This window comes from Lepus europaeus, chromosome 8 (assembly GCF_033115175.1).
Source record: "Lepus europaeus isolate LE1 chromosome 8, mLepTim1.pri, whole genome shotgun sequence".
NCBI lineage: Eukaryota > Metazoa > Chordata > Mammalia > Lagomorpha > Leporidae > Lepus > Lepus europaeus.
In genome coordinates this window covers 120468503-120700392 of record NC_084834.1, presented here as the reverse complement: position 1 = coordinate 120700392, position 231890 = coordinate 120468503, and the positions used below count along the sequence as shown (strand labels likewise).

Below are 231890 nucleotides of genomic sequence, written 5' to 3'. Positions count from 1 at the left end.
AAGTTGGGGGCAAAAGCTTTTGATTTAGTTTCTGTCAGTAGAGTGGAGGAGGCAGGGGCTGGGCTGGGCTGGTTTGAATCATGTAGTGGGCTCTGGGGTACAGGGACTGCACCTGACCCTGGGGTGATCCGGGCCCATGGCCCAGAGGGTAAGACAAAGGAGGCACCAGAGATCGAGAGCAGGCCTGGTTTGTGTTTGAAAGGTTGTTCACAGGTGAGCTGCTTCCTCTCTCTAAGAATTAGTTACCCTTGGAAGAAGATCCTTTAGGGTCAGTGAGGCCCCAGATACCAAAGCATCAAAGGATGCCTAAAAGTCTCCCTAAAAGTAGGGGAGTTTATTCAGTTTGGTAGTTCTAGCATCCTCTACACTACAAGGGACTTCAAAAAGTTGGTGGAAAAATAAAATTAAATGATGCAAAAAATACTGAAATCCATGAATAGAGTTTCCATAGTATGTCTTTTCCATGAACTTTTTGGAGACCCCTTGTACTCTGCACATAACGATCAGAGCATTTAAGGAGTGCTTGTGGGGTAATCAGATCAACATATCCCCTGTGACATCTGTGCTAACACCTGCTTGGGGACCAGCCCGGTGGCCCCTTGCCAAGGGAGGCCCTCACTGATTCCTCAGACCAAGTTAGATATCACAGTGAGGACTCTACAGACGCGGCTCCCACCCCCCACCATCTTCTGTGAAAAAGGGGCTGACAGAAGCCAGCATGCATAGGGCACTGGTAGAAGATTGTACAGAAAAGCTAAATAAATAAATGATCCTTTAAAAAGTAAATGTACTGTTAAAGCCAACATTGAAAAGTGAAGGGGTCGCTATCACCTGTGACAAATCTACTCCATATCATAGCAAGTACTCTTTCATCATCAAGAGACAGAAACACAACTTGAACTTGTTGATTTGAAAAAAGAAATTATTGGTTCATTATGTATTATGTTTCACTACTGTAATTAGAACACCTGAGGCAGGCTACTTATAAAGAAAATGGGTTTGTTACACTCACAGATTTGGCAGCTGGAAATCAAAACAGAGTGGCAAAGGCTCTTATGAGGGCTGCATTGGCTGTACCACATCGTGGCAGGGACACAAGTGCGCCTCTGTCTGCGTGGTCTCTCTGCCACTCCTGTGACAGCCATCAGGATCCCACCGTGGGGCTCCACTCTGCTGACCTCATCTGACCTGAAGCACCTGCCAGAGGCCCCGCCCCTAAACACCATAGTCAGATTAGGTTTCCACCCTCTTAATATCATACACATAAAACTAGGGGGGAATGACTCCTGCATGAGTTGGGGGGGCATGTTCAAACGATGATGTCATCACAGTTCTCTCCATCTTCATCCGTCTCACATCTTTCTCTCTCCATGTATGACCTCATCCTTTCTTATAACTGAAAATAGCCTCCCAGTCACTGAGGACAATGGCTCAGCAGCTCCAGCTTATCTTACCCTCACAGCTCTTGGTCCAGCAAGAAGAAAAAGGCCATCTGTTCCTTCCAGGATCTGTGAAAAAAAAGTTTAGAAAGGAAACTGTTGGACCTTCATCTTGGCCAGGATTCAGTCTTGACATAGAAACCACACAGGTCATGTGAAAAGGCAAATATAAACAATGCTTGAACAGTAGAAAGTTGTTTACTAAAAGTTACCCCTTCCTTTTATTTTTAAAAGAAAGTGACTAAAAACAAAAACTGATCATAAAATGACTCTAATGGGTTCAGATATAGCAGGGCACAAAAGGCAACTACTAACGGTAAGACTTAGGTTGTGAAAACAATAAAGGAAGTGAAGACTCAAACAGGATGAGACTGAGCAGGGGGTGGGGAAGCAAACACAGGGTCAGAAACCTGCAGGTGCCAGGGACATCGGTCACAGGACAGGGGTGGGCTGCAGAAGCAGCTCTGTGGTCTAGGATATGGACGGGCTGCACCAGGTCAGTAGAGGCAGCCCACTCTTACCTGAGGCTGTGGCAAAGCAGCCGATGGAGAGAGCCTGGCCTGAGAACACAGCTGGGCACCCTGCTGTGCAGACCCTGAGCTCCTACCCTAATTCATGATAACTACCATGGGGACCATTGCAGAAAGAGACGTATCTTCTAGCTGCTATTGGAACTCCATCGCCTGCTGTTGATGAAGTTTAAAGGCCTGCTCACAAGCAAAGGAAAAATGTTCACAGGGCTCAGCCTCAACCTCACAAAGCGAGGCCACGGAGGGTGGCTTTGGAAAGAGGAGGCAAGGAATTAGGCACAAGCTTGCTTGGGTCACGTGCATAGCCCTGAACCAATCACTGTGACCAGAGGAAGCAGGGCTCTGAGCAGCTAAGTCCAGGCCAGGTTCCGGTGATCATTCCTCTGGGCAAGCAAAGAGCAGGGCAGCAGCTCCACTTCGGCACAAGGATTGGCTTCCCCTAAGAAATATGGCTTCCTCTTCCGGAACAGGGGGACGAGTGCTAGGGCAAGAAAGGCAATAGTAATCCTTTGTATGCTGGTCTTGAAACGTCTGACTCCACTTGGGGTTGTTGGTAGAAGACAGGAAAACGAAGGCCTTTAATGAAGCCTCATTCATTCAATCACAAGACACCTGCTGTGAGAGGAGCCCATCCTCACCCGTCCTGAGCTACTGGCATCTTTGTGGATACAGGCAAAAGGGAAAGACTTAAAAATGAAAAGCATGTTAAAAAGAAAAAGAAAGAAAGTTGAGATGAGAAAATGGTACCCTTCCTTACAGATCAAAACATCCAAAGAAATAAGTTTTTTTGTTAGCAGAGTTTTAAAATACTCTTCGTAGTCAAATTGGACAAGGCAGTGTGGTCTAATGGTTAAAAGCACAACTGTAGGGCCAAATTCACTTCCTTCAAATTCAGGTCGACAGGGGCTGGCACTGTGGCACAGCGGTTAAGCTGCTGCTGTGATGCCAGTATCCAGTCTGAGTCCTGGCTGCTCTGATCCAGCTCCCCGTTAATGAACCTGGGAAAGCAGCAGATGACGCAGGTGTTTGGACTCCTGCGCCCATGTGGGAGAACCAGATGAAGCTCCTGGCTCCTGGCTTCAGCCTGGCCCAGGCCCTGTGATGCAGCAATTTGGGGAGTGCACCAGCAGATGGAAGATCTCTCTCTCTTTCTCTGTTTCTCCACCTCCCCACCTCTACTCCTGCTCTGTAACTTTGCCTTTCAACTACATAAATAAGTAAATGTTTTTTAAAAAATTTCAGGTCAACTACAACATGACATCAGTTGGGTGACGGGTACCTTGTACCTAAGTCTCTTTATTGTCAAAATCTGAAAAATAAAACTTACCTCCTAGGGTGTTGGGAAGATAAGCTAACATTATAAATCTGATTGAGTCGGTTCTGACAAATTGCCTTATATGAGTATAAGTATTACAAATTGGCTGTTATAGCTATTATAAATTATTAGTAGTAGTTGGATACCACGTAGTTGAATATCAATGACTTCCACTCCATTGGCTAATATGAAATCCCCTTATCTCCAAAATTTAAAAAAGCTATTTAAAAACAGCTATCTGTTACCTATATTTCAGTACCCATAAAAGAAGCCATTCTACAAGAAAAAAAAAGTATTATCTTCACTGCCTTGTCATACTCAAATAACCTCTTTATGAACATTAAACATATATTCCATGGAGCCAAAAAAAACAAAGCCAAACTTCTTGGTATTATTCTATAGCCACAGAAGAAAATACAAGTCTTTTCTTGATAACCTTTCTTTAAATATTTGTATAATCAGGTGAAAAGACAAAATCAGCCCTGAAAATTAATTTGTGTGCATATTTTGTCAAAAGACTTTTTTTATTCATAGAGTGTTTTCAGGATTTTTTTCTTTTCCCCTTTAAGTGGGAACGGCCTCGGTAAAACCAGTGTTTCAAAATCACACCGGAATATCTGAGCAAGAGAAACTCTGTCTCCAGCCGAGTCAGAAAAGCCCTGTCTTGGTGAGAATTCCGGCAGCGACTGTGACCCTCTGTGGCCCGCCTGTTGCGACACGCTCTGCAACGTCAGGCATACCTGAAGGTGAGGTCCCAGGTGCCCTGCCAAGTCCTCGCTGGGGAGGGCACACATCAGGGAAGAGTGGGCACCAGAAGGAGGCCCTGTGCTCCTTTCCCATTCAGAGGTGGGGTTTTACTCCCTGCTAGCTCCTACTGCAGCCAGAGTTGTAAAAGAACTTCCTGGATGTCCACACCCAGATGCCAAATGGGAACAAGAGAAAGCACCTCATAAAGTACATCCATCTGGAACGTACCCTAAATCATCACAATGTTCACACACATACACACACTCAGGGTGCTCCAAAACATTCATGGAACAATGGGATTAAAAGATACATTTATTTAGCACAAAACATTCCAAAGTCTAGGCATGATTTTTTTATAATGCAGATTTTCCACAAGCTTTTGTACACACACATGCATATACACACACTCTCTAGATGTTCCTAAACTAGAATCACCAAGGAAGTACCGGATTAAGCAAAAATTATCATATAATACATAATAGAATTGTTAGTGTGCAATAAAAGATAAAATATTTTGATACCAGTACTATTCTGATTCCTACAAAAAAAAGTTTAAGAAATGCAACTCAGAATTGGGTTTTCTTGCATGGTATATAATGAAACTTGGAAAGGGATCAGGTTCAGGGCTCCGTTAATGAAGATTTAGTTGTGGTAATATTTTATTACTAGAGACATGGGTCACCCAAGGTGGAAGAAAATTGCATTATCCTCCCCGACCAGCCTTAAGGAGGACGGCCATGTTCGCACACATTGCTCTGTTCTCTCTTGCTGAAAGGAAGACGATGAAATCTACTCTTAGCTTTGCAGGAAGATTGCTTGAAATAATGTATACACCAAAGCCAGCAGAGCCAACCCCCACCCCGGAAGTCACTGGAGGACTTCCTGATGTGTGCCATACACAACACAGCTTTTTGCTTGAGCACAAGGACTTTGGGGTGTGGGTCTGAAAGAAGACATAGAAGTTGGGGCCCAATCTGTGTTTGCACTGCGTCTACCACTGCTTTTTCATGCAGACACAGCAGCGCCAGAAGAACTTAGCATCAGCAAACTCCAGACGAAGCCAACTCCATACATCCAGAGGACCAATAACCTGTCTTAGCCCTGAACCCCGCCTGAAGCTGTCACTCCTGTAGCTTGTGAATGTGTCAAAGGGGAGTCTTAGTGTCATTTGCTCATGTGATTATCCTGTTATTTCCAGGAGAGGATCTTCAAAAAGTTCCTAGAAAATGCATATTCTTAAAAAATGCATAGGTTTTTAAAAATTTTGCACTGAAGTAAACTTATCTGTTCATTCCATTTACTTTGAATTTTTAAAGATTTTTTTTAAAAACGATTTTTGTTTATTTATCTGGGAGGAAGATAGAGACAGATGGAAGTAGAGAGAGCTCCCATTGACTGGCTCACACCCCGAACGCCTGTGATGCTGGGACTGGAATGGGCTGGAGCAGGAGCTGGAGTTCAGCCCAGGTCTCATACGGGCCTCGGGGTCTCAGTCACTTGAGCCATCACCGCTGCCTCCCAGGATCTGTATTAGCAGGAAGCTGCAGTCAGGCGTGGAGCCAGAACTCAAACCCAGGCGCTGATATGAGTCTTCACCAGCATCCTCACTGTTAGGCTAAACGCCTGCCCCATCCCCAGATTCAGTAAGCAAATACATAGTTCTAGAGATAAAAAAGAATGCCAAATAGTGAAAGACTAGGCTACGAAGTGATGAAAGCAGCCTTCCAAAACAAAAAATGAGAATAAAGAAATCATTCCTTGGTCTCCGGAAAAAAATAGATCTGGACTCTGCTTACTGTGGGTCTTCTCGAATCCAGGCTTCACTTCCTCGGCTGACACAGAGGTTCATGTCCAGGTGTTACCTACCAGGGGGCCTTGTCTTCTGAACAACCTGTCTCCCTCTCCCCCAGCAGGCTGTACCAGCATCCAAACAAACTCCACTGGTTTCCTAGGCTGGCAGACCACCAGCGCTTCACTAGCGCAATAATACATACTAGAACTTTCTTCCTCGTAGGGAGCATATTTGGGGGATATTGGAGGTTGCAGAATTAGTCTTTCCAGAAAAGCATCCTTTTACTATAGCTCCTTCCTTTTCCCCCACTGACAATTCCACATCATTTCGGAAAATAAACTTATAAACTAATCTTTGGCTATAAGAATATGTTGCTCTCTCTACTAGAAATCTGAAGGAATGCTTTGGGGGGGGCTATTTGTTATTTTTCTAGAATCTTGTTTTTTATTGATTGACTCATTTGAAAAGCCTTGGGCTGGGTCAGGTTAAATCCAGAAGACTTAAACTCAACGTGGGTCTCCCGCATGGGTGGCAGAGACCCTGGAGCCATCACCCGCTGCCTCCCAGGTACGTATCAACAGGAAGCTGGAGTTGGAGGCAGAGCCGGGACTCAAACTCAGGTGCCCGGATATGGAATGTAGGCAAGCCAAGTGGCATCTTAACTGTTGTTCCAAATAACCACTCCTATTTATTTCTTTATGAATCTATTTATCAGAGAGACACAGAGAGTTCCATCCCCTGGTTCACTCCCCAAATGCCCACAACCAGGTCAGCACTGGGAGCTGGGCGCTCAGCCCAGGTTTCTACATAGGTGGCAGGGACCCAACACCTTGAGCCATCACCTGTTGCTTCCCAGGGCATGCACCAGCCAGCAGATGGAAACAAGAGTGCAGCCAGGACTTCAACCGGGGCACTCTGATATGGGACGGGGACATCCCAAGTGGCATCTTAATAACCACACTAAATACCTACCCCTCCAAATTTTCTTATTTCCACTCTTGATGATCATTTGTCCTTCTTCTAATGTTGAATCCTTTACATTTATTAGCATTTTAACATGACCTTTTGTCTTTTCCTTATGACTTTTAATCAAACTGATACCCTAAGAATATTCAAATTCATGGCAAACATTTCACCTTGGAACCAAAGGCACAATGTCAGTTCCTGAATCCCAATTTCCTTACTTAAAGACCGTATTGGAAGACTTCTCCACTCTCTTCTTCAGGACCTGCCGAGAAGGTTGCCCTATTGCCTCCGAAGTACATTTGAGACTCTTAGAACTGAAGACTATGTTGACATGGCAACAAAAGTAAATCAATATTAGTACAAGGTAAGTGATGATGAGCGAATGCCCACTTCATCTGTGAGGATAGGCCACTACAAATTCAGCTTACATGAAGAAATTGTTTAAAAAAAAAAAGTCATTACAAAATGTTTTGATTCACTTGCTTGTCCTTTGGTAAATGTTTGCAAACAAAGTAATGAGTGAATAACTGAGTGCGACAATGCGCAGTGTGTGGCAAGCCCTGCAGACTGCATGTCCTGGATCTACAGCAGGCATGGTTTCCACCCTCAGGAGGCTTACAGTCTAGCAAGTGCTGAAACACGACACCAACCTTAATGGAAGGAACACTAACACTAACGACGCCTTCATTATTGCTGGTGAGTGGTTCTCATTGTCATACCACTCTCTCTTTTTTTTTTTTTCTTTTTCCATATGAAGATGAAAGCATCCAGGAAAGAATTTTTTTTTAACTGTAAAAGCTGGAAATAATTGTTCCTCTAAAAACCTTACCTCCTGTAATGAGAGCCATTTGCTCAACCCTAGTTGGAAGTAGAAAGTATTGGGTCATATTGACTCTGTCTTGCATCTTTCACATCCACTTGGGCGCCTTGGCTGTCTGATTTATTATCCAGATATATCTTATACTCATACCATCTTCTTCATTTCCATACCCAAAAGCAAGGTACTGGTTCTCTGGCCCTCACACCCAAATTGTTCTAGTAAACTCCCAGAATCACAGGCAGAATAGAATGGAATACTAAAGTAGGCAAAGACCTTCGAGTTACTTCTCTGAGGTTCAGAAAGGCAAACGTCTCACCTAGGACCCCATAATTCAGCCTAGCCCAAGACCAAGGTCCTGGCAGGTTCAGGCATGGGGTGGCGGTGGTATTCTCTGGAGGGCAGGGATGCTGTGTTCTCACATGGCAGAAGGCAGAAGGGCAAATCAGCTGGCCGCTATGCGAAACCTCTTTCATAAGGGCCTTAATCCCATGCACAAGGGAGGAGACTCTCATGGCCCCACCTCTCAACGGTACCATGTTGGCAGCATCTGAATTTTGGAGGGGACACCGCAAGCCACAGCCTGCCCCTGGGTCTTCCTGATGCAAGGCTTTGGCTCACTTGGTTGGTTCCAGGGACTGTGCACCTCCTCTTGTACCCTCATCCTTTTCTGCCAAACTTCAAGCTCCAGGCCTTCTCCCATAGCGCTTCCTCGGACACCTTCCAGGTAAGGATACCTTTCCTATTCTGTGGCCCTGTCTCTTTTGTGCCAGCTTTCACTTGACATGTACCGTCAGGATTTGGTGGACTCATTTCTTTTACATACAAACTCCTAAAGGATTGGAAATTTACCCTCCCAAGAAACAGATATGCTGCATTACCCTAGCAGGGACCTAATACATTTTGGTATGTGAGTGGAGGAATAAATAGTATTATAGCGAGTCCATTTAAAATGTCCGTTTTAGAAACAATTTAGACTCAGGGATCGGTGCCGACTCTCACCAAAGCCAAGGGCTGGATGCGCTACAGGGGGGAGGGAAGGAGGGAGGGGATGAGACTTGTTGGAAGTGTCAGGAGTGAGCGTAGATGCTGTTTCTTCTGCCGAGGATAGCAAAGTTCTTAATGGAAGCTGATTCCAATCAATAGAACCAGACAGCTGATTTATGTAATGGCATCAAGCTGAAGCAGTGGGCTCTCTCTCTGCAGAGTGCTGTGAAAAGGGAAAAGGCCACCAGGCCGGGATAACCAGGGGACTCCACAAGTAGATCTGCGGGTCTCAGGCCCGTGTTTCCCACCAGCGAGCCACAGGAGAGCTCCCGAGAGCAGCCGCTGGGAGGCTGGGTGCTGAACGCAGCCCGTGGGGCTGGTGCCGCCGCCGGGCTGACACCGCAGCCTCAGCGAATGCTCTCAGGAGCTTGGGTCCCGGCTGGGCAGCAGGAGTGGAGAAAGTGAGGCCTGGGAGGTGGGCAGAACCGGCCAGGGAGCTGCTAACGGCGAGAAGAAAGCTAGGGAGAAAAGCAGAGGGGGAGTTTGAGCCAAGACACCAGGCCAAGGCAGCCGGGGGAAATGTCATCGTTGGTGAAGGAGGACCTGGAGAAGAAGCTGTTCAAGCCGCTCTCGCAGCATCTGTACGAGTTCATTGAAATCGAGGTCTCGGTGCAGGACAGGTACTACCTCTGCGTGTCAGGTAATCTGTGCTCTGCGAAGCGCCCCGAGCTGCTCCGGGTGGAAGGAACTTTGTGGGCTTGTTCTCCTTTGCCGCACGTGTACCTTCTGCAATAGAGCTTAGCTGCGCCTCCTTTAAAATTTGGACTGTATGCAATATCTTTTAAGTGTTGAAATGCAAGAAAAGCGCATTGCATTAAGAATATTTTAACTCAGAAATGAAACCGGATATGCACTTCTTCTGATTTGATTATTTTGCTCTGACCTTAGTTAATTCACTTGTATGGTATGCGTGCAATGTGGGTGTATAAGAGCTTATTTTTTAAAATGCAACAGACAGCTCTCGGTATATTTTGAGATACATTAGAGAACTGAGGTATATAGCTCTATTTCCAGCCGTTCTGGGTTTCTCCCTCTCCACCCTAGGAAAGAAATAAAAACTTAGATTATCTTTTAAGAGCTTATTTAGATTTCATGGTGGTTTATTTCAAATAGAGAAATGATCTTTTAAAAATCTTCCTCTTATAGAGTAAATGTGCTCACAAAAACAATACTTGAATGGTAGAAATTAATTCAGGAAAATGGAACTTTAAGAATTGGAGAATTTCTCTAAACAAGTTCACTAAAATAAAGATTTATATTCTAGTAATATTTTTTCCTTTGTGTTTCTCATGTTCATGAAAATTGTCCAAAGCCAGGAATAGATGTTTGTACTTAATCATGATTTGCCTACCTTGTAATGTTTTTGTGCAGAATGTAGGTAGAAATTCTTGTGTTATTGTTGAACTTAACAGAGAGCGCTTCCTTTTCCCAATCCACGCCTTTAATACTGTTCAGGGTTTCTGGAGCAAAGAGCTTTTAGTCTTTAAATGTTCATTGTGGACTGGCCATTTAAGGCACACACCTGTTTTCAGAAAACAACTTGTTACAACTCTCTTCCCGACCATTGGCTGAAGACTTTCCAGAGGGACCCAGAGGAGCGCTGTAAGGATAGGGCACCTCTCACATGCTAAGAATGCTTTAAAATCCTGCGATTTCTAATAAATATCACAATATGTGCTCAATAATAAGAATAGTAGTATTTATCTAACACTCCATCACGTTTTGTTATACAAATATGAAGTGACATATCACAAATGCAAAAATTTAATCTGCTCAGGAAAAAAGAAAGAAATTACGGGAAACATCAACTAACGTGATTTAAGGAAGAAACTGTGTTGTATCCTAATCATCAAATCTCTATATCTTGAGGTATTTTTACTTAATTTATTAAAGAAGATGCTTATTCCAACTTAAAGATGTAATAACTTTATATTTGATGTGAGTCCCACTTTATAAAGCTGATTTCTCATTGTGTTAAATACAAATATAAATAAACCATTAAAATAAATAATTACAATAATTTTCTATATCCAATTGGCCAAATATATCTTAGTGCCTCCCTCCAATTAACTAGTATTAATACCATAATTAATAACGACAATAATTAATGGGTTCTATCTGACATTTTAAAAAGCCTCCTAGAATTAAATGTTTGGGAATGATTCAGTGTTTCCATCACGTAAGAGGCAAGGAAAAACTAAGGGCTTCTCAGAGGCAGGGAGACAAGACAGTCTTCTGAGGTTCCAGAGAAAAGCGAACATCTTACATTATAAGCCGGATCATGATTATCCTCGCCCTCACCTCCATGAGCGTGAGAGCATTTTCCTCAAGTACAACATGTTTGTTATGACCCACGCAAACCCATGTTGACAGCACAGTCATTCAAAGTGGCCCATGTGCCTGTCGGTGGTGTGCATGCTCCAGTCAGAACACTTCCATGGGTACGGATCAAACAGGTCCCCTCCTGAGTGCTGAGGCAGGGACCCACACTTGGAGGGTTGGTCACCTGTGGGGAGGAGACTCACGGAAGTCACAGCTTCCTCTTCAAACCCAGCAGTGTGGCAGCTCCAGGTTTATGAGACTCGCAGGTCCAGAGTAGTCAAATTCTACCATGCATTTTTCCTGTTAAAGGAAATGGGCATGAATGCAGTTCACCTTCCTGTCCATCTGCAGGTTCCACCTTGTTCAGGAGGCTCGCAACCAGCAGATTGCACGTTCTTGTCGAGTCCTGGGGTTCACCTGGCGGATACCAAAAATCAGATGTCATAAATTCAGTTTCCCTCCCTGAAGGTGGCTAGCAGGGGACTCCCTGGGGCCATGGGCCCCTCCCACCTCTGGGTGCATATGGGTCGTTTCTCTCTGGTATTGGTTCCCCCTGGCCTGGAACACTATTGCCACTGGCATTCAAAGCAACACCTCCAGGCAGGCATTTTGGTAGTGGTTAAGTTGTCCCTTAGAATGCTTGCATCCCATATTGCAGTGCCTGGGCTACTGTGCTTCCGATCCAGCTTCCTGCTAATGTATGCACACCCTGGGAGGCAGCAGGTGATGGTCGAGTGCTTGTGTCCCTGCCACCCACATAGAAGACCCACAGCTCCTGGCCTCAACCTGGTCCAGCCCTGGCTGTTGTGGTCATTTGGGGAGTGAACCAGCTGGTGGAAGATCTCTGTCTGTCTCCCTCTGTCTCATTGTCTCTGTCTCTCTTTGTGTCTCTGCCTTTCAAATAATATAAAAATTAAAGTAACACCTCCTGATGAAGGAAGAGGAACTATTAAATGCAAGTGCTATGTGAGCAATGATGAGAATGCAAATTGTTCAAGAAACAAAGCTGAAAGAATTGAAACAGCGTCTGAAAGCATTAGCCAAAACCGAATGGGAGGTAGCCAAGCGTGGTGAGGCAGACTTTGTAATGCGTGGAGTCAGGTGGTCCTGGAGTGAAATCTGGCCCTGTTTGCTCACCTGCCAGCCTTCAGGCTGGGACAAGATAATTAGCCTCTCTAGACCATCTCTGAAACAGAGAGAAAAATCAGCCCTCTGTGGGCAGAGCTCCTCTATCAAATCCTTATCAGGAAAAACCTTGAGAAATGATATTCCAAGTAACTAGAATAAAAAGTAAGGATGTGCTTTTTACATATACAGGACAAATATATTTACTATATATTAAAATATATGCTGAAACATGTGTATATATGTTTATATCATAAGCAACCATTATAGTAAAAATCAAATAGGTAAGAAACATATAAGCATATATATTTAATGTCAAATGAATTAATATATAGATTTAAAATTGTATGCATATTCAGATATCTATTATTGTAAGTATTCTCATATCTTTGGGAAAATATTTTCCATTTATAGATATCAACGTGAAAGCAAATGGCACTTGCTAGAACTAGGAAAACAGTATGTCCAGGTTCTCTACACACATTCCTTTCTGATACCAGAACAGTACTTTTGCTTCATGAATCAAAGAATCTAACAATTTTGTCAGATCCCTTATAATAAGAATTTTAACAAAGAGAATGCTAGAAATGATTAAATTGACAAGAAAAGAAGGTTGCTAAAAGCAATTCCACTGCTGCTAAATTTGTGAATTTGCAATATTCTTTTTTTTAAACTTTTATTTAATGAATATAAATTTCCAAAGTACAGCTTATGGATTACAATGGCTTCCTCCCCGCATAACTTCCCTCCCACCCGCAACCCTCCCCTTTCCCGCGCCCTCTCCCTTTCCATTCACATCAAGATTCATTTTCAATTCTCTTTATATACAGAAGATCAGTTTAGTATTTATTAAGTAAAGATTTCAACAGTTTGCCCCCATATAGCAACACAAAGTGAAAAAATACTGTTGGAGTACTAGTTATAGCATTAAATAACAGTGTACAGCACATTAAAGACAGAGATCCTACATGATATTTTTTAAAAATTGATTAATTTTCTATGCAATTTCCAATTTAACACCAGTTTTTTTTTTCATTTTCAATTATCTTTATATACAGAAGATCGATTCAGTATATACTAAGTAAAGATTTCATCAGTTTGCACCCACACAGAAACACAAAGTGTAAAAATACTGTAGTACTAGTTATAGCATCACTTCACATTGGACAACACATTAAGGACAGATACCACATGAGACATAAGTACACAGTGACTCCTGTTGCTGACTTAACAATTTGACACTCTTGTTTATGGGGTCAGTAATCTTCCTAGGCTCTAATCATGAGTTGTCAGGGCTATGGAAGCCTTTAGGGTTCGCTGACTTTGATCTTATTCCGATAGGGTCATAGTCAAAGTGGAAGTTCTCTCCTCCCTTCAGAGAAAGGTACCTCCTTCTTTGATGGCCCCGTTCTTTCCACTGGGATCTCACTCACAGAGATCTTTCATTTAGGTTTTTTTTTTTTTTTCTTTTTGCCAGAGTGTCTTGGCTTTCCATGAATTTGCAATATTCTAATGACAAAGAACACAAAGGAGGATGTTTGCGTTTTCAGTTCAGAAATAATAGCATTGCGTAGGGAGAGCTTAGTTCATTTTTTTCAACTCTAAATTGAGAGCAATTTTTTCACTAACACATCGTGTTTTGTAAGAATTAAAGCATGAGATAGTGTTTTGAAAAGTTCTCATGCAATTTAAGGTGTTAGTGATAGTGATAGGATAACAACAATATGGACAAAAATGTATCCATACAGCTTTGCATATATCCTGAGAACAGAGCCCAGCACAGTTCTTATGCATGTTCTGTTTGATTTTTCAAGTTGCATGATTATTAAGACTGTTGGAGAAACAATAGTTTATATCTTCCCCTTCATAGCTTGTAATAGTTCCTTTATTAAATGTGCAAACACTTGGTTCTGCCACGATAGGGCTGTGTTGGTCACAAAAAGAAAAAGCACTTGGAGGAACACTAATTTGATAGTGCTTATTAGTTAGTCCCTATTTTTAAAAATTAATAAACAATGGACTACGGACTTAGAAAAGGTACATCTTAGTAGGAATAAACTTTTTCGTATCATAAAACTTGTCACAAAATTTGGTTAAAATAAGGATTGAGAGATGAGAAACAAAGTAGATTTTATACTTAAAATTATTTCTCTTTATCTTCTAAAGGTAGGAAAAAAAAAACACTGTTTTTGCTTAGGCACCCCCATGCCTCCGGCTACACACACACTTGTACAAATTGAATGTTTTAATGCAGAAATTTATTATTTTAAGATTTATTTATTTTTATTTGAAAGGCAGCATTACAGAGAGGCAGGGGCAGAGAGAGAGAGAGAGAAAGTCTTCCATCTGTTGGTTCAATCCCCAGATGGCCTCAATGGCCAGAGCTGGGCCAATCCGAAGCCAGGAGCCTGGAGCTTCCTCTGGGTCTCCCACGTGGGTGCAGGGGCCCAAGCACTTGGGCATCTTCTACTCTTTTCCCAGGCCACAGCAGAGAGCTGGATCTGAACTTGAACTAGCACCCATATAGGATGCCGGGCTGCAGGCGACAGCTTTACCCGCTACGCCACGGCAACAGCCCCTATGGATAAAATTAAATAAGATATTCTGAGTCTCCAAACCAGGGAAACTGTAGGTGGGGACTACAAGGTAGGAACAAAGGCACTCCCACCTGGGTCCTCTTGTTACCTCGCATGTGTTACCTGCTGTGACTTAGTTTCTCGTCCGAAGAGGGCAGATGTAGATGGCTCGGTTTTTGGAGTTGGGATATTATCGTTCTCTCTAAAATCAACCTACAACCTCATCATCAGTGTTACAATGACCAACAGATTTTTCCCAGGGGTTATTCGGCTACCTTGGAGAAGGAGATGTACAAATCAAGATGGCCCTGCCAATTCTGAACTGGAAGTTGCATCATTTGTAGAGTGAATGGAAACTTTAGGGTGCGGCTTTGAAGGAGGGACCATAGGAAAATGCTTTCATTGGCCTAACAATAATGTTGATAGAGGATGAAAGGGGTAGTTGTGAGGCATGCTCACTAAGTGTAGGCACGAGACTGCTTAATGCCATTTTTCTGCTTCTTCCTCCACATCTTCATGACAACCTTATGAGACAGCTGTGTTCCTGTTTCACAGATGTGGAAACCATAGGTCACAAGAAGCTAAGTAACTGGTCCAAGTTCACAAATAGTAAATCTTTTTTCTACTCACCATCCTGCTTCTGGCCTTTAAGAATAGCTGTATTTTTTAGAGGCTTATTTATGTATTTGAAAGGCAGAGATACAGAGAGACAAGGGGAGCAGGGGAGAAAAAGGGGGACATAGAGGTCTTCCATCCACTGGTTCACTCCCCAGCTAGCCGCAACGGCCAGGGCTGGGCCAGGCCAAGCCAGGAGCCAGGAGCTTCTTCTGGGTCTCCCGCGTTTGTACAGGAGTGCAAGCACTTGGGCCATCCTCTGCTGCTTTTCCCAGGCACATGAGCAGGGAGCTGGATTGGACGTGGAACGGTGGGGACTCAAACTGGTGCCCATATGGGATGCCAACATTGCAGGCAGAGGCTTAACCTTCTATGCCACAGCACCAGCCTCTCTACTCCTTAATCCATGTGCCAGCCACTCTGGAAGGGACTCCACATGTATTATCTTTCTTGCCACTTCCTATTAATGATAAAACTGAGGCTTAGAATGGCTACAGGACTGGCTCAAACTCACCAAAGAATGAGCGAGGAGTGAAGCTCTGAATCCGGGTGAGCTTGTGCCTCTCAGTAGATGCACTGAGATTACGCTAGACAGGCACTCAAAAAAGGAAACTTGCAGGAGCCTCCCTGGACATCCTTCTTTGTTTCTTGGGGCTTCTGTCCCCACAAAATCCCTTTCCTTCTCTCACACTCTATCTCCTATTTCCGAAAGTACTTCCATAACTTATGCCCTACCTTGATGACAGCCAACATTTTAAAAACACCCAGGATAGTCCCAAACTTAATTGTATAAACATATTTCTAGAAAAAAATTGAAAAATAATTTTTTGATCAAATTGATGATAGGCTTCTCAGTGACACCCCCCCACGTGATCGATACATTGTAACATTGTACCGAGGCTGCTTTTCTTCAATAGCTCATGGTTCTTTTTGTCCTGCTATTTAACTTAAGTGATGAACACAATGATAAAACACGGGGTGTAAAGTAATACTTGTTTATATTTATTTAATGTGCCCCTGTGCAGCATACTTGGGAGCTCCTGTTTTTCCTCCATTCTGCCAAATTATTTGGATCCATTGGCCAGTCTTCTTTCCGCTTAACCTCAATAATCGTGACTATTTTACGACGGTCATAGAGGCATTTATTAATGACAAAGTTTAGTTCAAGTTAAAAGGGAAAAGGGCTGGCATGGAACTCAGATCGTAATTCTGAAAATGCCGACTGAGCTGTTAAAACGGAAGCAGGCTGATTCTGAAATTCTTTGGGTCTGCATTTGTAGTCACTATCCCCTGTGTCTATAACAGCAACTCTGATGTCGCTGAAACCAAGTAATAGTTTGGCCTTGTAAACACATTCCCGTGTTAAGACAATGTGCTAAGTTTCCACTCTGGCGCTGTATAAATGTGGCAATGGCCATTTAATCTTAGCTGGCAGCGAAGCACAAGGGTGGAAATCAGGGATTGGGTCCACTCCAGCCTCAGCAGACTTCTTTGGCTCGTGGCAGAAGAGAATTCTTAGAGGCTCCTTAGCTCCAAAGGTGCCTGTTTTGTCCCATCGAGAAAGCTGCACTCTCTCTGGACCACAAGATTTTACCAAAGATTGGCTTGCAAAGCATGCTTTTTTATTTTCTTACTTGGGTGTTCATGGACACTGACCGCTAACGTCAGGAAACTTGATGACACATCAATCCTGTTTTCTGAACATCTATTTTCTCCCCCAAAGAAGTTCCTAGAATGGAAAGCTCAGCCTGCATATTCACTTAAAATCCCGTGGTGACACTCCCCAGCTTCCCCCAACGCAGCTTTCAAAGCAGCCTTTGCACTCATCAACCTGGTGTTTCAGAAAACCGCGTGCTAGCTCCTGCCCCACTGTGTGCCTGCCACCTGCCCAACCCCACAGGGCGCCCACAACACCAAAGACCTGGAACTGACTCTAGGATTGCCTGCCTTTGTATGGATGCTTCCACAGACCTCTCTTTGTACCTTTCCTCGTCCTGCTGTCCCCTCCTGCCCGGTATGGCTCAGAGCACTTTCCCATGTTCCAGGTCCCTGCCTCACCCTGCCCTCCCTTGTGCCTCCATTTGCAGACAGAAACCCCACTCCCTGCAAACCAGGTGACAGCAGAATGGTGCTTAAGGGAACTATCTTTTTCAGTTCCTAGCACAGTGTTTGATGCAAAAGAAAAAAAAAAAAGACACTCAAATATTTATCAGTTTGCTGAAATATATGAGTAGGGCTGCAGTTCGTTAGCTGGTTATCACAACGTATAGATGAGGTTGTGGAGTTTGCTCTCTGAACATCGTATTTGCCTACGAACTATAGTTACTTCTTCGCACACTCACACACACACACACACACAACCACCCTCACGCTGGCCCCTGCTGAGGGTCTGGTGAGATGGTGTGCTGGAGCAGGCACAAAGTCTTGCGGCACTGAGGTTGAGTTTTCATCTGGGCAGACACACTGCCTCCACGGTCATGTCCTTAGTCAGTATGGCTAAGTCAACTGTGCCTCCATGCCAAGCACTGGCCTGACAACTTCTCTTCTAATCTTTCCCTTTCCCCCCAGCCCTCATCTCAGCCAGTGGAGATGCACCATCTTTAGGAATAGTTGAGCAGAAGCCACCAACTCTGCCTAATAGAAGTTAGACTCTGAAATGACCCCTTGACCCTAAGTCCTGAATTCTTCCTTTTTGCCTTCTCCATAAACAAGACCTTAAATTGTTCCCTCTGCTCCCCAGATATGTAACTCTCCCTTCAAATTCCTGGAGCGTGTGATCTAACCATATGTGTTTGGTCTCTCTTCCTATTAGTCCGTTTAATCCCATCCAACCCGGTGCCTGGCACAAGTCTGTGTGAGAAAGGGAAGGTGTCCTGTACAGGCTGACTGCTGCCCCCAACAGGCATGAGAAGCTGCCATGTGGAGGAACTGATGCTCCTCCCAGCTCCTTGGTCCACGCTGGGGCTGAACCCTGCCTGAAAAGCGACTTCGCAGGAAGCTCTCCAGAACTCTGAAATGCTCCCCACTCTTGATTTCCACAGAGTTAGCATGGTTGGACCTGTCTCGTTTTTGAGGTCCTTCTCAACACCTCTTTGCCAGCATCATTTCCTTCTCCACTTTTTCCTCTGCTCTCTCCCCTACCAATCTTCTTGGAAACCTCTGCATAGATAAAAAATCCCAAATCTATATCCCCACCCATAGACTAGAAAACTTCCCTCATTCTCTCCTGAGGTTACCTCATGTGTATGCCAGAAACAAAACTCATTATTCCATCCAACCCCCTCACCCTCCACACTCTGCTTTTGGGCTTTGCTGCCCGGGATTGGTTCCCACCCAGTGCTGTCAACAACACATTTGAAACCTTGCTTGCATTTGCTGCTTCTATTTCACCAACTCCCATCCCAAGCCTTGGTTACTACAGCAGCCTCTAAAACAAACCAAACAGGTGAGCCGTTACTGTGAGCCAGGCACTACCCCTAAGTCCATTGTACACTACTTTTCCTCTTCAACAGAGCATGTGTATGACTGCTACCAGAAAGGACTCCTTTACCAGGGCAGGCTTTTATCTGAATGCGCATTGCTAGATGCACCCTCCCTGAATACCTGCCACTGACTGGGACTCTCCTGAGACTGGACAACCTGCTCAGACTCCCTTCTCAGTTCCTTCACTGACTGTGAGCTCTGCGGGTTGCTTGGATCTCAGTTTAACCTGCACCGTTGAAGACTAATCACTCTCTTCACAGACATTGGCTCTGGAGCCCTCACTGCCCTGCCCAGCCCAGCCTCCCAGCCCTCCCACCAGAGGTGATTCAGACACCACAGATCCACACCAGTGCTGTGGCATTTCAAGTCCAGAGTCTTTCAAAGTTTTGTCTCAACCTTCTCAACCTAGTTAGTTCTATGGCCCCTAGTGTCATACATCCAGCAATAGCTACCGTCGGCTCTCTCATTCCGCCTGTATGTTTAGCTTCCATTGTCTTCCTCATGCCATTCTCACCTGGAAATGTCTTCAGAACAACCCCCATCTCTACTGGATTAATTTTAAAACCATCTCAACTTCTATGTCTTCCATTCTTCCTTAATTATTCCAGTCTTTGCCCTTCTCAGAGCTGTTGAATGTTCAAAGGGTCTTCACACAGTTCCTGGAAAATGCATGTTGCAAAAAACAAATGCACGGATTTCACAAATTCTTTGAACCAAAATAAACATCCTTTAATTCCATTTTCTATGAATTTTGAGACATCCTTGGATAATTTGCCTCACATCACACATCTATAACTGCAGTTATACTGTAATGTATCCCTTTATGTATATAGTTGGGAGGGTATGCCACAGTGGTACTTTCCAGAACCAGCAGTCTCAAATCAAATTCTGGTATCACTTTTAGAAGACAGAACTGATTTGTAACTCTCTAAGTATCCATCTTGAAGAAAATTTCAGGTATTTGATTTCTACCTGTATTTCTTTATAATATACTATCATATGAGACTCATGTGTGTTATCCTTGTCTCCTCGACAAAGCTATAACTGCCTAGAGGGCGGGGACCATTTCTCTTGTTTATATCTCTAGTGGTTCCTATAATGCATCAAATAACCAATCCTCAGTAAATATTCCTTTTTTTGTCTCACTGATAATTTTCAATTTATGGGCCCTATGCTCAAATGTTGATTCTTATGTGTTTATAGGAAGCCAAAGACAATTGACTTTAGGAACAGCTGATTATGTCCATAGTTTGATCTCATAAAATAAGCAAGATTTTCCCACATCTAACTGTAGTACTAAAACCTTTTGTGTCTGCAGCAAAGTTTGAATATTAGAGTTGGAGAGACACATTTGACAGGATTAACAATCTCAAACAATACCAAACAGGTAAACAGCTATGGTGCAAACAGGTCTCCATTGAAAGTCTCACAAAGAATTTAAAAAAAAAAAAAGTGTTCATAGTTCCTGCAGTATTTGCTTGGTCACCCTTCAGCTCAACACTGTGTTGCTGTGTCAACAGAACTGTTTACTCTTCTGGCCTTATTTTCTTAAATTGTCTTTTGTGCCCTAGTCAACATGTAGGCACTACCTAGAAGCTAAAGTGAGCCTCTGATTTTCTGCTCCAAGTTGAATCCCATTCTCTACCACAAAGCTCAGAGCTCAAAGCACACAGCCTTGCAGGCATCATTGTGGCATTATGTGACCACAGCTGTAGCCAGAGTAACATGAACCCTCTGTGCAGATTTAGGGGCATACTTGTGAAGGCTATATCAATCTGCAAAATCTGGGTACAGCCAGAATGTGGGTTCAAGGTCATTACATAAAAAGAGATATAAAAATACTGAAAAGAGTGACTTGAATAATTCATTTCTTCTAAACACTTATGTAAACTAAGAATTTTTCTGTCCTGCAGTGACCAAAAATGAAGAAGTAAAAATAATTATGGTGAAACACTACAGAATAGGTTTAGATGAAAAATATGAAGTAACAAAAAAGTGGTCTTTGAACGATCTGCAGATGATTGATGGAAAAGAAGCAGATACCGTAAGTGTTATATTTTATAAGGGAGAAGTGGGGTCCATATACTAGAGATCTTTATGTTCAATATCCTATTTCATATATTCTTGGCATGCAGTAGGTGTTGAGATGACATTATATTGTTCTTGAGTGGTATGGTTTAATCTGCTGAGGTGATCTACTGGCTTTTTTGTTCTGCTTTTATGATTGTGAATTTTGAATTTTGCCTATTAAATTTAAAAGCATCCTTCCCAAGGGCCTCGTGATAGATTAGATACAATCTACATGTCAGTCCAGAAATTTTAAATGCCATTTTTCCAAATACATGATGCGCCCCCCATTCTCTCTCACCAATCCAACCTCCTCCATGACAGAATTCCTTTCTTCATCTTCAAATTTTACTATCAACAAGCCCATTTCATCCACCAGAAGGATCATATAATTTGGAAATCTTATAATCTTAGAGTTAAAAGGGGAGAGGGAGTGGATACTTCAATCTCCCCTACTTGGCCCCATAATGAGTGGTTCTCCCAGTCTGTCCTTAAACTCATCTGTTGATAAAGAATTCGATCCCCCACCCCCTTGAACTTTATACATCTATAATGTCTTAGAATTGACACTGGAGGCTTATAATGGCTCAACCCATTCCTCGATTTCCCATTGGGTAAAGTCCTACCCATGACTCTCACCCCTATCAACCAACTGCATTTTGAATGTAAATGTTTTATAGCCATAATCCTCAAACTCTAATTGCTGGATCACCCTATATCCCTTTCAGATGACTGAGTCTCCAAAGCCTAGGGCCATGATTTTTTTGTACTTTGTCATAGCCTTCTGTCACAGGTATTAGGCAGTTGATGAACATTTATCGTGTTACTGTTGAATGAATTAGAACTTAAGCTCATTTTTTTTCTTGATACTAATAAATGCCCATTAGTTTGGCCTATAGTTCTAACCTATCAAATTTTCCAATGTCTTGATTTTTGATATCGCTGTACTATGATACAGATTTAACAAGCATAACAAATTTAGAACTTCATCCAAACCAATAATAAAATTGATAAAGTTGGCAGAACCACATACATTCCTATAAGTAATTAATTGTTACCATTACTATCACTACTAGTTCTGTTACATGGTACCATCCCATACTTGTAAACTCTTAAGAGGTATCGGAACCCATCGTCTACATTTAAGTTCACATGGTCATCACAATAACCTGTGTGTTAGAGTCTATTATTATTATTATCTTATAGATGAAAAAAATGAGACTTAAAGAGATTAACCAACTTGCCCAAGATCACATAGCTATTAAGTAATAGTAACAGACTTTGCCCACATATGTTAATTTGCCGCCTTTGGTTTGATACCCTACAAATGCATATATTCATTCATTGCTTTCTTGAGGATATATGGTATAACAGGCCCTGGTAGGCTCTGAGAATACAGGAGAGAATTAGCCATAAGCAATTAATTCTGCCTTGATTTAAAAGTTAGTCACCTGATTTGAATATCTAAACTTCGCCCTTTCCCAAAATCAATATATATGTTTTGCTATAATCTTGATTTATTTAGAAATTCTGTCTTTAAAGTTTTATGTGTTTGGTATGACTTATTGGTGAAAGAATTCTAAACTTACTTGCTTTGTTTCCCAAGTACTCATTTTCTTCAGAATATATTCTACCTAAATACTCACATTTAGGAAATGGTTAAATATATTATTGCATATGCATGTGATAGAATATTATGTAACCACTACAAAGCATGTTTCCAAAAGAATACTTAAGAACACAACTGTTCACTATTTAGTAAGTTTTTTCAATCAACTTAATATAATACTTTTCTAAATGCTATTTCAATTTTACCTATTTAGGTTACCATTATTGAAATCTGAATCTTACATTTTAATATAAAAAATATATTGATGTGTGTGTATATGCATTGTAGCGAAATCTTCAAAAAGTTCATGGGTAGTTTCAAAAAGACAATATTGATTGTCTTTTTCCTCTGTTGTTTGTTTCCTTTGCTGTGCGGAAACTTCTTAGTTTGATAAAATTTCATTTGCATATTTTTTCTCTTATTGCCTGTGCTTTGGAATCTCAGCTAAAAAAATGTTGTCAATGCCAATGTCCTGGAGTGTTTCCCCTATGTTTTCCACTAGTGCTTTTATATTTTCCCATCTTACATGTACATGTTTGATCCATTTTGAGTTGATTTTTATATGTTAATGGAAAACACATATTATGAAAAAGGTATGCATGGATTTCAATTTTTTTGCACCAAAATAAACTTAATTCTATTTTTCCACAATCTTTTTGAAGTACTCTCATATATATATACATATATATGAAACAATCCAGTTCTTTAATAATAATTATCTTGTGTGATGGGATTGTAAGTTTTTTAATTGTTATGTTTTTCTTTATACTTTTCTGTGTTTGCCAAATTTCAGAAATCCATGTCGAGTTAACTAATCTTAGGTTGCAGGAATTAACCATCCCCACCTAATTTTTGACCCATTTTGCTTCCCTTTTCTTTTTTCTCGAGTTCTCAAATACTACTGATGTCATATTTGTTTTCTATAAGTTTGGTCAGTGCCAAGGAAGTATTGCCTTGGGCAATGCCTTAGATCTGTCAACTTAGACTCAATGGAACTACTACTCTATGTGTTTCTTCCCCTTCGTTGGTCTTTAATTTCATCCAAATGTTGTTGATCACTCCCTTTTCAACTTGAAGATCATTATCTTTCATAGTGAACAAGATACAAAAATGGATTATTGCTGTTTTCCTTATCACATTACGATGTAAAATACTAAAATTTCAGGAGAAAAATATTAATATCCAAAGAGTATTCCTTTTAAAGATTTATTTTCCGTGGATGAAGGAGAAATATCCTAGCTGTTCTGGGAATGTCAGCCTCTCCTCTCTTTTAGAATCGAATGCTCAGGAGTCAGAATTTATTATATTTTTATCAATCACCATGATAAGGCTTTCAGCATAGAGTCATTTCATGCCAGTAAGTTGTCAACTTTTAAAATGGAATGGAATTGAAATTGATGTCAATTTATAAGAAAGAAATCAAAACGCCTGGGGATCTGGAGACTGTCTGGTGCAGCAGGAGAAAGGATGACAAAGCAAAAAATGGCCCTGGGCTGACTGATGTCCTGGTTCTTGTCCTGGCCCTGCCAATAGCTACACCTGTGAACTGGACCTCACTTCTCTGGAAGCCAATTTCCCACCATAAATAAGAGATTGCTAAGTAATCTGAGATCCCCTTTTAGTTCTAGTACTGTATCAAAAAAAAAAAAAAAGAAAGAAAAAGAAAAAGAAAGAAAGAAAGGTGGAGAGAGAGAGGGAGAAAAGAAGAAATGGAGAAAGGGAAAGACTTGGGTTCTGTGTGTGCCAGCCTCCAGGTATTAGGCTGAAGAAAAGAGTAAGCCTCTCCAAGCATCTCAAAGGCATGGAGGACATTTTCTACATGATGTGGGCCCTATGTGTGGAAAGGAACACCTAGGAGCCTGAGTACCGTCTGAGAGGAATACGTATGATTTCCTTCGATTGAGATTCTTTGCAGAATTTGTCTTTCAAACCGCAGTGATGAGAGCTAGAAAAAAAATTGCAAGGTGTGGCTGGGGGAGTGCTGCATTTAAAACCACATCACCCTTACACATTCTTTCTTAAAGCATTTCTTGTTTTGTTTTTAAAATTTTTCATGGTGTCAAAGAAGGTGATAATAACCCCAGTATCACAATCGTTGGCACATTTGAGAAAGGGAACTAGAGTTTACTAAGCTCCATACTAGGCAGTTCATAGGATCAATCTCATGTCAATTCCACAGCAACTTTATCAGAAATGAAGGGGAAAAATGAAGGTCAACCCAGACAAGTAGTTGGTCCATAGTTACAGCAGTCGGCCCAAACAATTGTCTCGCTTCATACCTATGTTTTTCTTTTTCCTGCCTCCTGCAAGAATTCTCAATGTAAAAGATATTGCAAATACCTAAGTTGTTTGTATGCAATGCTTACATACTCCATGCTGATGAGTAAGTCACACTCCTGTGTGGTTTGGTCCCTCTCTGCCTCTTTGTCACTTAGGGTGTCATTTCCTCGCTCTACTTGAGATCAGCCCACCGTTTGGTGAGAACGCAGTAGTTGCGCAGTAGTTGGCCTGGATAAGCACCAGGGACACAAAGATAAATAATGCAGAGTGTCTGCCCTCAAGGAGAGCGAGGAGCTGTGCAGATAATGAATGCAAAAGCATTTTGTAAACGGAAATGCTGGCCTTCTTGTTACTGCTGTTAACGGTAGCAATTATCATTTTAACTTGTAGGACCTAGCTCAGGTTTGATGCTCAATTTTCCTTGAAATATCTCTACTAGAATTATAGTTAGAGTGTTGAACAGTCCTATGAGGCAGTCTTTAACAGTTTGTCAGTTTTAATCAAATGATTTAATGGTCCTTGCTATTACCATCAAAGGTAATTTCTTGCTGTTAACATCAAACTCAGTACATTGGTGGTGATCTGTAGTATGCCAAAGGCTAACTAGCCACCCTGGGTTTCCCCTGTCTACCAGTGAAACAGCACAAAGGGCCAGTCTCTAAAGACTGAGGAACCACACACCCTCCCCCCTCCACACCAGCCTGTAAATGGGTTCACTCTCTTCTTCCACCCCTCCCTGTCCTCTTACATCTAGCACTCTGGGAAGACTTGATGCAGCTCTGAAGCATGTGTTATTTGTCCGACTTAAAAGTTACAGGTGCTTCAAAATAGTCTTCCCCCTTGTTGATTTTTGGAGAAGCAATTACATTTGAAGCAGGTAGCTTTGGAAAGCTCGTTTATAGATTTTAGAAATATATTTGATACTGATACTTTACAATCAATAAACATATCCAAGAGACTATGAGAGGATCCAGGAAACTACTTTCCTGGTTGCAAATTAAATCACGTCTCTCTTTCTCTTCTAGGACAATCCATTTTTTGATCTGCACTTCAAGAAAGTGTACAGTCTGGAAGCCTACAGTTGTGCTTCTAAATACGCCTTTGCTCGAACTGTGAATAAGCTGAATCATGCCTATCTCAAGAAGGACTTGCAGATTGTGAACTTTGATTCTACATACATAAATGATGACTCCATTTGGTCCTCCAACAACAAGGACTGCTTGGTCCTTATGCGAATATGCTTTTACGCCTTCAATCTTGTGTGCTTATCCCTCTGTCCTCTACCGCTTTGAAGATGTATACCATATTCCTTCACTGGTTGTCTCCTGGGCAAGTGGTCCCCCAGGTGCACATCATTAGTGAAAATTTTGTTTTGTCGCACACATCACCAGTGACTATTATTTATATGGAAATAAAGTAACGCTTTATGAATTACAGTGAAATGCGTTTTAATGCAACCATTCAATATTCGGGATGTTTTGCCATTGTGTTTCTTGGCAATGTTGGAAGGAGATGGATAGTTTTGACTAAATCAGTATTCTCCCAAAGAGTATCAAGAAGTGCTTTAAAAGATTTAAATATACAAGGCATTCCACACAGATGGATAAGAAGACTTAATATTCTGAAGATATCAATAGTACCCAAAGCAGTCTGCACATTTAATGCAATTCCTATCATAATTCCAACAGCCATTTTTCCAGGAATTGAAAGTTTATACTCAAAATTCAAGGGGCCCCAAATAGTCAAAGAATCTTGACAAATAAGTATAGAATATAAGTATTCACGTTTCCTAATTTCAAAACTTACCACCACAAAGCTATGGTAATCAAAACAGTGTGATATAGGCCTAACAATAGACAGGGAGACCAACAGAATTGAACTGAGAGTTCAAAAATCCATGCACCTGTGGTCAACTGACTCTTTACAAGGGTACCAAATCTGTTCAAAGGACTGACAATAATCTTGTCAACAGATGGTGATGGGATTCATTTATTATCCACAGTCAGAAGAATAAGTTGGACCCCTACTTATACCACAGATAAAAACTAACTCAAAATGAACCAGTGGGGGCCGGCGACGTGGTGCAGGAGGTTAATCCTCTGCCTGCGGCGTCAGCATCCCATATGGGCGCCAGTTCTAGTCCCGGCTGCTCTTCTTCCAATCCAGCTCTCTGCTATGGCCTGGGAAAGCAGTAGAAGCTGGCCCAAGTCCTTGGGCCCCTGCACCCATGTGGAAGACCAGGAAGAAGCTCCTGGCTCCTGGCTTTGGATCGGCGCAGCTCCAGCCATTGCGGCCATCTGGCGAGTGAACCATTGGAAGGAAGACCTTTCTCTCTGTCTCTTCCTCTCACTGTCTGTAACTCTACCTCTCAAATAAAATGAATAAAATCTTTTTAAAAAAAAAATGAACCAGTGACCTAAACATAGAGATTAAAAATGTAAAACTCTTAGAATAATCATAGGGATAAACATTTAGGAACTAGGGTTTGGCAATGGATTCTTATTATATTGAAAGTATGAATAACAACAAAAATAAATTGAACTTTATAAAACTTAAAAACAAACATGCAGAATGAGAGAACATATTTGCAAACCATACATCATAAAAGAGCTTAATATCCAGAAAATGTAAAGAACTCCTACAAATCAGTCACAAAAAGCCAAATAGCCCAAATACAAATAGGCAAAGGATTTGAATCAATGTTTCTGCAAAGGAGATAAATGAATAGCTGATAAGAGCAAGGAGAAGATATTCAACATTATTAGTCATTAGGCAAATAGGAATTAAAACCATAAGGAGATACCACCTCACACCTACTAGGATAACTATTATTTAAAAAAAAAAAAAAGGGTTGGTGTTTGGCGTAGCAGCTAAGACACCTGCCTCCTAAGCTGAAGTACCTAGGTTCAAGTTCTGGCTCTGACTCCCAATTCTAGCTCCCTGCTAATGCACACCCTGGGAGGTAGCAAGTGACGGCTCACCTAGATGGCTCTGATAGACCTGGATTGAGTTCCCAACTTCCAGCCTCAACCTGGGCCTAATCTTGGCTGTTGTGGGCATCTGGGAAGTGAATCAATAATAGGGAGTGTTTCTTCTTTCTCTCTCCTCTCTGCTCCTCTGATCCTCTCCTCTCTCTCTCTCTCTTTGCCTTCAAATAAAAAAATGTAGGAAATAACAAATATTAGCAAGATAGTAAGGATGTGGAGACACTGAACCCCTAATATACTCGGCGGTAGAATAATGTGGCCCCTGAGCGTACCAGATGGGCATTTCTTCAGCTACGCTGAGATTACCAGATGACCCAGCAATTTCACTCATCAGCACAGACTGAAGGGGATTCCAAGCAGAGACATGAACAGATATTTGCACACTCATGTCCACAGTAGCTTGGCATCCCGGGCTGCTTGCACCATTACTCACAATAGCCAGAAGATGGGAATGACAAAACTGTCTATCAACAAATGAATAGATAAGCAAAATGCAGTATGGCTGTACGAGGAGATATTATTCAATCTTAAAACGGAATGAAGTTTTGATATATGCTGCAACGTGAATGAACCTTGAAAGCCCAGTGCTGAGAGAAGTAAGCCTGACGCAAGGGGACGCATATCACATGACTCCACTTAGAAGAGCTATCAAGAGTGGGAAAGTTCAAACAGAGTGAAGATTAGCAGGGACTTGGAGAAGGGAAGAATAGAGCGTTATTGCTGTACAGTTATGAAGTGTTTCTTTTGGGTGATGAAAAGTTTTGGAAATGGTGATGGTTGCACAATATTGTGAATATAATTAATACCACCAAACTGTACATTTTATAATAGTTACAATAGAAAATTTAATGTTAAATGTATTTTATGACATTTTAAAAATAATGTAATAAGCCCAAAACTATTGAACTGTACACTTTAAATTGGTCAATTGTATGGGATGTAAACTATATCTCAATAAAACTGTTTAAAAGGAAAAACAGATTACCATATGTCTACCAAAAGAAAACATTGACAAGTTTTTTTTTTATAAAGTGAGAGTGGGAAAAACTCTCCTAGCTGGGATTCAAAACCCAGAAACAAAGGGGAAATGATTAATTTAACTACATAAAAATATGTACAAAAATGATAGATAAAGTCAAATGACAAATGGAGAACTAGAAAAAAGCTTTCTAATATTTTTCATATATAACAGGCTCCTAAAATGAGGAGTAGAGAAAACCCTACAGCCCTATTGGCAAAACACAGACAGCTCATAGGAAAAGAATCCAAAGCCATTTAAGCACAGGAAAACATGCTCAACCTTGACTAAATAAGAGAAATGCAAATTAAATCCATGGTGTGGTTCCATTTCTCACCTGTAAGATTATCAAAAAATCTGGAAATTTAACAATACGCCACTGGGTATGTGAAATAGGTCCTCTCATTTTTCGCTGCTGAAAGGTGAAATGACACAAATTGCCCAAGAGAGGAATTTGAACGTATCTTGAAAATGTACATATACAGTTACTCTTGAACCAAGCAATTTAATTTTTTTTTTCTAGAACTTGATCCCAAAGAGAGTTTGGGAAAGAAACAAAATAACACATGCACAGGCACATAACATTGTTAACAAAAGCAAGGTTTTTTACATACCCTCCATATCCATTCCTAGAGGATTAAGTGTATAAACTATGGCACACGTGCACACTACAGTACCGTGCAGCTACAAAAAGCAGAGAACCGGGACACTTCACAAATGCCCTCATCAGAGCCTGTGAGTCTGAGGAAGCTGTAGTGAGCAAGCCAGAAGCAGCATCCTATTCAACTGTTTAAAAATACCTATTTGGGGACAAGCATCATGGCATAGCAGGTTAGCCCACCACATTCGACATCCCATATGGGTGCCAGTTTGAGTCCCTACTGCTCCACTTCCTATCCAGTTCCCTGCTAATGTGCCTGGGAAAGCATCGGAAGATGACCCAAGTGCCTGGCCCCTGCACCCATGTGGGAGACCCAGATGAAGCTCCTGGCTCCTGACTTTGGCCTGCCCCAGCCCTGGCTGTTGTAGCCATTTGGGGAGTGAACCAGTTGATGGAAGATCTCTCTCTCTCTCTTTGTTTGTCTATCTGTCGCTTCCTCTCTCTGTGTTACTCTATGTTTCAAGCAAATAAAATAAAACTTTTTAAAAATATCTATTTGGCTCCCTCTGGTTGGTCCTAAGTTGGAAGAGATGCCAAAAGCAGGGCATCTGTGAATTATGAATGAAGTCCTGGCCATTTTGGACCCATCGATCCAGAAGTTTTTGTTTGGCTTTCTGCACTGGTAGCTACAGATAGTTTGGCTTCATGGCCTTGCTACTACACATAGGTTGGCTTCCTTGGCTGCTGGTTGCAGGTTGTGGGTCACAGTTCTATTTTTGAGTATGATTTGACCATTGTATATTTGTATATTCAGAAATATCTTGAGTGTGGTAGAGGTTACATGATTCTACACACTTCCATCAAACCTGAAATCATATTCAGAAGGATAGCTGTATGGGGTAGTGCTGTGGCACAGTAGGTTAATCCTCCACCTGTGGCACCGGCACCCTCTATGGGCGATGGTTCAAGTCCCGGCTGCTCCTCTTCCGATCCAGCTCTCTGCTATGGCCTGGGAAAGCAGTAGAAGATGGTCCAAGTCCTTGGGCCCTGCACCCATGTGGGAGACCTGGAAGAAGCTCCCAGCTCCTGGCTTCGGATTGGCTCAGCTCCAGCCATTGCGGCCATCTAGGGAGTGAACCAGTGTATGGAAGACCTTTCTCTCTGTCTCTCCCTCTCACTGTCTGTAACTCTACTTATCAAATAAATAAAATATTTTTTAAAAAGGACAGCTGTTACTATTAATATTGATAGTGTTATTTTGACAGTATTACAGGAGTACAGTAAGATAAAGCATGTGTCATTATATTAACAAAACCAGGAACCAAGATTTTAAGCATAAGAAAGAAAATATGGGGCCAGTGCTGTGGTGCAGTGGGTTAACGCCCTGGCCTGAAGCGCCAACATCGCATATGGGCACCAGTTTGAGACCTGGCTGCTCTACTTCTGATCCAGCTCTCTGCTATGGCCTGGGAAAGCAGTAGAAGATGGCCCAAGTGCTTGGGCCTCTGCACCCACATGGGAGATCAGGAAGAACTCCTGGCTCCTGGCTTTGGATTGGCTCAGCTCCAGCCATTGCAGCCATCTGGGGGAGTGAATCAGGGGATGGAAGACTCTGTCTCTCTCTGCCTCTGCCTCTCCTCTCTCTGTGTAACTCTTTCAAATAAATAAATCTTTTAAAAAAGAGAGAGAAAATGTACAAGTATAAAACCAAAGAAGTTAAAACCCTGTCACACTAAAATTTAACTGAAAATAGTAATATAAACGAATTAATATAGGCTTTTATTTTACAAAAAAAAAAAGCATTCACTTCCTATATTTGTCACTGATACCCTAAAGTAGATGCATCTTAGCACACAGGGTGGTCTGGAATACCATTTCCCATTGAAAGGAATGAGAACTGCTTGAAGAAATGAAAGATTCCCAGTCTGGGCATAAAATGTAGCAGACATCCTGATGTACCTGGAAGAAAGAAAGCTGTCGAAGTCTACGTGGAACCGTCAAAGGATAAGGAACCAATTGGCAGCAGCTCCCACCGACCTAAGATGGGACAATTTGAGTACAGCAAAGAAAATGACTCAACAGAAGAAACACACCAAATAGATGTAATTCTGTGAATTTTATAACACTGAAACATCTCCTCTGTCATCGCTGTAGCATCTGAAATCTGGTAAGGAAAGGAAAGTCTTCAGCATGTATTTTGCACTTCCTGTAGGAACCACATGTCAAGGGCTAGATGATATGGAAAGTCATGAAGAAGAATTCCAAATAACAAATGCAATGGGAATGAAAGAATTATAAAAGCGCTATCTTGCAATCTCTAGTGAGATAACTGAGATAGGCAATAAATATCAACAAATGCAGAAACCATTAGGAAATCAAAAGACTTTGAGGAAGTTCACGCTGGAGGCACCAAGCAGATGCCACCTACACCCAATGTGCAATGCTAGGGTCACTTCACATAGATCAGCCCGCTTCAAGAGCTCATAGTGCGATGCAGCAAGGATGGGTAAGTACTTAAATAACTTTAAATAAAATTTTTAAATTCACTTATTCATTTGAGAGGCACGGAGAGCTAGAGATAGTGAGAAAGAGAGAGAGACAGAGACAGAGAGAAATGGACAAAGAGAGAGAGAGAGCTCCCATCTACTGGTTCACTACCCAGATTCCTGCAAGGGCTAGGGCTGGGCTGGGCAGAGCTGAAGAGAGGAGCCAGGAACTCAACTGGAAGAGAAGGAACCCAAGTACCTGAGCCATCGCCTCTGCTTCCCAGGATCTGTCTTAACAGGAAGCTAGAATTAGGAACTGGAGTCAGTAATGAAACCCAGGTTCTCAAATGCAGGACATGAGCATCTTAACCACTAGGCTAAATACCTACCACTAAAAACACCTTTTTTATTAAAACAGGTAGTGTAAGTGATGATATGCTAGAGAAAGCTTGCATGAAATTCTCCAACTCATATAAAACCCATCTGTATCATTTATGTGTTTGCTTCTTGGGGTAAATTTCCAACTGTGCTTAACAAAAGGAGTTACTTAGAGTAATGTCTTTTAAAAAGAAAATGAAGATAGTATCCTATACATCTCTGGATCATATACAGAGGCACTCAACATATGTTTTTTTAAAGAATCCTTTTTAATTAAAAAATTTTTTTAATTTTTTTTTTTTTTAATTTTTGACAGGCAGAGTGGACAGTAGAGAGAGAGACAGAGAGAAAGGTCTTCCTTTTTGCCATTGGTTCACCCTCCAATGGCTGCCGCGGTAGGCGCGCTGCGGCCGGCGCACCATGCTGATCCGATGGCAGGAGCCAGGTGCTTCTCCTGGTCTCCCATGCGGGTGCAGGGCCCAAGCACTTGGGCCATCCTCCACTGCACTCCCTGGCCACAGCAGAGAGCTGGCCTGGAAGAGGGGCAACTGGGACAGGATCGGTGCCCCAACCGGGACTAGAACCCGGTGTGCCGGTGCCGCAAGGTGGAGGATTAGCCTATTGAGCCACGGCGCTGGCCTAATTAAAAATTTTTTAAAGATTTATTTACTTGAAAGGCAGCTCCAGAGAGAGAGAGAGAGAGAGAGAATCTTCCATCCTCTGGTTCACTCCCCAAATGGCTGCAACAGCTGGGGCTGAGCCAGGCTGAAGCCAAGAGATTGGAACTCTGCCCAGGTCTCCTTTGTGGATGCAGGAGCCCAAGTACTTGGTCCATCTTCTATTGCTTTCCCATGCACATTAGCAGGGAGCAGGACTGGAAGTGAAGCAGCTGGGCCTCGAACCTGTACCTACATGGGATACAGGCATCGCAGGCGACAGCTTAACCAGCTGTGCCACAACATGGGACTTTACATACGTATTTTTTGACCCAAAATTCTTATTAGGGAAATTTAATATTTGACGTACTTACTGAAAACTTGATCACATTGTTTCTCCTGATGTCTCTTCTCTCTCTCTCTCTCCTTTACTTCTCAATCTTCTTTTTCTCACCCACTATTTTTAAGTCTAATTCCTCTGCAAGCCAAAATGTCTGCACTCTGCACCCCCTTACCCTATATACACGTTTTCACCTGGGCTGCAGCACGACTTTTTTTTTTTTTTTTTTTTGACAGGCAGAGTGGACAGTGAGAGAGAGACAGAGAGAAAGGTCTTCCTTTTGCCGTTGGTTCACCCTCCAATGGCTACCGCGGTAGGCGCGCTGCGGCCGGCGCACCACGCTGATCTGATGGCAGGAGCCAGGTGCTTATCCTGGTCTCCCATGGGGTGCAGGACCCAAGCACTTGGACCATCCTCCACTGCACTCCTTGGCCACAGCAGAGAGCTGGCCTGGAAGAGGGGCAACCGGGACAGGATCGGTGCCCCGACTGGGACTAGAACCCGGTGTGCCGGCGCCGCAAGGCGGAGGATTAGCCTAGTGAGCCACGGCGCCGGCCCATACAGCACGACTCTTTAAACTCTCAGGGCCTGGAGCAAGAGTGGCAGGGTCGCCCAGACAGGTTGCACACCCCACAAGGCCACAACTTCAGGAGAATCGTTTTTGTCACACATTAATTTAGATGACTATATAGGTGAGCTTCACAATTTCAGGCCATCCGGGTGAGTTCTGGAGCAGTGGGCAGGAGCCTGCTTCATAAACCTTCATCAGTGCTCATGGACTCACCTGCCAACGTTCCTACTCCTGCACACTCTGGGAACCATCTGACGCAGCAGGACAAAAGCCTTAGACCCATTTCAGCCTCTCACCTGCATGACAGCAAGCAGGCCTCCATTTCCCTGTGTTCTTCAGCCAGCTCAGCCCCACCCTGCCCTCACCAGCCCGGCCCTGCCTCCACCTTCGGACACACCACTATCTGGAGAGCGCAGCCACCAGCCTGAGCTCTCCCCATTCTCCTAAGAGTTCACTATAAGTCTCCCCTCCCAAGCCACACCACTCCCAGGCTCTCCCCTCCCCTCCCAAGCTCTCCCCAGTCCAAACCCTGGAGTCCAGCCTCAGTCCAAACCCTCCTGAGCCACACCCAGCTGCTAGCCCAGGCTGTCCCCACTGTCTTGGCAGCTCAGCCTTACCCCAGACCTCCCAAACCCTCTCACCTACCTTGTGCTATTTAAGCCACTAGGTATAAGTGGGCAGGTGCTCTCTCTGCTGTGTGTTTACTGGTAACTGCTGTGTGTTCACCAGGAATGAGCCCCTCCCAGGCTCATTCTCTGAATTAACCTGGTCTGGCTGTGAGTTTGTGTGCTGTCTCCTCTTCATCTTGCTCTCCTGTCCTTATTCCACCTCCATTCTCTCGAGCACATTCGGAGCATCTCTTTGTATCAGCTGACTATTTTTACAATAATCCTCTGAAACAACCAAGCGTAAGTCTGAGTGGCTTGACAAGCAAGCATTTAGCTCTTGATCATGCATCTCTGGGCCGACTGAAATACAGCTAAACTAGGCTGGACTGGGCTTCAAGCTGCAAGCTAGGTTCAGGATGTGAACGTACAGTAGGAGTACAGAGGTGGATCATTCAATCTAACTGATCCCTCATGCTGCTTCTCTTGCTCACCTGCCACTCCCGAAGCCTGAACCCTTCCCAGATTTGTCTCTTCACCCAGGAGCTGGCAGAAGAGCCACTCCTACAGATTGCACTCTGCCTGCATGGGCTCCGGAAATCTTCCTAGGGTGGAGTTATTGCACCATGCTATGCTGCTTACAATTATATATTTTTTTCTATTAGAAAATCAAATGTATACTTCACTTAAATTCATTCCCAAGTATTGCAAGGGCAGGGAAGTGGTTGCTCTCCAGGGAGGACCAGTTTTCACTCCACGGTCTTTGGAAGCCTGGGGAAGGTTGGTTCCTCTTTGGGTTCCCCATGGCACTTAGGCCAGTGCTTACCCCAATAGATATTTTACGAATATCGTTTTGCTTGAATAGGTGTGATCTATTTGTAGGATCTGTTTTATTTATTTTTTGTAGCAAAAAGACTTATCTTTTAGAGGTATTTGTGTAGACATTTGCCATGTATCCCATTTGTAACACATGCCTTTTTTATCCTTAAGCAAGTGGCATAGAAGTCTCTGATTCTGCACATCCAACCACTGCTTTTTTTTTTTTTTTTTCATTTATGTAATGTTGCACTTGAAGTGTGGTTGTGGGAGAAGCTTGAGAACTTTTGGTGCCTGGGTAAGGAAAGTCAAGAGCTAATGGACTCTGGCCATTTGTTTCTGCAACCTCGGAGAGCAGCTGATAAATGATGCGAGGGTAGCCACTTCTCCCTTTTGGGGGAAGTCTGGGCCAGGCAATTATGAGTTAACATAATTATTTCCCAGACATTAGAGGGACACTTAAAGAGACAAATACCTGTTTATCTTATGCAATATTTTGATTGTCTAGTTCTCCATCCCAAAAAATCCTATTAAAAGGAAATATCACTAAGCAAAATGGTGATTGCCAATGGTGGAGAGAAGAGGCAACGGAGAGTTAATATTTAATTGGGACAGAGCTTCAGATTTGCGAGATGAGAACAGTTCTGGAGATGGATGGCAGTGATGGTCACATTTGGGCAAATACGTGGAAGGGATGCATGCACTTATTTGATGGGAAATCACTCAGACAAAGGGAGTAGGAAGTGCAAGGGTCCTGAGGCAGTTGGCCGAGACTCTTCAAAAACCAATAATAAGATCCAAGGAACCGGAGCAGACTGCTCAAGGGAGGGTGGGAGAAAATGGAATCCCAATGATGGAGAAAGGGGGAAGTTGTGGAAGGTCATTGTGAGGACTTTGGCTTTTACTCCGAAGCTTCTGGAGGCTTCCACACAAAAGACAGCGTGATGTGACTTATGCTTTAAAAGGAAGCGCTTCTGGTAACTGTGTTAACAGCAGACGGTACAGGGATAACTGTGTTAACAGTAGACGGTACAGGGATAAGGGCGGAGAAGCAAAGAGCACACGAGATAATCACAGCAACTCAGAGGAATGCGGTATGGCAATAGTCCAGGGAGGAGTAGCAGTGGAGACAAGGAGATGTGGTCAGATGCTGCACGCACTGTGAAGCCAGACCCAGCAAGAGTTATTGAGTGATGAGATAAAACACGTGAGAGGAAAAAAGAGGAATCACGTGGCGGCCTGAGCATCTGGAAACATGGAGCCATCACATTCAGAGATGGCAGTGAGAGATAAGCAGTGTTTCAACAACCCTCAAGTGCCAAGTCAAATCGCGCCCGCCTCACCTCTTTTTCTAGGTGTTACTGCAGTGCCCAATTGTATGCAAGTGTCCTCTCTCAAGGGCTGTGCTATAGCATGTTGACTCTCCCACTCCTTATCCATAGCATGGAATATTGCATCTCATGCCACAGCAGGCACCACCTGCAGATACCAGCCCTACATGCACATGTGCAACCAGAAGTCGGAAATGAAACCAACAACAGAGCTGACAGATAAATTCTTTCTGCTTTACCTACTCTAGCGCAAAGTTCTGAGACATGTTTCATAAGGATTCTCTGCAGGTGTTACTGTTACCGATTTGCTTATTAATAACCCAAATATTAATAGGCCATGTGGGCTCTTATAGATTCATATTCTCTGAATATATTCAGAGAATTCTGAATACTGGCACAAATAAACCAGGCAACGTGGTAAGTTTGTAAGCTTTTTATTCAGTGAGAGAAATGCATAGGGGAGTGAGGGCCCTGTCTAAGAGAGAGGGGGAAATCTGGATTCATACCGAGCACCAGGAGCCAGCCATGGGGAGGAGCATGGGGCAGATGGCCTGACGGCGTGGGGCAGCAAGGGACCCAGGGCAGCGAGGAAGAAGGACAAAGGGAAAAAGGGCAAAAAGAGCACGGCCCACCGTGCTTCAGGCTTTAATCCACTTCCGAAGGGGCGTGGTTAATTAGCCTGGGCACACAGGTGTGGTCAGGTAAGGGGATGCAATCACAAGCCTTATCAATTTGATCCCACATGCCTGCCTACATTACATCAATCAGCCAGGTACTCACAGCAGGGGACAATTCAGTAATCCTTGAACTGGCTACTCCTTCTCTATTTTATTCCCTCTGAAGCCCAGTCCTATTCCCTGAATTCATATTATCAAGTAAACTGCTGGCACACACCCTAGCCCTGGCTCCCAGGCACCAGAAGTGGTTTAGAAAGCAAATTTTCAGTATGGGATTTTGGAGCCTGACCCTTCCATACCGACCAAGAGACAATAAGGCTCTCTGCTGGCAGTAGACAGTGGGTGGTAACTTGTAAGTGGTGACAGCCCCTGGCACACTGGAGTGTCACAATCACCAAGACTCTCAACCGTGGTGGATTGGAACGAAGTTCAGGCAGGTGGTGAAGCAGTGGACTATGAGGTGGCTACGTACTTGAGCGCTGTAGACTGGCTTCTGTTAACTGGTGTGGATAACTTTAGTCAGTCAAGTCTCAAATCAGGGCACAACAGGGAAAGCCAGAGAGCCTCTAGGACAGTGTAGTTGCCAAGAGACTGCTGGAAATGAGCCCCGGGTGCTCAGCGTAAGGGTGGCAGGACTGCAAAAGCACCCAAGTGTGCAGCCTTGAACAGCACCTATGTCAAAGCCAGGGCGCCAGGAGGAAAATCGTGGAGCTTTGAGATCTAAAGTGGGGGCATTTGGGTGGGCCTTATAATTTATCTCACATTCTCAGATCACTTCTCATGCTCTGTGCAGCCTCCCCTTGACTGGAAGTGATACAAAGAATAAACCTGGGGTGAATGCCTCCTCATACGACCATCTTTTCTTCAGTTATCCATCCCTGAAACCATCGCCCCCATTGCCTCAAGCCCATAATCAGGGTCAGATCTTGGCACAATCCATATGGGGAATCACAAACGAGGGAGAACCAGACCCAGGCTTCTCATCCTTCGCTCCAGTGGCACTGTGGGCTGGGGAACTCTTTGGGTGGGTGGGGGGTCTGCCCTGTGTGTTACAGATTTTTGGGCAGCATCGCCAGCATCCACACACTGGATGCTATCAGACTCCTCTCTGTAATGACAACAAAAATATCTCCAGACATTGCCAAGTGTCCCCTAGGGGTGAAAACCATCCCCATGTGAGAGTTACTACACTAGACTGACTCAAAAGGAAGTGCAAAGTGGGCTACCGTGTATGAAAAAGGACTTGGGGGAATGTGGCTGGAGAGTGACTATTTACAGTGTTAGACCAGAAAAATCAGATTCCAAGGCTGGACAGGGGGGATTTTATGACATGGATGTATCCACCTGTGATTCTGGTTGAATGTTTTGGCAAGGACACCTGGAGGAAGTCCTGATGCACAGCCGGGGTGACTCCTTGAAGATTAGACTTGATGATGCAAGTTGCTCTATGAGGCTAGGAGAATCTTGAAGGACTTTTAAGAAAGGGACCAGAAAGCTCGAGGAAGCAGGAATGGCAGAATGAATTTGCCACGTGAGATGAAAGAACCAACACTGGATTATGTTTCCCAGAAGCAGGGATGCTGGAATGTGCTTCTCACAAAACTAAAGTACCTAGTACCTGGAAGCTTCACAGAAGGGCCGGGATGCGAGTTGCCCTAATGCTCAGGCCATTTGTTCCCGCAGACCTGGTGGCGGCAGAGGATCTGTGATGGGTAGGAGCACTGTGGAAAAGCCCTAGGGAACTCTAGTAAGAGAGTTTCAGCACAGTTCCCTGGTGCTCTGCAAGGCCACGCCTTCTTTTCCACTGAGTAAACTAGAGCTGGGTGTCACCAGTCCCACAAGGGCACAAGTGCGCAGGTGCAGAAACCATCCATGGAGATGGTATAGGGTCAAACCTGAGCAAGTCCAGAAGACACAGGCAAACCACATGAATGGGCAGCTCAGATTCCAGTGGTATGGCTTTTGTAGCACTGCTGTCTCCTCCTCATCTTGATCCCATGGCATCTTGGGGGTTCCTTATGACCACCCAACAGCATACAGCCTTCGAGCCTGCTCACTGATGAGCTGACAATTTATGATACTGGACTGTTGTTGCACTGTAAGCCTACTCAGGAATGGCTCTGAAGAACAACAGGCTGTGTGGGAACCTTTCCATTTGGTAGAGCTAGGAGAGGCATGTTGTATTATTCACCTTTTTAAAAAAGATTTATTTTATTTATTTGAAAGTCAGAGTTACACAGAGAGAAAGAGAGGCAGAGAGAGAGAGAGAGAGAGGTCTTCCATCCGTTGGTTCACTCCCAAAATGGCTGCAATGGTCAGAGCTGTGCCGATCCAAAGCCAGGAGCCAGGAGCTTCGGGTATCCCACACAGGTGCAGGGGCTCAAGCACTTGGGCCATCTTCTACTGCTTTCCCAGGCCATAACAGAGAGCTAGATTGGAAGTGGAGCTGCTGGGACTCCAATCGGCGCCCATATGGGATGCCGGCACTGTAGGCGGCGGCCTTACCCACTATGCCACAGCACTGGACCCATGTATTATTCACTTTGGATAAAAGGGAAAACGACCTGAAGTAAAAATAATTATAGACTCCTGGCTTTGCCTTTTTTGCCTCTCTGTCAACACTAACAGTCCTCGGAACCATAGCATTCTTGGTCAGCATTACCTCTATCAAGGAATCCATTTTACAGTCAAAAAAGAAAAGTGGTAATATGATGAAACTTCAAAGATTCGTGGAGAACATAGAATTCAAGATAAAAATAAAATTATAAGCTTTTTTCCTCAACATAAGCTTTGTAAGTGATGACGCCACCCTTGTAATCCATCCCTAAAGAGCGGAGGGCCCTGAAACTTTACTCATGTCAATACAATCTTTATTTTTACATGGTTACCTGAAGAAAAATGCTTTTCTTGAAAGAAGTTGTAAGACTGGGAAACAAAATGGAGTTGGAAGAAACCAAATCAGGACTGTAAGGAGGCTGTGTAAGATTTTCCAGGGAAACTCTCATGGAATTCCATGGAAACCTTCATGGAACTGCCCGGGTTTAATGGGGCAAAAGGCCAGGAACACCGTCATGGCATGGAAGGCCTCTCTGGTGAAGCTTTCCTGGGTGTTTTTCTTGCAAAAGTTTTGTCTGCCTTTCTTACAACACTCTCCTAGTAAGCAGGTGGCCTTGTTCTTTGGCCCTTCAGAAAGTGAACTCACAGGATGCCTTGAGCACCCCAAAGTACTGTTTACGATCACCTCTGCTCTTGGCTGGCCCACTTTTCTTCTGACTGAACCACTTCCACCTCCTGCTTTGATTGTGCTTTGTCTTTAGGATTATACCGGTTAAAGCTCCTTTCATCTCCTGTCAAAGTCCTCAAAGAAACGCTTCAGGAGCTTGATCTCACGGGTTTAAAATCTCCATTCAAAGCCTTGCTCTTGTCTGCAGCTGATGTGGGTGCAAGAGTTTCGGCTCTCATTGAGTGGACAGTTTGTTCTGCTTTCATTTTCCACTCAGGGTTGTTTCAACTAAATCAGTTGAAATGGCTGTGGTGTTGCCTATTGGTCTGTTGTTAATCGTCAGTCTTCAACAAGGACACTGCTATCGCTTGCCTATTAGTTTGGATGTCCCCAAAAGCTCATGTGTTAAAAGCTTGGTCCTCAGGGTGGAGCTGTTGGGAGGAGGTAGAACCATTAGATCGGGCCTAGTGAGAAGTCATTACGGCATGCCTTCAGAGGGTAGCTCTGGAGAGAGGGTGGGTTGTAAAAGCTTGAGTTGGAGGGCTGGTGTTGTGGTGCAGTGGATTAAGCTACTGCCTGCAATGCCAGCATCCATATCAGAACACTGGCTCAAGTCCCAGCTGCTCCATTTCCAATCCAGCTCCCTGCAAGTGGACCTGGGAAGACAGCAGAAGCTGGCCAAAGTGGTCGGGCCCCTGCCCCCTATGTGGGAGACTCACAGGAGTCCTTGGCTCTTGGCTTCAGCCTGGTCTAGCCCCAGCAGCTGTGGCCATTTAGGGAATGAATCAGAAAATGCAAACTCTCTCTCTCCCTCTCTCCCTTTCTCCCTCTTTCCTCTCTATCTCCTCTCTCTCTCTCTCTCTCTCTTTCTGTCCCCCCCCCCCACCCATAACTTTGCCTTTTAAATAACTAAATAAATCTTAGAAAGAAAAAAGCCTGATTTGCGCCCAGCCGTTATCTTTGCTTCCTAGTGTACCATGTGGTCCTTCTGTTGTGGGAATATGTTTTCTGGTTTTTATTCCAAGTCCTTTCTCGCACATGAGATAAGAATTTAAAGCAGAGGCAAAAATACAGTACAAAAATGAGAGTAGCATTTATTTAAAGAAAGTGTGGCACCCCAGGAGGAGAGACACCTGCTGTGAGAGGGCCAGAGCAGAGAGTGCAGGAGAGGACAAGAGAAGGGCCAAAAGCCAAGAAGACCAAAAAGGCCGCTGTCTTGTGCAGCAGTTCCCTTGTGGGGTTCAGTTGGTCCCCTAATTGAATATTCAAATCGGGTGGAGTCTGGGCAGAGTGTGTGAGGTGTCCTGGCAGTTTCACGGCTTCTCAACATGGAGTTTAACTTCCATGTGCCCAGAATGGCTACTCCTCCTTCCCAGTCCCAGATGAGATGCAGGTGCATCATAGGAAAATGAGTGAACTGGATTGACATGTAAGGGGGCGGAGTCACAGGGCAGGGCTTCGGAGACAGAAACTGTGGGAAATTTTCCCAGCTCTTCCTAAATAGCTCCCTGGCTAACTCCCCCACACCAGTTCTACTGCACACACTCCACCACCCCCACCAGACACTGAGCTGCCCGATCTAACACTTAAACCTCAAAAACTATTAGCCAAAAGAAACCTCTTTCCTTCATGAGTAGCTTGTCTCGGGTCTTTCACTCAGTAACGAAAAGCTGAGAAGTCCAGGCTAGAACAAAATTAAACTTTTCCCCAGAAACTGAAGTGGCTGATCTACGCAGCCTTCATTTTCAACATCATCTTGCCCCTTCTTCAATGAGTTATCCAGCTCTAAGCTGCTGATTTCTTTAGGGAATTGTTCTCATGAACTTTTCATTCTTAATTTATTTGCATCATTTTTTAAAAAGCCAAAAAGGAAATATCACATTTAATTTAAAGGAAAAAGAATCAGATATTGTTAGCACGAACACAATGGAGCAAACCAACTCCAGAAGGAGTTCTACATCTCAGTGACCACACCGACTGGAAGGGCTGGGGTAAAATGAAGCTGCCATTTAGCTTAAGAGGCTGGGAATCAACTCCTTTCAGGAGTGGAAGAAACTCATGTCATTTCTTAATATCACGTTGTACGAAAATTTCTCCTCCGAATGTCCTGTCCCTTTGCAGAGATAATTGTACAAAGTCGCCTACTGTCTACACAGGGCCAATTCTTTGTTTCAGCGAACTCTCAGCGGAGGGGTAACCAGCACAACACCACCTCCCCTGGACAAAGAGCATCGAGATGTTCCATTTTATTGGTTCATATGTCTCTTCCTATGGTTCCTCCTCCATTTCTGTGGTAGTCACTGTTTCTTCCCCATCTCCCAATAGCATATGTAAATGCTGATCATAGCACATTCTCTGCCTCGAAGCACTCGGTCACTTCTCATCTTCACATGAATTCATTCAGCCAGGCTCAGCCTGAAGAGATCTAGTGGCTCCTCTATGGTAGTTTGTTGCCGGTCCACACTGTCCACCATGTTTCAAACCCTGCCTCTCGTGAACTTTTCATAAAGTGTCAATGATTTCACCATTCTTCCATCCAAGCTTCATCACAAACTAGATGCTTCTTGTGGTTTCAGTTTTGGCAAAACTCATGTGGCTCTGAACGGGACTCTTTTTAAGCTGATAGCCTGGCCTTAATGTCTCAACCCAGATCCTCTTCAAGCATTTTATGACAAGTTAGTATAAGTTTATTTTGGTGCAAGAATTTTTGGAATCCATGCATAGAATTTTTTTCATAATATACCTTTTCCATGAACTTTTTGAAGATCCTTTGTACATGCATGACCATGTAATCCATGGATATTTCTGTATGCCCCATCACTGACGTGTAGCTAGCCTTATAAAATGGTGGAATGGCCTGTTACAGGCTCAGCTAATATGCCTTCTTGAGATTAGGGTACGAGCCTATGGGCCACAGTAAATGCAAAGAACCAACCAATCAACAGCTAAACACATGGTTATGGAAACAGGGATGGCAACAGGACTGGTTCATCTTCCTGACCCTCCACTTGCAACAACTGGTTTCCAGGGTTTGGGTGGAGAGTGTTTGCAGCAGGAAACATACATATGAAATCACTGAACTTGAAACTCACTGTCCCTTGGTGACCTTGGCCTTCTCATGGCTGTGGACCAGCCAGTAATAAAAGAGTGACTATACTGGTGGGAGTAATCAAATATGATTAGCAAAATGAACTGGGATTTTAGCTACATAAAAGCAGTAAGGAGGAAAATGCGTGGACTCTGAGAAATTCACTGGAACTTATCTTGGCAATTCTAGACCCATAGATAAGATGAGCTACAGCAATCATGGCCCCAGCCAGAGCAGGGGAAATAAAGGCTGGAAGTCGGGTTTATCTCGCTGGAGAAATAGCCTAGATCAGCTTGTGGGCTAGCTAAGCATGAAGTGATGTTATGACAGGGAATGGAGGAGGGAGGGGATGACTGGATACAAGTATGGGCTTGGCATCATGGAGTGGCAGGAACTGAAGCTTATTCCACTGATTCTCTATCAGTTCCTTGCTGAGACCGTCGCTGGCCGTTACCTTGAAGGAGGGTTGGAGGGCATGAGCAGATCCCGGTGATGCAAGGAGTGCACTGACATGGACACCTTCTGTGTCCTTGTGTCACCATCTCAGATCCCTTCAGCCCCAATTTCCAAGCACTGCTGCGGCAACGTGTCCCGAGCAAGGCTTGGTGGGCTTTGGGCAGGTGCAACATGACTGTACTTCCCTCTCATTCCCTGCCCTGGCAGGCCTCTGATGTGGCAGTCAGCATGGCATTCGAGACTATACAAATTGGAATTGTGGAGTACTTAATGTCGAGGAGCATATGATCAAAAGGGAACAGGAGCCAACACATAAGTGCTTCCTCCATGCTTGCTCTCAGTGGACAGTTCTGAGAATCATTTCATAAAACTTCTTAGAAGGCCCTTGAGAGATTGAGAAAACATTTGCAAAGGGCGATATCCAACGCCATACCACTTGCTTGGGTTTCCTCTCCCACTTCTCTTGTTTCATTTCCTCTCCTTCTTCCTCACTTTCATTCTCTGGGGTCAAATTCCCAAATAAACTACTGCAGATTAGCCTCACTTTGTGTGTGTGTGTGTGTGGGGGGATCCATGAGGGCAAGAGAGAGAGAGAGAGAGGAGAATTAAATTCAGGGCCTATGTGAGTCTGTGCGAGGCGCCTTTGAGACATCCATGTGGAAATAGGGTGGCGAGACAGTGATAAGTCTGGAGCTTGGGGAGGGAGTCTAGACTTATGAAATTCAGTCATTTGCTAACTTTGGGGACACAGGTAAACAGAAGATAAGGAACAGGACCAAAAATCACATGTAATTGTCCTATGGAATGTCCACAATGGTGTTCTGTGACCAAACAGGAAGGACCTCTTAGATCGGCCTCCATCTTGCACTTAAAAGGGAATCAAAATCAGAGGAAAGCATTCAGGTAGCACGGCTGGAGCATATCAAGCCTCAGGAACAAACACCTCCCCATTATTTCTGCTCATTTTCCCACCCAGGCACATTGTAAACAAATACTGAAATACATTTAGCCCATCTCTGCCACGGCTTCCTCAGCGACTCCAGCCCCGGCACAGGGAGTGACTCCCTTGTTCGCATTCCTCTTCGTCTGGTCCTGCCACACTGTGAACTCTTTCTGAACAGGATTCACGTCTAAACCAGCTCCGTACCTGGAATCAAATTGCCTGGAAAAAAACAGGTGCCAAGAATATGGACTAGGGGCCGGTGCTGTGGCGTAGCTGGTAAAGCTGCCGTCTACGGTGCCGGCATGCAGCTTCAAGCCCCAGCTGCTCCACTTCCCATCCAGCTCCCTGCTAATGGCCTGCGAAAGCAGTGCAGGATGGCCCAAGTGCATGGGCCCCTGCACCCACGTGGGAGACCTGGAAGAAGCTCCCGGCTCCTGGCTTTGGATCGGCCAAGCTGGCCATTGTAGCCATTTGGAGAGTGATCAACGGTTGGAAGATCTCATTCTCTGTCTCTCTGTCCCCATAACTCTTCCAAAAAGAATAAATGAATTTTTTAAAAACATATGGAATAATTCAGTGTCCTGATTCCCAGCCAGCAACACTAGCATCATCCCGGAGCCTCAGCCTTCTATGTCGTAAGCATCGTCCCAACCGCAGATTCTGACCGAGTAGACCTGAAATGAGACCCCGAACGATGCCCTGGTAGCTGCTCCGTGGACCACACCTGGAGTATCGAGGTCACAAGCATGATGGTTCTCAACGTCAGTGGCGTATTAGACACATCTAGGAAGATATTCAAAGTGCTATTGCTTCTCGGCCTTTTGGCTAAGATCAAGTGCAAAGTACTGTGTCTGGATCCCAACCCCGAGTTTATGATTTAATTCATTTACGTCTCCAAGATGTAAGCAGCAAGGATCTACGGTCAACAGTTTTACATATGAAAGAACCCAGTCGGGTTGCTTTTTAAGCGAATTGTTGCAAATATCAGCATAAACAGCTCTTGTAGGGTTACTAAACGCCGGGCAGCAGGTGTCAGTCTCCGTGCGGCAGAAGCCACGCCCCCGCCACGCCCCTCCGGCGAGGCCCCGCCCCCGGCCGGCGTTTCCCCGGTTGCTCCTTTGATCCCGCCCCTTCTCTTTCCGCCTCTAGACATCAACTTCCGGCGCAGGACCGGTCACGTGCCCGGATACGGGAAGCGGCGAGGAGCGGCCGCTTCCAGTTCACCGGTTAATTGAGGGGCAGCGCCTGGGAGCGGTGGTCGCCGCGGCCGCGCCCCGCTTCCGTCTGCGAGGACCCGCCGCGGCACAGCTGGGCTCGGCCCGGCCTTGCGGTAAGCCCTGGCCGCGGCGGCGGACCCGAGAGCGGACGGACGGGCGGCCGCGCCCCCTCGGCGCTCAGGCCCGGCGCCCGGGTCCCGCAGGACGCGGAGCGGGCAGGGCGGCGCTCGCTCGGCCCCGCCCCTCGCGGCCGGGTTTGTGCAGGGCGGCTGTGCTCGCGCTGTCCCCGGCGTCGGCCAGCGCAGGAGGGCGTGACGCCGCCTTTCCGCGGGCCAAGTCTGCTCCCCCACCCCGAGTCTGTTACGTGCACTGCCCTGTCTCGGTGCACGGTCTCCCGTGGACGACAGTGCTCCGTGCGCGGGAACGCCCCAACCCACCCGGGCCTCTAGGGTCACCGGCTGTCGGCCAGCGCGCCGAGAGGGTCCCAGCGGGGTTAGGAAACAAGAGCGACACGCAGTGAGGCAGTGGCGGCCGCGGGTCCCCGGGCCGGGACAAGAGCGGACCTGTGGTTGAGTGGCTTACAGCAAAGCGCTCCAAGGACTGGAGAGTTAATCACCGGCGCCCTAGAGTGTAGCTGCCCGGAGCGCGCCCCTGCGTGACGGGAGCCACCGCTGAGGCCCAGAACGCCTGGCCCTGGGTAGGCACCAGTATGTGCCGAGTGATGCCCAGCCGCCTCACGAGGTGTGCCCAGTGCTCAGTCCCAGGTGTTGCCGGGAGAGTGACTGGCCGCTGTGAGTGGTTCTTTTTGGACCGATTTTTACTCTTCAGGTTACCTCGAGAGGGGTTAAGTACCTGCTTAGTACTCAAATCTAGTTGAGCGTGTCTCTCTCTAAGAGAGGGTTGGAGAGCCAGGAGCTGCTGATCCCAGCAAATGCTCAGTTGTTTAGTCCATGCAGCAGGTGCACGGAGAGATGAGTCTGGATTAAAGTCATTGAATGAGCGTCATATAAACCGTGTGGTGGTGTTAGGGTTTGGGTAGGGAGAAGTGCCCAAGCAAAGATTTAGAGCCCAAAATGAAGAGTGCCTCTGAGTGGATGCTTTGTATTGGGGAAATGCTGAACAAGGGTGTGGTGTGATGAGATCGCCCCCCCCCCCAATTATATGGTTGTTATTCAGGGTTGTGGGTGCTTGCAAAGAGATACCCAGATGCTGTGGTGTTAAACAGGTAGAAGTGGGTGTGGACCTGGGTTCCTGTGTGCATGGCGGGAACACAAAGGAAGGAATGTGACCTGCAGATGGGGGAAGCCCCGGAATGTGGCAGCAGGTTTCTTGTTGACCATGGAGGAAGGACTCAGGACGTTCTGAACGCGACATTTGCTGAACGATGGGGGGGGGGGGGGGGGCTCTTGAGGAAGCCTAAGCTGTTGGGTTATTTGGTGCTGTCGTGTTAGTTATTAAATGCCTGCTGGCTGCCTTTTGCCAAAAGTTCTAGGAATACAAAGATGAATGAGAAACGGTCCTTGCCAACCAAAAACTGTTTCTGATGGGAGAGGCTGATACCAGTAGTCAGAAAAGACGATCCGAAGTGCTCTGTGTGCAGGGTGGGGGGATTTTGGAGACCTAGGAGGGAAGATGCTTTGGGAAGCACTGCTTCACAGAAGAGGTGACACTCCAGCAGGATCTTGAGGAGTGAGTTGCAATTTCTCAGGGAGAGAAGAATTCCAGGAAAAGGAAATTGCATGAACAAGAGCCCAGAGATAGAAAAGTAGACCGGGGCGTAGGATGGAGTAGCCCCTTTAACAGTGTCTGGGCCTTGGAATGTGTTAAGGGATCGGCAGCACGGACGCTGCGTTTTGGGTGGGATGGGTGAATGGTTAGAGAGATGGAAGAGAAAGAATTGGGGAGAATTGTACCTCGTGGCTTCTCTTGTCTGTGGAGTAGGCTGGGAAGTCGTATGCAGGGAGGGAGGAGGCCGACAGTATGGTTACAGGCTGAAAGACGATAATAAGGATTTGTAAACAGTAGTGATGGAATAGAAAGAAGTATTAAAGAATTGCTGAGCTGCCTTTAAAGTCCAGTTTTAGCTGGATCTGTTAGAAACCGATGCAATGCACGTGGATATGTGGCTTTGAAAAGTAGATTCTTATAGCTCAAGAGAAGTAGAGGAAAAACATGTAGGCTTTTCAAGGTTTCTTGATAAAATAGGATAGCCAGTCTACCAACAAGGTAAAATAATGAAGAGGATAGTGTGGGTCCTGGGAAATGAACAGTGCTTGCAGCCTGGCTTGGGGGCCAGGTAGACCAGAATAACAGGAGGGAGGGAGAGAGAGTGAGGAGACCTGAGGCTGAGATGAGCTGAAAGAGGAACGGAAATGCAAAGATGGCATTCTGGGGTCGTGTTATAAAAAGGCGTTATAAATCTAGTACGTAAAACTCAGTTCCTTCATTTTCCCATAAAAAAATGGTGTTACCAGCAGAAATTAATGACCTAGGCAAGCTCACATTTGCATTGGAAAATACTAATGTATAGGTATACAAACATGTCCCTCATGCTTGAAAAATGAAATTGAGACTTTTTAAAAAATAGTTTAAATTGACATTTGAAAATGACACCTATTTATGTGAGAAAAGGGAAATAACTGGCAGTCTACTTTTGTTACAGCTTTTTTTTTCTTTTTTTTTTTGGATTTTTTTTAAATTTTTTTTTTTTTTTATTTTTGACAGGCAGAGTGGACAGTGAGAGAGAGACAGAGAGAAAGGTCTTCCTTTTGCCGTTGGTTCACCCTCCAATGGCCGCCGCGGTAGCGCGCTGTGGCCGGCGCACCGCGCTGATCCGATGGCAGGAGCCAGGTGCTTCTCCTGGTCTCCCATTGGGTGCAGGGCCCAAGGACTTGGGCCATCCTCCACTGCACTCCCTAGCCACAGCAGAGAGCTGGCCTGGAAGAGGGGCAACCGGGACAGGATCGGTGCCCCAACCGGGACTAGAACCCGGTGTGCCGGCGCCGCAAGGCGGAGGATTAGCCTAGTGAGCCGCGGCGCCGGCTGTTACAGCTTTATTGAGATAATTTGCATATCATAAAATTCAGCCTTTTCAAATATATAATTCCATGGTTTTTAGTGTATTCACAAGATTGTACTCTTTGAACCACCACTACTGTCTAATAATTCAAGGACATCTTATCACCCGGAAAGCAATAGATACCCATTAACAGTCAGTCCTGCATTCTGCCTTCTCCTCTAGCCCCCACAGCCACTACTCTTGCTGTCAGCTTTCCTAGTCTGGACATTGCCTATGTTGGAGTCATGCATTATGTGGTCTTTTGTGTTTGGCTTCTTTCACTTACCATAATGTTTTCAAGATCCATGAGTGTCAGCATATATCAGCACTTCATTCCTTTTTACAGCCAAATCATCCATGGTATGAATACAACATATTTCACTCACCTGTTCATTGCCTGATGGACATTTGAGTTGTTTCCATGTGTGGATTATTGCAGATGCAGTTGGCTCTTGGAATCCATACGTTCAACATCTGCTGATCTAACCATCCACAGATTAAAAATATTTGGAAAAAAATAGCGCATCTGTACTGAAGGTTTACAGACTTTTTTTTTTTACATTATCCCCTGAACAACAGAGTATAACAGTGATTTACATAGCATTTACATTGTGTTGGGTATTATAAATAATCTTGTAGGGGCCAGTGTTGCAGCACAGAGGGTTTGGCCATCACTTGCCACAGTGGAATTCCATATTGGAGTGCTGATTCAAGTCCTGGCTGCTTCACTTCCAATCCAGCTTCTTGGTTACACACCTGGGAAGGCAGCCGTGCTTGGGCGTTACCACCCAGACAGGAATCCTGAGTTCCTCCTCCTGACTTCTGCCTGCCTGACCCAGACCTGGCTGTTGTGGCTGTTTGGGGAGTGAAACAGTAGATGGAAGAGCTCTCTCTCTGTTACTCTGCTTTTCAGATAAATAAATAAGTCTGTCTGTCTGTCTATCTATCTATCTATTTCCCTAGAGATGATTTAAAGTGTATAGATTATATTTAAATAAAGTCTGTGTCATTTTATTTAAGGGACTTGAGTATTGATCAATGTAGTTTCGTTTTTCCACATCTCCACCAACACTAGCTATTGTCTGTCCTTTTGATTGAGATCATCCTGCTAGGTGTGTAGTGGTAGGTAGGTAGGTGCTCTTTATTATTATTTTTTTCAAGATTTATTTATTTATTTGAAAGTCAGAGTTGCACAGAGAGAGAGAAGGAGAGGCAGAGAGAGAGAGGTCTTCCATCTGCTGGTTCATTCACCAATTGGCTGCAACGGCCGGAGCTGCGCCAATCCGAAGCCAGGAGCCAGGAGTTTCCTCTGGGTCTCCCACACGGGCACAGGGGCCCAAGGACTTGGGCCATCTCTACTGCTTTCCCAGGCCATAGCAGAGAGCTGGATCAGAAGTGGAGCAGCCGGGACTCGAACTGACGCCCACGTGGGATGTCGGCACTACAGGCGGTGGCTTTACCCACTTTTACGCCACAGCGCCGGCCCCTAGGTGCTCTTTCTTTCTTTATTTTGAGAGACAGGCAGAGAGGATACACCCTCTGGTTTACTCTCCAAATCCCTGCAATGCCTTGGGGTGGGAGGATGCAGGGGGGCGAAGCCAGGAGCACCATCCAGGCTTCCCAGGTGTATGGCAGGAACCCAATTCCTTGAGCCATCACCACTGCCTCACAAGGTCTGCATAGGCAGGAAGCCAGAGTCAAAGTCAGAGCCAGGCCTTAAACCCAGGTACTCCAGCGTCAGGCACACGCATCCTGACCAGTGGTTTAAACACTAGTCCAAACACCTGCCCTGTAGGTATTTTTGACTCACATTTCCCTAGTGTCTGATGATCTTGAGCGTATTTTCATATGCTTACTGCCATTTGTATGTCTGCTTTGGAGGAATGTCTATTTGATTCAGTTTTTAATTGGGTTGTCTTTTTATTGCTGAGTTGTAAGAGTTCTTTACATAGCAAACTATAGTTAAAGATTGAGCATGGGTTGTTTTCTTTAAATCTGTGTGTATGAGAGAGATGGAGAGAAAATATTTGTTGATTACTTCTGAGAGAAGATACTTGGTGATCAAAGATTTTAGAGTTTTATAACACTAGTTGTCAAATTTCCTTTTTAAACTTATGGCTTTATATTGTTATCATGAAGGTATATTGATGTGTTAAGTAATTTTTTCTAGGCTTATGAACCAAAACATAAGATCATTTTTAATCATAAATGATACAGTATAAGAAGGGCTGATTTTTTAGAATAGGCTAAATATACTCTGAATTTTTTCAGCTAAGAGAAAATGACAGCCATCAAGCATGCATTACAAAGAGACATTTTTACACCAAATGATGAACGTCTGCTGAGCATTGTGAATGTCTGCAAAGCAGGGAAAAAGAAAAAGAACTGCTTTTTGTGTGCTACAGGTGGGTATTTAGTAAGAAAGATACTTGTCTGTCATTCTTTTATTCCTCAGGGACATTTCTTCCTGTATGAAATACTCTCCTTGTCTCTATAATTGGAACGATTGTTGAGCTGATGAATTAATTTTTAATTGTCTTGTTAAATATTGAGCAGCCGTAGAAGAATTTCTGTAAGATACACGTAAGGTGTAAAGACTCACTGTAGAGTGAACACTGTGTACTCAGCCCTCAGCGTAAGAAGGCTGTGCCTGTACCTGTGAAGTCTCCTTTGTGCCCTTCCTGGGTCCAGTTCCCTTCCCTCCCCCGCTAGGAAATAACTGGCATCTGAATTTTGATTTACCATTTCTTTGTCATGTTACCATGTATATTTGTGGTTTAAAACAATATAGTTAGTTTTTGCATGTCTTTGTGGGAAGATTTTGATTGGAATTGTTTTAAACCTATAAGTTGAATCATAGGACATGTATTTGTGACTTTTCCCACTTAACATTTTGACATTCTGTTGATGGTCTTTTATTTTTTTAAGATTTATTTTATTTTATTTGAAAAGTAGACTTGCAGAGAAAGGGAGGGAGAGATAGATCATCCATTCATTGGTTCACTTCCCATATGGCCGCAACAGTCAAGCCCTGGGCCAAGCTGAAGCCAGGAGCTTCATCCAGTCTCCCATGTGGGTGCAGGTGCTCAAGGACTTGGGCCATCTTCTGCTTTCCCAGGCATATTAGAAGGGAACTGGATTGGAAGTGAAGCAGCTGGGGCTTGAACCGGCACCCATATGGGATGCCAGCATCATCACAGGCGGAGGCTTAACCTATTACACCACAGTGCTGCCCTCCTCCTCCCTTTTTTAAAATTTATTTGAAAAGCAGAGTTACAGAGAAAAAGGGAGAGATGGAGAGAGAGAGAGAGATCATTCATCTGCTGGTTCACTCCATAAATGGCCACAACAGCTGAGCCTGAAACTCCATCCTGGTCTCCCATGGGGGTGGCAGGGGCCCAAGGACTTGGACCGTCTTCCACTGCTTTCCCAGGGACATTAGCAGGGAGCTGGGATCGGGAGTGGAGCAGCTGGGACACTACTCGGTGCTCATATGGGATGCTGGTGTCACAGGTGGGAGCTTATTCCACATGCCACAATGCCGGCCCCATAGGGTCAGGTATTTAAGTGTTATTTTTCTTCTTTCACTCAGCCAGAATTCTTTCCTAGTCACTGCCATGTAGGAGTCTACTGTCCGAGTGGACCACAGTGCAGCCACCCAGGTCACTGGTGGTAGAGATTTGTTCCCAGGTTTTGCTGTTCAGGCAGAACTTCTGTGAACATGTTTGTTTTCATCTTTCAGTAGCTATAGGCAAGAATTTTCTAGTGTAGATCCTTCGCTGTGGAATTTTCCATGTCGCAGATATGTGAATGATCAGTTCTGCTCTAAGCCAAATTCTTTTCTAGTTTTCACTCCCACAAACTGTGTATGTTTTTGGTTCTCTACACCCCAGCCAATACTTGGTTTTAATAGATAAATACTTAATTATTGCCCCTTTGAAAAGGGTGAAATAGTATCTCATTGTAATTTAAAATTGTAGGGGCCGGTGCTGTGGTGTAGTGGGTAAAGCCGCCACCTGTAGTGCCTGCATCCCATATGGGCACTGGTTCGACTCTTGGCTGCTCCACTTCTGATCCAGCTCTCTGCTATGGCCTGGGAAAGCAGTGGAGGATGGCCCAAAGTCCTTGGGCCCCTGCACTGGTGTGGGAGACCCAGAAGAAGCTCCTGGCTTTGGATCAGCATTGCTCTGGCCGTTACAGCCAATTGGGGAGTGAACCAGTGGATTGAAGACCTCTCTCTCTCTGCCTCTGCCTCTCCTTCTCTCTCTGTGTAACTCTGACTTTCAAATATATAAATAAATCTTTAAAAAATAAAATAAAATGTATTTTTAATAATGAGATTGGATGTCTTTTCATTAATTTATTAGGCATTTAGTTTTCTTGTCTGAAATTTACCTTTTGCTCATTTTTCTGTCAAGTTTTCTGCGTTTTTACTGAGCTGTACAAATTCTTTATATCATGTTGGTAATCATCTTTTATTGGTTTATGTGCACTGCAGTTTTTCCTGATCTTTTCATTTTGTATATGATGCCTTTTAGTGAAACATGTAATTTTAATAAATAAAGATAATAGTTTATAGTTTTCTCTTCTTGTCTTTTACTTAAGTAATCCTTTCCAGATATCTTTTAAGTAGTCAAAAATATTCTCCTATGTTCTAAAAATTTTATAATTTTGCCTTTCACATTTTTAAATCTTTAATTTCTCTGTGTGTGTTTGTACTGATGTGTGTGGGTATTGTCTGTCTCAGTTCTCTCTTGTATTGTTTTATTTTTATTCTTTACACTTTTTTTTTTGACAGGCAGAGTTAGTGAGAGAGAGAGAGACAGAGACAGAGAGAAAGGTCTTCCTTCTGTTGGTTCGTCCCCCAAATGGCCGCTATGGCCAGTGTGCTGCGCTGATCTGAAGCCAGAGGCCAGGTGCTTCTTCCTGGTCTCCCATGCAAGTGCAGGGCCCAAGCTCTTGGGCCATCCTCCACTGCCTTCCTGGGCCACAGCAGAGAGCTGGACTGGAAGAGGAGCAACCAGGACTAGTACCGGCGCCCCAACTGGGACTAGAACCGGGAGTGCCGGCGCGCAGGCAGAGGATTAGCCTAGTGAGCCACGGTGCCGGCCATATTCTTTACACTTTCACCACATTTTAGAATCAACTTGTCAGTTTCCAGATTTGGTGGTGGTAGTAGGGGACAGATTTTGATTGAAAGCCTGTTGTCTGATTTGGAGGGAACTTGCATTTTTGTGATACTGATTCTTCATGTCCACATATATGGTGCAGTTTTCCATTTATCTAGGTCTTTATAGTGTCTTTCTGTAAGTTTCATGGTTTCTCTAAAGGCATGCATATTGTTGGATTTATTCCTAGGTATTTCTTTATCCTTAAATTTTTTGATGCTATTATATATAATAGCTCCTAGCATTGATACATTTTTTGAATTATTTATTGTCTAAGTTCTGAAATGCAGTTGACTTTTTTTTTTTCCAAAGATTTTATTTATTTGAGAGGCAGAGTTACAGATAGAAAGAGGGAGAGACAGAGAAAAAGATCTTCCATCCATTGGTTCACTCCCCAAATGGCTGCAACAGTTGGAGCTGAGCTGATCTGAAGCCAGGAGCCAAGGGCTTCTTCTGGTCTTCCATGTGGGTTCTAGGTCCCAAGCACTTGGGCCATCTTCCATTACTTTTCCAGGCCATAAGCAGAGAGCTGGATCAGAAGAGGAGCAGCTGGGACTCGAACCAGTGCCTATATGAGATGCTGGTACTGCAGGCAGAGGCTTAGCCTACTGAACCACAGTGCCAGCCCCAGCAGTTGACTTTTTAGTATTTTTTATTTGAATTCCTATCAGTCTTGCTGAATGTTTTAAAAATTCTGATTCTTTATAGACTCTTTGAAAGTAATATTTTTCTTCCTTCCTTTATAGTTTTTATATCTTTTGTGTATTTTTGTTGCTGTAGTCTGCTAGTTAGGACAGTTGATATAGTCTTGATCTCAAAGGGGATGTCTTCACCTTGCAGTATGATGTTTGTTGTAGGTTTTCTATAGCTATCCTTTATAATACTAAGGCAATTTTCTTCTGTTCCTGGCTTCTTACACATATTCTTCTTTTTCATCCTGGATAGATATTGAATTTTATCTACTACTTTTTTTTTTTTTTTTTGACAGGCAGAGTGGACAGTGAGAGAGAGAGACAGAGAGAAAGGTCTTCCTTTTTGCCGTTAGTTCACCCTCCAATGGCCGCCGCGGAAGCGCACTGCGGCCGGCGCACCGCGCTGATCCGATGGCAGGAGCCAGGTGCTTCTCCTGGTCTCCCATGGGGTGCAGGACCCAAGCACTTGGGCCATCCTCCACTGCACTCCCTAGCCACAGCAGAGAGCTGGCCTGGAAGAGGGGCAACCGGGACAGGATCGGTGCCCCGACCGGGACTAGAACCCGTTGTGCCGGTGCCGCAAGGCGGAGGATTAGCCTGTTGAGCCACGGCGCCGGCCTTTATCTACTACTTTTTCAGGCTATTGAGATTATTGTATAATTTTCTCCCTTCATTTGCTTATGTGGTGAATAATTGTGCTTGAGTTTTCAAATGCTAGTGAAATCGCCTAACTCAATCATCAGTTACAGCACATATTACTTCATGAAGTACTGAAAGTGTGGCATTGCACTGACTGTTAATGCAAACCTGATTTCAGAGAAAGGACATCGTAGAGGAAATGAAGTATTGCCTTTTGTGTGTACCTTTGGCTTGCCAAAACAGTATTTGTTTTATAATTTTGCATCCATATTTACTAGCTTTATGGTCCTTTAATTTTCTTTATCACATTACCTTTTTTAGCTTTATAACCAGTTATAAAATGAATCAAAGAACATTCTGTCATTCTCTGTACCCTGGAATAATTGTGTGTTTGGAATTATTCATTTCTTGAAAGTATGGAAAAAGATACCTGTGGAGCTGGGTTGGACTAGTTTTTCTGGTGAGAGAGGGAAGATTTTTACTTACCAGTGCAATGTCTTTAATAGTTATAGAACTGTCCATTTTTTCTACTCGAGTCAGTTTTGGTAAGTCACATTTTTTAATGGAATTTTTTGGATTTTTTTTTTTAAGGGAAAATGACAGTTTTGAAATGTGTTGGCATTATTCCAATCCACTTTCCATTCAACTGCTAGAGAAATTTTGAAATTTTTTCTTTATTTGACAGACAGAGACAATCTCTTGTCTACTGCTTCATTCCCCAAATCAGGCAATAGCTGGAGCTGAGCTGGCAGCTGGGAACTCAATCCAGGTCCCCCTCACAGGTGGCAGGGACCCAACTGCTTGAGCCATCACTGCTGCCTCCCAGGGTGTCTGTTAGCAGGAAGCTGGAACTGGAAGCAGAGCCAGGACTTGAGAACCCAGGCGTCTGATAGGAGACGTGGGCACCCTGAGGGGTGTCTTAACTGCTGCTCCAAATGCCTGCCCTTAGGACAGTTGTTTTAAGACTGGAAATTAGAGCGTGCCACCTCCTGTTGTGATCTGAACCCTTCTGAGCGTCATTTCTGTCCACCTTATTATTTGAAGTATCTATATGGAACTACTTACTATGATTGAAATCGTAGGCTTTTTCAGGGCTCCCTAGCTTTACATGTGCCAGTCGTTCTTCAGATTTCACCACATGCTCTTCCCTTTAAAACCAGTCTGGAGCCTTGCTTCCCAAGGACTCTGTCTCTGATCGTATAGATGCTTCCATGAGGAGTCTGTGTATTCCTAGTTAATAGCCCTTGTTAGAAAACACCTCTGTAGGCCGGCGCCTCAGCTCACTAGGCTAATCCTCCGCCTGCGGCGCCGGCACCCCAGGTTCTAATCCCGGTTGGGGCTCCGGATTCTGTCCCAGTTGTTCCTCTTCCAGTCCAGCTCTCTGCTGTGGCCTGGGAAGGCAGTGGAGGATGGTCCAGGTGCTTGGCCCCTGCACCCACATGGGGGACCAGGAGGAAGCACCTGGCTCCTAGCTTTGGATCAGCGCAGCGTGCTGGCCATAGCGGCCATTTGGGGGATGAACCAACAGTAAAGGAAGACCTTTCTCTCTGTCTCTCTCACTAACTTTGCCTGTCAAAAAAAATAAATAAATAAAACACCTGTGTTCGTAGCACATATCGGACTGACGAGTGCGTGAACAGTATTTCTGATGAAGGTGTGTGTTTTCCTCACCAGTGACAACAGAGCGCCCTGTGCAGGTGAAGGTGGTCAAAGTGAAGAAATCAGATAAGGGAGATTTCTACAAAAGGCAGATTGCCTGGGCCCTTCGAGACCTTGCTGTGGTGGATGCCAAAGATGCTATCAAAGTATGTTTTTCTTAGTTGTTTGTCCTGTGTTCAAAAAATATACTTCATTTTATAATATAGTATCGCCTGTTCTAGGATGATCTAAATTTGCTTTGTGACTGTTAACCAAGAATTAGTCTAAAACATACTATTCAACCTCCCACACCCCTCACCCTCCAATTGTTGGCCACTAAAAATAAGTACACATGTATGCTTCATTGTTTTTTCTTGTTTTAAGTTCTAATTACGTTTGTAGGAAAGCTCCATAAACTAAAGCAAAATGAACTTGACTCTATGCCTATCTGTGTTTAAGTATCCTCAGTATAAAATCCATACATTTCTATGGATTTTAATGTAGTACCTCAGGCGAGTTGATTTTTTTTTAATTAATTATTTATTTGAAAGTCAGAGTTACACAGAGAGAGAAGGCCAGTTAGAGAAAGAGAGAGAGAGAGAGAGAGGTCTTCCATCCGCTGGTTCACTTCCCAGTTGGCTGCAATGGCAGGAGCTGTGCCAATCCAAAGCCAGGAGCCAGGAGCTTCTTCCAGGTCTCCCATGCAGGTGCAGGGGCCCAAGGACTTGGGCCATCTTCTGCTTTCCCAGGCCATAGCAGAGAGCTGGAATAGAAGTGGAGCAGCCAGGTCTCAAACCAGCGCCCATATGGGATGCCAGCACTGCAGGTGGCAGCTTTACTTGCTACGCCGCAACACCAGCCCCTGTGATTAATTTTTTAAAATTTTTTTGTGTTTTGGTAAAACCTGGTTCAAAATTATTTATGAGTATGATGTAACTGAAGTGAATCTTCTGTTAGTCCTCATGAGTTACATAGGATCACCTGTTGAGGCAGCCACGCTTGGCCTTTTGAGGCCCAGCTTTGATGTTTGTGGCTCAGTAATGGAAGTAACATGGCTTCTTTTAAGGAATTTAAAGGTAAGATTTATAAGAATATACATCTTCCACCTAATACTTAAACCCTTCTGAAACTCCAAGACAGCTGAATAGTATGATAATCACATTGAAGGACCACATGTATTCCTGGTAGTTCAGCATTTTTCATAGTGAGACCCTTTTTCCAAGAAATAAGGTAGAGCCCCTCTGCTTCCTCTTCATCCTCTCTGAGCCCGCCCTCATCTTCCTCTGCAGCCCAAAGGCACCTCCAGAGCACTGGGAGATACTTTGTACCACATCCACTCACACTGTTGATGGAACTGGTGGGAAGACTTACACTAATGTTTCTGTGGGTCCACTTTGACCATCTCTGCCAGTCTCCCACATTTACTAAAGGCTCACAGAAGTAAACAACAACACAAAAACTAGCATTGTTAAGCAATCGGATAAAGTCAGATTCTGGTTTTATCTATTCCTTGGTACCAACCTCTGAGCCACAGGCTGGGCAAAATGACAGGTTGTCTTGTCAGGCCTGAAAAAAAAAAGTAGCAGCAGGACAATTTCAGGAGAATCCTGCACATCTGGACGCCTCCAATCTCTGCCAAATGTTGATAATATCTTTTCTTCAAGTCCTTCATGCAGACTGAGCCTTTGCTTCCTCCCTACGAAGCACTCAAATTTTAGAAAAATGTGGAATGTGGAAATAGGTTTCCAAAGATGCTTTGAGCGAGAGTGTGTATTTGGAAAAAAAAATTAGAATGAGAGTTTTAAAAAGCACTTCCATAAATGATTTCTGTTACCATGCAAAGGAATCAAGAGTAGAGAGGTTTGTGTTTAAGAGAAAATACTTCAAGGGCTTTTTAGAAATATACCTTTATTAAAAAAGCCTTTTCCCTCCAGTGCTTCTGCACTTGCTAACTCTGTTGGCTTGCATAATTCACTAACATTGCTGACTGCTTATTTGAATGCTTTCTCACAGTTGATGCCATACTGCTGCCTTGCTTAATGGATTTTTTCATTTTATGTAGGCACCTTGATGTGTGTTCACTATATATGGATATAAAACATAAAATTTTTATACATAGCCTGGCATTAGCCATTTAGCATCACACATTGATTTGTGTGAGTGTTGCCACTGGAGCACTCAGTCTTTTATGGTGTTTTGGGAACTATTCCCAGGGAAGAGATTGGTTCCCATCAGATTTCATATTAGTTGCCAATAGTCTTAGGTTTTCTTTTTTAATAAGTGATAATGCAATTACTTTTTCATTGTAAATGCCACTTTTGTGTGTTTTTTAAAACTTTTTAACACTTTCTGTTTATTGAACAGTAAATTGAATTAATTAGTCATTCCATGCTACTGTGAGTATACTTGTTGTCCCAAAGGTCAAGTTCTGATCCCTAAAATGTCCCAAGTCTTCACAGTAAAAGTCTGCTTTAACTTCCCTTGAGGGGAGGTTCCTTCCCTTGATGTTAAAGTCTGTGTTTGCTTTGTTGCTCCTAAATGATGCTTTCTTTACATGAATGAAATGTATTATTATCCTTCTGCTCCATAGAGCATTAAGAACATTGGAACCTATTTTCTCATTCCTTGGGTGTGAAGAAACTATATTTCCACGTGTTTTTGTTTTTATAGTCAAGGCATTTTACACTCAAGAAAGAGATACAGTAGTAGGTTAGTGTGGAATTACTGCTGTAACAGGAGACAGTCAGCAAGCATAGTGTCATTCTCTCAGAAGGGTTGAGCTTCTTCGTCACTTGAAAGAACTTCAAGGCCCATCTACGCTTTTGGCTTTTAAGACACCTGTAATCACCCTCTTATTAATTTAGTTTTTTAGATTTTTTTTTTTGAAAGAGTTGCAGAGAGAGGGAGAGATCTTCCATCTGCTGGTTCACTCTCTAAGTGGCCGCAGCAGCCAGGACTGGGCCAGGCTGAAGCCAGAAACCATGCGCTTCCTCCAAGTTTCCCAAGTGGGCAGCACGTGCTGAAGCAGTTGGGCCGTCTTCCACTGCTTTCCCAGGCCATTAACAGGGAGCTGGATCAGAAGTGGTACAGCTGGGAAGTGAACCAGAGCCCATAGGGGATGCTGGTATCACAGGCTGCAGCTTTACCCGCTGTGCCACAACACCAGCTCTTAAGGTACACTTTTTATCAAAGAGTTAATGTCAAATCACAGTTATAAATAATAATAGTGCATTATCAAAGAAAAATATTACTCAAAACTCTATAGGCATTTTCAAAAGAAAAATGAGGTCCATGTCAAAACTAGATGCTGTTGTCATCTGACAAGTGAGGGCATGGAACCACCACGCCATTCCCTGGACCTCCTCATGGACGAAGAGAGTGTAGAAAGAGAAAGACCCCTGTGAAGCACAAGCTTTCGCTATAAATTGAATTCTCTGAACCTTTCCTTCTCCTCAAGTCACTAAGCTGGTTTTTAATGTTATTTTTGTCTTTCAAGAACAACTTCAATGCACTTTTTAAAATAATGATTTTATATTTGTCATTCAAAAGGATATGATCAAACATAATATCTTGTGTATATTTTTATCTCAGGAGAATCCTGAATTTGATTTACATTTTGAAAAAATATACAAATGGGTTGCCAGCAGCACTGCTGAAAAGAACGCATTTATTTCATGCATTTGGAAGTTGAATCAGCGATATCTCCGGAAGAAAATTGATTTTGTCAATGTTAGTTCACAGCTTTTGGAAGGTAAAGTTAAATAAATGTACATGTAAAATGACTATATATTTAAGTGAATATGTAATTTGACCTTATTCAAAGTAGAATACTAAATTACATTGTATTGCAAAAGAATTTTAAAATAATTTTTCTTCTTGCAAAATGCTTGTTTATTGCAGAATATTGATACATTAAATTATTTATAAGATTATTCCTCAGAGATAATTGCTGTTAACATTTTGTTAACTATTCTTCCAGTCTGTTTATGATACATATTCAACTTTTTTTAAATGAAGACATCTACATTCTGTCTCCTAACATAGTTTTTCAAATAATATATCATGAACATTTTTTGTGTTATTAAATACTTACTCCAACATTGTTTTTAATAGCACCATAGTATTCTGTCATATGGAGAGACCATAGTTTATTTAATCATTTATTTTTAGTTTTCCAATCTTATTTTAAACAGCTCTGTAATGACCCTCCTTATAGCAGTATTTTTGTGCAGAGTGTGGCAATGGTGGTTAAGACCAAGATTCAGGAGGCAGGGGTCACTGTGTGACCCTGGTAGTTACTTAATTTCTATGTTTCAGTTTCCCTTCAGAGATAGAGAGAAAAGTATCTACTTCATAGGTTGTGTGAGGATTAAATTACTTGTTACATGAATGAGATGAGGGCAGTGCTGGGTACAGTCAATGCTCCCGAAATACTAGCTCTTCCCAATCTGTAATCAAGATGAAACCCTCAGGCATGAGATGATGTTACTATGGATTATTTTGTGTTGTAAGACAAAAATCGTTAATTATTGAAAATATACAGTGAGATTTTATATTCTTAAATTTTCTTTCATTTTATCCTTTAATTACTTTTAAAATTCTTTCCCATTGCAAGGAAATGGTTCTCTATTGCCTTGTGGAGGCAATGTATATGGTTTTCTTTATCTCAAAGAAAGCAGTTGAACTAATACTAGTATGCAATTGAACAAAACTGTTACTCCTCTTTGTTGAGAAAAGAACTTACGTTTGCTCTGGATCTTTCCTAAGTTGTATGTTGGCATTTAACAGTAGAAGCTTCTATTCTTTCAGGTTGAAACATCTGAAATTGCCAAAATTCAACCATTTTAGACATAAAAAATGGTAGTTTCAAACGCTCCAAGCTGTTTATTTAGTCACTGGCCCCTGTCTCTTCCCTAGTTTGTTTTACTCATTCCCTTTTCCTGTTTGGCTATGGACCTTTCTCTCCTTGAATGCAGTATTTTTCCCCAGCACCTGTTACTTAGCGAGTGTGCCGCTGGTTTTAGGCTGGATGCTAGGGACAGGCAGGGACAAGACACATCTGTCAGACCCGGGGCTGCCCCTCCTGGGGAGAGCACTGCTGGGCTTACGTCACCTTTAGTCTCCAGTGTCTTGGCAATGCAGTTTGTTGAAGAAGGACCTTCAAGAAATATATGGTAATTTTTCATGCTTCAATTTGTGGCTTACTTTATTTTGGATGGTTTGTATTTTTTTACCATTTCAGGGTTGAACATTTTGATGAGTCAATGATTCATAAGCTTGCTGCTTCTTTTTCCAATGTTATAGATTTCCAGTTGTTATTTATTTCCTAAGATGTTTATTTGACCAGCATATATCTTTAGGACAACCACATAGGAATCTACTTCATTAAGAAATATTATCAAAATTAGCAATAACAAATGTATTGCTATTCTTAAGAATGCAGTCTGTAACTTTTTAAAAAGGTATTTAATTTTTTAACACTTAGAATAAAAATGTAGACATTTCATATTTACAAACATTAACCCTGAGACCAGTTTTAAGAATACTGAGAAGATCCTTAAGAATGTCAATTTGAAAATCACTTTCCATAATAGACCAGTACTCTTGCTTTGATTAGTGGAATTCAGGGAATAGATTTTTAATGTCTACAAACTTGTTTTAATGGGACTAGAAGCCCCAGGCATACATTTCATTTTTTAAATAAAAGCCTCTAAGCTTTGGGTAATATTAGAAAACAAATTTTAAAATTATTGCTACCTTCTTTACGAGCTAAATAATCATTCAATGAGGAGAGACTATTCTAGCCACCGTGGTAACTGTGGTAGTTTTTGTTGATGACAGTTGAGTGTCTGCATTAAAATAATTGGAACTTTTCAGCAGAATATGATTTTTAAAAGAGGACTTTGTTAGTAGTTGAAGTAGAGGGAAGTTTCGGTTTGGCTTTTTCCTTTTTATTCCTTTGTTTGCAACCAGGTTCTGAAAAAATCTTGGACTTGAATCCTTAAATGACAGCTTAAACTGATACGCATTTTTTCGCTTGTATCAATCTTGTCTTTTCTAACAGTGTTTTGTGACTAATCCTTTGTGAGGGAGTGTCTGGGTCAAATGTTGGGGCCTTGAATGAAAATAACTGCACTAAACGCATGAGTCACAACTCACCTAAAAGTAATCCCCAGGAAATGAACTGTTTCCCAGTTTTCTCCTCCAAGGACTATTTCTTAAACAAACTGAGAGAAATACAGAAATATATTTTTAGTTACTACCACAAAATGAGTAAGAAAGATAGGCTCTGGAACTTTAGCTTCTTATGGATCTTTCCACTTAGTAGTTGATTTTGATGTTGCCTTTGAACCGTAATTTAGCATAAAACTCAGATGAGATATGGGTAGTATTTAAAAATTTAAGCCTGTGTACTTTCCTACCCAGCTAATATTCTTTGCTTACTTTCCTCTGCTTTTTTCATACCTTTTTACTCTCCAGAACTGCCTAAAGTTACAGAAGGTGCGTAACACCTTTTCTTCTTATTCTATTCCAAATGTTTTTATTACTTACTGTTGTTATGTACTGTTGGTGATGACATGTTTTATGGAATTGTGTACAGGGTCACATTTATAATTAGAAAGTATATATAGTAATAACATTAATGATGATGTTTGCTCTTGGCTTCCAACGAACTGTTTCATGGGAGATAAAATATTTTTGAAGCAGTTATTATGATCATTTAAAAGATTTATTAATTTAGTGCCTGGTTGTATAAGGAACAGCAACAGTGGTTTGTAAAGTCCCTGCCCGTTGGTGGCTAATGAACGGCCACACATGACAGTGAGGTTTGGCAAAGTCTCTCTGAGGCACTTGCTTTTACATACTGTAATTTGTAATGGCCTGTACCAAAAGTTTTAGTCCTCTCCTTTTTTTTTTTTTCCTGAGGTGTTATGTAAACAATCCTCATTTGTCAGTATTCTTTAAAGTAAATCCTTTGTTACTTCTAGTTAGTTGTTTTTGTTGTGGGACAGATGAACATAGTCATGCAGAATGTATGTATTCATTGTCACACAGCATAATGAATACTGAGAGCATTCAGAGTGTATGATTTAAGTCATGTCCCATTAAGTCTATGAAAATCAGTGACTTTAGAGGGGTAAAATAACCTCTCAGGGATTAAAAGTGATTTCTTTCATTGTACCTCCCCTAATCTCCGGCTTTGTGCAGAATGCCCAAATGCTAAGTTTGTTCTCTCAAAAAAATGAACTGAAACATTTTAACTAGAAAACACTTTGAATTTAACTTCCTGGTCTTTTGTTAAATTTTTGTAATTTCAAACAGTCATGTTTTTGTTGCTCTTACATTAGAGTTATCGAGAGAGCAATAGCACATTTATAGAAATTTTGTCAGTGCATGTGAAATTTTTCAAGCAAAGAAATGGAAATACTTTCTTTATAGAAATTATTTTCTTTTTAGAAATACTTTCTTTTTAGAAATTGAGAATTTGAAAGAGAGAGAGAGAGCACTCCTGTGTGCTAGTTTATTCTTTTTTTTAAAAAAAGATTTATTTATTTATTTGAAAGTCAGAATTACACAGAGAGAGGAGAGGCAGAGAGAGAGAGGTCTTCCATCTGCTGGTTCACTCCCCAATTGGCTGCAGCAGCCGGAGCTGCGCCGATCTGAAGCCAGGAGCCAGGAGTTTCCTCTGGGTCTCCCACGCGGGTGCAGGGGCCCAAGGGCTTGGGCCATCCTCTACTGCTTTCCCAGGCCATAGCAGAGAGCTGGATTGGAAGTGGAGCAGCTAGGTCTTGAACTGGCGCCCAGATGGGATGCTGGTGCTTCAGGCCAGGACGTTAACCTGCTGCGCCGCTGCGCCACAGCGCCAGCCCCGCTAGTTTACTCTTTAAGTGCCTGCAGTAGATAGGGCTGGGGCAGGGCCAGAGCCAGAAACTGGGAATACCAGGTCTCCCATGTGGGTGGCAGGGACCCAGTTACTTGAGTCATCACCACTGCTTCCTAGTGTCTGCACTGGGCATTGGCAGGATGCTAAAGTCTGGAGCCAAAGCTGAGTGTCAAACCCAGGTACTCTGATGTGGGAAGCGGCTGTCTTACCCACTCAGCAAACCACCTGGTCCCCAGGTAATCAGTTTCCAGCGTCCAAAACTGTGGATTTTAGATGCACTTTTCATTTCAGTTAAAAAGTTGTTTGGAAAAATAAATGAAATAAACTAAAGACGAAAAGAGAAAAAACAAAAAAACAATGACATTACCTGAGGAAAAAAAAAGAAAGTGAATTATTTTGCTTTAATTGTTTTGTTAGACCAACAGTCACCTCAGGTAGGAGAAAAAGGTTAGGTTTGTTTCTGCATGTTTTTATGTTTTATTTTGTAATTTAGTTTATGTTTTGGGAACTTGTAATTAAAGCCTTTTTTAACACTTAGAAGTCAGTGAATTAGAATGCATGCTTTTTATTTGTTATTTTTAGTATTTTATTTTATTAACATATGCAACTCTTTGTAAACATAGGATCTGATTTTTTTTAATATATTTTGCATTACTTCTTCCTATTTTTCAGCCATTAAATGTGACCTGTGCTTATAACTGATCTTAACTAGGTACAAGTGCTATGTCATAATCTTTCCTCCTGTTTGACTATTTTATTTTGAATTTTTACCTTCTTTAAGAATCTGTTCCAAGTGGAGAAAATCAGAGCGTAACAGGAGGTGATGAAGAAGCAGTAGATGAATACCAAGAGTTGAATGCAAGAGAAGAGCAGGACATTGAGATAATGATGGAGGGCTGTGAATATGCAATCTCGAATGCCGAGGCCTTTGCCGAAAAGTTGTCCAGAGAGCTGCAGGTGCTAGATGGGGTAAGATGACAAGACGTTCTTGCCATGTGTGAATAAGTGGTGTGTGGTGGATTGAGAGCGCTGGTGACGTTTATATGTTACTGCCTTGACATCTAAGCCTGTGTAGTGTAATTATTGCTATCTTGGTACACACATTACTGGCAGCCATCAGTTTTTCACTGTTCTTTTTTCTTCTAAAATATTGTATATATTTTAATTAATGTAAAATAACTTGATTTTTAGGATAGAAAGTGATATTTCAATACATATATACAATGTGTAATAATCAAATCAGAGTAATTGGCATTTCCATCCTCTCAAACATCATTTCTTTGTGTTGAGAACTTTGAAATCCTTTCTACTATTTTTTTTTAATTTATTTGACAGGTAGGGTTATAGGCAGTGAGAGAGAGACAGAGAGAAAGATCTTCTTCCGTTGATTCACTCCCCAAATGGCTACTACGGCCGGCACTGCACTGATCGGAAGCCATGGTCTCCCATGTGGGTGCAGGGGCCCAAGCACTTGGGCCATCCTCCACTGCCTTCCCGGGCCACAGCAGAGAGCTGGACTGGAAGAGGAGCAACTGTGACTAGAACCCGGTGCCCATATGGGATGCTGGCGCTGCAGGCAGAGAATTAACCAAGTGAGCCACAGCGCCAGCCCCTGAAATCCTTTCTACTATTTTGAAAAACACAGTGGTCGTCAGCTATAGCTACCCTATGTGTTATAGAACATTAGGGGTTATTTCTCTTACCCAACTGCACCATTATCTCTGCATCCTGTTCCTCCCCCACCCCTTCCTAGCTTCTGATAACCGCTACTCTACTCTATTTCTGAGATCAACCTTTCTAGCTTCTACATACCAGTGGGAACATATGGTCTTTGCCTTTATTTGTCTCATTTCTTTCACTTAAAACATCCTGCAGTTCCATCCATGTTGCCACAAATGACAGGATTTCATTTTTTTTAACGCCTGTATAATACTGCATTCTGTATATGTACCTCATTTCATCTGTTCACCCATCAGTGGACCCCTAGGTTGATTGCGTATCTTGGCTTCTATGAATGGTGCTGCAGTATGAATATATGCTGACAGTGGGGTTCCTATCTAGTGATTTGAGGAACCCCCATACTGTTTTGCCTGGTGACTGTACTAGTTTATATTCCTACCGAAAGCGTAGGAGAGTTCACCTTGCTCCACTTCCTCACCAACACTTGTTTGTTTTGGTGTTGAGTTGTGTCTGTGCGTAAGTGCGTGTCTTTTTAATAACAGACATTCTAACTGAAGGGTAGATGATATCTCATTATAGTTTTCATTTCTGTTTCTTCAGCGAGGAATATTGTTGAGTGTTTTCTCATTTATTTGTTTGCCATTTATGTGTTTTCTTTGGAGAAACATGTTCAGATCATTTGCCCATTTTCCACCATTCTTGTTCAAAAGATGGAACCGTTTCTGTTTTGCCCATGAGGGCAGTTGGCTGGGGTTCTGGATTTGGGGAGGGGCTTGACAGGAAGTGATAAATGAAAAGCAAGCATTCTCAGTGTGGATACCCCAGTCTCTGAAACATCTCAGAATAGTTAGTGCCAAAGAAGAGCCCATTCCTGGTTTGAAAAAAATTAGGTTCAAGTTAGAAAGAGAAAAATGAGACTGACATAAGTCAATCTTTTACTGAAAGGAGGAGATTAAGTGGTGAAGACAGGAGATCCAGGGAGAAAAGATCTTTGGCTTCTCTGCTGTAGTGTTTCAGAACAGAACCTCGTCTTTGCATGCACAGTTTGTGAGTCTGTAATCCAAACACACAGCACCACTTATGTGAGAAAACTAAAAAAATCACCAGCGTTTGTTTTATTTTTAAAGAAAGTAAATACTTAAGAAATCCCTTAGGAAATAAGGAACATTTTAAAGACTTGAAGGTTTTGATATTTTACATGTAGACAGTCAGAAATTGTGTGATCTCACACTCAGAGAGATTACATGAATATTGTAACTTTATCAGTTTACCAAATCCACTGGAAACGGAGCCTAGAAGAAATCTCAAGATGTAGTGTCAGTTGTCGGGCAGACTCAGACTCCAGCTCTGTTACTGACGAGGTGTCAGTGGGTTCCGAGTCCTGCTGACTCTTACAATTGACTTGTACTTACAGCTGAGTTATTTTGAATAATATGCAAAAGAATGTGTAAGTCATAGCATCAACTGTATAATGATATTGTTTCAGTTCTTTGTGCCAGTTTTTCATTATACTATGTTACTTGCCTTTTTTTTTTTTCTCTAAGATTTATTTATTTACTTGAAAGTCAGAGATACACAGAGAGAGAAGGAGAGGCAGAGAGAGAGAGAGGTCTTCCATCCACTGATTCGCTCCCCAATGGCAGCAATGGCTGGAGCTGCGCCAGTCCAAAGCCAGGAGCCAAGAGCTTCTTCCGGGTCTCCAATGTGGGTGCAGGGCCCCAAGGACTTGGGCCATCTTCTATTGCTTTCCCAGGCCATAGCAGAGAGCTGGATAGGAAGTGGAGCAGCCAAGACTTGAACCAGCACCCATATGGGATGCCGGCACTGCAGGTGGCAACTTTACCAGCTATTCCACAGCACCAGCCCTGTTACTTGCCTTCTTAATACAGCTTAGTGATTTATATTTGTGTTTCTAATTAATATTGCATATATGTTTCAGGTCATCATATTGTTTTGCAGTTTAATTTTGGACTTGGCAGCTTCCTTATTTCAGAGAATTCAGAATCAATAGTGAAATCTCTTAGAAAACAGTGACAAGGGGATAGTGGTTTGTTATTGCTTTGCCTTGAAAAAAAAATCACTGCAAATGAGAGAGAAAAGAACATTTATCTGTATCCTGTTAGTACCAGTCTTAATGCAATTATAAATTAGTACTACATATCCTTCAAAGACTGGCATACTACAGCTACCCTCCGAACTAAGATACTGACTAGATGATTTTACACTTATTTAGGGTTTCATGTAGATGCTAAGAAGTATAGGACATTTTCTGTAGCCGGTAGAAATGGAAGAAATGTTAGAGATGATGTATGATGTGGCCTAATGCCCCTAAATTTACAGAACTGGAAATGTGCCCTTTCTGACGGTGCATTTTGGGACAGAACCCTACTTGTAGACTAAGGAAATACAGAATATTAAGTAATGGTTCCTAACCTTTGTTGAGAGCCCAGTGCCTCTTCATGAAAAGCTGTCTTAGAAGTGGAGCACAAACATAAAGTGATGTTTGGATGTGTTTCAGTTTTTGTTAGTCAGTTTTCAAAACATTTAAACAACATTTTGTCTTTATACATTTAAATAACATGAAGTGGTTTTTTTTTGTTTTTAACTTTGTAGGCCAACATCCAGTCAATCATGGCCTCTGAAAAACAAGTGAACATCCTGATGAAGTTGCTGGATGAGGCTCTCAAGGAGGTGGACCAGATTGAATTGAAACTGAGCAGTTACGAGGAAATGCTCCAAAGCGTGAAAGAACAGATGGATCAGATTTCCGAAAGCAACCACCTGATCCACCTTAGTAACACGAATAATGTAAAACTCCTGTCTGAGATAGAGTTCCTGGTGGTAAGTACAGTGATATATTTCCAACAAAAGCAAAAAAAAAAAAAAAAAAAAAAAAGATGATACATAAAGCCTATTTGTAAAATGTCCTGGTTTCCTTACAAGAGCAAGATTTAAAATAATTCCAAAGACCAAGTGATAGGATTAAGTAACATCTTGCCTATAACTTCTCCAAAATTTTGTGTATTTGCATATATTTCAGAACCACATGGACTTGGCCAAAGGTCACATAAAGGCCCTTCAGGAGGGAGATCTTGCTTCTTCCAGAGGCATTGAGGCCTGCACCAATGCTGCTGATGCCCTTCTGCAGTGCATGAACGTGGCTCTTCACCCAGGTGCGTCCAAAACTCTCCCCAAGCTCCGGAGACAGCCTGCCACGCGGTATAATAAGGAGCTTGACAGGAAGTACATGCGGCAGATGATGTAAGGTTAACGCTGTTACCTACTCAGATGAGTTTCACCTATTTTCCAGTATATCAGTGTATCTGTAAACGTTAAAAACTTCTTCATTTTAGTTCCTTCTGCCTGCTTACCACTGACTCTGGTTAACAATGTGAGCTTTCCTTAGCACTGTCCTAGAAGCCAGCACAAAGCAAATGCTTTGGTTAGGCCAGACAGGGTAAGGTTTTTCTAGACTGTGGACTTGGGTGTGCGTCAGGATCAGCTTGAGGGTTTGCTAAGGCACAAGCTGCCAGGCACGATCTCCAGATTCAGTAGGTGCACATTTCTAACAGTTCCCAGGTGATGCCCCGGTAGGACCACACTTTGAGAACCATTGCACGTACTGTTGTTTTTTCTCCTGCTTACCTTTTTGTGAAGAAAAGAATAAGCCAGGAAAACTTGGCTGTTCGACATTTCGATGTGGGTGCTGTTATCCGTACGTTCGTTAAGAGTGAAGGGACCTTTTACGCTTGAAATCATTCATGGGACGTCCTTGCCGTTCAGGCCATGACCTGCTTCTGGCAGTGCAGCAGCAGCAGCAGCGCTTCGGCGATCTGAGAGAGCATTTTGCCCGGAGACTGGCCAGTCACCTCAACAATGTGTTTGTTCAGCAGGTAATTTCACTTACTCTTCAAGCTGCTGTGTTCTCTGGCTTGTTTATATACTACTTTAAATTCTCACGAAGAATTTAATGTATTCAATTGACATTGCAGTAGATTCCCTCATTTTTTTTATTTTAAGATTTTGAAATACATGCATGTTTGTTGATAGATGTGTTTTAGGCATTAGATAGACAGGTTCGTTCTTTTCAACTGAAATTCTCTGATTCCAAAAATCAAAAAAATAACTGTTTATTAATTCATATACCATTTAGAAATTTATAGAAGTAAGTTCAAACTTGCTATATGTTTACCTTTGGGCCTGTTTCATTTTTAAGTATGTTGTTTTAACTGTTTTGTAGGCTCTCTGTGCTCATATGCAGAGTACACATGTAGGAAATGACTAGAGCTCCACTGTACATCTCAGCCGACTTAATCTTCACATAAACACCTTGCCTGTAGCTTTACATGTGAAAGAATGTTATTGTCAGAATGTGGCAATACTACTAATATTAGTAGTATTAGGAGTACCTGAATGGGATTAGAAGGCATTTTAATATTCGGTGTAATAAATTAATTTCTTAGGTTTTTAGTCTCTATTTTATTAGGGTTACTGGGTGAAGAAAATCGGGGGGGGAATGTTTATCAGGAAATGCCACCTGAAAGCATTGGGTTCTTTCTTTGGTGTCACATTACAGTGTTCTAAAACAATTGTATTTACTGTATTTTATTTCTGATTAGTTTACTCAGGCCCTCCTTCAGCTCTATAACAGGTCCTACTTTCTTTCGGTTCCTGTGAGTACATCAAATTTGGCTCAAGCTTCTCTGGTTATATTTTTTTTTTCCAGTAAAGTCTGCTAAACGTAGTGGCAAAATCTTTATACATTATAACTTAGCTTACTGATTTGAGCTACCCATTAACCATATTTGTAGCTGGTTTTAATGTCCCATAGCAGAGTTTATTTTGGCCAAAAAATAAAAAGGCATTTCATTTCATTTTGCTTGTCTTTCTTCCTGTCATTCTTTCACTCACTCGTTTACTCTTTCCTTTATTTCGTAATTATTTGCCAGTGATAGAGGTGCGTAGTAGACAGTGACTTGGCGTAAATGACAGACTAACTGTGTCCTCTGTAGCTCCCAGAACAGGGCTGGGAGACAGACAGACAGAGTCGGGATGGGTAACTGTTGTGCTGCGGGAACTGTGGTAGCATAGACAGACTGCCTGATTAAGCGTGGGGAGCAGTCAGGGGAGACCCCCTCAGCATTTGTCTTGAACCGAAAAGCATCAAGAAAAAAAATAAATTTAGAATTCTGTCACGTAGGGAATACCAATTGACGTTTTTTCATTACACTGGTTCCCTAGCATCAATTTCTATGACTCCTCAGTTTTTAAAAATGACAGTGTTGATGATGAAGTTGTCTGTAGTTTATAGATGTATCGAAAACACCAGTCAATGAACAGTAGTCCTTTTTGTACCCTTAACTGTTTGTTATAACCTGCAGTTATTTATGATTTTGCTTCTTTGCCTTGTGAACTAATGGCTTGGTTTAAAATGAATGCTTCCCATTTCTGCAAATCTAAAATGTATTGTTACATGTGAATGGTGCATGTTAAAAACTAGAATGTTGCAACAATGTGGGATGTGCTGAAGATGGTGGAGGAGGATGTCCTAAGGTCAAGAAAAAGATTTTCTCCGTGTTGAATTCAGTGCATAAGATCATGTAGCAAAGAGGAAACATGGAAAAATGTAGTAATGTATTATGGTCCATTTCTTTGCCAGTCACCAAATTTTCATTGTATGCTTATTATGTACTTACTGCCATTCATATGTAAGAATGAGAAATGGCTCCTGCCCTGGAGATGCTTGTAAGAAGTTAAGACTAATCTACTTGAAGACCTATAGCAATGTATAGAATAAATTGTTAATTGTGACCCATGGTTTATCAGTGCAAAAGTAAGATTACTGAGGATTTAAGGAGTCAGATGGAATCACAGGTAAGGTAGGACTTGAATTCATCAATGCAGTTTATTGCAAAGTGGATAGTAACGTGATAGATATTATATTGAAAATCCAGGGGCAATAATCTGTTGAGTAAACATAATAGCACATTAAGAACATTGATTTCCAGTCTTTTTAAAACTCACAAATAAGAAAATAAAAAGAAATAAAATTTGAAGACTGACCAAGACACCCATTTTTACATTTACCAAAAAAAGACTTTTTCAAAGAAATGATGGTGCTGGTGGTGTGGCTTAGCAAATGAAGCCACTGCTGGCAACACCAGTATCCCAAATTGGAGTGCCAGTTTGAGTCCCAGCCGCTCTGCTGTTGTGGCTGGGAAGGCAGAGATAATGGTCCAAGTATTTGAGTTCCTGACACACATGTAGGAGACCCAGATGGAGTTCCTTATTCCTGGCTTTGGCCTGGCCCAGACCTAGCTGTCTGTTGTAACCATTTAGGGAGTGACCATTGCATGGAAGATACCTCCCTCACTCTCAGTCTCTCCCTCTGCCTCTTCCTCTTGCCCCTCCCCCCATTGCTCTTTCAAATAAATGAATCTTTAAAAAATTTTTGTTATAATTAAGATCTGTTCTTATGACATTTGTTGAAACTTTACTCAATTTTTTTTCTTCTTTAAGAAAAAAATAGCTATGTCAAAACAGAAGATTCCCAAATCTTGAAAATGTATTCAAAATTTGACCAGATGTATAATTTTTGTCAGCTAGTCAGTCTAGCAAAGTGTTTTAGAGTGTGGTCACAGGAGTCAAACATCCTGGGTCCCCCATCCTGGCTCTGCCGCTTTCGGGCATTAGCTCTTTTTATCACCTTAGTCGCTTTATCCAGTCTGTGGGAATAATAAAAATACCTACCTCTGAGGCCTGTTAGGAAGATTAACCTGTTTATGTTGTTCAATACTCAGAGCAGTGCTTGGCTATAGTCAGGTGGTCAGATTAGCAAATTTTACTGCAAATGTTAAGAATATATATGCTAGTGAAAATTTATATGTAATGAAGTTTTTATAAAATGTGCTTGTCTTAGAAAAATTTTGGGGGGCCAGTGCTGTGGTGCAGCGGGTTCAAGCCCTGGCCTAAAGTGCTGGCATCCCATATGGGCGCCGGTTCTAGTCCTGGCTGCTCTTTTGCCGATCCAGCTCTCTGCTATGGCCTGAGAAAGCAGTAGAAGATGGCCCAAGTCCTTGGGCCCCTGCACCCACGTGGGAGACCTGGAGGAAGCTCCTGGCTCCCAGCTTCGGATCAGTGCAGCTCCAGCCATTGTGGCCGTCTGGGGAGTGAACCAGTGCTGGGACTCTCTACCTCTCTCTGTAACTCTCTCTTTCAAATAAATAAAATAAATCTTTTTTAAAAAAAAAGAAAAATTTTGAGAAAACATCATGTATTTAATTACATAAATAATAGAGTTTTACCTTTTTTATAAAAAAAGATTAATTTGTTTATTTGAAAGGCAGAGTTACAGAGAGGGAGGGAGCGACAGGGAGAGAGGTCTTTCATTCATTGGCTCACTCCCCAGATGGCCACAACAGCTTGAGCTGGGCCAGTCCAAAGTCAGGAGCCAGGAGCTTCTTCCAGGTCTCCCACATAGGTAGAGGGGCCATCTTTTGCTGCTTTCCCAGGCACATTAGCAGGGAGCTGGATCAGAAGTGGAGCAGCTGGGACTCGAACCGGCACCCATAGGGATGCCAGCACCACAGGCAGCAGCTTTACCTGTTTTGCCACAGCGCCAGCTCCATACCATATTTTTTTTAAAGATTTATTTATTTATTGGAAAGGCAGAGATTATATATATAGAGAGAGTGACAGAGAGCGAGAGCAAGTGCTCTTCCATCCACTGGTTCACTCCCCAAATGGGCACCCCAGCCAGAGCTGGGCTGGTCCAAAGCCAGGAGCTCAGGCCATCTTCCTCTGCTTTCTCAGGTTCATCAGCAAGGAGCTATTATAACACATGTTTATAATTAACTTTAGATGACTTTACCAGGAAATTAGTTAACCAGTCCCAAAATTCTTTTTTTGACAGGCTGAGTGGATAGTGAGAGAGACAGAGAGAAAGGTCTTCCTTTTTGTCGTTGGTTCACCTCCCAATGGCCGCTGCGGCCGGCGCATCGTGCTGATCCGAAGCCAGGAGCCAGGTGCTTCTCCTGGTCTCCCATGCGGGTGCAGGGCCCAAGGACTTGGGCCATCCTCCACTGCACTCCCTGGCCATAGCAGAGAGCTGGCCTGGAAGAGGGGCAACCGGGACAGAATCCGGCGCCCCAATCGGGACTAGAACCCGGTGTGCCAGCGCCGGAAGGCAGAGGATTAGCCTGTTAAGCCACGGCGCCAGCCACCAGTCCCAAAATTCTAACAGTCTTTGTCATTTTAATACATTTTCTCAAAATTCTAACAAATAGCTTCTGATTCTCAAGACAAGTCAAATTGAGTGAAAATGACTAATTAACTGTGGCTTATTGTGCCCCCTGCTTCTTGGGAATTATACTTCTCCAGGGGAATGTGCTCCATTCACTTTCCAGCTTCCCATCTCTTAGTGGCTTTGAGTTCCGTGACGACCATTGACCCAGTAGCGATGAAGGAGAGTTATGCTGTCGGAAGAGGACTGGGAAGATTTTTATTTTTGTATACAATAACTGGCAGGCGGTTCCAGTTTTTGAAGCTGGTTAAAATGATTCCTCCAGCGTGACCTAAGGAACTCATTTAACCCTGTCAGCTTTGGTTTCATCATCTAGGATGGATCAGACGATCTGCCATGTCTGTGTTTTCCAGAGCAGAATTCCCGTCGTTATCTGCCTAAGACTGTTTGTTAAGTTATTAACTTATTTATGTAAAAGTCTTGTCCAGGTTTAAAAACAAAGTCATGTACTTGTTATTATTAGGGATTATCCTGGAAAACCCAACATACGGTCATCTGCATCCTTCTCAGTTCTGGAATTCTACATCCTATGTATTTGTATCTATTTTTTAAATACTGTAGACATAAGCAAATATCACAAATGTAGTTTACTATGAATAATGTTCCTCATGTAGTGTCTTAGTGCAGTCTTTGTTGAGATTTGTTTAGTAAATTGTAGGATGATATTGCATGAGAGAGACAAGCTTGATTAAAGCATCCGTTTCCAGCTCCTGTGTAGGAGGTGGGATGAGAAGCTGATCTCTCAGAGTGCCATCCTTACATTACTTAGGAGTGCTTTGCTTGTAGTGTTTAGTGGGTATTAACAGGATGACAGAAGACATGTAAGTACTTGGTTTTTATTTTTCCTATTCTGTTGATTTTGCTTGGCCATGTTTGGACATTGTTTAGAATTTTCATTTCTAACATTATTTCTTTGAACTGTCAGTGATGTTTATTTACTTATTTATTTACTCTAGGGTCATGATCAGAGTTCAACTCTTGCTCAGCACTCCATTGAACTGACTTTACCCAATCATCACCCATTTCATAGAGACTTGCTCCGCTACGCCAAGCTGATGGAGTGGCTAAAGAGTACAGATTATGGAAAATATGAAGGACTAACAAAGGTATGGGCTGGCCATCAGTTACGGAGTATAGACTTTAATCTTTTTCAAGAGGTCATGTGTTCAGTCCCCAAGTTTGAAATCCTAGATATTCTTAGCAGAAATTCATTGTATTTCTGAGCACTCATTAACCAGGGATAAAACTTATTTTGTCTGTCTTGATAAGGAAGATCTACATTTTGGACTTCAATATAAAATAGTATTAAGCCATATCATGGCCTGAAGCATCATTCAGTTTAGTTATATGCTGTAATTATTTCCAGGGTTTATTTTTGTGCGCTGTGCATGTTAGGGAGTAGGAAGATATGTGAGTGAGCTGTTTGCCTTCTAAGAATTTATGATGCATTCCGATAAGACAGTACAAAATGCATCTCGATTAACGACCATGCCGCTATTCTAGGAACCAGTGCCTTGACAAATAAGCCTTTGCCTCAGGATCTTTAAATCTGACTAGGAAGAATTGTACATAAAACAATCAACAAAAAATAAGCGCTAAACTGACAATGAGTTTAAATGCACAGCAGTTGAGAGACGGGGGTAATTTCACGGAGGACACTGGACTTCAGTTGAGTTTTCAAATCACGAGTGGGGTCAGCTAAAGCAGAAGCAAGAGGAAGAGCACTGGGACGCAGGGCAGACCCAGAGGAGGGCAAGTGTGACTGAAGCAGAAGTCCCACAGTCTAGAGCAGTGAGGAGTTGTGTTGAAAGGGATCAGCTGTGTAGCCTGACAGCATTTCTCAAACATGGGAAGACTAGAGGGGAAAATGATTTCAGAACCCAGTGTAAGAATCCAGTTGAAGCAGTCTGGACCCAGGAAGACAGTGGGAGGACCAGACAGAATTTAAACCAAGAGAGGCCCCAGTGGCAGGAGTGGGGTGATGGCAGCCTTTCTAGGCCTGGGGTGAGGATGCCTGTAGGTACCACTGACTAAGATTTAGTGGGTCTTTCGCACCATAAAATGGATTGAGTTCCTTGAGTAACTGTCGTGTGCGTGCAGTGTGACAAGTGCTGAAGGTACAGCTTTGAAGGAGACAGGCGCATGCTTCTCGTTGTGCACACTCTAGAGGAGAGAGACAGAACAGCTAACATGGTGTGTGTTGGAAGGTGTTGCTAAGAGCTCTGGAGAAAATGAAGAGGGAATGCTGGGTCATGGGGAAGGCTACTGTGTCCAACACGATGGGCAGAGAAGCGAGTCAGGAAAAGCTGGTATCTGAGCACAGGTTTGACAGATAGGGGGATTGTGAGCAATGAGAGCTCCTGGCGGGCACAGCTCAGGGGCCCTCAGACAGGGCAGGCCAGCGGCGCTTGGGCAGTCCGGAGCTGGTGAGACCGGAACATTGTGAGCCAAGGCGGGCGCATCTGGAAGGGCAGCTAGAGCACCCTGAGAGTCAGGCTTTTATTGTACCTGAGGTGGGGAGGTAGACTCGAGACGTGGAGTGGTAAACTCTTAGATTTCATAAGTGGCTATTGTGACAGGATAGGGACAGTACTTCAGTGGCATTTATGCGTGGGCTTCAGTTTAGGAAGTAGACATCGTATCTCTTGTTTAAAAAAAAAAAATAGAGCTTAAGAATTGCCATTGATCTAACTGAAATGTGTAAATAGCCAATAGTATCTTGATACTCCTGTCTGAAAGAACAGCTTGGTTTTAAATTTTTTGTGTATTTGAAGTTTAAAACAAAAACTAAGAAATGCATAAGCTGTGTTAATAAATAATAATAATTGTGTGGGCAGTGACCCTAAACAATGTCCTGGAATGAGTGAGAACACTTGGGATTGCCACTGTAGAGGCAGAGTGTCAGGTTCATGTTTCAGGAGAAGCCCAAAGGGTTGAGTAGAGATTAGTGATGTGTGTGATGCTAAGAAAGAGGCTAATTGTGTGTTCCTAGCAATGTGTGATGTCAGCGTATTTCTGACATTCTTATCTCTCCATTTTCTTGTTCTTTCTGTTGAAGTTCATTTGTCCATGTGAAATAAGATCTGGCTCCCGGTTCTAGTCCCGATCGGGGCGCCAGATTCTGTCCCGGTTGCCCCTCTTCCAGGCCAGCTCTCTGCTGTGGCCAGGGAGTGCAGTGGAGGATGGCCCAAGTACTTGGGCCCTGCACCCCATGGGAGACCAGGAGAAGCACCTGGCTCCTGCCATCAGATCAGCTGTGGTGGCCAGTGGAGGGTGAACCAACAGCAAAAGGAAAACCTTTCTCTCTGTCTCTCTTTCTCTCACTGTCCACTCTGCCTGTCAAAAAAAAAAAATCTGGCTCCCTCTATTTCTTCTTCTTCTTCTTCTTTTTTTTTTTTTTTTTAAGATTTATTTATTTGAAAGAGTTACAGAAAGAGAGGGAGAGAGAGAGAGAGAGGAAGGGAGGGAGAGAGTGAGAGAGAGTGAGTTTGATCTTTCATCCACTGGTTCACTTCCCAGATGGCTGCAGCAGCTGGGACTGGGCCAGGCCAAAGCCAGGAATCAGGAGCTTCTTCCAGATCTCCTATGTGCAGGGTCCCAAGCACTTGGGCCATCCTCTGGTGCTTTCTCAGGCACATTAGCAGGGAGTTGGATCAGAAGTGGAGTAGCCGGGTCTAAAACTGGCACCCATATGGGATGCTGGCATTGTTATACCACAGTGCAGGCCCTAGCTCCCTCTATTTCAAACTAAGATTCGAGAAAGGAGACATAAACCCCCTAAAATAAATAATATTTAAAAATTAGAATTTGAAACATGCTTTTTAAAAAGATTATTCATCCTCTGAGGTATTGACACATCTTATCTGGCTAGGTAGTTTAGGTAAGATTATTGTTGTTACTCACAATGAGTCTAGTAAGTATTTTACAACTCTGCTGTTGTATTTTGTTTTGTTTTATTCAACGGAATTCTGATTTGCAGATATCTTAAGGAAAAATACATTACTGGAATTTTTTGCCTTTTGAATTTTTAGGAGGTTTAATATTTTGAATAATTAAACATAAATTATATCTCCTTAAGAGTTCTGTGCCAACAAGTGCTTTGTCCCCTAGTGAATATTCAAATAAGTAATCAATAAGCTTTTTGCCTAATTGTGTTCTCAGTATTATTGCCCTGTCTTTATATATAATACAGTATTCATGAGTATAATTTAAAGTGAAGAAACAAGACTGTAGTCAACCTAGTAGTGATTTATGGAATCACTCTCTGTTCAGAGTATATTTTTGATTAACAGTATTAATGAGCTTTTTAATGAAATTGGATTATTTCCCAGGAATGTTCCTTGATCCTGTGGTTTGTGCTTTTGAAAGATTATGTTTTTACATCATAATCTGGTTTGGTTGCTGAAATGTTGTCAAACCAGAACTTTTATTAAAAAGGAATCAGGGCCAGCACTGTGGCGCCAGCATCCCATATGGATGCCAGTTCGAGTCCCGGCTGTTCCTCTTCCAATTCAGCTCTCTGCTGTGGCCTAGGAAAGCAGTAGAAGATGGCCCAAGTCCTTGGGCCCCTGTACCCATGTGGGAGACCTGGAAGAAGCTCCTGGCTTCAGATCGGCGCAGCTCCAGCCATTGTGGCCATCTGGGGAGTGAACCAGCAGATTGGAAGACCTCTCTCTCTCCGTCTCTACCTCTCTGTAATTCTTTCAAATAAATAAAAAAATAAATCTAAAAAAGGGAATCAGGAGGGCCTCTGTACCCACGTGGGAGTCCCAGAAGAAGCTCCTGGCTTTAGATCAGCACAGCTCTAGCTGTTGTGGCCAATTAGGGAGTGAACCAGTGGATGAAGTCTGCCTCCCTGCTTCTCCTTCTGTGTAACTCTGGCTTTCAAATGAATAAATCTTTTAAAACAAAACAAAGAAAGGAATTAGGAAGGAGGGGCTGGCACTGTGGCATAGTGAGTTAAAGCCCTGGCCTGCAGTGCCAGTATCCCATATGGGTGCCGGTTTGAGTCCCAGCTGCTCCACTTCCCATCCAGCTCTCTGCTATGGCCTGGGAAAGCAGTGGAAGATGGCCCAAGTGTTTGGGCCCCTGCACTCGTGTGGGAGACCTGGAAGAAACTCCTGGCTCCTGGCTTCGGATTGGTGCAGCTCCAGCCAGTGTGGCCATCTAGGGAGTGAACCAGCAGATGGAAGACTTCACTCTCTCTCTCTACCTCTACCTTTCTGTAACTCTGTCTTGCAAATAAACACATAAATCTTAAAAAAATAAAAATAAATTGATTGCTAAATAGACATTTTCTGCTATGGATTTATTTCAGTGCAGTCAAACTGTGACATGTAACTTGAGACAGAAAAATATATTGTCTCCCATTGTTGAGAATCCTTCCTGACAAGAAGCAGGTGTGAGGAAGTAACTGCATGTTACATAATAGATGCTTTTCACATCAGTGAGGGTTGAATTGGTTTTAAGAAAATTACTTGGGGTTGGCGCCACAGCTCACTTGGCTAATCTTCCGCCTTGTGGCGCCGGCACACCAGGTTCTAGTCCCGGTTGGGGCACCGGATTCTGTCCTGGTTGCCCCTCTTCCAGGCCAGCTCTCTGCTGTGGCCCGGGAAGGCGGTGGAGGATGGCCCAAGTGCTTGGGCCCTGCACCCCATGGGAGACCAGGAGAAGCACCTGGCTCCTGCCTTCGGATCGGCGCGGTGCGCCGGCCACAGCGCGCCGACCGCAGCGGCCATTGGAGGGCGAACCAGCGGCAAAGGAAGACCTTTCTCTCTGTCTCTCTCTCTCTCTCATTGTCCACTCTGCCTGTCAAAAAAAAAAAGAAAAAAAAGAGGCCGGCGCCGTGGCTCAACAGGCTAATCCTCCGCCTTGCGGCGCCGGCACACCGGGTTCTAGTCCCGGTCGGGGCACCGATCCTGTCCCGGTTGCCCCTCTTCCAGGCCAGCTCTCTGCTGTGGCCAGGGAGTGCAGTGGAGGATGGCCCAAGTGCTTGGGCTCTGCACCCCATGGGAGACCAGGAGAAGCACCTGGCTCCTGCCATCGGAACAGCGCGGTGCGCCGGCCGCAGCGCGCTACCGCGGCGGCCATTGGAGGGTGAACCAACGGCAAAAGGAAGACCTTTCTCTCTGTCTCTCTCTCACTATCCACTCTGCCTGTCAAAAAAAAAAAAAAAAAAAAAAAAAAAAAAAAAAAAAAAAAGAAAATTACTTGGGGCCAGCATTGTTACAGTGCGTAAGTCTCCTGCCTGCGATGTGGCATTCTATATGGGTGCCGGTTCGAGTGCTGGCTGCTCCACTTCTAACCTAGCTCCCTGCTGATGTCCCTGGGAAGGCAGCAGAAGATGGCCCAAGTGCCTTTTCCACTTGGAAGAGACCACTGTGGGAGACCCTGAAGAAGCTCCTGGCCCTGCCCCAGCTGTTGCAGCGGTGGGAGGAGTGAACCAGTGGACGGAAGTTATCTCTCTCTCTCCTTCTCTAACTCTGACTTTCAAATAAATCTTTTAAAAAAGTGATTATCTAATTATGGAAACTGTGAGGTGAACCAATTAAATTCTGACTGAAAAGAACCTATTTTGAGGTGACGCTGCAAGCTGACAGAGGCTGGATGAAGCTGAATGTTGCCCCTCATTCGGTTGGCTCTGTTGAGTAAAGCAACATGGCAGCATAGAGGAAAGGCTCAGACACCAGTACTCTTTCACCCTGTAACTCCATTCTTAGAAAATTACTTGGAGGACACAATTCACTGGAGATGCAAAGCTTGCTGTCACACTGACTGTCACAGTAAAACACTGACATCTCAGTATCTTCTGCTGAGGGACGGGCCTACTCAGCTGCTGTTCACAGCAGTGCTGAGTGCTGCGCTGTCCTTCCAGCAGGAGACAACATGGTTGCTCTGATTCTGGAATCCTATGCTGTGCGATTGCCGTGTGATTGCCGTGCTATTTAAAACAGGTAATATGTAAAAATAAAATGTATGTGTGGTTATATATGACTTCATATTGTTGTAGATTGTTCATGTTATGATGCCCATTCAATTTTTTTGAAAAGAAAACAGCCTACTTTCTATGCCCTGTGAATGCATCAGAGTTTTGGAACACAAAATTGAAAACAAGCATGAAAGTCTTGGGGGATTGTTATATATAGTTTATTAATCAGAAGCACATGTTACTTTTGGTTTAAGAATTACATGGATTATTTGTCCCGACTGTATGAAAGAGAGATCAAAGATTTCTTTGAAGTTGCAAAGATCAAGATGACTGGCACAACTAAAGAAAGCAAGAAGTTTGGTAAGCTGAAGCATATCAGTTTTTTTATCTTCCTGTTAAAAATGGTTTTAAGCAAGGTGGAAGAAGATACAATGGAATAAATGAAGGAGAAGATCTAATCCATTGGTTTGATTTCCAGGTATTTCATAGAATATGTTCTTTACTAAATTTCTACAGGGTGTGAATCTGACAGCAATTGTGTTTTCGTGCTGTATTTAAAAATACAATATTCATAGGAAATATAAATGTAATTATATAAATATAATACTCATAGGAAATGCACCAGGTGAGAAAGTGAAGTGCAGTCTGCTAGAGAAAGTATTAGACCAAGAGTCAAGATGATGTTGAGACCAAGAGATATTGAGAATTGAGTGTGGGATTCCCTAAAGGACGCCAGTTGAGGGCAAGTCCTTGCTATCTAAAGTCTTGCTCTCCACAGAGAAATGAAAGTTATTCCTGGCTTCTTACTTCTCACTGGCTATTTTGAATCAAAAAGAAAAATTTAAGTAGTTTCTTCCCTGCCACGTGACTATAAAAATGCCATCAAAATGTCTTCGGTGACTATACCTAATTTTTGTAAGAGATCTTTTTGAAACGTGAATTTTTGTTGCTCCTAAACACTTTAAATGGATGACAATGTTACTTGAAAGAATAGCCAGCGAAAGTATCAAGTTCTGAGGAAGGCGACTGCCGAGGCCACATTCTGCTGTTGCATGTCCCCATTTCTGGAGTTCCTTTTGGATGGAGTTCTGTGCCTATTCAAGTCAAAACCCAGCCTTAAACGGCGGCTTGTGTCCCCCTCGGTGTGTCTGTGTAGCTCCCCTTTAGAATAATGAGTTCAGCATTTGCTTGTTGTCGGGAGCCTGTGCCCTAAGCCCCCTCAGTCGTCAGGCAGCAGGACTGGATGTGAATTAACAGCACGCATTTCCATTTCTCTTGTAGGACAGAGGAGACTGTCTTTAGTAGGTAAAGACTCTCTAAGTCACCAGCTGTTTAGCACTAATATATTGACTGTACTAGTCCAGACATTTGAAATGGTTTGGTTTTGTGTGTATCTGCCCGCTTTGACAAGGTACTGACGAGATCTAGGGCAATAGGCTTTTGGAAACAGAAATGCTAACTCATCCTAAAGGTTAATTGTTCTGAAATAGCGGTGTGTTGATATCTTTGTTCATGTTTCACTGTGGATATGTTATGCTTTTGTTTTTTGAGTAAAGAGCATAGTATTAATGGAGTTACATGTTTAATGTTTTCATTAAATACATTTGTCACCACTTGTTAGTGAACCATTGTATATTGAGAGAATTCTCCTTCAGCATATGGAAACTGGAGACACAAGGAAATCTTTCTAATATATGCCTAGTAAAGCATTAATCCTAGTATCGTAATAGCTTTTAAAGTATAAAACGCATTTAAGATAAATTCAATAATAAAAATATAACTTAAGTCAGTTACAATAGTATTTTAATGTTATTGCACTAATTTAAAATGTAATTTTTTCTTTTCTAGCCGCTTGAGAAGTTTTTAACTTGTTAAAAGTATTTTTAATTCACAAAATACAAGTTTAGAAGGCATTTTTATAGTTCTGAACGTGTTAAAATTTTAACTCTTCTGTGCACCTATTAAATAGGAACAGGCAGAATAATTTTTCATAATAGGTGGCATAAAAAATTACCAAATTACAGTGTCAGTTATTTTAATATCAACTATAAGAGGAAAAAATAAACAATGCAGATGATAAAAATGTTCATTTTTGAAGCTCAAACTTGTTAGCATTTAAAAAATAAATTTCAAGGTAAATACAAATGACTTGAGAAGTTCCATATAAGGTGGAATGTAAATTTTTTTCAAAGATATTTTTCAGTGATTCAAATTGTTTTTACTAATAATAATTAAAATAAAAACTGAAATTTTAGAAAGATAACGTCTTAGGAAATCAAAATTAAGTAATTAAATTTATTTTGTTTTTTACTTGCTCTGAAAAACCCTAGCTTCCAGATGCTTATAAGAATAGTCAGATTGACTGCCTCTCGCAAAAAGAAACTGTGTGGCCAAACATAAAGTCATTGAGAATCAGGGGGAATAATCCTCTATTTTTCAACAACTCTTGACTCAAATCTTTAACATCTACTTAGTTCAAAGGATTCAAAATGTAGTGTGCTAACAATGCCAGGAAATTTTCTTCGTGAGAAGATCTTTATGTTGATTATTGTGTTTTTTGGTGGATTTGCTTTGATGGCCCCAGAGATATAGAAACAACCCACCCCAGCCCAACCCAGGATTGCTGTTTTGATGTTTTTTCCTTTGTATTCCACAAATGTGCTTAATGAAATGGCAGAAAAAGAAAATTTAGTAATTATTTTAAAATCGCCATTTTCTTCTTTGTACAGTTAAGATAATAAACATGTTAATATGAGGTTTTAGCCTCTTAATATATACCTTTACATAATTGCTGCTTTCCCTCCTGTTTGTCTAAGATTTCAGAAATCTTTAAAATGGTGGGCCAAAATCATGTTATCATCATTTTTCCACTAAACTAAGAAATCTGGCTGATTCCAAAGGGAGTCTTGAATGCAAGGTAGAATTCAGGGCTGGCTGGAAGATTAACTCCGTAAACATTGCTGGTTATCTGTTAGTTATCTGTCATGTAATACGCACTGTTGTAGTGCGGGGAATGCAGCAGTGAGCAAAGACCTTGCCCTCTGAAGCTGATGCTCAGACAGGGATACGTTAAAGACATTTAACGTCTTTCCTGTGTATTTTCACTTGCTGCTGATAAATGACATAGGCTTTTTATGAACCCCAAATCATAACTAACTGGCATTACGACTAGCTCTGTATTCTTGTTTGGCCACTGAAGAAGTGAAACCTATATGAAAGAATGTGCCAGGCTGTGCAGTGAAACTGATAAACATAATTCCGTGACACCACAAGCCACCAGAAAGTATTCTGATGTGCTCCCTCCAGAATGATCCTGTTCACCATGTTGGTCCCCTTTTAATGTCCAGCCTCTCACGTGCCCTTCAGGCAGCCAAGGCCAGGAAGATACACTCATCACTGCTTTGTCAAGGGCCTGACGTGTAGTCTGGCTTTTGCCTTGAAGTTTGGCAAGGATGGTGTCAGTTGACACATCACTCTGGTTTTAAGATGTCTTTAGATTATAGTTACATGCTTTCATTTTGTTTCATTCCATGATTTCTTTCTTTGCTTTTCACATTAACTTCTAATTTGAGTTTAGAATGTTTCATAAGATGAATTCTAAAATTGATCTAATAAATATTGTATATAAAGAAGTCTTAAGTTAAAAGAAATGCTAAATGACCCTAAGAGAGCTGAAATTCCTGTATTAAATCTGTTCCATTAGCTTTACTCTTCCATCCGTACATCCTCTGGTTGTTAATATGATAGTTTTAATTTTAAAATGGTCTTAAAGCCCCAGTTGTATCATTTTTAATCAGATGTTATATAAAATCATTTAATGTAATAGAACTTCCTTTCACGGGCTTTCAGGGAATACCAGTTTGTTAATGTCTAAATCTATAATAACTTCATTCCAATAAGTTTCCTTTGAATTAAATTATTTAACCGATGTTTTCTCAGAAAACCCAAACTTTCAAATTCATTCTTTTAAATGTAAGTGAAACAGCTTCACATACTTCAAAAAAAGTCATCTAAAAATATGGGAGAGAGGGCAACAAATATATTTTCCCTGAATATTTGAGCAAAAGCAGTACATTAAAAGACCAATGAAGTGTTTTCTCTCATACAGTTTCTCAAACAGTAGTGACCAACTCAGCGTGTGTTTGTACCTCTCCTTACTTGATGCTCATGGTTCTTTGCATGTGTCTTTTAAGCTAGAGCTTTAACTTCCTCTTGTGCATGGTTTGTGCGAATTGCAGTTTATTAACTTGTCTTTGTCTTTGATGCTCACAACCTAATCCATCACAGCTACACTGCCTCGAAAAGAAAGTGCTGGCAAACAGGAAACAGAGAGTGAGTATGCTCAGTGTATTAGTAGGTGCTCTCCATGCATGTCTGTTCACTGTCTAGAAATTAGTTACTTGTCTTGAAAGAAGTTAACCCCAGAAACATCGGCTGCTCTGAATTGCCAGGTATTGGTGAAAAGTCAACAACAACAACAACAACAATGTGATGGTAGTGATACGGCTACATCCTAGAAATGTGCAGTATTGGTACAAGTATACGACCAGTAGAACTGTGTGTCAGAAGCTCACAAAGAGGCTTAATCATTATACTTCTGTTTTCAGGCTGTGTCTAGAAATTACAAAACTTCTTATATATATGGTCAGATTTTGCATAATGAAGCCAAAATTTGTCTCAAGTCCTTATTAGCTCTTCATTTGAACCTTCTGACCATTAGTAAATGGTATGTTAACTGACAAATATTCAAGAAAAATGTTTTAAAACTATTTTATGTATTGTTGTTACTTCATTTTGAATAAAGCAATCACATTTTCTTCTAAAAATTTAATCCTTTAATTCCTTGGTCTACATGGGGTATTGTCCAGCTCTGTGTTCTCTTTTTTTCCTGCTTAAACACCAGTGCCCGGGCTGATGGGTAGTGACGTGTACATGACATTTCCATTGTATTTTAAGTTAGCGGGTGTTCAGGCTGCCCTTTTCTCTTCATGTTGTTTAGTTTTAAAAGAGCTATAGTTAATTCATTTACTGGAAATGCAGAGGTTCTGGGCTTAGGAACATATTAAATCAAATCATATATAATTGACTTTTCTGTATAGAGCAAAATGATCAAGTATTGACAGACTGATGTAGTTCAAACTAAAATGTTGTTTTGACACAGAGGCAAGTAACACTGGGATATGGGATTTTTAGTGGCAGGTAGAGCAGTCATGTTAGTAGGTTTCTGTGGTGCTCCATGCCCATCAGCTGTATTTCAGTCTTCTGATTGGGAAGGAAACCCTCCTCCCTTCAGTCTAGGGATACCACCGTGCACCTGTACGATGGAGCAGAGATACATGACCTGTAGAGTCCCTTTCGGTCCCATTCTATGGATCTGTGTAGTTTTGTTCCTTTACCAGATGCTCAGCAATAGGACACAAGAGTTAATGAAAGGTAAATACATAGTACAGCCTGTCCCGTATGGTGGCCATGGGCACTGGAAGACCAGAACAGTGGAAGATAGCACTGAATTTTACTCTGGATCATTTGTTCCTGGAGATTACGACTTTCAGTCTTATTATCTCTTAGGTCTTCATGGAAGTTCTGGGAAATTAACTGGATCTACTTCTAGTCTAAATAAGCTCAGCGTTCAGAGTTCAGGGAATCGCAGATCTCAGTCATCGTCTCTGTTGGATATGGGGAACATGTCTGCCTCTGACCTCGATGTTGCTGACAGAACCAAGTTTGATAAGGTAAAGTAGAGCAACAAGTGGTTTTTAAACATTAGCGTCAGTTTTTTTTGAGCTGCATTTTATGATTGCTTCAGTATTTGAAAATTTTGGTGCTTTTGGCTACCTTTAATAATCATGTCTTACTTGCAAATTCTGAATCAAATCTTTAAAAAAAAGTGCTAGTCACATGGCAGCTAAAATGTGGAGTGTCAGTTCAGTAACACAAAAGCCTTATTAACATGTATTTGTGGTAAATCATAAAGTGCTTATATCTCAAATCTAAATTCTTTGAGCAACTATGAATCAAGAGGATATAGTAGCTTTTCTGTTCTCCGTGTTATAAATAAGTTTTAAAAGTGTATCTGCATATCCTTCTTTCCAGATCTGAAGTGAATGTAACTGTTTTACTTTAGGTATGTTCTGTAATCTTGTTATTTTGTCAATTTTGGAATGTAACTGTTTTACCTTAGGTATGTTCTGTAATCTTGCTATTTTGTCAATTTTGGAATGTAACTGTTTTACCTTAGGTATGTTCTGTAATCTTGTTATTTTGTCAATTTTGGAAGTTTGTCTTTGGAGTTCTATTAAGTTTATAGATCCATGGATGGAGGTTACTGATGTTAAGCATTTGGTACAGTTCTTTCATTACAGGATCATTTTGGTTTTCTTCAGATCTTTGAACAGGTACTCAGTGAACTGGAGCCCCTGTGTTTGGCTGAACAGGATTTCATTAGTAAATTTTTCAAACTGCAGCAACATCAGAGTATACCTGGAGCTATGGTATGACTCCCATTTATTTCAGCTAATATTTATGATCTGCAGCATAATTAGTCTGATTAATATGTACTGGCAAGTTCAATGTTAATAGAAAAGGAGAGGATTTACAATGTAAGCTTCATTAAAACAATTCTTGTCATATCACAAAATAATAAAAACAGTGATAGTTGGAGTTGGGGCATCTACTTTAGTATTCCAGAATATCTTAAGTCTAATCATTCGCTGAACTGTGGGGTGGGAGGAGTGTCTCATTTTGCTTTGTGAAAAGGTTGGTTACAAAGCTATTTTAGGGGGGACATTTACCTAACAGTTAAGTCGCTGCTTAGAGCACTTGCATCCCATATCAGAGCACCTGATTGGAGTCCCAAGTATTTGGTTTCCAATCCAGTTCCTGCTGATGTGCACCCTGAAAAGCAGAAGGTGATGGTTCAAGAATTGGGGGCCCTACCACCCACACGGGAGACTGACCCAAATGGTTCAAAGCTCCTGGCTATGACTTAGCGGTTGTGGGCATTTGGGAGTAAATCAGCAGATCTCTGTCTGCTTCTCTGTGTCTCTGCCTTTAGTTTTTAAATATTTATTTTATTTATTTGGAAGACAAAGGTAGAGACACTGAGAGAGGTCTTCTATCGGCTGGTTCACTCCCCAAATGGCCATGACGGCCAGAGCTGAGCCCATCCGAAGCCAGGAGCCAGGAACTTCTTCCGGGTTTCCCAGGTGGGTGTAGGGGCCCAAGGACTTGGGTCATCTTCCACTGCTTTCCCAGGCACATTATCAGGGAGCTATATCAGAAATGGAGAAGCCAGTACTTGAACCAGCGCCCATGTGGGATGCTGGCAGTGTAAGCCAGGGCTTTAACCCACTGCACCACAGTGCACTATGATACAGTCGGTTAAGCCATTGCTTGCATCACCAGCATCTCTTTTTGAAGTGCTAATTCAAGTCTTGGCTGCTCCACTTCCAATCCAGCTTCCTGCTAATGCATCTGGGAAGGCAGCAGAAGATAATCCAAGTGCATAGGTGCCTCACACCCATGTGGGAGACCAGGGTGGAGTTCTTGACTCCTGGTTTCAGCCTGGCCAGATCTGGCTTATTATAGCCATTTGGGGAGTGAACCAGCAGATGGAAGATCTCTCCCAGTCTCTCCCCCTCTCAATGTCTGTCTGCCTTTCAAATTAAATAAATACAATTTTTTTTTTTTTTTGACAGGCAGAGTGGACAGTGAGAGAGAGAGACAGAGAGAAAGGTCTTCCTTTTGTCATTGGTTCAGCCTCCAATGGCCGCTGCGGCCGGTGTGCTGCGCTGATCCGAAGGCAGGAGCCAGGTGCTTCTCCTGGTCTCCCATGGGGTGTAGGGCCCAAGTACTTGGGCTATCCTCCACTGCACTCCTGGGCCACAGCAGAGAGCTGGCCTGGAAGAGGGGCAACCGGGACAGAATCCGGCTCCCCGACCGGGACTAGAATCCGGTGTGCTGGCGCCGCAGGCGGAGGATAAGCCTATTGAGCCACGACGCCAGCCCTAAATAAAATTTTTTTAAAGATTTGTTTACTTGAAAGACAGTTACAGAGAGGCAGAGGCAGAGAGAGAAAAAGAGGTCTTAGATCCACTGGTTCACTCCTCAGATGGCTACCACAGCCTGAGCTGAGCCGATCCAAAGCCAGGAACCAGGAGCTTCTTCAGGTTTCCCACACAGATGCAGGGGCTCAAGGATTTGGGCCATCTTCCACTGCTTTCCCAGGTCATAGCAGAGAGCTGGATTGGAAGAGGAACAGCTGGGTCTCAAAACAGCACCCATGTGGGATGCCAGTACTGCAGGTGGTAGCTTTACCCACTATGCCACAATGCCGGCCCCAAATAATAAATCTTTTTTTTAATATTTATGTATTTATTTGGAAGAGTTACACAGAGAGAGGAGAGGCAGAAAGTCTCTTCCATCCACTGGTTCACTCCCCAATTGGCTGCAATGGCCAGAGTTGTGCCAATCCGAAGCCAGGAGCCAGGAGCTTCTTCCAGGTCTCCCATGCAGGTACAGAGGCCCAAGGACTTGGGCCATCTTCTACTGCTTTCCCAGGCCATAGCAGAGAGCTGGATTGGAAGTGGAGCAGCTGGGACTCGAACTGGCACCCATATGGGATGCCAGCACTGCAGGCAATGGCTTTACCTGCTATGCCATGGCGCTGGCCCCATAAATAAATCTTAAGAAAAAAAAAAGAAATTTGCCTTGCCTCAGACAGCCAATATAAAAAGCAGTCCAAAAATAAATGAGAAATTCATTTTGTTGCAAATGGCTGGGAGTTGGGAGTTCATTATCATGGAATGGTATTAAATTTTCATTCTCACTAGCTTCCAAAAGAATTTTGATGGCATTGTTTTAAATTCTGAGTTTTATTCGAATGATTGCTGAGATAGCATTATTTTTTTTGTGTTCCCTTTTGAAAGTTGTCTTAGGACAATTTCTTCTTGAATTTTTAATATTTAAAAATATTTACTTATTTTGTGTGAAAGGTGAAGAGAGATGGAGAGATGGAGTTAGCTTCTATCTGCTGGTATACTCCTCAAATGCCTGCAACCGTCAGGGCTAAGCCAGGCCAAAGCCAAGAGCCTAGAGTTTAGTCTGGGTCTCCCATGTGGATCACAAGGACCCAAGTCCTTGAGCCATCATCTGCTGCCTTAGGGTGCACATTAGCAAGAGACTGGGTGGAAGCAGAGAAGGGACTTGAACCGTGATTCTGATACAGGTGGCAGACATCCCTAGTAGTGACTTAAGTCTGCACGGAACACCAGCTCCCAGTTTCTGTTGTTGTTGTTGAGCTGCCCTCCGCTCCCCACCCCTCACCCTCCTGTACTTGCCTCCTGTCATGTGCACACAGACAAATTCGGTTTCTCACCCACAGTGATTCTCCCATGAAAGCTGAGGACAGAGCATCTCATGAACATTCTTCCGTAGCCTGCTAAGTGCTATAGCTTTATCAGTAATACTCCTTTAAGAATCAGTGTTTCCATCATGGATTCTCTCCTAGGAGTTTTAAGACTGAGGAGACTTTTACTATAGAAACTAGAGAAATTGTTAGTCTTTTATTATGTAAAGTGCCTGAATACTTTTTGCAGGCTGAAACAGAGGACCTGGATGGAGGAACATTGTCACGACAGCAGCCTTCTGGTACACCGTTGCCCATTTCATCTGAGTATGTCTGCTCCTGTCTCTGGTTGGTTTGGGAAGCAGGACTTAGATTGCAGCATAGAGGGGAGCTGCTCTCTGAGGGGCCCGATGAGTCTCAGAAACCTGCCGCCAGCCAGACCACCGAGGCGCACGTTCACTTCCTTATCGAACCTGCCGCTGAATTGAAACTGGTCCTGGTGTGGGGCACTTCGACTCTTTTTGCCCCAGTACTCACAAGATGCCTCAGTTTTGATGTTTGCTGGTGGCAATGGGATTGACTTGCAGTGTGGATTTCTTAGAAGTCACAGAGGACCTTTCAGAACCCAGCTTTGCAAATCACATCAGGTTAATTTGAGTGATAAAACTTAATACCAGTAAAATATTTTATATCAGAAACTACTGTAGAATAAGTGGCTCCTTGTCTTTGGACATTTTTAGTTGAAATAATGAAATTTTTTTCATTTTGTATACACCCATATACCCTGGGGATTAAACCTAAAGGTGACTTCACCTGAAACTTGTAATCACTGTCAGTATTTTTTGTATGTTTTCTGAACAGCAAAGATATGATCCGCCAAATGATGATTAAAATATTTCGCTGCATTGAGCCAGAACTGAACAACCTAATTGCGTTAGGAGACAAAATCGATAGCTTTAACTCCCTCTACATGCTGGTGAAAATGAGTCATCACGTGTGGACCGCGCAGAACGTGGACCCGGCTTCCTTCCTGAGTACGACATTGGGAAACGTCTTGGTGACTGTCAAAAGGAACTTTGACAAATGCATTGTAAGTTTTTTTTTCTTTCTTTTTTAAACTTTTATTTAATGAATATAAATTTCCAAAGTACAGCTTATGGATTACAGTGGCTTTTCCCCCCCATAACTTCCCTCCCACCTGCAACCCTCCCCTCTCCCGCTCCCTCTCCCCTTCCATTCACATCGATTCATTTTCAATTATCTTTATATGCAGAAGATCAATTTAGTATATTAAGTAAAGATTTCAACAGTTTGCACCCACACATAAACACAAAGTGAAACATACTGGCAGACCCTTAAAAAAGTGTCAGTGTATTAATTAATTGATATACAATGGATATGTGGCATTTGAATGTATCTCCTGCGAACCCTCAAAGTCACAACTGGCTGCTGAATATCCATACAAGAATGGAAAATAAGCATGTGAAGGGCAATTAAAATCCATATCATTTTTATACTTTTAAAAAGTAATAACATTTATTGAGTGTTTGAAAGCTTAAAAGCAATCTATGTCCACTGTTGAAACTTTAAGGGTAACCTGAGCCGGCTTGCTAGTCTTCTTTCCCTACCAAATGATTTCAGTTGGCGTTTGAATACTCCAACATTTGACAGCCGTCCCAGGTCTGTGGGCCTCCCACCCCACTTCTCCAGAAGTGGGCGTAAACCGCCGGGCTGACTGCAGGCAGTCGCTGGAAGGAGAAGGAAGTGAGTCCCGTGTGACAGTCAGAACACTGAGTCACAGGACAGGACCGGATACAGAGGCGTGGTTGGTTTATTAATAAGCTGCAGCTTCACGTAGTAGAACTGAGGGGGTGGTGGCAGTGGATGTTGTCCTGGTTTCAGATGATGTGTTTGACACACCGCCTGGCCCCAGAGATGAACTTCCTCACTGCTGCCTTCAATGCAGTGGAGGGCACAGGTGGCGGTGATACTAGCAGGAATTCATAAAGCTCACCGAACAGTGCTCATGACACTCTGAAGACAGGGCAGTGGAGAGAGGCCGTAACCAGGAAAGGACAAACTCACATTTTCTCCAGAGTGGCTCACATCTACCTCTTGCCATGAAAGATGGTTCCTCCTGCTGCCTGTCTTCCTTGTCAGGCTTCTACAGTGTCCGGTAGATTATTTGTGTGTGGTAAGTTTTGTTTATTTTGGTATATGGGACAGGAGCAGGACCTAGGGCATAAAGGAGTTCAAAAAGGTCAGGAATGGGTATTTGTTAAGTAAAACTCACTAATGTCAGAAGGCTGCGAAAACTGAACAAATAGTATGTTTGTATGTTTCATCAAGTGCCCACATCCAGAGTATCTAGTGTTCTTCAAATAGGGCTAAGAAAGAGAGCTTACCATGGACTATTGCCGAAATTAGAAAGGAGCTTTTATATGAAGTGCTACCAAGCCACACCTTTCTTAACTGGATTTAGTCTGCTTTGTAGGATTCCTCCTGCTGGTGTGAGGATGTGTGTTTGCACTCCCAAACCTTTGAGCATTGTATCATTTGGTAAGTGCTATAGACAGAGATATACATGGAACAAAGTAACACACGGCCCTCATCAAAGTTGCAGTCTGAAACACTGAATCACCTCCGTGTCCTGCTAATGGAAATAGGGTCCAGGCCGACTGGAAATAATGGACATTGATAGCTTGAAAGAAATGTGGATGGTTTCTCTCAGAACTCCTTCACTGACAGCTCTTCTCTTAAATGGATCCACAATTTCCACCCTACTGGTCAAAAAGCTGGAGAGGACAACTCATTTAGAACATTCTCTCCTAATGTTCAAGCACATTCAAACGATAATCTATATTCCATACATTTAATTCACACACGCACACACACACAATCTGTGTGCAGCTTCCTAAGAACAGTAGAGCCAGCATCCATAAATGAGTGCGTGCTGTGGACCGGGCGTGATTCTGAGCACTTAGCCCACACGGCCTCATCTCATGCTAACACACGGCCTCCGTGAGGGAGGTGCTTCCGAGGTGAGCTTACTTTCCCAGGTCAACAGTTAAAGAGTGATGCTTGCACCCAGACTGACAGTCTGGTTCCAGCACCTGCAGTCTTGCCACTATTTTGTTTATTGCACCTGGTTTTACACACCACAGTTATCAATATTGGTAAAATAGAACATTAATAAAGATAATATGAAATCGTTCACAGTATCACAGGTCTCGCAGCATAGAAATAAACGGTTACTTCTCTTGTCCACATATTATACAGTTTTCAATTTACACGCCCATAATCCCAATGGAATAAAGTCTAAATAGAAGCTTAAATGTTCCAACAGCATTGGGAAGTGTAATTCTTACTGTTACTGCATCTAGATCCCCTAGAAATTATATAGTACCAGGGTTGACTCTGTGGATCTTTCTGAACCCAGCTCCCTAGATTCTGTGCACACAAAATGTCCGTCCCACATTTTGTCACCATCAGCACAAGCACTTTGCTGAACATAGAATAAAACAAGTAATAAGTATGTAGCAAATGAAGTTAATGCAGTCCATAATCAAAATGCCCACATTCTCTGTGTGCTCCTACACCTGCCAGAGAGAGCTTGTCTGTCCCAAAGAGAGATGTTAGACTGGTAAGATTTGGAAATGGCTTGGCCAGATGGCTGCCAGCCACAAGAGACCGAAGAGAGGCCTGTGCGCTGGTTTCTGTGCTGCTGTGACCCAGAGGGCGTCATGAACAACGGAAATGCATACTGATTGTTTTTACTCTGAAGAAAGACCTGAGGTTCACAAGCCTTGATTGTATTTTTTTTTAATAATTTAGATTTTTTTCCTTGAATTTATTTTCTTAAATAATAAAACATATTAGAAAAGTATCTTTAAACCATAGCATTAGTTTTTCTTAGTTATCCCTATTACAATTTCCCTCAATTAGTAGGTGTCCAAAATGTTTTAGGTCCTGTATAAGTTCTGCCTCTGTGATGCATAGTTAAATGATAAACACTTATAGTTTCTAAGTTGCTTGGCTGTTTGTTTCTCTTCCTTTCTTTCTGCCTGACTTTAGAGTAACCAAATAAGACAAATGGAAGAAGTAAAAATCTCAAAGAAGAGTAAAGTTGGAATTCTTCCATTTGTTGCTGAATTTGAAGAATTTGCTGGACTTGCAGAATCAATCTTTAAGAATGCTGAGCGGCGTGGAGATCTAGATAAAGCGTATACAAAACTTATCAGAGGAGTGTTTGTTAATGGTAAGCTTTTTGTTGTGTTGTAAAGAACTTTTGTGGTCATTCTCAGTATTTCTGGTAACTCAGAAATTGGGGACACATAGGTTTACTGTATTTCATTCTCATTTTTGAACTCTTTTTATTATCTGAGAGAGAGCGAGCTCCCATCTGCTGGTTTACTCCCTAAATCCCCTCAGTGACCTTCAGCTAGTCCAGGGATGAAACAGGAGCCAGAAACTCAATCAAAGTCTCCCACATGGTGGCGGGACCCGGTCATTTGAGCCATCACTTGTGCCCCTAGGGTCTGCATTGGCGGGAGCTGGATCCGGGAATTAAACCCAGCTACTCCCATGTGGTATGTGGGGGTCTTAACCTCTAGGCTAAACGTCCGCTCCCTGTATTCCATATTCCCTAGCCTTTCCTAGCTTTTCTGAAATTAAAGATGTCTCGAATTTGAAAAATAAACTATATATGAAACTTATTTATAGTATCTCCACACGAAATTGAAAACCACTTTATTATTATTATTATTATTATTATTATTTTTTAATTGTGATGTTCATTTTTTGGGGGGGGTTATTAAACTTTTATTTAATGAATATAAATTTCCAAAGTACAGCTTATGGGTTACAATGGCTTCCCCCTCCCAAAACTTCCCTCCCACCCGCAACCCTCCCCTTTCCCGTTCCCTCTCCCCTTCCAATCACATCATGATTCATTTTCAATTCTCTTTATATACAGAAGATCAGTTTAGTATATATTAAGTAATGGTTTCAACAGTTTGCCCTCATATAGCAACACACAGTGAAAAAAAAATACTGTTGGAGTACTAGTTATAGCATTAAATAACAGTGTACAGCACATTAAAGACAGAGATCCTACATAATATTTTTTTTAAAAAAATTAATTAATTTTCTGTGCCATTTCCAATTTAACACCAGGTTTTGTTTTTTTTTTTTTTTTTCATTTCCAATTATCTTTATATACAGAAGATCGATTCAGTATATAATTAGTAAAGATCACATCAGTTTGTACCCACGCAGAAACACAAAGTGTAAATATACTGTTTCAGTACTAGTTATAGCATCACTGCACATTAGACAACACATTAAGGACAGATCCCACATGGGATGTAAGCACACAGTGACTCCTGTTGCTGACTTAACAATTTGACACTCCTGTTCATGGCATCAGTAATCTCCCTAGGCTTTAGTCATGAGTTGCCAAAAATGTCCTCTGGGGTTACATGTGTATTTTATTATTGTTCTTTCTTTTTTAAAAAAGATTTATTTATTGAAAGGTACAGTTACAAAGAAAGAGAAGGAGAGACAGAGTGAGAGAGATCTTACCTCCGCTGGTTCACTCCCCAAATGGCCACACTGGCCAGAGCTAGACCAGGCCAAAGCCAGGAGCCAGGAGCCTCTTCCAAATCTCCCACGTGGTGCAGGGCCCAAGCACTTGGGCCATCTTCTGCTGTCTTCCCAGGTGCTTTAGCAGGGAGCTGGATCAGAAGTGGAGGAGCTGGGACTTGAACCAGCACCCATTTGGGATGCCACTTTATCCACTCTGTTACAGTGCCAGCCCCTACATTTGCATTTGGACAGGGGTCTTCTGAAGACATTGGGCAATAACGTCTGTGTACTCTTGACAAATCCATTTACTTCTTTAGGCCTCAGTTGTCACATGTTATGTGGGGGAGATGCGTGCTGCAATACTTCAATTCACTGTCTTCCTGTGTTAGACCCACTGTTGAGTTACAGAAGCAGTTTGGGGAGCGAGAGTTTGGTGCTGTGGTTAAGCTGCTGCCGGGGATGGCCACGTCCCGTATTGGAGCGCCTTGGGTTCTAGTCCACATTGCATTCTCATTCCAGCTTTCTGTTGACACTCACCCCACACCCTGGGGGCAGTAGACGATGGCTCAAGCGGTTGGGTCCTTTCCCACCCCCCTCAGCTGTTGCAGGCATTTGGGGAGTAAACAGGGGTGCGAGATGTCTCCCTGCATCTCTTTCTCTCTGTCTCTCACTTTCTGCCTTTCAAAGTTTTTAAGCGAAAAACAGTTTGGACTTGTCATTTAATGCAAAATAAATGATTGCATATGAGAATAGTTGAGAATGTTAAAGACTAAAAGTTGGCAAGATGGAATCCACTCACCAGGTGCACGTAAATGTCTTCAGTGGAAGCAAGTCTAGAGAAAAGGTGGATAAATTTCATGACTGAGCGTTCGTGTGGTTAGTTTTTCTTTTAAAATTTAAAATAGCTTTGCTTTATCTGATTTTAAAGTGATATTTGCTCTTTACACACACCCCTGGAAGTCAGAGAATAGATTTTAAAAATCAATAAGAAAATAAATAAATAAATAGATGGATAATCAATCTTCATTGAGAAGAGAGAACATTTGATTTTTATTCTTCTAGACTTTTCGGCATTTCTCCCTGTCTTGTGTGTGTGTGCAGGTCGTGAGTGTGCTGCTGTGAAATTTTTACCCTGCTTTACACACTGTGTTGGAAGCTGTTGGACCACATAATCCTGTTGTCCCTCCTTGTCAATTACTGCAGACAACCATAATAATTGTTAGTAATCACATCCCCTTCCGTGTGTTTTATTTACCAGATCGTCTATTAATAGGCATTTAGTGTTTTCCAGTTGTGTACCTTTGTATGCTTGTTAAATAATATCCTTGGGGTAATCTACTAGACATGGAATTGCTGAGTCGAAGGGTTTATGCGTGTCCCAAGATTTTACCCAAACTGTGGTGCAAAAAGCTTCTACCAGTTAAGTGCCATGAACAGTTGGGACTAGTTTCCATTACGCCTGTCCTGGTGTTGGCTTTTACCAGGCATCATTTTTTTTTATTCTTTGTCAGCCTAATAGGATAGAAATTACCTACTTAATTTGCATTTCATTGATTTTAATTATGGTGTCTTTTACTTCGTAAGACTTTTCAAATTTTATGTTAAACTTAGCCATCTCTCCCTTTATGGTTTCCCTTTATGGTCACCTGTTCTTAGAAAAGTCACCCTATCAGACCAGGGGGAAGCACTTGGCTCCTGGCTTTGGATCGTCACAGCGTGCCGGCCATAGCAGCCATTTTGGGGGTGAACCAATGGAAGGAAGACCTTTCTGTCTGTCTGTCTCTCTCACTGTCTAACTCTGCCTGTCAAAAAAAAAAGAAAGAAAAGTCACCCTATCACAACATTTTTAAAATTTTATTTAAGTTATACAAGTTTCATGTATTTCATGTATACAGATTTAGGAACATAGTGACACATCCCCCTACCCTCCCTCCCACCCACACTCCAACCCTTCCTCCTCCTTTCTCTTGCATTTCCACTCTTAATTTTTACAAAGATCTATCTTCAGTTTACTTAATGATTGTATAGTTAACCCTACACCAAGTAAAAGAGTTCAACAAATAGTATGAAGAAAAAAACAAAACACTGATCCTCCAAGGAAGAGACAAGGGCTGTAAACAGTCATGGAATCTCAAATGCCTGTTTCACTCCACTGCGTTACATTTCAGGTACTCTATCAGTAACCTCGGATCAGGGAAAATACGTGATATCTGTCTTTTTGGGACTGGCTTATGTCACTAAGTATAACTGTTTCCAGTTGGATCCATCTTGTTGCAAAAGACAGGATTTCTTTCTTTTTTTTTTTTTTTTTTTTTTTTTTACAGCTGAGTAGTATTCCATAGTATATATATATATATGTGTGTGTGTGTGTGTGTGTGCATGTGTGTGTATACCATAATTTCTTTATCTGGTCAACAGTTGATGGACATGTGGGTTGATTCCATATCTTAGCTATTGTGAATTGTACTGCAATGAACATGGGGGTACAGATGACTCTTTTGTATGCTGATTTATTTCGGTTTGGGTAAATTCCCAGGAGTGGGATGGCTGGGTCATATGGTAGGTTTATTTTCAGATTTCTGAGGGATCTCCATATTGTCTTCCACAGGGGCTACATCAGTTTAGATTCCCACCAGCCAAGGTACCTTTTTCCCCACATCCTCAATAGCATTGATCATTTGTTGATTTCTGTATGAGGGCCATTCCAGCCGGAGTGAGGTGAAACCTCTCTGTGGTTTTGATTTGCATTTCCTGATATCACTACATTATTATTATATTTTAAATTAGCTGTATTTTCGGGGACCAGCTCTGTGGCATAGAAGGCTAAGCCTTCACCTGTATCTCTGTCTTTCAAATAAATAAATCAATCTTAAAAAAAAAAAAAAAAGCTTAGCTCTATTTTGTTTAGTACTTATGGTGACATTTATTTGCTTTTTACATTTCAAGTACTAGAGCAATTTAAAGTTTGGCTAGACTGTGTGAAATTGTAATCTAAATTTAGTGTGTTCAAAAGGACCAGCTGGTTACCCTAACACATCTTGAAGAATTCATTTTCCCACTGATTTGAAATATCACCTTTGTTTTATACTAAGCTCCCACATATCTGTGGGACTGTTCTAGAATGATTTTTTATTATGTTTCAGTGAATATGAAGACCTTCCAGTATGGTTTATTAAGTCTAGAAATGTACTTAATTCTTAAACTTAACAAATTAAAAAATGAATCATACAAGTGTACGTATAGCTAAGTACGGTGGTCCTCATCCCAGAGACCAGAGACGTTGACGTGTTTTTTCTGCTTTGATTGTAGTGGAGAAAGTAGCAAATGAGAGCCAGAAGACCCCCAGGGATGTGGTCATGATGGAAAACTTTCACCATATTTTTGCAACTCTTTCTCGTTTGAAAATCTCATGTCTAGAAGCTGAAAAAAAAGAAGCCAAACAAAAATACACAGATCACCTTCAGTCGTACGTCATTTACTCTTTAGGACAACCTCTTGAAAAACTGAATGTAAATATATTTTCTTTTTTTTCCCTTGGTTTTAAACGTGTGTGTGTGTTTACATGTAAACGATGTATAGACATCTGTCCTGAACTCACCTGTGTACTGAAGCCAGGAGAGAGGAGGAGGGACCTAGCCACTGACGTTGCCAGCGTGCCAGATTCTGCTAGATGCTCTGTGTGGTCGTTTCTTTCTTTCTTTCTTTCTTTTCTTTCTTTCTTAATTTATTTGAGAGGCACAGTTACAGACAAAGAGAGGGAGAGACAGGAAGGTCTTTCATCCCCTGGCTCACTTCCCAATTGGCCTCAATGCCCGGAGCTGAGCCAATCCAAAGCTGGGAGCCAGGAGCTTCTTCCAGATGAATACAGGGGCCCAAGTTTTCAGGCCATCTTCCACTGCCTTCCCAGGTCATAAGCTAGGAGCTGGATCAGAAGAGGAGCAGCCAGGACATGAACCGGGGCCCGTAGGCAATGCTGGCGCCATTGGTGGAGTCTTGGCCTGCTGTGCCACAGCGCTGGCCCCATTCTTTTCATTCTCACCAACAGTCATGTGAGCTAAGACATAATTAGCCACACTTGACAGATGAAGAAACTGAATTTCAATCAAGTTCCCTGATGTCGTACCTGACATCAGAGCAAAGCTGGAGGCAAGCTTCAGTTAGGCCTGTCCGTCATTCTGGACTCATTCCTGCTCTGACCTCCAGGCCTAGCTCAGGGGAAGAGTACAGAAACTCCTATGCAGATAAAAGGAAAACCGAAAATGCTTTGTCATTGCCTTTTCTTTCCTTACTTGAGTCATTTTTCAGAGCAAATCTGATAATGTAATAAATGACAGTGTTAGAGAATTTCACAACATAGTAGAAGCTTAAGTGGACCCTTCTAGATTTCGTCTACAACATGATTAGTCGTCTGTTATAAGTTTTAAATTTAAATTAGAATCAGAGAGTATGTTTTTGTTGTCAGCAATTCAAGGAAGTCCCTAAAAGTCATGGAATCAAATGCAGCACCAACCCCTTATCAAAGTTAAGAACAGACAGACACTGTCATCAGCCGTAAAGTGTGTCTCGGGATGGAAGCCCACATGATGCTTAACTGCAGTGCCAGAGGCCTTCCCTTCTGATCAAGTGCAGCACAGAAACCGAGGCCAGGCCTGCGTGCGGCACAGCAGGCTAAGCTGTCACCTGTGATGCCGGCATCTCATCCCGGCTGCTCCACTTCCCATCCAGCTCCCTGCTAATGTGCCTAGGAAAGCAATGGAACGTGGACCAAGATTGGGTCACTGCCACCCACAGGGAGACCCAGGTGCAGTTCTGGGCCCCTGGCTTCAGCCTGGCCCAGCCTTGGCCATTGCAGGCATTTGGGGAATTAACCAGAAGATGGAAGAGCTCTCTCTGTACTCTGCCTTTCAGGTAAATAAGTGAATCTTGGGAAAGAGAAAAAGAAAAGAAGGAAGAAAGAGAGGAAAAAACAGATCCTGAATCCTTTATTTTTTAGCAGTGTGATGGAAGCTCTAACCAGTGCAACAAGACCTGCAGCATAAATTAGAAATTTGGGAAGGGAAGTCAGGAGTGCCATTGCCTGTGTATGACACATTGAAGTCGCTGTCTCTGCTGAAGTGGCAGGATTTAAAATAAACAGACTTGAAAAACAATGAGTTTCCTCTGCGCCAGTAATAACCAATTAAAAGCTTCTATAAAAGCACACTTTTCGAAGCAACAGGAATAAAGGTATCAAAAAATAATATTGTGAACAACGAAGAGTAGTGGCTAATAAAATTTGAGGAAAAAAGTAATTAGAGGAATTCAGAGTGGTCAGTAATAATCACAACATATAGTACTCAACTGTAGGTATACCAGTAGAGAAAACTGTATTAAAAAGACAAATGCAGGTAAAAGACAACCTGAGAAGGATATTTGTAATGCAGCAGAATCGGTCTATTTAACATAGAAAATCTTTGTAAAAATCAGTAAGGGTGGTGAACATTGTGACACTGCAGATTAACCTGCTGCTTAGGATGCCCGTATCCCATATCCCAGTGCCTGGGATGAGTCCTGGCTACTCCACCTCCCATCCAGCCTCCTGCTATGCACGCCCTGTGAAGGCAGCAGATGATGGCCCAAGTGCTTGGTCCCTGCCTCTCACTTGGGTGCTCTGGGTGGAGTTGCAGTCTTCTGGCTTAGGCCTGGCATAACCCTTGCTGTGGTGAGCACTGGGGAAGTGAACCAACAGATGGAAGATATTTCTCCCTGCCCCCCACCACCCCACCCCACCCCCGCTGTCTTCCTCTCATCTCTCTCTCCTCTCTGTTGCTCTGCCTTTTGAATAAATAAATAAATGTTCTTAAAAATCAGTAAGAAAAGTACTCAGACCCCAGTAGACATGGATAAGGGCCCTGAATCATTACTAAGCGTAAGAGAAAGCAAGTTGACTTCATTTATTGCCAAAGACTGATGAGATAAAGCAACGAATCTTTCTCACTCTGAGAACAATAGTTTTAAATTGTAATAATGCTGATGATGGTACGGTGAAGTGGCAATACACTAATGACAGGAATATCAGTGATTGGGCTTCCCTGGGAAGCACTTTGTGTGAAGACTCTCCAGAATCCTTGTAACTATACTTCTTGTTTGAGTGATGATAGTCCTAGGAATTTACACTGGAAAGTAATGAACAGTGCAGTTAAATACCTAGGTACAAAAGATGTTCATAGCAACTGTATTTATAATAGATTTCTAAAAGTCTAACTAGATTTTCCTAACTTTCCCAAGAAGGGGGAGGATATTAAATGTCCAGTACTGGAGGAATTAATTAAATGTCCAGTACTAGAGTAAATTAATTATGGTTCAACCATTGGCTGGAGTACTATGCAGCCATGAAAATGCATACTTAGGAAAAAACATATAATAGTAAATGGAAAATACAACATGAAATTATTTATGTGTTCACACATGAAAAGATTAGAAAAAATTCTCAGATGATAATTTTTTTCAGGATTGCTATTTTATTCTTTATACTTCCACAATCACTTTTTATACCATGAATATATGTTATTTTGTAATCAGGTTTTTTTTATGTAAACGCTTGTGAAAGCAGGTTGCAGCTGTAATTTCTTTTCCTTCCCTTGAAGCACTTCTTTGAAGGCGTCGAAGCCCGAGTAGCACAGGGCATAAGAGAAGAGGAAGTAAGCTACCAACTTGCGTTTAACAAGCAGGAGCTTCGCAAAGTCATCAGAGAGTACCCTGGGAAGGAGGTGAAGAAGGGCCTGGACAACCTGTACAAGAAAGTTGATAAGCACCTGTGTGAGGAGGAGAACTTACTGCAGGTACGCTGCTTCGTTCCTTTCCTCCCCCCACCCCACCCCCGACCTGGAGACCCTTCGTGGATTGTACTATATAAGCGTCTGTACGTATTTCCTCCTTTTGTATTTCTGTTTTGTTGTGATGAAGGCCTGCTTTTCTTCTGTTTAGTGTTTTGTTTCATATTTGGGAGGGGGAGGTAAATGCAGTCTAGTCTAGCCCCATGAAGACTTGGAGTTAGGAGTTCCTAGCGTTTGGCACGTTAGCCTCTCTGGGCCTCAGTATCTTCATCAGAACAGTAAAGGCGCTATCTCCCTTGTGCAGTAGGCCCTGTTGTTCATTTTGTAGACAAGAAAATCAGCATAGAGAGGTTGGAGTGATGTGCCCAAGATCCCATACCTAATGAATGGTGCAGCCAGGTTTAAACCCCAAATTAAGCGTTATTCTTTATAACCCATACTGTTGGACCTCTCAGTTGCAGAGATGCCCACTTGCTCGGGAGGACGCCCAAAGATCCAGACTCCAGACCAGTTGATGCAAAAAGCACGAGGTTTTTATTGAACGTTTGCGCAAACGGGCCCCCACCTCAGGCAGTGAGGAGCCCTGAGCGGCAGTTTCACACAGGTTATATAGGCAACGAATTAGCATATTCCTAATGCGCATGCATAGGATTGGTCAGTTCAGAGGGACCATTAGCATATGGAATGCAGTGGCAACACGGGATTGGCTGGTTCGGAGGGACAATTAGCATACCGGAGAGTGCTGAGGGAGAGTGCTGAGGAGAGTGCTGAGGAGAGTGCTGAGGAGAGTGCTGAGGAGAGTGCTGAGGAGAACGTGCTGAGGAGAGTGCTGAGGAGAGTGCTGAGGAGAGTGCTGAGGGGAGTGCTGAGGAGAGTGCTGAGGGGAGTGCTGAGGGAACGTGCTGAGGAGAGTGGCAGCTCTGCTCTGGGCATGCCTAGAGGTTCTCTGAAGGGGATTGACTTTTCCTTCCCAGAGAACGTCCTGCCCGCTGGACTCTGGGGAACATCTAACCTCTTAAGAAGCCCCTGATATCTGCCCAGGCCTAGTTTCTTGTCCCTCTCCCCCATAAGGGTCCTTCATTCCCTCCTTTTCTTTTTGCAAAGATTTTAATCCTAAAATCTATTGGACCGGCCTGGGGAGAGCCTGCCTCACTGGAGGGAGGGACCTCTGTTCTTGCTGGACTGGGTTGGGTTCCACGTTAACAATTGTGGAGCATGGGGATTGGAAAAACAATGGGGAAAGGCCAGGAACATCATAAATATTAAACAGTTTTTGAAAGTCTTAGCTTGAGTGGGTTCTGAGTGCGCTGGAGCTTCCATTTGGCTGGTCTATCCGGATCCTCGGGGCCCTGGGGAGGTGGTGCTCGCTTCACGTGTGAGGCGTGGACCCAAGCAGCGATTCCGTCGACCTTGAGAGCGGTGGGAGTTGTCAACAGCACAGTGAAGGGGCCTTTCCACCGGGGCTCTAGAGTCTTAGATTGGTGCCTTCGGACATACACAGCATCACCGATTTGGAAAGGATGTGGGATGGTTGTCGTCTCGGGTTGGTAGGCTGCTGCAAGAGGTTTCCAGACCTGGTTCTGGATGATCTGGAGCGCTCTCAACCGGGCCTGTAATTTAGGGGCATCGGCAACGGAGTCACTGGCAAGGTCAAGCAAGCCTGCTACTGGTGGGGGCCCTCCATAAAGGATTTCGTATGGTGTCAGCCCGCAATGAGAGGGCGTGTTTCGGACCCGGAACAACACCATAGGGAGGAGTTGGACCCAGTCTTTAACACCAGTCTCCAACGCTAATTTGGTCAAGGTCTCTTTAATTGTTCTGTTCATTCTTTCTACCTGTCCTGAACTTTGGGGTCTATAGGCACAGTGCAATTTCCAATTTATGCCTAATGCTTTGGCCACCAACTGACTTACCTGGGAGACAAACGCTGGGCCATTGTCGGACCCGATTACCTTAGGCAAGCCGAACCGGGGGAAGATCTCCTCTATGATCTTCTTGACGACCACCCGGGTGGTTTCCCGTTTTGTGGGGAATGCCTCAGTCCATCCGGAGAAGGTGTCTACAAAAACTAGAAGATACTTATTCCCATAACTGCCCGGCCTTATCTCAGTGAAATCGACCTCCCAGTTGATTCCTGGTCGGTCTCCTCTTACCCCAGCTCCCTCCGGGAGCTTGAGGTGTCTGGCATTTACCTTGGCACACGGAACACAGGATTCAGTCACCTGCTGGACTAAAGAGTCAAGTCCGGGGATGTAATAAGACTGCCTATCTTCCTGTAAGGCTGCTTTTAGCTTTTTGTGTCCCAAATGAGTCCGTTGATGGAGGCTGGTAATTATTTCTTTAGCCAATTGGTGTGGCAGGACTATTTTCTCTCCGAGCCTCCAAACCCTTATTTGTTCATCATACTCTGCACCGAGCCGCTGGATCGTATCTAAGTCTTGGTCCGAATAGAGGAAAGGTGGTTCCCTCGATACTTGGGTGGGCTCAATTGTCTTTAATGGGAGCACCTGTTGGCTCAGGGCTGCCGCCCTAGCGGCCTCGTCTGCCATCCTGTTTCCCCTTGCTACGGGGTCGTCTCCTCGTTGGTGCCCGGGGCAATGAATTATACTCAACATTTTGGGCAGGAACAGAGCCTGTAGAAGATCTAGGATTTCCTGCTTATTTTTAATGTCCTTGCCTGCTGAGGTTAAGAGGCCCCTTAGCCGGTATATCTCCCCATGTACATGGGCAGTGGCGAAAGCATACCGACTGTCTGTGTAAATGTTGACCTTTTTGTCTTGTGCCAGTTTTAAAGCTTGAGTTAAGGCTATGAGCTCGGCTTTTTGAGCAGAAGTTCCAGGCTTTAAGGCACTTGACCAGATAACAGTTTTTCCATCCACCACCGCTGCCCCAGCCCTCCGCTCACCGTTCTGTAGAAAGCTGCTCCCATCCGTGAACCAGGTCATTTCGGCATCCGGCAGAGGCTGGTCGGTTAGGTCTTTTCGGGTGCCGTGGGCCTCAGCCAGGATTTGATGACAGTTATGGATTACCTGGGCCTGGGGCCCCAGTTCCGGGAACAGGGTGGCCAGGTTTAAAGAGGTGGCAGTCCCAAACCGGACCCGCTCTGAGTTTAATAACATAGTCTGGTAATGAGTTATCCGAGCATTTGAGAGCCACCGATCTGGTGGCTGGCGGATAACTGTCTCCACAGCATGAGGTGCCACTATGGTGAGAGGTTGGCCTAGAGTCAATTTATCCGAGTCTTTCACCAGAACTGCCACGGCCGCTATCATGCGGAGGCACGGAGGCCAGCCGGCCGCTACATTGTCTAGCTTTTTTGAAAAGTATGCCACCGGCTTTTTCCAGGGTCCAAGCATTTGTGTTAGCACTCCCTTCGCCACTCCCTTATTCTCATCCACGTATAATGTGAAGGGCTTGGTCATATCAGGGAGGCTCAGGGCTGGGGCTGACAATAGGGCCTTTTTTATGTTGTCAAACGCCCGCTGTTGCTCTTCTCTCCATTGAAAGGGAGCATTGGACTTCGTGAGGGGGTACAATGGGGCTGCCAGCTCCGCAAACCCAGGAATCCAAAGGCGGCAGAATCCCGCACTCCCGAGGAATTCCCGCATCTTTCTGGCATCGGTGGGGGGTGGAATTAGAGCAACCACCCTTTTTCGGCTCTCTGTCAGCCACCGTTGCCCTCCTTCTAGGAGGTAGCCTAGGTAGGCCACCTGTTTCTGACATATTTGGGCCTTTTTCGCGGAGGCTCGATAGCCCAATTCCCCCAGTCTCTGTAGCAGGGCCCCGGTACCTTTTAGGCAGTCCTGCTCAGTTTCAGCGGCAAGGAGGAGGTCGTCCACATATTGCAGGAGGACCAGGTCCGGATGGTTGACTCGGAAGTCGGCCAAATCTAGGTGCAGAGCTTCGTCAAACAAGGTAGGCGAGTTTTTAAATCCTTGGGGCAACCTTGTCCAGGTGAGTTGTCCTGAAAACCCGGTCTCTGGGTCTTTCCACTCAAAAGCAAAGATGGATTGGCTCTGAGGGCTCAGTCTTAAACAAAAGAATGCATCTTTTAGATCTAACACAGTGTACCATACGTGGGTCGGAGGCAAGGTACTTAGCAGATTGTAGGGGTTGGGCACTGTGGGATGCATATCCTCCGTTCTCCTGTTAACCTCCCGCAAGTCCTGTACCGGGCGGTAGTCACCCGTACCAGGCTTCTTTACTGGTAGTAGGGGGGTGTTCCAAGGTGAACGACAAGGTTTTAAAATGCCTAGGTGTAACAGTCTCTGGATATGTGGCCGGATACCTTCCTTAGCTTCCTTGCCCATCGGATATTGACGAACTGACACGGGAATGGCCGTGGGCTTCAGATCCATGATCAAGGGAGGCCGGTTGACGGCCAGCCCTATTCCCGCAGTCTCTGCCCAGGCCTGAGGAAAATCTGTGAGCCACTTGGGGTCCAGGGGAGCCATGGTGGACGAGGGCCTCTCGAATAATCGGTGTTCATCCTCCAAGCGTAGTGTTAATACTTGGAGGGGCCGCCCTCCTGAGTCTGTGATGGTAGCTCCTTTCTCATGGAAGTGAATTTGGGCTCCTACCTTCGAGAGTAGGTCCCTGCCCAGGAGGGGGTAGGGGCAGTCTGGCACTAGTAAGAACGAGTGTGTCACAAGTCCTGTACTTAACTGGACCTCTCGATTGGTTGTCCAGCGATATAACTTCCCTCCAGTTGCCCCCTGAACCCAGGAAGTCTTGGAGCTTAAAGGCCCTTTTTCTGAAGTCAGTACCGAGTGCTGGGCTCCCGTGTCAATCAGGAAGGTTACCGGTCTGCCCCCCACTTCAAGGGTTATCCTGGGCTCAGGGGGGGCTCCTGGCCCTGACTCACCTAGTCGTCTTCTTCCAGGGACAGGATTGGAACTGGTCTCTTCTTTGGTCCCTGTGTTTTCTTCGGGCAGTCTTTGACCCAGTGTCCTCTTTCTTTACAATAGGCACATTGATCTCTTTCCACCCGAGGCTTTCGTTTGTCTCCCAAGTCCCTATTCTGTCCTGGTCTACTCCTTTCTGTATCCTGCACTACGGTGGCCAAAATTCTACTAAGCTCTCGATTACGTCTTTTGTCTCTTTTGTCTTCCCTTTCCTCCTGCTCCTTGCGGATCCTTTCCTCCTTCTCCTCTCGGGTCTCCCTTTTGTTGTAAATCTTTTCTGCCTCCTTCATTAAATCTTGTATAGTATACCCCTGAAGCCCCTCTAGCCGCTGCAATTTATTGCGGATGTCCGGCGCTGACTGTCCTATAAAGGACATGATTACATCTCCCTGCCGGTCCTCTGCCAGGGGGTCAAACGGGGTATACATACGGTAGGCTTCCATTAATCTTTCTAGGAAGCCTGCCGGCGTTTCCTCAGCCCCCTGTACTACTGCACGTACCTTGGCCAAATTGGTGGGGCGCTTTACAGCCCCTCTGAGACCCGCAAGGAGAATCTGGCGGTAAAGACGAAGTCGCTCCCTACCAGCAACGGTGGTGTAGTCCCAATCAGGACGGGTTGAGGGAAACGCCTCCTCGATTTCGTTTGGCAGTAGGGTCGGTCGGCCATCTGCTCCAGGGACGTTTTTCCGTGCCTCAAGGTAGACACGCTGCTTTTCCTCAGTAGTGAGGAGGGTCTGCAGAAGCTGCTGACAATCATCCCAGGTGGGCTGATGAGTCAATAAAATTGACTCGACCAGCCCAGTCAGAGCCTGGGGGTCCTGAGAGAAAGAGGGGTTATGGGTTTTCCAATTGTAAAGATCGGAAGCAGAAAATGGCCAGTACTGCATCTGGCCAGCCACCGAGCGAAGAGGAAAAGCCTGCGAAGTCCAGACGCTTCCCGAGCCCCCTGCCTGCCCCCGACGGAGGCGCAGGCGGCTGGAGGGCGGGGAAGGCGCTAAGACTTCTTCCCCTGCCCTCGTGGAATCAGGGGATGGTGCAGAAGGTTGCACATCCCGCTCTGGTTGTTGTGGGGGTTCCTGCGGGGGAGCAGGCTGGCCGGGAAGATAGGGTGGGGGAGAGTCAAAGAGCAGAAAGTCCTGATCAGCCGGAAGAACCGGTGGCTTGTCAGGTTTTGGATCTCGAATCTCCTTCAGAGGGTATAGGGAGGAGGTTGGCACAACCAGGATAGGAAGAAGGGGTATCGGGGAGGAAGGTATCAAAGGAGTTGGGGATGGCCGAGGAAGGGGTAACGGGGTCCGTATGGGCTCCGTCGGGAAGGAGAAGGGTTCTATCCAGGGAGGGGGGTTACGTGAAAGATCCTCCCACGTGGTAATGTAGGGCACCTGATCAGGGTGTCCATTGGATCCTGGCTGAAAGACTCGCGCCTTAATCTGTAAAATAATATCGAGGTTAAAAGTGCCGTTCCTTGGCCAGCCGACCTCGAAGGCCGGCCACTCTGAGGAACAGAATTTTGCCCATTGTTTCCTTTTAACCTCCACTGAGAGGTGGCGCGCGCGTTCTCGAACGTCCTTCCAGTGATCTAGAGTGAGACTTAAAGGGGTGGTTATTTGTTGACCCATGTGTGCAAGGATTTCAGCCCAAACAAAAAGAACAGCCAATGCACAGACATATACAGTAAGCAAGACAAACCACATGGCTAGGACAAATCGAACGCTATTGCGCTATTTTTGGGAGCGGCTGCCTGACCAGCCCTCCCCGGGAAGGAGGGAGACTTGGTCTCCGACCCACCTCCAGACCACCCCGGGAGCGTCTTCCGGGGGAACGGACCGAGGGTTTCCCCTACTGGTCTCACAGACCGGAGCGTCCTCCGGGGAACGGACCAGGGGTTGCTGGGCACGCCTGCCTCCCCTACTGGTCTCACAGAGTCAGGTACTGGCCAGTCAGAACACTCAAGACGAAGAACAACAAACAGAAAACACTTAATTATACCTCCAACTGGTCAGCAGGGAATGGGTCTGAGGGCGACCTAAAATCCCCGTACGGGCCACCAAATGTTGGACCTCTCAGTTGTAGAGATGCCCACTTGCTCGGGAGGACGCCCAAAGATCCAGACTCCAGACCAGTTGATGCAAAAAGCACGAGGTTTTTATTGAACGTTTGCGCAAACGGGCCCCCACCTCAGGCAGTGAGGAGCCCTGAGCGGCAGTTTCACACAGGTTATATAGGCAACGAATTAGCATATTCCTAATGCGCATGCATAGGATTGGTCAGTTCAGAGGGACCATTAGCATATGGAATGCAGTGGCAACACGGGATTGGCTGGTTCGGAGGGACAATTAGCATACCGGAGAGTGCTGAGGGAGAGTGCTGAGGAGAGTGCTGAGGAGAGTGCTGAGGGAACGTGCTGAGGAGAGTGCTGAGGAGAACGTGCTGAGGAGAACGTGCTGAGGAGAACGTGCTGAGGAGAGTGCTGAGGAGAGTGCTGAGGAGAGTGCTGAGGGGAGTGCTGAGGAGAGTGCTGAGGGAACGTGCTGAGGAGAGTGGCAGCTCTGCTCTGGGCATGCCTAGAGGTTCTCTGAAGGGGATTGACTTTTCCTTCCCAGAGAACGTCCTGCCCGCTGGACTCTGGGGAACATCTAACCTCTTAAGAAGCCCCTGATATCTGCCCAGGCCTAGTTTCTTGTCCCTCTCCCCCATAAGGGTCCTTCAATACGAAAAGAGTTGAGTGGGAGTAATCCTAATTTCAACATTATGGGAGGCTTCGTGAAAGCTGTTGGTTTGTGTGAACCTCTGAAAGTCTGCTTGCCCAGGTAGAGTCGGGGTGCAGGGTGTGGCTTTCTAGGTGGAAGAAACAGCGCAGGCTAAATAATGAAAAGCAAAAAGCATAGCACTGTCAGGGAGTAGCGATTATTCTGAAGTTGGCAGGAACTTAGGGTTAATGAGATGTAAGGTTTGTAAGAAGGAATTCTAGAATATATTCCCTTAGCTGTCAGGTAAGGATGATGTCATAGTGCCCTCCGCGTCATCATGAGACTTAAGGAATGTGGACATGAAGCAGCTGGCCTTGAGCTGATGCCCGGGAGGCCCCGCTAAATATGATCTGCCAGTGTTAACCACTGTGTCAGTGCGTGTCACCTTCTCTGACAGATGTCCACCTCTCGTCTCCACTGCTGCAGTAGGAATCACCTGAGTGCACATAGTAGGTCTGACTCATCCTGGTGTCCTCCATGGTAGCAAGCGAGGTTTTGCATCAGTTTCTAAAAAGAAAAAAAAAAATGTTGTGCATCTCCCTGGATCACTAGTTTTAGTTTCGTTCATAATTGTGCACAGCCATGTCTGTGTTGGATATAGGAGTATGTATGCATAATAATAGCTAAGACATAGAGCTTACTTGTGTCTGACAATGTTCTAATATGTATATCACTCATTTAATCCTTGCAAGAAATTTAGGAGAAGCTTTTATTAATACGCTGGTTGGGACTGGCTCTGTGGCATAGCAGGTAAAGCCACCACTTGTGATGCCAGCATCCCCTGTATGGGCCCTGGTTTGTGTCCTGGCTGCTCTGCTTCTGATCCAGCTCCCTGGGAAAGCCAAAGTACTTAGGCACCTGCACGAGCAAGAAACTGCTTTTTGCTCGTGGCTTTGGACTGGTCCATCCCCAGCCGTTTGTAGCCATTTGGGGAGTGAACCAGTGTGTGGAAGATCTATTTCTCTCTCTCTCTCTCTGTTTCTCTCTGTGTGTCCCTCCCCTCCTTCCCTCTCTAACTCTGTCTTTCAAATAAAGAAATAAATCTTTGGAACAAAATACCCTGAGGGCCTTGAGTCGCAGAGCAGTGGTGTCTTGTACTTGAAGTGACAGATGTTGTAAGTAGAACTGGGAGTCGGCCTCTGGGGCACACCCGCTGGCTGCTGGACAGCGCCAGATCCTTGGACTGTCTTGGCGTTATTTCTGCATTCATGATTATGTCTGGTGACTTTCCTTTTCCTTGTATTCCAGGTGGTGTGGCACTCCATGCAGGATGAGTTCATACGCCAGTACAAGCACTTCGAAGGCTTGATTGCTCGCTGTTACCCTGGGTCAGGTGTCACCATGGAATTCACTATCCAGGACATTCTCGATTATTGCTCCAGCATTGCCCAGTCCCACTAGACCTCTGGGAAGAAGGAGCACTCGGAGTACGCCAGACGCACTGTCACAGCAGTGAGCAACTGAGCTGGGAGCCCGAACACTCGGAGTACGCCAGACGCACTGTCACAGCAGTGAGCAACTGAGCTGGGAGCCCGAACATAGAATGTTAGTATTATTAAATGTCCGCTCAGTGGGTATGTTTCTACAGTGTTGGAAGTGCAAAGGTACCAACCCAAATGGCACTTTTAATTGCCTAGTAGGTTGTGTGCTAACTTAAAGCATTTATCTCTTCATAAAATGCTTTTAGCATTTTCCAGCGACTGAAGGGAGTTTTTCTCTGTTGCCTAGCTTCGTGAGGTGGAGAGTGGTTATCCTGTACGCAGTGCATCAGGAGTTCTTCAGTGTTCCCCATTTCTCTGTTGCTTATAGATCATGTAAATACTAACATATTGTACAGAAGTTCCTTCCCACTCCAGCGAGCGTGGCAAGGGAGCTTATATGGTTGTCAGTGGTAAACTCATTTTGAGGACTATGTGACTGTGTAGTAACAAATCTAAAATAAAGAAATTTTCAAAGAAGTTGACATTTGGAGCAGGTGTTTCACCAAGCAGGTAAGATGCCAGTTAAGATGCCTGTATCCCACATCAGAGTCTCTGGGTTCAAGTCCCAGCTCCTGCTCCTTGCTCCAGCTTCCTGCTAATGTGGGCCCTGGAAGGCAGTGGTGGTAGCTGCTAAAGGGGTTGGGTCCCTGCCTCCCACATGAGAGACCTGGGGTGAGGTCCTGCCTCCAGCCTAAGCCTCACCCAGGCCCAGTGGTTGTAGGCATTTGGGGAGTAAACCAGCTGGTAGGAGCTTGTTCTCTCTGTCTCTCTGTGTCTCTGTGTATCTTTCTCTCTTCCTGCTTCTCAAACAGGAGGAGGAACCTGCTGTCAGATTGAGCAAGCCATCAGGTGTATCCCGGTGGACACAGCTCTGAATAGAAGGAAGAAAGACGAGGGAGACCCTAATAGACTTTCACTTTCGGGGGGAAGTCTAAAGTGATGTATGTGCCTCTCCCTGGAGCATCGTCCTAAGAATTAGCATTTCTCTGCTTTCTCCAGGTCTCTCGTCATCTGGAGCCAGTGTTTGAAACAGCAGTTAAGTCACTGCTTTGGATTCCCACATCCCCTGTTAGAGTGCCTGGTTCCTGGCTGTGCTGCCAGTTCCAGCTTCTTGCTAAGGTGAACCCTAGGAGGCAGCAGGTGATGGCTGAAGTAGTTGGGCCCCTGCCACTCAGTGGGAGACCTGGATGGAATTCCTGGCTCCTGGTTTTGACCTGGCCCAGCCCTGGTTTCAATGGGCTGTGGGGAGTGAAGCAAGACATAGAAACACACACACTCTCTCTCTTTCCTTGCCTTTCAAGAAAATAAATAAATACATTTAATAACAGTACAACAGTTCTGTGAAAGATACTAAAATACACAGCTTTAATTTCTTGCTTCCTGGTCTTGTCTTTGGATGTATAAACAGTTTCTTTTTCGATGTGAAAAATTACAGTCTCTTCAGCAGGGGCTGTAAAATTGACAAACTTCCTCTGGAGATGAGTTCAACTCTTTCTCATCCCCTGTCATGGTAGAAATAGTCTGTTGCCAGAGGGCGTGTCCATCACAGGCCCCGCCCTCCCCAGCTTCCAGCTGGTCCCTAAACCAAGTGGGCGGGTCGCACTCTGCCTCTCTGCCAGGGGCCAGGGACATTGGTCAGAACGAAGGCCGGTGGGGTTTGATCATTCAGTGTTCATTTCTTCTCTGACTCCCAGAGTTGCCCAGGCCAGATAGTTCTTCCCTTTGACTGAATTACTCTAGTCATCTGTAGTAGGGCTGGGGAAGGGGAGGGGAGGGAGCACTTAGGTTAACCGAAGTTGGTTTCTGCAGCTTGCAATCAAAGGTCCCCTGTTAACGCAGGCACGAAACACTGATACGCACAACTTAATGAAACCAAGTAAGACGAAAGATAGCTACCCAGTGAGGAACACAGTGAGTGCGGCAGCGCCTCAGAGGAGCTGGACAGATCGGTGGTCTGGTCAAGTCAGGAAGATCTGATCAAGGTAATGCACTGCCTCTTCAATGACACCAGCGATGTAGCACTGATCTAAGATCTGGCCTCACATCCTGGCTCTGTCTGGAGCTAAGTCCTGGTGCCTCAGTTTCCTTATTTGTAAAATGTAAGCACTGATACTTTTATAATTTCATGGTAAGCATTAAGTCAGATAGTTGTTCAGTGCTTAGCACAGTACTAATATGGACTCAGTTTAAAAAAAAAAAAAAGTCAATTGTATTCCTTGGCAAGGGCTGAGAAATCAAACTAAGACACTAAGGTTAATGGACGAAATCATTCAGCATCCTTGGTCCAAGAAAATGGCCACACCAGAAAGGGGTCCATGCCTCACACCACATACCCCTCTCAACACACCTAGGTGTTCTTAGAATAGAGGGAATCACATCAAGTTCTTTGGCTATGAAACTTGAATTATCTCCAGAATCTTTAATAGCTTGCTAATGCTATGTCTTAGCCTTGTTGTCACCCTAGGAGACAAGCCTTGTTGTCGCTATGATCCATAGCACAGAAGCTGCCTAAGATAATCCTCAGACTCAGCAGAAGATTAAAAAATCAATTTCTATTAATCAGGTGCCTTTCCTGATTTATAAATCCTCAGTTCCTCTCCTGTTTGGCCAAACATGACTAAGCAGGAAACTGTTTTAATAATTTCTTTTCATTAGAAAATCTTCAAGGATTTTTCAGACAAGATGTACTTTAGCTTTCCTTGTGAGAATAAATATCCTCTAATTCTTGGCTCTGTAAGGGAGATGTAAGTCAACAAGCAGAATCATTTTATTGACAAGATGCTAGAGAAATGCGGGAGATGGAGTAAGCAGTTCTAGCTGGGAGATTTTAGGGGACCTTGATAAGTATTTTCTACTCCATACTATTCATTCTTCTCACTGTTGCCAAAATGACATGTGAAACTAGGAACAGATCCTACAAACTCCCTATTATTTATTTATTTATTTATTTTTTGACAGGCAGAGTGAATAGTGAGAGAAAGAAAGGTCTTCCTTTTTGCTGTTGGTTCACCCTCCAATGGCCACCGCGGCCAGCGCATCACACTGATCTGAAGCCGGGAGCCAGGTGCTTCTTCTGGTCTCCCATGCGGGTGCAGGGCCCAACGACCTGGGCCATCCTCCACTGCACTCCCGGGCCACAGCAGAGAGCTGGACTGGAAGAGGCGCAACCGGGACAGAATCTGGCACCCCAACCAGGACTAGAACCCTGTATGCCGGCGCCACAGGCAGAGGATTAGCCTATTGAGCCGCGGCGCCGGCCCAAACTCCCTATTTATACGCTTTTGTACCAGCTACAATAGCTGTGTCATTAAAAAAAAAAAAAACCTCCAACTACAGTGGGGAAAAGCAGCCATTCCAGGATGCTCGCCTGGGTTCGGTGGGTCAGGATTCAGGCTCAGCAGAGCTGGCTTGTCCTTGCTCCGTGTCTGGAATCTCAGCTGGGGACAGCTCAGAGGCAGGGGCTGGAACCCTCAGAAGACTCATTCCCTAGCTTGACTGGCAGTTGATGCTGGCTCTGGCTGGAGTTTCAGTTCCGCTCTACAGGGGTCTCCCCGAGTGGTCTCTTTGTGAAGATCTGTGCTTCCCCACAGCGTGGGACTGAGTTCCAAGGGGGAGAGAGGGCGAGAGGGAGAGAGAGACAGCCCTCCCCAGCCCATGTTTGTATTTGCTAAGGAAACTGAGGAAATACAGGGATGATATTTGTTTTGAGTCTTCACAGAGAAGCTGGTGGGATTTTTAAAACAACTTTATTGAACTGTAATTCACATCTCATGTAGTTCATCCATTCAATTCAAATTCAGGGTCCCATGACATTAACTATATTCAAAGAGTTGTGCAGCCATCAGCACTGATTCTGGAATGTCTTCCTCATCCCCCAAAGCCCCACGCCCATTAGCAGCCCCTCTCCAGGTGCCCTCCCCATGGAAGCCGTTCACCTACTTTCTGCATCCATAGACTCTCCTGTCCTTCGTCTCATATGGATGGGATCGTACAAGATGGGGTCTTTTCTGAATGACTTGTTTGCCTCAGCAGAATGTTCCCAAGGTTCATCCACAGCGGAGCATATGTCAAAGCTCATCCCTTTCTGTTGAGAAACAATATTCCACTTTCTAAACACAGCACATTATATTCACCCGCCCGTCAGTCGATGTTTGGGTTGTTCTCACCATCTAGCTGTTGTGAATTCTGCTGTGTTTCTGTGTGGACATGGCTAGGAATGGAAGCGCCGGGTCACAGGAGTTGGCTACGTTTTATCCATGTGGCTGATTTCTCCATTTCTGACAGATAACAATGTTGAGCATCTTTTGAGATGCATATTAGCCATTTCTTTAGAGAAATTCTGTTGAACTACCTATCTTTTCCTGTGTTAAAATCGGGTTATTTATTTTTTCCCAAAGAGAGATGCAAGGGAAAATACAGAGGGCCTTTAAGAACATCATAGGAAATGGGTATTATGAGAGAACTACGCATGGATTTCAAATTTTTTCCTCAAAGCAAACTCATCTTTTTGTTTTGTTATTTTTACAAAAAAAATATTTATTTGAAACAATTACAGAGACAGGAGAGACAGAGAGAGATACGTTGCATCCACTGGTTCACTCACCAAATGTCTGCAATGGCCCAGGGTGGGCCAGGCTGAAGCCAGGAGCCAGGAACTCCATCTGGGCCTCCTATGTAGGTGGCAGGGGCCCAAGCACTTGGGCCATCTTCCGCGTTTTCCCATTATTATCAGGGAACTGGATCAGAAGCAGAGCAGCTGGGACTCGAACTGGCACTCATGGAAAGCCAGCCTCACGGGCAGCAGCTGAACCCACAGCACTGACCCCCAAACTCGGAACTGTTTGCAGATCTCTCGTATTTGAACTGGCTCATGTAATTATTACAGCCCAGAAGTCTCACCTCTCAAATAAGTAAATAAAATCTTTAAAAGAAGAACAAAAGAAATGAGGTATCTTCCCATCCAGCTCTTCTGCCTGCCTCTGGGTAATAACTCGGACAGAACTTGTGATTTTTCTGGCCTTGTTGAAGTAGAGGAAGCCCTGGGTCAGTAACTAGAACATCGAATTCCCTTTCAGAACCACAACCTTAGTGGCCACTTCACCCTTGCCCAGCTGGGGCCGGTAGCAGACACAGGAGGAGAGGAAGTGGTCCCGTGCCTTGCTGTCTCCCACTCGCAGTCACTTCCTCCTCTCTGCAGATGGCGAAAGGAGGGAGAGGAGGGGGCCAGGCAGCAAGATCTTGCTTGACCAGGATTAGCCGCGCCAGCTCCAACGCCCCCTCGCGCTCCAGCCCTGCCAGCTGTGGACCTCAGCCTGCCTTCTTGCCCCTGGCTCTGTTGGGCCCACCTCCCTTCGAAGGGGTCTCCTCCTTGCAGGTCACTTGCCCCAAGGGAATGCATCTCAACACCCACCCACCCACCCCCCACCCCCCCGCCGCCGCCCCCGGGCCCTCTCATTCCTCCCCCAGGGCCACCAGCTGGAGGGGCCACCTGGTAGTGGCTGGAGCCCTTCCGGCATGGGGTCCTTTCCTGAGCAGCAGACAGCAGAGAGCTGGCCAGGACAGACACACAGGCAGGCTGCAGAGAGTTTTCCCTATTGCTCAATGGTTTGAGAGAACTAGAACAGGCTTGTTCCCACGACCCTGAGTCCCTGCTGGTCAGTAGAGCTGTCTGACACCACAGGTGCTCCTCAGGCCACTTTGCCGCTGACCCTCCTGCCAAATGGGCACCAGCATCCACAGCTCCCACTCCCTGCCTTGGTTCTCGCGTGAGCACAGAGGAGAGAGAGTCCCAGCTTCGAGAGGGTCTGTGGCAGCCCTCCAGGCGCCCCTTCAGAAGGCAAGCAGGAGCCTGGAGCAGGTGCCAAGGGGACCAAGCCACAGGATCTGGTCCAGGAACCAAGACCTCCTCTCATACTGGGAACCTGTCTGGATGTGGAAAAGATACAGACCCTGGGAGGACATCGCCCTCTCCTTCATGCAGGTGACATGGAGTCACTGGTCTCCTCCCTCAGTCGCCTCTCTTGTATTTGAGATGGAGAGAGAAGCACTCCAAAAAATCTTGGGTTCACTTTAATCCCATCGTCCCTGGCATCCATGGCTGCTCCGGTCCCTTCTGTAGCTGGGCACAGTGTCTGCACAGAACTCTCCTGCACACACTTTAAATCTTCTCTCCATGATGTCAGATACAATGTAAATACTAGCAAATAGTTGCTACTATTATAGCAACTGTTATACCATTAAGGGAATCTTGTACTGTTTAGGGGACAAAAAAAATTGCATACATGTTAAATATAATGCCTTTTTTAATTTTTTGATTTTTTAAGTGTTTGGCAGAGCAACAGAGATAGACATAGAAATAGAGAGAGACAGAGAGATGTCTTCCATCTACTCTTTCTTTCCCCCAAATGCCTGCACCACCAGGAACTGCATTTGATCTCCCACGTGGATGGTAGGAACCCACGTACTTTGTCTCCCAGCAAGCACATTAACAGGAAGCTGGATCAGAAGCCGTGGAGGTAGGATTTGACCTCAGGCGCTTCAATGTGGGATACAGGCGCTTCAATATGGGATACAGGTGCTTCAATATGGGATACAGGCGCTTCAATGTGGGATACAGGCGCTTCAATATGGGATACAGGTGCTTCAATATGGGATACAAGCATTCCAAGTGGTGGCTTCACTCGCTCCATTTCCTGTGTATTTCTAATCCATGGCTGGTGGGAGCCAGGGATGTGAGCTCATGGGGCCATTCCAGCCTCCGTTTTGTTACTTTGGCTGACAGAACCCTGGCTGGTGTGGTGGTAAATCACCACATTGCAGGTTCCTTGCCAGTGACTGATTTTGGGGTGGGGATGGAGCCTGGTTCTGGCCGATACTGGGTCCTCTACTATGGTTTTCTGCAAGGGTTCTTTCTCCCCAGTGAGAAAAAGGCCGCTAGGTAAAATCTTTTTACTCTCAATGCGAAGTCCCTGCCCCTGCCTTCACTTCTCGTTTCTGGTCCTGTTGCACGTGAACCCATCTTAGAATCCTCGCAGCCGTCTTGTGACCATGAGGCAAAATGGCTGAGGAGAGAGGGTGTATGAAAAGGGGTCAGGACATTGGTGGTGCCATGGGACAAAGCTAACTAGGATCTGCTTCCACCAGGACTTCTGTCACATGAGCCCATGAGGCTTAATCCATCGTTAGAAAATGTTCTGATACTTGGGCTGAGACCCTGTGAGGAGAGAGAGGGAGTAAGGAAAAGTGTGCATGTGTGTGTATGAGAGAGAGAGAGAGGATATCTATATAGAGAGGATATCTATCTATCTATAGAGTATATATATAGAGAGTGTTTATGCATATATAAATAAATAAATAAATATGTATATATATATATATATATATATAGAGAGAGAGAGAGAGAGAGAGAGAAATACTTGGATCAGTCCCAAGTCATCCAGAAAGTATGTTCATGTTTCTACCCAGTTAGGACTTTCTGAGCAGGTTTCACTGGGTCCTGGGTTAAAGAACAAGCCTTGGAAGTTAAATTATGACAATGACTGGACAGACCCAGAGGACCCTGGGGGATTTACCTCCTTGTAGAGCTGTGTGTGTTTAAAAAAGGGACTAAAGCCTGAACCAAGGGGCCCACCAGGAGAAGTCAACCACAAGAACCTCCAGTCCTCTGGAGACTCTCGTCCCCAGTCCGAAGGTGAGAAGCCAAGACCTTTCCCTTCTTTTCCCAAGGAAATTCGTGGACACCCAGGGGCAAAGTTGCTCTGCCGTTCTCAGCGCGGAGGGAAGTTGTCCCTCTTACATACAGGTCATCCTCTGCAGTACAGTACCTAGAGAGTGACATCGGGCGCTTGTTACGTCACCAGGGGGATGGGCCAAGGAAATCTACAAAGATGTCAATTACAGTAACCTCCATCCCTCTCCAGAAACAATCCAGATAACATAAATAAATGCAAATATTAAAAGCCGACCAGCCGTGGAAAGAGGACTATTCCAGAAAATGTGTGATTCAGCTGCTCCCAAGGCTCACGTGATAGGAGGCTGTGTCGAGAGACCCCGAAGGAGTTGAGCAGGTGCGCCAAGGGCGAGAAATGCACCCCGGCACATTCTAGTGAGAAGCCAGGGTGTCTCCGGTCCGGAGGAAGAAGCCAGGTGAGTGGCGGCCTCGGAGACCATGTCCTGGGAGTGAGGGTTGAGGGGTCTGGGCAGTCTGTTCTGCAGGATCATCACCAACATGAAAGATTCACGTTCCCGTGACGACCTGGAACAACCTGCTCACGTTCACGCAGGGGCAGACTCTAGCGTCGTATAAAGAAGACTTTTTCTAACAAAGATCTTGAGCGATGCGATGAGCTGTTCCGAAAGGCAGAGGGTTTTCTTGCCCTTGGATGCGTTTTGGTAGCAGCTGGGACAGTCACCTGTGGCGGTATCTGCTGAAGATATCCCTGCTCTGAGCTGGAGCCTGGTCTCTCTCTGCGACAGTCTACTGATTGATTGTCATCTGGAGAGCCCCCCTTTTTGGCCTTTCTTTGACAGTCTGCTTAATTCACAGAGTTGTTTTAATGTCTGGGTTCAAGTTCAGGCTCCGGTCACTTGGTGATCTTTGGGAAATGACTTATTCCTTTCGGTGAAATGGGACACTGATACTTCCACAGTGGCAGCATAAAGCAGTATCTTTGAACCTGCACACAGCTGGAGCTCAAAACACCATGGCTGGCATTAGCTCGTTAGGGTCTTCGTTTATTATCTTTGTCCGCCTCTTTCCCTTGCCCATCTATTCATCCTTCCTCCCTAATGAGTTTCATCTCCCGCCTCTGATTTTCAGTGCTTTGAGTCTCTTGATGGGATAAAGAGCCATCGGACAAACTTTGCCTAATTTAAAATTCTTTTTCCAATATGCCCTATTATTTGTTAGTCACTTTGCCATCGATGTAGAGGAGTTCTTGACAAACAAGATCCAGGACATCAGCTGTAATGCAAGAGGACTTCAGAATGTCTGTGGGAATTGAAATTGGAAGGCAAACTTTTTTTTTTTTTTTGACAGGCAGAGTGGACAGTGAGAGAGAGACAGAGAGAAAGGTCTTCCTTTTGCCGTTGGTTCACCCTCCAATGGCCGCCGCGGTAGGCGTGCTGCGGCTGGTGCACCGCGCCGATCCGATGGCAGGAGCCAGGTGCTTATCCTGGTCTCCCATGGGGTGCAGGGCCCAAGGACCTGGGCCATCCTCCACTGCACTCCCTGGCCACAGCAGAGAGCTGCCCTGGAAGAGGGGCAACCAGGACAGGATCGGTGCCCCGACCGGGACTAGAACCTGGTGTGCCGGCGCCGCAAGGCGGAGGATTAGCCTAGTGAGCCGCGGCGCCGGCCAGAAGGCAAACATTTAAAAATAAAGTTTTTCCCCCTCAACAGAAGCACAATTGAGTTCAAGACACTTCTGTAAGCAATGACCCCAGTCTCTTAGTCCATCCCTAGGAATTCAGCCATGCCAATTCAGTCTTTTTTACTTTTGTTTAAGATTTATTTATCTGAAAGTTAGATTTAACAGAGAGAAGGACATATAGAGTGTTCTTCCATCCACTGGTTCACTCCCCAAATGGCTGCAATGGCTGGGGCTGGGCCAGGCTGAAGCTAGGAGCCTGGAGCTTCTTCTGGGTCTTGCACTTGGGTGCAGAGGCCCAAGCACTTGGCTCATCTTCCACTGCTTACTCAGGCGCATTAGCAGGGAGCTGGATCGGAAGTGGAGAAGCCAGACTCGATCCGGCGCCCATATGGAATGCTAGCATCGCAGGCAGTGGCTTTACCTGGCACACCACAACGCTAGCCCCAAGACCTTTAGTCTTAACTAATTTCCAAAGTACCTCTTGCTATATAATGCAATGGATCTAGATGTGGACGTCTTTGGTGGACCATTCTGCCTCCTGTAGCTGCTCTTCCTTCTAGTGCCTTTTGCAGCCTTTGAAGTTATCACCCATAGGCGAGGACCAGAAAATGCTCACAGGGGCAGTGCTGCCCCTGTGCTGCCATTGGGTGTCCCTGGGATGCCTGTTTCCCTTACTGGAGTGTCTGGGTTCAAGTCCAAGCTCAAAGTGTTCCTGCCAGTGCACATCTTGGGAGGCAGCAGATGATGCCTCAAGTAATTGGGTCCCTGACACCCAGGAAGATCCGGAGTTCCTGGCCCTGGTCTTGGCCTGACCTACCCCCAGCCATCGCAGGCATTTGCGGAGTGAACCAGGGGATGGAAGAACCCTCTCTGTCTCTGTTTGCCTCTCTGCCTTTCAAATACACAGAAATAAAGTTTTTAAAGTTTATTGAAAATGGAATTAAAAGATGTGTATTTTGGTGCAAAATAATTTTGAAATCCATGCATAGCAAACCCATACTATGTATTTCCCTTGAACATTTTGAAGACCATTTAATTTATTAATTGCTTTCTCAAACAGTATCTGTCTACACCGGGGTACAGAGAAATTGTCTAACTTGTTTTCACTGGCCTGATCTACAGTTCTCTCATTTAACAAACTTTTAAAACTTTAGACTACATTTTCCCTCCCAAGTTTTCTGATTGGATCCCTCCGTAGCCACTTATTGCTGCTTCATTTAATAATTCTTGGTCTTTTTCATGGCGTTGCACCTTCAGCCAGCCAAGCAAGCGGTTCTCAGCCAGGGCTGAGCTTTGTCTTCCCAAGGAGCATCTGGCAATGCCTGGAGACATTTTTGGTTGTCACAGCCCAGGGGCTGGGTCATGCTGCCATGGCATCCAGAGTGTACAAGCCAGGAATGCCACCGAACATTCTAGAGGCTGCAGGACAGGCCCCTTTCACCAAGGTGTCAAAGGGCTGAGGCCAAGGGTATTTTCTCAGGCTGGCACGGTGGCTCAGTGAGCTAAAGCCCCAGCCTGCAGTGTCAGCATCCCACATGGGCACCAGTTCTAGTCCCAGCTGCTCCTCTTCCGATCCAGCTCTTTGCTATGGCCTGGGAAAGCAGTAGAAGATGGCCCAAGTGCTTGGGCCTCTGCACCTGCATGGGAGACCTGGAAGAAGCTCTTGGCTCCTGGCTTCAGCTCAGCTCAGGTCTAGCCATTGCAGTTATTTGGGGAGTGAACCAGTGGATGGAAGACCTCTCTCTTTCTCTGGCTCTACCTCTCTCTCTAACTCTGTCTTAACTAAATCTTAAAAAGAGAGAGAGGGTGAGAGAGGCGTTCCTCAAGGTCGTTGTAAGCTCCATCAAGGTCGTTGTAAGCACATCCACATTTAAACACTGCCAGCCAGCTCCTGTCGTCTGGAGAGAACTGGCTTTGGTTGTTTATCTTGTTGGCTCTCTCCTCCGCGTTTGAATTGGTCGTTGTTTCGGTGTCTTGCAGCAGACTCAGGGATGGTTATTCCCCTGTCTCTCTACATCGGCCTCCCCATGTCCCCATCATCAGGTCTCCCTCACCAGGAATGCAGCCCAGCGGCGCCTGTCAGGCTCCCGCCCTGGGGAGCTCCTGGAGCCCCTGGGAGCCGGTCGGTGGGCTCATTTGCTGCCGCTGCGAGCCTGTTGCTGCGTCTCTCCGCCTCCCCAGCTGTGCACCTGCTACAGCCCTCATAGCCAGCCGCAACGTGGCTTCCGTCTCATTCAGCTTCTGTCTCTCTCTATTGGGTTTTACTGGTCCGTTTCCCAAGGAGTGTGTGTTTGGAGCAGCCGTCCCGCCCTGCTTAGGGCTCTCTCAGGTCGGCTGTGCTGCTAAGGAAAACAAAAACAAAACAGGAGGAGGCACGGGTGTGGGACACACCAGGGTCACCCACGGAACCGCACTCGTTACTTCGCAGAATCTCCACGCCACAGCTCATCCGGGCACAGGCAGGCAGACAAGGCGCTCGGAGTGGGAGAGTGAGAGCAGTGCACGGGTGGGTACAAAGCCGGCAGCAGCCACGAGATGAGTTGGCTTCCAGAGTGGGCGGCCTACCGGTAGGGGGAAGACCGACCAGGAACAAAGCGAGTTCCCCAGAAAGTTTTCAGAGGGGACACGCGCTGCTGCCATGACCCCGTGGTTCCCTCCGACCAGCAGGTGCTCCGCACGCGGCTGAATTCCGTCCGCGGTCGGGGGCGGCGGGAGAGATCTATACCCGCAGAGCCTCGGGCGGACACGGTCGTGGGGAACAACTCACTGTTCCGGCGGGGGTCGGGGAACGCCGAAAGGCTCACCTGGAATGGTCGCCGGGGAGTAGGCCGGTCCGGTGAGCAGGTGCGCCCCTCCGCAGCGACCAGGAGCGGGCCCGCGCGTTCACCCCGCGCGCAGCAGGTGCTCAGCGCGGGAGGGTGCGACGGCGGCCCCCGCCCAGGCTGGGGCCGGCCGCCAGGGGGCGCCCGCGGCCTCGCCCCGCCCACACCGCTGCGCTTCCGGGCCCCGGTTTCCCGGCGCAGCCTTCGCCGCGCGCCGCCCGCCGCTCCGTTACCGGGGCAACCGCGGCGCCCCCTCCGTGCCGGCCCGGCCCGTGTCTCGGCGCCATTTTCAAACTGCGGCTGACGCGGCCGCGGGGACGAGGCCCGCGGGCGATGAGGCGGCGGCGGCGGCCGCGGGGGGCGGCGGCCGGGGCTGCCGGTGAGGGGGGCGGCCTGGGGGCGCGCGCGCGCACGCGGGGTGTTTGTGTCGGAGGCGACGTTCGCGGGCCGGGGGCGGGCGGCTCGGGCGCCGCCGGCTGCGGGAGGCTGTTTGGCTGGAAGCCGGAAGCGAGCGGCCGTGGGGCTTGGATGGGCGTGCGGGACGCCTGGTCTCCCAGCCCGGCCGGCGCGCCGCGGGGCCGCTGCCCGTGACGTCGCCCCACGCCGCGCCCAGAGCGGGCCCTGCGCTCCCGGAGCGGCGGAGGGGTCGTGGCCGGGCGAGCCGAGCGGGAGGCGGGCGCAGCGCAGGCGGCCGGCGGCGCCGCCCTGCCCGCTCGGAGGCGCCCGGGAGGATTTCTCCCGAGGGCAGGAGTTTCCGTGCGGCGAGGAGGAGGCGGGTGTGCGGGAGGGAGCGACGCGGAGAGGGGCCGGATTAGGAGGGCCTGGTGAGTGCAGGCCCGTGGGCCGGAAGCCGGGGTGCGGCAGGGCCCCTCGCCTGGGCGGTGGTGGCCGTTTGTCCCGAGCCCGGGTGGCTGTGAGGATGCGAGCCGACGGCAGATCTTGCTCGGGTTGCAGACAGCACCTGGTGCCGTTAGCCGAGGCTGGGACGGAGCCCGTGCGCACACGCACTAGGCGGGGTGTACACGGGTGCACGGGGGTGCAGCGCACCGGTGCAGTTTTAAAGGCTTCCGTAAAGGCGCACAGCTGCGTTCCCCCGCGGTCACACCGGGGGCTGTTCGGTGATTCCCCCTGGGAAGTTCCGGTCACCGCCACTGCCCCTCCACGTCCGCGGCGGCTGCTGTAGGAATTTCGGGGGCGCAGTTTGGTTTTCCCTGCTGCTGAGCCCCCCAGGACTGGGGCAGTGCCGGGGGTGGGGGTGTCTGGCTTGGTGTTCTGGAGCCTCCTGGGTGGTGCTGACCAGCAGTGGGAGCTCCCCGCCCCCTGTCCCCGTGCAGAGCCCCCACGTTTCCTGCTGGGGTTAATGGGAAGAAGTGCATTTAACTCCCAGAAACTGCCGGGCGGTCCCCCAAGGGATGGTCCCTTCCCCGGGCCGTGTGTGTGTGTGTGTGTGTGTATGTGTGTGTATTCCCGATGCTCCCTAAGGTAGCTGACAAATGGTCCGGCCAGGTGTGTGTGTGTGTGTGTGTATGTGTGTGTAGATGCTGGGCCGTGTGTGAGTGTAGGGTCTGGGTTTGTGTGCGTGTGTGTGTGTGTATTCACGGTGCTCCCTAATGTAGCTGACATATGGTCCGGCCGGGTGTGTGTATGTGTGTGTGTTCTCGGTGCTCCCTAATGTAGCTGACATATGGTGTGGCTGGGTCTTTTGTATTCAGCCATTCTCCTGTGGATGAAATTGACGCTGATTGTGGTTTTAATTTGTGTCTCCCTGGTGACCGTCACCTGAGTACCTTGTCCTGTGATGTTCCTGTTCAGGTCTCTTCTGCAGAGTGCTTGTGCCAAGTCAAGCAAAACTGAATTTCGCTTTTAATCCAAACACATTTTCTCACTGGGTTCTTATTCTTGAGTTGTGAAAGTTCCCTTTATAGTCCATGTATCTAGACCTGCTGTCCTATACTCTTTGGCTTGCCTTACATTTCCTGGATGGAATGTTTCCATGAGTAGACATTTCTCATTTTGATGCAGTCCCATTTGGCAGGTTTTTTCTTTTTTGTTTAGTACTTCTGAAAGAGTACTCACTAAGCATCCTCTGCCCACCTCAGGCTCTGACCAATCCGTGTTTCTTTCTAGAATCTTTATTGTCCTAAGTTGCACATTTAAGTTTATGAAGAGAGGACTTAGTTTAAATATAGAGCGTGAGCATGTAAGCATTGGGCTCAAGTCCGTCTAAATACTCCAGGAGGCCGCCTGCTGGAGAGCAGCAAAACAACCAAGAAGCGGTTCTTACCTGCCCCACTGACGTCACGCTGCTTCACTCTTCTTCTAGGGCTTTAATTTTTGGCGGTGAGAAGGACTGAGTGGACGGCAGGATGACCACAGCTGCAGAGCGGAAGTATATCAACATTAGGAAGAGACTGGATCAGTTGGGGTACCAGCAGACTCTGACGGTAGAATGTTTACCCTTGGTGGAAAAGCTTTTCAGGTAAAGATAAAAGCATAGTTCTCCACCTCCAGGAGCCCTGCCCCCCCCCCCCCCCAGCTGGTTTCTGGTTGAGCTTCCTGGTCAGTAAAGAAATGCGCAAACCTTTAAGACCCCAGTCTTCTGTTGCTCTTCCTCTCCCCCTTAGCTCCTCCCCTGCTGTCCTCAGTGCAGCCTCTCCGCACTGTAAAACCTGGGTCGCCACTCAGACCCTGCTCTTCAGAGCAGGTGCTTCGGAGCTCTCTGAGCACAGTGATGGTGTGGAGACGCTGGTCCCTCTGGAGCGCTGTGTGTGTTCTGAGCTCTCTGTGAGCACAGTGATGGTGTGGAGACGCTGGTCCCTCTGGAGTGCTGTGTTCTGAGCTCTCTGTGAGCACAGTGATGGTGTGGAGACGCTGGTCCCTCTGGAGCGCTGTGTGTGTTCTGAGCACAGTGATGGTGTGGAGACGCTGGTCCCTCTGGGTGCTGTGTGTGTTCTGAGCACAGTGATGGTGTGGAGACGCTGGTCCCTCTGGAGCGCTGTGTTCTGAGCACAGTGATGGTGTGGAGACGCTGGTCCCTCTGGAGCGCTGTGTGTGTTCTGAGCACAGTGATGGTGTGGAGATGCTGGTCCCTCTGGAGCGCTGTGTGTGTTCTGAGCACAGTGATGGTGTGGAGACGCTGGTCCCTCTGGGGCGCTGTGTGTGTTCTGAGCACAGTGATGGTGTGGAGACGCTGGTCCCTCTGGAGCGCTGTGTGTGTTCTGAGCTCTCTGTGAGCACAGTGATGGTGTGGAGACGCTGGTCCCTCTGGGTGCTGTGTGTGTTCTGAGCTCTCTGTGAGCACAGTGATGGTGTGGAGACGCTGGTCCCTCTGGGTGCTGTGTGTGTTCTGAGCACAGTGATGGTGTGGAGACGCTGGTCCCTCTGGAGCGCTGTGTGTGTTCTGAGCTCTCTGTGAGCACAGTGATGGTGTGGAGACGCTGGTCCCTCTGGGTGCTGTGTGTGTTCTGAGCTCTCTGTGAGCACAGTGATGGTGTGGAGACGCTGGTCCCTCTGGAGCGCTGTGTGTGTTCTGAGCACAGTGATGGTGTGGAGACGCTGGTCCCTCTGGGGCGCTGTGTGTGTTCTGAGCACAGTGATGGTGTGGAGACGCTGGTCCCTCTGGAGCACTGTGTGTGTTCTGAGCTCTCTGTGAGCACAGTGATGGTGTGGAGACGCTGGTCCCTCTGGAGCGCTGTGTGTGTTCTGAGCACAGTGATGGTGTGGAGACGCTGGTCCCTCTGGAGCGCTGTGTTCTGAGCTCTCTGTGAGCACAGTGATGGTGTGGAGACGCTGGTCCCTCTGGGTGCTGTGTGTGTTCTGAGCTCTCTGTGAGCACAGTGATGGTGTGGAGACGCTGGTCCCTCTGGGGCGCTGTGTGTGTTCTGAGCTCTCTGTGAGCACAGTGATGGTGTGGAGACGCTGGTCCCTCTGGAGCGCTGTGTGTGTTCTGAGCACAGTGATGGTGTGGAGACGCTGGTCCCTCTGGGGCGCTGTGTGTGTTCTGAGCTCTCTGTGAGCACAGTGATGGTGTGGAGACGCTGGTCCCTCTGGAGCGCTGTGTGTGTTCTGAGCACAGTGATGGTGTGGAGACGCTGGTCCCTCTGGAGCGCTGTGTGTGTTCTGAGCACAGTGATGGTGTGGAGACGCTGGTCCCTCTGAAGTGCTGTGTCTGCGGCCTGCTCTGTGATCTGTTGGTTAACAGTGACTCTCTGGTGTTGTGTTGGGCAAGGCTGTCGCTGTTACATGTTGCCTTAACTGAAAAGTTCTTTATCATATTTTCCCCTTTTCTAAGTTGGGTGGTTTGAGATTGGGGCAGGGAGGTTGTTTAAGAAGCTTTTGCAGTGACCACAAGTGACGATGTCAGAACAGAGAGGGTGGGTAAAGACCTGCAGTCTTCCTGGTGGCTTCCCAGATCCCTCTTGATCCAGTCCTGGCTACTGCCTGCAGCTGGACCTCCCGTGTGTGCCATCGCTGGAAGCTCCCTAAACTCGTGTGCAGTCTCAGCTGGGTGAGAGACTTGTGTGGGCCTGGCCCTGCAGTCCTGCAGGACTCTGACCGCTAGGACACGGTCCGGCGCGGCCTTGCCCGGCTGCTTTTGCCTCCCCACGACCAGAGACCCTGACTTTGTCAGTGCTGTCAGTAGACAGGTTGAATGTCTAGGGGCACAGAACTGTTTGAGTTTATCACATAGGAGTAGAACATTTTGGCATTCTGCTGCCGGTACAATAGGAGGGCACTTAGATAAAAGTTCATAGAGGGACCCATGTTGTGGTGCGGCGGGTTAAGGTGCTACTGTGATGGCATCCCCTGCTGAGCCCCAACTGCTTCACTTACTATCCAGCTTCCTGTTAATGCACCTGGGAAGATGGCACGGCCCAAGTGCAGGCCCCTCTCACCCACGTAGGAGACCAGAATGGAGTTCCTGGCTCCTGGCTTCTGCCTGCCCCAGCCCTGGCTGTTGTAGCCATCTGGGGACTGAACCAGTGGTTGGACCATCTATGACGTTCCCTCTCGTATGATGCTTTGCCTCTCAATTGTTTGGAAGTTCATGGAAAAGTGAAATGAAAAGGAAACACGTGTTCATGAGCTTTTGAAGCTCTCCTTCTGTAAACTCCACACTGCTGAGGGCTGCATCGTGTCCTTGCACACTAAGGATTTAGTGGATACTCCATTGCTGTGCGTTCTGGAAGTGAGGAGCTGACTGTGTTGTGTCCTTGGTGTTAGCAAGACAGCAGACACTCAGATGCTTGCTCAGTGAACACAGGATTAGGTGACTAAATGGACCTGAGGGGATGAGCAAGGGAGGGGACTCAGAATGAACCAGGTGTGTCTGTCTCTCATAGCTTGTAGTTTGTTCTGTTTGGGGAAATTTGTAAGGATCTTCTGATGCCTTAAAAGGATCCCAGTAGTCATTCTTTTTTTTTTTTTTTGTTTTGTTCTTGTTTCACATTGACATATCTTTTAAGCCTTTTTAAAGATGTATTTATTTGAAAGAGCTAACACAGAGAGAGGAAGAGACAGAGAGAGACCTATCTATTGGTTCACTCCCCAAATGACTGCAGTGGCTGGGGCTGGGCCAGGCTGAAGCCAGAAGTCAGGAGCTTCTTCCGGATCTCCACAGGGATCAAAGTGCTTGGGCCATGTTCTGCTGCTTTCCCAAGCACATTAGCAAGGAGCTGGACTGTACATGGAGCAGCTAGATCTCCAGCTGGCACCCATATGGGATGCTGGTATTGCAGGTGGTAGCTTAACCTGTTATGCCACAGTGCTGGCCCCAAGCCTTTCTAGGAGTGTATTTCTAGTTAATAGAAAGTTAATGGGATATTTCCTTGTATTTACATTTTCTGTTCTTGAATTTTAGTGACTTAGTTCATACAACAGAAAGTCTTCGGCAATCAAAATTATCTACTGTGAAAGCTGAAAAAGAAAGTGCCAATTTTGATTTTGTTTTGGAACCTTATAAACTAGAAAATGCAAGATTGAGCAGGGAAAATAATGAATTATACCTGGAGTTAATGAAACTAAGAGAACACTCAGATCAACACATAAAAGGTAAGTGAAAATTTGATAATTTTTAAAGTGCAGTATCTTTTTTGTCTAATTTTGAAACTACTGACTGGAAAATATGGCAATCCTCTGCTGGAAAGCTCCTGAAATACTGTGGGGTATATTGGAATTCCTGAGAAGGAAAACACTTGCAAATGTGCATTCCGTAGCTACGTTAGTCTGCACTATATGTGGACTGAAGTTTTAGAATTAAACTTGCTATGGAGATATTAAATGCTGGGACTGAAGAAATGTTCTTGAAACAACCCTTGTTTTTCCCTGACTGGAAAATAAAAGTAGTGAAATAAGGTACGAGTCACTGAGCTGGGAGGTAGAGTGGGAAGATTTCAAAGGCTAGGCAAAGAGTAATTATGTAGCTGTCTCCTTGTAAACTATCCTGAGAGTCACTGGAAAGCTGTCTGAATTCGTAATCCTTGTGCTTCACACCCAGTTTGCTGTATCAAAAGCTGTGGTGTGCGTTAGGCTACCACCACCACAGAAGAGCGAAATTCCCTCTGTGCTTAGTGAGTTCTTTGCAGCGTCCTCTGTGCTGACAGAAGAGCAGTAGGCTTCGGACAGCATGCCTAAGGACAGGTGGAGCCCTGAGATGGGGGTGACTGAATCTTGTGAAATAGAGGGATTTCACGACCTAAAACAGTCTGTGTCTTTTTAAGACCTGAAAACTACTTTGAAGAAATGTGCACGTGAAACAGCTGACCTGAAATTTCTAAATAACCAGTATGTTCATAAACTCAGGCTTTTGGAGAAAGAGGGCAAAGCTAAAAATGAGAAAATCCAACAACTTCAAGAAAAGAATTTGCATGCTGTTGTACAAACTCCAGGTCAGTCTTTTCCTTCTTAAGATGCAATGTGTTAGAATATCCGTGAAGACACAATTGTAGATTATATTTGTACTTCATGAGGCTCTGTTATTCTCAGAAACAGTTCTTCCTGGGGCAGCTGTTGGGCCCGGACTTCCCGTGTTAGAATGCTGGAGTTCAGTGCCCGTGTTCAGCTTCTGACCCCAGCCTCCTGCTGACGCAGGCCCTGGGAAGCGGTGGCGATGACTCAGATGGTTGGATTCTTCCACACGTGTGGGAGACCTGCACTGAGTTCCTGGCTCTGGCCGTCACAGGCACTTGGGAACTGAACTGGCAGATGGAAGCAGGCTGCTTCTCTCTGCCTCTCAGGAAAATAAATTGAAAAATCTGTTTTTAAAGATAGTGATTACTATTAAAAAATTACTTCTGCCACGTGTAAATATAACCAGGAAAACATTCTCTACCAATAATACTTTAGAATATGGCACGACTTTGTTTTACAGGTGGCATTCCATTGTATTCTAATTTTGCTACTTAACGTTTGTTAGCTGTTCTATACGCCTGCATATTTTATTTAAAGATTTATTTATTTATTTGAAAGAGTTACACAGAGAGAGAAGGAGAGGCAGAGAGAGAGAGAGAGAGAGGTCTTCCATCCACTGGTTTACTCCCCAAATGGCCGCAATGGCCAGAGCTGCGCTTATCTGAAGCCAGGAGCTTCTTCCAGGTCTCCCATGCGGGTGCAGGGGCCCAAGGACCTGGGCCATCCTCTGCTGCTTTCCCAGGCCATAGCAGAGAGCTGGATTGGAAGTTGAGTAGCCGGGACTCAAACCGGTGCCCTTATGGGATGCCTGCACTGCAGGCAGCAGATTTACCTACTACCCCACAGCACCAGCCCCACACCTGCATATTTTAATTCTCACTTCCTGAATGACATCGTAGTGATGGTTTCTTAGCTCATCATAGTGAACACCACAAGGTACAGCTTTTAATCTTAGGTCGTATCCCCATCTAGTGGAGGAACACAGCAAGCAGGCAGATGCATTAAATCTGCTTTATAACCATGTCCCCTTGAGATTTTCAGAAATACATGTAGATCAGAGTGGATATTTACATGTGAGGGGAAAGTATTTCGATGAGATACATTTTATAACAAAAAGCCTAACTTGGTATATTTAAATGGAAGACATTGTTTTATTTTGTTTCTTCTTAAGATACTCACTTGTTTTTTAGGGGGCAAGAAGAGAAGTATTGCTTTCAGGCGGCAGCGAATGCAAATTGACGAGCCAGTCCCTCCATCCGAAGTCAGTTCATACCCAGTTCCTCAGCCGGAGGACCCTTACATTGCAGACCTCCTGCAAGTGGCTGATAACAGGTGCATTGAATGAGCCTTTGAGCACTTTTGTCTTCAGTGTGGTGTCTCTGGTTTCTGGCCAGAACTTTTCACAGGCACTCAGTAAATACTGTCTGAATGAGGTAGAATGATTTTACTTGTTTTGAAACGTTGATTTCAAATAGGCCATGTATCTAAGGTTTTTATTCTAAACTTTTAAAATCCTTTAGTGCATTGAAGACCCATTGCCGTGGAGTTGCTCTGACATTTAGTTTCATGTCTGGTTAAGTTGTCTTCCACAGGAATCTATTACTTTAGACGTGGGTCAAATGCCAGTGACATGAATAGATTTGTAACTGGATTTGAAATGGTTTCATGAATTTTCTAGCTCTCTGTATTTCCTTAGACTGGACCCCATGTCACGTCTGTTCAGCTGGTCACACTCGGCCTGCCGGGCAGGCACCCAGTGAGTGTTCTGGACGGAAGGTGAATGTGGCGGTGCTGCTCCCTTTGAGAAGCTTGCAGTCCAATAGGGCGATGAGACGAGAGGAGCACAGGATGCCACTGGTGCAAGGCGCGGGGGTTCACGGGAGCTAGTGAGCAGCAGTGACAGTCTGTGGTGGTGCCGGGAGGCCTTCACCTGCGAAGTGTACGAGTGCAGTAACTTGTTAATGTAGATGATGCAGGGCGTACGGGGGAGATGCTCAGTCTATTAGCCTTGATGTCATGTGAACTGGAACACTGATTAGGATCTCTTCACTCAGTAATTTTCAAACAGTAGTACATATCTGTACATATCACATGTAATATTACATATTATATTAGTACATAGTATATAGTTACCTGGCCTTAACCATGAAAAGTGTAGTGTTTCTGCATTTAGACTTCCGTTCTACTCTAGGACATCGCAGATGAGTTATTTGTACGATTGAGGTTGGAACGTGGGTGACATGGAGGACATGTTTGCCTTTGTTTGTAGAAGCACATTTTGTCTGTGTCCACTCCTGTGAGTGCAGAGGCATCCTAAGCCCAGGGTCACAGGACAGTTTGGGCCCGTTGGTAACAGGGGCAAGCTGGTCCAGCCCTGTTCCACCTCCATGGAAATTCTGTTACTGGTTTTATTGTCCCAGTAGGAGAATGGGCTGTGTCTTACTGGTACAATGCAAATATAGGTTAGTGCCTGTAGAATTCAGACAGTTTGGACAAAATCTTGCTTCTCAAGGAGTTAACAGATTCCAGAAGGATTAGATTTTTTATTGCTGTTTGAGAAATTCCATTTTTTCGTGATATTTTTTCTTCTCTGCAAAAGTAGAGTAGTTTTTTAGATACTATGGGGTCTTTGAGGGTCACAAAACACATTTTAGTTCCTTCTTTCACTTCTTGGGAGTTCTGGAACTAAGGATTGTCTTAAAGATCAAAATGCAGTATTTAGGTGTTTTATTTCACAATATAGCTGAATTTCACGTTATTTACCACTCAGATTTTTATCTATTCTTATAAAACTAAGGCTCCAAGATGATGCACTATACTAATGCTGAGGCTATGGGGACTGCCTAGGTAGCATCTCATCAGTGAGAAGCAGAGAGCACAGGATGTGTAAAAAAACCCATCTAGTTCCATTTCTCATTATTCTCATTTTTTTTATTTTATTATTAATTTATTTTTTGACAGGCAGAGTTAGACAGTGAGAGAGAGAGACAGAGAGAAAGGTCTTCTTTCCGTTGGTTCACCCCACAAATGGCTGCTACAGCTGGCACGCTGCGCCGATCCGCCGATCTGAAGCCAGGAGCCAGGTGCTTCTCCTGGTCTCCCATGTGGGTGCAGGGCCCAAGCACTTGGGCCATCCTCCACTGCCTTCCCGGGCCACAGCAGAGAGCTGGACTGGAAGAGGAGCAACCGGGACAGAATCCGGCGCCCCAGCCAGGACTAGAACCCTTGGTGCTGGCACCACAGGTGGAGGAATTAGCCTAGTGAGCCGCGGCGCTGGCCCATTTTTTTATTTAATGAATACAAATTTTTATATGTACAGCTTTTAGGGATATAGTGTTTCTTCCCCTGATTCCTGCACTCCCTTCCCACCTCCCACTCCCTCTCCCATTCCCATTCTCATTTCTTAACAAAGATGTGTTGGGGGCAGGCGTTTGGCCTAGTGCTAAAGATGCTGCTTGGATTGTATCCTGTATCAGATCTGGGCTCAAGTCTGGCTCTACTTCTGACTCCAGCTTCCTGCTGGTATGCACCCTGGGTACAGCAGTGCTGGCTTACAGAGTTGGGTCCCCGTCGTTCCTGTGGGAGATTGGAATGAGTTCCTGGCTCCCAGCTTCAGCATGACCCAGCCCTCACCATGCTGGGCATTTGGGAGTAAACCAGCAGATTAGAGATGTCTCTGTCTTTCTGTTTCTCTCACTGTCTGTCCCCCAAGTTAAAAATACTTGTTAAAAACCTCTCAAAAAAGAGTATGTTGGCATGAGTTATCAATGTGTTTCAGGATTCAAGAACTTCAACAGGAAGTCCAGCAGTTACAAGAAAAGTTAGCAGTGATGGAGAGTGGAGTGAGAGACTATAGCAAGCAGGTAGGCGGTCACTGACCTGTGCATTTGAGGCCGCGGTGCGTGTGCCGTGGTCCTGAATGCAGCTGTGTTATCTTTGTAACTGCTGACAGGCGCTTTTCCCTCGCTGTCATCTTTTCCATCAGTCTGCCGCTAGAGTGAACCGTGGCGCGGCCTGGACAGCTCGGGGCCTTGGGCCCTGGTGGTTGGAGTGAAGAGTGGGTCTTGTTTTGTTTCATTTTGTTTGTCTTCCTAAGTCTAATTTTATAGTCATATAACCGTTTCCATCTCAGGAGGGATTTTATTAAGGTATGCTGTGTTTTGTAATTGTGTTCCTAGTGACTTTTTTACTCATAGATTTTGACGTTTTGAACAAAAATCTCTTTGGAAATTGCTCCTCTGTGTTGTCCCGTCTTGTGTTTTCTCTCCAGGCGTTTAGTACCTGAAGAGGCAGGGGGATTCCTAGCTACACAGTTGGTGGTAACCATAGCAAGCTTTGTCCTTTCCTACTTCTGCTGCCGCCTTGGCTAAACTCTGACTTGAGTGGCCACAGGCTTGCTTTCTTGTTGTGCCTGCTGAAGTTTAAGTTGGGTAATGTGTTTCGTTTTCTGCACGTGACTTTTTTTGGAGTGAAGTGATCTGCACAGACACAGGTGTTACTGGATGCAGCTGTTACGTTTATAAAGTGCTTTGAAAATTATTTGGATAAAAGCAGAATTAAAAGAAACATTGTGATGTCAGGCACAATACATATTTTATGAAGAGCAGTTGAAAATGTCAAATACACATGTGAGTTAAATACTAGTGGTATTTTTCGGTCTATAATCATACATCGTATTGTCCCCCAAGTGCTTTATGAACATAAGCTGGCCAGTTGGGCCCTGTCTGTGTGGTGGCTGAAGAAAAGGTGTTTGGAGAAAACAGCGTCTCTGTTCGGAGTGAAGCTGCCGATTTGTTTGAAGTATTTATGGAGCGTCGTGGAGCCTGCAACTGTGCCTATGCCGTTGCTGGGTTTATTCTGTTTCTTCAGCTCATATTCCACACCTTGCTGTCCTCCAACTTTCCCCAGCCTGTGACATCCTCCTGAGGATATCGCCTTGTCGCACTTCCTCTCTCTTCCTTTGAGAGAGCAGAACTGATGCTAGGCTCACCTGCGCCTTAGTGGCAGGGTGGGGAGGCTGGTGTTTGGTATGTAAGGCCAAGCCCACCTATGCGCTCCGTTCCTCCCTCAGGGCCCCCCTGTAGTCAGTGTCCACCAGCAGTCCCTGGGTGAGGCTCTCTTTGTTCCTTTGACGAGCCCTGACCTGACACCTGGAGAGCCATCTGGGAGGTGCTGTGCTGAAGCACTAGCAGCCCTTCCAAGTCTGCTTGCCTGCCTCCTCCCCTGGCCGACACCGGCTCTTGTCACTCCGGCAGGCTTCTCAGAGGAGCTTCGGACTCAGTGCCTCCTTTTCTGTCCACCTCTCACCTCCCACTGGCTCCTTCCCCACCAGAGGCTGCCTCCTGCCCCGCACGGTGTAAACTGGTGTTGTTAATGGTGGCCGTCGTGTTAATCACTGGATCCAAAAAGAGTACTAAGTCTTCATCTTCTTGGCCCCTTCTGTGCTCCTGGCCATTATTGTTCGTTTCTTTTTGAAACTTCTATAGCTTCATTTTCTTTGAGTTTTCCTTGTTTTTGAAAATCTCTTATTTCTTTTTTGCGTCTTCACCGGCCTGCTCCCAGGAATGTTACTGTTTTCCAGGGTTCTTTGGATCCCCTCTGCTTTTCTTGTGTGTTTTCTCAAGCATGCTCACCTGCTCTCTTGGTTTGAAGTATTGCCTGTGCCTTGGTGACTTGTTGGTCACACTGCTGAGCTACAGAGCCGTGGGCTTTCACTCTGGGCATCTGTGCGTGGATGTGGTCTGTTGGTGCTCACATGCCTGGTGCTAACCGTGTTACTTTCTGTCCCAAATCTGCCCTAACTTCTGTGTTCCCTCTGTGGGTGGGTAATGTCACCAGATGCCCCAGTGCAGACGCTGTAGTCTGTCAGACCGCGCTCTCCTGCACCACGTTCTGTCAGTTCTCCTGTCCAGGACGTTGTACACTTTGTTCGGTTCTGCCAGTCCTAATGGTCTCTCATCCATTCCTGCCCTGGGTCTCCCTGACGTGGTGTTGGTCTGGTTAAATTCATTCTTCAGCCCAGAGGAATCACGTTTAGCTCCTGCCCAGGTCTTCACACTCCTCTCCACCTCCAGTCCCTGTGCGCATCACGGGACAGTCACACCATGCTGTTCTGTCACTGCCGGCCAGCCCTTTCTCTTCCTGGCCTCTGGACGAGATGTGCACTGCTTTCCACAGGCACCAGCACACCACGCAGAGTGATTGCTTTCATCTCACAGCTGCGCTGGTGCTGTGCACTTATTTCCTCCATTCTTGTATTTCACAGCAGTTGCTGCCTTACTTGCTGCGTTTCCCTGTGGAGCTGGTGTTCCTGGAAGTCAGGGCCACATTGTATTCATCTCATGTTCCTAGTTCTGTACTCAGTAATTGTTCGTTGAATTATTTGGTTTTTATTTTCAGCACTTATTGGAAAAGAAAACCAAAGCTCAAAATTGTGTGTGTTTTCTCCAAGTTTTGGTGTGAATTAATGTCAGTATATGGTTAATAGTGAGCTCTTTGATTGTACTTGTGTTGTTTTCTAGGAAATGGATACTTGATTAAATTCACCGTACCTTCCTGTCACTTCTAGTGTTGAGGCTCAGTAGCGACTATGTTCATTGGTATGTCGGTCATTCGTGGACTCCACATTTGTTCCTGCAGGCACTGAAGTAGTTCAGACTCAGATCCAGGATCTGAGCGTGTGTGGAATCTGCTGGCAAGTTTCTTTCTCTGTAAATATGGTCTTATCTTTGAAGTGAAAGAAACCCCCAAATTAGGAAGAATCTGTTCAGTACCCAGGAGATCTGTATAGACAATTCTGACATTTTCTATGTTATTTATCCTGTGTTTTGCTCTGCCTATGTGCATACAGGTACAAATAAGAATGGTAGTGTCTTACATATATTGTCTGACATTAAAAGGTATATCCAAGTGTTTCTTAATCATTGAGTTCAAAACCAGAATTTAAAAAATGATAGTGTGACTTTGTGCCTTCAGATTGAGCTAAGAGAACGAGAGATAGAACGACTGTCAATGGCTTTGGACGGGGGTCGTTCCCCTGATGTCCTGACGCTGGAGAACAGAAATAAAACCAATGAAAAGCTCATCGCTCATTTAAATATCCAGGTAATGGCTTCTATGATGTCACTGAGTGTGTAAAATTCCAGATGTTTCTGATAGTCTAGGGGTTTATGAAACTGACAAGAATATTCACTGGGTGTTATTTACAGTCTGAAAAAAATTGATAGAATCAAAGTATCCAGAAATAGGCTGCGGCCATGGAAAAGTCATTGTTTTAAAAAGATTTATTTGAAAGGCAGAATTAGGGAGAGACAGAGAGAGATCTTCCATTTGCTGACTCCCTCCTGAAGTGGCTACAATGTCCTGGGCTAGGCCAGGCTGACACTGGTGTCCCACATGGGTGACAGGGCCTCAAGCACTTGGGCCATCTTCTGCTGTTTTCCCAGGCACATTAGCAGAGAGCTGGAGCAGAAGTGGAGCAGCTGGGACTTGAACCAGCACTCATATGGGCAGGTGGTGGTTTTACCTGCTGTGCCACGAAGCCAGCCTCAAAAGTCATGTTTTTAAAGAATATTTAATGACACAGGAATTAAGGTACTCCGTGGTGTTAAAATGTTAAAAGAAAAAAATAAAGCTGTAGGCACAATGCGATTTTCAATTTATTTTTAATTGTTATTTATTTGAAAAGCGGAGAGAGAAACAGAGGGAGATCTTCTGTCCTTTGGTTCACTCCCTAAATACCCACAACAACAGAGCTGGACCAGGCTAAAGCCATGAACCTAGAACTCAGTCCAGGTCTTCCACGTGAGTGGCAGGGACCCGGGCACTTGAAGCATCACTGATGCCTCCCAAAGTGCGCATTAGTAGGAAGCTTGAATTAGAGTCCGAGCCAGGACTCGAACCCAGGCATTCCAGTATTGAATGTGGGTGTCCAGGTGACACCACAGGGAATAACTGCTACTCCAACCACCTCCTTCCAGTTCAGTTTTCTTTTATAGAAAGTGTGTGCATGCCCTTAGAGAAAACACTGAAAGAGAGTAATCAGACTCTACTCACAGAACTTATCTTTGTGTGATGGAATAGTCTTCTTTCTGGTCTTCTTTATTTTTCAAAATGTTAAGCCTTTTTTTATAATGTAAAAATACTGATTAAAAGAAACACACACACAGAGAGATACCTGCAACTTTCCTCTGTTTGTGTAATGGAAGAACAGGAGAGTTCCATCAAGCAGGATGTGAACTGTAGACATTTACACACGTCAGAGCTGCCTGGGCTGCAGATGGAATAGAGTGAGGAAAAGAGAGCAGTAGCTCTGGGACAGTGCCGTTCAGTGGAAATACAGCATGAGCTAAATGCATGTTAACGTTTTCCAGTAGCCAGATTTTTTAAAAAAAGATGAGGATGGCCCAAGTCCTTGGGCCCTGCACCCCATGGGAGACCAGGATAAGTACCTGGCTCCTGCCATCGGATCAGCGCGGTGCGCCGGCCACAGCGCGCCTACTGCTGCGGCCATTGGAGGGTGAACCAACGGCAAAAGGAAGACCTTTCTCTCTGTCTCTCTCTCACTGTCCACTCTGCCTGTCAAAAATAAAAAAATAAAATAAAAAAAAAAAAAGGATTTATTTATTTATTTGGAAGGCAGAGTTAGAGGAAGCAAAGATCTTCCATGTGCTGATTTGTTCCCTAAATGTTCACATTGGCTGGATCTAGGCCACTCCGAAGTCAGGAGCCTGGTACTCCATCTGGATCTCCCATGTGGATGTCAGGGCCCAAAGGATGTGGGCCTTCATCCTCTGCTTTCCCAGGTGCATTGTCAGGGAGCTGGATTGGAAGCAGAGCATCTGGGACCTGAAGTGGTACCCAGATGGGATGCTGGTGTTGTAGGCAGTAACTTTTTTTTTTTCTTTTTAAGATTTATTTATTTGAGAGGTAGAGAGAGGTCTTCCATCTGCTGATTGACTCCTCAAATGGCCTCAACGGCCGGAGCTGGACCAATCTGAAGCCAGGAGACAGGAGCTTCCTCCGGGTCTCCCACGAGGGTGCAGGGGCCCAAGGACTTGAACTGTATTGCACTGCTATTCCAGGTCAGAGAGCTGGATCAGAAGTGGAGCAGCCAGGACTCGAACCGGCGTCCATATGGGATACCAGCACTCCAGGCTGCAGCTTCACCCGCTATGCCACAATGCCAGCCTCGGTAGGCAGTAACTTAGCCTGCTATGCCACAGCACCAGCCCCTCCAATAGCCAGATTTTAAAAAAGTAAAAATTATAATAGAATTAATTGTAATAGTGGCTGTATATTTTTATTAAACCACACATTGTCCGTTTTGCAAATAAAGACAATACAAATTTGCAGATATAAAATAACTGTGGTTTTAACTTTCAGTATTTAAAAACATTTTAAAAAAATTTATTTGGTGGTCTGGCACTGTGGGGTAGTGGGTGAAGCTGCCACCTGCAATGCCAGCATGCCATATGGACACCGATTGTGTCCCAGCCACTCCACTTCTGATCCAGCTCCCTGCTAGTGCCTGGGAAAGCAGCAGAAGATGGCCCAAGTGCTTGGGCTCCTCCACCCATGTGAGAGGCCTGGAAGAAGCTCTTGGCTTCTGGCATCAGCCTGGCCCAGCCCCGGCTGTTGTGGCCATCTGGGGAGTGAACCAATAGATGGAAGATCTCACTTTCTCTGTCTCTTCCTTTGTATCTGTAACTCTAACTTTCAAATAAATAAATTTTTTTAAAAAAAGGTTATTTGAGAGCGAGAGAGAGCTTCCATTCTCTGGTTCATTCCCCAGATGCCCACCGTGGCCTGTGAGAGCAGAAGCCTGGATCAGAAGCAGGGAGCTCAATCCAGGTGCCCCACCTGGGAGGCAGGAACTGAATGACTTGAGCCATCACTGCTGACTCCTCTGAGTATCTTTCAGAAATAGTCTCCTGCACTATGATTCTGAAAGCTCAGGATAGCTTTCTAACTCATGTTATGCATTGTGAATGGAATTTAGGTTGACTTTCTTCAGCAAGCTAATAAGGACCTGGAGAAGCACATCCAAGAGCTTATGGAAACCAAGGAAACAGTGACAACTGAGGTTGTTAACTTAAGTAACAAGAATGAGAAACTCTGCCAAGAGTTAACTGAAATAGACCAGTTAGCACAGCAGTTGGAGCGACATAAAGAAGAAGTGCTTGAGACTGCTGATAAAGAACTCAGCGAAGCAAAGGTAACAGGCCTGGGTTGTGGGAGCGACCCCCAGTACGCATGCTTAGGCCTTTGGTTTGTCTTGTGTTTCTGGTTTTTGTTTTGGTCATCCAGGGTTTCTGAAGTGTGGTTTCTCTCCACCAGGTCACTGTGCTCATTCTAGTTGAGAGGCTTTCCCAGAGCACTCCTGTACATAGCATAGATCTCCAAATCGTCCCTGTTTTCCTTCAAGGTTTTCTCCTCTGCCCTTTATCTCTGCGCTGTGAGACTTTGAGAGGTTTGTTCTTTCTGCCCTCTTTTGGTCAAGAACCCTTTAAAAGCATCTTTAAAACTGTGTTATTGGGGTCGGTGCTGTGGCGTAGCGGGTAAAGCCACCGCCTGTGATGCTGGCATTCCATATGGGCACCTGTTCTAGTCCCAGCAGCTCCTCTTCTGATCCAGCTCTCTACTATGGCCTGGAAAAGCAGTAGAAGATGGCCCAAGTCCTTGGGCCCTTGCACCCGTGTGGGAGACCTGGAAGAAGCTTCTGGCTTTGGGATCAGTGCAGCTCTGGCCATTGCAGCTATTTAGGGAGTGAACCAGCAGAGGGAAGACCTCTCTCTCTGTCTCTCCTTCTCTCTCTGTAACTGTCTTTCAAATAAATAAATTCATCTTTAAAAAACAAAACTAAGCTAAAACAAAACAAACTGTTTTCCCTTGCACATATTTAAGTTGGTAGGAAATATTTTTCATATTTAAATAGATGGCAAAGAATAAATATTGATCTCTTTAAATTGTCTTTTTTTTTTTTTTTAATTTATTTGAAAGGCAGAACTACAGAGAGGCAGAGGCAGCGAGAGAGAGAGGTCTTCCATATGCTGGTTCACTCCCCCAAATGGCTGAGGCTGCAATGGCCAGAGCTGAGCGTATCCAAAGTCAGGAGCCATGAGCTTCCTCTAGGTCTCCCATGTGGGTGCAGGGGCCTGAGGACTTGGGCCATCTTCCACTGCTTTCCCAGGCCATAGCAGAGAGCTGGATCGAAGACAAGCAGTCAGGACTAGAACTGGCATCCATATGGGATGCCAGCACTTCAGGCCAGGGCTTTAACCCGCTACCCACAGCGCCAGCCCCTCATTGTTCTTTTAAATTTAACCAATGAGAATTAAGTGGCCCTTTCACCTTGAAATCTTCAAAATTTTATCCTATGGTTGAATATGTATTTTTTTTTAAAGATTTACTTATTCATTTGAAAGTCAGAGTTACAGAGAGAGAGAGAGAGAGGTCTTCCATCTGCTGGTTCACTCCCCAATTGGCCGCAACAACTGGAGCTGTGCCGATCTGAAGCCAGGAGCCAGGAGCTTCTTCTGGGTCTCTCACGCGTGTACAGGGGCGCAAGGACTTGGGCCATCTTCTTTTGCTTTCCCAGGCCATAGCAGAGAGCTAGATAGGAAGTAGAGCAGCTGGAAATTGAACCGGCGCCCATATGGGATGCTGGCACTGCAGGCGGTGGCCCCACCTGCTACGCCACAATGCTGGCCCCACTTGAATATTTTTTATAGTCACTGTATGGTACATTTCTATAATGAAAATGTATGAGTTGAATTTTTTATTTTGAAAGATTTCCTATTTCAAAGTGTTAACATTTTCCTCTAAAACAGCATTTTCGTTACAACTGTTAGTAATCAGTTGTTCAAGGTAACAAATATAAATATTGATAAATGCTAAAAAAAGTAAAATTTTATTGGAAACAGATTTATAAATGTAAAGGGAGAAAAGAGTATCCTATTTAAAACTATCTCCCAGCTCCAACATTTCAGATTCTCTCTTTATCCATTGCCCTAAGTGGTTTTTTTCTCTCTCTCTTTTTTTTTTTTTTTTAAAGATTTATTTATTTGTTTGGAAGGCAGAGTTGCACAGAGTCAGAGACAGAGAGAGAGGTCTTTTCATCCACTGGTTCACTCCCCAGATAGCTGTAATGGCTGGAGCTCTGCAGATCTAAAGCCAGGAGTCGGGAGCCTGGAGCTTCTTCTGGGTCTCCCATGTGGGTATAGGGGCCCAAGCACTTGGACCATCTTTTACTGCATTCCCAAGCCGCAGCGGAGTGCTGGATGGGAATTGGAGCAGCAGGGACTTGAACCAGCACCTACATGGGATACCGGCACTGCAGGCAGCGGCTTTACTGGCTATGCCATAGCGCTGACCCCCCAAGTATTCTTTATGGTGCCATTGTGGGTGGCATGAGTGAGATGTATGAGCGTATTTCAAAAAGTTCATAGAAAATAGAGCTTAACAGTACACACTTTCTTTGAACGTTTTGAAGCTCCCTGAAGGCAGCTGTGAACGGAAGGGTGGGATAGAGAACTCACGTGAAACCCAGACCACAGACATGGTCTCAGCAGGGTCATGTGGAAGGAGCGCTGCACATGAAAATGAAGGATCCAGCTGTCGATGCTTCAGACTGGGTGCAGAGCATAGTTTTACATAATACTTGGGGAGTCTTCATGTCATCCCTGGAGTAGGGAGAACCCAGTCTGAAGACCACTGTTCTGTGCCCCTGAATTGATTTTATATAGTAGTTTCCTCTAATGAGGGAAATAACACAGAAACTCTCTCAGTATAATTACAAAGCAGATGGAAAGCCCACAGCAAGCATCATACGCAGTGGTAATGACTGAACTAGCTTTTCCTCTAGCGTCAGGAACAAGGTAAGAATGCCCAGTCTCATCACTTCTAGGTAACGTAACACTGGGCATCCTAGCAAGAGCAGTTAGGCAAGAAAAGGAAATACATGGCCTACAAATTGCAAAGAAGGAGTGAAATTATCCCTGTTCACAGATAACATGATCTTATATGTAGCAGACCCTAGAGATTGCCCTTAGAAACAGAACTAATAAATGAATTCAGCAAAATTTTAGGATATTAAATCACACAAAATTCAGGTATGTTTCTGTACACTAACAATGGATAGTCAAAAAGGTAATTAATAGAATAATCCCACTTATATTAACCATCCAAAATAATAAAATAATTAATAAACCAATACAACAATAAAAACTTTTATACTTGAAAATACTGTATATAAAAACACTGCTGAACAAAGCTAAAAAAATACACAAATAAATGGACAGACATATGTATTCATGGATTGGAAGGCTCAATATTAAAATGTCCATACCGCTCAAAACGATGTACAGATGAGTGCAACCTGTATCAAAATCCCAAAGGCATTTTTTGCAGAAATAAGAAAAAATACTAAAGTTCATGTGGAATCTCAAGGGACAGTTAAATCAATTTTGCAAAAGAGGATAATTAGTGATTTTTATTTCTGCTCTTTTAGTTGTGGTTTCATTGTAACCCTCTTGCACCTCCTCTCTTTGGCATGTTCTGTGCACCTGCACATAGCGTATTGAACACAGCTTCTCTCGTCTCATTCACATAGCGTATTGAACACAGCTTCTCTCGTCTCATTCACGTAGCATAGTGAACACAGCTTCTCTCGTCTCATTCACGTAGCATAGTGAACACAGCTTCTCTCGTCTCATTCACGTAGCATAGTGAACACAGCTTCTCTCGTCTCATTCACGTAGCATAGTGAACACAGCTTCTCTCGTCTCATTCACGTAGCATAGTGAACACAGCTTCTCTCGTCTCATTCACGTGGCGTATTGAACACAGCTTCTCTCGTCTCATTCACGTGGCGTATTGAACACAGCTTCTCTCGTCTCATTCACGTAGCGTATTGAACACAGCTTCTCTCGTCTCATTCACGTAGCATAGTGAACACAGCTTCTCTCGTCTCATTCACGTAGCATAGTGAACACAGCTTCTCTCGTCTCATTCACGTAGCATAGTGAACACAGCTTCTCTCGTCTCATTCACGTAGCATAGTGAACACAGCTTCTCTCGTCTCATTCACGTGGCGTATTGAACACAGCTTCTCTCGTCTCATTCACGTGGCGTATTGAACACAGCTTCTCTCGTCTCATTCACGTAGCGTATTGAACACAGCTTCTCTCGTCTCATTCACGTAGCATAGTGAACACAGCTTCTCTCGTCTCATTCACGTAGCATAGTGAACACAGCTTCTCTCGTCTCATTCACGTAGCATAGTGAACACAGCTTCTCTCGTCTCATTCACGTAGCATAGTGAACACAGCTTCTCTCGTCTCATTCACGTAGCATAGTGAACACAGCTTCTCTCGTCTCATTCACGTAGCGTATTGAACACAGCTTCTCTCGTCTCATTCACGTAGCGTATTGAACACAGCTTCTCTCGTCTCATTCACGTAGCGTATTGAACACAGCTTCTCTCGTCTCATTCACGTAGCATAGTGAACACAGCTTCTCTCGTCTCATTCACGTAGCATAGTGAACACAGCTTCTCTCGTCTCATTCACGTAGCATAGTGAACACAGCTTCTCTCGTCTCATTCACGTAGCATAGTGAACACAGCTTCTCTCGTCTCATTCACGTAGCATAGTGAACACAGCTTCTCTCGTCTCATTCACGTAGCATAGTGAACACAGCTTCTCTCGTCCCATTCACGTAGCATAGTGAACACAGCTTCTCTCGTCTCATTCACGTGGCGTATTGAACACAGCTTCTCTCGTCTCATTCACGTGGCGTATTGAACACAGCTTCTCTCGTCTCATTCACGTGGCGTATTGAACACAGCTTCTCTCGTCTCATTCACGTAGCGTATTGAACACAGCTTCTCTCGTCTCATTCACGTAGCGTATTGAACACAGCTTCTCTCGTCTCATTCACGTAGCGTATTGAACACAGCTTCTCTCGTCTCATTCACGTGGCGTATTGAACACAGCTTCTCATGTCTCATTCATGTAGCGTATTGAACACAGCTTCTCTCGTCTCATTCACGTGGCGTATTGAACACAGCTTCTCTCGTCTCATTCACGTGGCGTATTGAACACAGCTTCTCTCGTCTCATTCACGTAGCGTATTGAACACAGCTTCTCATGTCTCATTGGCAGTGCTCAGAAATGACAGCTTGGCCCAGTAAGATACTCCAGATGGGTCATGTTTTACTCTTGGCCTTCTTCTGCTCAGCTGTGGCACAGAGAATCCAGATTGGTAAGAGTTAGGGAGAGAGCAGATAGTTAGGAGCATCAGGAAGCGATGGTGCTGTGAGATACACCCTGGAAACAAAGTCTGACCAGTGTACAGCCCAAGTGACCCTTTACAGATACTACATGTGGGTCCCTGAAAGCAGTCCAGATTTCGGAGGTGGACGAGAAGTCTCAGCTTTGCCTCCTCTTCATACAAACTGAGTGCTGAGCTGGAGCCTCAGATCTCTCCAGAGAGGGAACATGGAGCACTCCAAAAATTGCTTGCTCTTGTTTGCATTGTGCCTTACTGATAAGCTAAAGTTGGACTTTTCAGTGTTCACCAAATAGACTTTGTATTCCTAGCAAGAGATTCAAAGAAATCTCTCTGAAATGCGGAATCTTGAAGAAACAATGGCAAAACTTCAACTGGTAAGTTGTCATTTTGAATTTACAGTTTCAGTAAGGAAATTTTTATGCTGTACTTTATGTATACATTGTCTTTACTGAGATAAAATGTGCCTCTCATAATACTCTTTTAAATGTACAATCCAATGTGTGTTAGTGCTGGGGCAGGGCCCTGTGGTGAGCAGAGACCGAGAGGATAACCAGTGCAGTGATGGCCGCGCTCCTGTGTGTTAGTGCAGGGGCAGTGCAGGGCCCTGTGGTGAGCAGAGGCCGAGAGGATGACCAGTGCAGTGATGGCCGCGCTCCTGTGTGTTAGTGCTAGGGCAGTGCAGGGCCCCGTGGTGAGAAGAGGCCGAGAGGATAACCAGTGCAGTGATGGCCGCGCTCCTGTGTGTTAGTGCTGGGGCAGTGCCCTGTGGTGAGCAAAGGCCGAGAGGATAACCAGTGTAGCGATGGCTGCGCTCCTGTGTGTTAGTGCTGGGGCAGTGCAGGGCCCTGTGGTGAGCAGAGGCCGAGAGGATAACCAGTGTAGCGATGGCCGCGCTCCTGTGTGTTAGTGCTGGGGCAGTGCAGGGCCCTGTGGTGAGCAGAGGCCGAGAGGATGACCAGTGCAGTGATGGCCGCGCTCCTGTGTGTTAGTGCTGGGGCAGTGCAGGGCCCTGTGGTGAGCAGAGGCCGAGAGGATAACCAGTGCAGTGATGGCCGCGCTCCTGTGTGTTAGTGCTGGGGCAGTGCAGGGCCCTGTGGTGAGCAGAGGCCGAGAGGATGACCAGTGTAGCGATGGCCGCGCTCCTGTGTGTTAGTGCTGGGGCAGGGCCCTGTGGTGAGCAGAGGCCGAGAGGATAACCAGTGCAGTGATGACCGTGCTCCTGTGTGTTAGTGCTGGGGCAGTGCACCTGTGTGCTACACTCTAGACCAGAAGCAGCAGAGCAGTGCTCACTGCACGAGGACATAGGCATTTGGGGAAAAGACGGAGCTTGACTATCCACAGAGGAGCGTTGCTGGTGTCTGGGTTTATGGCGCTGTTAGCCACAGTTGGTGATTACTTTTGGTTAAGACCGTACATCTGCCTAATTAAAAGTATGTATACATACACATACATATATGTATTGAAGTAACATTATATAATTGTATTTATGAAAATACCTATTTTATGTGCTACATTTTTATAAGGTTGTTAGAAATCTGAATGATGGTATTCAAATTTGCAGGAATTAAACTTATGCCATAAAGAAAAGGAGAGACTGAGTGATGAACTGCTTCTTAAATCAGACCTGGAAACTGTCGTCCACCAACTTGAACAAGAGAAACAGCGACTCAGCAAAAAAGTTGAGAGTTCTGCAATTACAGGTAAAATGTTGACAACTTCAAATGTGATCGTGATTTCCTTCATTTTTTTAAAGATTTATTTATTTATTTGAAAGTCAGAGTTACACAGAGAGAAGGAAATGCAGAGAGAGAGAGAGAGAGAGGTCTTCTATCTGCTGGTTCACTCCCCATTTGACTGCAACGGCTGGAGCTGCGCTGATCCAAAGCCAAGAGCTTCTTCCGGGACTCCCACGTGGGTGCAGGGGCCCAAGGAGCAGGGCCATCTTCTGCTTTACCAGGCCGTAGCAGAGTTGGATCAGAAGTGCAGCAGCTGGGACTCATATAGGATGCTGGCACTGCCGGCGTTGGCTTTACCCGCTACACCACAGCGCCGGCCCCCGTGATTTCCTCTTGATCAATTCTTTTTATTGGTTGGTTTTTCATTAACCCAATCTGTCCATGTTGAGTGCTTTCTGTAAATAGAAACCGTATTAGGCATTGTAGGTGAGTAGAACTCTGTTTCCCTCAAGGACATTAAGAATTCTTTTAGAGAGCAGATGTTTTTATCCTGGTGGTTGAAATGCCTGTATCTGACATCAGAACACCTGGACTTAATACCTGGCTTCCTCCAGTGCAGACCCTGGGAGACAGCAGTGAAGGCTTAGGTAATTGGGTTCCTGTCAACCAGGTGAGAGACTTAGGTTGAGTTCCTGGTCCCCAGCATTGGCCATTGCACACACTGGGGAGTGAACTGATGACTGGGAGCTCTCTTTGTCTCTCTGCCTCTGAAAGCAATAAATTAAAAAAAAAAAAAAAAAAAAAAGGCCGGCGCCGCGGCTCACTAGGCTAATCCTCCGCCTTGCGGCACCGGCACACCGGGTTCTAGTCCCGGCCGGGGCACCGATCCTGTCCCGGTTGCCCCTCTTCCAGGCCAGCTCTCTGCTGTGGCCCAGGAGTGCAGTGGAGGATGGCCCAAATGCTTGGGCCCTGCACCCCATGGGAGACCAGGAGAAGCACCTGGCTCCTGCCATCAGATCAGCGCGGTGCACCAGCCGCAGCGCGCCTACCGCGGCAGCCATTGGAGGGTGAACCAACGGCAAAAAAAAAAAAAAGGAAGACCTTTCTCTCTCTCTCTCTCTCTCACTGTCCACTCTGCCTGTCAAAAATTTAAAAAAAAAAAAAAATTGGGGCTGGCACTGTGGCTTAGCGGATAAAGTCACTGCCTATAGTGCTGGCATCCCATATGGGTGCCGGTTCAGATCCTGGCTGCTCCACTTCTGATCCAGCTCCGGCGGCTTTACCCACTATAACACAACACTGATCCCATAAAAATTATTTTTAAAAGAGAATTTATATTTTGATTAGTTGATACAGGGAACTTCTTGTGCTTGAGTATTTTGCAATAGAAGAAAATTCTTTGAGACAGACTGATAATAGTATTAATTAATATTAAGACGACCGTTTTCAAATAGTAGAAAACTGAAGTGCATAATTCTTTTGAGGCAGTGCAGGTGTAGCATCTTAAAACCCGTCCTTGCTACCTCTTGCTGCCTCTTGGCTCCTCAGTTGCCGCCTGTTGGCTTCTGTCCCCACCTCTCCAACACCACGGCTCCTGGGAAGGTCCTCTCTTACCTCCATACGCTAAGTGTGATGGATGCTTTTTATCATTAGCTTACTTGACACAATTGTCCCTTTGTTCTCTCTCTCCTACTTTCTTTTTTACTTTTTAAGATTTATTTTTTATTTATTTGAAAGGAAGAGTTAGGGAGAGAGACTCGCCCCGGACTGGGACAGGCTGAAATCAGGAGCTATCTTTGTCTTTCTTGAGGGTGGCAGGCTTTCCCATGCACGTTAGTAGCGAGCTGGATTGGAAGTGGCAGCCAGAACTCAAACCGGCATCAATACAGGATGCCGGCATTGCAGGCAGCAGCTTAACCTGCTTCGCCACAGTGCCAGCCCTGCCCACTCACTCCTTGGGACCAGCTCGTCTTTCCATCCTCCAGTTTGCATTGTGTTGTCCTTTTGTAGCTTTCCTCCTACTTCCATTGGGATCTTTGTTTGACCGTGGCTGTTTTTTACACTGGAATCCTTAGCCAGTGTTTGGCATACAGTAAAAGCTTAGTCCGTATCTGCTGAATGAAAGGAGGTAGGAGTGAATCAGGTACATCACGAAAATCATCCCATGCCTCTGTGGTAAAAGAAAGACTTGAGGGGCTGGCGCCGAGGTGCACTAGGCTAATCCTCTGCCTGTGGTGCCAGCATCCCATATGGGCGCCGGTTCTGATCCCAGTTGCTCCTCTTCCAGTCCAGCTCTCTGCTGTGGCCCGGGAATGCAGTGGAGGATAGCCCAAGTGCTTGGTCCCCTGCACCCACATGGGAGACTGGGAGGAGGCACCTGGCTCCTGGCTTCGGATTGGCGCAGCTCCGGCCATTGCGGCCACTTGGGGAGTGAACCAACGGAAGGGGGACCTCTCTCTCTGTCTCTCTCACTGTCTGTAACTCTGCCTGTCAAATAAATAAATAAATCTTTTAAAAAAAGATTTATTCTAAAAAAAAAAAAACAAAACCTGAGTTGTTTTGGTCTCTGTATGTGTGGATACCCTATTCAAGCTCAAAGTTTAAGTTGTATATATTATAATTATGGAGATATTTTGTTTTAGTGTTTTTTGCTGTCCCTAGGAAGTGCTGTGTGCAAATTTATCTCATTGTTCTCTAGCACTTTAGGTAGACATTGATTTATCAAACATTCAAATGTTTAATTTTTGCTTTCGATTTTTTTTCCTCCTTGCATCTCAGTTTTTAGCTCTTTACTGTGTCTGGCACAGGTGATTCACAAAACAATTCATGATTTCTAGAAATCTTTATTTTTAAAATGCATTTGATTAACATTATATATGCAACATTGTTTAAATTTAACCACTTTAATTTACAGAAAGAGAACTTACTTTGGAAGTTGAGAGAATGAGGCTAGAACATGGAATAAAACGCCGAGACAGGTCACCTTCTCGTTTAGATACATTTCTCAAAGGTATAGAAGAAGAACGAGATTATTATAAGAAAGAACTAGAAAGACTCCAGCATTTAATACAGCGAAGATCTTGTTCTACAAATTACTGTGCTCGTGAAAAAATCCCAATATTTAAAACACAAGAAAAAGTAAGTATTGCTTTAGAAAAGCAATTAATAAGGCAAGAGAGTATTTGTGAATAAGCCTTTCTGATTTGTTATTGTATTAAGTGTAATTCATACTTGCTTTTAAAAGGTTGTAGCTTTTGTCTTGTTCCTTGGCTTATGCTGTATGAGTTAGGAAAACTTCCTTGGAGCAAGGTGTACCATGCTGATTCCTGGAAGTGAAGGAAAACGGAATCACCCAGTCATAAGAGAGGTGCTGGGGCGTCTGGGCTTCTAGAACCTGAACCCAGGGATGCCTGCCACTGGACATTCCTTGCCTTTGTAGCTTCTGCTTTCCGTAGAAGCAGCATTTCCTGTCCCGTGGTGGAAGGACTTTGTCCACCCAGCAGGCAAATGGCTTCAGCTCACGGCCAGCATTGGACCAGTCAGGAAGGTGCATTCTGTCCTGGCCACGCTTCTTCTGTTAACCCTGCATGGGAGTTGGGTAGAAACTGGAAGTGGTGGCTGGCACCGTGGCTTAACAGGCTAATCCTCCGCCTTCCGGCGCCGGCACACCGGGTTCTAGTCCCGGTTGGGGCGCCGGATTCTATTCCGGTTCCCCCTCTTCCAGGCCAGCTCTCTGCTATGGCCCTGGAAGGCAGTGGAGGATGGCCCAAGAGCTTGGGCCCTGCACCCCATGGGAGACCAGGAGAAGCACCTGGCTCCTGGCGAAGATCAGCATGATGCGCCGGCTGCAGCGGCCATTGGAGGGTGAACCAATGGCAAAAAGGAAGACCTTTTTCTCTGTCTCTCTCTCACTATCTGACTGCCTGTCAAAAAAAAAAAAAAAAAAGAAGAAGAAATTGGAAGTGGGAGCTGGGCGGATTGTCCACTGTGACCACATTTGCAAGGTGCTCATCTATTTAGTTCCTTTTATGTGTAATATTGTGATTGGGTCTTCTGTTGTGGATGTTATTTCAAGTCGACCATGATTTGTAAGAGATTAAAACCGTGTGTCTCTGTTTTAGATCTTAATTATTTGCAGTGTTTTATGAATATCATTTGAATGCTTCAGATTTTTTTTCTTTTTTTTAAGCTGTGGAGCTGTAGGCACCCTGAAGGCTCCTCTGACCCTATCATTATCTACACACTAGTTAAAATGAGGGGAATTGGAGGAGGGAGTCACTCATAGAACATGTGATTTCACACTCGATGGAATTTAGCGGTTTGATTGTCCTCCCGCCCCCCGAAGATCCTATGTCCATTGTCAAAACAGTTTTGAGTCTTTAGATTGGATTTTGTTTTTTAACCAGTTGGCTGATGGCCAGATTTCGATTTATAGTTTTTCAGCTATAATGCTGTGCTATGTTACCTACTAAAAGCAAAGTGAATTGGTGGGGACATACAGTGCAAGGTAATTTCTGTGTTACTGAGCTGTTTCTGAGTTCCGCATATACTTAGATAGAACTCAGGAAAAATAAGCTACAGAATTGATCACTTTCTTCGTGTAGAGAATCTTCCACAAAATGGTTCATGAATTTAATAGCACTGAGAAGATAACCCTCAAAGCTATTAACTGAAATCTTTGATTCAGTTGCTTGGTGTGGATTCATAATGGGAAGATGAATGGGAGATATTGGTTAAGGTTCTAGTGAAATTCGGAGATGTTCCTCCTTTTTACTTACTTCCCTGAACTGTTATCATGTTACCTGGCACAACAATGAATTTTCCAGAGTTCAGAAAGTCAGGCTGTTCAGAGCGTTTTAGAGTCCCAGTGATAACTGGAAGTCAGGGCAGGGGTGAGGGTGGTGGCAAGACCGTGAGTGAGACCAGTGAATGGGCGGTGTAAGATGGCTGTGAGTGCTGGGCGCCTTCTCACTTATTATGAGACACTTTAAACATGTTTGGAAACACTTTTTTGGCAAACCTCTCAATAACTGGTTTGCTATAAAAACCAGCTGGGTTTTCTTTATAACTAACTCTTAGGTATAGTTCCTTGAAATTGTAATGACTCTAAAAGAAATACACCCTGCCATTCTGAACATCAACAGTTTTTTTTTTTTAAAGATTTATTTATTTGAAAGTCAGAGTTACACAGAGAGAGAGAGAGAGAGAGAGAGAGAGAGAGAGCTCTTCCATCCAATGGTTCACTCTCCAATTGGCCACAACGACTGGAGCTGTGCTGATCCAAAGCCAGGAGCCAAGAGCTTCTTCCAGGTCTCCTACGTGGGTGCAGGGACCCAAACACTTGGGCCATCTTCTGCTTTTCCAGGCCATAGCAGAGAGCTGGATCGGAAGTGGAGCAGCCAGGACTCAAACCAGCGCCCATATGAGATATATGTGCTTCAGGCCAGGGCATTAACCTGCTGCGCCACAGCGCCGGCCCCAACAATTTTCATCAGTAATACATTCACTGATTTTCAGGTCTGTGTAGGGAGGGGACTGTCCCCTTTCACGTTGTACTCACCATTGATTCCCACTGTGGGCAAATTCCAGCTCCGCTGTCTGGCTTTGTGACCCTGGAGAAATTCTGTAATTTCATGAAGCCCTCATTTCCTCATTTGCAAAGTGGAGGAAGTAACTACAACCTCTTGTGAAGATTAATGTGGGCCGGCGCCGGGGCTCTCTAGGCTAATCCTCCGCCTGCGGCGCTGGCACCCCGGGTTCTAGTCCCGGTTGGGGTGCTGCATTCTGTCCCGGTTGCTCCTCTTCCAGTCCAGCTCTCTGCTGTGGCCCGGGAGTGCAGTGGAGGATGGCCCAAGTGCTTGGGCCCTGCACCCACATGGGAGACCAGGAGGAGGAACCTGGCACCTGGCTCCTGGCTTCAGATCAGCGCAGCGCTGGCCATAGTGGCCATTTAAGGGGTGAACCAACAGAAGGAAGACCTTTCTCTCTGTCTGTCTCTCTCTCACTGTCTAACTCTGCCTGTCCCCCCCCCCCCAAAAAAAAAAAAAAGCGAAAAAAAAAAAGCTACAGGTTTCCACTCGCAGTGCAGGTCTTCTGAAGGAGAGACACTGGGGTGGCATCCAGCCTTTAAATAAAAAAATAATAATAAAAAGATGAAATGTGGTAGTTTGTGTAAGGTTCCAGTGTAATATCTAGCTCCTAGTAAATGATTCATTTCCTGATTTTTGTTGATGCAAAGCGAATGAGTTCCAAGTAGAAAGTCCGATTCTGCTCAGCAGGGATGTGCAGAGGGCCTGCTGGGATGGAGACAGAGACGCGTCTGTTCTTGCAGCCGCAGCACTGCGCATGTGTGTTCATGTGCCTGCGTGTGTGTTGGGAACAGTGGAGTGGGGAAAGAGTAGTTAACGATTAGTATTCATCAACACTGGCACAAATACCTTGTGAGGTCTATTCAGAGACGAATTAATGTTATTCTGCCTGAGTGGATCAGTCAGTGGAGAAATGTTCAGGAAATGGATGCATTTTACCAGGGATCATGGTAGCCCTCGAAGATACATTGAACAAGACGGACTACTTACTGTGGCCTCCTGGAGCTTACATTTCAGTGATTCAGACATGCATTAAACAGGGATCATGTGGATAACTTTGTAATCCCATTTATAATAAATGTTAAAGTACAGAAAAGATTCAGCATGCTATGAGTTTATGGGAGGAAATTAGATTTGATAGGGAATCTGGAAGGATTCCATGGAGAAAGTGACATTTAAGCTGAGACCTGAATAGTAGTTAGAAGAGACTATCAAATCCTGTTCATTGAGTTCTCTTTTTCTGGGATCTGCAGAGACCACGTCCTTTTTCAGATTTAGGTGTGATTGATTACAGATGGTCTTCTGTAGTTATTTAAGCCTTGATTAAGTCTCAAAATACTAGTTGCTTTTTTCCTGTTAAATATCTTGTCCTTTAAGGTGTTTAGAGAGCTAAGCTCATCCATTAGGCTTTGATGTTGCTTAAATAATTAACTATAAGGATAACTTAATTTGATGTGGTAGGTGAGGAATACCTCATAGATACATATCGCTTCCCAGTTCAGCACCAAATGTATGATGCAGACCCGGGCTGTTTCCAGGGCACCAAAGTAGCAGATTGTCCCCACTCTCTCAGGGCTTCTGCATTTAGTCCTCGGAGATACCAGATAAAGTCTCCATCTGTCAATGGTGTTGAAGAGAGTGGGTCTTTGAAATTGTACCGGACTAGTGGGCATGTTCTTATTTTAGACATGTTGGATGTAGTTACTTGGTCAGTGAACATCCTTCATGGACATTGCCTAGTAGAAATAATTTACATTTTTTTGACTTTGGAAGTAGACCTCACGTAGGTCTAAAACTGGGACAATTGGGGGTTGGTGTACCAGGGAAACTGATGTTAATAAGTTGAAAGAAAACGCTGAGGAATGTGCTAGGCTGTTACATCTGCTTACACTGAGGGAACAGACACACACACACACACCCGTCCTTCCTGGTCTTTTCTCTGGAGAGGGTTATAAACTAGTGGGTCTCAAACATTAGAGTACATCAGAGTCACTGAAGGGCTTGATAGAACTGGGCCCTGCCCACAGTTTCTGGCTGAGTGAGTCTAGTGTGGACCCCAGGATTTGCACGTGTAACATGATCTCGGATGCTGCTGATGCCTCTGCACTAAGGGTACACTTTATGTCCCTAGTATGAGCAGCCTCAGAATGACAGCTGAAGCATGTCTGGTGGCATCTGGTCAAGCAGTATCTGCAGCCCCCACGTCCCTTCCTGGAAGCTTGCAGGCCGGGAAATTTGCCCCAGTACTGGCAGTGCTCTCATCTACTTTCATTGTAGATTAAGAAAGAAAGAAAGAAAAAATTCCTGAACGACCTTAGCGAAACTCGTGTTCTTTTTGTCTGTTAGCATCTCTCAGTCTCATCACCAGCATCCTTATGTCAACCATGTGGTGATCATTACAGCACATGATAACTTTTGTTCTTTAATTATATTTCAGGGTGATTACAATTCAGAAATTCATCTGGTCACAAGAGAAAGAGATGAACTTCAGCGTATGCTGGAAAGATTTGAAAAATATATGGAGGATATACAGTCCAATGTTAAATTATTGACGGCGGAGAGAGATAAACTCAGTGTCTTATATAACGAAGTAAGCAATGTGGTATCATTAAGCTAACATGATATGGAACCTGCTAACTTTGATGAGACCATAAAATATGGCCCTTGTGATAGTCCTTCACAATTACTAGCCTAAGTACTAATAGTTTCTGCTCTCATCCTGTTCTCAAAGCAGAGATTTCTTTTTTCATACTTCTCTTTTCTAGCCCATCTTCGTGTCAGATCAGTTAGAGATGGTCTCTTTTCTTCTAAAATTACCTGGATCGGGTCTCAGCCTGATGCTGAGCCACATTGCTCCTGGAGATTCAGACATCCCAGCTGTCTCCACTTGGGCAGCACCCCCTATTGTGTTTGGCTGTGTTGGCTATTGGAGACTTAGTGTTTGGTTACAAACCAACAAAAAACACAAAACCGAGGACAGAGGGAATGGGGACAGCCTGGCCCTGTTACATAGCCCCAGTTACCATAGGCAAGGGCGGTCTGAGCAGAGCAGAGCGTGCTGTCTTCCACTTCTGCTGTTCCTGTCTCCATGCCCCACGACATCCTGCTGCCGCCTGGAGAGGGGACAGGCTGTGCAAAAGGGCCATTTTCAGTTCTTGAACTTTTGGGATTCGATGGTACCCACTGTGGGATTAAATGTCAGCTTCCCTGGTCAGCTTAGTTGGCTCCTCCTTTTCTGCCAGCTGTCTAGCTCCCAACATTTTATGGTTGTCACCTCATTCAATATTCTTATCTTGGTTTTATTCCTTTTTTTAATCCTTTTATTTTGTTGGGATTTGGAAACAAAGGTGGCCTGTGTCCAGTTTGACTTTTTTAAAACTAGAAGCGGGGCCAGTGCTGTGGCATAGTGGGTAAAGCTGCCACCTGCAGTGCCAGCATCCCATATGCCGGCCCCGCTGCTCCACTTCCCATCCAGCTCTCTGCTATGGCCTGGGAAAACAGAAGATGGTCCAAGTGCTTTGGCCCTGCACCCGTGTGGGAAACCAGGAGAAGCTCCTGGCTTCAGAATGGCTCAGCTCTGGCTGTCGCAGCCAACTGGGGAGTGAACCAGCAGATAGAAGACCTTTCTCTCTCTCTCTCTGCCTCTGCCTCTCTGTAACTCTGCCTTTCAAATATATAAGTAAATAAATGATCTTAAAAAAAAATCTAGAAGGGTATCCAAAGTGCTTGTTACTTGTGTCTTTTATTCTCAAGGCTCAGGAAGAATTGTCTGCACTCAGACGGGACTCCACCCAAACCACAGTCTCCAACAATATTGTTAGTCTTATGGGAAAGGAAAAAGAACTTGCCTTATCTGACCTAAGAAGAGTTATGGCAGAAAAGGAGACTTTGAGAGAAAAGTTAAATGTAAGTAAAAAGGTTGGCCGTTTTCAGAGGTAATTTCTTGGGAAGCAGGGTCTGTGAGTCTGTTTCCCATGAAGTTAGTGTTGCGGAAGTAACAGCTGGAATAGGGATTGGCAGCAGCAGCAGACCTGGGCCAGCCTTGGGCTCTGTGTGTGTGACAAAGAGCTAAGAATGGTTTTTACATTTTTGAAAAAATACCAGGAGAAGAATCATTCTTCATTGTCGATAAAGTGTTGTTGGAACACTGTGCCTATTTGTGTACCGATTGTCCATAGCTTCTTTTGTGCCACAGTGGCCAAGCTGAGTGGCCACATCAGAGGAGGGAGGCCCACAGCATCTAGACTACTTACCATCCGGTTCTTCACAGAGAGACTGCCAGCCCTTTTCTCTTTCTAAAAACAACAACGCTATCGAGTCCTGTGCCTTCCCAGCGCTCCCCCACCGGAAGTGCACTGCTCGGCTGTGCGTGATGTGGTCACAGCCATGTCAGCCCTGGAGCACTTTCATCACTCACTGCTTCTTCCCAGGCTCTCGCTGTAGGCAGCCGTTAATCCATTCACTTTTTGGGTTTCCATAGATTTACCTGGACATTTCCTGTAAATTGGATCATTCATTATATGACTTTTATGTCTGGTTGCTCTCATTAGCGTGACATCTTCAAGGCTCGACCATGGGAACATTTGCGTACCACTTTCTATGTGGCTGTTTTCATATTCTCGTGTGCCTAGTCTTGTGACACTGCAGGACTCCTGCTGAGTCTTTTTGTTTTTTTTTAAGATTTATTTATTTGAGAGGCATAATTACAGAGAAAGAGGTCTTCCATCCTCTGGTTCATTCCCCAGATGGCTGCAGTGGCTGGAGCAGCACTGATTCAAAGCTAGGAGCCAGGAGTTCCTTTGGGGTTTCTCATGTGGGTGCAGGGGCCCAGGTACTTGTTCCATCTTTCAGAGCTGTCCCAGGTCATCAGCAGGGAGCTGGATCAGAAGTGGAGCAGCTGTGTCTTGAACCAGTACCTGTATGAGATGCCGGTGCTACTATGCCTCAGCGCCACCTCACAAGTCTGTCATGGAGAATGTCACCAATTTAACTTAAAAATTCACCACCATCCCCCCACCCCGCCCCGGGCTGGTGCTGTGGTATAGAAGGTTAAGCCTCCACCTGTGGCACTGGCATCCCATATAGGCACTGGTTTGAATCTCAGCTATTCCACTTCTAATCCAGCTTCCTGCTAATGTGCCTGGGAAAGCAGCAGAAGATGGCCCAAGTGCTTGGGCCCCTGTACCCATGTGGGAGACCATGATGAAGCTCCTGGTTCCTGTCTTTGGTCTGGCCCAACCCTGGCCGTGCAATCATCTGAGGAGTGAACCAGTGTATGGAAGACCTCTCTCTCTCTCTCTCTACCTCTGACTTTCAAATAAATACATCAGAAATCTTTTTAAAAAGTTTACTCCCCAAATATAGTTTGAGAATGCTATTTGGGGAGGGAGGCAGCAGTTTGGCCCAGCAGTTAGGATGCCATTTGGAATCCCACATCCCATATCAGACAGACTGGGGTCAAGTTCCAACTCCACTCCCAATCCCAACTTCCAACTAGTGTATACCCCAGGAGGCAGCAGGTGATGGCTCAAGTACTTGGGTCTCTGCCACCCACGTGGGACTTGGATTGAGTTCCTGGCACCTGGCTTCAGCAGGTATTTGGAGAGTGAAATCAATAGATCTCTCTGTCTATGGCTCTCTTGCTGTCTCTTTCCTTTTCTTTCTCTGCCTCAAATAAAATGAATAGAAATTAAACAAAAAGACTGCTCTTGAGATGGGCATGTGGCCCAGTGGGTGAGATACCAGTTAATATGCACATGTCCTGTTTATGAGGGCCTCAGTTAGATTCCCAGCTCTGACTCCAGGTTCTAACTGCTTGCCAATCAGGCCCGTACAGGCAGCAGGTGGTGTCAAGGACTTGGATCTCTGCCACTCCTGTGGGAGACCTGGATTGAATTTTTGGTTGCTGGCCCCAATCCTAGGCTCAGCCCTGGCTCTTACAAGCATCTGGGGAGTGAACTAGTGGATGGGAGCTATCTGTCTCTCTGCTTCTGTTTGTCTGTCTCTTTGCTTCCTCTCTGCTTCATATATATATATATATATATATATATATATATATGAAAATATTGGTAAAGATTCCAGTTAAGAATATATATATACTTAATTGGAATCTTTACCAATATTTTCTTCCAGAAAGAGTTTTCTCATAAAAATAAGTGTTAAAATTATCAAACAGAAAACTTCTGTGCAATATGGCATCTTTTAGCACAAGTTACTGATTTGCCCTTTCCCATATCTGTTGAAATGCTCAAAGAATGTAAAAATAGGATTTAAAAAATGCAGTAGTACTCAAAACTTGGAAAAAGTGACATTCGTAGCTAAATTCTTCAGAGTTGTAGGAGGAAGGAGTTTACAAGTTTTCAGCAGTTTTACTTACAAAACTGAGCTAATCATCAGTGCTTCAGCCTCTCATTATTCTGCTATCCACAGCTTATCAAAACTAGGCATCATTACTAATTAAGCTCTCCCCGAAAGCTGGTATCTCTCAATCACCAAGTCCTAGCAATACTACCTCTTGAATAACATTTAACATTTATCAAGCCGTTCCCATGTGGAGCGCTCTGTTCCACGTACTTTTTGCATGGATTGTTCAGTCGGTCTTCACCACAGCCTCTTCTAACAGGCTCTCCCTCATGGACAGCTCTCTTGAATTATGGCAAAGTTAAGTGACTTGGGATGGCCATTTTGCACAGTACTTTGGATGCCTGCCTGAGTTAGTCCTGGCTTCACTCCTGATTCCAGCTTCCTGCTAGTGCATACCCTGGGAGGCAGCAGGTCATGGCTGAAGTTCTTGAATCCTTGCCATCCATATGGGAGATCCAGATTGAGTTTCGGGTTCTCAACTTTGGCCTGGCCCAGTCCCACCCCAGCTATTGCAGGCATTTGGGGAGTGAATCAGCAATATGAGAAATCTCTCTCACTCACTTTTATCTCTGTTTCTGTCTCTGCCCTTCTAATGAATCTTTTTTTAAAAAAGGGAAAGGTACTAAGTTGTTAGGGTTATCCGATATGAGTTGTGAGGATCTGGCTCCTGAGCTCGTGTAACTTTCCTAGAGTCTCTGTGTTTCTGTTCCCCGCTATCATCCTGTCTGGTCATTATCCTCTCACCTGCCTCTGTGCTTGATGTTGCTCCTCCCAAATGTATATTAAACACTGACTTTAGAGTCCTCTTTCAAAGATACAAATCTTGTCAATTCACTTGCTATTTGAAATCCATTAACTATTTTCAAGGACTTCAGTGATTGGCCTTTGCCTACTTTAAGATCTAAACATCCCCGTACCCCACCCCAGGTCCTCATCTACCTTTTTCTCAAGACTCCAGACGTAATATGTTTTTCTTGCCTCTAATCTTCTAACATAGATTAACCCCGTGTCCAGAAAATTCCTATTCACTCTTGAAGTCAGAATAGAGAACCTTTTTTCTGCTAAGGGTCACTTGGACAATTTATAACATCATTCACAGGCTGTACAATCTTATCAGCTTAATTAGCTGGAGATTTTTTGGATTTTGAGCCCTGCCTGTGATTGCTGTGGCAAGTCCAGACCAAACGATCTTGTAGGCCTTACACAGCCTGCAGGCTGGACGTTCAGGTTATACCTGGCTTCCTCAGTCAGGAAACTAGATTCTAGGTTTCGTCTTGATAGATTGCCATGCAATCCCTTTTCCTAGTGCACTATTTCTGGGTTTTAATGTAACCTCTTCTTTAAAGTTTATCTTTTCTGTTAGGCTGTACTATTTCTAAAGACAGAGACCTTAGTCTCTGCTTGGTGCTTATATAGAGTATGTACTCAGTTGAATGATTTTTTTAAAAAGGTTTTTTTGAAAGTGATAGAGACAGAGACAGAGAAAATCTTCCATCCACTGTTTCACTCCTCAGATGCCCACAGCAGCCAGGTCGGGGTCAGACTGAGCTAGGAGCCAGAAACTCCATCTGCATCTCCCACATGGATGGCAGGGGCCCAAGTACTTGGGTCACCATCCACTGCCTTTCCAGGAACATTATCAGGAAACCGGATCAAAAGTGGAGTATCTGTATGGGATGGGGTGTGGGTGTCACAAGTGACAGCTCTCCTGGCTGTGCCGCGGTGCTAGCCCTGGTTGAATGATTTAGTAAGTAAATACAGCACAGTGACCCTTCACCAAAACAGATAATCCAAGCATCAGATGTTTTTATTCATTTGATTTGAGTAGCACAGATGAAGTACGAATCCACATTAGAAAAACTCTTAGTGACCAGCAGGTTATACCACTTACTCCAGACTTGGCAGCAGCAGGAGCTGGATAAGATACCCAGGAACAGCCCTGTGTTTAGGTGTTGGCCTACACAGCCATTCTCGAGAGTCTGAGCTCTTGCGTGGCCGTGTCAGGCTGTGTCCTGTGTCTTTGTGACCTCATTGTTCCTTCTGTCTCCTCTTGTGAGGTCATACTCTGTAGCTCATTGCCTAACCTGCTGGTCTTCTCCCTGTATAGCTGTTCTGACAGTCGGTCTCTGTAAATCCATACAGATGAATCCATACCAGTGTGTGTCTTCACTTCCGTCGCACACGAAGCTAGAAAGTATAAAAGCTAAGACCCTATTATGCTTTCTTTTTTAATCAAAAGCATTGTTTTTATAAAATTTATAACGCTATTCTTTCTAAAATTTGTCTATGTTTTATGAAAAGACAAATAGAATTTAATAGTGCTATAGGCTTGCATTACTTACTTTGGTACTGTTTTATTCTTTGATGTAAATGAATATTTTCTATGAAATTTTCTTTCAGAATATCCAGGAAATGAATCTTTTTGGAAAATCAGAATTAGAGAAAACTATTGATCATTTGACACGTGTTAATCATCAGGTAATTTATCACACTGTACTTGGGGTATATTTTATTATATGAATGATTATGCTAGTTATAGTTTTAAAAATTTTTTTAAATTTATTTGTTTATTTGAAAAGCAGAGAGAGAGGGAGGGAGACACCCGAGATCCTCTGTCCACTGGTTTACTCCCCAGATGGCTGCAATAGCCAGGGCTGGGCCAGGCTGAAGCCAGAGCCAGGAGCTTCATCCAGGTCTCCCATGTGGGTGCAGGGGCACAAGCATTTGGGGATTTTCTCTTGCCTTCCCAGGTGCATTAGCAGGGAGCTGGATGGAAGTGGAGCAGCTGGGACTTGAACCGGTGCTCATGTGGGGTGCTGGTGTGGCAGGCAGTGGCTTGACCTGCTATATCAAATACTCGCCCCAACTATGTGTTTTTAATATTGTAAGATATTATGCTGGAAGTGCTATATAACAGTGATTAGGACTGCGTACACTGAATGCTGAGAACTTGGGTTCACTTCCATGTCTGCCTCCTACTTGCTATGGGCAAGTTACTTTTCTTTTCTGTCCCTTGGTTTCCTTGGTTGTAAAATAGGAGTAGAGTTCATACTTACCTCAGAGTTTCTGTGAAAATTACATGAGTTAATACATGTGAAGAACTTAGAAGAGTGCTTGGCGTATTGCCTGGCACTCAGTAGGCATTAGCTATGATTATTACTTTGCTCTTGTAAAAAAAATATAATGCAGATAGAGTGAAAAGTGAAATTCACTTTCATTCTTTGTTACAGTTGCCCATCAGGCTCCATAGGGAACTGATTCCAGGATCCCCATGCATGCCAAAATCCATGGATGCTTAAGTTTCTTATATGAAATGGACTTGAAAATTTTATTTATTTTGTTTTTTGTTTGAAAGGCAGAGAGAGACAGATCTTCCACCCACTGGTTCACTCCCTGAATGCCTGCAACAGCCAGGGCTGGGCCAACTTAAAGCCAAGAGCCTGAAACTCATCCAAATCTCCCATGTAGGAGACAATAACCAAAATACATACCTCCCAGCACTAGCAAAAAGCTGGATTGGAAGTGGAGGAACTGGGGCTCGAACCAGGCACTCCAATACAGGATGCGGACACCCCAAACAGTGACTTAACTGCCGTGCCAATTCCCTACCCCATCTCCTATGTATTTAAATAATCTCTAGGTACTAATAACACCTAATACAATATAAATAGTTGTCATACTGTATTGCTTAGTGAATAATGATAAGAAAAAAAATCTGTGGGTAGACATTTGGCTTAGCTGCTAAGATGCCTGCGTCCCTTATGTGAGTAGCTGGGTTCCATCATTCAGCTGTGTCTCACGTGTCCAGACTCTTACTCATGCAGACTCCAGCAGGCAGCGGTGATGGCCCAGGTAGTTGGTGTAAGGAAAAGGGGCACAGAACAGAGAGGAGACAGAATATGAACTCACAGCCAGACCGAATTTATTCAAAGAAAAGAAATCTGCAGAGGTGTGTGACCAGCTGCCAGCGTGCGCACAGACCGGACATGTGGCAGACAGCTCAGCCCCCAGGGGTTGGGCTTTCTACCTCTTCGTGGATGGGGGCAGTGTGTGGAGGTGAACTCCTTCAGGACAGGTTCTTCAAGTTTGCCCTGCAGGCTTCCAAATCTAGGGTGTGAGACTGAACTGGTCTTTTTTTTTTTTTTTCTTTTTAAGATTTATTTATGTATTTGAAAGAGTTACATAGAGAACAAGAGGAAGAGAAAGAGAGGGAGAGAAAGGGGTCTTCTATCCACTGGTTCACTCTCCAATTGGCCACAATGGCTGGAGCCACGCCGATCCAAAGCCAGGAGCTTCCTCTGGGTCTCCCACGTGTGTGCAGGGGCCCAAGTACTTGGGACATCTTCTACTGCTTTCCCAGGCCACAGCAGAGAGCTGAATTGGAAGTGGAGCATCTGGAACTTGAACCAGTGCCCATATGGGATGCTGGCACTGCAGGTGATGGCTGTACCCACTATACCAGAGTGCTGGCCCCTGAACTGGTCTCTTGGAAGAAGGCAGGGTAACAAGAACCTAAAATGGCTGAGGCTTGTGTTCTTGTTGCATCAGTTGGGTCCTTGCTACCCACATGAGAGACCTGGAATGAGCTCCCAGCTTCTACCTTTGGTCCTGGCCTAGTCCTGGCTATTGTGGGCATTTGGGGCATAAAATCTGCAAATAAGAGTATGCCCCACCCCCACCCCAACTCTCTCTCTCCCCCTCTCAGATTTAAAACACATACACACACATACACAGAGCTATTTATGTCGGCACACATGCAGCCGTCATAGGCCTGACTGCATGCCACAGGATCCAAGGTCAGTAGAGTTCATGAAGGTGGAAGCCCCAGATGCCGAGGACCAGAGGTGCTGTCTAGGGACAGAGCGTGTGACAGTTTGGTGTGTTTCCTGACAGCCGCTTACCGCTTTCATTTTGGCTAGTTTTATAGTTGTCTTCATTCTTTGAATTTATTTGCCTTTTAATTCTGTCATTTGAGTTGCTTCTTTTTTCTCCTCATCCCGGGTTTGTATCTTATTGCTTTTATTCCTTACTGCTAATTTTATATCAGATGCCAGACATTGTGAAATTTTTTTAAAAGATTGGTTTATTTATTTGAAAGGTAGAGTGACAGAGGCAGAGGCAGAGACAGAGAGGTCTTCCGTCCGCTGGTTCACTCCCCAAATGGCCACAATGGCCGCAGATGAGCTGATCCAAAGCCAAGAGCCTGGAGCTTCTTCCAGGCCTCTCAAGTGGGTGCAGGGGCCCAAGGACCTGGGCCATCTTCTACTGCTTTCCCAGGCCATAGCAGAGAGCTGGATAGGAAGTGGAGCAGCCAAGACTTGAACAGGCACCCATATGGGATGCCTGCACTGCAGGCAGTGGCCTCACTTGCTGTGCCACAGCGCTGGCCCCCAGACATTGTGAATTTTACCTCTTGGTTACTGGATAGTTGTATTCCTCTAATACTCCTCTCTGATCCCTTTTTGTCCTGCTTTTAAGCTTCTTTGTAGTATTTAGTCTTAGACTGATCTCTTTCAACACCGTTTAAAAACCCTTTTGCGTAAGCAGCCTGTTGCCCTGTGAATTACTAGATTTTTCAAGTGGCTAGTGGGAACAGGAAGCATTCCTGGCCCTGCAAGAGACCTGAATATTGTTCCCTCTTATTCTTCGATGGTTCTTCCCCTGGCCTTGGCTGAAGACTCCCGGGGCCACATCTCAGACGTCTGGAGTTCCCACTCTGTGCAGTTCTAATCCACTGTCCGCCTGCCAACTCCTGCCCTCCTCGACGCGGTCCTGTCTTAGGAACTTAGTGTCACAGCCTGGAGGTGCTCCAGGCAGGAAGCGGGAACCAGCTGTAAAGCTCACCACCTTTCTTTCCTGTCGTTTACAAGGCAGAAAGATGGAGAGGGAGATCTCCCAGTCAGTGGTTCACTCCCCAAATAGCCGCAGCAGCCAGGTCCGCGCCAAGCTCCTGAGACTCCATCCAGGTCTCCCACATGGGTGGCAGGGGCCCAAGCACTCCTCTTGGCTGTCTTCCCAGGCACGTTAGCAGCAGGAGGCTGGCTGGGAAGCAGAGCAATCAGTGCTCAAAACAGCGTTGCAGGCAGTGGTGCTGGCTGCTGTTCATACTTTTCCAGTGCCTAGTGGCTTAACATTCTTATTTTGTGTATTAATTTTTAAGTTATTTTGGACAGGAGGGTAAATCTGATCCTTATCACTCTAGCTAGATCAGAAGCTGAAAGGAAGAATTAGTAAACTGGAACGTACATCTGAAGAAAGTACTGGAAGTCAGAGATTAGGAGATAGAAGATATGAGAGACATCAGAATGTTAGAGAATAGGAATGAGAAGGTGTGAACATACCATTATTTCGTCAGAATTTGAGAAAAGTGTACTAGAATGTGGGAGAGACAATATTTGAAGAGATAGTGACTGATAGTTTCTAGCTAATAGGAAAATACAGAAATTCTCTGATGCAAACTACACAGTGTAATCGGTGTTAGTGGTGATAAGTAATACAAGGCACCTATGGATGAGTTTGTAGGATCTGTATGAAAAGCCTTGTGCAGCCTTATTGAAAGACATTCGAGAAAGCCTAAATAAGTGGAGAGAAATATTGAGAAGGTGGTCCGTTCTCCCCAAAGTCATCTATGGAGTCGAGGTAGTTCCGGCTGAAATCCCAAGAAGGGTGAGTGGGTGTGAGAGAGAGAGAGAGAGAGAGAGAGTATGTGTCTGAGAGAGGAAGTGAGTGAGTGTGTGTGTGTGTGAGAGAGAGAGAGAGGGAGAAAATTGCTAACAATAACATGGGCGCAAGGAGCAGATCACACAGCAATTTTAAAGAGGAGCAACATGGTGCTGGGCCCACCCTCCCTCCCAGACTTGGAGACTTCAAAGCTGTAACTGAGGCTTGGATTTGAAGACAGAGATAAAACTCAGTTGTGAGCAAGCCTATAGATAGCAGGAAACCTGATCTGTAAAGAAACCCAGGTCCAGGGGAAGGGGATGCGCGTTCAGTAATAGGATCCTGCTGCACATGTGCTGTACCCCACATTAGCTCAGGTCTACTTGTAGCTTGGCATATTCAAATCTCTACTTTTTTATTTTTTATTTTTTCAATTTGAGAGGCAGAGACACCCCAGTATGTTGGTCCACTCCCCAAATGCCTACAACACCTAGGGCTGAGTCAGGCCAAAGATGGGAACCAAAACCCCATCCAGGTCTCCCACGTGGTAACAGGGACACAGCTGCTTAAGCCATCACCCGCTGCCTTCCAGGGTGCACATTAGCTAGAAGCTAGAATACATATTGAAGCTAGGACCCAAACCCAACTACTCTGATGATATGGGATGATAACAGTCATTCATTTGGCCAGTGTCTTAACCACCAGGTCAAAAACCTACCCCAAAGCAACGATGTATTTTAAAGAAATGCAGGAGAAAATCTTTTATCATCTTGGATAAATAATAATAGCAGCATTTACATGGTACTTTGCTATGTCAGGTACTTTCTCAATATTTTATATAATTTTAATTCTCACAGCAATCATATGAAGTAAATGCTAATATCCTGCTCATTTTGTAGGTAAGGAAACTGAGGCAGAGGGAAAATTTGCCCAGGATCCCACAGCTAGCTAGCCAGTGTCTGGTATCAGAGTGTTTGCTCCTGAACAAAACACAAGCACAAATAAGTTTATTTCCTCAAGAAAAAACGTGGATAAATAGGGCCACAGTGACAAAATCAGCTTCACCTAATAACTATAAATTATCAAAAAAAAAAACAAACCCGCTGATTGAGCATGCAACTCATGACATATTTACACTAGCTTTCCCCAGGTCAGCAGAAGATGTGAATAGATACTTAGCCAAGGAAGGGTTTACAAATGGCTAATAAACAGATGTTCTGACACAGTAATTGGGGAGATATGAATGAAAACCACAGTGAAATTTTCTGTCAGGCATCAGAAATTTACAGTTTTAACAAGTATTAGCAAATACTTGTGGCCCCTGGGGGTACAAACTGTGCCCATCATAGCACAATCTAGTCTTTTCTAGCAAAGGCAAAACCTATAAGCCAACAGTTCCTTTTCTAGGTTTGCAGCCTAGGTAGGGCCCAGCACGACTGTGGCCCCCAGGCCAAATGCAGCCTCCTGTCCGTTTTGTAAGTGCTTATTGATAGGTTGTCTGTGGTGCTTTGGTGCTGCAGTGCAGTGGGGTGACAGTCCATGGGGCCCACAAAGCATAAATATTTACTCCCTGCCAGAAACCAAGATCAGTGTAGATGTCAGTTGCATGTAAAGTGGATGAGTGATGGTAATTCACACAGTGGAGTGATCCAGTGAGTAGGCGCCGCTGACATCCACACAGCCGATGACTCCCGTGAACGCGTGTGGCCCCAGAAAAGCAAGGTGCTGAAGGAAACATGCAGTGTGATTCCACGCATGTAAGAGACACGAAAGAAACGCAAGGAAGGTGGCTCCTACGGGCAGAGGGAGGGCCGTGTGAGGCGGGGCTGTTCCCCAGCAGTGTTTTGTTAACTGGGCTGACGGAAACCCAGATGGTCACTTTGTTCTTGTTTTCCCATACATGAACTCTTGTTGGTGTAGATGCACCCACAGAGTTCAGGAAGGCTTTTCATGCACAAAAACAGTTCCCTTCCCCACCTCCCCATCCCCAGGACAACTGTGCTCAACTTTACACCTCATCTGCCATTCACCGCCCTGTTCCTAACCAGTGCGCGGGTGCTGCAGGCTCTACCTGTACTGACCTGAGCGCCCCCTGGTGACTTTCCTGGTGGGAGGAGGCCTTGGCAGTCCTCCCTTATTGCCCGCTACTCACTTCAGAACTGTGTGTTACCGTGGCTGAAGCTGCTCAACCACGCCAAGTAGGACACGATTTCTTTGTTGCTTGTAGATTGTCTCTACCCTGAAATGAAGCATTGCCCTTCTTTTGTTTTTGTTTCCGACGTTGAACCCATAGTGTATTTTGTCAGGAGTCCAGTAGCTGCCGCCTGCCATTCAGTACTTTTTGAGCGCCCATGTCAGCGTGCTAGTTGAGACAGGGAGACGCCCCTCCTTGACTTTCCATCTTCCTGCCCACGGTGGGCGTGCGGCTTTCCCTTCCGCCCTGTGTCCAGTCCCACGATTTCTTCTGTCTTGGTTTGGTCCTTCGTGCTACTGAAGCAGCTTCTCCAGATGTTCCTGGGAAGGAATGCACAGTGGCCATTTTTTGGTATTCTAGGTGTCTGAAAATGTCTTAAACATGTTTGATTTACAATTTGGCTAGGTATATGGAAATCTAAATTGGAAAATTCTTTTTCTTTTTTTTTTAATTTTCAAAGATATTATTTGAAGTCAGAGTCACAGAGAGAGAGAGGGAGAGAGATCTTCCATCCACTGGTTCACTCCCCAGATGGCCATAACAGCTAGGGCCGGGCCAGGCTGAAACAGGAGCCAGGAGTTTCATCCGGGTCTCCCATGTGGGTGGCAGGGGCCATACAGTCAGGCCATCTTTTGCTTCTTTTCCCAGGCCATTAGTAGGGAACTGGATTGGAAGAGGAGCAGCTGGGACTCGAACTGGCACCCATATGGGGTGCCAGCATTGCAGGCGATGTTACCTGCTATGCCATAACGTTGGCCCCAGAGAAAATTAGTTTTCACTAAAAATTTTGAATGTTATCCACATTGTCTTTAAATGTTTGTCGGATGTCAGGTGCTGTGCTGTTTCCTGGTTCTCAGACATTTGGAAAGGTTTGAAGATTTGATCATTGTCTTGTTTTCAATTTCTTGAGTAATATCTTCCCCTCTACTTCTGTATTCTGTGTCTCTAGAACTTTTTTACTGATGGTTTTAGACTTCCTGAAGAGATTCCATAAGGTTCTTATCATCATTTTGGCTTTTGTTTACTTTCTGGGAAATTACAACTTCGTTGCCTAACCCTTTATGGATTTTAGTTTTTTAATTGTGTATTTGTGGGTTTTTATTTATTTTATTTTTGGTTATATTTTTTTGTTTCTAAGAAAACTTTTAGAATGAGGTAGGAGGTACCTGGAGTCTGAGAATCCCAGTGTATACATAGAACCTCAACTTAAGAAAGTTCAACTAGATTTTCAACTTTATGATGATGCAGAAACAATAGGACCATGACTTTGAAGTTTGGTCTTTCCTCAAGCTAGCCTTATGCCATGGCATCCTCTCACGGCTCAGGTAGGGCAGCAGCAGCTGCCGGTCAGCCCTGGGATCACCAGGGGAAGCAGTGGGCCCTCTGCAGTGTCCTGGTTGCTAAGCGAGGGTGTTCTGTAGGGAAATGTGTTAAATGTGGCTTTGACTCACGAGCTCTTCAGCTTACAGTGGGTTTATTGAGGAGCATCAGTATTGATTTTGAACCAGTGTCCTTGTGCCTGCCGCGACCCTGTCCCTCTACTTGGTATCTGTGCATTGAGCATCTTCATGGTGGTCTGCTACTGTGGTTGCTGTGGGTCAGTGGTTCTCAGCTGGGGTCGGCTCTGCCTCCTCAGGGACATGAGCACCATCTGGAAGAGTCAGGGTTGCCACAGTGGGGTTGGGTGTAACATGGAGGAGGTGTGAGTGGACACTGCGACAGCATCCCTGATTCCACGTGATTGCTTACCTCCTTCAGTGTGAAACGCCTGCTGTTGCAGGTGGAGTAGCTTTCTGGTTTGTGTTTTGGTATCTTCCCAGGGCAAAACCATCTGCATTCTTCTTCCCCCAAATTTTTTCCTGGTTTTTAACTTTACTTTTCTCCTAAATGAATTTTGGAATAAAATTTAAGGCACCCGCATTGGAATTTGTGTTGCCATTTCATTGAAATTAAAATTGAGGAAATTTTAATATATTTAGAATACTGTGTTCCTACTCAGAAACATAGGTGTTTTTTACATTAGGTCAGGTTATATTTTATGCCCTTCAGGGAAACTTTAGTTTCCTTTTTCAGTCTTGCCCATTTTGTGTTTGGGTTATGGGATTTTCTGCTGTGATTTTCAGAAGTTCCTCTGTTGGCAGCTTCCCTTCTTGTTTTGTTGGTGTAGTAGAGATGTTCTTTTCTTTTCAGTTTTTACTTTTTTCTCTCTTCCTTTACTTCACTGATAGCAGAAGAGAAAATGAGTTTTCCTGCTGACATGCAGGACGTAAATATATTTCTTCTAGAAATATTATTACAAGTGCCTACTTTGCAAAATAAAAATATGTACCTATTAATTTTTTTTAAATCTAAATTTTAGCTTGAAGATGAAAAATATGAATTAAAATCTGAAGTGTTACTAATGAAAGAGAAAATAGACTCATTAGAGAACAAATCAAAACTCCAAGCTCAAAAGCTTTGCCATGTGGCCGGTGACTCATCTCATCAGAAGTCAGAGATGAACTCACTTAGGTAAGTTTACTGAAACTTGTGATTCCTCCTTTGGGAACGTTTTTGTGGTTCTGTGAAGTTCGTGGTGTGGCGTTTTTAGACTGACCCTTTGAATGGTACTTTCCCATGGTGGCCTTGCAGCGAGATGAGGGCTTTGCACAATACTGCTGTAGGGGCTGACCGCTGGAGGCCCTAAGTGGCTGAGTAAATCTGGGTAGGTTTTATATCTCTATTTTTAAAACTTTCACAGATTAAGGCTGGCGCCGTGGCTTAACAGGCTAATCCTCCGCCTTGCGGCGCCAGCACACCGGGTTCTAGTCCCGGTCGGGGAACCGATCCTGTCCCAGTTGCCCCTCTTCCAGGCCAGCTCTCTGCTGTGGCCAGGGAGTGCAGTGGAGGATGGCCCAAGTGCTTGGGCCCTGCACCCCATGGGAGACCAGGAGAAGCACCTGGCTCCTGCCATCGGAACAGCGCGTTGCGCCGGCTGCAGCGTGCCTACCGCGGCGGCCATTGGAGGGTGAACCAATGGCAAAAAGGAAGACCTTTCTCTCTGTCTCCCTCTACTGTCCACTCTGCCTGTCAAAAAAAAAAAAAAAAAAAAACTTTCACAGATTAATAGGCTTACAAGCAAGATTTTGAACCTATGTCCTTTAAATTCCCATTAGTGGACACTTTAGCTTATTTGTACTCCATAGCATAGGGTTGCTGAAAATTATATTTATTTATTTGAAAGAGTTAGAGAGATAGATCTTCTATCTGCTGGGTCACTTCCCAGATGGCTGCAATGGCCAGGGCTGGGCCAGGTTGAATCCAGGAGCCAGGAGCTTCATCTGGGTCTCTCATATGGATGCAGGGACCCAAGTACTTAGGCCATCTTCCACTGCTTCCCCAGGCCATGAGCGTGGAGCTGAATCAGAAATGGAGTAGCCAGCGCAAGAACTGGCATTTGGGAAAGCATCACAGGCTGTGGCTTTACACACTGTTCTATGATGCTGGCCCCTAGCTCCTGTTTTTAATCTTTCTACCTTAGAAATTAAAAACAAATATTTTCGTTTGATTTGAAAGGCAGCGATAGGGAAAGACAGACAGAAGGAGAGAGATCTTTCAGGAGAGAGATCTTCCATCTGCTAGTTCACTTCCCAAATTCCCACAACAGTCAGGGCTGGGCCAGGCTGCAGCCAGAAACTACAACTCAAGTCTGGGTCTTTGGTAGGCAGCAGAGACTCAAGCACTTGAGTCATCATCCACAGGTATGGATTGGAAATGAAGTAGCTGAGCTCAAACCAGCACTCCCACATGGGGTGTGGGTGTCCAAGGTGCGATTTAACCTGCTGCACCAAACACCCACCCAGGAATAGACAGTTTCAACCAAGGGCTGTCCAGGTAGCATGCCTCTTAGGATACAAACTCTGGTGGGAACCTGAAACATGGATTTGAAGATGGAGAGGCTGATGGCAAATAATTTAGACCAAGGGTCTAGACTGAAAGAATGACAGTGAATTTGGTGAACAGAGGCTAGATTTAAGGAACATTCTTACATAAAATCAAAAGGCTTGGATCACTTACATGGAGATACAGAGAGTGACAATAAGGCAGAGTGCTCACGTTGAGATCTTGGGTAGCAATTTAAAACAAAAGAGACTCAGGGAAGCAGAAAGCTGACAAAGTTAAGTGTTTTCTGGACTGGGCTCTTGCATAATTAAAAAGATAAGCAGGGCCTTATTCTGAAAAGTCACAGGAAATAGCTGTCTCTAAATTAAATTGGCAATAAAAATCAGGAAAAGTTGTCAAGATGTCAGCAAGACATTGAACCTATGAAACTATCAGTCATGAAGCAGCAACATTTTTTTTAATGGTTAACAAAACTGGAGGATCAGCAAACAGTAGATTGGCTACTGCAGAAAACTGAGTTGGTGAAATCAGAAGCCAAGTCAAGAACTTACCTAGAGCTCAGGAGGACAGAAGGAAATGTTGAGGGGAAAATGATGCAGATGGAATGTACAAAAACCAAGACTCACAAAAGCATCTATAGTAAGATAAATAGAGCAGAAGTGAGAATCACGGGAATAATTAGGAAAAGGAAGAAGTGTTCCCAGATGATCAGGCAACTAAAGTAAGACCAAGAACTGGGTGTGTCTGGTTGGGACAGGAGCGCTGTGTCAGGGGCTCGGCCGGGACTGTGCTGTGTCGGGGGCTCGGCCGGGGCTGCGCTGTGTTAGGGGCTCGGCCGGGGCTGCGCTGTGTCGGGGGCTCGGCCGGGACTGCGCACACTTTCAAGCGCCACCACACCAGTTTTCTCTGGCAAGCACAGCCTCTAATTGTCCACCCAGAAGGTCTTTGTCCAGTTTTCTGGTGTGGCATCAGAGGAAGTGATCCAGAATCTTGGCTGTTGTCTCCCTTGAATTGTAGCCCTTAATGACACCTGGCATTGTATGCCCCACATCAGCGCCCCACAGCTGTGAGGGAGCTCCTCTGTCCCAGAAGAGATGGTCTGTTAGCCCCGAGGGGATGCCCCCAGTCTCTGGAGCCAGGGTCAGCAACCCTTTTCTGTAAAGACAGTCAACATGCAGGCCATACAGTCACTGTCACACCTGCTTAACTCTGCCATTGTAGCTGGAGCTGACGCATAAATGAAATGTGCTTGTGTTCTAATACAACATTTTTTATGGACACTGAAATTTGAATGACATATAAGTTCATATGGCACAAAATAATTTGTCAAAGTGTTTTTCAGACATTTAAGCATGAGGTTAGTTTATGGCAAGCCTGTATAAAACATTCTAGCTCTCTCTTTTTTTTTTTTTTTTTAAGATTTATTTACTTATCTGAGAGAGTTACAGAGAGAGAGAAGGAGAGACAGAGAGAAAAGTCTTCCATCCTCTGGTTCACTCCCCATAGAGCTGCAATAGTTGAAGTTGGGCCATCCTAGGCCAGGAGCCAGGAGCTTTGGTGGGTGCAGGGGCCCAAGCACTTGTGCCATCTTCCTCTGCTTTCCCAGACCACCAGCAGAGAGCTGGACTGGAAGTGGGGCTGCCGGGACATGAAGATGTCCATATGGGATGCCAGCGCCACCAGCAGAGGCTGAGCCCACTATGCCATGGCACTGGCTCCTAGCTCTCTGTTCTTAAAAAATTAGTGGACCACACTTTGCTGACCCCTACTGAAGATAGATTGTTTTCAGCCTAGTTAGACAAGTAACTGTTCTCAGTCCCCCATGGTAAACATCCTTAACCCTCACACTTGCTTAGCCCTGATGCTCTAAATATAAATCTAAAATGAGATTCCTGTGGCTCAAAATTCTGTCAGACTGTTATCAACTTAGCTTAGTCTTTTCTATGCATGTTATTCAAAATCAGACAGTTATATGCTTACTCAGAGTCTAATAAATGCTATAGCAGTTTCTCCTGGAATGAGCCATGAACTCCAGTTGGAGTTGTGCTTATGCCACAGGTAGCGGTTGCTATCCTAGGATCTGTTTACATGTATTCAGAAAACCAATTGCAACTTGTCTCCCTTGAGACATACTTATTTGGCAAGGCAATTTAGAGCCATTTCCGATTAGCCAGGACACCTAAAGACTATCTTGTGGCCATTCCTAATATTCCTAATATTTCTTCTTTGACTAAGGCAGGAAGAGGAGCCAGAGCTCTGACAGAGTAACTGAGGTATTCATGGCACTAGGATAGAAAAGACCAAGGGAACTAGGGCTGCCAGTTACAATAAGTCATCATCACCTTGCAGAAACCTAAATTTAAAATAGAAAAAGAAATCCTAATTGTTCTTCCCACTGGTGGTGAACCATAACCATAGACTGTCGTGGAAATTTAAAGATAGGGATGCCACATCAGTTTCTTTTTTCCAGTAACCCCCTAAAATTCCAGCCCTACCTCTCTTAAGTGGAACTTTAGCACTGTTTTAGAACTTTGACACTTCTTATGAATAAAGGACCTTTAAAATGCTATCTTGATATAAAATATGCTCCTACCATGAAGGGAAATACTTATTTTTGTCCCCTAAAATGAGAGCATGCGTCGCTCCGTGTGAGGTAATGTGCTGCTCAGCAAGGTGGGTCAGAGTTGAAGCTCCCCAAGCACAGTGTCTAAGTGAAGAGCCAGACCCTCAGTTCCATTTCAGTGCCTCGTTCTCTGGGGGAAGCCGTCATTCCTTTGCTATGAGTAGAGCAACTCTGAAGCTAAGAAAACGGTCCTCTTTTCTTTTCCCTAACTACTTAGTTCTCAAAATGTCTTTTCCAAACACAATGATTCATAAGTAACAGAGTAGGCACTCAACTCTTCTGCCCCATGAGCCTTGAAGCTTACTTCTTTCGGTGGATTGGCCTTTATCTTAGTAGCAGTCCTTGAGTCACAAGAGTTACTTCCAGGGTCTGATCCAATGTCCCCTTCTTGTAGATTATAAAAAGGCAAAGCTATTTTTAGGACTCACCCAAGAGTTTCCTTTATATGTTTGAGAGTTCTTCAGAAAACTCATGGAAAAAGCATATTATGAAAAAACTATGCATAAATTTTATATTTGTCAACTGTTCGTCACTATAAAAAATGCCTGTAAGAAGCCTCTTGTAAAGGAGATTTGTTTTGGCCCTGAGTTTTGGAGGTTCATAGTCGCAGATTGGGTGGGCCCCGTTGGCTCAGCCATCTGGTGACACTGCAGGGCACGTGGAAGCATTACATGGGGAGCCAGGAAGCGGACAGCTCGATTGGTGTGACTTGGCTTGTCTGATCAACCCTCTGACAAGAATGACCTTCCCAGGGCATGCCTCATGACCTAAGGACCTCCTGAGGCTCACCTGTCTCCACCCTCCAAATACTCTTAACTTATGACTTTATGGATTCAATTTCTGCATTAGGAGCCAAATCATATTCAAATTATAGCAAATTTCAAAAAAATCAGCATTAAAATAAATTTAACTTTTTATTCCATTTTCCATGAACTTTCTGAAGTATCATGTCAATCAAGATGTTATCCTGCTTCCTTTATCAGCCCCACTTTTATTAGGCAGTCGCCCTGCTCAGGAAGTTAGGTGTCGAGAGGTCTTCTCATTTCTACTAGAATGGCAGGCAGGGCAGCCCCCAGTGTCAGGGCTCTGAGCCATTCCACCTCAGGTTCCGTGTAGCTTCCCGACATTTTCTCTTCCACCTCAGAGACATTGGTCCCCTTTGTACATCTGCCTGTTTTCTTTACCTTTGCTAACTGTGTGATCTTGGTCACATGACTTGTTTCTGTCAAATTGGGATAGTGGTTCCTGATGATGGCCTGTTCTGGGAATAAGTGAGCTAATGTCTATACAATACCAGTCTGTTATAGCTCACAGAGTAGCAGCTCTGGCTTTGAGGAGCCAGTTACGTGTCGAGTGCGGACACCTGCACCTCGCATAATATTGTAGAGTAAAATTGCTATAAAGAATGTGCTGTTCTTCTGACATGGTTGAGTTGTGCCTGCCTTTCTTTGTTTCTTTCTCGCTCTCTCTGTCTCTCTCTTTCTCTCGCTCTCTGTCGAGGGACAGCCTCATCTTTCCAGGAAGGTTGGGTTAAGCACTCCCAGGTCAGGGCTAAAAGCATTCCGAAGACAGGAATCCATTCCTGGAGCGCTGATGGATGCTGTTGCAGCCTCCAGGCACAGTGCTTCCCAAAACCACCGTACTGATCACTAACAGATTCCTCTGAGAAGTCTGTATGGCCCACCCCTAGGCCACTGTGCAGCCAGGTTTCTTGTGCTTCCCAAAGCTAGACTTTCCTGTTAAGTCCCTGCTGCACTCCAGGGAGTGCATGCTTCCCCTGCTCACTGTGGCTTCTCGCTGACCACTCACCCAGGAAGTCAGAGTTAGACGCAGACGGGAAGCTCACAGGTCAGGATGGTCAGGCTTTACAGACAGTCCTTCCATGCACCAGGCCATCCTGAAAGAACAGGACTTTCCTTGGCCTCTGCTACTGGAAATAGTATTTGAGGGAAAGGAAGTTGCAATTAGGAAACTGAGAAGAGTATAAAGCTACCAAGAAGCCCCTAGAAGAGAGTACACAATTAATTTGATTTTTATACCATATTATTTTTAGGAAAATGGAACCATTTTGGAGAAGAATGGTGGAGAGCAAGAAATTATAATATGTAATATAATGCCATTGATTATACTGGAAGAGCTTTAAAATAAAAAAAAGAAACGAAACTTTAAAAATAAGAAACCAGTATACTTTTTAAGACCTCTCGTGTAAAAGAATTGTTTCTCTGAGAGATAAAGAATACCATTTGTTTTTGTCCACTGATTCTTTAGGAGAGTAAATGAGCAGCTAGAGCGGTCACTTGATGACTGTCAGCACCGACTCGCCATAAAAAGAGGTGAACTTGATTCAGCCCAAGCACAAATTAAAATTCTGGAGGAACAAATAGGTAAGTGTTGTTAGATTCCATTTCTGCTCCTCCGGATATATTTTGTCTGACAAATGTTTGTTTCCGTTTACAGATAAATTAAACCTTAAGATGACTTCACAGGATGAGGAGGTCCATGTCATGAAAAAGACCATTGGTGTCATTGATAAAGAAAAGGACTTTCTTCAGGAGACTGTAGACGAGAAGACAGAAAAGATTGCAAACTTGCAAGAAAACCTCGCTAGTAAAGTGGGTGACTGTTCCTTCTGACTTTCCAGCATCTGACAGGAAAGGTTCCTTGGTTCTGTTTCGTGTAGGCAGTGCTTATCATCTGTGCTCAAGTTCCCAAGACACAGAGCCGTGTCCGCCAGTAAATTTCATTTTATCCCAGTTCTTTGAACCTGCAAAATGTGATTTTTCTCTATTTCCAGAATGTGATTTTGTTAGATTTTATTAAACTTAAGGAAATCATGCTAGTTTTTAGGGTGAGTGAAAACATGGAAACATGCCTATATGTAAAGTACTTGGCATGTGGAAACATGTTTCCCTGGAGCTGGCTTTCTATGCCTGATTAGTATAATTGAACTGTATGTTTGAACTGTATAAATGTGACAAAGTTCATAACTTGATGACATTTTTATATGGGTGGTTTAGAATCTCATATATTTTTATGGTTTCTATAGGAAAAAACTATTGCTCAGATGAAGATAACTGTCTCAGAGTTTGATAAATCTATGAAGTAAGTAAGTAGTGAGATGGAGTCTCATTTTTTTTTTAAATTTTCAGTGACTATGGCTTTATTTATTTAGATCCAGCAATAAGAGAATTATTTTCTCAAGTTTTCCATTATTGCCAATGGGAGCATCATTTCCTCAAGTCTCTTGTTTGAAATAAGTTCCCCTCTTTACCTTTTTCCCTTCCTCTGTCCTCCACATCTAACACTTGGGCCTTACTAGCTCTCTTACCTGCCTGCCTGCCTACTCTTCGTTTGCATGTAATTACCCTGTTAAGACCCTAATGGTTAAAGCTCGGATGACATTAGCAGCCAGTCTTGAGTTGTGCTCCATCTAACCCTGTCGTGAACACTGTTAGAACAGTTAACTTCCTGTGTCTGCTCTGTGTCTGTCCAGGGAGACTGTAGGTCGCTTGGAGAAATGTCAGTGGAGAGGTAAACATTTATGAAGTATTTGCCAATAATGTTTGGTCTCTGGAAAAAAAAAAAAAAAAGATTTGAAAGGCCTCAGAATTTGAGAGAGAGAGGGAGAGACAGAGACAGAGAGAAAGGGGGAGAGGAGAATCGGGATCTTCCATCCTCTGGTTCACTCCAAAAATGGCTGCAAAGGCCAGGTCTATGCCAGGCAATAACCAGGAGCCTGGAACTTCTTCCAGGCCTCCCATGTGGAAGCACTGGGCCATGCTCTGCTGCTTTCCCCAGGTGCATCAGCAGGGAGCTGGATCAGAAGTGGAGCAGCTGGGACTCAAACTGACACCCATATGGAATGCCAGGATTGCTGGTGGTGGCTTAACCCTCTGTGCCATGGTGCTGGCCCCTGTGTGGTTTACTCTTACATTTGGAAGTTTCCTATGATTTTTAAGTTTTTGGAATAATACATTTATTTTATGACTGCATTTATGTAAGATTGATAGAGCTTAAAATATCTGCTTTACCTAACTAATCAGTGCCAGTGCAGTGGGTCTAATTTCTTGTATTCTTAGTATACTCAGTGCAGATTAAAACAATTTTCTGTTAATGAACCACAACTTTCCAAAAACCTTTCTTTATTGTTTGCACTTGACTTATTCAACAGCCAGCTAAAGGAAACCCTGAGTAATCGAGACCGGGAGGTGAGCAGCCTCCGGCGCCAGCTGGATGCGGCTCACAAGGAACTCGATGAAGTTGGAAGATCCAGAGACATGGCTTTTAAGGAAAACAGAAGATTACAAGATGATCTGGCTACAATGGCAAGAGAAAACCAGGTGTGAGATCAGTGTGTGGACTTCAACGGTATTACAGTACCTAGTCATTGCTTGCTAAGTATTCAAGTTCTGAATGGTTTTTTCTCAAATTTAATGGTTTAATATTTAGGCCACATAAATAATTCCTTAAGGAGTGTAAGGATGTTGAGGCCGGCGCTGTGTAGCGGGTAAAGCCACTGCCTGCAGTGCTGGCATCCCATATGGGCTCCAGTTCAAGTCTCAGATGCTCCACTTGCAATCCAGCTCTCTGCTGTGGCCTAGGAAAGCAGTAGAGGGTGGCCCAAGTCCTTAGGCCCCAGCACCCGTGTGGGAGACCTGGAAGAAGCTCCTGGCTCCTGGCTTTGGATCAGTGCAGCTCCAGTCGTTGTGGCCATCTGGAGAGTGAACCAGCAGATGAAAGACACCCCCCACCGCCTCTGCCTCTCTCTCTCTCTCTCTCTCTCTCTCTCTCTCTCTCTCTGCCTCTCTGTAACTATGCCTTTCAAATAAATAAATCTTTCAAAAAAGGAGGGGGAGGAGTATGATGTTTCTCAGGGTATCAAGAAATGTCGTGTGGAACCCTGCTGGAGATCACCGGCTGTCTGTTAACTAGCTGTAGTCTCCTCACCATTCTGGCCTTTGTTGGAGGGAGCGTAAAGCTAGGAGCGTGGAGCTGCCTGTGGCAGAGGCCATGCCGTCTTTCTGGGGAGGACCTCAGCAAAACTCTCAAGGCAGAGTTTCTGTGTTTTGAAGACCCATGATCATTCTAATTATTGTGTTTGCTCCCATTGGCCTAGAGGCATACTGGTAAATAAGCTGGTGAATATTTTGAATGGCACATACTGAAAGGTATCAGTTTTGTTTGTGCTGGTTTATTAAAGGGTTATACCAGGAAGACCATGATTGTCCTGTTTTAAATATTTTATATGTTTTTTAAAAGTTTCATTACTATACAGGATAAAGTATATTGTTGGTATGTTGATTGTTTTCAGATTTCAGCCCCATGACTATAACTAGCCTTTAGTGGAAATGCCAGATAGATATGATGAGGTCTGTTGTGGGAGATGTGTAGTTTGATCAAAAGTCAGCATCAGCAGCCTTTGTTTGGCCTAGTGAGTTAAGATGCAGGTTAGGATATCCACAGCCACCGTCAGAGTATGTGGGTCAATTCCTGTCTCCAGGGCAGACCCTGACACCTAACAGGTAATGAATGCCTTGAGTAGTTTGATCCCCACCACTCATGTGGGAGACCTGGATGGAGCTCCCAGCACCTAGATTCAACTCTAGCTGTAGAGGGCATTTAGGGAGTAAACCAGTGATTGGGAGCTCTGTCTGTCTACCTTTCCTTCTATCTCTTTGTCTCTCATATTAAAAAAAAATTTTTTTTTAAAAGTCGGTATCAGCCAGGAAAAATATGTAATGATAACATGTAGAACAGTTTCCCTTTATTCCTACTTTATTTTTTTAAATCAGAGTTTATAATATCCATCAGATAATTTCAAAGAGTTTTTAAATTTTTATTACTATAAAGAGGACAGATTTCATGTATTTCATAGGTACAATTCTAAGAAGACAGCTATACTCTCTTAATCGCTAATTCTAAAGAGGCTATTTGAATAGAAACAACTCAGTTGGTGCTGTGGTTGTTTTAGATTTGTCTTTAATTTCTGGTTTATAGGAAATCTCACTGGAATTAGAAGCATCAGTACAAGAAAAAGAAGAAATGAAAAATCGAGTTCATAATTATATAACTGAAGTATCACGATGGGAGACCTTAATGGCTTCTAAGGTAAAAACATTGTTAGGGTAGATTTATGACCCGTTTTTTAAAACTTTTTCTTGTTTGTTTATCCCTTCTTCACTATTAAGTAAGTTTTTGAATTTCCCCAGGGATATTAGTGTCACACCTGTACACATACCTGCTGTTTTCTAATAGATAAGTAGAGTATCCAGTGGGTGTGTGTATGATATGGTGTTCCGGCAACTTACTAACTTAAGAACAATTTATGTTTGGACCAGGAAAAGGAAAATCAAGATTTGTTAGACAAATTCCAGATGCTTCATAACCGTGCTGAAGACTGGGAAGTCAAAGCCCACCAGGCTGAGGGGGTGAGCAGTTCAGTCCGGCTGGAGCTTCTTTCTATTGACACAGAGAGGAGACACCTTCGAGAAAGAGTGGAACTTCTAGAAAAAGAAATTCAGGAGGTAACACATTCACTTGTTCTGTAAAGACATTATTTAGTAAGATGGAAAACGTTCAAAGATCTTTCACCGCAGGGAGGTTGTAGGCATTGATAAATACAGTAGTAATTTTTTGTCATTGATTCTAACAATTTGCTTAGGAATCCCATTACTTTTTTTTACGATAGTAAAATATGCGTAACATCAAATCTGCCATTTTAACGTGTATGGTTTTCAGGCATGAAGTACATTTACAGTGTTGTGCAAACTGTCATTATCTGTCTTCAGTACTGTGTAGCTTCCCCCACTAAAAGTGTACTCAGGAATCAACAGTTCTTTGTTGTCCCCACCCTGACCCCTGGCAACCACCATTCCACTTCTGGGCTCTATGAGTTTGACCACTCTGGGTCCCTTATATGATTGGGACCACACAATATTTGACCTGTGTAACTGGCTTATTTCACTGAATCTTAAGGTTCACTTCAGGGTTCATTCATGGTGTAGCATGTGTCAGAATTCCGTTCCTTTTTCAAGGCTGAATGATATTACATTATATGTATATGCCACATTTTGTTTATCCGTTAATTTTTTTAAAAAGATTTAGTTATTTATTTAAAGGCAGAGTTACAGAGGGGGCAAAGACGGGGAGATACAGAGATCTTCATCTTCTGGTTCACTCTCCAAATGGCTGAGCTAGGAGCCTGGAACTCAGTTTGGATCTTCCACACGAGTGGTAGGAGCCCCAGTAGTTGGGCCGTCTTCTACCTTCCAGGCACATCAGCAGGGAGCCAGATTGGAAGTGGAGCAGCCAGACCTTGAACCGCCTCCCGTACGGCATGCGAGTGTCACATGTGGCTGCTTCAGTCCACTGTACCACATCACTGGCCCCAGGCCATTCATCTTTTTGGTTTGTTTCCAACTTTTGGATATTGAAACTGGTGCTAGTGGGGCATGCAGTGCTAGCATCTCATACGCGCACTGGTTTGAGTCCTGGCTGTGCCACTTCTTGTCCAGCTCCTTGCTAACTTAAGGTTATTATTATCATACAAAGTTTTATTAATAAATTTATATATTACTTCAGATATTTAGTTTTAAACTAAATCTCATTTTTGAAATTATGAATTTAAGGACAACTGGTTGGAGAGCAATAAAACATCTATGTTACTTTTTGTTGAAATAGCAAGATAACAGAATTTTTAAAATATATTAATTTATTTGTTTATTTGAGAACCAGGAGCTGAGAGACAGAGACACAAAAGAGTTTCCAGGGTTCAGGCCCATAGCAGCCAAGATTGGGAGCCCAAAGCCAGGAGCTAGAAACCGAGTCTAGGTCCCTCAGGTGGATGGCAGGAACCCAGTTGCTTGAGCTGCCCCTGCTGCCTCCCATCCCTTCTTCCTGTCTTCTACTAGCAGGAAGCTGGAATCAGGACCTCGAGCTGGAAATCCAATCCAGGCTCCTGACACAAGACACAGGCATCCTGGTTAGTGTCTTAACTGCTAGGCCAAGTGCCTGCTCCTTGCAGGAAACTTAGAAAGGAAAAATTAAATGTAACTTCAAAAAATCTCTTCACAGCACCCTGACACCGTAATTTTCACCTCTACACCTTGCAGTTGTATACATGAGGTACTTAGTTGCCATGATTAATAATTACACACAGTTCTTTTTGTTAAGCATTAAATAGGCCAGCTGTAAATAAGGAACTTCCTGAGGTATTTTTGAAAATGCAGAAATTCATATATTTCTAAGGTTGTGGCTGTGCAGATTCAAGCCCTAAAATTATTGGTTTGTGTCTAACTTTGTGATGTTTCTTCCTTCAGCACATAAATGCACATCATGCATACGAATCCCAAATCTCATCCATGGCCAAGGCCATGTCTAGATTAGAAGAAGACCTGAGACTTCGGGAAAATGAGAAAGCAGCGGCGTTGAGTGATCTGTCGTCTCTGAGAGAGCTTTGCATTAAGTTAGATTCAGGCAAAGATGTTACAACCCAACAACTGAATTCCAAAAACCTTGAGTTTGAGAGGGTACGTGCTAAAGAGAAGTTGTCTCTCGTGTCTTTGTCTTGAGCTTTGCTCTGAGTGTTTCGCTTTACCATTCACTGCCTGTATTCTTGTGTCCGTTTGAAGAAGTTGCTTTAGAGACAGAGAAAGGGGGGCTACCTCCCATCCACCAGCCCATCTGCAAAATACCGCAGTAGCCAGAGCTGGGTCAAGCAGAAACCAAGAACTGGGACCTCTCCCACATGGGTGTCAGGCACCCAGCTCCTGGAGCCGTCACCTGCTGCCGCCAAGGGGGCATAGCAGCAGGAAGCTAGAATCAGGAGCGGAGCTGAGACTTGAACCCAGGCACTCTGAAAAGACAGTGGTTCTTTAGGCCAAAGGCTTACCCCTAGAATAATTTACTTTTACTTTTTTTTAAGAGTTGTGTATTTATTTTGAAAGAGTTAATGAGAAAGAGATCTTCCACATCTTCTGGTTCACTCCCGAGATGGCCACAGCAGCCGGCTCCGGGCCAGGCCAAGGCCAGGAGCTTTATTCAGGTCTCCCTCATGGGTGGCAGGGGCCTGAGCACTTGGGCCATCTTTTGCTACTTTTCCCAGGCTGTTAGCAGGGAGCTGGATTAGAAGTGGAGAAGCCAGGACACAAACCGACACCGATATGGGATGCCAGCATCACAGGAGGAGGCTTTACCTGCTGTGCCACAACACCAGCTCCGAATAATTTACTTTTTGTCTATAAGATTTTGACAATTAGATTTGACTACTAGATTCTTTGTCAGGATTTTTCTGGCAAACATCATAATGAAATTAGGTGTTCTCTGTTTTGAAATAAATGAGTATTTAGGAGATTATAAATTTTCTTTTTAAAAAATGTTGAATTTTCATTTTATTTTAAAGAAAGAAATAGAGACTAGCTCACTAGCCAGCTCCATTAGCTCACTCCCCAAGTGCCTACAACAACCAAGGTTGGACCAGGCCAAAGTCAAGAGTCAGGAGCTCAATCTAGGAGGTCATCCATCTGGGTACTAGGGACCCATGTACTATTTTTTTTTTTATTTGAAAGACAGAGTTAGGGGAGAGGCAGAGAGAGAGAGAGAGAGAGGTCTTGCATCCAATGGTTCGCTCCCCAATTGGCCATAACGGCTGGAGTTGCGCCAATCCAAAGCCAGGAGCCAGGAGCCTCTTCTGGGTCTCCTACGTGGGAGGAGGGGCCAAAGCACCTGGGCCATCTTCTGCTTTCCCAGGCCACAGCAGAGAGCTGGTTCAGAAGTGGAGCAGCCAGGTCTCAAACCAGCACCCATATGGGATGCCGGCACTTCAGGCTGGGGCATTAACCTGCTGCGCCACAGCACCGGCCCAAGAAACCCATGTGCTTTTCAGTCATCATCTGCTGCCTTCCCGGGTATACGTTAGCAGGAAGCTGGTTTGGAAGCAGGCCGGCACTCAGAGCAGACACTCTGACATGGGATGCCAGCGTCCTGAGCTGTGTCTAACCATTGCACCAAGTGTCTGCCTCAAGAGTGTGTGTTTCCTCATTGTGAATTAGGAGCATATGTTATACATTTATTTGAAAGCAAGACTTGCATGAAGGACTGAACAGTCTAATGCTTCCCAAGTGGAATATTTTTCCTGATAAAAACTAAAGGCATTTAAATCTTGCTGAATTTAATAAATCCACAAAGCCAGAACTTCCTATTCCCAAGCTGAGTCATTCCTTTAGACGATCTAGTGTGTTTTCAAAAATTATTGTTTTCAGTTTTCACTCATCTGATGAAGATTTTCAGGTACTGAGTAGCTACGGCACTGGCTTGATAGGTAGCCGGAATGAGCACATTTAATAGACCAGACAGAGTTGTCACAGTTAGGATTTTCTGTGAGAGAGCCTTTCTTGACAAGATAACACGAGTGTTAACTCTTTGAGGGTTATGGTAGGTCTTATAATCAAATCAGCTCAGAGTAAAACAGCAAAGATTGTTTGGAGATGAGGTGTTTCTCTTAGATATGGTTCAGAGTCCTTCACCAGTGCCCATGGTGAAACAGCCGATGGCTGAGTACCTCTGCAGGGCTGTGTTATCACATAAATAATGTTTCAGAATAATTGGAAAATTGCACTGAAGTAATCTTACTTTGTTTTTCCTGTAGGCTATGGCAGAATTAGAAAATGTAAAATCAGAGTCTGAGATGTTAAAAAAACAGCTGTTAAATGAAAGACACACAATTAAAAACCTAGAAGCATTGTTGGCTTCGAACAGAGATAAAGAATTTCACTCTCATTTAACCTGTCACGAGAAGGACACCGAGATTCAGCTTCTCAAAGAGAAGTTGACCCTTTCGGAGAGCAAATTGTAAGTGTTGTAAACCCACCAGTGCAAGGGACAAAGCTTGTCCAAAGTAATTTTCCAGTTTGGCCGGGGTGGAGGGCACCCAGCCTTAGCCACCACGTCTGATTTAGTGCACCTGCTCCTTTGGGAGACACATGGAACAGTTTGGAAGGGCCGTTGTGGTCAGAGGTGTCGGCTTGCATGTCCACCATGGAGGTGCTGCCGTGGGACAAATGGGAAGAGCGATTTTCAAGGAAAAACTTGAATCAGAGCAGGAACCGAGGGGTCAGGGAGGGAGAGAGTATTTCAGGGTGGGAGCAGGAGCCTGGGTCTTCTGCCACAGTTAGGAAAAGGACTGAGAAAAGGCTGAGACTGGACCCTCAGACGTGTACTGAGTGCCTCTGGGGAGCCTGGTGGTGGTGTCTTTTTAGAATGGAGAGGCTGGGTCATAGTTGCTGTGAGAGAGGAAGGGAGGACTTCCAGGGTAGATAGTATGAGTGGAACAACGAGCTTTTAAAAGCGATTAAAAGTCATTCTTCTTCTGAGGCAAGAGTCAAGAAAGAGCTGGCGAGCATGCTTCTTTCTCGGTGTGGCTCGCGCTTGTGTCCCCAGCGCGGAGTGGGAGCTCAGGAAGGGCCTAAGTCGTGCAATGGAGGCTTCAGAAATTTAGAGAGTTGTCGTTAAAAAGCCTTGATCTTTTCTTCAGCGTCATCTCCACTTGTATTTATTAGCTACAAAATTCATAATACTTGGCCTTAAGAAGCAAAGTTCATTTCTTACTCCTTTAATTTTTATATTTGTTTTTAAGAACTAGTCAAAGCCGGGAGAACACCATGCTTCGAACTAAGGTGGCAGAATTACAGACAGATCACGACGCTCTGAAAAGGCAGATTGCAGCGGAAAAATACGAACGGTAAGAAAAGAAAGGAAGTGTCTTCGCGAGCATCCTGTCCTATTCCTAAGGGGGTTTAATATGGCCTGTAAATGGCAGGCTTCCCCTTGGCATGGATGTGTAAAATGAAGTTCCGTGGTAGTTATTCCTAGAAGGGCAGCAAGTACTGTGGAAGAGCATCTCTCCAGGAAATAAGGCAGCAAGGATTGTCTAAATGCTTCCATTCGGGGCGTTATTTTAGGGGCATTGACTGCCCGTAGGAGAGGAAGCGGAGGTCACACACGTGGGAAATGGCAGAGCCAAGAGGAACATCTAGGGCAGGCCTGTCGGAGTGTGGAGCCTGTGCTCTTAGCGCCTGCAGTGTGTCCCTTCAGTTAGGAATATCCCCCCCCCCCCCCCCCCATATTTCAGTCCATTTGCTTTATGTTGAGAACTTTAATTCCTAAGTGCTTCAGACAGGTATGAGATCTGTTTTGAGAATTAAAATCGAAGTCTAATTTGAAATTCAGTTACCCAGTTACTTTTCTTTTATACATTTTCTTACCATACCATACATACGCATCAGCATGCCCGAGATTTCATTTTCAAATAGTGGTCAAATTGCTTACTAGGTCAGTTTTTGAACTCTCTTATTTGTATCCATTTACATAAAAACGTTTGAGTGATGTGCTATTTGAAATGTAAAAGGAATTTGCTATGAAATGAATATTTATGATTTCAGGGGCTGCGGCCGGCACGCAACTTAGGCTACCACTTGTCAGACCGGCATACTATATTGGAATGCTGGTTTGAGTCCCAGCTGCCCCGTTTCTTATCAAGCTCCCTCCCAGTGCACCTGGGAAGGCAGAGGAAGATGACCCAAGTGCTTGGGCCCTGTCATCTATGTGGGAGAGCAGGGTGGAGCTCCTGGCTCCTGGCTTCAGCCTGGCCCAGCCCTGGCTGTTGTGGCCATTTGGGGAGTGAAAAGCAGATTGAAGATTGATTTTTCTCTGTCTCTCCCCACCCTTAAATAAATCTTTTAAGGAATATTTATGATTTCAAAGAGATGAAGTTTGAGTGTGGGAGGGAATGATATAAAAGCAGTGTTGTTGATTTCTTACAGTTGTTAGATCTGTCCTCTGTGTTAAACACAAGTACATACATAATGATTTCTAGTTCTTAATGATCATTTAAATTCTATGTAATTCAGGGGTCCTAAACCAAACTCTATAGCCCAGAGTTATAGGCCCCGCTCCCCTTAGTTCTCCTTTGATCTTGCCCCTTCAAAGAAGCCTGAGCCACGTGACTACGTCTTCTTGTTCTTCATATCCTGCTCGGCTGTGCATTCTCGTAGACACAGAAGCTGGTTCCTAGAGGTGGTGTCGAGATGGCAAAGTCATACATTACAGTGGTTGCTGGGCCTCCAGAGGCCACATAACACAACAGGGTATCTGTGCATTGCAGTTTCCTGGGGTGCAGAGGAAAATCTTAGCTCCTTTGGGAAAATAATTATGAAAATAATTTGAGAAACATGAAACTAGGTAGAAACCCTGGATCATGAAGAACTGATGGCAGAAAAGCCTAGGCCCGAGCCTGAGTAGCCCTCAGAGGAGACCGCAGTGTGGCTGCCGTGCTTGGTGGGCAGCCTGTCATGGAGGAGGAGGATCGTTCCACTGTGACATTCGGAACTTTTGAGGAAGAAGGAAGCGAGGACTGGACTGATGTGCACGAAGACATGAGAAGGGGCTGAGGACGGAGCCACACAGCTGGAGAGTGCCCTCGGAAGAGCAGCCTGGGCCGAGAGCCCGAGTGAGGAGTCAGTGCGGTGCAAACAGTGTGCTGTTCCCTGTGCAGCCGTCTAAGTGGCTGTCTCTACATTGTGGGGCGAAGGCTGCAAAAGCTCAGGAGGAAGGTTGCCACATACGTGTGTTCTGCTGGGCAGAACATCCGACAAGCAAGCCGTACCCTTGAGGTGGTTCAGTCTGTGCGGATTCAGCTCAGAGGAAGGTAGAGAGACCTTGTCTGTGTGGGATGTGTCTCCACACCAGAGACCAAGTATTACTGTTTCCATTATAGGCCAGGCACTATGTCCACGCAAAGAAAGTACTCAGGTGGGTAGCTGGTCTAATGAGGAGGACACACGTATGTAGACTCACAGAGACAGTGTGTGTCATGACGGTAGAGTGGGTGTAGGACAGAACCTGCCCATAGCCTGGCGTCAGTAAGGAGAGGTCATGGCAGGGTGTGTGGGGTACCCGTGGGTTGTCCAGCAGAGACTTCTACAGGGTCTGGAGCGCCGGACGGAACTGAAGGTGGGGATTTGGAGAGTCATGGTTGTGTAAGAGCATAGGGGAAGAGAGTGTCAGCTGGGGAACACCTGCCTGAGCCCGAGACGGAAGGAAAGGGTCCGGTGGAGAGCTAGGCAGTCGTCTCGGGATAGAAAGAGAAGCAGGGGACGGAGGTGCCAGGACAGCCAAGAATGGCTAGCAGCATCGGAGCACCTGGAAAGATCACGTGATGCCTGCTAACACGCAGGCAGTCCATGTTTTTATTTATTTTAAAGATAAGCACACAGAAATCTTCCACCCACTGGATTGCTCTCTAGTGCCCACAACAGCCGGGGCTGGGCAAGGCCGAAGCCAGGAGACAGGAACCCCATCTAGGTTTCCCACGTGGGTGGAAGGCACCTAAGCACTGGAGCCATCACCTGCTGCCTCCCAGGGTGCACTAGCAGGAAGCCAGATTCGAAGCAAAGTAGCCAGGACTCAAACTGGCACTCAGATATGGGATGTGGGCATGCCTAACGGCATTGGAACTGCTGTGCCAACTGTCAGCTTTTGAATTTAATTTTTAAGAATACATTAAACGGCTGGCGCCGCGGCTTACTAGGCTAATCCTCCACCTGCGGCGCCGGCATCCCGGGTTCTAGTCCCGGTTGGGGCGCTGGATTCTGTCCCAGTTGCTCCTCTTCCAGTCCAGCTCTCTGCTGTGGCCCGGGAAGGCAGTGGAGGATGGCCCAAGTGCTTGGGCCCTGCACCTGCCTGGGAGACCAGGAGGAAGCACCTGGCTCCTGGCTTCAGATCGGCACAGCGTGCCAGCCGCAGCACACCAGCCATGGCAGCCATGTGGGGGGTGAAGCAACGGAAAAGGAAGACCTTTCTCCCTGTCTCTCTCTCTCATTGTCTAACTCTGCCTGTCAAAAAAAAAAGAGAATACATTAAACTTATTTGTTGTGATTTTTAAAAATGTTGAAGTATGAGGAAGAAAAATAAAATGCTCTGTAAGTTCTGCTTTCCATGGTCACCACGTAAGAGCCAGTTGTGGACTGCGTGTCTGTGTTGCACTTATCATCCTACTCTTTGACCACATACATTCTGGGCGTTTTGTTTCTAATATAATATTTTAATGGTGATCTGTTCCTACACAGTTTATTAAAGCACAATTGTTTTGAACGATCTCTTGTAATTCATACTCTTTCAATTGCAGTCTCTTAGCTGCTATTTAAAAATCATACAAAGATGCAAGATTTAAATGTAGTGGGAATAGATGTAGTAGAAATTAATTAACGACCAGCTGCAGGCGCACCAGATATTTGGACACCACAGCTTGCAGTTTCTTGGTGCTCGCGTGTAATCTCCTTTGATCTTTACCAACAGAGAACGAGCGATCCAAGAGATGCGTCGACACGGTCTTCCTACTCCACCCCTTAGTTCTACTCTGAGGTCTCCTTCGCCAACTCCTGAACAGATCAATGTATAATTGTCAGAAAGGTATGTATGTAACGCTAGCGACGGGCAACACTAACCTGTGGTGGTAAGCGTTTGGAGCAGTTTTCTGCTGGGAGAGGCGAGTTTGCCTGGAAGGCTGTTCCAGGGAATGTTCTGGTATCCTGGCAGTGTTGGTGATGTGAGCATGGACAGTTGTAAAAACTCAGTAAATGGAACTTCTGCAGGCCATGCATTTACTGTATGTAAAGTATACCCAAATTAGAGAAGGCATCACAGTAGAACATTGTATGAATGAGATACCACAGGGCAGTAATTGATGAAGTACCAAGTTCAAGCAAATAAGAGGGAAAATGTAGACAAAAGGCACAGCAGCGGGAATGTGTGTGGCAGGAATGGCAGGATGTGGCCGGGACGACGGGGCAGGAGGGTTTGGAAGGCGCGCTGGGGTGTATGGGATACCTGAGTGAGGCGACCTTATCGCTTGTTGACTGATTTTGTAAGCAAGGGGAGCCGTCAAAGATCCTGCCGTCTCTAGGCTGGGAACATGGGAGAGGCCAGATGAAGGGACTTCCTAGTGGGTTCACTTCACAGCTGTGCTTGTAAGTGATATGAAATGAACAGTATCATCAGGTCGGGACCAGGTGATGCTCCTGAAAGCCAGGAGTACAGTGTGCCACGGCTCAGGGCACCTCCAAACTGAACACATGTGGGTGGCATGAGCCTCTGCTCATGAGCCCTGCTTTCAAAGTGACTGTGCCAGCTGTTGAAAGCATGGATTCTTTTTGCCGATCTTTGGATGTGTTGTACATGGAATCGTGTGTTCCGGCCTCTTTCCTCACCCAGGCATTTGTGAGGTCCGTGCATCCTGCTGCAAGTGCTCGTGAACCGTCCAGTCTTGTTGCTGCGTAGCGGGATGCCCCCTGTGGAGCTGCCACAGCACGCTCACCCTTGCTCTGTTGAAGTGGCTGCCACTGTGCCTTAGAGCGAGCGAGCCCCGGGCATCATCTGGGTGTGAAGCCGCTGGGGCCCCGGACTGGCATGTGCCCGAGCTGTAGTAAATACGGCAGGACAGTTTGCCAAATGAGCTGTAAAGAGTCAGGGCGCGTGTGGTGGAGGGAGGCTCAGAGGAAAGTGCTGACTCATCGGCCGGGGGATGAATGGGAAAGAAGCGTGACTCACGCCCAGGGTTTGCCAGGTAGCGCCTGTGAAAAATGCAGGCTCACGGACACAAGTAGGGAAGTCAGCCTCTTCTAAACTGATGCTTTTTTTCCCTTCAAAGTACGATAGATAGCAGATAATTAGCATTTCCGTGGTGACTCAGAATCCACGTTACGAACACGAGCGATGCCCCATGTTTATGGGCCTACATTTAAGTGGGCCACTCATCAGTGCCAGCTGCACTCACTGTGTCCTCACACTCCCAGGCTGCTGCTGTAGTTTGAGTGTGGTCAGCTGTAGAGCAGTGTAACACGTACTTTCTCGTGCCTGATTCATAGCTGCTGCTAGATCCAGGCTTGGAAAACTGGAGTGTGCAGGCCGGATAAACCCCACTGCCTGTTCTTGTAAGTCAGACTTAATTGGGGCATAGCCACACCCATGTGTTTCCATCTTGTCTAAGACAGCGCCTGTGCAGTGACAGAGCTGGTTAGCCCAGACCCCTCCCCGCCCCCCCGGCTTGTGCATCTAAGCTACTCCTGCCTCTGGCACCACAGATCCTCTGGTAAACTCAACAGCTGTTAGGAAATAAAGGTGAAAAGGGAAATGATTCCTCAGTTTTTCAGAAACGGGCTTGATCTTGCCCTTGGAAGGGTCCTGGCACTCCCCGGGATCCCAGCTACACTCTAAGAAGCACTGGCCGGGGTTGTGGTTGTGCAGTGTGTCACGCAGCCGTGAGACACTGGCACCCCATATCGGGGCATCAGTTTGTGACCCGACTGATCCCCTTCCAGCCCAGCACCCTGCCAATGCACCTGGGAAGGCAGCACACCGTAGCCCAAATGCTTGGGCCCCTGCCACCCACATAGGAGGCCCAGGTGGAGTTGCTGGCTCTTGCCTTCAGCCTGACCCAGCCCTGGCTATTGTAGTCGTTTGGAAAGTGAACAGAGGATGGAAGATCTCTGTCTCTCTCCCCCGTCTCTGTCAATAAAATAAATCTAAAACAAACAAACAAAAAATAGAGCACAGTGGACTGCAGCAGTTGCTAATGCTGTGGCAAATAAGAAACTGTTAGAGAATTATAAAATATACATAAAATGTTCCATTTTACATTTTTAAATTACTTTTTCTTAAGTGCACAATTCAGTGGCACTAGATTCATAGTGTTGTACACCATCACCATTATCTGTTTCCAAAACCTCTTAATCACTCCACAACAGAATTCTGTACCCAGTGAACGGTAACTGCCTCCCAGTGCCCACCTTCCCATCCCCTGTGAACTTGCCTATCCTGGATGCTCATGTCTGTGATACCAGACAGGGTTCGTTCTCTTGTGTGCCCCTGATTGCACTTGGAATCCTGTTTGTGCAGCTCCTCTGTGTTGCTGTAGGCACCATTGTGTATGCTTTGGGCAGTTTGGGCTGTGGGGGCGATGTGCGCTGGGCACCGGTGTGCGGGGTCTGCTTCATCCCTGGTGTCGTGTCTTTGGGTCAGACCTGGGCGTGGGATTGCTGGTCAGAGGGGAGTCCCTGCCACTGTCTGAGGGCCGGCCAGACCCTCTCCACCTGGCCGCACCTGGCCGCCTTCCTGCCCTCCGCATCTTCACCAGCACTCTTCCTCTCCCTGTCTGGGAGTGTGCTGTCCTAGTACATGTGGGTCAGAACTTTACAGCCATTAACAAAGCCCCAGTTTGTCATCCTGCGGTTTTCAAAGTGTCATTAGTGAGCCATTCCCATTCCCATTTGCTAAGAGATCGCCCTAGAAGCACTCAGAAGTGAACCGCTCAGCTGTGAAATCGACTCTCAGGTTGGTGTCGCTCCCATAGTGAACATAGATCACCCAGCTTCAGTTTGTGCTCTGTAGTTGACAGTCGCTCGCTGACACGCACTGTCTGAGACAGGAGAAACCCAGTGTGCGCCCTGTTCTCAGACACCACTCAGCCCAGCACCTCCAACACCGGCCGCCACTTCCTGGGTGCCAGTCCTGACGCTGGAGATCGTGGCAGATCCCACAGGTCAAGGGCGCGGTCCCGTAAGACACGCGTTCTGCACACCCCTCGGATGCTGATGCCCACTCCAGGCTGTGACCTGTGCTTCTGAACTGTCTGCTGTCGTTCAGGGTCCCCACGACCCCTCCTCAGGTTCGGTTAGTTTGCTCGTGCACCTCGCAGGTCTCAGGGTGGCCCTGTACCTCCATGTACCTGTTGATTACAAAGGGAACGGCAGAGGGGACAGCTGGACAGCCGGATGCCAGCCGTGTGTGGGGAGCAGCCCAGAGCTTCTGTGCCCTCACCGGACACGCCTTTCTCTGGACATTTGCAAGTGGCTCAGCTGCCCGGAAGAGAGAACCCAGACCCTTTTGGCTCTTGTGGGGGCTCCGTTACACGGGCCTGATTGATTCCATCTTTGGCCTCTGGGGGCTCAGCCTTGTGCTCTCCCCTCTCCCGGGGTTATGCCTCGGCCTTTGCCGTGGCTGTGCCTGACCAGTCCCCATTCTGTGTTGCCTGGGGACCTCCAGCCTCCAGGCATCTCGTTAGCATGCAGAAGGCGCCCAGTCACTGCAGGGTTTCCAAGGAGCTGTGTGCCAGGTGCCAGGGCCAGAGACCACATGCAGATTTCCCGTTGCTGTGTCCCAGGATCACACGCGCTCACTGATGGGTGTGCGGTGCAGGAAGGAGGAAGTACAAACCAGGACTCTGTACGAAGAACTGTTCTCAGGTGGAACTGGTCTGGGGCACAAGTTTTTATTAGATTCACATTGAGTCTCATTTGGTACGACTGCGTTGAGTAACTGTCCTTTTTCTCTCAAGCCCTCTCTGTTTCAGAATAATGGCCTTCCCTGAATTTCTCTGTGGATGATAAAGAATAGAAATGAAGCATTTGAAGTACTTGTTCCTGAAAATCATGAACATGGACCAAATTCTACCTCTGCCAGCTTGTATTTAAATCAGTGAATATTTATGTAAAAAAGTTTGCTTTAAAAAACTGTATATTTTCATATATGGGACAGAACAAAATATATACGAATAGTGCTTAACTGGTTTTTTATTATTTCCTCACTTAATTTACTCCCAAAATGTGTTTATACTGTGAGTTAATATAATGTATTATTCACGTCATACTTTAATAATCTGTTTCTTAATGAGCCATGGTATAAGTATGTTAATATTCTTATATTGCATGTTTTCAATGTGTTTTTTTGCCTGTTTATAACCCTTATCTTAATTAGCCACAGAGAATTCTCAGTGTTAATGCTATGCTGGCATGTTTAACTTTTATATTTTAAATGTAAAATTAATTATTCACAGATTTGCTGTCATTAAGTGAAATATATTCAATTTTAGTCTTATTGTAATAGCAGAGGTCTTGATAAAATAGTTATTACCCTACATAATTTGCTATTGCCCAACAGAAGAACTGTAATGGGAAAGGTTGATTTGTTAGGTACACTGCTACTTTGGCTATCACATGAACTTTTCATATAAGAGAAATTATATCAGAATCAAGCTAAAAGCTGTACTCAAAGTTTTATAAAACTGTCGAACGAAAATTTGGGGCAGTTTTCAGAAATGAAATTTCTTAGTGTGTTAATCTAAAATTTCAGAGAATGAAAAGATATAGGTAAATATAGTAAAGATTATTGTTGACATTCCAAAATACATCCAATAATATCAGTTTTTGCCTCTGAACTGCATATTCTAATTTGCTAGTGTTTTCAAACAGCATGTGAACACTGAACTGTGGCATATAAATTGAAAACAGCTTTTTACAATTAATTCTCAAAGTTTCAACATTTAAGAACTTAGGTTTATACATATATTAACCAAAGAAAAGTATAAAAGAGAGTGTCAGTTACAAAAATTAATCGTGTCTTAACCATATATGTGAAGAAAATCCTGTTCATCCTAGATTTCATTATGACTGAGAAAGAACTCAGAAGCCGGCCTGGGGAAGTGCAAAGCCAGTCAGGATGCATTTTGCCCTGGTGTTTAGTAAAGCGGAGTTGGCGTGTGCAGCGTGTAGCTGAGGCGGCAGGTGCCCCTCTCTTTGACGCGAGCGTGTCAGCTATGCGGGGCGTGCCCTCTGGAGCCCCTCCGTGTGCCTGGGCTAGGGCTGCCCCGCCACCGTCCATGTCACGTCTGTCCCCGTCGCCCTTGGGTGGGCTCCATTACGGCAGTATCGGAGAGGAGTGAGACTGTTGGCAGGGGCACGTGGAAACCACTTTGATAAATATATGTAAATAAATATCTGTCCCTAACTTTTCCCCCAAAGCAACAGCAAGACATATTTTGTTAGATATTTTATAATGTTTTCTATAATTTAAAAATGTATAGCTTGCCATAATTGTTATTTTCATAACTATGATGCTACAATTTTTTTAAAAATTAGTTTTGTCCTAAAATTTTGAATGTTTTGACCTTTTACAGATGTTTTTAACTTTGTTTTAAATAATTTTAAATTATGGAACTTGATATACATTTGCTAATAAACTTTGCAGTCAGTATATTTTCTCTTTCTTACAAATAGTTTATAGTTTTACACTAGCAGTATTAATTCTAAAATTAACTATAACTTATTCAGATTGAACTTTATCATGAATGGGCTGTGGGGAAATCCCTGAACTTAGATGCCACACACATTTTTTTTTAACCAACTGTCATTTATTTTCAGAGTTCCAAATAAAAGAAATAGTTTCTGTTGGTGTCCATACAGTGAGGCACCTGCTCTGCTCCTTGGAAGCCCGCCCTGCTGGGTCCTCTGTGCTGTGGGCCTGGTCCCACCCACATCCGTCCCTCCCGCTGTGAATCTCCCATTGATGAACTTCCCAGACCCTCCCATTCCCTTCTGTGCACTCAGAGCCAAAGTTCTTGGAGCAGAGTGGTCTATACTCGCCTTTTCTGGCCCTACCACCCACCTGTTTTTCTTGAACTACTCCAATCCTTCGCTCCAGTCCAGGGGACAGCGTTCCCCTTGTGTCATCTTCCAGCAGCATTTAATGTGCAGATTTCCCCATTTTCTTAAAAGTTTACTTTAAAGAGAAAAGGAGCTCCCATCCACTGGGGCTGGACTAGACTGAAGCCGGGAGCCGGGGTCTCAGTCCAGGTCTCTCACGTGGGTGGCAGAGACCCAACTACTTGAGCCATCGCCTGCTGCCTCCCAGGATGTGTGTCAGCAGGAGGCTGGAATTGGGAGTGGAGCAGGAAGTAGAAGCCAGTCTCTGCTGTGGGATCCAGGGGTTCCAACTGGCATCCTGCTACCACCCCTTAAGCGTTTTTAAGTGGGACAGTTCAGTAGTGCTAAATATATTTACGTTGTTGTGAAATACCTTCCAAACTATTAAATGTGGGAGTATCCTAGGGGATACACATAAATGTTTACTCCTGGGTCAGTTTCAGAATGTATCTCTTAACTCCTGCCTTTTTCTGCATTCTAGACACATAATCTAGGTATTTAATATCTCAGCTTCTAAGTCAGTCCTGCCACCATTCCTGCTCTTGCACAGGCCAAACACTTTTTGTCCTGATTGTTTCTCTGTCTTGCATACACACCGTTCCATTCATTAGCAGCTTCTGGTGGTACCATTAGCCCAGGCCTGTCTGTCATCAGACCACAGCTCACCTCCTTCCCTAGTGCCTGTGACCAAGCCGCCATCCTCTCCCTGGACCGTGGAACACTTCCTGAACAGTTTCTCTGGTTCCCTGCCCTCACAGTGATGTTTCTTAAATGTAGGCTACATCAAATCACCACTCTGTTCCAAACTCTGTAACGGCTTGAAAGTACAAAAGAAAAGCTAAGCTGTGTGGAGAATATGAATGCAGGTGCCAACATCGAGGCAGTAATACCAGCATAAAAAAGAAAATGTGAACAAATGTCCTCAAAGGATAAAGTCTGAGGTCTTCATTAAAAGGACTCAGAGAAAATCAAGTTGGAGACAAAACCCCACATTTAGACAATAAACATTAGGAAGGAGAGAAATAGAAGCTTCCAGAATGAAAGGAGTTCACCTAAAAGTGTTTTTGGGGTGGGCATGTGGCACAGCAGTTACATTGCCACGTGGGATGCCTACATCCCATAGCAGTGCCAGGTTCAAGTCCTGCCTACTCCACTTCCAATTCCTACTAATGCACACCCTGGGAGAATGCAGGTGATGGCGTGGGTACTTGGGTCCCTGCCACATGAGAGACCTGGATTTCTCAAGAGCTACACTGGAAGGAAAAGCAAAATAGTGTCTTCAGACTGCTGAAAGGAAAGAATTTTGGACTTTGTGCACAAGCCCCTCCAGTGTGGGTTTTATTCAACTTGATTTCAGCCATTATTGTATTGGTTGGTGAAGAAACATGGGTGGACGTGGTGGCACAGCAGGTTAAGCTGTTTCTTGGGATGCCCTCGTCCCATGGAGTGTCTGAGATCAAATTCTGCCTCCATTTTAAATTCAGCTCCCTGCTAGTGCATACCCCGCTGGGAGGCAGCCGTTGATGGTTCAAGTACTTGGGTCCCTGCCATCTAAGTGGGAGACCCAGATAGCATTCCTGGCTCCTGGCTACGGACTGATTATTGCAGGCATCTAGGGAGTAAACCAGTGAATAGAAGGTATCTTTCTTTTTCACTCAGTTGCTCTGCCTTCCAAACAAAAATAATAAGCAATAACAGAAAGGAACGTGGACAATATCCCCGAGTCATTTTCTTGGACAGCCACACCCCAGGCTGCTCAGCAATCAGAAGTGTATGGCACTGGGCAGTCCACGTGTATGTACAGGTACACAGTGGGGTCCACGTTGAGAGCCACCCCTGGCCACATGCGGTAGGAGTGAAAGGGTTCAAGGGCAGCCCTGCCCCCATGAGTCTGTTTTCACGGCATAGGAACAGGGGTGACAGATGACAGCTGGTCAGGCTGCCAGCCACTGCAGGTTCATGACTCAGGCGGCCCGTGTGATTTGTGGCCAGACTGCAGTCACTGTGGGATCCATGGGACAAAGAGCTTTCATTGCTATTGGCTTGGGCTCCATGCAAAGAATGCTGATTTGCGGGTCAGCTGGGAGAACACACTGAATGGAATGCCCAAGTGAGGCACGTACTGTCTCTGGTAGCAGAAGTGCAGTGGGAGCTCAACTGCTCTTAGGTAGTGGGGACCCAGAGTGACAGGAGTTTCCTGGGTACCCACAGTGTCCCAAGAAAGTTCCCTTGGCAAACAGGTCTTTGTGTGGATGTCATAGACATAGGGACACTGCAGTTGGGGAGCTGAGACTGGGAGTTCCGACTTACCAACAGGGCACCATCTGGACAGTGAAAATCAAGACACAGGTGGACAGTGAAAATCAAGACACAGGCACTCGCGCGGAATCCTGGCTCACCCGCCGGTGACAAATGACAGGACTGTCCCAGTAGCGTGTCTATTTTCAGCTCTTCTCTGGGCAATCGAAGGGTGCTTAAGACATCAATTCCTGTTAGACATTCCCATGTACAAGCAACCCCAGAGCACTGAGTGAATCCAGCAGGTCCTGCCCAAAAGCTCACGTTAGCTTCCTCTTCCCACTGTGACCTTGGCCCAAATCCCTGTCATCCCGACTGTGATTGTGACGCGGGTGCCTGCATCCGTACAGTCACCGTCTCTCCCCGTGAAGTCCCTCCGTGTATTCACACATGACAATTATGTCCTTGGCGACAGCGGCAATGGGAGTGTGCTGGCTTGCTCTCTCACACTTCCAAACAAAGGAAGGGAAGGGAGGGAGAATGTGGGGGGCTGGGGAGGGTGAAAGAGAGAGAGCCTGTGTATGTCCTTGGACAAGTGGCAGGCCTTCCCTGACATCAGGAAAGAAGGAAGGAGAGAGTCAAGGGCACAGGGGAGAAGGCAGCTCCTCCCCAGCAGGTGTCATTTTAGAGGAAAATATCTGATTATCTTTTCAGTTCCTTCGACAAATCAGCCATTCTCCCCCTTCCCTTCCCAACCCAGTTTTGTTTTTGTTTTTTTTTTTTGGGGGGGGGGGATCTTCTGTTTCAGCTACATTTTAAAAACTCTGCCTTTGTCATTTCTTTGAATGTGAAATGTTTACTTTTTGTGTCTCTTGGCTGATGGGCTAGAGCCTAGTCAGTATTTTCTTTCTCTAAGAATACATGCTTTATTGGTTAAATCTGTTTGGCGTGGTTTTTATTTCATTAACTCCTGCTTTCATTTCTTCATCTTTTTTTTGTGGTTGTTTATTTTCATTCTGGAGTTATATGCTTAGTTTATTTTCAATCTTATGTTCTAATGTATGCATTATTGGCTACAAAATTTAAGAATTTTCTGGTCTTATAATCCACAACTTTTTCTTTATGTTTTGTCCTTACATTCTGAATAAATTCCAACTTCAGTTCTGGATTATTTATTATAAAAATTATCACCTAGGGGCCAGCTAGTAGTAGTAGTAGTAATAATAGTAGTAGTACTATTAGTAGTAAACTAATCCTCCTCCTGTGGCATGGGCATCCCACAAGGACGCTGGTTCCTATCCTGGCCGCTCCTCTTCTGATCCAGCTCTCTGCTGTGGCCTGGGAAAGCAATAGAAGGTGGCCCAAGTGCTTGGGCCCCTACACCTGCATGGGAGACCCAGAGGAAGCTCCTGGCTCATGGCTTCGGATTGGCCTAGTTTCAGTCATTGTGGCCATTTGAGGAGTGAACCAGCAGATGGAAGACCTTTCTCTCCCTCTTTCAATCAAAAAATAATTGAATAACAAAAAGGAAAAAATTATCATCCAAACTAGGATACTTTTGAGAACAAGATATCTAGCTATGTAATGTTAGCACCTTACATGTAAACCACCTTTGTCCTAGGAGAAATGGTAAGTTTTGTCACTCTAACACAAGAGTTATTTTAAAGGAAGTTTTAAATTTTCCATGTAGATAGGATTCTGTTACAGATTTCTAATTCACTGAATTTCATCCAAGTATGTGGTCTATATGGACTTTGATTCTTGAAGTTTATTCTTGTTTGACCTAAAATTTGGTTGATTTTTGTGACTATTTCTAATGTTTTCCTACGGAATGCATATTTTCTGTTCATTGGGTACACAATTCTTGATATCTTTTAGATCAAGTCTGTTGATTCTCTGTAAAATCATCTGCTTTATACATCAATTCCAGGGAAAAAAAAGTCTCCCCCTGTGACTGGCGATGTGGCACAGCCTGCGGTGCTGGCGTTCTCTCTGGGCGCTGGTTCACGTCCCGGCTGCTCCACTTAAGATCCAGCTCCCTGCTAACGCGCCTGGGAAAAGCAGCGGAGGATGGCACAAGTGCTTGGGTACCGGAAGAAACTTCTGGCTTCTGGCTTCATCTCAGCCCAGCTCTGGCCTTTGCTGCTATTTGGGGAGTGAACCAGCAGAAGGAAGATATCTCTCTCTTTCTCTCTGTAACTCTGCCATTCAAGTAATAAAATTATTTGAGAGAACAACAGAGAGATCCATCTTCCCATTCCGCTTGTTCTCTCCCTAAATGCCCGCAATGGCTGCAGCTGAGCTGGGCCGCAGTTAGAAGCTGGAAGTTCAAGCCAGGTCTTCCACGTGGATAGCAGGACTCCAATTACTTGAGCCATCAACTCCACCTCCCAGAATCTGTATTAGAAGGAAATGAGAGGGGCCTGTGCTGTGGCGCAGTGGGTTAACGCCCTGGCCTGAGGTGCCGGCATCCCATATGGGCTCCGGTTCTAGTCCCGGCTGCTCCTCTTCTGATCCAGCTCTCTGCTGTGGTCTGGGATAGCAGTGGAAGATGGCACAAGTCCTTGGGCCCCTGCACCCACGTGGGAGACCTGGAGGAGGCTCCTGGCTCCTGGCTTCGGATCGGTGCAGCTCTAGCCGTTGCGGCCATCTGGGGAATGAACCAGAGGATGAACCTCTCCTTCTGTCTCTACCTCCCTCTGTAACTCTGACTTTCAAATAAATAAAATAAATCTTAAAAAAAAAAAAAAAAAAAGGAAATGGGAGTTAGGAGTTGGAGTTAGGAATTAGAACCCACTGATTGTCCAATATTGGACATGAGCTCTCTCTCTTTCACTCTCTCCTTCCTCTCCCCCTCCCCCTCCCCCTCTCTTCTCTCTCCATCCCTCCCTTTGGAAGTGTGAGAGAACGCGTTCCCATTGGCTAGTTCCCTCCTCAAATGTCCAATCTGCCAAGGCTTGGCTGGGACCAGGAGCTCAATCCCAGGTCCCCCATGTGGGAGGCAGGAGCTCAGTTATTTGAGCCATCCCCACTGCCTCCCAGCATCCACATGGGTAGGAAGCTGGAGTCAGGAGCTGAACCGGATGTGGAATGTGGTTATCTTAACCAGGTTAACTGCTAGGCTAAATGGATCCTGCCTGTTCTGCATGTGTTTTCCTTTGTTAGCATTGCATAGTATAGTTTTATTTTCAGACATGATCATTACTTCTTCATTTAAAAGTAGGAAACATGAAGTTGAACCATTATGTGTTACAGATTGGGGGAAACGTGTGGAGTGGAGTGGATTTCCATGGAGGGACCCCAGCTTGGGACACGAAGTCAGTGCTGTGGGTTGGAGTCCCATCGCAGCCCTGAGCCACTTAGACACGCTCTCCTGGCTCCCCTTGCACTGGGAACACTCACCCGGCCCACCTGCTGGAGTGGCCAGGAGGAAACGATGGCGTTTTTTGCAAACGATGACGGGCTTTCTTGCTGTGAGGCCAAGGCTGCAGCACACCACACTGGAGTTCTGACACCTCACTATTCCTGACTCTGGGAGGTGACGGCCCTTCCTCTAGTGCTGCCTGCGCTCCTTTCCCAGGTACTGACACCAGGTGAGCATCCAGGAAAGGCGATCACACAAAGGGGCCTTGACAGACTTCATGGAAAATGCATATTAAAATTAAAAAACCTAGGTGTGCATTTCAATTTTTTTTTTTTTTTTGGCCCAGTTATACATTCTGCGCGGATTTGGATTTTGGCTTCTGGAAACTTCTAGCGCCACCAGATCAAGTCAAAGGGAACGCGCTCAATCCTTTTAACAACTCATCCTTATTCTTATTATGAATAACAGCAGACACTTTAGGATATGTAGACACCACACAACCAAATATTTATAGTCACATACATACAATCATATACACAAATATAAAATCATATTTTGCGGTTAATTAAAATATTTAGAAAAGATTAATATTAGTTAATATTTAGAAAATATTAAAATATTTAGAAAAGCCCAGGTGTTCTGCGATTCTCTTGGTATCATGCACGTGTGTTAAAACGATCAGTTCCGATTTGGGCACTGGGACACCTAATCTGATATCGAGTACGTGTTAAGGTCACCTTCCATCTTTTGCCACAGAGGATTTGCTGGTTTGTTTTAGATTTCTTATTTTATGATGGTACTATTTTTTTAAAGCACCTTTGCACGCTTAGCAACTGACATACCACCAGATGTGACTTCCAGTAGCTCCACTGAGCTGCCCACCAGAGCGCACGGGGAAAACAAGGCTCAGTGTTTCCAGCGAGGCCCACCGAAGAGGTAATTATTTTTCTTAAAACATCAAGGTCTCTAATCGCGTTGTGGCCGGGGCCATAACAATGCCCAGGGCCAGTGGCACCGTTCCGTGGCCCTGCCACCTGCGGTGACCTGCCCCACCTGTCCCCTCAGGAGTCCCAGGCCCTTTCCCACGGCTGGGGACGCCTCGGGCCAGCCCGCTCCGGGCTCCCGGGCGCTCCCGCAGGTGCCCACGGCCGGGTCTGATCGCGCTGGGTGGCGGCCGAGCGGCTCCCTCAGAGGTCCCGGGGGGCGCGCGGCGGGCTGGAGGACCCCGCGCCCTTCCCGGGGCCGCCGCCCGCCGTCTGGGCGCGCGCCTGCGGGGCGCCCGGCGCCTCGTGCAGAGCCGGGCGGGGCCGCGCGCGGGTCCGAGCGCCCGAGGCGCGGCCGGAGCATGTGACCACGCCGCGCGGGGCCGGGCGCGCAGTGCCGCGCGGCGGCGGCGGCGGGGAGAGCCATGGAGGCCGCGGCCGCCTGAGGGGCGGGTGCGCTGCTGCTGCCGCTGCCGCCGCCGGAGCCCGCCGTCCGCGCCCGCCGCGCACTCCCGGGCACCCGGCGGACAGCTCAGGTGAGCGCCTTCCCGGCCCGCGGCCGGACAATGGGGCAGCGGGCGGGCTCTCGGCTCCACGCGCGCCCCGCGGGACCGGGCCCCCGCGGCGCCCGGGACTCCCGAGCCCCGGCTCCTGGGCTGGGGGGGTGGGGGGTGGGCATGAGCGCGGCGCGGCTGCCCCGTGGACTTGGGCGGCGCCCGCGCGCGTGGGGGCGCGGACCCTCCCTCGCGAGCCACCTGCGTGCGCGGTCTGGGTGCCCGCGCGGGGGCACCTGGCGGAGAGCTGCGCCCGAGAACTTGCCGGGAGCGTGGGACCTTCCGGCTCCTGGCTGCTCTTCCGCGCCGCCGCGGTCGCCAGCCTCGCCCCGGGGTCTCGGTCGCTGACCCTGGCTCAGCGTCTCCTCGCACGCGCTGCGCTGCTTTGTTTAGCCGCGGCCGAAGCGATGCGCACAAACTCTCGCCGCCCCGCTTGGGATGCGCCGCGGGTTTGCTGCCGGGGGCGAGACAAAGGTTTCCCCGGCTGCCCGGGGCGCCGGGGCCGCCGCCGCCCGCCGGGTCTGAGGCGTTCGCGTCTCGGGTCCGGGGCTGCGTGCGGCGCTGGCCAGCCTTGCTTGCCCGGCTCCGCAGCGGCGAGGTGGGACCGCCTCACCCTCCGGCTGCGCTGGGTGGGCTGTGGCTGTTGTTGGCGGCGGTTGTCAGGCGTGGAGATGAGCTGGGTGCTCTCAGCATAGCGGCGGCGTGGTCCTCTGCAGAATTCCGGATTTCTGGAGAAAACGCTCATTGCGAGCCACGTTGCTTCAGTGCGGGAATTGGGGGTGCGGGTGGCCTGGGGGGGGGACCTCAGAGCCGGGGCGCGGTGTGGGGGGGAGGGGCAGGTGCTGTGAAATCCTAATAGGGTTTTAGGAATAATGGCCGGGGAAGTGATTCGGTGTTGGGGCGCGGCTGGGGGCGCGGTGAGGGCGAGGGAGTGGTTCGCATACAAAGGACCAGGCAGTTGCAATGAAAGCTTTTAATCGATGTCCAGTGGCGAATGTTCGATTCATTAAGTTGGCAGGGAAATCCGTGCGAGCTGTGAGAATCACCTGGAGTAGTTGCTGGGTTGTATGCAGGATGGCCAGCAGTTGTCTGTCATCGTTTGTGACTTCGGATGCAATCAATTTGGAGTAATTTTTGTAAAAAGTCCACAAAGGGAACACACCTTCACTGCTGTCTGCTTCATTCCTTGGGGAGAAGGGGGGCTCCTAGCTCAGTGTGTTCAAGAGAAAACTGCCTGGAAAAGGGAAAAAACAATCGGGGTCAGTGTTTAGAAAGAAACCTTTTGCAAGATGCGTCTTACGGAGCTGGTGTGGCTGCTTTATAGACGATTTCAGCTCAAATGTGCGGGGGGGGGGGGGGGATCATGCCACTAGAAGACGCCTTCTCACTGTCGGTGACTGAAAGTGAGTTTTATTCCAAAGCCTGTTTTTGCCGTCACCTGTAATAAATTGGGGACTTTTGCCTTAGAGATGTGGTGGTACTTACAGAGCTAGGAAGAGAAGGGTACCAACCTGACGCACTTGGGTCCCTTGTCTAAGAGACAGAAGCTGCCACATCATTGTTCTCAGAGCAGCACAGCACATGGAGGAAGCTGCACTGTACAGTTTTCTGTTACACACTTTTGGAACATTACTTGAAATTGACATGGGCTTCTCCAGGGCCAGGGTGGGTTTTAGTTAGACCCTTTGTCTCCCTTTGTCTTTTTTTTTTTTTTTTTTTTTTTTTGTGGTCCACATTTCTAATCTGGCGCATGGTAGGTGCTCACTAAGTAGTTGGCAGAAAGAGCGAATTGGTGAAAAATACAGTGCACATGGAGAAAACGTGTTGGTCCAGGTGGAACTGGGTGGCTCGTTAGAGCTTGGTGAATGTGGTCCGCGGGCCTGCCGCGGGGTGTTGTGTGCGCACCGTTCTTCTTTCTACGGCATCTGAGGAATGGGGCGTCTGGGCCGGTTTTAGGGACCATCTGCTCTGAGAAGTTGCCTAGAACGGTTCGCTCGCTGTACTTTCTCACCGTGGCCTGTGGGGAGCCAGGGCAGATGCTGGCATTCTGGTTTTGTAGTTGAGGAAGTCCACGCAGGGCGAGATGAAGTGGTGAGCCAGCTCCATGGTACGAAAGCGGTGTTACCAGGGCCGGAAGCCGGATCTCACCTTAGAGCACTCGCCCCTGAATCACACAGCCTTCTCCGTGACGTACTGCACCCCCAGAAAATCACACTGCAATGCAACCTCACAAAAAAGTCTTCCATTTCCATAACTTTTATTTTTTTAAGATTTATTTTATGGGGCCCTGTGTTGTGGCGTGGCAGATTAAGCCACTGCCTGTGATGCCACCATCCTGTATGGGTGCTGGTTCGAGTCCCGGCTGCTCCACTTCTGATCCAGCTCCTGGCTCATGAACCTGGGAAAGCAGCAGAAGATGGCCCAAGAGCTTGGGCCCCTGCACCCACGTAGGAGACCTGGAAGAAGCTCCTGGCTCAGCCCCGGCAGTTGCTGCCACTTGGGGGGTGAACCAGCAGATGGAAGATCTCTCTTTCTGTCTCTGCCTCTCTCTGTACCACTCTTACTTTCAAATAAGCAAAATAAATTTTAAAAATGGCTGCAAAGCCCCAGTTGAAGCCAGGAGCCCGGAACTCCTTACAGATCTTCCACGTGGGTGGCGGGGGCCCAAGTACTTGGGGCTGTCCTCCCTGCTTTCCCAGGGAGCATTGGAAGCAAAGAGCTGGGACTCGGCCAGCATTGCAAGTGGTGGCTTAACCTGCTGTGCCCTCCTTTTGGGTAACTTTTACATAAGAAAAATTTATGTTTTACAACCAGAGTACTTAAATGTTTAAATGTGCAAGTGGTGGAGTCAGGAGACTGAATTTGAACCCCAGCTTTACCAGGTACAGACCTTTGCTTGCCCGTTTACTTCTTAATTCTTGACAAGGGATTTATAATACAGCTACTTCCTCATCTGTAAAATGGGTCAACTGATAGTATTTACTTCACATGGTTCTTGTGAGGATTGAATGAAATGATGTCTGTATATTTTCAGTACAATGTCTAGCACAAAGCAAATACTCTGGGTGAGCCAGTTTTTATTCTCATAATGATATAAAGCAGTGGCTTTTAAACTCTTCCTTTTACTTCAAGAAATGTGTTTTACATTGCCACCCAGAGTACAGACATGTTATAAATACATGTATGTAAAAACATACGTGAAGTAATACTTTGGTTTACATTTTTTATTCTATTTTAGGAAATGTGTATTTTTGTCTGCTTGAAAGGCAGGATGACAAAGAGAGAACTTCATCTGCAGGTTCTCTCCCCAAATGCTTGTGACAGGCCAGGCCTGGGCCAGGTCAAAGCCTGGAGCCTGGAGCTTCATCCAGATCTCCCAGGTGGGTGGCAGGGACCCAAGCCCTTGGGCCTGCGGTTGCCTTCCCAGGCGCCTCAGCAGGAAGCCGGGGCTGGAATGGGCACCCCGCTGTGCGATGTGGGCGTCCCGGTTGGCAGCTTCCCCTCTGCTCCACCACGCCTGCCTCAGTTCCCATAGCTTTTCTATTTAAAAATGCCCAGAGATCCACTGACTGACTTCCCATCCCATTAACGGGTCAGGACCCACAGTCTGAAAAGCACTGGGGGGAAGGATAGTGAGGCCAAGTATCTTAAAGAAAACCGTTGTTGGATTTGTATTTTTCCTTTAGATGGTCGACAACATCAGTTGGAATTTGAACGTTAGATGACACCCTAGGATAGGTTCTTCAAGGTTTCTTCGTAAGGCCCATTATTTATTGAGTGTTTATCATGGCCCAAGCACTGTTCGGAGCCTTCTATTTATACGTGTTATCTAATTTAGTTCTCTCAACAGCCCTGCCCATGGGCCTGGTGTTTCCATTTGATAACTAAAATTAAGACTCAAACATTTTTACTAGCTTACTGAAACACCCCAAGTTAGCAAAGGCTGAAGCAAGGTTCCCACCGAGGTCTCTTTGACCCCAGAGCCTGGCTGCCCTCTGACCTCGGCGCTGTTTTTGGCTTTGTGAAAATATTTCATTCGTTCTCTAACAGACAGGATGACAGTCCTGAGACTGGACCCACTGTGGCCCAGCCTTTAAAAGGACTCCTATGAAAGTGATTTTCAGCGGAGTGAAGTAAGGAGGCGTGCTGGGTACACCAGTGATCCACTGTGGCCCTAGCTGGTCTTGGATGGAAATAGTTTGGAGCAGCTTCTCAGGTGTGGGTGGTGGTCAGCTAATTGGTCATTTTGATTGAGCACCCAGACGTCTAGTTGATCTTCAGAAGAGACGTGAGTGAAATAGCCATGTAACTATAAAATATATTCATGGCCAACGAGCGCTGGCTTTTGTTAAGGCACAAACAAAGACTTGAGAGCTCCTGAGAGTACTTTACAGTATATTGATTGGCGTCGAAATCACAAGGCAGTAAGGTATTTATTTTGTAAAGTACTTGCAAGAAACCACCACCAGCTGTCCTGTTCATGTTCTTTTTTTTTCAGTTCTTTACCAATGTTTCTTATATTTTTTAGCTGTATTTTAATTTCAGTATCTTGGTGTTTCTGAAACTTTCCTGCTCTTTTCAAGTGAAAAAATTAGAGTTTTTAAGGAAATACATCTTATAAAGGGCACTCAGGTTACAGAGATCATTTTAAATGGCAATGGACAAAGGCAGACTTCCCTGTTGTTTTGCACTTAGAAATGACAGATCCCAACTGTTCCAGTGACTGGCTTGCATTATTGCTGTCTATATGTAGGTGTAGCTAATAAATGATTACTAAAAATAGATACATCTCTTTCTGTGTTTCCGTTATAGCTTTGGGTACTTCTGTGCACAGGGGCTCTACGCTTTTAACTGCATTTACGCAATGTATTTGTTGAATTAAGGTTAGTCCTTTCAAAGCTGGTAACTTTAAAATCAGGAATTCTGTGGATTGTGATGGCATAGGAGACAAAGGAAGCAGGTTCATTGTTTATTTATGTGCTTGGAAACCCACCTTCTTCCGCTGGTCAGCCATTACTTTGTTCAGATTAGGTAGATACAACTATAGATACGGCCGCTTTTATCGAACATCGGATTTCATCCTTAGATTGGCCCTCAGAAATTATTTCTACAATTAGTGAAATAGTGTACTGGTATAGTAAGCCTATATTTTATGCTTATTTTATTAATTTATTCCTTTTGCCTAACTCTTGGCTTTTAATGGATTATTACAGTGTTTTGAGCATCAGGAAACATTGCTGTTCCCAAGTGGTCACTCTAAGTCGTATGTCCAGGCAGATCTGAACCGTGGTGACCGCTGCATTTTGTATCCTTTTTGTTCTTGATGTGAAAATCCTTAGAGATAAAAGCAAAATCAACTTACGTGCTTTTGCCCATGGCTTTGAGGCAGACACACATGTGTATATTAGATTTACACACATGTATGATTTTCATACGTGAGAAATACAAGATTGCAAACTCTCAATAAAATAAAATAAATAAAAACACTGTGTAAAAACTTTGAAGAGATGCTATCAGACTTATTAAAAAAAAAAACAGCAATGTGCAGCAGCTGCTGTAATCTAGCAAGTCTGTGTGATATCTAGCTGATATCATTTTATATGTGAAAAATGAAAAACAACATTTGAGCAAATTAAAAATCTCGCCAGCGCCGCGGCTCACTAGGCTAATCCTCCGCCTGCGGCACCGGCACATCGGGTTCTAGTCCCGGTCGGGGCGCCAGATTCTGTCCCGGTTGCCCCTCTTCCAGGCCAGCTCTCTGCTGTGGCCAGGGAGTGCAGTGGAGGATGGCCCAAGTCCTTGGGCCCTGCACCCCATGGGAGACCAGGAGAAGCACCTGGCTCCTGCCATCGGATCAGCGCGGTGCGCCGGTCGCAGCGCGCCAGCCGCTGCGGCCATTGGAGGGTGAACCAATGGCAAAGGAAGACCTTTCTCTCTGTCTCTCTCTCTCTCACTGTCCACTCTGCCTGTCAAAAAATAATAATAATAAAAAAAAAAATCTCGCCAGCTGTTGGGTGTTTGTCGCCTTTTTTTAAATGGCACACTTCTGGGGCCAAGAGGCAATGTCAATGAACTTGCTTCTGAGCCTGGCGCTCTGCTAAGTGTTGGAGGAGAAGATAGGCTTTGGGAAATTTGAAAATCAGGAGTACTCAGCTCGCCAGGGACAGGATGTTAGAGTGGAATTTCGAATCACTCTCGGTTATGGAGGGGAGGGGCAGCTTGTAAAGAGGTGTTTCTGGGAGAGGAACCATCCTACTGCGAACCCCAACGCCAAGGCCACTGACGGTCTCAAGTGGAGGCCACGGCTGCTGCTCCTCCGGGAGCTTGGGACACGTCCAGTCCAGCCGTGCTGCTGGGACTGAAACCGTGGCCTTTGGGGTTTCCTTCGTTCTGCAGAGTTCTGCATATACCCCGAGAGCGTCCTGTGACAGGTGCCGTGAGCTCTCCTCGCTCTGTTCAAGAGGCAGCTGCCCACGCATGCTTGTCATGGGTTAACTGCTCTCCAGAGTTAATGAGGTCGGGGTCACAGGTTCAGTTCCTGGGAAGGCCAGTTAGCTTTGCTTTGTTCTCTGATCTCATATTATGCTCTGCACCCGACCAGCCATCTGGCAGAGGCAGACCCCCGATCACAAAGGGACTAATCAACAAGACAGTGGGGGAGGAGCCTCGGGAATCTCTCTCATAGATGTTGAGTAATTGGAGAAGCCATTCCAGAAGCACGTGCAGACTTGTGTTCCATAGCTCGTCTTACTACGCAGAAGGTAACGTGGCTTTCGGAGGTTTTTCTTGTCTCTCGCTTTGCTGGTCGTCTCTCGCACTTACTCTTTTGCAGACAGCTCACCCATTCCGCAGTTAAGTTTGTCCTGAGTGATCGTAACCTCCCAAGAGGTCTGTAGTGAGACCACGGTCAGGCTAATCTTAGCTGTCCGCAGGTCTGATTCCATGGAATTAAGAAATAAAAATTACAAAAACCAAAATATCATTTTGAATGAGAATCAGCAGGCGGAACATTTCTAGGACAATGCTTTCTGGGCTTTTCTGAAAATCTGTGGCTGCCTTTAGTAGAGTCCCTTCTGGTGTCGAGACGAGAGCTCATCCAGACCTGTGCTGTCCCGTAGGATCCCACCGGTCCCACGCGGCCAGTCCAGGTCAGGCACCTGGTGTGAAGAAGTAGTGCAAAATGTGTCGCAAGTAGTTTTAGTGTCCGTTCCATGTTGAATTAACAAGGTTCATTACAGAATGAATGCTCCCCACTAGGGGTGTGGCTCACGTCCGTGGTGTGCGTTGTCTCACTCGTGGGCAGCCCTCATCTCACCAGCCCCTCCTTTTTCTGATGAGAGGGTTGGGGTTCAAAGGTCAGGTAACTGAGCTGGCTTTTCCATTGCCAGTGATCTCTTCCTGCTCCTGGGTCAGGTGCTCAGCGAGACAGGGACTCCGAACCGCTCGAGGACCACCGAGTGCAAGGCTGTGGGTCGCCCCACATTGCAAGGTCTGTTAGGCCAGTGTGTGTGTGTGTGTGTGCGCGCACAGTTACACAAGTGCACACAGACGTGGGGAGACAGCCTAGTTTTGTTTACAAGGTTGCTATTTAAGCTCAATTTTACCTTCCCCAATGGTCATGGGTCCTGCTTTATTTACTTCTGAGAAAAGCATATTACAACATTACAATACCAACGGAATTTCCAAACGTTTGTGGGGAAAAATGTAGACAGACAAATTTGTGTTGGTGCAAAGATTTTTTTTGAAATCCCTGTATATGCATAAGAGAAAAATGTATATTAGGAGAAAACTATGCATGGGTTTTAAAAAAATTTGCATTGACACATATTTTTTATTTCCATTTTTCTGTGAACTTTTTAAATGCCCTCATGCTAAACATTGCAAGTTGTAATTCTGGGATCCATAGATAACGGTGGCCATCCAGGAAGGCGATTTCACAGGTATTTCTGATCTCAAAGAGGATTTCAGGTAGCCTCGGGTGAACCTCCGTGGATTTCGGGTTCGGTCTGCTCGAGGGACAGGGGCCTCCGTGAAGGGTGATGTTTCCTTTTGCAGCTTCAGCTCTGGGCTCTGTTTTGGCCCTGGCTGAGTGCTAAGTCACCATCAATTTGTTATCAATGGCCCAGTGACAGCAGGTGACAGTTTTGTCAGGAAGCTCCTGGCACTTCAGTTGCTCTCATCATCTGGCCTAGTTGTTGCTGTTCATGCTTGTAGAGATCTAGAAGGAAGGATGTGGAGGTTGGAAGAAATGATGGGGCCGGCGCCTCGGCTCAATAGGCTAATCCTCCGCCTTGTGGCGCCGGCACACCGGGTTCTAGTCCCGGTCGGGGCACCGGATTCTGTCCCGGTTGCCCCTCTTCCAGGCCAGCTCTCTGCTGAGGCCCGGGAGTGCAGTGGAGGATGGCCCAAGTGCTTGGGTCCTGCACCCCATGGGAGACTAGGATAAGCACCTGGCTCCTGCCATCGGAGCCACCAGCCGCGCACCAGCCGCAGCAGCCATTGGAGGGTGAACCAATGGCAAAGGAAGACCTTTCTCTCTGTCTCTCTCTCTCTCTCACTGTCCACTCTGCCTGTCACAAAAAAAAAAAAAAAAAAAAAAAAAAGATGGGATTATTTCCAGAAGGGTGGTGTATTGTGGGTGATCATTTTTCTGTGCTTTGAAAGGTTTTGTTTTATATGGGGGGAGGGGGAGGGAGCTGTCAAGCGCCCAGCCTGTGGTTCACTCCCCAAATGCAGGTGCACACGACAGCTAGAGCTGAGCTGGGGACAGAGCCAGCAGCTTGGAGCTCAACCTTGGTCTCCTGTGTGGTGGTAGAAACCCGATTACTTGAGCCATCATCATCCATTGCCTCCCAGGGTCTGAACTGGCAGGAAGCCAGGATTGAGAGCAGAGCAGGAAATGGGACCCAGGCACCCCTGTGAGAGAGCTAGGTGCCCTAACCTGCATCTTACCTGCTGGGCTAAATGCTTGTTCCGTTTTTCTATGCATTTTTTTTGTATTATAAGCAACCCTGGTTGTTCTTAGGTACAGAGAAAGAAAACCAGATGGCATTCTCTGAATAGCTACCTTCAAGTGGACAAGCTGAGTGTGTCCTGTGTTATGTGGAATGAAAGCCACCATGTCCATGCACGTCCCAGTCAGCCAGAGTCAACGCAGACCCATTTCACCTCACACCAGCAGACGTGTGTGTGGCACCTGCGCCACGTGCTGGGCCCCATGGTGGGCAGAGTATGAGAAGAACAATGGCTGGGGACGGCCCCAGTGTAACAAAGGGAGATCTCAGCCCAGAGTGCTCATAACTTTTGTTGTAGTTTCTAGCTTGAGAAAAAAAAAATGTAGCTTTTTTTGTTGTTGCAGAAAAAATGCGTTAGGATGTATGGTTCACAGTTAATTTGCTGATTTCATGTGCTGTCACAGTTCATGACGTAGCCTCTAGCAGTAACGGGCTTTTTTCCCTTTGGGTCCTTGGGGCAGTCATTGGGACGTTGGGAGTCGTGGACCAGCACTGGAAGTCATGGAAGGTGATGGGGGCTGGTGTAGGATCCATCCTTCTCTCTCTTGCCCGTTGCCACCAGCTCTGCTGGGCACTGTGGAGTTGCTAGGATGAAAAGTGACGGTGCACAAGGTGGAGGGTAAAGGGCACGGTGATAGCAGGTGCAGCTGCCGTGAGACCGCAGAGGAAGGAGTGGCTGTTCTGGGGGGAGGGGGACGTAGACCCCAGGGGAAGGAGTGGCTGTTCTGGGGAGGGGGCGTAGACCCCAGGGGAAGGAGTGGCTATTCTGGGGAAGGGGCATAGAATGAGGCAGGGTCAAAGGGGATCGACAGAGGAACGTTGTTGGAGCTGGGTCTTGAAGATGAGTGGAGATGTGATGGATGGAGAGAGTGGAGAGGGACCCGGGTCAAGGAGAGGGGAAGCATGATGGTGAGGCCACGGTAGGCAGCAGGGACCCCGTGTTAGGAAGGAGACAAGGCTGGAAGGGTAAGTTAGAAAAAATTTGGAAAGAGGTGAAAGGCTGTGGGGGTGGGGACCCTTTTCTCTGCCAACGGCCATTTGGATACTTATGCCATCACCTGCAGGCCATACGAAACTGTCAGCTTAAAAATGAGCCTGCTGAAGCCCGCGCTGGGGCATAGTGGGCTAAGCCGCTGCCTGCAGTGCCGGCATCCCATATGGGCGCTGGTTCTAGTCCCGGGGCTTCCACTTCCAATCCAGCTCTCTGCTATGGCCTGGGAAAGCAGTGGAAGATGGCCCAAGTCCTTGGGCCCCTGCACCTGAGTAGGAGATCCGGAAGAAGCTCCTGCTCCTGCCTTCAGATCGACCTAGTTCCAGCTGTTGTGACCATTTGGGAAGTGAACCAGTGGATGGAAGATCTCTCTCTGTCTTTCCTCTCTCTGTCTGTAATTCTACCTCTCAAATAAACAGAATCTTAAAAAAAAAAAAAAATGAGCCTGCTGTGGATTTATCGGGTCTTGAGTCCCACCTGTGGTCACCTCGGCAGGGCGGGGCCACATGATTTCATAGACTGTGTAGGGCCCTGGGCCAGACATTGCCTGCCCCTAGGTAGAGAGTAACGCAGCCGGCCCAATGTGGCCTCCCCAGGTGCGGGTGTTGAAATCCTTGCCCTGCACACGGTGGTATTAGAAGGTGGGGCTGTCGGGAGGTGATTCTGTTGGTCATGAGTGAGCCCTCATGAACAGGATTAGTTCCTTTAAAAGAGCGGCCGGGGGGAAGCGGGGTGGGGGGCCCTCCCCAATTCTACCACATGGGATACTGCAAAAAGGTACCACGTAGAAACCAGGATGAGGGCCCTCGCCAGACACCAAATCTGCCAGCGCCTTGATCTTGGGCTTCCCAGCCTCCCAAATGGGGAGACTCTGCTTGTTTGTAAGCTGCCCAGTCTATGGGGATTTGTTCAGCAGCCCGAATGCACTAAGGTGCTGGCGCTTGCTAGCAATAGGAGTTGTCAGAGGCGGGAGTGCTGTTGGTTCTGGGAGTTAAGAAGCCTGGTTCTGAAGCCCAGGTGTGCCTCCTCTTAGCCTAGTGCCCATGGGCAAGCCTGGTCTTCATGTATCTGATGCCCAAGAGTGGCCCAGTTGGCCAGCAGGCACAGCGAGCACCTAGACAGGACCCTGGTGAGAGAGGCACATAGGAGGCAGTGATAAATCATGGACTCACCACTTAAGTACAGGTAGATAATACGGTGCATGGTGCAAGTAGTACAGTAGATAATACACTGGCTTCTTTGAAAATATTTGGAAAAAAGTATTTGTGCTGAAGATGGGTGGGCTTTCCTGTCTTGTCATGGTTTCCCAGACAACAGAGTAGAGCAATTTACATAGCATTCATATTGTCCTATGTGTTACATGTAAGAGAGGATTTAAAGAATACAGAAGGGACCGGTGCTGTGGTGTAGTGTGTAAAGCCACCACCTGCAGTGCCGGCATCCCATGTGGGCGCCGGTTCTAGTCCCAGCTGCTCCACTTCTGATCCAGTTCTCTGCTATGGCCTGGGGAAGCAGTAGAAGATGGCTCAGGTCCTTGGGCCCCTGCACCCACATGGGAGACCTGGAAGAAGCTCCTGGCTCCTGGCTTCGGATCGGCACAGTTCCAGCTGTTGTGGCCATCTGGGGAGTGAACCAGAGGATGGAAGACCTCTCTCTCCATCTGCCTCTGTCTCTCTGTAACTCTGCCTTTCAAATAAATAAATAATTTTCAAAAACACAGGAGCAAGTGCGTAGGTTATGTGCAAGTACTGAGGTGTTTTCTAGAAGGGACTTGAGCATCCCTGGATGCTGCTCTCCTCGGGGGTCCTGGAACGCATCCCCTGTGGAAACTGAGGGGTTGGGGCTGTACCCTCCAGCGGTGATGAGCTGCAGGAATGCAGGCCTGCTGGGTGGAGTGGACGGTGAAGCCTGAAGCCGTTCCTCAGTCAAGTAGACCAGAGAACTTCGCTTCACAGAGCGGAAGCCCCAGGAATATCGAGCGCTCCTGCAGGTCTGACATCGTAGATCTGAGTAAGTGAAAGCTGTAGAATTCAATACCTTCCACATTGATTAAAATCCCTTTCCAAATAGGTGTTGCTTTTCTAATTTTGATTAGTTCCACCAATATGATTATCGACAGGCAGAGTCTTAGCACCTTGTCTTTGAAATTAGCTTGACGAAGTACGGCATTGTCTCAGAAAACAGTGTCTTCTAGGTTACTTTACACTCAATTAAGATGAAGTGGGCACTCTGGGACAGCTCTGTGTTAATTACAGTTGGGACACCTCTGCGGAGACCGTTCTGCCTGGTACAGTCGTGACGCTGGCAGTCTGACTCATTCGTCAGCAGGCTCTGTCCTCACGTCCTGCAGTTTGGTTTGTAGATTCATGTCCAGTTGGGTGCCATTCACTCTTCTCCCTAAACCTCGTCCTTGCTGCTGGGTACAGAGGAGCAGCCGTCGGCACTAGGGGCAGAGGGTGTGTTCAGAACGTGATGTGAGGTTAGGCTGGGCGAATCAGTGAGGCTCATTCACAGTTTTGCATTTTAATGTTTTATTTATTTTTGAAGGGCAGAGAGAGTGTGTGTGTGTGTGTGTGTGAGAGAGAGAGAGAGAGAGAGCGTGCTTCCATCTGCTGATTCACTTCTCAAATGCCTGCAGCAGCCAAGACTGGGCCAGATTGAAACCAGAAGCCTGGAACCCAGTCCAGGTCTCTCACTGAGTGGGACCCAGCTAATTGAGCCACCCCTTCTGAATCCCAGGGTGTGCCTTTGCAGGGAGCTGGGATCCGAAGTGGAGCCGGGCCTGGAACCCAGGCACTCCAAATACAGGATGTGGGCGTCCTGAGTGACGTCTTAACCTCTACACCAAGTGCCCACCCCACGTGGAGTTTTGGTCAACGTCCTGCCAACGCTGGGCGCAGTGCAGGGAAGCCGGAGCGTAGATGCACACATGGAGAGACCGGAATACGTGATCCCTGACCCTGCCTGCTGTGGAATCCGGGCTGTGGAGCTGTGTGCCCTGGAGAGCAGTTCACAGCCAGTGAAACCAGCCCTGCTTGAATTATTTAATCCTGTTGTCCTTAAGGTCTGTTACAAGGAGTGGGCAGAGGACGGGCACCTGGTCCGTGTGCACCTTGCCAGTGCTCGCCTTTCTCCTTTCCTGGAGACGGAGAGCCTCCTGGGGCTTTGGCTCGGCCTGCTGTTCAGTGCTCGCTCCAGATCACCTCATTCTGCCAGACCCTCTTGTCATGTGATTTATTTGTTTTTCAAAATTAAAAATTTCATCAGAATTCCCTCGTGCATCTGTCGTCTTTGGAATGTTTAGTTATTTTGTATCAAACTTAAGAAAGAAGAAAAAAAAAAAGTAGGAATGAAGAGGGAGAGAAGAGGACGCTGAACCAGCAGGTCGTGTCAGTGTTTGGCTTGTTCTTACATCTGAATTTCCGGTATTCTGCTGTTTTCTTTCAAACATTAAACCCGTTTTTTTTTTGTTTGTTTGTTTGTTTTTTGTTTTTTGTTTTTTTACTGTGGTAAAATATGTAAGGCATAAAAACCAATTTTAAAATTTTATTTAAAGTATACAAAATTTCACGTATTTCATAGATATAGATTTAGGAACATAGTGATACCCCCCCCTTCCTCCCACCCACATGCCCTCCCTTCTTCCACCTCCCTCTCCTATTCCCACTCTTAATTTTTGTGACCCTCTATTTTCAGTTTACCTTGTACTCAGATTAACCCTACACTAGGTAAATAGCATGAAGGAAAAGCTACTGTTCCTCAACAGTGGAGACAAGGGCTGTAAACAATCATCGAATCTCAAAATGTCCATTTTACTCCAATACATTTTAGATTCTCAGTTATCACAATCAGGGAAAACATGTGGTATTTGTCTTTTTGAGGCTGGATTATTTCATTAAGTATAATGGTTTCCAGTTGCATCCATTTTGTTGCAAAAGAAAGGATTTCATTTTTTTTTTTACCACTGAGTAGTATTCCATAGTGTATATATACTGTAATTTTTTTCCAGTCATCAGTCGATGAACACTTGGGTTGAGTCCATATCTTAGCTATTGCGAATTTAGCTGCAATGAACATGGGAGTACTGATAACTCTTTTATCTGCTGATTTAATTTTGTCTGCTTACCTTTTTTTTTTTTTTTTAAATACAAATTTATTTGGAAGGCAGAGTTACAGAGAGGGGGAGGGAAAGGCAGAGAGAAAGGACTCTTCTATCCACTGGTTCACTCCCCAAATGGCTGCAACAGCCAGGGCTGAGCCAGTCCAAGGCCAGGAGCCTCATCCGGGTCTCCCATGTGGGTGCAGGGGCCAAGCACTTGGGCCATCCCCTGCTGCTTTCCCAGGCACATTAGCAGGGAGCTGCTAATGGAAGTGGAACAGCCAGGACTCAAACTGCTGCCCATAGCTTAACCTACTATGCCGCAGCACCGGCCCTAAACGTAATCATTTTAAGTGGTACAGGTCATTGGCATTAAGTGCATTAGAAATGTTGGAGCTTCCATCACCACCGTCTGTTTCCAGAACCTTTTCTTCATCAGTGACAGTAAGCTCTCCCATCCCTCTAGCCTCTGGTGATAGCATCTTTCCTCCTTCCTTTCTCTCTGAATTCACTTGTTCCAGGTACCTCATGTAGAGGGGATCATACAATGTCTGTCACTTTGTGTCTTAACTTAGCATGTTTTCAGGGTTCCTTTATGTGGTAAGCGTGGACCAGGCCTTTGTACACTTCTATGGCTGATTGAGATGCCATTGTGTGTGTACAACACATAAGTGATCCGCTCATCAGGGGGTGGACATTTTGGTTATTTCTGGGCTTTGCTGTGAGTAATGGTTCTGTAGAATTGGCATGTGAGAGTCTGTTGGAGTCCTCTTTCATTTCTTTTGGCTGTACTGGGCAGCAGAATTGCTGGATCATGTGGTCATTCTATGTTGAACTTTTTTTATATAAGATTTATTTACTTGAAAGTCAGAGTTACACAGAGAGAGGAGAGGCAGAGAGAGAGAGAGAGAGGGAGGGAGGGAGGGAGGGAGAGAGGTCTTCCATCTGATGGTTCACTCCTCAGTTGGCTGTAATGGCTGGAGCCGCGCCAGTCCGGAGCCAGGAGCTAGGAGCTGCTTCTGTGTCTCCCATGCGGTTGCAGATGCCCAAGGACGTGGGCCATCTTCTACTGCTTTCCCAGGCAACAGCAGAGAGCTGGATCTGAAGTGGAGCAGCCGGGACTAGAACTGGTGCCCACATGGGATTTAACCCACTGCGCCACAGCACCGGCCCCTATGTTTAACTTTTTGAATGCCTGCCAAACACTTTTTCCACAGTGCCTGCACCATTTTATATTCCCACCAGCTACGTGTAGAAAGATTCCCCTTTGTCCACATCCTCGCCAACACTGACTATTTTCTGTCTTTTGGTGCTAACTATCCTGATGAAGTGGTGTGCACTGTGGTTTTGATTTGTGCCTCCTTGATGGCTAATGACGTCGCCTACCTTTGCGTGCGTATTGGCCATTTGTCTGTATTCTTTGAAGAAATGTCCATTCGGGTCCTTTGCCCCTTTTTTGAAATTTTTTTTTTTTTTTGTGGTTCTGAGTTGTTGGAATTCTTTACATCTTCTGGATATCAGTCACTCTCCAGATACACAATTTGCAAAATTCATTCTTTTGGATAGAGGTCAAACTTGGGTAGCACGGAAGTGAAGGGGGATTTGTACAACAAGCAGCAGCAAACACAAATGTGGCTGTGCCAGGAACCGGGGATATTGCTGCTCTCCATGAAGGCTCCCAGGAGAAGACAAGGTCAATCACGTCCTGGGACACCGTCTGGAGTCAGGCTTCCTGGGAGGCCAGCGGGGCAGGCCACGTGCGAATTCGGCGACGCGGCCAGGGCAGCTGTGAGTGAGCGAGCTGGGTGTGGGCCGTCCGTGAGCTTCTCCTCTGTGTGGCTTCCCCGTGCTGTGTTGAGACAGGGCCATCTTCTGGCTTCCTCCCAGGTCTCTTGTTGACTTGGATTCAGCACTGATGGCCTGCGCCTCCCTGTCCGGGCTCCTCCGCGCTGTCCATTTCTCCCGGAGGGGAGTCCTACTGTGTGCTTAGTTCACGCTGCTGAGAGAGCAGTTACTCTGCTTTGCTGAGTGACCAGCCCTGTTGGTTACTTCTCTTGGGGACAGGACTATGTTTCACAACCCCATCTACAAAGATGTTTTTCATCATAAATCTTTTGTTTACAATGCGCTAGCCACCGTTCCCCAGAAACTGGCCTGTCTGACTGCATTGCCCTTGTCTGATTACATCCTGAAGCTGGGGTGTGTGCGTGTTCCTGCCTTTCCAGCTGTCTCCAAACCCGTGTTTAGGGTAACGGAGGGAAAACACCCATGTATATGGACCGGTTCTCTAAATCTGGCAAAGACTACTTTGCGGTACTACGTGAAGCTGAGTGAGTAAGAAAAAAACTTGCAGTACGATTTTTGGAGAAGCGTCTTTCTGAGATGAGATGGAGGAATGGCGGGAGGCAGAGAGCCTGGGTTTTGAGTGAGTGTTCACTTATCTTTGATTCTAGTAAATAAAATGAAAATAAAATTCTTAATGGAATGAAGGTCATTATAAAGTTTAGAAACAATGATACGGTGGTGTTCCCTGACCTGTGTCTGTATGACAGAGGGAAGCTTAATCTCTAGTTAGATCTTTAAGTGAGGAGAGGGGGAGTAGAGAGCCCCCCTTCTTTAGGGTGCATGACATCAAGTCCAAGTGTAGTGGGCTATAGAATTAGCAACGACAAATAGGTTGATATCATACCAGGAATAGAACTGGTAATCTACATTCTCTCTTCACCCAGGGAGGTGTGGGTGCCACTGCCACGCTCAAGAACAGGTGCATTTCATGACCTCGGTGTTGTACAAATAGATTCAGCCAGTGTAGATTTGGGGGAATATCTTTCTTCTTATGGGAATGAGAGTTGTTCTTAGCTGCAATTTTATCTTCATTTTCAGTTAGTAAAATAATAACGTTATAAAACTGCTTTGCTGAAATAATGCTGTGGTCACTGGATTTTTTGTGTGTGTAAGTATGTGGTGTGTATGTGACTTTTTTTTTTTAAGATTTTTATTTACTTATTTGAGAGGTAGAGTTAGAGGGAGAGTTAGAGAGAGAGAGGGAGAGTTAGAGGGAGAGGGAGAGGGAGAGGTCTTCCATCTGCTGGTTCACTCCCCAGATGGCTGCAACAGCTGGAGCTGGGCCAATCTGAAACCAGGAACCAGGAGCTTCTTCCGGGTCTCCCATGCGGATGCAAGGGCCCAAGGACTTGGTCCATCCTCCACTGCTCTCCCAAGCCATAGTAGAGAGCTGGAGGGGAAGTGGAGCAGCTGGGACTTGAACCAACACTCATATGGGATGCTAGTACTGCAACTGGTGGCTTTACCTGCTACACCACAGCGCCGGCCCAGCCGTAGACCCTTAAAAGTGGTAATAAGGAAATAGGTATGTCCTCCAAGGGTGTTCTGAGTTTTACTGCCCCGGAAGATACTTCAGTATAAAAGACGTGACTCTCAGGTCAAAGAGTCTTGGGGTACTTGTTGGCTTCCTTCTTCAGCTGTGATGACTATGTAGCATATGTTCCAGAGCTAAGAATAGTTTAATAGGAATTTCTTTATAACCACCATTCTTGTGATAAAAGAAGAAATAATAAGGCGTCTTCATTTCTGAATAGATAGAAACTTTCATACTCTGTTCTTAGCATAGTTTATTTTATCCAAAATCTCTAAATAGCTTTATACTACCTAAAAAATAGAAACATTGTATTTGAACTCTCAGGGTTCAGGACTGAACTGTGAGCTCCTAGGAATCAAATCCACCTACCAGGGGCTGGTGTTGCGGTGTAGCAGGTTAAGCCTCCGCCTGCGACGCCAGCGTCCCATGTGGGCACCCGTTGAGTCCCTGCCACTCCACTTCCAATCCAGTGCCCTGCTAATGTGTCTTGGAAAGCAGCAGAAGATGGTCCAAGTGCTTGGGGCTCTGCGCCCACGTGGGAGACCTGGAAGAAGCTCCTGGCTCCTGCTTTTGGCTTGGCCCAGCTCTGGCCGTGGCCGTGGCAGCCATTTGGAGAGTGAACCAGCAAATGGAAGATATCTCTCTCTCTCTCTCTCTCTCTCTCCCTCCCTCCCTCCCTCCCTCCCTCTTTCTCTCTCTCTCTCTGCCTTTCAAATAAATTTAAAAAAATTTTTTTAACCCCTTCCCACATCCCCGATGTGTCATTATCATGTTTTTACCTACCCTCATTCTCAAGTAAGCGGGCTCTGTGAGCAAATATTTCTTTAAAAAAAAAATCACAAAACTTGTTTTTTTGAAAAGCTGAGGTGGGCGTGGGGAGAACAAGAAGGATTGATCAGTTGACTGATCTCCTATGCACTTGGGAACTACGGCAGGAACCCACCTACTTGAGCCATCACCTGCTCCCTCCCAGGGTGCCCATTAGCTGGACACTGGAGTCAGGTGCCTGGGCCATGGAGTGTGGGCTCATGGGATGTGGGCGCCTTCACTAAGCAAAATATCCACTCAATATTCCAGTACTCATCAGCGCTCCCCTTCCTGGCACTCTTTTTTTTTTTTTAATTTATTTTATTTGAAAGGCAGAGTTACAGAGAGACAGAGAGAGAGGTCTTCCATATAGGATGCCGGCACCGCAGGCAGAGACTTTATCTGCTATGACACAGTGTTGGCCCTCCTGGCACTCAAATATTCCCGCAGAGCTCTAGGGATCGCAAACTCTGGGGTCTTTCGTTGGCTCCATGACACATAAATATTACCTGTCCTTGACTGAGCCATTGTTCTCAGGACTAAAAGGTTTCCAGTAATGCACTAACTGAAAATGGCAATGATGGCCGGCACCACGGCTCACTAGGCTAATCCTCCGCCTTGTGGCGCTGACACACCAGGTTCTAGTCCCGGTCGGGGCACCGATCCTGTCCCGGTTGCCCCTCTTCCAGGCCAGCTCTCTGCTGTGGCCCGGGAGTGCAGTGGAGGATGGCCCAAGTGCTTGGGCCCTGCACCCCATGGGAGACCAGGAGAAGCACCTGGCTCCTGCCATCGGATTGGCGCGGTCATTGGAGGGTGAACCAAAGGTAAAGGAAGACCTTTCTCTCTCTCTCTCTCTCTCTCTCTCTCTCTCTCTCTCTCTCTCTCACTGTCCACTCTGCCTTTCACACACACACACACACAAAAATGGCAATGACTTATTACCCTTGCGATAAGGATCACGGTTTTCCAAGCAGCGATTTCACAACTTTTCCATACACTTCATCTCCACCTTCTTTCACAGGTGAGTTCGCCTCTTGCTTTGCTCAGCAAATTTAGCATGGACTCGCCCCACTTCCTAACTCAGTATTTCCCGCAAGCACCTCACTCTCTTAGGTGTTCCCTGGACCTGAAGTTACTGTAACAGCCGTCCTCTGCCTGCCTGCGCTGTGGACCTGGGTGGTGCTGCCCAAGACCGTTTCCATCCGTGCGGACCAGACGCTGCCGCCGGGCCTTCGCGCCCATTGCCTCTCCTAAAGGCGCTGCAGCTCTTGTCCCTAGTTCCCTAGTTCAGCTTATCTTTTAACCTTGCGATCTCCACGTCCTTAGAAGCTTGGGGCTTGGATGATCGCCCTTCTCCCCATGGGTACTTTCCCTTCTTAGTATAAATATGCTTAGGCTTCAACTATTATTAGAAAAAAAAAAATAATGCCAGACCGCATTCCCCCTTGAAACCCATTCTATTTCCCCTCCACTCATTGCTCACATATTCCCCACAGGAATAGCCTTAAGTTTCTGTCTTTTTTTTTAAATTAAGATTTTATTTATTTATTTGAGAGGTAGAGTTACAGAGAGAAAGGTCTTCCACCGTTGGTTCACTCCCCAAGTGGCTGCAATGGCCAGAGCTGAGCCCATCCGAAGCCAGGAGCTTCTTCCAGGTCTCCCATGCAGGTGCAGGGGCCCAAGCACTTGGGCCATCCTTTAATGCTTTCCCAGGCCACAGCAGAGAGCTGGATGGGAAGTGGAGCAGCTGGGACTTGAACTGGCGGCCATATGGGATGCTGGCACTGCAGGTGGGACCTTAGCCTACTCCTCCAGAGCGCGGGCCCCTTGACTCTGTCTTCACTTGACGTCCCCTGCCTCGGCCTCCCGCCCTCCGGCTTCTCCTCTGAACTACTCTGATTTCAGCCGCAGCTGCCGAACGGCGGTGACCCCACACATCTGCCCGGGACCGGGCTGCTCTGCTGTTGAGGCTGGGCGAGCGGGGCGAGGAGCCGGGGACCAGTGGCCCTGGCGAGCACAGAGGCCACTTCCTTTCGGCATCCTCCTCGTCCCTCCTAGGCTCCTGTGTGCGGGCAGGAGCCGAGGCCGCTTTGCCCTCTCCGGCCCCCCGGGCTGTCTTGCGGTGCCGCGAGGGCCTCTGGGAAATACCCACAAGCCCCTGTGAGAGAAAGCGCACGGTGATTGGCTGTCTTCCTGTCACGTGTGCTCCGCCTGGTAGGCCATTTTCCTTTTAGGTTTGGTAAAATATACCTGATATAAAATAAAAAGCCGACAGCTTAGGCGTTCTAAGTGTTCAGTTGAGTGGCGCTGTCTAACCCTTGCTCTCCACCCCCAGAACTTTAGCATCCCTAATGGAATCTTTTTGAAAAAAGATGTGTTGAGTTAAAAGGCCAAGTGAGGGGCAGAGGGCGAGAGCGGAGCCGGATCTGCCTCCTGGTCTCCCGGAGGGAGGCAGGGGCACGGGCGCTTGGGTCATCTTGTGGCGCCTCCCGGGCACCGTAGCAGGAAGCTGCAAGGAAAGCAGCACGGTCAGCCAGGCTTGACCCAGACTGGCATATGGGGTGCTGGCCTCAGGCCACAGCGCGTGCCCCCAACCCAAAACGGCCCATCGCACGCGGAGGCAGCCTGTATCCCACGTTCTCTAGGAATTCGTGTTTTCTCGGGCACCTCACATAAGGAGGGTCGTACAGTACTTGCGGGTGTGCTTTCAAGGTCCCGCTGTGTTGGCGCACATGTTCCAGTCTCATTCCTTTTGTGGCAGAGTAGTATTCCGCCGCCTGGATGTGCCACGTGTTTGGTACCCATTCATCCGTTGGGCTCCCGTGACCAGCACATCTGGCAGCTACTTCGGAGGCTCGGAGCAGGTTCTGCTTTTCCACCAGCAGCTCAGGAGATAAGAAAGATGACAGCCGTACTATGATTTCTGCCTTTAAGTTTTTTTTCCCAGAGCTCTGAGGTCGTGCGTGAGGAATTTTCCATCAGTGCTTGGGTCCCGTAGCCTACCCAAACTTTTCATTACAGCCCTCACTCCTTCAACTGTAGACGGACAGTGGGGGCAACTTTCCCTGGCCAACGAGGTTGTTTTGCTCTGGCCCTACAGGTCTGCATGGAACATCCCCGTCCCAAACACACACTTTGTACAAGGGAGGCTGGCCACAGTGCTGTGTGCATTGAGGAACCTAAGTGAAGAGCTGGGTGGATCAGTGATGCTGGTCGAATCACTGATGCTAGTTGAATCAGTGCAGGAAAGACTAAGTGAACACTTGGGTATTTTATGTGACTGCAGAACAGCATAGATGAGAAAAGAAGATGGTGACTGTGATAGCAAAAAATAGGGAAAAGTGAATGGGTTAAGAAAAAGGAGAGCACAGATTAGAGCTTTCCAGAGAAAATTGGCAAAGAAACATAACTTGGGGGCCAGTGTTGTGGCATAGTGGGCACATGCTGACATCCCATATGGTTTGTGTTCTGGCTGCTCCACTTCCGATCCAGCTCCCTGCTATAGCCTGGGAAAAGTAGCAGAAGATGGCCCAAGTGCTTGGGCCCCAGCACCCACATGGGAGACGTGGGAGAAGCTCCTGGCTTCAGCCTGGCACACCCCGGCTGTTGCGGCCATCTGGGGAGTGAGCCAGCAGATGGGAGATCTCTTCTCTGTTTCTCCCTTTCTCTCTAATTCTGTCAAATAAATAAATCTTTCAAAAAAAATTCTAAGAAGTTAGAATTAGCCAAGATAGTTCATATGGAAAGTTAACAAAACTGAGCAGGGATTGCTTGGGTTCTTGAGATTCTATAAAATCTTTGTACTTTCAGGAAAGGGTGGAAGTATTCATCCAGTAGCCTCTATTTCTTTTGTTATTATTTTAAATTTTTCTAATATTTATTTTTAACTGATCCATAAAAACCGCATGTTAATGGGGTACTGTGTAATGTTTCAAAACATGCATATACTGTGTAATATTCAAATCAGGTTTAACATATCCGGGAACCTCTATTTCTTACATGATATTAGCGGTAGAAAATAGGAATCTACAAGAGGAAAAAGAAATACGTATATTGTTTATTTATTTGCGAGGTAGAGAGACAGAGAGCAAGCTGCAATCCACTGGTTGATTTTCCAGAAGTCTGCAAGGACAAAGGAACTCAATCCAGGATTCCCACTGGGTGGTAGGAATCCAGTTCCTTCAGCCATTGCTGCTGCTTTCCAGGGTCTGCATTAGCTAGAAGCTCTGGTCAGGAGCCAGAGTTAAGGAGAGATCTTCTATCTGCTGGTGCCCCAGATGGCTGCAATGACTCGGGCTAGGCAAGGCTGAAGCCAGGAGCTAGTAGCTTCTTCCAGGTCTCCCACATTGGTAGCAGGGGCCCAAGCACTTGGACCATCTTCCACTGCTTTCCCCAGACCATTAGCAAGGAGCTGGATTGGAAATGGAGCAGCTGGGATATGAAGCAGCACCCATACGGTATGCTGGCATTAAAGGCAGCGGCCTTACCCACTACACCACAATGCCAGCCCCTAAAGGGTTCTGTCTTAAAAACAGAAGTCTTTGCCTGGGAAGGTGACCTGGTAGTGTAGCTTACTAATGTGTTTAATTAACATTAATAACCTTGGCAGAAAAAACAGCTCTTGGTTCTATAATTCATTGTGTGGCATGTTTTTTTTTTTTTTTTTTTTTGAGGTTTATTTATTTTGAAAGTCAGAGTTATGTAGGGAGAGGGAGAATCAAAGAGAGAAAGAAAGAGAGTAAGCAAGAGAAAGAAAGATCTTCCAACCACTGGTTCACACCTAAGGTGGACACAGTGACCAGTGCTAGGCCAGGCCTAAGCCAGGAGCTTCATCTGAGTCTCCCACATGTGTAACAGGGGCCCAAACACTTGGGCCATCTTCTGCTGCTTTCCCCAGGCCATTAGTAGGGAGCCGGACCGAACTGGTGCCCATGTGGGATGCCGGTGTCACTGACTACAGCTTTACCTGCCATACCACAATGCCAGCCCCCATAGTTAGTTTTTTTCCCAGATCAAATGATTGTACCACCCTCATTCGTATAAAGTATTTATTGAAAGAGAAAATAAAGAAAATTTAAAAAATCAAATATTTGTTGAGTGCCTACTGTGTGCCAGAGATAGTCTTAGATCCTGGAGAAACCACAGTGAATAAGCCAGACTGAATCGTTGGCCTTATAGAGCTCATATTCTAGCATGTAGGGGAAGAGGCAGACAGTGAACAGATGAATACAAGAAATATATTTTAGGGAATGACTCGGGATGGGATAAAGACAGACAGGAGTCTGGGGAATCTGAGGGTGGGAAGCTGGTGGGATGGTGACTCTAGGCAGGGTGGTCAGGACAGCTCCTCCGAGAAGCCAGCATTGGAATGAAGACCTGGAGGAAGCGGGCAAGCAAGAAACCCTGTGGTTATCTGGAGGACAAGCATTTCAGGGAGAAGGAAGAGCAGGTGCAAAGGGCCTGAGGCAGAGCCTGCCCGCCGTGTCTCACTGCAGCTGAGCCAAGAAAGAAGCGACAATCAGAGGAGGTGGGGTGAGATACTACAGGGCCTTGTAGGCCTTTGACTCCAAATGAGGTAGCAGGTCTCTGGGGGATGTGAAGTAGCAGAGGGACATGAGCTGACTTCTGTTTTCATTCTAGCCCTGAGGATAGACGTCGGAGGGACAAGTGTGAGAGCTGGATGACCCTTTCTTGAGAACAGAGGTGGGGAACTTTTTTTAGCCAAGGGCCTTTATAACATCATTCATGGGCCGTACAAAATTATCAACTTAAAAAGCAGCCTGCTATAGATCTATTGAATTTTGAGTCCCACCCATGGTTACCTTGGGAAGGCTGGACCAGATGACTTCGTGGGGCTTACTTGGTCTGCAGGCTGGGCGTTCCCACCCCTGCCATGGATGTGTTAGTTTGAGCTGGAGTGGTAGTGATGGTGGAGTGTCAGATGCTGGATGTATCGTGGAGGTAAAGCAGCGAGAATGAGTGTGCTCCTTGGGGAGAGCGTGCCTACAGGACAGGTCTGTGGTCCTAGTCCTGGGGCTCTCTTGGGTGCAGAGATTGGGCAGGTGAGGAGGACCCAGGAAGGCCAGCTAGTGAGCTCGTCTGGTGGAAGTCTGGGCGGAAGCGCTGAATCTCTCCCTCTCTCTGAGTATGAAGGGGAAAACCGTCATCCATGGAGTTAGAAACCTTCTATTTTTAAGGTATCCAGTTAGCTTTGATTTCATGCTGTTGAAAAAAAATTGAGATGTTACATTTAGTAACGTTCATTTGAGCAAGAGAAGGTTCTAGAACCAGGCTGTGTCCAGACCAAGGTTGCTTCAGAATGCCCCATCCCACCCCATGAGCAGGTCGTGTTTATCAGCCAGAGGCAAGGCAGCAACAGCCACGAACAGCCTGACTGGCTGCCGTTGGCATTTTCCTTACAAGGTCACCATTGGACGTTTCAGCCTCTGGTTGGCTGGAGGTTCAGCTGCTAGGTTACAGGGCATATGCCGAGGTTAGGTTACAGTTTGTTTACATATCAAGCTAGGGCACGGTTGACCATGCTAGGAGGTCTCTGTAGGCTACATTTTATCACCCAAATATGGAAACAGACTTACCAATTTAATAATCCCAACCTCAGGTGACATCCACCCTGGGAACATTTCATACCAAGAGGAGGAAGATAGGCCGGGAGAACCATGTATCCTCTTCACAGTAGGCACTAGAAAGCTGCTGGAATAGTACCCTAGCAACCGAGAAGCTGTTTTGGGTCCTTGTCCTCCCCTTCTGCACAAGAGACCGTAGCAGATCAAAGGAGGAATTAGAATCAATTAGAGCCATAGACTCTTTCAAATAGAGCAGGTTGGAGCTAGAAGGGGCCTAATTAATGTCTTAATGTGTATTCACGCTTAGCTACGGCGCTACCTACAATGGATGAGCAACTTACATAATTTTTCTTAGTTAATAGCTACTTTCTAATTCTACTCATTCCTGTTACAGATAAGGAAATTGGGTCCCATGTTCAAGAGCCAGCAGTGATTCCCTTAAGCTATGCAGAAAGAAAAAACCTTGAGCCAAGCCGCAGGGCCGCTTGTTTTCTGGTTTTGCCTGCGTTTCAGCTGTACCTTCCTCACGCTTGTCTGGTCCTCTGCCTTGCGTCCAGCTGCTGCCATCCCCTCCCCCCAACCCCATTCCCATCAGCTTCTCCCTCAGTTCCATGCCTTCCCCAGGTGGCGCTTGGCCTGCACCCTCCTCCGCTGCTTCTCTCCCTGGCCGGGTCCTGGCCCGTTTTCACATCTCCACCACCGTCTGTGAATTCTGTGCTGACCTGTCTGGCTGCACCGCCCCTCTCTGACATGCTCTGGCATGATCCCAGGATGCCCTGGGTGCCGAGCCAGCTCCGCTGCTGGTGGTGATGGGAGCCTCCGGTCCGCTTCCCTCTTCTGCAGACTTTCCCCACCTGTGTTGCAGAGAGGAGCCTGCTGGTTAGGGTCAGAAGGAAGGAACAGCTCAGGGGCTGTGCAGTGTGTGTGTGTGTGTGTGTGTACGTACACCTTCCCCTATGGAGAGAGAGAACCATCTTTTTCACCAGGCACCTGTCTTGGTAAATCCCTAACAGATTGTGTGTTGTGTGTGGTGTGGCTTGTTTGCCATTTTGCCATCATTTCTTACCTTGGGGTAAAAAGACTTTGTTGCAAGACCTTTAAAGTTGGTTCCTACTCATAATACTATCTGAATTAAAATAGCCTACTAGCCCTATTTGTATTGACAGCTTCAAAGAATCAACAGACCTCCTTCTTCAGGTAAGACTTTTTATTCTCTTCAAGTTTTTGCACTAGGATGAACTAGTCCTTAAACCCAGGGAGAGAGAAAATTGACTGCTTGCAAAAAAAAAGTGCTGATACCAGTGGTGTGTACCGGTAGGGACCAGTATCTTTTCAGGTCGATGCTTTCTCGTGTCAAGAAAAGCATCAGTTTCCTGGGGTGACAGTAATGGGTGATCAGTCCTCTCGTCTTGACCTTCACTCTTCTGTCTACAGCTGTGTTTAGCTTGTCTAGGCCGCTTCCCTCTGCTTTAATATGTTGTGATTTACAGTTAGTGTTAGCACTTTTATACCTCGAGAGAAGTTTCAGAATTGGAATATTTGCATCCAGATAAAGTCTGAACTGTGCTAAGGTTCATAGAGGGAAGTGCAAGTTATCTCTGTAGTATACGCTCAAATTATTTTTATAAGACTTCCTATTTTGTCTGCCATAGAGAAGTTCATTAAAACTTTGGGTGAGGGGCTGGCGCTGTGGCATAGCGGGTAAAGCCGCTGCCTGTGGTGCTGCATCCTATATGGGTGCCGGTTGGAGACCCAGCTGCACCACTTCTGATCCAGCTCTCTGCTATGGCCTGGGAAAGCAGTGGAAGATGGCCCAAGTACTTGGGCCCCTGCACCTGCGTGGGAGACCCGGAAGAAGCTCCTGGCTCCTGGCTTTGGATCAGCACAGCTCTAGCCATAACGGCCAGTTGGGGAGTGAACCAGTGGATGGAAGACCCCACTCTCTCTCTCTCTCTCTCTCTCTCTCTCTC

At 45.5% G+C, this 231890-nt stretch overlaps 4 protein-coding genes and 1 pseudogene across 10 annotated transcripts; 3 read left to right on the top strand and 2 right to left on the bottom strand.

Moving 5' to 3' along the window:
- Nucleotides 1-9098: 9098 nt before the first annotated feature.
- On the top strand, nt 9099-26022 carry EXOC1L (exocyst complex component 1 like). Of its 2 annotated transcripts, none has more exons than XM_062199292.1 (3): nt 9099-9293; nt 20688-20818; nt 25756-26022. In XM_062199292.1, the coding sequence occupies exons 1-3, from the start codon at nt 9173-9175 to the stop codon at nt 26020-26022; spliced, it is 519 nt and encodes a 172-aa protein (XP_062055276.1). In that variant the 5' UTR covers nt 9099-9172. The 2 variants fall into 2 exon arrangements, with proteins under 2 accessions (XP_062055276.1, XP_062055277.1); XM_062199293.1 differs by having other exon boundaries at nt 9193-9273.
- Nucleotides 26023-42590: 16568 nt separating this feature from the next.
- On the bottom strand, nt 42591-42893 carry LOC133765371 (U6 snRNA-associated Sm-like protein LSm3; annotated as a pseudogene).
- A 3235-nt stretch (nt 42894-46128) lies between these two features.
- EXOC1 (exocyst complex component 1) lies at nt 46129-113473 on the top strand. Of its 3 annotated transcripts, none has more exons than XM_062198807.1 (19): nt 46129-46236; nt 51453-51586; nt 57355-57485; nt 60910-61069; nt 65985-66172; nt 69497-69724; nt 69924-70056; nt 70667-70776; nt 76142-76291; nt 82368-82473; nt 86401-86445; nt 87682-87845; nt 88497-88604; nt 91710-91786; nt 92321-92549; nt 95534-95717; nt 100355-100554; nt 103672-103866; nt 112763-113473. In XM_062198807.1, the coding sequence occupies exons 2-19, from the start codon at nt 51463-51465 to the stop codon at nt 112913-112915; spliced, it is 2685 nt and encodes an 894-aa protein (XP_062054791.1). In that variant the 5' UTR covers nt 46129-46236; nt 51453-51462; the 3' UTR covers nt 112916-113473. The 3 variants fall into 3 exon arrangements, with proteins under 3 accessions (XP_062054791.1, XP_062054793.1, XP_062054792.1); XM_062198808.1 differs by lacking the exon at nt 46129-46236 and adding an exon at nt 46898-46914; XM_062198809.1 differs by lacking the exon at nt 86401-86445.
- On the bottom strand, nt 104438-110597 carry LOC133765170 (uncharacterized). The gene is made up of 2 exons (XM_062198810.1): nt 109348-110597; nt 104438-105470 (listed from the first exon to the last, which is right to left on the bottom strand). The coding sequence occupies exons 1-2, from the start codon at nt 110456-110458 to the stop codon at nt 105364-105366; spliced, it is 1218 nt and encodes a 405-aa protein (XP_062054794.1). The 5' UTR covers nt 110459-110597; the 3' UTR covers nt 104438-105363.
- A 7647-nt stretch (nt 113474-121120) lies between the features above and the next one.
- CEP135 (centrosomal protein 135) lies at nt 121121-197424 on the top strand. 4 transcript variants are annotated; one of them, XM_062198803.1, is made up of 26 exons: nt 121122-121140; nt 127512-127667; nt 131049-131239; nt 131908-132075; nt 133288-133429; nt 135876-135960; nt 139073-139201; nt 142098-142313; nt 147700-147765; nt 148953-149091; nt 151982-152205; nt 157093-157245; nt 158409-158561; nt 163419-163496; nt 172232-172383; nt 178646-178761; nt 178835-178989; nt 179424-179479; nt 180549-180717; nt 182375-182485; nt 182716-182901; nt 184696-184905; nt 187023-187225; nt 188010-188114; nt 191729-191842; nt 195765-197423. In XM_062198803.1, exons 2-25 carry the CDS (start codon nt 127555-127557, stop codon nt 191829-191831), a joined length of 3423 nt encoding a protein of 1140 aa, XP_062054787.1. In that variant the 5' UTR covers nt 121122-121140; nt 127512-127554; the 3' UTR covers nt 191832-191842; nt 195765-197423. The 4 variants fall into 4 exon arrangements, with proteins under 4 accessions (XP_062054790.1, XP_062054787.1, XP_062054788.1 ...); XM_062198804.1 differs by lacking the exon at nt 121122-121140 and adding an exon at nt 125502-125567; XM_062198805.1 differs by lacking the exon at nt 121122-121140 and adding an exon at nt 125969-126012.
- The last annotated feature ends 34466 nt before the right edge of the window (nt 197425-231890 follow it).

Bases quoted from the DNA above. Each gene is read 5' to 3' on its own strand.
- EXOC1L (XM_062199292.1), top strand. From the start codon at position 9,173: ATGTCATCGTTGGTGAAGGAGGACCTGGAGAAGAAGCTGTTCAAGCCG. The intron at 9,294-20,687 runs GTAATCTGTGCT...TCTGTCCTGCAG, and splicing joins GTACTACCTCTGCGTGTCAG to TGACCAAAAATGAAGAAGTA. The intron at 20,819-25,755 runs GTAAGTGTTATA...TTTCTCTTCTAG, and splicing joins ATGGAAAAGAAGCAGATACC to GACAATCCATTTTTTGATCT.
- EXOC1 (XM_062198807.1), top strand. From the start codon at position 51,463: ATGACAGCCATCAAGCATGCATTACAAAGAGACATTTTTACACCAAAT. The intron at 82,474-86,400 runs GTAAGCTGAAGC...AATCCATCACAG, and splicing joins TAAAGAAAGCAAGAAGTTTG to CTACACTGCCTCGAAAAGAA. The intron at 92,550-95,533 runs GTAAGTTTTTTT...GCCTGACTTTAG, and splicing joins GGAACTTTGACAAATGCATT to AGTAACCAAATAAGACAAAT.
- LOC133765170 (XM_062198810.1), bottom strand. From the start codon at position 110,458: ATGTGGTTTGTCTTGCTTACTGTATATGTCTGTGCATTGGCTGTTCTT. The intron at 105,471-109,347 runs GTAGGGAGCGAC...CCTAAATTACAG, and splicing joins GGACTACACCACCGTTGCTG to GCCCGGTTGAGAGCGCTCCA.
- CEP135 (XM_062198803.1), top strand. From the start codon at position 127,555: ATGACCACAGCTGCAGAGCGGAAGTATATCAACATTAGGAAGAGACTG. The intron at 149,092-151,981 runs GTAAAATGTTGA...TTTAATTTACAG, and splicing joins TGAGAGTTCTGCAATTACAG to AAAGAGAACTTACTTTGGAA. The intron at 182,486-182,715 runs GTAAAAACATTG...TGTTTGGACCAG, and splicing joins AGACCTTAATGGCTTCTAAG to GAAAAGGAAAATCAAGATTT.